The 288,358-nt window shown below is 45.0% G+C and overlaps 1 protein-coding gene and 1 long non-coding RNA gene across 8 annotated transcripts; one reads left to right on the forward strand and one right to left on the reverse strand.

Moving 5' to 3' along the window:
- The first annotated feature begins 70,073 nt into the window (after nucleotides 1-70,073).
- On the forward strand, nucleotides 70,074-201,837 carry ETS1 (ETS proto-oncogene 1, transcription factor). Of its 6 annotated transcripts, none has more exons than XM_078432947.1 (10): nucleotides 70,074-70,183; nucleotides 83,614-83,699; nucleotides 100,260-100,404; nucleotides 168,527-168,646; nucleotides 170,173-170,373; nucleotides 173,140-173,217; nucleotides 174,101-174,349; nucleotides 178,668-178,928; nucleotides 196,849-196,967; nucleotides 197,921-201,837. In XM_078432947.1, the coding sequence occupies exons 2-10, from the start codon at nucleotides 83,631-83,633 to the stop codon at nucleotides 198,134-198,136; spliced, it is 1,458 nt and encodes a 485-aa protein (XP_078289073.1). In that variant the 5' UTR covers nucleotides 70,074-70,183; nucleotides 83,614-83,630; the 3' UTR covers nucleotides 198,137-201,837. The 6 variants fall into 6 exon arrangements, with proteins under 6 accessions (XP_078289073.1, XP_078289076.1, XP_078289074.1 ...); XM_078432948.2 differs by having other exon boundaries at nucleotides 70,107-70,194; XM_078432950.1 differs by lacking the exon at nucleotides 178,668-178,928.
- On the reverse strand, nucleotides 171,157-192,340 carry LOC132661073 (uncharacterized). Of its 2 annotated transcripts, XR_009602027.2 has the most exons (4): nucleotides 191,963-192,340; nucleotides 190,124-191,421; nucleotides 188,401-188,483; nucleotides 171,157-171,345 (listed from the first exon to the last, which is right to left on the reverse strand). It is a non-coding gene; the product is annotated as an uncharacterized LOC132661073 (long non-coding RNA). The 2 variants fall into 2 exon arrangements; XR_013550057.1 differs by lacking the exon at nucleotides 190,124-191,421.
- Nucleotides 201,838-288,358: the final 86,521 nt, after the last annotated feature.

A 288,358-nucleotide genomic window follows, 5' to 3' on the forward strand; every position in this document is an offset into this window, starting at 1 on the left:
TAAGATTAGGAAACAGATCTTAAGAAAAAAAAACAAAACTGGCATAGGTAGTTTTGAAAAAGTATCTAAAGCAACTCTGAAGACCAAAAAGGCCACAAGTAATTCACATTTTGCTTCTCCTGCTTTTCTAAGACCCTTGCTTTCAGTGTTGGACAGCCAGAAATATCAAAAATTGACTGTAAACCAGGGCCCTCTTCTTTCATCATCCTATAAAGAGGAAAGCGTTTTTCAAATTTGGAAATCTTAAAAATAAAGAGAATAGTTTGTGAATGGATCCTCGCAAAAAACAAAGAAAACAGAATGATTCCCTTTTATGATATCAAATTTCACATACAGTTTAAATATTCTTACCACTTGGAACCAACCAAATACTTTCAGCTCTATAAAGTTTCCATTATTTCATTTAACCAGAGAAATCTGCCAGCTAATATTTTACTAAGCCTGAAAATATTTTAACTGGCCCTCTCCATATCTATCAAGTTCAAAGGGATGGTATAATTTTTGTATCAATTCTCCATAAAGTTTAGTCCCAGAAATGTGGATTATAGTTTCAATATTTATTAAAAATTTTTGTCTATTGGCTGACTTATTTTAGGCCCATGGGCATGTGCTTTTATTGCATGGTAGGCTTAAAAATTCATACGCTCGGGTCTAGATGACTCTAGCATTTTGCTGTTCATGAAGATCATTTAAGATGAAAGGCATTAAAATAAGGTAGACTTTAGATATCTAAGCATCTGTTTAATTCAGCCCTTCTCCTCTATTACTTATTTCTGGTGCTGGGCATCAAAGAAAAAAATAAAAAGTCGGCACTGTTCTCTTAAAAATACGTCAAGGCCCCCAACTCTTTAACAACACAGGAAATGTCAAATATTATATGGATATAAATAACTCAGTAAAACAGGGTTACAGGAACATCTGGCTTTGCACAGTTCCACGCACTCGGCTGGCGCAAAGATATTTCAGTAATACTATCCAGTCATTGGGTTGTGTGACACCGTGGGGGCACAGAAGGGAATTTGAGTGTCGAGTGAAAAATGTGCTTGTAAAAGGGTCTGAGTTGTTATCTGTCTAATCCGTCCTAATCTGTTCAGTCATTTGCTCTGGGGGCTCTTAAGAGGGAATACTGACCCCCTCTGGAAGCCGGTCTCTTAGACAGATACCCCCAGAGCCCCTGGGTTAGGGATGGAGGGCAGAAGGTTAACGATCCTCGGGACACAGGCTGCCCTGAAGATAACTGGAGAGATCATTTTTAAAAGGGACATCTTAATTTTCGGAGGAACATGCAGCTCTATTTCAGTTCTAACCTTGTGGAAACAATCTGAAGGGGAAAATAGTGACAACATCTCCTTTGTTCCTGCCAGCTTTGCCTTGTGCCCTGTTCAGCTCCACTGTTCAGTTTCCCTCCTCTCTTTACTGCATCACGTTCTCCACCAAAGGCTCTCCTTTTATTTTTAAGATCTGACTTCGTTGGATGTTGGGCAGACTACCATTTGGGGAAGGCAGTTTGTGCAATCCAGACTATTTGGTGTTCGTTTCACTTATACGCACTTAGAAGAGAAAGCAAAACCCCCAGACAGATCCACACACACCAACAGTTTCACACAAAGGCACGTAAGGGTTACGGTTTTCCTCGATGTCTAGATTGCAGGGTTCAGCATCATCAAGAGTAGGAAAGAACAACGTTATCCACATCAGAGGGAGGCAAAGCTAGGTATAAATTATAGGTCCACATCTTAGATCCCTTTAGGCTCATTCCCAAGTACATTTTGCATGTATTTATTCTGCAAATATTGACTAATGACCACGTGCCAAGCACTGTGGTAGGTACAAACTCAAGGCCCTTCCTTGTCTTCAAGGAGCTTAGAGTCTACGTGGAAATAAATAGTAACAGTAGACTAGATCGGACCACAGTGCAATATGTTCTGAAATACAGTGAACCACCAAAAGAAAATAAATTGCAGGTAAAGACAACTTGCTTAAACATCTCCTATGAAACTTGTGAATATCTAGTTACATTGATATCTTTCTATCCTTTGGAGAACTTTCTGGAAATCACTGATCCTTCACTAAAATCAAGTCTAGTGGTGGAGGCACAGGCAGCTAAATGGCAATGCTGTCCAGCACGAGAACAGGAAGCGGAGAGGAAGCTGCTTTCTCTCTGAAACACGTGGGGCAATCGTACGGAGTTGAAAGAAATCGCTTTTTGTGGAGTATAGTGGGTAAGGGTGCATGCTAACCTGGTTCTTGCAGTAGTTTCCGGAGACCCCCAAAGTGCTACCCTTAAGGCATAGCTTCTTGTGTTCTTTCTCAAATGGCCTTCTTCCATTCATTCACGAACCGGTGAATTCAACCACCATCTATTTATAGAGCACCTTCTAGGAACGAAGATGTGCAGGAGAACACAATTCCCAGCTTTCAAGGAGCCCTATCACATAGAGGAAATCCATGTAAATACACAGCTACAGCACAGTGTGAGTGTTAAGGATCTGTGTCAGACTGTAGAGGGAGATAAAGATCAGGTTAGAGCGCAAGACCCCAAGCGGATGGGTTGGAAATCACCTGATGGGCCAGAGTAATTCTCTCACTGAGTATTCAGATGACAGATGGCAATTTCATTCAAAACCATCCTGATTGGGCCACATAATTTATTTACATTAGTTGGATAATTTCTCAGTTCCCTTTTGCTATGGTCTTCGTCGACTTGACTTGTAAAGGAATGACCAGTGAGTCAGCCGAATTACAGACTCTGCCTAGGCCACTTGTCCAGTTCTCCAGAACCTTCAGAGGGTGCTGGGGTGTATTCGCTGGGGGAGGGGGTGGGGTGGGAAGGGGGGAGGTCCCGGCCCCCACACATCCAGCCCAGCCCTAGATGAACGCTGTTGAGTGTCACTTACCAACCTGCTCTTCTGCCACTTTCTTAACACCCACTTTCTCCTTTCTCTTCCCATTCTGTTCCAGGGATCTGATGGAACAAACTGCCCTCAGAACCACTGAGATCGTGACACAGGCCAGTGCACTTCAGGAAATTCAAACTGACAGGAGCCCCTGCCTTCTGCTGTTGCAAAAGTGGCTGGCTGTAGCAAGACGCCAGCTCAGAGCCACGGGCTGGCTGCAGCTAAAAGTTCTTGACCCTCCCTCCGGAGAAGGGAGTGCCTGGGGGGCTGAAAGCTTTGGCGGGGTTGAGATAAACACTCAGGTTAAGGCATTTTTCATCTGTTTAACCAGATCTCATTATATTGTCAAACAAGACTGCAGCGCTCACAAGAAACAGCTATGGTATTCTTGTTGAGAGGTGGGACGAGAAGGAAGAATTTATTTTTTCCACTAAGGTTAATTCCTCCGATGCTGGGAGGCCAGGCAAAGTTTTTACTGGGATGGAAATGAAGGCTGAAGAGGTGAGCTCTTGGAGTCGTTGAAGGGAAGCCTGATGGCACTTCATATGGCCCTGTCTTGCCAGTGGGGAAGAAAGAGAACGTTAGTAATAATCTTGCCTACATCCTAGGCAGAGAACTTCCCCTTTTTCAGGGCACCTACATAAGTCATCCCTAATCGCATATTCCCTTGCTGTGTCGACTCTCCTTCGTTGACTCCAGGAAAATGCCACCTTGCCTTTTTTTTCCTTTTTTAAAATAACTTCTCTTACCTTTTCCAGGTTGAGTTAAATGTAACCATTGCTTGGTCCTGATGATGCTCAAGTTAACTACATGACCATGCTACCCAGCCATGAGTCCAGATTGTACAGACCTAGTGATGATCCATGTGAAAATACTTACAGTTAGTCCTAAAACGTGGTCTCACTGAAACAGACCATCTGCATTTTAGAAAATCCAAAGCAAATGTCTGGTAAGCGAATTCTTTCATTAGCTGCTAATTTCAATCATAATCCTGTTTTATATATATATATGTATTTTTCCTATTTCATATTTGAAGAGCACATTCATTCTTACAGCTCATTTGTGTTCTAATCATACAACTGTACAACACAGCTTTAACATTCTTAAAGCTGTTAGTTCTTTATTTAGTTACTAGTTACCCGTTGGTGAGGATGATCTCCCTGTACTCCTCTCCCACTTTTGCAGCAGTGATTTTAAGCCTTTTCTGCTCTCCCTGTGCTTCTAGTCCCTCCAAGTCCCCTCCTGCTCTAATCTTGGGTCTTACTTTACTGAGAAAATGGAAGCTGTCAGCTGGCATTGCCTTTAGCTGCCTGCCGCTGAACCTGCATTCTCTATCTGTCTCCATGTTACCCTTCTTCCTTCCTATGAGGGGTCTCTTAGGATCTATTCGGTAACTATTTTACAGAGCAGGAAACATACAGAATGACCTGGAGAACTGTCCACTATCTTACAGGAAGTAAAAGGTGGTAGCAGAATTTGAACTCAGGTCCCCTGACTTTTGGTCCTCGTGCCCTTCCCCCCTCCTTCCATTTTTAAATAGACTTTATTTATTTAGTTATTTAGTTAGTTTAGTTTATTCATTACTTATTTTGAGAGAGTGAGTGGAGGAGGGGCAGAGAGAGAGAGAGAGAGGGAGAGAGAGAATCGTAAGCAGGCTCCATACTGTCAGCACAGAGCCCAATGTGGGGCTCGAACTCATGAACCATGAGATCATGACCTGAGCTGAAGATGGGCACCTAACCGACTGAGCCACCCTGGTGCCCCCCCCCCCTTTTTTTAAAGCGCAGTTTTAGGTTCACACTACAATTGAGAGGAAAGTACAAAAATTCCCATATACCCCATGCTCCCACAATTAATGACATCACTTATCAGAATGATACTTTTTTTCTACCAAAGATGAACCTTTGTTAACACATCGTAATTACTCAGAGTCTATAATTTACCTGAGGATACATTCTTCATATTGTATATTCATTGGGTTGGGACAAATGTATAATGTATCATTATAACATTATATAGAGTATTTTCATTGCCCTAAAGATCCTCTGTGTTCTGTCTAATTCATCTCCCCACTTCTGCTTCCTGACAACCACTGAACTTTCATGGTCTCCATAGTTTTGTCTTTTTAAGACTGTCATATATTTGAGGGACGCCTGGGTGGCTCAGTCAGTTGAGCGTCCGACTTTGGCTCAGGTCATGATCTCGCAGTTTGTGAGTTCGAGCCCCACGTTGGGCTCTGTGCTGACAGCTCGGAGCCTGGAGCCTGCTTCGGATTCTGTGTCTCCCTCTCTCTCTGCCTCTCCCCTGCTCATGCTCTGTCTCTCTGTCTCTGTCAAAAATAAGTAAACATTAAAAAAAATTTTTTTTAAAGAATATCATATAGTTGCAATCATGGTATGTAGACTTCTCAGATTGGATTCTTTCACTTGGAAATATGCATTTAAGTTTTCTCCATGTCTTTTTTGTGGCTTATAGTCATTTCTTTGGAGCATGGAATGGTAATCCATCATCTGTCTGTAGCGCAATTCATCCATTCACCTACTGAAGGGTATCTTCATTGCTTCCCAAAACATCCCCTTGATTGCTGCTCTAAACATCTGAGCAGGTTGTTTTCAACTCCTTTGGGTAAACACCAAAGAGTACAATCGCTGGACTGCATGGTAAGTGTATATTTGGTTTTGTAAGAAACTGCCCAGCTGTCTTCCAAAGTGACTGTACCATTTTGCATTCCCATTAGCAATTAATGAGAGTTCCTGTTTCCTCACATCCTTGTCAGCATTTGGTTTTGTCGGTGTTTTGGATTTTGGCCATTCTAATAGGTCTGCTGTGGTATAATTTTTTTTTTAATTTGCATTTCCCTGATGACTTAAGAAATAGAGCATCTCTTCCTATGTTTATTTGTCATCTGTACGTCTTCCTTGCTGAGTTGTCTGTTAAGATGACCCACTTTTAAAAGTTTTCTCATTTTGAGTTTTAAGAATTACTTGTGTGTGTGTGTGTGTGTGTGTGTGTGTGTATGTATGTAGATAGATAGTTAGATAGATAACAGTCCTTTATCAGACGTGTCTTTTGCAAATGTTTTCTCCCAATATGAGGCTTGTCTTCACATTCTCTTGATTCTGTCTTTCACATAACAGAAGATTTTAATTTTAGTGAAGCCCAGCTTATCAATGCTTTCCTTCATGCATTGTGCCCTTGTGTTGTACCTAAAAAGTCATCACCATACCCAAGATCATCTAGGTTTTTTCCTGTGTTATCCTCTAGAAGTTCATAGTTTTGCATCTAAGTCTATGATCCATTGTGAATTAAGTTTGGTGAGGGGTGCAAAGTCTGTGTCTAGACTCCCTGTTTTTGCATGTGGATGTCCCTCGTTCTAGCACCACTATTGAAAAAGCTGTTTCTGTTCCATTGTATTCCCTTTGTGACTTTGCCAAAGTTGAATTTGCTATACTTATGTGGGTCTATTTCTGGGCTCTCTATTCTGTCCCACTGATAATTTATCTGTTCTTTTCCCAATACCACACTGTTTCAATTACCACAGCTTTATAGTAAGTCTTGAAATTGGTAGTGTCAGTCCTCCAACTTTGTCCTTCTCCTTCCATATTGTGTTGGCCATTCTGGGTCTTTTGACTCTCTATAGAAACCTTAGAATCAGGTTGTTGATATCCATAAAATAACCTGCTGAGCTTTTGATTGAGATCACGTTGAATCCATAGACCAAGTTGGGAAGGGTTGACACCTTGACAATATTGAGTCTTCCTATCCATGGATCTTTCTCCATTTATTTTGTTCTTTGGCTTTATTCATCAGAGCTTGGAGTTTTCCTCATAAGTATATATGTCAGATTTATACCTAAGTGTTTTCATGTGTTGGGTGCTAGTGTAAATGATATTGTGTTTCTAATTTAAGTCCTACTTGTTTGTTGTTGGTATATAGGAAAGCAATTGACTTTTGTATATTGATCTTGTCTTCTGCAATCTTGCTATAATCTCGTAATAGTTCCAGGAGTTTTTCCTTGATTTTTTTGGGTGTTCCTCATAGATAATCATACCATCTGGGAAGAAAAATAATTGTATATCTTGCTTCCCAATCTGCATACCTTTTCCTTTCTTATTGTATTGGTATTGTAACCAGTATGATGTTGCAAAGAAGTGGTGAGAGGGAACATCCTTGTCTTGTACTAATGCCCTTTTCACCGTATTGTAGTGCCTTTTAATTTCTCTCTCTCTCTCTCTCTCTCTCTCTCTCTCTCTATATATATATATATATATAAAATCTTTATATATATATATATATATATATATATATAACATTTATATATATAAATTGAAAGTTTATTTATTTATTTTGAGAGAGAGAGAGAGAGAAGCAGAGAGGGAGAGAGAATCCCAAGCTCTGACAGCATGGAGTCTGACTTGAGGCTGGATCCCACAATCTCGAATGCTTAACTGACTGAGCCATGAAGGTGCCCCATAATCTTTTAAATTAGGGGGGGTGGCTCCTGGATGGCTCAGTCAGTTAAAGATCCGACTTTGGCTCAGGTCATGATCTCATAGTTCATGGGTCCAAGCCCCGCAATGAGCTCTGTGTTGACAGCTCAGAGCCTAGAGCATGCTTCGGACTCTGTGTCTCCCTCTCTCTCTGCCCCTCCCCTACGCACTCCCTGTCTCTCTCTGTCTCAAAAATGAATAAATACTAACATTTTTTAAAATAAATAGATTAGGTAAGCAAGCATTTTATTTTAAAATGTTTATAGCAGATGTGTCTGTCAAGCATCCATTCTGCCCTTGCTCATTTCCAATGGCCCTGAATTTGTTTGGTGATCTATATGGTTCTAAGGAATTTGACCGCAGCTCCAGCTCTAGCTTTTGAGAAATGGACCAGCAGCATCCCCTAAGCCACAGTAACTGGTTTATAAATAGGCCTGTGTCCTAGCTGGTCTAATCTGAGTGGCACACAGATGGTTTTATTTGCCTTCTGCATGGTATAGTATAAAGATGGAAAGCCTGGAGCCGCTGCAACCATTTTGCCGTTATGAGGGAGGTCAATTTGGGGGTGAAACTAAACACTAAACACAGAAATAGACCAAATACAAAATATTTGCAGGAAATGAAGCCAGGGCCCTGTTTAACCATAACCAAACATTCTGTTATGTTATCCATAAAATCCTGTCATTTCTAAGCCACTCTGAGTTTAGTTTTCTGTCACCTGTCACAGAAAGCATAATTGACTGATACATTTTTGTCTGATTAATATATTTTTCTTATAAACAACTCAGAAAATTCTGAAAAATATAAAGAAGAAAATAAAAATCATCAATAATTCTACTACCCAGAAAAATTATTGCTAACATTTTGGGGATGCTTTTGCAGTTTTTATTGAGGAGAAATTAAACATAAATATTATATACTAAAACTTTATCTCTTGATTTTATTTCCTGAACATTGTATTATATGAAAATTTACATTGCCCTATGTAATCATCACAAATTTTTTTTTTAAATGGCAGTGTGTTTCAACCACTTATGTATATAGATATTTTTTTCAAAGCTGCTGAAATGAAACTTAGTGTTTGGGCTTATTTTTGTGTATTCTTTTGTAATATCTTGCAATTTCACTTTCTATCACTTGTGTTATATAAGATAGATATATCTTCATTAAACGATCATTTACTGAGCACTTACTACAAGCTGGTGGTAGGTTGTGGGGCAAATGCATAAAAACCAACCCCAGTCCCTGCCCTCAGGGGCCTCATAGTCTGGTGCGGAAGGCAGGCATTTAGGTTTGACTATGTGTCAAACCACAGAGATAAATTCATTATTACACAATGAGGCTTCTGTTAAAGGGGAGGGAATCTTCGATGTTAGAATGGTGTGAAGTGAAGTGTGCCATGCAGAAATCGTGTTTGAGTGGATTAGGCAAAGAGAGCTGGATTGAGGGAGGGGGATGGGTAGGGGAGACTCTTCTCTGCAGAAGAATGGGTAAAGGCCACAGATCAGGAGGTAGCTATGCACATTTGAGGAAGTGGAAGGTCACCATGGTTGCAATCCTGGGAGGACAGAGCAGAGGGGAGAGGCTGAGAAGAGATGGTGGGGGTGAGGTTGAAGGGGGGAGGAGAAGTTGATAGGAGGGCAAGGACCAGACCGGAAAGAACCCTCTCTTTTCTCTTCGTTTTTTCCCCCGTTTATCCTGACTGAGATAAATGGGAGACATCAAAGGGTTTTGGCAAGGAGCTGATAGCATTGATCTTTGGCCTGCAAAGCTTATTATGACAGGGTAGGTGGGAGGATACCAGGTGACAAGCTCCACCATCTAGAGAGATATGGCCATTGGATTGGGCAGGTGGTGGAAGAGGTGGAGGAGAATCTATGAGTAGGAGACGCTGATCCCTATGGAGGGGGCCTGGTGACAGGTGGATGTGGTGAGTGGAGGACACACTCGGCTTGTGGGTTCATGGGAATAGATGGAGGGGTGCATTGAGAGAGAGGGTCATGAGTATAGATAGTATCCTCCAGGAGAGACTGAGGCGAAGCAGCTCATGTGGCATGGGCTGGGCAGCCTATAGCTCACAGGAGAGGTCTGGGCTGGACAGACACATTGTACATCATCAAAGACAAGACGGAAATTGCAGTCTTGGGTGTGGAAGAGATTGTCCTTCACGAAGGAGGATGCAAGTGAGATTCCCATTCACAAAATGGTCCAGGGTCCGTCTTCAGGAACACCACAGTTTTTTTTCTTTTCTCTGAAGTATAGTTGATATACACTATCGGATTAGTTTGTATTAGTTTCAGGATTCACCATTTCTACACACCACAAAGTTACAGCCAAGATAAGTGTAGTCACTATCTGTCACCATCTGAAGTTATTACAATGTCATCGACTATGCTGCTATATTACTTTTCATCTCAGTGACTTACTGATTTTCTAACTGGGAGTTTATAACTCTTATTCTCCTTCTATTTTATCCACCCCCATCCCTCCCCCTCCAGCAAACACCAGTTTGTTCTCTGTATTTTTGAGTCTGTTTCTGTTTTGGTTTTTGTTTGTTTGGTTCGTTGGTTGTTTTTGTTTTTAGATGCTACATGGGGCCCCTGGGTGGCTCAGTCGGCTAAGCGTCCGACTTCAGCTCAGGTCATGGTCTCACTGCTCGTGAATTTGAGCCCTGCGTCGGGCTCTGTGCTGACAGCTCAGAACCTGGAACTTGCTTCCAATTCTGTGTCTCCCTCTCTCTCTGCCCCTCTCCCACTCATGCTCTCTTTCTCTCAAAAATGAATAAATGTTAAAAAAAAAGATCTGTTTTTAGATTACACATGTAAGTAAACTCATATGGTATTTGTTTTTCTCTGCCTGACTTAGTTTACTTAGCATAATGCCCTCTCGGTCCATCCATATTGTCACAAAAGGCAAGATCTCATGCTTTTTTTATGGCTGAATAATATTCGTGTGTGTGTGTGTGTGTGTACACGCACGTGTGTGTACTTTGTCCACTCATCTATCAACAGGCACTTGGGTTGCTCAAGGGCAGATGACTGGGTGGGAAGGATAAATCCCCAAGAAGCAGCAGAGAAGTCCAAGAATAAAGTGAAGAGTGCAGCATCTTGTCGTCTATAGTAAGAGAGTGCGTCGAGAAACACAGAGTCATAACAAACATCTAGATCTGCAGAGAGGTCTGCACGGATGAGCACTGATACATGCTCTTGGATTTTGTAGCATTTGGGCTTTTAGTGACTCTAGCAAGTCCTATTTCGGGGATATGATGGGGGCAGAAGCCCAGTTGTGGTATGAGGAGAGGTTGGGAGAAAAAGGAATGGAAACAGATCTTATGAAAAACTTCTAGGAATTTTGCTGGGAAGGGGAGCAGAGAGTTAGGGCTAATGTGGTTCTCAACTTGTCTGTCCACAAGAATTATGTGAAGTGCTTTAGAAAATCCCAGTGCCAAGGCGACCCACTAGACCTAGAATCACTAGGAGTTGGACCCAAGCACCGGGACAGTTTATAAAACTCCCAGATGACTCCAATGCACAACCCAAACTGACAATTACCAGGTTAGAAGGAGATATGAGGTTGAAATTATATACAAATACATTTTAAGGACTGCAGAGTCTTGAATGTGCTTAATTGTTGATAGGAGGGGTCTAGGTGGGAGGGAAGAGTAGGCACAGTTGTTTGTGTAATCCTGAGCTGCAGGAGAAAGAAACCCATAGAAGCAGTGGAATGCATTATGCTTTTAACTGCACCATGGGTTACCTTGACGTGTAGAAACATATTTTAATCTGCATTTCTATAATTATCCAAAGTCAAGAGCAAAGTTGCTTTTTAAAGCATTTCCTTTTTAAATTTTTTTTTTCTAATGTTTTATTTATTCTTGAGAGAGAGAGGGAGAGAGAGAGAGAGAGAGAGAGCATGAGTGGGGAAGGAGCAGAGCAAGAGAGGGACACAGAATCCAAAGCAGGCTCCAGGCTCTGAGCTGTCAGCACAGAGCCCGACATGGGGCTCGAACCCACAAGCTGCAAGATCATGACCTGAGCCGAAGTCAGACGCTCAGCTGACTGAGTCACCCAGGCGCCCTTAAAGCATTTCCTATAGAAAAGAATGCAGCTAAGCATTTTCCACATACCTTTTTTCCTTTTCCTGAGTTTTTCATCCAGATGATGGTTGCAAAATAATTATTTTTTACACACTGTATTTTCCTTTTAAAATTCACTTCTGACATTTGCATTTAATTTTGTCACCATGGTTTAAGCCAACTGTTTAGATTTAACTCTGGATGTAATTTATTTAAATGCTGCCTACTGCTATGATGTCCCTATGACATCCCCACTCCTGTCTGAAATTCCTCCCTCATTTGGTATGTGTGTTCAAAAAGGTATAGAGCATGTTTTCTGAATTCTTGAGTAACTGAAAATATTTTCTTCTTACCTTCACAAGTAAAAGACAACAACCATGAGCATAGAATTCTTATATTTCAATATTCTCCATAAATACTCGGCCAATATTATTTTCTGTTCCACGACAGGTAACTTGGTTTCCTACCTGTATACTTGCAAGGTGTGTTCCTGATATCTTATGTTCACAATAAATTTCCAGAAGGTGGCTCTTTGTTGTTGATCTAGCTTGGGACATGTTGAACACTTGTGGTTTTGAGGACATTTTTTTCCTCAAAAAAGTGTTCTTTAGTTCTGATTCTGATTATTACTCTGGTTTGAGCAGTTTTGGTTTATTCCTCGGGAACACTGTCAGCCTTAGACACAATCTTCGTTCTTTGTCCTTCATGTCTCTTATTTTTTCTGTTTTCATTTGACCGTTTTCCTTTGCATTTGGGAAGAAGTTTTCAAGTGTATTCTCCAGTTACCAACTGTGTCCTTCTGCAATTTCCATTCTCTTTTTTGCTGCCTTCAATGTACTGGGACTCTATTTTGCATTAGCTTGTAATCTTCCATAATTGTACTCCTCCCCTCTTTACCTTTTTGCATTCTTTTAAAAATCATAGCCCATCTCACCTTAGGCGTTCTGTTACTATGTCAAAGAGATACCAAAGAGACCGTATCTTCTGGCATTCTTTCGGAGCTGTCATTTTAGAGGTCTGCTATTTTCCAGAGTCTTTAAGATGATGCAATGTGTCTCTTGTTCTGTGACTTGTTTTTCCCAGTAAAACCCCTGGCTAACCAACAAGTTTGCAAATATTCCGTATGCAGATTGCCTGTGTATGCCCTCTGTACCCTTAGGCATGTGGTCAATTCCCTGTTTCTTTCAACCGGTCTGTTTGTCAGGCTGATATAGACTCAGGCTGTGGCGGAATTCCCAGTGTCTGCTCGTTCCCCACCCCACTGGCTTAACTGGCACGAGAGAGCATCTTCTCCTGCCTGCAGTTTACCCTTCTCTGTCACACTGAGCATAGGGCTGCATGAACCCCCGTAAGCTCCAGCATTCGTGGCAATGGGAACTCACCCTGCTTCTGTCACTCTACGTTCGTTCCCTTCCTGTCCTTTTCTTCTCACGCTCAGGCCTTGCAGGAGGCAATGGTTCTGCTGCAGAACTGTGTCTGCAGTCCCTGCTTCTAGTCCCTGCACCCAGGTTCTGTCCAGTTTTATCCCCAGATTTGCAGCCTCTGGTGGTGGAAGCAAGTCCTGATCTGGGGAAGGGGCGTACTTGCGGACGGAAGTGCCTGAACCACAGAGGGGCAGCTGACTGGCTTCCCTGCTGATGCTGATCTTATAGCCCTGAAGCAAAGCAGAGAGATGAGCAGATGAGCCTTGCTTCCCACCCCACCGGCCGCTTTCCTCCATCAAGTTCTATAGGATCTGTAGCCCATGGGTCTTCTCAGATTCTACCAATGTCTGAAATGTTGGCATCGTGAGTTGTTCTCCTTTTCTATCTTAGTCAGAACATTAAATGGGAGGCCAGCGGAGTTTTCAATGAAGCACTTAAATTGAGGCCAGATGCCATTTTGTGCTTCTCTTTTAAAATTTGAGCGGTGGCACCACAAAAATAAATCTCAACTGAGTAAGATGAAAGCTTTGGGCAAAGGCGAGGAAATGGTGGGAGCCAGCCCGGTCATGTGCAGCAGGTGGCTTGTGGATGGGTGCCCCTCCGCATGGATCAGCTTTTCTTTTGCTGCCCTCTGAAGGACTTAACCATTCCAGACTCTCTCGCACCTCTCAGACTATGTAGATCTCTCCTCTCTTGGGGATTCTGAGATGTCGTACGTCTCCTTAAACGGTTCCATCCTTTGTAATAGGGTGTTTAAAGTGTGCTTAGACGTGAGTGCAGCTGAAGCTAACTGCACAGGAAGAAGTTAGAGGGGAGGATGCTGGCAGACCGAGACCCTTGGGGGTGCCTCAACAAGACAGATGGGTGCCCACCAGACACTGCATAGACTCAGCTGGTCCCCTGATAGAAACACCTATGGATCAACAGAAGGGAGCTGCCCGGAGGGCTCTCTGAAGTAGTTGCCAGAAGCACGTAGTGTATTTGGAAGTCAGAGTCCATTCCATTCATTTAGTAGGAGCCAACATTTACTGAGAACCTACCATGATTCAGGTACTGAAATAGGTATTGGGGATACACTAGCGAACATGATGTATGCTCTACCCTTAAGCAGCTTGCAGTTTATTGGTGGGGGGGGGAGAGAGAAGTGGCCAGGAAACCCTATGTGTTAAGACCTGAAATTGAGGTAACTCTATGGTACTATGAGAGAGCAAAGGAGGGGACAATTTAATCTCAGCAGATCAAGGAAGAATTCCTAAAGGAAGCAATGCACAAACTCTAGAAAGAAAAAGGACATAAAGAAAAGAGTCCATATTTTAAAAAGCTCTAGTATAGAAGGATACATTCCTAGGTTTAAAAAGACCTAAGTCTGCAAGATCAAAGCAGACACCAAGATCCACTCACGTTCATGTTTATAAAAGGTACACATGTGGTGAGCAGCGAACAGCACACGTTCCGGAGCCAGACCATTTGTGGTTGAAGTCTGGCTCCATCACGTAGGAGCTGTTTGAATTTAGGCCATCTGCTTAATCGCTGGGCCTCAGCTTTCTCATCTGTAAAATGGAAATAACAGGAATACTTACCTCAAAATGTGGTTGTGGGCATTAAACGAGTTAACACATGAAAGTTGTTGAGATCAGTGCCCAGCATTGAACATTAGGTGCTGGTAGGCACATTCTTACCAAATTATGGAGCCTCGGGGGTGCCTGGGTGGCTCAGTTTGGTGAAGCGTCCGACTTCGGCTCAGGTCATGATCTCGCGGTCCATGGGTTCGAGCCCCGCGTCGGGCTGTGTGCTGACAGCTCAGAGCCTGGAGCCTGCTTCGGATTCTGTGTCTCTGTCTCTCTGCCCCTCCCCTGCTCGCTCTCTCTCTCTCTCAAAAATAAACGTTAAAATTTTTTTTTTTTAATTACAGGGCCTCAGAGTAAAAGGGAAAATCTTTTGGACTTCCAGATGAAAAGAACACGATATGTTAAGAGTAACATCTGACTTCTTATCTGCACCCATGGACCTTAGGAGATGGTCAAAAACCCAATAACTAGCAAATCTACACCGAAACAAAAGGGATTGATAGTGGCCATGTACAATAAATGCTGAATAATGATTTTGAAAATAACAGTATGGATCATACAGACTGTAAGGGACATTCTAATAATGTCCTAGAGCTAAATATCTTTAAGAAAATGAGCTGGTAAAATGGGGAAGGAAAAACCTCATAAAGATCACTTTTAGGGGAAAGAGGACTAAGGAGAAGTAAAATGTTTGCAATATCTCATATTGAGACTTGGAGAGAGGTAGTGAGAAAGACAGTCCTGGCAATAGAAAGAGTTGGTATTTTGAGAGATGCAAAAATAAAGAATCATGTACCATGGGGCACCTGGGTGGCTCAGTTGGTTAAGCGTCCAACTTCAGCTCCGGTCATGATCTCACAGTTTGTGAGTTCAAGCCCCATGTCAGGCTCTGTTCTGACAGCTCAGAGCCTGGAGCCTGCTTTGGATTCTGTGTCTCCTTCTCTCTCTCTCTCTCTCTCTCTCTCTCTCTCTCAAAATTAAATAAATGTTATTTTTTTTTAAAAAAAAAGAAGAATTATGTACCAGATTAAGGGCACTTGGAAAAGAAAGATAACCATTGATTTTCCCCTTTTAACATTCACTTTAATTTAGGGTTTTGATAAGCTACATTCACAATGTTTGCACTTTGAGTACAATTGCCTTTTGAGTTAGTACTGTCAATAGGACATAAATTATTTGAAAATTCTGATTATAAGAGTATAATTAATGATTGGAGCAAAATGTAGACACAAGCAATACAGTTTATGGAGGAAGTATGGAACAATTTATTATTTACACTTGCCTTTATTTTCATCTCACTCAAACATTGTTTTTCCGTTATATCAATCAGGCCTTCAAAATAATTACTAAATTCAGACATCTTTGATATTTTTCTAACTTTCAGTATTGCAAAGACCATAGCTTTGCACATTAAAAAAAAAAAAAAAAAAAAAAAACAACAACAAAAAAAACCCCAACTGTGGTCATTGTAAAGGTTTATCTACCAGGCCAGGAGGATAGAATATATATATTTACCAGTATGTTAGCTTGAGTTAAACTTTTAAATATTTAAACATGTATTATGTTTGGCCTGCATTTGTACACTTGACCTGGACCCTGCAAATGTTCAGGGATGGACCCATTGCTCAGAGTGTAGCTACCACTGTGCCTTTAGTATCCTGTCAGAGAGAACCTGCTTAAGTGAGCATTATATAATTGAAAAGCTATTAGTAATTCCCATACGAAGGGATTATAATGTATACTTACATTCCTGAACACAGAGTTCAGCACTAGGTTGGAAAGAAGAGAAACCTTTAAACAGTGGAGGGGGGCGGGAATCTGAATTAACGAGGGATCTCCGTGGCACTTTCCGGCCACGGAGCCTTTGTGCTAGTTAGTACATTGCACAATGTGCTCTTTCCAGTGTTCGAGGGGCTCGCTGATGAATGTTCTGGAGCAGCCCTGACCCTGCTTAACGTGAGATGTTCCTGTGAAGTTCCTTAAGGACACCATGGTCTGCTCATCTTTCTACTTCCAGATCTGGAATAGTTGAGACCAAGTAAGTGTTTGTTGAATTGGAAGTTTCCAGGGGTTCTGGAAGCCAGACTGCCTTGGGTCCAGAGCCTCCTTGTGGCATAAAGTTCCTGGTGGTCCCTGGGTAGAAACTCCATTTCTTTGGGTCTCAGTTCTGTTGTCTGGAGAATCCTAGCACATACCTCAGAGGGTGATGGTAAAGATGAAATGAATGTATACATTCAAAGGACACAGATCAGCGGGAACTAGAGAAACAGTCGCTGTTAGTATTAAGCAGGGTTAATAAATGGTTCAATTCAACACATATCAGTCGAATATCTGTCTTCCACCAGGGTGACGGAGGGCACACACAGGTCTGTCATGGGCCAGGCATTGTGCTTGGTTGTGAATATCAGCCTAAACGGGACCCAGTCTCTGCCTTTTTGGGGGGTTCATATAGTAAGAGATTCAGATAATCTTTTATCACGTGGTCCTGGAAACTCCACGCGGGAGGTCTCGGGCAGGTGGAAATTATTTCCTAAAAATGTGGGGTCAAAACTGATAGAAACTCTTTACGCTTCTTGGGGAACGTGAGGAATCAAGATCCATTCAGGTTGTAATGGCATTTGATTTTGTTTGCTTGAAATGTGAGGTATTTAAGGAAAAGCAGTTGCAGGTTTGGGGATGAGCACTCATGACCGGGGGCAGTGGTTGCACAGACCACAGCCTTGCGGTCCCCATCCGTGGTCTCTGTTTTAAGGCTCACTTGGGTGTCCTGTGTGTCTTAGCTTTTGCATCCAAACGAGCACCATCTCTGGGGTTCCAGAGTGTTGCTTTATCTTCTGAAACATTTCTTCCTCTTCTAGACACTTCTTCACAAGCTTCCTGTTGCCATCAGAACTGACACATCCTGCAGAGGCTTCCGGCTCATGGATCAAGCGTGTGCAACAGGGGAGTCAAGTTGCATTGAGTGCTTCCCAGAGGAGTTCTTTCTTCCTCCCTTTTTCTTCCCTTGCTGGCTTCCTTCTTGTCCCTTATCTCTGCACCCTTCCCCACTTGCCCCAAATCCTCAGACTTCCTCTGTAGATGCCAAGTGATGATTTCAGAGACTGTGAGTCCAAGGGCTTCTATTTGGGCAGGACCCTTATGGGTCTCCTTCAGCTCTGGATAAAGCAGGTATTCTGACCCACTCATACAGGCAGGATAAATCTGTAGGTAATTAAAGAGCTCCCAAATCTCCCTTCTGTCCTATGAATACTTCCCATGGGGGAGAGGGATCTCCATTTCATAACCCTCACTCCCTGAGGTCAGGGCAATGAAGACTGCTGGAGTTCCAAATGCTAAATGAGAGGAGATAAACATCACTCACTGATACCGCAGTATGCGTTAGCCTCTTGGCTACCCCTGCCTCCCAGGGGTTCTACAGGTAGGAGACCCCAAACATGTGACTTTTACAGGAGCTAAGGAACCTGGAGAGTGGGGAATATTACCTGAAGGACAGAAATGTATGCCACGGTAGAGAGTCTCTGTTGACATGGGCTTAGAGCATCTGAAAATGAAGGCAAACCGGTTTCCTCTCTCCCTGCTTCCTTCCTTCCTCCCTCCCTCCCTCCCTCCCTTCCTTCCTTCCTTCCTTCCCTCCTTCCTTCCTTCCCTCCTTCCTTCTTTCCTTCCTTCCTTTCCTCACTCTCCCCTCTCTCTATTTCTCTTTCCCTCCCTCCCTTTCTCTTTCTTCCTTTCTTTCTTTCTCTCTTTCTTCCTTCCTTCCTTCTTTCTTTCTCCTTCCAATCTCTTGATCCTTCCATTCATTCATCTATCCCTTTAACAAGAATTCTGAGGGCTTCTCACAGCCAGGCTATGTTACTTCCACATTCTGGGGATTCCGGGATGAATATTGCCCACGAGGAGCTCAGTGCAGACGGAAGGCCAGACCAAGCAATAATCAAACTGTAACACTAAGAAGCACTAGTAGAGCTGGGGACACCTCACGCCCTTTCTGCTGAGGTCAGAGACATTTTCGCAGGACGTGTGAGCAGGAACCGGAAGGTGAATATAGATTTTCCAGGGGGGCTTGGTTAGGGAGGGACTCTGGCCAAAGCTGGTATGAGAGCCCGAACTTGTCCAGGAGGGGGCAGCTCCCTATGTGCGGGGGGGGGGGGGGGGGTAGCATGAGAGACTGGTGGAGGGCGAGGCGTGAGAACGGACCGTGCTGGGACCGTGAGGAGCCCAGTCACTGTCTGGGATGGTGGAGCTATTGAGGGCTTAAGGCAGAAAGCACGGGATGGAGCTCCCAGTAAACATCTGTACGCTGGGACAGTCTGATTGACAGCACTCATGGCTTTCTTATAAAATACGTGTTTTAAAGTTTAAGGATGAGGAAATGGAAAGGAGGATGTTAAACCAAGAATGTTGAGGTGAAGAAGCACTCCGAGGGTGCTGTGAATTTCCCTCCAAGCTGGGTATTTCGAGAGGACAGAAATCCTGCTGAGGACCTGTCATTCCCCCCTGCGAACATGGCAATCAAACCAAGTGAAGCTATGACAAATGGGGAACATGTAGTCAACACAATAATTAAGACCCCAATCCAGTAACTCAGGTTTCATTTTTCTTGGGTTTTCCTGCTTGGCTTTGACAATGTCTGAATGAAGTCCAATTCGCCAGAGTCTGCTTTGCCATCGGCCGCCGGTACCAATCTTAGTTTCCTTGAGATCCATCCTTTTGTAGGAAAGGAAAGAAAAGGAAGTCTAAATATTCTGCCAGTGGCCAGAGCTGGGGAAGGGACACTGCAGAGGGCACAGAAATTCATCTGTGGGGGGCTGTCCTTATCTGTTCCATTTTCCTTAAGGCACCATAGAGGTTTCATCAGAGATCCCGGAGGGTCTTCTGTGGGGCCACTGGAAGCGTGTGCAAATGTGGCCCAAGGATGTCATTCTCCAGAATTAGCCTGCCGGCAGGCTCGGCCTCCCATGGGTCCTCCGCAAGGCCTCCTGAAAGCTGGAGGTAATGGGAAAATAATCCAGTGGGGAAGGGAGGGGAAGAAGCACATGTATGACTTTTAGCACGTCCAGAGTGAGATTCCCAAGCCGCCTGTGGCGGTCTCAGATGGGCAGGAAGGCCAAGGTTCTCTCGGGTTCTCTGGTTGTTCCTGCTACGATGTGTTGTTTATTTACTTTTGCATTTCAGTGGCTTCTGATTCATGGCAGCAGGTGGGGAGAAAGGGAAAGGAAGGGACAGCAGCTTCCGTGGGGCCTGGGAGTCTCTCCCGAGTGACAGCTTTCTCACGTGGTTGCACGGAGGGCTCGCGCGTTGCAGGCACAGCGAGCGGCCACCAGGGGGCGGGCTGTCAGGGTCACAGGCGAGCTGCCGCTCTCTGTGGTCGGCGTCCCGCACAGGATGGCTGCGGGGCTGCCCCAGGTTTGCCTCGCCAAACCGAAACTTCGAGAAACCAAGGGCTCTGGACGTATTACAATGTCTGGCTCTTGAGAGGTGCTCTGTAAATTCTAGAGCCCAAGCTGACGGTGGCTCAGGCTTTTACAGCCCCCTCATTTACAGACGGTGAAAACAGCGTGACTGTATCATGCGTGTTCAGAAGTCACCTCCTGGCAGAAGCAGGACGTGTTTGTACCACGCTGATTCGGTTTACTTGTTTACTTATGTTTCGAGTTTGTTCTGTTGTCTTTATGCCTGTTTCTAAAATAGAGCCAGCCGCTGGTAGTCTGCGGGTTCAAGACTGGGCAGCATGCATATTCCTTTTGCACTGTGGGGGCACGGCCGGGCTGAGGCATGTCGTTTTTGAGGGCAGTGGGCAGCGGCAACCTGAACTTGCACATGACCACCGAGAGTAAGTGTTCCTTGTGTTTTGTGCCCTGGGCACCTGGCCTGCCTAGCCCCCAGCCCTGGTCCCTCAGCACGGCTCCCAACGAGGCGATAGCTGGTCAGGAACAGATTCTAGAAGGTAGAGCGTGCACAAAATGGGAGGGCATGACCTGCGAGACTGACAGAGGCAGCCTGAAACGCCGTTTTGCTTCCCCAAGGTCAGGTTTAATTCTGTCTTGGATCTCAGATCAGCTTTGGCTCCAAACAAATTTGGACCAAAGCTCAGGTATTTGAGATCAGTTACACCCTGTCACACTGCTTCCTCCTAGGGCACTGGGTCACCCCAAGGGCACCCCTTCTTGCCCCGCTCCCCGTTGCCCATTTTTTCTCTCTTGTCCCATCAGTTCCCTGCTCCCCGAGCTCCCCTGTCCCTCCACTCTCCTCCCCGCCTCTTGCCATTGTAGCCACTGGAGCCCTCCATCTGGCTTCCCATTATCCTTTACCATTTTTTAGCTACATTTTGTTTTTAAGTATAATTTTACGACTCAACCTCGTGGTCTCCTCACTCAGCTAGAAGTCAGAGATTCTCATCAGCTCTTTTACTTGCTTTTAATCACCTCCTTCTTCCATGACCCCCACTCCGGGTTCAAACCTCACATCTTCTCCCTCATCGTCTCAAGCTACCTGTAAATATTTCACTCCCCGGTGCTCACAGTGGCTCTTACTCCCATTTCGCAGGGGAATGAAAGAGAAGCCTCTCAGGAGTGACCATTCCTCTATGGCCACTGGCTACTTCTCTATACCTTTCTGCACCTGTACTTCCTTCCTTCCCCTGGGCTCTGAGCAGAGGGGCCAAGTCATTCAGCTCTGCCCTCGCCCCTTGTCCACCTGTCTGCTTCTGAGTCTCCCAGGTCAGACTTCCTCTTCCGGTGTCTTGACCTCTTCCCGCTGCTCACTCTCCTCCCAAGCTTAGAAACGTTCGAAATTCCTTCCCATCCTTGAATCCCCCCTCTCTTGACCACACTCTCGCCCCCAACTCCCACCAAATTTCTCTTTCTCCTTCCGTGCACCCTTCCCCAGAGCAATTTTCACTGGCTGTCTCCATTCCCTCACCTGACATTCACTCCCTGACCCCATCCAAAATGTGTCTGGCCCCAACTGATGCCAGCCTAGCCAAGAGCAGCGACGGGAAAATTATTTCCTAAGCTGTGAGCTGGGGTTCAGCAAGGGCATCCGTTAGGAAATGGTGAAGTTCAGATTCGGACTTGGGTTTCATTTGTTAAGTATCTATGCTTTTCCCACAAGTCGACGCTGACGGGGAGGGGCTGGCAGCAGGTGCCTTAGATCCCTTGCAGGGTTTCATCTAAAAGGCAGGCTTGGGGGTGGGTGGCTGGTGGCTGTGAGCACCATAGAAGTTAGGGAAAGTGGTGTTCTTGTTAGTGGAACTCGTGCTCACCCCTCTCTTCAGTACTCACTCCCCACCGCCCTCACTAAAGCACGCACTCACCCTAGAGACCCACACGCGTCACGTTCACTATTATCTCGCATGCTTAGCAGAACACATTGTGTGCACCTCCAAATTCTTTGCTGAGTGAGTGGAAGACGAGGTGGAAAAAGAGGGCAATGCCAACAGTATTTCCTGGGTCTTCAAGTGGGGAGAAAGTGCCCTCCTGACTGTCAGCCCTTTGGAAGAAGACCATTCTTGGGCACTGTGTCGGGGACTCCTGGGGCCGGTCACTGGGCGAGGGAGAGAGGCAGTGACCTGTGCCCAGGCCTGGGGTGCAACCCAGCTCTGCTAGCCCACGACCCTGATCTGGAAAATGGGACGATCACAGGGTCCACCTCAGGGGGTTGCTGGAGACTATAGGGTGTAAGCCACATGCCTTAATGTGGCTGCTGTTGCTGCTGTTTGGGTGACAATGGTGACGGTGGGGATGAAGGTGATGACGAAGATGTAATTCTGCTGTCAACACAGTGCACTCAGTAAACAACGATTGAGCACCTACTGCATACGATGAAGTGTCCCAGCAGGGCAGCACAGGGATAAACAAGGCAGCCCCCTGCCCTTGAGAGGGAGGAGCCCGGACTTCTTTAAACCTGGGGGTCACCCTAAAGCTCCCAGACTCTGTGGCTTTAGGAGGATGGCCCTTCTTAACGGGCGGACACTCCTGGCCTTGCAAGAGCCTTTGAGGAGAGACCCCTCCAGGATCTCAGGGGTCTCTCAGGGAGCCCCATTTCCTGCTCTTTTCCAGAAAGAGAACTGTCAGCAGCTTTTGACTCTGTCTTCCAGGGGCAGCCAGGGTTATGAGAAAGCCACGGGGTGGGGCCCCAGGGAAGGATCACATTACCTGACTTGGAGCCCCTGCTTGGTAACGGGAGCTTAAGAGGCCATCACTTTCCACTGCCGACCTCGGGGGGAGGGCAGACGTTTGAGGGGCTCTCGGACGAAGCCCCAGGCTTTGGGATAGTCCCTGCTCTTGGGTTCAATCCAGAAGCTCCAGGGGCTTGAGGGTGTGGTGCTGCTTTCTAGATCAACAGAGCAATCCTTTCATTTACTCCCTGTTGCCAAATGGACTTTTGACTTCTTCTCTGTACCCAGGACCCCCAGGCGGCAGGAGGTGAAGCCCAGAACCCAGGGCAGCCCCAGCTGTCTGCCTCGAAGAGCCACCGACAACCAGGCTCTGCTCGAGCAGGCATTCAGGCTTCTGATTTCCGATCAATTATTCTGTTTGGGTCTTGCAGGGATCCTTGTTTTTACGGGCATTTAAAAAAAATTACAGAGATGCTAAAGGTCTGGGCCATTTGGGACACAAGTCATTTCTTTCCTGACCTCTCCCATCACGAGGGGCACCCAGTGGCTAAGTTGATGTGATTTATCTTTCTTAAAACATTCAGGTACTCTAAAGGTGAATTTGGGAATGCTTCTCTTTTTTCTATTTGTTTTTTTCATCTCTTTACCTCTGCTTCATTGCAAACTTCCTCTAAGTTGGATTCTAGTTGCCTCGAAAGTTACATGGAGGCTTTTTTGTTGCAGTGGTTATGTGCTTGAAGTTAGGAAGTGGTATACGGGCCTCCACTGCCAGCCCTACTGGTGATAAATGCGTCATACTGTCCTCAGGAAAGAGGTGATAAAGGACATTTAAACAGAAAAACTGAGGCTAACTCAGGGAAGATATCTTTGGCTCCCTGGGAGGCCACTGTCCCATCACTTTGTCCCGGTGTCGTTCCAAACTCGGGCCAGGTGCGCATCCTGGAGGAATCCCAGGTTTCCTTTCTAAATCTGTAGCGTCCACTAAAATCCGAAAAAGCCATGCATTGCTTTTAGGACAAACTGCAAACCCTCAGTGGGGCACATAGGATCCTTCCCCACCCCCTCAGCCTGCCTTTCCAGCTTTGGCTTTATCCCATTCCCCACTTCCCCCGGCATGCCCCAGCCCCGGAAAAGCCCCAGGACCCACCGGGGTCTCTGAGAAAGTTCTGTGTATTCCTCTGAAAGGGGCATCGCTGCCCTGCTATGCCCTCTGGTAGGGACCCTCCGGCCTCATTAGAGTCATACATGCCAGGTCCCTCCTTCAGCAGTGGGCTCTGATTGTCTTCTGGAAAGGGACAGCATTGTGCCCATCTCTGTCCCCCCAGCTCTCAGCACAGCGCCTGGCTCCCAGCACGGGAGCCAGGAAGAGCTGCCTGGATGGCATGAGGGGCCCAGCGTGTGACAGTGAGGGGAAGTGTGGTGCTATGACTCCCCAGGTGGGTTTGGACATCTGTTTGCCTGCGGCTCCTGGAAGGTCTCGGTGGCTCGAGCCTTGCACCAGTAGCTTTTGAGCAGAAGGGGTCTCTCTAATCGCAGAACACAGGTTCCCCAGGCCACAGCCAAAGGAAGCTGCCCAGAGGGGCATCTTCCAGTGAGGGACAGAAGCCAGACTTCCTTGAAACTCTGGCTTGTGCTTGTTAGTTGCTACTTTGGGAGGAAGTCAGCACCTCTCCCTTCTCCAAAGAACCGCCCCTAAATTTGGCCTCCTTCTGGAAGGCAGCTTTCAAGACCTCCTCCCCATAGAAGACAGCTTCTCTCTTCTTCCCTCTTACCCCCTAAATTCACCTGTCCTTTTCCTTAGAAATGCAGACAAGGAGTTTCTTTTCATAATAATGTGTGTGTGTGTGTGTGTGTGTGTGTGTGTGTGACAACATATAATTGGGAAGTCCTCCCTGAACTGAATTTTGCTATTGTCACAAGTTAAAAACAATAAAGAGACTAAGAATTTAAAGTAAGAGTTAACTGAATGATTTTATGTATACGTAATTTATTTTCTGATGTGGTGTGCCCGTTGCCCCAATACTAGGTACTGGTTTCTCTACCCATTAATTTGACGCCTCATTTTCCTACTCGCCCACAATGAGATATGGCCTCGCATCTGTCAGGATGCTGTTCTAAAAACAACAGAAGGCAACAAGCACTGGTGAGGATGTGGAGAAACTGGAACCCTTGCGCATTGTCAGTAGGAATGAAAACTGGTGCAAACTGTGGAAAGCAATATGGAGGCGCCTCAAAAAATTAGAAATAGAGGGGCTCCTGGGTGGCTCGGTCAGTTAAGCGTCTGACTTCAGCTCAGGTCATGATCTCACAGTTTGTGAGTCTGAGCCCCACATCGGGCTCTGTGCTGACAGCTCGGAGCCCGGAGACTGCTTCGGATTCTGTGTCTCCTTCTCTCTCTCTCTGCTTCTCCCCTTCTCATGCTCTGTCTCTTTCTCAAAAATCAAAAGAAGTTAAAAAAATAAAAATAGAGCTACCCTATGATCCCTCAATCCTGCTTCTGGGCATGTATCCGCAAGACTTGATATCAGGATCTTGAAGAGATATCTGCACTCCTGGGTTCACTTCAGCACAGTTCACAGTAGCCAAGATCTGGAAACAACCTAAATGTCCACTGACGGATGAGTGGACAAAGACGTGGCTTATACGTAGAGACGACAGAATATTACTCAGCCTCTAAAAAGAAGCCAATTCTACCACATGTGACAACACGGGTGAATCTGGAGGACATTACACGAAGTGAAACAAGGCAGTCACACAAAAGTTGATAAAAGTTGATAAAAGCATCCTCTTCGTTATCTCTCTCTCCCTCTCTTTTTTTTTTAATTTTTTTTAATGTTTATTTATTTTTGAGACAGAGAGAGACAGAGCATGAACGGGGGAGGGTCAGAGAGAGAGGGAGACACAGAATTTAAAACAGGCTCCAGGCTCTGAGCAGTCAGCACAGAGCCTGACGTGAGGCTCGAACTCACATACCGCGAGATCGTGACCTGAGCCGAAGTCGGACGTTCAACCGACTGAGCCACCCAGGCGCCCCTCTCCCTCTCTTTTTAAGGTCATTTATTTATTTTGAGAGAGAGACAGAGCACATGAGCAGGGGAGGGGTAGAGAGCGAGGCAGAGAGAGAATCCTAAGCAGGCTCCACGCGGTCAGCACAGAGACTGAGGTGAGGCTCGAACCCGTGCACCTTGAGATCATGACCCGAGCTGAAGTCAAGAGCCAGGCGCTTAACGGACTGAGCCACCCAGGTGCCCCCCTCTTCATTATCTCTTTTAATCAATTCCCTGCATGTATGGTTATTTTTATTGGGAGGCCTACAGTCCATGATATTCTACATTTCTCTCAATAGCTAACAGAAATGGCTGAATTGTCTTTGGGCCAGAATGGTGCTCACTGACACGACTCGTGTTCTTAAAGATCACCAACCACTTCTATTCATGGATGAGGAAATGTCCCGACGGGTGAAGTGACCGGTTTATCTGGTAGATTCTCCCGGGCTCTTAGGTTAACATAAAATATGCGCTCAAAAATGCCTGGAAAACATTTCCACAGACCTATTCTCCATGTGAGGAAATCGAGGCACAGAGAAGCCACAATGTTTTGCCTACGGTCATGCATCTGCAAGTGGTTGACCGAGGACGGGAACCTGATTATGGCTACTGTTTCTTGAGCATTTATTTTGTGCTGGGCTGGGAGTTAAACAGTTGCCATTTTCTTCTCAGTGCTCATGGGCCCAGCCCGGAGAGTGTGGGAGGCAGCGCAGGGTGTGATGAGCCTAGGCTCCACGTTACACCATGAAGTTTCAAATCTGGTTCCGACGATCACCAGCAGTGAAGGTTGGTAACTCCCTCTGGGTCTCGGTTTTCTCATCTGTATAACATGGACATCAGCACCTAAGTCATGGGGTTTTTTTTCACCTTATCCTCTTTTACTGCACCCCTCCCCGTTGGCCTGCAGGGGGCGCCATTGAGCTGTATTCGCCACGTTCCAGGCCGCAGAAACCACACAATTTGAAATCACATACCATGAAAAGAAAAAGAAAAGACTCAAACGCTGAGATCCAAACTGCGAAGACTTTGGTCTTTATGAGAAAACAGCTCTTGAAAAACAAAATTTCTCCCCTGCAGGAATGAGAGGATTTCTCAGAAGTCAAGTCTCCTGTAATGTGTGTCATGTCTTTTCTTTCCTCCATGTACTTAAAAAAAACAACTATATAGCTATGTCAAAACACACACACACACACACAGAGGCACACACTCACACACATATGCGCACACACGCACACCCCGCACACACACACACACACACACACACAACTCTGGAGACAGTATCAATGTCAGACTCTGCAGCCTTAACCTTGTCAGGAAAGGTGTTTTCTAGCCCGACCGTCCATCCACAGAATAAAACAAATGTTTGCCTCTGGTTAATGCTAACAGGAATCTAACACGTCCGAAGAGAATGGAAACCCTGGAAAATAATTGGGACCAATTTTTCCTTTGCTTATTTGCCAAATGTGAGGTTCCAAGCTGGGTGGTTTCTCTGAAAGCTTCCAACAGGAAGGCCCGAGTGCCCGCTGTTTGGAACACGGGCTGTGCCCACCTGGGGCATTGCTACATCCACTTCCCTGCTCCCTGGCCTGACCCCGGTGCCCGCCTCTGTCAGCCTCCTTGTGGTCACGGCCTGGGCTCTTGGCAATTGTCAAAGGCCCCGTGATTACCCTTTTCTCCCATAAACAGTGTGCACTCGTGTGATTTCTGTTTCTCTCAAGTGTAAGCCAAGTGTGGAAGAGAGCTCAATGAAAACCCTCCCAATCCCATCTCTTCTGGAGGCCATCTTCTGACCATCTCTAAATGGAGGCACCTTCAAGGGCATTAGTCCATTTCATTACCAACAATCTCTTGTGATGGTCTATGTTTTACAGGGGGGTACAGAGGAGGAACATAGCTTCAACGTCACACAGCTACTAATGGGGCTTTGTGGAGGTTCTGGCTCTTTTGATTGGGTCCTGGGTCTTTCAATAACCACATCCTCACTTCTGCTGAGTTGCGGCCAGGCTGAAGATCAAGTCCATTCAGCTTCATCGGCTGTCTCCCCTCCCTGTCTGCAGGACTTCCCTGGGGAGTGTGATAAGATCACCTTTTGCTCTGTCTCCCCCTGCCCCTCACTCTCCGAAGGTTGTCTTTATCAAAAACGTCTTCACTTCTGGCCTGACCATCAGGGCCAATCTGGTGGCATCTGAGATATACTCAGATCCCCCCGGGTGTCCCCCATTCTGGTCCTGGCTTTCCTGGCTGCATGGGCACCATCATCTCCTGGTCTGAATCTTCTGCTGTGTAAAATGCAAACACCCCCATAAGGGATGGCTAATTTAGTCCCCAGTGTCTTACTGTGATCTAGTTTACAGCTCCTTTTTTTGGCTGAAAAAGAACTAGGAGTGGGAGCAGAAACAGGACGGTCAGCAAAAAAAGAAGGGAGGAGGTGCTGCCTTTCAGGGCCGCCCCTGAAAAGACACCACCCTCCGTAAACGGAAGTGGGTTGAGATAGAGGATGTCACTGCTTGTTTCAAAACGCTGGTCCCACCTGATGGGCATTGAAGAGGGCACCTGTTGGGATGAGCACTGGGTGTTGTATGGAAACCAATTTGACAATAAATTATATTTAATATAAAAAAAAAAAACCCACCGGTCCCACCCTCCACACCTACCCAAGTAGGCAGATCTTCACAGCCTAAGGCGGCGACCAGAGATGAATATTAATTGTACGCCCCCCACACACTTTGATGGCATCTGCAAGGTCTAATAACGTGTGCTGTTTTCTGCCCCACAGTGTGGGTGATCACCGACGCACCCCAGTAGTGCTATTCTGGGACCAGCCTCCACTCCACAAACACCCCGTTCTGGTCTCAGAAGGGCCAGTCACAGAAATGTTTCCTTAAACAGGACTTTAAAGAAAACATATATGTATATATATATATATGTATATACATATATATATGTATATATATATATATACACATAACCCTTTAATTTATAAAAAGCGAGTCAAGTTCATCTATTTTTTTTTTTTTAATAGACGGAGCTATAGTTAATAGTTTACAGGCTTTGACTTGGGTTGTCCTCTTTCCTGGGTTGATGAAATGTTCCTGCTCTGCACCTTTAAGAGATTACACACCTCGCTGGGAACCTGTCATTCCTTTGAACGCTCAGCTGAAGGGTTGCTCCTCAAATGCAATCATTAGGACTTGAATCCTGGAGAATCTTTAAGCAGCAAATACCCATCCGCTAGTAACCCCAGGTCGGAAAGCACACCCCTCTGAGAGCCACGGAGCTGTGATCATGTGCGACACATCTGAGCAATGTCCGGGGTCACTGGGCAACCCCAAACACACACAGCCCGGCCAGAAGTGGCCTGGTGCATTTTGCTCCCCAGGCGGGAGGCAGCTGGGTTGTAACTTACTGCACACAGGTCGCTCCCCGTGACTCGGAGTGCAGATGACGCGTTACAGTGTCCAGCGGTGCTCTTTCCTCACCACTGTCCCCATTTCTTCCCTGAGTGTTCAGCCAGGGTGGTCCTGATAAGAGCTCTGTCACCAACAGAGAGTTCTTTAACTTAACAGCCTGCGTGCAGTGGGGGCTCCTGAGCTCACTGGGGGTGAGGGGGCACAGGAGGGAGTGAATCGGCCCCAGAATGTTCTGGGATCAGCCTCTCCTTCATTCTTCTTCTCTTTCTCTCCCCTGCCTTTCCTTTCCACTGTTTCCCAGGTGGGTGACTTTCCTTGTTAATCCCCTTCCTCCATAGGTGATAAAGCCCCCCACCCCCACTTCCAGCATTTTCAATCAGGATGAAGGAGTACAGGCATACTCCTTCTGGTGGTCATTCTTTGCAGGGCACCACCAAAGACTGTCACTCAATTAGCAAGAAGAGTGGAAATTGCTTTTGATTTCTGGGAGGGACCTGGTGCTGAGCCTCCGCTGAGTCCCAGGGTATCTCCAGATCCCAGTCGGTCTCACTGTGGCACCAGGCACACCGGTTGGGTGGGGGAGGCAGACTGCGGATGTGGGGGCGGGGGCGGCGGGGGGGGGGGGTGGTTGGCAAACCCACGTGCTTCATTCCTGGATTTTTTCTGTCGCATCTGCTGGATTAGAGCCTTGGCAACCAACCCTATCCGCTTAACAACAATTCACGGCATCTAATTGCTCTTTCCTTTTCATTTTATTTAGTAACTGGGTTCAGCCCAGGAAACTCTGGCTTCCAATCCTTGAGTGTTTTGACTCAGGGACCGTAAACCGTCTGATTTCTTGGACAAACACAATCTTGAGGAATTTTTCTCTTCGCACAATGGCCAGGCTAGGTGAATGTCATACCATGCTTCTCCATTCAGGTCTTGGAAGGTTTTTTTTTTTTGTTTTTTTTTTTTTGTTGTTGTTTTCCCCCTTCCTACAGACGTCAATCTACTTAAAATAAATACTCCCTTTGGTTTTGGGGGCCCTTTCCTTTGGATTACTCACCTTTATCTCTGGGATTACAAAGCAGCTGGGAAGCAGAGATAGGGTTTATAGTGACTTTCACACAGAGCAGAAAAATAGGCCATGCCAAGCAACCCAACTCACGTTTTAGATTTTGGTGACCCTGGAATTCACCTTTGGCTTTGAAGATTATACTCCTTTGCCCTATGGGGCCATCTACCTGTTGCTTTCCTATTTGGGGTGGCTGCTCTCTTCCTGGTTCAGCTTCCCCCACCCTGCACCCCCACCCCCAGCCACCATATGCAACCACTGGAGTCATCTTTCTGAAGCAAATCTGGTCACATCTCCCCCATTCCCCTTTTGGAAACCCCAGAGGACTCAGATAAAATCCCACTACTCAGTCAGGCAAACTGAGTTCCATGGTGCAGGCTGGTAGGAGGTGAGGGCTGTTACCCTAGTGCTCTGGCACGTGTGATTCCTTCTGCCTCAAATGCCTTTTCCCTTCCTTGTTGGATTCTTCTGTGTCCATAGAGACCCATTTCCATTTTTGCTATGTGAAGCTGTCCTACGTAGAAGGTCTCCCCTGCCCTTCGTCCATCCAAATAGCTGCCACCTGACTCTTGTCATTATCACTTCCAATCAAATATACCACTAGCCACTTAGTTCTTCCTTTTCTTTTCATCCTTCTTGCCTTCCTTTTCCTCTTCATCTCTTTCTCTTTTTTTTTATTTTTTTTCAATGTTTATTTTGGGGAGAGACAGGGCGCCTGGGGAGGGGCAGAGAGAGGGGGGACAGAGGATCTGAAGCGGGCTCAGTGCTGACCGCAGTGAGCCCGACATGGGGCTCGAACTCACAAACCATGAGATCATGACCTGAGCTGAAGTCGGACGCTCTACCGACTGAGTCACCCAGGCACCCTCTCTTCTTTTATTTTTTAAATAGCTAATAATATTATTTTTGAAATCTCTACTTGTATGATAGCTGGCATTCCACCAAAAACAAAAGGTTCCCATGCTAATTTTTGTCTTATCAAATATTCACACTGCGTGGATTCTGACCAGGCACCTTATGTTTGCCGTCTCACTTAGATAGCACACTACCCTGGGAGTTCAACGTGATCTGTTCATTTTCACACAAGATAGACTGAGGCTCAGGGAGTTTAAATTGCTTTTTCAAGGTCACACTGCCAGCAAATGGTATTATTCATACTCAGGCCTCTCTGACCTGGAAGCTGGCCCTTTTTGTACTGCCCCTTAGCAACTGCACAGTGACTGGGTATGTGCACGCGGGACCAGAGGGCCGGGGCCCCGAGTTTAGTTCTCCCGGATGCTTCCTGTGAGCTCCTGGCTTTTCTGCACCCCCTCGTCCGCGTGTGAGGTGGAAACAGATATGCTGAATGCAATCCTCCGGAAAGTTGCTAAGGGCAACAGGTTCATAATAAATCGCCCGCACTTAGCAGGCATTCCAAAAAGGTAAATGAGGACTTTAACACACTTCTCCACTCTTATTTCCTATCCCTTCCTGAATTTACTGTGTTTTCCTGGCCGGAGAAATTTTTCCCTGGGAAGAGTCAGCTGCCATGATTCTGGGCTGCTGGAGAAAAACAGGGGTGTTGTATCTTTAAACTGAGGTCAGAGGTGGGTCTGGTTGATTTTGGCATAAAAATGCTTAGAGACTCTGAATGACCAGGTTAACGTTGAGTGTAGGGCAAAAATGGGAGGCTGCAGGGGAGTGGGGAGGCGGGGGGCGTGGGGCGTGCTGTGGGCTGGAGCAGGAAGAGACCCAGGCAGGGGGCCGCTGAGCGAATACCCGAGGTGCAGGCTCTGATGATGTGTGCATTCTTGGTGCTCCTCGGCACAGCCATAGATTCCTTCCAGTACTCACTCGTTTAAACACCATTTATCAAACGCTTTACTATGTTTCAAGGGTGAGATGGACGGAAGACAAGCGAACAAACAAACAACGTGTCCGGTGGGGATAGTTGCTGTTACTCAGGGTGGAGGCAGGTGTGGCGGGGCCCGTGTGCTGACTCGGATGGAGCGGACAGAGAAAGTCTCACTGGGCAGGGCGCTTGCCTGATCCACGGAGAGATCCAGGCCCACCCACCAGGGCTGTCCATGGTCGTGGTGACTTCACGCCATTGCTGCCATAGGGCACGCGCTCTCCCAGCTAGGTTCTACTTACGGGCGGCTTTGGAGGGGCAACTTGAAACCGGGTCCTGCCGGGAAAATCCAGAGTGGGCTGCTGCCGATAGTGTGCCGGTAGTGTGCACTTGGGTCCCACGGCACCTGCTCAACAGCCTGTGCACCTTGAGGCTTTTTCCGGGGAGTAAGCAAGGAATACACAGCAAGAAGGCCAGCCCCAGCAGCGGCGGCTGACACTGGTCTCTCGCTCTCAGTTTCTCTCCGTGCCGCTTGCTTTGTTCCGCACTGAGCAAAGGCGGCTGACGCTGGCCGGCCTGTGAGCTCGCTAAGTGCCCGTGCCCGCCCTGTTCAGGCCCCCAGAGCCCAGCCCCCCGGAGCTGGCATCGTCCCCTCTCCTAAGCACAGAGCCCGCCTGGTTTTGAAAACTTCTTGCCCACGGAGTAATTCTATCTTGCCATATCTGCCCCAGTTATGCTGAAGTCAGGAGAGCGCTGTTTTGTCAAAGCTGCCTGGTGCCCAGCACATGTCTCTGAGCTTCCTACCCACCTCTTTTCTTCAAAAACAGGAAATCACCTCAGGCCAGTGTAAAGCAGCCCCCACACCCAGGGGTTTGGATTTCATTCGTGCTCAGAAAGTCGGTTTAAGACTTGGCAAGTTGTGCCTCTCCAGGGCCCAGCCATTTTCCCCTCTGTCCTCCTGCCGTCTTCTAGATTTCTCTCACTGCCCTCAGCTTCACCTGGGGATTCAGACCCTTGTTTCTTCCCTGGAAGAAGGACAGTGGTGGGTGCAGGGCGCGTGTGCGTGCACAAGTGGGAGGGAGAGAGGCAGAGAGAGAGACACACACAGAATCCAAAGCAGGCTCCAGGCTCTGAGCTGTCAGCACAGGGTCCCATGCGGGGCTTGAACTCACGAACTGTGAGATCATGACCTTCGCGGAAGTTAGATGCTTAACCGACAGTCACCCAGGCGCCCCCTTGCTCCCCTTTCTGTATCTGAATTCCTTTCTGTGAAAATAAGAGGCCCATAGTCCTGAGAGATGGGGTGAGGAGTGAATGAATGTGTTCCCTTGCTCTGTCACCGGTGACATATCCTTGCCACTGCTTTATTTGATTATCAGCGACAGAAAAATGTAATAACATTGAAAAGAATCCAACGACGAAGTGGGTTGTTGGAGGGGGGCTGGGTAGAGAGGAATTTCAGCCAAGACCCAACAAATCCAAGAACAGGATGTTGTGGGAGGGATTCGTGCTGGGTCATCTTCAATGGATGCCACCAGCGTCTTGCTTCCTGTGCCTCAGGCTCCTCTGCAAAGTGTCCTGGCGAGCAGACTCTCTTCTCCCAGCTCTTTGCTGCCACCTCGTCTGCCCCAAGACCACCTCTGGGACTCCAGGTGTGTGCCTTCTTGGAAACACAAGTGGCAAGGTCTCTGGACCCCTCCAGGCTCGGAAATGCTTGGTGGCCGGGAGGAGAATGACCCGGTGCGTCCCAGGTCTCTTTGTGAGAGAAGTTGAGAAAGTTTACAGCTTTGTCTCGGGACATTTGCTAAGCCATGTTTTAAGAGAAATCACGTCCGATGCAACAGGAACCCACCGCCGAGCAGTGAGATGCATAGGTTCTCAGGCTCTGCGACCCTATGGGAAATTGCCCTATAGGGCCCCACAGCCTGGGAAAATGGCCTGGAGGTTTTATCGAGTGACTAATATCCTACAGGGATCGTTTGGGTCCCAGGACTTGTATCGGGGTCAGCAGCCCAGCCCCTCTTTGAGCAACACCCCTGGGACCATTCATGTCCATCTGGAAGAAGCTCATCTCTGAGTCCGATTGAGGACTTGGTTCTTTCCCACCTCTCACCCGGCCACGTGATTGACACCTCCTCTCACATTTTCTGTTGGGAAATCCCAAAGCATCTAAAAGGCAAGCAGTGATACTCAAGCTGTGGCCAAAGGTATATGTGTGTTGGGTTGGGGGGACGGGAGGGCTGCAAGAAAAGGAGAGAGAGAGAATGAAAGAAAACACACACACACACACACACACACACACACACACACACAGAAGAATGTAGAAGGGAAATGGCCAGGAAGAAGCAGTGTCTCCAAGGCCTAATACTATGCCATTATAATTAACAGTTCTGTCATATTTGACACGATATGACAACATTAGAGATGTCTGGATTATAGAGCTGGGTGAAACAGTGTCAAAGGAACAAAAATTTCTTTCTCCCTCATTTGGGGGACATCGTCCAGCAGAGGATGTCGTATGTTCAGATGTGTAATGTGTCCCTGACCCGGGTCTCGTTCCTCATTATATAGCCAAACATGGCATCTGTTTGGTCACGTTATCCAGGGGGAGAAGGATCCCCAAATCCTTAATCACCGTGAGCTGCTGAAACCCCACTTAATTTCACACCACCAGCCCGAGTCCCTGGCAAGTGGTTACATTTACAAGATTTCATCGTTCTTCTTTTGTGGAAATGACAGCTAAAGCTTGGAGCTGGAGGAGGTCCAAGGAGGCAGAGTTGGGGATATGGAGATTCCTGAGATTTGGATAACACTTAAATGATTTGAAATCCTGACTTGTTGGCCGTATGGCTCTATTAAAGCCCTCTGAGATTCAGCCTCTCCCTGTGGGCGATGTCAGAGTGCCTCCAAGGATCTCATATGGTTATTGTTCAACAGAGAGCCGCCCTTTTTATCATCTGGTGAAATTGTCTAGTTTTGTCCGGTGAGACTAGGACCCGGACTGGCACTTGGCACAGGGGAGGGACTCTGTAAATACTTGCTGAGTAGAATCGACAAGCTACACGGGGCCTCAAAACCCAAGTCTGTGGATTCAGATTCAGGGCTCTTTAGAATCGATTTCACCCCATTCCTTTTTTTGAATGGGCTTCTTCTCTGCTTTCAACCACACAGACAGCAGAGGCTTCCGCATGGTCCTTCTTAACGGAATGGGTTCTGCTGAGGACGTGATGTGGACGCGGTGAGTCTAGCTCAAGCTGCTTCTCTGGGACCAGAGACTAAGAGGCTGAGCTGGGAGTTCTGTCCAGAAGAGGAACTGGCAGGTTATGCTCTCTCCACGACAGGCCTGGCTGGAAGCTGATAAGTGATCTTCAGAGATGTCGAGGGAGCTCTGTTTCTGCTTCCTTGCAAAACCATGACTCAGGAATATTGCTCACATCCTCAGGATGGCACGGGGCTAAAAATAAGCCATGATGGAAAAGACCCCAGTGAGAAGCGGTGGGGAGGGGGGTGGTGAGAACTTGAGAGAGCCGAGAGCAGGAGGGCAGGGAGACAGGAGATAGGAGAAAGGTGCCAGTGGAACGGGAGGACGGAGAGCAAGGGGGGGAAGAGCAGAAAGAGGGGAGGGGAATGTCTGTTGGATGAGAGACGAGCCTTGGTACAGGACGGAGGAGACAGAGGAAGGAGGGTCCCAGAGAGAAGATGTGTCATTGCATACATGGGCTGCAAACATGAACTTAACATTAGGCATGGCAAAACAATCTGGAGGCTGGGCTCAAGGTCACCAGCTGCTCTCCTTGTCCCTAACTGAGAGCATCCCCAGGCTCTCTCTTTCTGAGAAATGTCATAAATGTCTTCAGTTATCAGTTCTATGCTGGGACCCCAAATCTTCATCTCTGACTCTAATCTCTCACCCGAGGTGGGTCAGTATCTTCAACTGCCCATGGCACTGAGTTTCCAACGTAATTCTGAGGAGCCCTTAAAATCTGAGGGGCGGGAGGTGGGGCGTGGAGGGGCCAGAGCCCCCAGAATGCCTACTTTAAAAAATTTTGTTTATTTATTTGTTTTTTGAGAGAGTGAGAGAGAAAGAGAGAGAGAGAGAGAGCAAGCCAGGGAGGGGCAGAGAGGGAGAGGGAGAAAGAAATCCCAAGCAGGCTGCACGCTGTCAGTGCAGAGCCAGAACTCAGAACCGTGGGGCTTGAACTCAGAACCATGAGTTCGTGACCTGAGCTGACACCGAGAGCCAGACACGTAACCAACTGAGCCAGCCAGGCGTTGCCCAGCATGCACGCCTCGTTTGAAACTAGCCCATCTCATCTCCCTTTCAATCTACTGTATGTATTAGGTTCCTCCTAAGGTTTGGCCGGCTGCTTAAAATAAACTTGGCAACCACTGACTTTTAGGTTGAAACCGTCTTTGCTACAATTTAAAATGTCCCCGATGAAACGCGCCCGTCCCCCCACCATCTGTTCTGTGTCTTCCCCTTCTCTCCTCACCTTTGCCTACGACAACCATCATCCCAGGTAGTCAGACTCCAGATCTGGGGGTACGCTGAGGAGCGTAATTCCCACCGCCACGCAAGATCCCGTCTGCTGCCTTGGAAATGCCTCTGAGATCTGGCACTTTCTCGTCCCGTCTGCTGTGGAACCCTTGGTCCCAGCATCCAAGGGCCCAGATCGCTGTGGCACCGAACCCGCTATTCTCCCCTCCCCTTCCGTGCTGCCCACCCCTTTCTGACAAAACTTCTCTTTCCATCTTCGTTCGTTTGCTGCTCGCTTTTCAGAACCCCTCAGTGCTCCCAGGGCCTCTCATGGAAAAATCCTCCACCCGGAATTCAGCAGGATCTCTCGGCCTGCAGCTTGGCCAGTTGGAGTCATCGCTCAGACTCTCCTCTCTGATGCGAGGTGCCCACCTCCTTCATCTCTGCTCTCCCCCCCTCCCACCCCTGGAACCCTCCCCACTCTTTGTCGACTCTCCCAGTGTTGCCTCCCTTTTGACTTTCCTCAAGGCAACCTTCTCCACCTTCTTCTCTAAGACTCCCAAATCGACTTGGAGGTAGAAACCAGGGTACAGGACCCAAGGAGTCTACCTCCCAAACACACAGCAGAAGTTGTCCGTCTTTTCATTTTGCGTCGAGCCCAGGGTCAGCCTAGAGAGGCCATCCCTGCCCTACCGCGTTTTCTTCCGTTCCTTGCAACAGAAAACTAGTCTCTGGCTGAAATTCTCCAGGCCCCCATGGGAGGAGTATCCACGGCAGAGCTCTGTATCCAGCCCCAGCCAGACCCTCCTGCCCTCGCCCCACCGCCCCAGCCCTGGCCCAGATAGGAGGCCGGCAGACAACAAACACAAAGGACAAGGCTCTGCCGATCCCGCCTGTCTCAGCGCTGCGCCAATTTAAAACAATTTTTTTAATGTTTATTTGTTTTTGAAAGAGAAAGACAGTCAGAGTGCAAGCAGGGGAGGGGCAGAGAGAGAGGGAGATGCAGAATCCAAAGCAGGCTCCAGGCCCTGAGCTGTCAGCACAGAGCCCGACGCGGGGCTCCAACTCACGAACCGCACGCGAGATTGTGACCTGAGCCTAAGTCGGACACTTAACCGACTGAGCCACCAGGCACCCCTGGGCCAGTTTGTCCTCTGTCTTCTGGCTCCGCAGGAGGCTTCTCACAGTCAGTGTGGGGAGAGGCAGGGACAGATGTGGAGACATAGCTGACAATCAGTGCGGGGAGAGCAGCAGCCCCCTCAGTGGGACAAGGCTCTGGGAAAGGCAGCCGGAGCCCAGGGGGAACAGAGTGGGCGCCATTCACCCATCCAACCCAGTGTTCACTGACTACCCCCCGGCCTTCCGGGCCTCACAGAGTTCATGTCTCCCTGAGGCCTCAGACCCCCAGTGAGGTCAACAAACCAGATGGATCTCAGAACCAGGAAGGAGCCAACAGAGCCCTGGGGTGGTAGTGAATGCTGCTTTGGACCTGAAGGTCAAGGACAAGAATAACGTTAGGTGATGTGAGTCACCTTGATTTTCCTCCTCCTCCATCCCACTGATTATTCTGTCCATGACTTTTCTTTCTTTATTCAGCTTGGGTTTACTCTCATTTGTTCACACCCCCGTTTTCTGCTTTCCATGTTCTCTCCCTGCTGGTCCTTGTCAATCTTTGGTTTCTATTTACCAAGAGGTTTGATAGCCTGGAAGCTTTCCTTTTCTTTTGCACTTATCTTTTCCCAGTGAAAACTCTGGAATCCCAGGTTCTGGGTCATGTCTCCACATCACCAGATCTCACAGACTCGGAGGGGGTGGAAAAGACCTTGAAAGTAAGTGTGCCCAGTCCTTTGGCCTTCTGGCTCTCTCTAGATCTGTCTCTGTCTCTGATTTTGTCTGTGTCTCTCTTTTTTCAACATTGCCCCATTCTTTTCTCCACTTCTTTCCTCACTTCTTGGTGTTTTTATACCACTGGTCCCACAGGATGGACAGTGGTCACAAGGTAGGAAGGAAATCCTCTCTCACTCTCTGAGGCTAGCTCATCTTTCCCCCCAGGAACATGGGAAGATCTTGTTTTAATTACCGTCTTTGATATGGGCCAACTTGATTGGCCACAGTTGCATGCCTGTCATCTCATCCTTCCCTGCTTTTGTCTTATGCCTCTTTGTTCTGTCAAACTCAGGGGAGAAGGAACTAGGCAATTTACTTTTCCTCTTCTGGAGAATAGGGAATGCAGGGATGGGGGGACCCAGAAACGTCTGGACTGTGCTTTTTGGTACGTGGTACCTAGCTTTCACTAAATCCCCCCTCCTCCCATTTCTTTCTTGTTGTAAAATACTTTCGGAAGGGAAACATTGCAAGTCAACTATGGGTGCTCGTTCTTCCCTGATTATCAAGGAAGCTAGGCTCCGTGGCCGGCTAAGTCAGCAAGCGCTAGGATACTCTGGAAATTGCACAGGGTGGATTTGAGCCACAGTGTGGCCATTTATCAGCTGTGGGACCTTGGGGAAGTTACTTCATCTTTCTGAGCTTCATGTTCTCATTTGTCAAATGGAGACAGAATAATAATTACTTCCTAGACTGTGTGTGTGAGGACTGAATCTATTAAAGGATCTAAAGTAACCTGGCATTGTGCCGAACGCATCCTCTTTAATTATTAAACACAGGCTGAACACCTCATTTTTGCAGAGCCCGGACCGTGCATTCAGGGGCCACGGAGAAGAAGCAGCCAGGACTGGGGGGATCTGGTTACAGACCTGGTCCCCTCCCCTGCCTGGGGGGCCTGGGTCTGAGCTGGAGATTGGAAGGCCGGCAGCCAGGCCCTTCTCCCCAGGAGCTGGGGCGCACATGAAAGCCTGTCATACCTCAGGAACCGGCCGCTGTGCCGAGCATCTGGATGTTCTTAGATCTCTGTCTGGATTCCTTCTGCTTGTCTTGTAGAATCACTTATCAGCAGCAAGCAGACCAGGGCTTTGGCTTTCCTCTCTGTGGCCCAGCCCCGCTGTCTTCCTATCCATAAACACGGTGGAGCAGGGGACAGGAAGGTGGCCCCAGGGCCCGCAGAGGAGGCTGCCCTGTGCGCTGTCCCTCCTGGCCACCCACCCCCCTCCTGCCCCCACCACCACAGATGCTACAGCAAGGCCTCTCTCCTGTCCGGTGGCCCTTAGTTCCCCACACTTGCAGCTGAGAGGGGCTTAGGGATCGGGTGGAAATTTCAGAATTGTGCGGAACGTGTGAATGTTGAGAGCTGTTGGTAAGTCTCCATTCACCATACCGTTCCCTCCAAAATAGTCCCCTGTTGGTTGACTGTCTGCACCTAGAAGGACCTATTTCTCACACTAGGGTACTTAGGAAGCCGTGGGGAAGGCTGGTTGCAGCTTGGGGAATAGACCGTGCCACTGTGGTGTCCCCCCCCCACCCCGGGGACTTAGAGCATGCCTCGGCCTTTGTTGCTGTGTCCCCCCAGAGGACACATTCCAGGCCGGGATTCCAGGCTGGGGGCAGGAAGGGAAACCATCTGGGGCAGGGGATGAGACTATTGGACTGTGAGGTAAGATTGTTAATTGTCTGTCCTCGGTTTACTTTCTCTCAAGCAGCAGGAGACACAGTCACCCCGTCTCCTGGCGACGCTTTCCTCGCTGGCCTTCAGGAGGGCCCTTTCTGGTTTTGCTCCTACTTTGCGGTCTCCACTTGGCCCCTTCTGTTGGTTCCTCGCCCTCTTGCCGCCTCAGCATTGGAGGGCCCTTGGCTCTCGGTTCCACGTTCTTCTTTCCTCCCTGGCGAACTCGGCCAGTCTCATGGCTTTAGGAGGCGGTGGTCTAGGAGGGCCACTCCGTGTCTGTGTCTCCAGCCCAAACTCCCTCCTGAACTCCAGACGCACACGGGACACCCACAAAGTAGACGCCTTGAATTCACGTGGCCACAACCAGACGCCTGGTCTCCTGGTCATGCCTGCCTCAGTCTTCCTTCTCTCTGCCGCATCGCTTCCCCACTTCCAGTTTTTGAGGCCATGCTCCTTGGAGCGGTGCTTGACGCCTCTGTTTCTTGCAACCCCATCCAGCCCGTCAACAAATCCTGTTGGCTCCACTTTTAAACTATATCCAGCATCCAGCTGCTTCCTGTCCCTGTATTGCCACCGGCCCAGTCTAAGCCACGTCATGTCTCGCTGGAGCTCTGCAAATGGCTTCCTCTCCTGTGTTCTCCACCCTGTCCGTGCTGTCCTATTGGAAGCTTGCCTCCGTGAACAGACCGCGGTTCTCTTCTTCCCTCACCTTCCTTAAGTCTTGCCAGCCGTCACTTCCGCAGTATGTCCTGCTCTGAGCACTCTGTATGAAAGAACAGTAGCCCCTTCTGCTATGCCCCCTTCCCAGCACCCCCACCCCTCTTGCCCTGCTTTGTTTTGCACCACAGGGCTCCCATTATTACTTCTTATGCCCTCCATTTCCTGTCTTTCTTCCCTCCCTAGGTTGTAAGTCCCGCCAGGGCGGGAACATTTGTCTCTGTGTCCCAAGGACCTGGTGACACATCACAGATGCTCTGTCACGGGCAGAACATTGCTGTGTTTTTGAAGGTCGGTTTCTTCGCACTCTGGCTGTGGCCCGAAGGTCCTTAGGGATCATCCCAGACAGGATAGGGGCCCCCACCCCTTCCCTGGTGCTCTGTCAGGACCCTCTTCCAGAGCTTGTTGTCACAATTTGTGAATGCATATGTACTTGGGTCCTCGCTTGTTCGTTAGCTGTCTCTCCCTTGACCGTCACCACCTCATCGTGTGTTTGCTTTATTTTCTATGGTGTCCCTAGTACGTGGCAGATAGGCCTACAGAGAGTGCATGCTTGGTGATTACAATATTTATTTATTTACTCATTTATTTATTTATGATGAAGGATTTGAGGCTCAGGGAGGTTGAGTGATCAGCCCACAGACATGGGGCTAGGAGGGGGAGCCCACCTTGAACCTAGACCTTGTATGGCTGAGCGTCCGCCTGTGTGTGTGCGGGAGCGTGCCAGGATCTGTGTTCTCTCTCCAGTCTTGCACTGTGCCGCCAGCCCCCCGCCCCCTGCACGGAGGGCTGTCCACAGCTGCCATCTCTGGTTACCTAGTCCCCGTTACCTGCTGCCATAAGAGACGCCTCTGCTCTTTAGGCTGCTTTATTCTCAAGAAACCTCATCTGACACTCCGCTGCCCAGCACTGTGAGGTCCCACGACTCCCTCCTGCCCTCTGAGCCCAACCAAATCCATGGCTTCCCAGCGAACAAAAGGCCCAAGGTCCTGTCTCTGCGCGCACAGAGTACACGGCCTTGGGAGATTTTGAACATTGCGTGGCAGCCACGTGAGCTATGTCCAAGGGCAGGATCACGCCTGTCCAGATGCTGCCCCCCCAGCAGGAGCCAGCCGCACTGGCCTGGCCTTGTAATGCCAGCCTACCGAGGGCACAGCTGAGGGGGCCCAACCGTCCCACCCATTGTTTCTCCTCCTCCCCCAGGGCAGGTGGCACACTCACATCTGCATCCCATGAGGAACGTGCTGGTCTTTTCTACAGGAAGGGAAAGGGCAAAGAGGAAGCAAAACAAGGGACTCTTTAAAAACAGGGGGGGACAAACTAGGGGCCGCGCTTCCAAGCCAGCTGGAAAGGGCCTTGAACTCACTGATGGGGACGGACAGGAGCAGCTGAGCACTTCACCCCACGCCCACAGTCAGACCCCGTTCTAACTTTGTAGCCTCTAGGAGCCCACGCTTTTCCAGAGAGGCTCAGACCCGCCCGACAGGAGTTCAGTGCTGGCTCCAAGCATGCCTCATGAGCCTGGCCTCCTGTGGTGGGGCAGCATAGGCCTCCCCGGGGGTGCCCAGTGGGGCAGGACTGGGATAGACACCTGGATTTAGAAGTCGTGGCGAGCCCAGGGATCGGTTGACCCTTGTGCAAACTTGGTAATGCCTGACCTGATGCACGGAATCTGAGGGCTTATCTTTCACCTCCCTGGGCAGGAAGGTTGAGAATAAAATGGCAAATGAAATGGAATCTTTTTTTTTAAAAGTATCTATGAAGCTTTTATCCCCCACAGTTATAGCATTGGACACGACCATTGTGACCCCATTGGCGGTTCGGCTACTTTCCCCTTCCCAGTTGTGTATGGTTGTGTTTCACTAGCAGGAGTCACACTTGGTTCATCAACAACATTACAAAGGGCCGGGTCCAGGTCTGGGCTTCTGTGTGCGGCAGCTGAGAAACAGCGAGGTTAGGTTGGGGACTCAGGAGCTGTGAGTAGAGCCTGAGTTATTCATTATTGCTTCCCAGCTTGGTGCACACACACACACACACACACACACACTCCACATACACATATGCAAACATACACACACTTAATTTGCAACAGGCAATCCCTAAAGCTGCCCATTCAATGCTGTCGCTATTCTATCAAAGAAATATAGATCTATAAAAAAACTTTGCATTCCGCTTCAAAGAGTGACAGGTGTGCAGAAATGATTTTATAAACAAGCCGAAATGTTGACTCACTTTGCATTGTTTGCTCGGATGTTATACGTATCTCCTGGATTGCGGGCTTTCAGGCAGATTTGGGGAGAGTTTTACAACTGTGTTAGGATGGTTTCTTCACCTTAAATGGCTTTTGGCTTCATTGTTTTGGAGAAAATATGAATCTATATCTTTTTTAGTAAACTATTCTTAGAGCACTGCTAATACCACCTGACATCTAGACGAGAGAGGGGGAGGAAAAGAGGGAGGGAGGGAGGGAAACAGGGAAGGAGGGAGGAAGGAGATATAAACGAAGGAAGGAAGAAGGAAGGAAGGCAAGAAGGAGGGAAGGAAGGAAGGAAGAAGGAGATAGGAAGGAAAGAAAGAAGGAAGGAAGGAGGGAGGGAGGAAGGAAGGAAAGAAGAAGGAAGGGGGAAGGAAGGAAGGAAGGGAAGAAGGAAGGAAAGAAGGAAGGAAGAGAGGAAGGAAGGAGGGAGGGAGGGAGGAATGAAGGAAACAAGGAAGGGAGGAAGGAAGGAAGGAAAGAAGGAAGGGAGAGAGGAAAGGAAGGGAGAAAAGGAAGGGAAAGAAGGGAGGAAGGAAGGAAGGAAGGAAAGAAGGGAGGGAGGAAAGGAGGAAGAAGGAAGGAAGGAAGGAAGGAGGGAAGGATGGAAGGAAGAAAGAGATAGGAAGTAAAGAAAGAAGGAAGGAAGGAGGGAGGGAGGAAGCAAGGAGATATAAAAGAAGGAAAGAAGGAAGGAAGGAAGGAAAGAAGGAAGGAAGGAAGGAAGGAGGAAGGAAAGAAGGAAGGAAGGAAGGAAGGGAGAGAGGAAAGGAAGGGAGAAAAGGAAGGAAAGAAGGAAGGGAGGAAGGAAGGAAGAAGGAAGGAAGGAAGGAGGGAAGGACAGAAGGAAGAAGGAGATAGGAAGGAAAGAAAGAAGGAAGGAAGGAGGGAGGGAGGAAGGAAGGAAGGAGAAAGAAAATGAGCCCATCTCTCTCCTGGCATGACCATCCTGTGGCTATTTCAGGGCAAGCCTATAAACCAAGAGAAGGACACACAAGTTCCCGCTCCTGGTTCTGACCTCACAATCAAGACATGGCATCCACCTAACTGTGCCCACAGATGAAACGGGCTAGCCTCCATTGCCCTTTGATCCAATCACAAATCGAGGAAGCCAGTCTCCAGCAACACCTGCCAGGGGCGTCCTATGTAAATGGAGAGACAGCAAACCTCACGGCGTCAGAGAGAGCCGAATGTGGCAGGAGGGTGGAGCCCTTCGTCAGCCTTGGACTATTGGCTCCCCGAACCCCTACCTGCTCACACCTGTGCTGACGGGTGGGTCCCGGGGCCCATCTCCGTTCTGAGCTGGTCCTGACGATGGCCCAGAGTAGGCCAAGAGTGTGGCCTCATCACCCGTTTTAAGACAGCATTGCCTTCAAAGACGGTATGGTCTCCTGCACCATGGAGGGCCTTGGACACACACTGCAGATGAATCCTGGGTGCTCTATAAACGTAGCGTCACGTGTCCCTCACCTGTCGTACCTGCTGCTCTTTGGCGCCGAAAGAGCGCCTTCTTTTCTCCCCCCTAATCCTCGAGTCGGCTGTGCAGACTGAAGGCATGTCCCCCTGGCGGACTGGATCCAGCCTTATGTGTGCCCGGCCGCTGACCGGGTCTCATGCATGACGTCTCAGCTCCCAGCACTGCTGGTGACGCTGGCTCTTCCCAGATCGCCCCCCCCCGCCCTGGCCAACCCTTTGCAGTGAGCTGAACTCTCTGCTGCTGGCTGTTTCCCAGACTGCATCACACCCGGCTTCCCCCGCCTCCTCCCATCTGCCTTAGCTGCAAGGCCCGACAGTTTGTCTCCCAACGCTCGTTCACATGAGGGCGGCCTGCCGCTCACAGGGGTCAGAGGGGTCGGAGAGGTGAAATGCCTTGCCGAGGACCCTCAGCTAGTGGGAAGCAGGGTCTGGACAGCACCTGCTAGGCCTTGAGACTCGTGTCTGTGAATTCTCCCCTTGGAGCAGCAAACACAACCGGATCACGTGGTGCTTTGGCCGAGGCTGGACTGGGGAGCATGTTGCGAGAGGCAGCTCTAATTAGGAGTTCAATTTCATTAGATAATGAGCCGCATTCTCTCTGGCCCCAAGCCTCTCCCCGGGAACAAGGTCAACATCGTTGGCTCTTCCAGACGCTTTCTGGGTGGTGCAAACGCCCACACTCCAAGCCACATGAACGAGTGGGAGCCCCGCGGATACTCAGAACACAGAAGCGGGTCAGCCAACGCAGTACAAACACACGGCCAGAGAGCAGGAACCCCACGCTCCGCTCCACGCACGGCTGTGGCCAACAACCCACGGCCCCAGCCCGCTGCTACAGGTGCTGATTTGCATGGGGTGGGCCTGGCCTCTCCCATGAGGTTTTGCCTCTCCAAGTTTCTTTTCTGCTCTTGGGAGATGAGCAGCCTCTTTAAAAAGGAAGAAAAACAAGACACTAGTAACTCTCTTCTTGGACCCGGGCCTTAAGGTGTTTCAAAGCCTCCCGTGGCTATTTCTGGCCCCATTGTCGTCGGGGTCTGAGAGGAAGGTCTGATGGCATTTCTTTGCTTTAAAGGCAGAAACAGAACATTGTTTCTCCTGGCTTTGATTTAATGGCCAAAAACAGTTATAGGAAACTGTTCAGCAGATGTTTTATGAAACTCAGAAAAGATTGGGTCTTTTAGAAGGGCTATTTTTAGACGAATCCTTCCTACCATTGGAGGTTTGGTGCTCACAAAAGGGACAGAAAACAGGAGAGGGAAAAAGAGAGAGAGAGAGAGAGTGAGAGGCAGACTTGGAGGAAGCTTTGAACATTTTGATGATCGCATTTTATTCTTCCTTCCATTTTCAGCATAGATTAAATGTACCTGGGAATCTGTGGACGACAGGATGTAGAGGTGATTCTAGGGAGGGACGGTGCACTTTAGAGTTTCCTTTCTAAAATGAAAGTTTGCTGGGTGCAAGGGAAATCTACATTTTCCATGATTCTCCACCTCCTACTAAATGTTGCAGCCACACGGAAATGCTTTTTTTTCTCTTGCCCACTTCACTTTCTTGCCTCCCTTTGCCTGATTTAACCTCGGCCCCTCTCACCGCATCCCTGCTTTCCTTCCCTTCTGCCTCTTTTCCCTGTGGCGCTCTCACTGTTCACACTCAGGTCAGCCACAACCTCCCCCGCGAAGCCTTCCCTGACAGCTTTAGAGTGAATTGGTGATTCCTCCTTCGTAATTAGCTGGCCATATGTCGAACACTGTATTTGCTGCTTTGCCTTACGATCCATTTCTGCATCGGGCTCCTTCCTTAGGTTGTAAGCGTGATGAGGTCGGGGATTCTGCCTTCATTACCCTTTCACGCTCCCCACTAGCACTGTTTAGTGCAATCATAGCCACAGAATAAATGTGTATTGAGTGAAAAGACTGATGCAAAATAAATGGGTCAGCCAGGTTAGGGAATTTTGTCTTCGCCCACAAGAGCAGAAATCCATCTGACTTTGTCTTTGCTAATCCAAATCAAGCCCAAATCTGTTACTGCTGTAAGATAATAAAATAATTATTATTTGGGATCATGCCTTAAAAGCTGATGTGAGAGTATCCGGCCTCAGATATTTTATTCCAAAACTTTCGTTTCCTCCAGTCTACAGGGGAGAACAGTTTTTGCGGGGGCAGAGGGTTAAGGAGGCATCGGGTGCAGGGGCCCAGGTAAAATCCCTGGGAAGGAAGAGGGCACAGAAGGAGGGGAGTGGGGAAAACTCAAAGCAAGTCTTTCCTCCTTCACCACTTTTTCTGGGGCCATTTCCACCTGGAACAAGGGGACAAGGGTGGCTACCCCCGGATGAAGATGGACAGATGACCTTCCATGTTCTCTCTTGTCCTAAGGCCACTGGCCAGTGTCTAAAAGTGAGAGGAGTAGCACAAAAGTCAGTCACCTCTGTCTTTCTGGATATCCCTGCAACTCCGCCCAGGAAGAAAGAAGTTCCCATTTCATTCGACCCCTCACTCTTCATGGTCCCCTAGGTTTCTCAAGAACCTAATTGAGCCATTTTCAGAAAGCACTATTGAAATTGTTTTTAATGTTTGTTTACTTTTGAAAGAAAGAGAGCATGAGCAGGGGAGGGGCAGAGAGAGAGAGGGAGACATGGAATCCGAAGCAGGCTCCAGGCTCTAAGCTGTCTGCACGGAGCCCGACGCGGGGCTTGAACTCATGAGCCGTGAGATCATGACCTGAGCCGGAGTCAGACGCTTATCCAACTGAGTCACCCAGGCGCCCCCAGAAAACACTTTTAACTGGCAGAGGTTTAGGCAAGCTCTGGTATCTGGAAAATAAATCATCACGGGGTGGGTGAGGGCCAGTGGCCGCCTTACTGTGCTCTGGGCAAGCACTCTAGAGTTTCCTGGAGCTGAACCCGGGCAATGCTCCCTCATATATTCCATGGCCCTTAGTGATTGCTTCCATATCCTTGCATTTTCTTAGAGTTATCTTTCTTTTTGAAGACTACTATGTTGCAGTTACCGTGCTAAGCGCACTAGAAGACGCTCTCACGTAGTATAAAGCACACAATATAAAGATGCTTCCTTCTTATTTGGGAACACTGTCTTTTTATGTCCGCAGTAACCCGAAGAACTGAGTTCTCGTCTTACCCTTTGTTTCCAGGTGAGGACACCATAGCGGTCTGATAGGTTACATGAACCTCTCAGAGTCAGCCGACCGGTGAGCGAAATGCTGGAATTCAAACTCAGGCTTGGCCAACACCAGACGCCAAGCTCCAAAAGTCTTCACCATTGATTTCAATTTCCCTTTGGACTGAATTCCACGTGAAGCTCTCTCTTAGCGGAGCCTTTTTCCTTTCCAAACTTTACACACTCGTTCAGACAATCTCCGTGTTTGTAACTATTTCCAAAGTTCTCTCCATGTTTCTAGGACGACTCCTGGCATTTCTTGGCCTGATTAATACATTCTGTAAGCAAAGACAGACATTTCCTGCTAAGAGAAAGCGGTCTCAACATGGAAGAAATGGCCACAGATATGAAATGTCAATGCGTTTCTAGAAATGGGAACAACAGATTATTAGAGAGAGCTAGCAAAGTAGTTTCCAGTGGAGATGGCTTTTTCCCAGGGCATTGGCAACCTAATTTATTTGCCCCCTACTTATCTGCTACGATTGAGCCACTGGTACAGAGCTCAGCAAATATTTTCTGAGCACTTCTGTACCAGTCAGTCGGACTCGGTTATGCTGTGGAGACAAAACTCCAAACCTCAGGGGCCTGTGGCAACACTTCTTACTCATCAACATCGCTTACATGAACATCACAGGTTGGTGGGGGCTGTGGCGGCAGGGGGGCTATGTTCAACAACATCTGAGTCACTCTGGGCCCTGGGATGATAAGCAGCTGTCACCTGACACGTGCCAGAGAGAGAAGCAGAATGGTTGAAACTGTGCATGGGCTCTCCAAGCTTCTGCCAGAAACGCTCTGATTTCATCAGTGAAAGTAAGTCCTAAGGCTACTCCCAATTTCAAGGGCACAGGGAAGTGAAATTTCACCACGTGCCCAGATTGGGGAAGGGCTGAAATACTCGGTGAACAGATTTGATGGGTTTACTGTTGGGTCAGGTATCATTGGACAAACAAAGCAAACAGGGCTCCTGATTCCTGCCCTCAAGGAGCTGTTTGTGTAGTTGGGGGGCCAGGGCTTGCCCTGCATCGGTTGGTTGACGAACACGATGAGTTGGCGTAGAATAACGTATCCCGTTGAACCATGAAGGAAGGGATAGTAGGATTTCAAATACAGTGTTTCAAGCTGTGAGGAGGCAAATGAGGAGAATCTGATCTGAAAAAAAAAAAAAAAAATGCCCTAGATAGTATGGTGTTCAAATAGAAAGAGTAATTACACAAATTTTGGAGATGAAAGGATCCTCAGAGATCATCAGATTTCGTTTCCCTAACTTCCCCTCCTCTGTTACTTTAGAGGCCTCCACTGAAAATTTGGATCATCTGGTTACTTGTTCCCTGAGCAACCATAAGCTCTGAGAACAGACCCTGCTTTATCTGTTATTTTCGGTTCTTATCAAATATCGGGAACACAGAAGGGCTTATTATTACATGTTGTTTGGATGAGTTAATCCCGTGAAGCCCATTTTGTAACAGGTTTCTTAGAAGAAAGAAGAGTTTGGAGACCACCCATGGAGAGTTACCGGCATGGTCAACTGGGCTCAAAGCACTCTCCTCAGCGAAGGTTCCCAGTACTTCTGCTTTTTCTCCACAGACCAGCCCACTCTGGCTCAGCACGTGTCCTTGTTTCTTGGACACCTTCTCACCTCTACCTTTCTGCCTGGCCACTCCATGAAGAAAACACCGGAGTCTTCTACAATAACAATTGTTTAGAACTAATATACTTCCCCTGGTTAGGTCAGGGTCAGCATGGCTAAGAATCTTAAAAACACGGAATTTTTAATGCTGAGGCTCTATACGAATCATCTATCCTACCATTGTTTTTTTCCTTTGCAGAAATGGAGTCTTGAAGAGCTTGGGAGACCCTCCCGAGGGGTCCTAGAATTCACCGAGACATGGGAGCTAGAATCCAGGCCTTTGAACTAACATTTCACCACTCTTTATATTCTGTAATTATGAACACATTTCTGTTTAGACTTGTTGATAAACTTTGTACTGATACCTAACACCTTATATTTCTCCCTTCGTATCAAACAATGTTGAAAGTAATACAGAAACAACTAAAGGAAATCAAAATAATGTGGTTTACGTACAAGGAGAAGAGCAATCCCATGCCCAACATAAACATGAGATCTCATAGAAAACCTCTGCTTACCAAGAAAACTTCACCTACATGAACGTCATCGTTGCTTCCCGGGGTGGACCTGGAAATCCCAGAAAAAGCAGATCGCCTCTTCAGGATGGCGTCAACGGGCAGACCCTGATTCTCATTAGAGGTTGTCATAGTTGGGGTGGGGGTGGTGGGGGGGGGGTGCGGGGAGGGAAGCAGATGAGATTGGAAATCAGATTTGACACGATTTGATGTCTGAGCTTCATTTGTGTCATCTGTAAAATAGGTTCAGAATCTTGCCTGGCCTAATGTTGTCCTGTATATCAAATAAGACAACGAGAGTGAAGGTGCTCAATGAGCTGTATGTGAATAGTAGCTGTTGCTAGACCCTGATTCATGGAAGGTAGGAGATTATTTCCTCTCCTAAGCTTGAGGCAGGAATGGAAAGAAAGTGGAGTTATCCCAGGTTATTGACCAGGACTGTGCTTCCTAGTTCACCCATCGTGTGGAGTTGGACTAGGAAAGAGGCTAAGAAGAGAAAGGGGAAGAGTAGAGCAATGGGAGATATGGTGAGGGCCAGCTGAGGACCAAGGAAGGTGGAAAAGGAAAACAACCAGCTCTCCGAAGTAGGGGAAGAGGTAACATCATCTCATGAATAACAGCAATGGGACTGTCCTCGCTTCTCTTCTCCGAAAGCAAGCGTTCTCCAAAAATAAACCAAGGGCAGAAAGGTGGCCTAATGCTGTGGTCACTAATATGGGCTTCGGCAGTCAGACTGACTTGAATTTGAATTCAGACTCACTTGTATGTGACCTTAGGCGAATTATTTAACTTCTCCTGGCCTCATTTTTTCCTTCCAGCAAAATAAGAATAATAATACCACCTCCCTTAAGGGTTGTTAGCTGAGATAACGCATGTGAAGTGTTTAGTTCAGTGCCGGACAAGTGGGAAGTATGTAGTTAGCACTTACTGTTGTTAGCAATGTGGTAATTGGTAGGGGAGATGATTCTTGAATCTGAGCTGAGATCTTATTCACTCGGCTCCTTCCATACAAAGGAAGCCAGAATCCTTGTGCACTTTCTCCTTCCCCTTTTCTCTGATAAACCCGGGCTCCTTTTCGATCAGTTTTAATTAACTAAAAATTTTTGGAGCATTTCTTAAGGGTTGGCCACAATCAAAGGCAAATGAGACAACTCATTTGCCCATAGGGAGCTCAGTAAATTAGGATGAGTTTAAGAACTTCACAAACCGATGTAATGTTCTTTATTTCTGATGGGACTATGAAATGTGACAATACGAATATGCAATACTCCCCAGGTCCTATTAGACTTATCATAACTGCACACTCCATCTCCCTGATAGTGGACGCGATTCCAACACAGCCTTGTATGGAAGTACAAGTTTTCTTCCAGAAACTCCACTATGTTGTTATAACTGGTATCATAATTAACTAAGATGAGACTTTATTTCCTGTTTTCTGAGGCCGTGTTTGCTGTAACCTAGGATAAATAAACCCTGAAGCAGTCATTAGACCAGGAAGCATTTTTAGGGCCTATATCCTGTCCTGGCAGGGAGACGGGATCAGATGAGCTAACGGGTCTTTCCATGGTTAACTGTTACGACAGCTGCCATCCTAATAATGGTGGGAGCATCAAAACAGCAAGCTGTCTAGTGAGAGAAAGGTTGAATTTTAATTTCCATCAGCACAGGAAACTGAGATATCAAGGCAGCCATGTTTGTTCCGTTTATGTAGAAATTAAAATTAGAATGGGAGATAGTCGAACCCACCTGTTCTAGGATGTATAACAGACTCATGATCAGAGAGGAGAAGTAACAACAGCAAAAAATATAATAACACTGTAAAAATAAACCTCTTGGAAGGTTTTTGTTTTATATCTGGAGGGAAATCATGTGGTCCAACACCTCCATTTTTTTTAATTTTTTTTGTTGCTGTTAATGTTTATTCACTTTTTGAGAGACAGAGACAGAGTGTGAGCAGGGCAGGGGGCAGAGAGAGAGGGAGACACAGAATCGGAAACAGGCTCCAGGCTCTGAGCTGTCAGCACAAAGCCCAACACGGGGCTCGAACTCACGAGTTGTGAGATCATGACCTGAGCTGAAGTCGGACGCTTAACCGACTGAGCCACCCAGGCGCCCCAGCAATTGGTTGAGCGTCCGACTCTTGATTAAAGCTCAGGTCATGATCCCAGAGTTGTGGGATTGAGCCTGGTGCTGTGCTCTGCTCTGAGCATGGAGCCTGCTTAAGATTCTCCCTCTTTTTTTCTTCTGCCCCTTTTCCCTGCTCTCTCTCTCTCTAAAATAAAAAAAAAAAAAAAAAAAATCTGAGTGGCAATGAAGTGTCACTGAGTGTCTGTAAAAGAAGAAATAAGAAGGTGTTGGGAGATCATATGAGGTCTAGTCCTCCAGCTCTGGGTAGGGAAGACCAGTCTCAAGCCTCTCCAGTTCTAGTGAAGATCCCCCTGAACCTTAACGTCCCGCCAAATGACTAGAATTTCTCTATTGTCAAGCATTTATCTGCTGGGCAGATAATGACATCTACTGGTAATATGCTCCATGGAAAAGACCATTAAACAAGAAGGCAACTGAATAGAGTAGTTCTATCTGTGCAAAATGGCTATGATCGGAATCAAATCTGAGCGTCAAGCCCAATAATTCTGAAATGGAGAAAATCAACTGGCCCCACACATTTATCCGAAGGACAAATGAGTCAAAAGTGCAAGCATTTGGACCTTACGAAGGAATCTACACATGTATGAGATGATTTACCTTTCTCACTTTCGACTCCATGGTCTTGTATACAAACTCTTTTTGCTTGCCTGGCCTGTAGCATTTTCTGGCTGCCTTCTCAAGCTACATTTTGGCTGCAGGGTGACTGGGAAGGGCAGTTTTGGCATTCAGAAAAAGCATCTAGCCCATGGATGTGGGTGGCATATAACAGAGCCAGGAGAATTATTACTCTTACTGGCTCCTTCTCTCTGTTCTTAGGTCCCTCCATGGGACCATTTTCTCATCTCTCTTCCAGATTTGGGGGGAGCACAGAGGCACTGCATAGAGTTTGGCCCTTTCATAAGCCAGACCACAGGGGATCCAGCTGTGTGGCCACCCCTTCCTACTCTTTCTGGCCCGGTGGGAGGAGAATGGGCGTTGGGCACATTTTAAAGCCATTTTTATAATATTGATGCTGCAAGTCAATGAGAAGTCTGAACTCAGCTTTCCAGGCAGGGTTTGCCAAAGAACAAAGATCTGATTCATACTAACTCATTGACTGCCTTATTTGTAATTTCCCCCCTTAATATTATAAATGCAGGCAACCAGGAATGCAGGCTTCCCAGATGAGAATTTGCACAAATCATTTTTGTTTTCTATTTTCTGTCTATTTCCTGTCCCACCCCCACCCCAGCCCAATGTACCCCTTGGAAACACCACCACTCTGGAAAGTAACTGGAGAGCCCTTTGTTTCGAAGAGAGGAAAGCCATGCGTGTGAGCGGGGGCGAGAGGAATTTTCAGGGCACCTTCCAGTGTCTTCTCAGAGCCCGACACAGTAGAATGGATGGTAATCCAGAGACTGTTGGAAAATGTAAAAACTCCAGGTCTTTGAGAAACTCCAGGAGGATGAGGCTGGCTACAGGTCTCTGTGAAGAAAGTTGTCCATTCACTGCCCCCCACCACCACCCCCACCCCCGAGTGTTTTTGAGGTGTGCTGTGAGCTGTGTGGGTGGCTGGGTGCAGGGTGTTCAGTAAGTCAGCTCTTCATGCAGAAATCTGATTATGCCATTGCCATCATTGAAGCTGTTGACTTAGAAATCATACCAAGCAATTTTAACATTTGGCACATTCATTTGCATGCCGAAAATTCACAAAGACTGCCCTGCTGTTTTCCACAATTTCTGGTTCACACAGTCCGAAAACAGCCACCGGCAGTGTTTCCTAGAGTTTAGGATTTGAACTTCTCATTTCCTTGGGACACTGGTTAAAGGAGTAAGACACGGGCAAGGAACCCATCGGAGGAGGAGAAGGTGGAGACAGAAATTTATCAAGAGATATGTCTAAGATTCCTGGTGGTTTTTTTAGACCAAATTTTGTAGTCTTTCCAAAGGTCCTCAAAGCATTTGTAAACCAAATCAGAGAAATAAGAGCATATTATTCATTTTTAGGATTTTCTTGCTCAGATTTACCTCATGCTGACATATCACATGTCACGAGGGAAATGATTACAGCCCAGTATCTCCCAACCCAAACGGTCTCTTCCTTTAAAAAGCCGAGAGATTGTACACATATAATTTATTTGTGCGATAATGAAAAGCCAAACAGAACAGATGTTATGAAATGAGCAGAGAAAGTTGACATTCCCATTTTGCAGTGAGTCATGCTCCCAAAAGGTAACCACTTAAACTATTTCTATTTGTGGTATTTTGGTAGCGAATTCCATAATTTATGCAATGGACTTCTGTGATTTCTTGACTTCATCACTTTAGGCCATGCCCATTAAGCATCGATACCAAACATAAGATAATGTACCTCACAATACACCCAACCCCATCAGCTTCCTAATCTTTAAGTGATTTTTCGATTTTTAAGGTTTTTTTTTCTTATCATTATACCTTTGAATAATACACTTCAAATTTTCATATCTTGATTCATTACCTTTAAGCAATATCTCTGATCTCATGTCATGTGAAATGAGGAAATTAGCACTCCTATATTTGCATTCAATTTTGTAACCATAAGTAAGTCATTCATGCTTTGTCGGTAAATTGATTCTAAAAATTGAAATCCCATTTGTATTAAGATTATATATTCATATTAAAGATGGTTCAACCATAGGGGCAGCCGGGTGGCTAAGTAGGTAAGGCAGCTGACTCTTGATTTCAGCTCAGGTCACGATCTCACAGTTCCGGAGTCTGAGAGTTTGAGCCCTGCATGGGACTCCCATGCTGACAGTGCAGAGCCTGCTTGGGATTCTCTCTCTCTGCCCCTCTCCCACTCATGCTCGCTAGCTTGCTCTCTCTCTGTCTCAAAATAAAATAAACTTCAAAAAAAAAGAGAGATGGTTCACCACAGAACCCAATTGTGTAATTAGACTTTATATAACGAGATACAATTTTATGTCGCTACACATGTGTGACAATGAAAAACATGCCAAATTTTAAGAGCAAATGAATTCTTTTTCTTATATTTCATAAATTGGTTAAAATCAGATCACATCCTCTTTTTCATCATATGGCTTTCTTAAATAACTTTTTGTTTCTCCTGGTGTTTCTGATTGCTTTTTTTCCTTATCAATCAAAGCAGTTTATGTTTTCACCTTTCATCCAACTTGTTATTAATTATATGTTACAAGGGGATCTATCTTCTTTTAAAGACATTTTCCTGTTCTATGATTGCTTTTAAAACCTACCATAAACCTGTCTCCTGGGTGAGGTCCATTGTTTCCTAGATTTTATTTTCACCTTTTTCTTTGTTTCTATTTCTATTTTCCAAAAGTGAATGTAATTTTTCATTTCAGAAAGACTTCGTGGAAGGTAACTTTTCACATTCTTTGTATGCTTGAAACTGTTTTTATTCTGTTATAATACTTGCTTGAGAGTTTAGGTATAGACTTTAGTTTCAAAATAATTTTTCTTCAAAATCTTTAAGAGATGACTTTATTATCCTTTAGAATCCAATGCTGCTAATTTGCAGACTCTTGCCAATCTTACTTTCATTCTTTTGTAAATGACTGGGTACCTTCTTTCTAAAAGCTTTTTGTATCTAATCTTATCCTTGAATGAAACTTCAATTGTAAGCTTGACTTTCAGGTGCCTGGTGGGACCAGTTGGTTGAGCATGCGACTCTTGATCTTGGGGTCGAGTTTAAGCCCCGTGTTGGGTGTAGAGATTACTTAAAAATAAAAATGGGGGCGCCTGTGTGGCTCAGTCGGTTAAGTGTCTGACTTGGGCACAGGTCATTATCTCACAATTCATGAGTTCTAGCCCCACGCAGGGCTCTGTGCTGATAGCTCAGAATCTGGGGCCTGCTTTGGATTCTGTGTCTCCCTCCCTCTCTCTCTGTACCTCCCCTATTCGTATTCTGTCTCCCTGTCTCAAAAAATAAACATCAAAAATTTTTTTTAAATAAATAAATAAATAAATACAAATTAAGAGATGCCTGGGTGGCTCAGTCAATTAAGCTTCTGATTCTTGATTTGGGCTCGGGTCATGATCTCATGGTTTGTGAGATCGAGCTCTACATTGGGCTCAGTGCTGACAGCACAGAGCTTGCTTCGGATTCTCTCTTGTTTCTCTCTGCCCCTCCCTGTATATGCACGTGCACTCTCTCTCTCTCTCTCTCTCTCAAAATAAAGAAGTAAATAAGCTAATCAATAAATCAATCCATTAATTAATTAAAAATTAAAATTAAAACATTGGTGGCTTTCTTTAAAGCCACAATCTCTCATAAATTTTCTTCTCATGTTTCTACCTTTTATTTTCTCTTTTGAGAAACCTCATGAGGTGAGTGTTGCACATCTTACATTGATCTTTTATGTCTATAAACATATATTATTCAATATTTTGCATCTCTTTACATTTTGCTCTTTGTTCTAAGAGAACTTTTAAGCTTTTATCCCAGGTATGTTGTTAAATTTCTATGGGGAACTCATATGTTTAACTTCAACAATTAATTTGTTCATCATTCACTTGTTTAGCTAAAGCTTATTGAGCCCTTGTTATGTGCCAAGCATTCTCTCTTGGGACAGCGCAGTGAACAAAAGTTACCAAGTATCTTTCCTTTTGATGATTGTTTGTTTTGGTGAACAAATCAGTGAACAAGTAGATATAGAATAAGTAAGTGTTGGGGTACCCTGGTGGCTCAGTCAGTTGAGCTTCCGACTTCAGCTCAGGTCATGATCTCGCGGTCCGTGAGTTCTAGCCCCGCATCGGGCTCTGTGCTGACAGCTCAGAGCCTGGAGTCTGTTTCAGATTCTGTGTCTCCCTCTCTCTCTGACCCTCCCTGATTCATGCTCTGTCTCTCTCTGTCTCAAAGATAAATAAACCTTAAAAAAAGAATAAGTAAGTGCTAGGAAGAAAAAGAAAGCAGAGTAAAGTGGAGAGGGGGCACCGAGGATGGGGATGGTTGGTGTTATTTTATACAGGACAGTCAGGCAAGACTTCACTGATAGGTTAATATTGCCATGTGACACGTATGAAGTGACAGGGGGAGCTATGTGGAACTATGGCAGGAAGAGGAAGGGCAAAGGTCCTGAGGTAGGGTCTTTCTTGCTCTTTGACCTTTGTCCATAGTAGATCAAAAAAGTATTTTGGGACATTCCTAATGATATCCAAAATTTTAAGATACTCATATTTTGTTGCATTGGATGCTGCCATGGGATCCGTTGGCAACTAACCTTCTGGGCTCCAAAATAAATGAACACTTATGTATATTTTCCATCAAATAAACTTATACTGAGAGGCTCCTAAGGACCAAGTACCACGTGAGAGGCTGGAGATACAAGGATGAATCGTTCACAGTCCTTACCCTGAATGTAAGCAAATAACTAATGTGTAAGGCAGCAAACACGTTGGATGTATGTACAAAGTAATCGAAAATGTGACTTGGGAATGTGAATACCTGATCCCACAGTGCTGTTGCTGGTGAGAAGGTAAAGTCAGCCAGGGAAGATTCAGAGAGGAGATGGTAATTGAGTAGGGTTTTTGTTATGGGGCATTCCAAATGGTAGTGACCACATGAACACCCAACAACAAATAGAAAGTTCTCATCAGGAGTTTTTATTCAATGAAATCTAGTTTCTGGAGGTCTGAGAGTAGCACAAGCATATTAACTTAATTTTTCCCGAGAGAGAGAGAGAGTCTAAGAAAGGAGGGGGTTATAAGGCGGTAGGACCATCAGAGGACCCTTAGTGAACAGTCACCAACACCCAGCTTTCCTCTGATTTTTAAAATACAGGTTTTTCCAAGTATGTGTGGCCTTGGACTGGAGGAGGCATGAGACAGGGACCTGGAACTAAACTAAACACCAGGAGTTTGTAGTCTAAAACTGGTGGGTTAGCTTTGGTCCAATTACTTATCCACAGTTACATCTACTCCAGTTTTAATCAATTAATTACCTACAAATGTTTGAATATAGTTTCTCCGTTGTGCCAAAGCTCATCTTACAACTTCTATTAACTAGGCCTAGCTTGACGATTTTGAAATAAAGCACTTCATCTTTTCCATTACAGCCCTGTACCTATTTAAAAATAGCAGTAGAGGGGCACCTGGGTGGCTCAGTCGGTTAAGCCTCCGACTTGGGCTCAGGTCATGATCTCGCAGTTCAGGAGTTTGAGCCCTGCCTCGGGTTCCGTGCTGACAGCTCAGAGCCTGGAGCCTGCTTCGGATTCTGTGTCTCCCTCCCTCTCTGCCCCGCCCCCACTCACCCTCGGTCTCTCTCTCTCAAAAATAAATAAACATTAAAAAAATAAAAATTAATGAAAACAGCAGTAGAGATCATCATTATAGTGGATTCACAGATTCTTTGTACTGGATGGAACCTTAGCTGTCTGGTGCAGTGTGAGAAACTTCCCTGCAGCATCCCTGCTGGTTGGTTCTGCAGCTCTATTTCAACTTATCCCCTGCTTTTCCAGGCGCTCGTTTCTTTTTTGAATGGCTCCAAATGTTCAAAAGCTCTCTAAAGGTTCAAAAGCACTTCATCATTTTGATCTGAAATATGCTTCCCTTAATGTTTATCTACTGATTCCAGTTCTATGACACTTGTCTATTATGAGGCAATTTCAGTTCTAACAATGAAATATTATAACTGACTGCTGCAATGAGACAAGGCAGGATTCATCTGAGCTATCATAAACAAAATCTCCAACCCCTTTCATATGCAAAGCATTTGACTTTCAAAGCATTTTCTGCCTCTATTATCTCATTTTATTTTTCAACAGCTCAATGGGAAAAGACCTGCTAGGAGGATAGGCAGGGGTAGGGAGTGGTGCCTAGTTCAATGAATATTATTGCTGGGTTTAGTCACACTGGCAAGGACAGGAGAGAAATAATCAAGAAGGAAATGTCTCCAGAGTTGCTCAATGGTCTGATGCCATCGTTCTTTGGAATCCAGCCTCCTGATATGTGGCAATAGCAGCACCTCCTGAGATAACGAAATGTGCCAGGACTATTCCTCACTTCCCTCCTATTTCACACCAGAATCACAAGTCTCTGGGGTCAACGGAATTCATGATAAAAGCAAAACATCAGAGGCTTCTTCACATCTTCTCTATGGATCTGCTACAGAAAACTCTCCGATGAGATGCTGGCTCTCCTTGAGATACCCAAATTGACAGACTCCAGAAATAGGCAGAGATAAAATTCAAATCTGTACTCTTGGCCTTTGTTCGTCGGAGGCCAGTAACGTGAACAGTTTGGTGAGACCTGAAGGGGCTGGGATGGGGGAGGAAGACAGTTCTTCCTTTCAGGCAATCGGCATGAAAAATACCTCGAGAACTCAGTTGTGCAGGATTGCATGCAGAAGTTTCAGGAAACGTGACAAATCCTTCTCTGAACTACTGTATCAGACCTCAGGAATTCCTTTAGATTCCCCATCCCCGGGCAGATTGCTTTCCCCATCCATTTTCATAAGTTACAGTGGAAAAACATTGTCTCTTCCTACCTTCTCTTTGATGTGGAACACGAAATCCTTACTGGCCCTTCTAAAAGCAGAAGAGATTACAATTTCTGCTCCTGGTCCAAAGAAAATGACTGCGCCTTTTATATTTCCTTATGGTCTCTCTCTGGCTGGAGACCGCGAGAAGGCAGAGACTTACTTGAAGCTCTTGGACTTCTCTTTCTACACCAGGGAAAGGAGCCTGGTGCAAGAGCACTCTGTACAAGTACCTTTCGGATGCCTGGGGCTTCAAACGGACTTTGCACTTCACACCAGGAGAGTGGTGCCAAGTTTACAGAAGCATGGAAGAAGAATCCAGGCGCCCATCTTCTGCTGAGCAGATCAAAGGCATCACATTTCATTGTTTCGGGAGAAAGGAAATGGAAAAATAAAAGGAAAACCAAAGGATGAAGGAAAAGGGGAAATCCCTCTCATATGGAGGAGACATAGTAGGCAAAGCGGAACAGTTAAGAAATTGTGTGTTACGTGATTCAGGTACCAGAAGTCCACCTCCTGGACTTTCTAGAAATTAACTATGTAAGTTTTTACTTCATCAATGAGGAAACCAGTGCCCCCAAACATGCAGCTGGTTAGTAGAAACTAGACGTTGACTCCAGGTCTCAGGATTCTTTAATTACTGGCAGAGTTTAAAATGAAGGCTCAGTCTTATGCTAAATGTCTAGACTTTGCAGGAATACATATGAGCACATCAGGAAGCACTACAAATGCTGTAGAAGGCAATGATTTAATGGCATTCAAAAGAGGTTAAGATTAATAACTAAGAAAAAATAGGTGAAAATATCGTGTGTAACATGACCTATTTTATTTTGTATAAATTAAAAATACTTGCCCACATAGAAAACCTAGAAAGAAATTGTCCTTACGAAATGTTATCATTGGCTATCTCCGGGGGGAGAATTATAAAGGAATTCAGTCTTCTGTTTTTATTTTTTCCATACTTCCCGAATTCTAAACAGTAGAGACGTATTAGTTTTGGATTTCAAAAGATAATGGCTTGGAAAAAGAGATAGAAGGCAGAACCGTTCTTGGATTTAAGATTAAAGTCCTTGAATTTCTAACTTGGGCAGTGATTTAAGAGGAAGAACATAATTTCAATATACATTCTTCACTCTAGGCTTCCTTGAATTTAGGTCACCTTTAGAGCTGACCTCTACATTCTAGACAAGTTCCAGCCCTCCCGTACCTCTGACCCATCAGAGGATTTTGCCTTACTCTAAGCAAGGAACAATAATGCTGTTTTTACTTTTACTCTTTTGGGGGCTTTTCAGTCTTCTTTAGAGGTATCTATTACCCAAACACCCACAATTTCTAAAAACTCATGTTCAAAGTGCCACCAGGAGAAGATAAAAAGTGCTGGACTGTATCATGTTGTGCTTTGGCCAGGGATGGGCTATGATGCAAAAGGCAACCCTAATTAGGAGTTCAATTTATTGAATAATGAGCCAGATTCTCTCTGGTCACAAGCTTCTCCCTGGGAGCTAGGTCAGCATCTTTGGCTATTCCAGGTGTTTTCTGGTTGGTGCAAAGTTTGAGTTCAAGCTTATGTGACTTCTTCAGCTGCCTCTTGAAAGAAAGGAAGGAAGGAAGGAAGGAAGGAAGGAAGGAAGGAAGGGAGGAAGGGAGGGAGGAAGGAAAGGAAGGGAGAAAAAGAAGGAAGGAAGGAAGGAAGGTCAGAAGGAAGGAAGAAATCAGTGTTGTAGGTAACAGATCTGTATGCTTCTTGGGAAGTTAAAGACTGGATTGTACAACCACAGTGTTTCTTTCCAGGCTCTCTGCTCATCCCATTCTGAACCAGTCCTGGGATCCCATTTCTATACATATATACACTATGAAGAGTTTTCTGTGGCCCATAGCCATTGATAAGAATGAGTAACATATTTCAAGCTTTGTTTGTTTGTTTTTTCAGACCTAAAACTCTTGGAAAACAAACTAGGAGGGAAATAAACCTCAAAAGTCTAGATTCAGTCCGGCAATCACTGGTCAATTGCTTCTATTTTTCTTACCCTTAAGGAAAAATAAGATGAGGGATTGTACTGAGGCAACTAATCAAATAGTAAAGGAAAAACACTCCAGATGTGAACTGAATTACCCAGATAACAGACAAAAAGAAATCTGGTGTGAAGTCGTGACTCACTCTGCCTGTTTACACAGCCTGAATTTTCTGGTTAATTGTCAGTTCTTCACTTCGTGCTATGCAAAAGATAAATTATTCTCCTGACCAGTTTATTTTTATGTTGATTGGGGAAAGTTCATGCTGAAACGGTTGTGTGATGCGTTTTCTAGGGGCAGGTTTGGGTGCCAGAATTTGGGAAAACGTGTGACAATATAAGGAGCAGTGGAAGGAGAATTAAAGATCAAAGAACCAAAGTTAAGCAATTAGAGGTAAATTAGACAGTGGATAGCCAACATTCAAATACCCATCCATGCGACATTCAATATCAAATATTTCTACAGCCTTTACTTTAGGTCTTAGGTATAATGATAAGAGTTGCGGGAACAACGGTAAACAAGACTGATCCTCCTGTGCGTTTACAATGAAGAAAGGAGACAGACATCACACAAACAATTACAATATCATCGATGCTCCAAAAGAGAGAGTGTTATGCTACTCAAACATGTAACGATCCAGTGAGAGAAGGCAGATGCGGGTGGTCAGAGAAAGTCTCCTGGAAGAGGTAGAATTCAGGTTGAAACCAGGTGTATGTGAATGGTTGAGACATAGGGATCACCTTAGCATGTCTCCCTAGTCCCTGAGTTCAGGAATCATCTTGGTGATGGAGAGGAAGAAAGGGAAGTATTGAGGATAAAGATGTCAACAGCAAACCTGGCGTTGATTGAAAAAGCTCAAAAACAAACCAATCTACTTCTAATCATTCATCAGCACCAGACCAAAATAAAAGAGGACATTAATAGCTGATGAATGTAGCTTTCTATAAATCTCTTAACACATTTATGGCCGCAGCTGACTGCAGTTACTGGACTCCTGGGCCTAAGCATGTTTTGGTGGTACGTTGGGTTGCTCTTTCCTCTCCCTGGTTCACTGGGGACTGAACTATCTACTGAGTCCCCAGGCATCTGATGTAAAAATGGGAGAATCGCTCCGTCAACAGTTCAATTAATCTGAATTTTGTTCCTATAGTACTAGTTACCCTAGCTTCGAAACTAGACCTGTGGACTCGCCCAAGGTGCTCAATATGCAGCTGACAATGGTTTTTGCAAAATCGTTAACCACTTAGATTTGAAGAGACGTCACAAATGTATTTATTGATTTTCTTAACCAAGAGATTGATCTCTCCGATTGCGTTTACTTATCTGAGAGGTGATGAGGTTGCAGAATCCCCAGAGTTTCCTCCCAGCTCACAAACTCGTGGCTTATGGGATTGTTGCCATGATGGTCCTGTTCTGGGAAACATATCTTGTCTGAGCAGATGCTGCTGATTTGGCCCACGCATGGGGCACAGATGGGAAGATGGCCAAGGCACAGAGAGAGGTCGCAGTTGGAGCAGAGGGAGCTACTTCCTGAGCACCTTGAGAAAGTAGAGCTCAGACGGCCTCCCAGAAGCCCCAGCAACTTCCCATAAAGGAGTATAAATCTAGTATAAATCAGAAAATATATTAATGGTCTCGATGTCCCTCCATTGAAAGCGGTTTGTCTTCGGGGCACCTGGGTGGCTCAGTCAGTTGAGCGTCCCTCTTCGGCTCAGGTCATGATCTCACGGTCTGTGAGTTCGAGCCCTGCATCGAGCTCTCTGCTGATGGCTCAGGGCCTCGAGCATGCTTCGGATTCTGTGTCTCCTCCTCTCTCTGCCCCTCCCCACCTGTGCTATGTCTCTCTCTCTCTCTCTCTCAAAAATAAATAAACATTAAAAACAAATTAAAAACAAAAAACAGTTTGTCTTCTAAATTGGGACTAGAAAACCTGCTTGGGGGAAATTCAAAGGGTCAGCCCTGTTGTCATCTTGGGAGGAGGGCCTGACCCCAAGACTGGGCCCAATCTGTAATCAGTAGACTGTTTCAACAGGGAAAATTCACACAGGCAATAACACTTGGTGGGAGCCACCCCCAAGCCACACCTGTGGCTGTCCATCTCTAAACTCAGCAGGTCCCCCTCTATCAGCAAGCACGTCCCAATTACATCATTGAATGTTGTATCGGCCTTTTCTGTCCTGGTCAGCAGACCAGCACTGCAGCCAGGAGGGAGGAGTCGCCCCTGCATTCTCAAGATTCATGGAGCGTGGTGGTCAGAAAATGGGAAGCCTTGGGTCTAGCCCTTCCCTGCCATTGGTAACAATGGTTCATGTTCATCAAGTGCAAACTCAATGAATGAAATACTCAGCTCTCAATGCCTCTTTGAGTCTCACAATAATCCCTGAGTTGTGTGTATCTTTATCTTCATTTGACATTCAAGGAAACTAAAGGTAAGGAAACTTGCAATACCCAAGGTAACACAGCAAGAAGCGGGGCTGGGGTTCGAGCTGGGGCAGTTTAACCTTGAGTCTATAACAGTGTGCTGGAACACTGTGCTCTACGGTAATCTTGATCACACACTTGAAAATAAAATTTTGCTGGGGCGCCGGGGTGGCTCAGTGGGTTAAGTGTCTGACTCTTCATTTCAGCTCAGGTCATGATATCACGGTTCATGAATTCGAACCCTGAAAATGCAGAGCCTGCTTGGGATTCTCTCTCTCTCTCTCTCTCTCTCTCTCTCTCTCTGTCTCTGTCCCTCCTGCACACCCTCTCATTAGTAAACAAATAAACTTAAAAAAAAAAGGAAGAAAGAAAGAAAAGAAAATTCTCCTGCACAAAATGGAGTAAACAAAATGGAGCAAAGCAGAAAGCACATATAATAAGAATAAAACAAACACACAAAAATGCCCCATACCACCAGAGAGGACTTGGGCAATTTGTGCTTTCAGATTTCAAGTGGTGCCATGCTGTCCGTGTTATATTTTGACCTGTCACGCCATAGCCTGTTACACTCACGAGGCCCATATTCATGTGCCCTGTGACAGAATTAGGCTTGCTTGCTGAAGTCAGTGAGGTAGTTTAGCTGGAGAGACATGGAAAGATGACACCAGTAAATGTACCGCAAATCGCAGAACGGTGCGTATAACGTAATCCCACGAGAAAGGTGTAGGAACAGGTCGGGGGGCTGCATATCAAACCTTTTTGGTGTGACATTGGGTAAAAGGGAGCAGGGGTAGTGCTTCTAGTTTTTATCCATACTCTGCGGTATTGTTTGAATATACTACCACCACATATTAATTTAGTAATAAAAAATAGAGGTTTAAAACCGTGTAGGCATAGATTGACAGAAAAAGTCAAGAGATTTCAGGGGAGGAGGGGACAGGGAACTCAGGGACACAAGTACAGAAAAAAAGGAAGAGGGTCAAAAAGGAGGTGGTTAGAGACGGGTTTCAGTGGGCCATCATACACCCCACAACCGTGGGCTTTGCTCTGTTGGAACTTTTTGAACTTTACGGAATTCCGAGGATGGTCAGTGAACTCAAGAGAGCCCGGGGGGACCAGCTCAATCAACGCTTCTTTGCAGGGTGCCCCTCCGGGGCGCTCTCCCCAGGCCATTTCACATTGTAGACAGGGAGGAAGCAACAGAAAGCTGGTTCCGGCAACCGTGGGGTCCTGGGAGCACCATGCCAAGAACTCTAGCTTCTCCAGAGGCTCCCTGGCACAGAGGAGGACGAGCATCTGGGTGCCAGATGTGCACGCACACATACGTGTGCCACTGCTGATTCATCTGCGGCCCGAGACACAGGCTCTCAGCTTTTGATCATGGAAAGGAGATAGATGCATCACAAAGTACAGGGTAAGAAGTTCCAGAGCTGGAGGGCGAATAGACAAAGGTTCTCTGTTCCTTGCTTCCCTTTCATCTCATCTTTTGGGGCCTCCTTGATATTTGGTGACCACGGGATCTGGGTTTTACCTCCACTCGGTCTTGATAATTGGTTTAGATGCTGCTTTCCTGCCTACGCCGAGTCTTCCGAAGCATCAGCAGTTGTTGTCTGTTTTTAAGTGAGATGGAAGGAAAAAGGAGATAGCACTTGCAGTGCGATAAAGGACGATTGTGCTTGGTTTGTCATTAAATTCAACGCCACTGTGGAGGTCCAACGAGTCTTGTGTGCGAAGGGTGGTTTAGAATATGGATTACCCTAAACGGGATTCCTGCGTTCTTGGAGGTTGGGTGGGAGGAAGGGAGGTTGGTGGTGGAAGGGTTGAGCACCCTTGCAAGGCTAGGATTCTGGGAATGTGTCTTCTCCATTTTTCCTCTTGGGAAATACTAACTTGCAATGTAGTTTGTTAGGCTGGAAGAAGGAGAAATATTTCTCCACAGTAAGAGCAGCAATAGCTTGGTGGTAATTATTCTAGAAATTCATTCAGGCTCTGTTCCAATTGTGTCTAAACTATGCTGAAACTACCATTCTTCAGGTGGGGCTATGGAGATCTTCAGAAAAGCGAACGAGTCTTTCACATGGGAACCCAGAGGTATACCTGTCTTCTGGGTAACCAGGTTTTCTTTCTTTTTTTTTTTTTTTTTTGAGGATCTTGAAATATGTAGTATCTTACCTGAGGTCCTTCTCCATCGAATTTGATATCATAGACCATGGAGAAGAACAACGAGCTTTGCCTTTTTCAGTTAACTGTTTATATCCAATCAACCAATTATATAGTAATCTCAAAAACTTTGTGAAACCGTGATGGTATATCATCCCCTCTTTGACAGATGACTCAACTGAAGGGCTCTGTGTAGTAGAAGGAGGTCCCACGCAGCTCTCTGTGAGTGCATACCTGCTTCTTTTGGGGGATCCTTTCGCCCCTTACCATCCATGTGGGTCAGAAGGCATTCCTTCTGTGGATGGTCTACTTTCCACTAGTGCTATACATTTTTTCCTTCAGGACAGTGTATTTTTTTTTAAAGTTTGGTAAAATATACCTAACATAAAATTTACCATTTTAACCGCTGTGATTTGTAGAGATTTTATTTTTCAGTAATCTCTACGTAGACTTAGCGCGGGGCTCAAACTTACAACCCCAAGATCCAGAGTCGCATGCTCTAGCGACTGAACCGGCCAAGTGCTCCTCCATTTTAACCACGTTAAATGTACAGTTCTGTGGCATTAAGTAATTATCACCACCATGCACGTAGAGAACTCTTCATCATCCTATACTGCAACCTTATCCCCATTAAACACTAACTCCCCATTTGCCACTTCCCTCTGACCCTGGTCACCTCATTCTACTTTTTGTCTCTATGAATTTGATTATTTTAGGTACCTCATTTGAGTAGAATCATACAATATTTGTCTTTTTGGTTCTGGCTTATTTTGTTTAGCCTACTATCCTTAAGGTTCATTCATGTGGTAGTATGTGTTAGAATTTAATTTTTCTAAGACGGAATAATATTCCATTGTTGTATGTGCCACATTTTGTTTATCCATTCAAAATCTCTTGATGGGCATTTCAGTTGTTTCTACACTTTGGCTGTTGTGAATAATGCTACGATGACCATTGGTGTACAAGTATCTGTTTGAGTCCCTGCTTTTCATTCTTTGGGGCATATACCTAGGAGTGGAATTCTGAATCCTATGATGATTCTATGTTTAATTTTATGAGGAACCACCATATTGTTTTCCATAGTGGCTACACCAGTTTTACATTCTCACCAGGATTGAAGAAGGGTTCCAATTTCTCCACATCCTCACCATCACTTGTTATTTTCTGGCACTGGTCTTTTTTGGGGGGTGGGTGGATAATAGCCATCTTCATAGGTGTGAAATGGTATCTCATTGTGATTTTGATTTACATTTCCCTGATGATGAGTGATGTTGACCATCTCTTCATGTCCTTACAGGTCACTTGTGTATCTTTGACCGAAATGTCTACTCAAGTCCTTTACCCATTTTTAATGGGACTATCCATTTTGTAATGGAGTTATTTGTTTTGTTTGGAGTTCTTACATATTCTGAATATGAATTCCTTATTATGGATTTGCAAATAATTTCTTCCATTTTGTAGGTTGCCTTTTCACTTTCTTAATTGTGTCCTTTGATGCATAAAAGTTTTTAATTTTGGTGAATTCTGGCTTACCTATTTTTCTTTTGTTGCCTGAGCTTTTGGTGTCCCATCCACGAAATCGTTGCCGAATTCAATGTCATGAAGTTTCCCCTATGATTTCTTTTAAGAATTTTATAGTTTAGCTCTTCTGTTTAGGTCTTTGGTCCACTTTGAGTTAGTTTTTGTATATGGTGTAAGGTAAGGATCCAGCTTTATTCATTTATTTATTGCATGTAGATACCGATCTAATACTATATTTTTGAAGATATTATTTTAAACAAAGCTTCCTGCTTTCTTGGGCATTCTCCAGGCAATTTAAACCAGTGGTGGCTTATTTTTCATCATTCAGATTTCTAGCTTATGCTCTTATGCTCTTTGTCACCATGACAAGTAGTGGTAGAGATTAGAGCTAAGCTCCCAAAAGGTTGCTGTCTGTATGAACTCTTATGGACACAATGTCAAACTCCAGAGCCTCTTTTTTTTTCTAATTTTTTTTTAACATTTATTTTTGAGAGACAGGGACAGAGCATGAGCGGCAAAGGGGCAGAGAGAGAAGGAGACACAGAATCCGAAGCAGGCTCCAGGCTCCGAGCCATCAGCACACAGCCCGACGCGGGGCTTGAACCCATGAACCATGAGATCATGACCTGAGCCAAAGTTGGACGCTCACCCGACTGAGTCACCCAGGTGCCCCAAACTCCAGAGTTCTTAACAATCACCTTGTACACCCTTGGAGGACAAGAATCCAAGTCTTCTCTGCATTTTTTTTCCCACGTCTCTTGCAACATAGTGAATACAACCATAGTTAGCTGCAATTGGCTAAATCGACAATGAGATTTTTAAATAGCATGTATTGTTCTGTATTACAACTATTGATTTATGTCTGTCTGCCCACGGCAGTGTGACCTTGTTATTTCTCTCGTGTCTAGCACAGTGCCTGGCACAGACCTTTACTAAACAAAACTGCATCCGTAACACTATCTCTTTCGTTTTTCTAAGCCATGTTAAGGTGCAAGGGCCAAAGATGAGCAGTAAATTCTTGCTCTAATTACAATGCCATCTTAACTGCATTGCTAGCCTTATACAGCAAAGGAAAATGAGGATGTTGCTCTGAGTGACATTCAATAGATGTTCATAGACTTACCAAGTTGAGCATTTGCGTCTTCAGTAGAAAGGGAAAGGAACAAACCATGACAAATCTTATCTCCCATCTATTCCTCAAAGAAAATGGAATCCTTTAGGATAAAAGTGTTGAGTTAAACCGACTCAGTCAGCTAAGTTTCCAACTCTTGATTTCGGCTTGGTTCATGATCTCAAGGTTGTGAGATCAAGCCCTAAGAAGGGCTCCTTGCTGGGCAATGGGTGTGGATCCTGTTTAGGAGTCCTTCTCTCCCTTTCCCTCTGCCCCTCCCCTGCTCATACTCACTCTCTCTCTTTTTCTATCCCTCAAAAAAAGTATTTAAAAAAAAGCAGCCAAATACTGACTTAAAAAAAATTCTCTAACAAAATAACCCTATTCATAGAAACGATATTACGTGAATGTAATTCTTACCATGGTTTATTACGTGATATTACGTGAATGTAACATTCTTACTATGGTTCTGAATATGTAAATATAAGATGCTGTATATTTTCACCTATAACAAATGCATGATTTTCACATTGCTCACATTTTCTCTAAGTGAGAAATATATGAACATTTCTGTCCTTTAATTGCTGCACGAGAACTACAAATCAGGGCCACTAAAACTAATATATTTTTAATTTTTTTTTCAAGTTTATTTATTTATTTTGAGAGAGACAGAGCGAGAACACAAGTCGGGGAGGAACAGAGAGAGAGGGAGAGAGAGAGAGAGAATCCCAAGCAAGCTCTGTACTGTCAGTGCAGAGCCCAATGCGGGGCTCAAACTCACAAACAGGGAGATCAGGACCTGAGTCAAAATCAAGAGTCGGTGGCTTAACTGATGGAGCCACTCAGGTGCCCCAAAACCAATCTATTTTAGAAATCACCCAAGACCAGGCTTATATGAATAGGGTATTTTAACTTTACTTTTAAGAACTCCGTATGCTCTACTTGGTCAGCTGCCTTCCATATAATTATTTTCTTCTTCTTAGGAAATACCACATTTCACATCAGGTTAACAGAGATAAATAAAAAGCCAAAGCAGGTAACTGTTTGGTAGATATCCTACTTTCTGACTGTCCTTCCGGGCCTGATTCTACAGCAAGCCCGGCCTCTCCAGACCCCTTGCCTGGGTTAAATGGGGCTCCATTGAGAAAGTCAAGAAATGTGAATCCATGAATATTCACATATGCAGTAGAAAGTAAACCTAATGCATCCGCGGATGACCAGACAAGTTATCCCACTGAGCTAGCTGGCTCACCTCCCTCCCCAGTACTCTTCGTGGCTGAGTTATATTTAATTGAAGGATAATTTGAAGGATAGAAAATAAGGTGTGATCTGGTGTCGCTCCAGCCAGTAACAATATTTGCTCTTCCACCTAGACCGAAGAGCCTGTCCCAGCGGCTGCCTCCGCGGTGTCAGGGGCTAGCAGAACACAGCCTTTTTTCCAGCCTCCCCAGCCTTGACCACACCCCCCAATTTAAGGAGGCAGCTCTATTAGAAACATTATGGTCTTTGCATCCTCTATAGCCACCGAGCGGAGGATTCCTGCAGGTAGTTGGAAAGAGACCACAGACATTGAGGGAAGCTTACTCAGGACCTTTTCCTCACCCAGTCTCTCCGGCCAAGTAGTAAGTGAAGTGTGAATTTCTGCCTAAAACTTTGCTATTTTCCTTTTCCTTTTTTTTTTTTTTTTTGTTTGTTTCAGTCTGTGGAATTAAACAGTAAATTGATGGGGGACTTTCAGGATACAAGTGGGTTTTCTTTTCCTCTGTTCACATGTTTCTATAGTTTCCATTCATAATTTTTCAAAAATACTTCCTAACCTTCTTAAAATAGTCTGAAATCAGTTCGTTTCACTCTTTCCCCTGCTTTATAAAAGCAAAATCATACACGTTTTAGATACTTGCAGATTACTTGTCAGAAACTCTGAATTTTCTTTGCATATTGGAGCGGTTCCAAAGAAATAAAGCTGTAGTTAAACATAGAAATTCCTTTCCCCCCCCCTTTCACTCTTAGCAAGCCTGTTGCTTTACTTTTTTTTTTTTTTTTTTTTTTTTTTTTTTGCCTAGCAGCTTAATGAATTTCTGTGGAGAGGGAATTGCTACACGAATCTTTCAAGCCAAACTAGCCAGGTTTTTGTTTGTTTGTTTGTTTGTTTGTTGTTTTTGTTTTTTAGTATTTTTCCCTGTTCTGTGACTCCATGTTCTTCCATATTCTACCTGTTTTGGGGGGCTGTGGCTGAGGCAGGGAGAGTCTCAAAGTCAGGGGGGGGGCATTTCTTTTCTCCACCGCAGAGCTGAATGTCAGGGGCACTGCTATGGGCTATGGCTGTGGTCGGGGGTGTGGATGGCCATTCCCCTCCATTTGGGGATTTTATCCTGCAATGCCACTTCGTGGCTTCGGCTGTTAAAACATCCCTGTTACCCCTTTTAAAGTCACATTTTACGTGAATGAACTGTTGAAAAGACTAGGCATTCGCTTGTAGGTTCTCCTCATTGCCTTTTGGGGAAGATTTTTTTTCTCACCATTTTTTCTCGGTCACTCCATACCATTGCCGTGCGACTGAGGAGACAGACCTATTTGCCACACAGCAGGAAATACAGATTCTAAAATGATAATTCTGGCAGTTCCATCTGATTTGTAACATGACTGGCATTTTGACTCTTTCATCAGTTGTGGTTCTGGATTGCATCGTCTCTTTTTTTTATCCTAAAAGAGGAAAACTTTTGCTCCTGCAGGTGAGGGCTATGCACGCGTGGAGGGTTGCTGCGTGGCCGCTGTTGCTGTTGAGATTCTTACTTACCTGTTGTTCCTGAATGGAGGGAAGGGAGAGCTAATGAGTTAATGTCTGCAAAGTGCTTTGAAGATGAAAAGCCCTTTTCATGTGTTCAGCATTGTAGTTATTAATATTAATATTTGAAGAAGCATGCTGCTTCTAATTGTAAATCAACAACTTCCATACTTGCCAACTCAGTAGTGAGAAAACAAACAGCCGAGGCAGCCACGCAGCCTCTTCCGTCCTGGTTCCGCTGCTGAGGACTGAGGATGAGGGAAGCAGAGGGTCTGATGAAAGTCTGATTACAGAGAGGGTATCTCTGCCTTTCAGGCTTCTGGCACCAAGGTGCTAGTTGGTAGAGGTGCTAGAAGGTCCAAGAGTAGAGCCTGGAAGAAGGCGGGTAAAAGGTGTAATCCTTCAACATCTGGCGATCTGTGACCTTGGCGCACTGGGTGAGAGCATGGACACAGGCCAGTTGCCTGCCTCAGATTATAATGAAGTTCAAAGGCTGAGTAGGCTCATAACTGGAACCAGCGCTGGATTTGGAGTCAAGAAAGCGGATATGCATTTGGGTCCTAGTAGAGATGGGCTTGGTACCTGGGAACAAGGTATTTAACCTGACTGTGCCTTGTTTTCTTCATCCCTAAAATGTGAATAATGATTTGTGCCCCACCTACTCCACAAAGATGGGCGACTAGAAGTGAACAGCAGTCTAACAAATTGGGTGTGTGGGTGCAGGTCCCTAGGGGAGGGTGGGGTGGGAGACTGACAAATACATGTTAGGGACACAAATAATTGGCACTGACAGTCCTCTCTTTGATTACACACGGAGCCTCAAGGTAGAACCGAATTTCTCCCCGACAATTCGAATTTGGCCGTCCTTCCTGATTTTATTTATTGAGGAAGGGATCTGCTTTCCACAGCAACTCTCCTTTTCTGATTACCCATTTAAAATTCCCATCTAAGCATCAAGTGGCAGAAGGAAGGGTTACACCCCAGAAGCTGGTATATCGGTCCCCCTTCCCCCCTTCTCCCATTTCTTCCTTTCGATATGGAAATGTAAAAGTATTTAGTATTAGAGCAAACTAAATGTGCTATGCAGCAATTTAGTGGCCCATGAGGCAAGCTGGGTGAGTTTTCAATCCTGGGGAAACTTAGGAAAATAACTTGTTTTATGCCTTTCATCTCCTTTGTCCCTGCTCTACCGAAAATGTAGCTTTAGGGAACTCAACTATTTATTTATTTATTTATTTATTAAATTTTCTTTCTTTATTTTGAGAGAGAGAAGAGAGAGCATAAGTGGGGGAGGGGCAGAGAGAGAAGGGGAGAGAGAGAGAGAGAGAGAGAGAGAGAGAGGGAGAGAGAGGGAGAGAGAGAGAGAGAGAGAGAGAGAGAGAGGGAGAGAGAGAGAGAGAGAGAGAGAGAGAGAGAGAGAATCCCAAGCAGGCTCCATGCTGTCAGCACAGAGCCTGATTTGGGGCTCAAACTCAGGACCGGTGAGATCGTGATCTGAGGCGAAACCCAAGAGTCAGCCGCTTAACTGGCTGAACCACCCAGGCGCCCCAGGGAAGTCAACTTTTTCATCTTGGTGATACTCTGGGTATCATACCTGGTTTCCTCCAATTCACCAGAGGAAGGATAATAATTCCTAATATTTATTGAGCACTTGGTATGCTCCAGGACCCTTGCTGAGTGCTTTGCACAGACCACTTCATTTAATCTACAGGGAAGTATTTGAGGTGGGCACTTTTGTTATTCCCATTTAACAGATGAAGGTACTGAGGCTTGGTAATATGACAAGTGTAGAAGAGGGACCTGATTAGAACCAAGGGGATGTGAGTCCAGACCTTGGGGCTGGCACTGTATCTCGCAGGAACCTTAGTAGCTCTGAGATACACGAGTTCGGGCTAGATTTTTCTGCTCAGACTGATGTTTTGGTTTTACATGGGAGAATTCTGTGGATTAGGCTTCTTTTCCAAAGGGGGATCTGCCGCTCAACTATTTGTTGTTAGAGAGTAATACTGACTCTGAAGGAAAGCTACAAGGTCCAGTTGATCAGATCAGCAAATCTCTCCTTCAGTCTCTCTCATGACAAATATTGATTGAATTTCTATGCTGTGTCCAGCCTTGTGTTGGGTGATGTGACAGATGCAGAAGGAACAATAATGGAAGTTTTGTTCATAAAGTCAACATAAGTTATTTCAGGAGACAAGATCTTACCTGAAAAGGGGTTGAAAGTAAAAGACAATATAAGTGTTAAGCGATGTGACCCAGTCTGAGTGTTTTCGGACTTCAGATGGCAAGAATTGGTGTCTAACACAGGGATAGAAAGACATTTCTTTTCTTTTCTTTTCTTTTATGTTTATATATTTTTGAGACAGAGAGAAACAGAGCATGAGCAGGGCAGGGGACAGAGAGAGAGGGAGACACAGAATCCGAAGCAGGCTCCAGGCTCTGAGCGGTCAGCACAGAGCCTGACGTGGGGCTCGAACTCAGGAGCCCTGAGCTAAAGTTGGATGCTTAACCGACTGAGCCACCCAGGCGCCCTGGGGAAAGACATTTCTGATCAATTTTGTTTCTCAAAGAAAAAGAATACATTTGATATTCTACCTGGTCAAGGGCTGCTGCTGTCTCAGGAACTCAGAAGAGAATGTTTAGGTAGTACTAACTAGAATGAAAACCAAGAAGCAACCTTTTAGTGAAAATGTCAAGAAAATATTCTCGAAGGGGGAAATAAAGTCTCTAAATTTCCAAGCCACCGGGAAAAGTCAAAAACCCCAGAATTTCAGCCTTTTTTGCATTTCGAATTTTTTTTAACTTTTCATTTCGAAATAATCTCAGATGCATCAGAATTGCAAAACACAGATCGAAGAGTTTCCGACAGATGTTAAGTCCTTGGAAATTGTGAAAAATATAACGCAAATGACGATGTAATCGTCTTTGTAGTGCCCCCAGCCGTCTTTAGTCCAGAGGGATTCCTGTCAATGGGGAGACCACAGTGATGCCCATTTCTTGACATTAGAGGATAACTCAAACCACAGCTTCTCAGGAAAGGCAAGAAGCCTTGTCATATGTGGCCATCATGTGACATGTGGCTTGAGAGGCACTGACAGTGCTGAGTTCCACGTTCCCCTGGCCAGGCTCTTATTGTAGCGAGGATAAAAATCAAACTTCTCATCAGCCTGCGCCACAGACGTCTTCTTGCCCATTCCTCGGTGGGCTCTGTCTCCTGAACACCTGCCTTGTTAGGATTACTCATGAATTTAACCAAGTTTGTCCAGACGCTGGCGTGCTACTCAAAGCGAGGTCTTCGGAGAGCTGCTGCTTGGGCATCAGGTGGGATCTCGTTAGAAATGCAGATGGTCAGGCTGTACCTCGGACCTGCTGACTGGGGCTTAGCATTGTAACGCAATTCCCAGGTGATTCCTATGCAAATCAGTTGGGGAAACGTGCTCCCCCCACCCCTGGCAAAAAAAAAAAAAAAAAAAAAAAAACGCCAAACACAACAAAATCGAAAACAACGAACAAACAAAAATTCTGGCAATATTCTCCGTAGAAGCTTACAACTTCCGTAGGTGTATATCTAGTTGCTAATGGGTTACTCCACCAAAGACCGACATTTATGTCAAAAAGATGTTGGTTTCGCTCAAGATGCGACAGTATTTCCCCATTTGTGCCCTGGAATCTTCCAATGAATTTGTTCCTCAGTGCCAGAAAGATGCTTACTTCTTGGTTTTATGCATAACAATGGTACAAACAGACTACCATTCAACAGCAATGGTGGCTCTTTGCTGCAGTGAAATTCTTAACTAATGCTTATGGAAGGGAATCTTTTGCTGATTATTTAAATGCAAGTCCCTTAGAAAAAGAGACAGGGATTTAGGCCATCTGGGTTCCACCTATGGTACCTGAATGAATAGCCACCTTGGGCAGTAAGAATAATAATGTATAAAAACCACTATGACTTAATTAGTGAATGCTTACTAATGCCAGTCACTGTGACAAGAGAGCAATACATAATAACCACTATTTGTTGACCGCTTTATCATGCGTAAAGCATTCTGCTGAGCACTTTTATTTTATAGAACCTTCCTCAATAATCCTGAAAAGGTTGGTATTATCATCTCCATTTTACAGTTGAGGAAACTAAGACTTTGTGAGATTAAGAGACTTGCCCATGGCCATTGGCTCAGTAAGGAGCTACAGGTTAACTCACCGTCTGCAACTCCCGAGCTCTTTATCACTGATAAACACGTCACCTCTCTGAAGTCAGTTTATTCCAATAAAAAATGGCAGATTCGGTGAATTTGTTTTCCAACTCCAAAACTGACTGAATTTGCAAAATCCCTCTTCGTGTAAGAATGGCAGCAAGCCGTTCAAGATTCTACTGAGAAATTGGAACCTTACAATTTGGGCAATAAAACAACCGAAACTCCACCATGAAAATCACAATCAGACATAGTCCAAGGAGCTGCTTGCTGGATTTGAGAGCTCTCAGGCAGCTGGTGTCCTTTAGTACAGTTGGAAAAGGACATTCTCAATATCCATCCTGTCCCCTTTTCATTGTTCTCTGAGTGTCTACCTCTGTGTGTGATGTCTCTCAGTTTTGTTGAGCACTTCTTAAGAGCCAGAACCGTATCTGAAGTCTAGATTTATATCCAACATGCTCCACGCGTGTAAGTTGACAAGTAATTTAAACTTCTAGGCTCTTTGAGGATTCCTTTGGCAGCATCCGTTGGGTTAGAGTTGACGTTTTAGTCTTTCGGGCCTTCTTCAGATTCATCTTGGCCAAGAATCTCATACGTATATCATGACCTCTGCTACATCTGTCATTGTGAAGCACAGAGTACTTCCTGTCTTTTCTCCAGCTTACTGTTTTGTGTTTCTAGTCTCTTAGTAAAAAAACCATTTTAATTTATCGACTCAGTGATCATTTGCTGAATTTCATGGCACATCCATGTAGCATTTGAAGAATAGCACTTGGAGACCAGGCTGTGAGCACTTTTACTGTAAACCAGTGTATTGAATGTTACCTTCAGCCTTCCAGGAAATGTTTCCACGCGAAGCCTGGTTGACTACCAAAAGGAGAGCATTAGGTTTTGCAAAGTTTCAGAGACAAGGATTGACATTGTGGTCATCAAATTCCTCTCATTTAGGAGCGGGTGGGTTTTAATGTATTCCCTTGATGTTTACAAGAAGGGACTCCATTCTGCCCACTGTTCATCATGCCATGCCAGCAGTTGACAGGGAGGGACTCGTGTCCACACAGAGGAAACATTAAATAGTCTACGAGGCACTCCTTATTTCCGAATTGCTATGGTGCAGCAGACCAAAGCAGTCTTTTACTCTCTCTCTTTTTCAGGACATATGAAGGAGTTAACTCGTTGAGGAAGGGCAAAACACTGTCCTCATGTGATAGTCCGATACCATGAGTAACAGCACATAAATCAGACCACTGCCTTTATGGGTCAGGGCTGGCTACTTAATGTTTATTTGTTTTTGAGACAGAGCGTGAGTGGGGAGGGGCAGAGAGCGAGGGAGGCACAGAATCGGGAACAGGCTCCGGGCTCTGAGCTGTCAGCACAGAGCCTGATGCGGGGTTCAAACCCATGAACCGTGAGATCATGACCTGAGCCGAAGTTGGATGCTTAACCGGCTGAGCCACCCAGGCGCCCCAGGGCTGGCTACCTAAAATAAGAAGGAATGTTTACTACTGGAATGTTGAGAAACCTAGTCAAGAAAACGAAGTTCTTATGGATTTAGGAACAAGGAGGAGAAACCGTCTCCAATCCTTCAAACTATTTTTTTTCCTCCTTATTGCAACCACAAAGTTTCCTTGGGAAACTATCTGAATATGCTTAGATTGACGTTCTTGCCAGAATTGAACTTGGTACCTTTTGTTACACTGCCAGATGAAAGGAGAGATCCACTAAAATGATTTGAAAAATGCCAATGAATTACTCATGAGAGTTGGAGAGAAAATGATACAGGAGAATAGATAAAAGTTGTCAATCTGGTGCATTCATTAGTTTAGGGGAAAATATGATCCTGCTCGTGGTTAACATTAAAGAAGTCTCAGCTTAGGGTTGCATATGGATGCATGTGACCACAAGTGATAACTCTTTTTTTTTTTTTTTTGCCCTAGATCTCTCTTCCACTCTTTTGGATATACTCAGGCCCTGAAACCTACTGTTGCACATTCTAATTCTATTTCATGGAAAGGTTCTTCCATTCAGTCAATAAATGTGTTGCATGTCTACTATGTGACATATAAAAAGATAGTCCTTACTCTTAACCAACTCAGGATTCAGGAACAGAAACAGATATGCATACAGGAAGTACTCTGAACCAAATACCAAATACCAAAGTAGGCAGGTTGTTATGGTGAGTCCTGTGGAGGAGGGTGGAGAATGCCCATCTAACTGCTTAGGAGGTTGGGGGAAAGCTTCCTGAAAGAAGTAATGCTCAGTCTGAGTCTTTAAAAACAGATTTTTCATGGCATTCCGAAAGAAGAAACTCAAACTCTATTCATTGGAGATTCATGGTGTTGCCTTGATAATATAGAGGACAATGTCTTTAGTTTGGCAAAGGTTCTGTCATTTTTCTTTGAATGCATAATCCTTTTAGAGGTCAAATTCTTTTTCTCCTGCATTCTAGACCAAAAGGGTGTTTTTTTTTTTAATACGAATTAATGAGAATCCTAAATTGTTGATATTAGGAGAAATCCTTATTGCAAATCTATGTAAATTTTGCATAGCAACTTATCCACATTATCCACATGTCACGGCTTTATTCCACAGTTGAATTGTCCACCTGTAATCTTTACATTGAGGATACACAGTAGCCATGACTCCTGACCCATGAAGGTAATAGGGAGACTAGGGGGTAATGTCAGATGGAAAACACAATGCCTTTGTCAGTGGCTGTAAAATTTTGGCTTCTCTGTTATGGAAGGCAGTTTGTACGCGTTCTTTGTCCCAACACTACCACTTATAGATATTTAATGAGAAGAGAAAACATTTTGGGAACTTTTATAATCACATGGAATTCGGGACAAATTAATTATACAGTAATAAGCGGCTCGTTAAGAAAAGAATAAGGCACCCATATAATAGAATACTTGACAACCATAATCTTTGGAATGTAGAGTTCTATTTCTTGACAAAGAAGAATATTCATAGCATTATGTCAGATGTCAGTGAAAGAAGCAGATAGCAAAATGGCATGCAGAGAATTATATCACGACGGTAAAATTATGATCATACGTATACGTTATACCTACATTTGTAAAGGCACGTTAAAAAAATACCCAGGGGAACATTGAATAGAGGGTTAGTATGATGACCTCTAGATGGTGGGATTTGGGATGATTTTGGCATTCATCTTCGACATTTCTGTATTTTAGTGTAATCTTTTTTTTTCAATAAGCACGTATCCCGTTGCCCAAAGCAATCATTTTCAAAAGAAAAAAATGTTTAAGTATAGTTTATTGGGTTAGTTCCCTTCAAGGCATAGTCTCTCCTTGAAAAGCACGTAACGCCAAAAGGAAAACACTAAGTGATGTCACAGTGCTCCACTAGAAACGCAGCCAAGCAGGGGCAGAGTTGATGTGAACTGGGTTCAGCCTTCACGCAGACCTGGTCTCTTTGGGATTTCCTACTGCTGTGGGCTGGCCTGGTGCACCCCTCTCACTCCCCAGCCTCTCTGTCCTCTAGGCATCACCCACACCCTGCCCCAAAGGGATATGGGTGAAAGGCAGTGTCAGCCTGCAGGGCTGGCCCTGTCACTGGGCTTGCGGAGGGTGGAAAGCTCCAGAAGCAGTCAGTAGCATGCTTTACGAAGAACAGAGCTCTCCCCAGAGTCCCGCAGAAAACTGTTCAAAATCCATTATCAGACTGAGATACACCCACATAAACCAAATGGCTATCCTTTTTTTTTTTTTTTTTTTTTTTTTTGTCCTCCGTAGAGACTGAGCATTTTTCTCTGGAAACTTCTGGGCTAGTGAGGAGAGAGAAGCCCAGGAGAAGGTGGCTGAAGACCCAGGGTCAGAGCTCAGCCTGACCAGTTTACAGGGTTGCCTGCGTCTTCCTCCTTATTTGTAAAACAGGGCTTAAGTCAGTTAAAGGGCTAGTACAAGCTTTCTAATCTGCGTGTCCGTCTCCTACCAGCAGTGGCACGGGGGCCAGGGGGACGTACTGAAGGGTGGACAAAATCTTTGCGCTTCTGTGAGAAGGTGATGTTAGCGGCCCACGCTTAGGGATGGGGTCACGCAACAAACCTGATGATTTCAAGCGGATCTTCATCCAGATCTGCAATCTATTCAGCTTCTCTGAGTTGAAAATCCAATGTACATCTGATCTGCTTTATAGTTTCGGCCTTGTGAGAGCAATTCATTCTTTCATTCGCCAATTCAACAATGACAACAACAAAAACGAATTCTCTGATGCCCCTTAGTCCGTCTTCGATTCTGGAGACACAAAGGTGAAAAAGCATAGTGCCTACCTTCAAACAGCTCCGAGTTTAGGGCGAGAGGCAAATGGAAACAGATGTTTATAAAACGGTGTGTTACGCCCAGTGATGGCGGGGAACACAGAGAAAGGGGGACACCCCTGGCTGCGGTGAAGGGTGGTGCAGGAAGGGTTCCTGGCAGCCAGAACTTCTTGAGATGAGCCTTAAAGCCAGAGGAGAAGCGGGTTGATAGCTGGGGAGCAGGAGGGCAGAAGGGCATTTCTATCAGATGTGATCATAGGAGAAACGGGGGGAAGTGAGAAGTGGCACCAGGAGCTTATGGGAACAGCAGAGATTCCATCTTGGGGGAGCAGAGGTACAGTGGTGTGTGGGGGCCATGAGGCCCGAGAGGTTGGGAGCGCCGCTCGTGGAAGCCAGGGCAGTGTCCTGAGGATAAAGCCACTTCAGACCCATTTATCCGCTGCTCTGAAGTAGCTGGTCCCCTTCAAGAAAAATGAACACAGGGGCGCCTGGGTGGCTCAGTTGGTCAAGTGTCCGATTTCGGCTCAGGTCATGATCTTGCGGTTGGTGAGTTCGAGCCCTGCATCGGGCTCTGTGCTGATAGCTCAGGGCCTGGAGCCTGCTTTGGATTCTGTGTATCCCTCTCGCTCCCTACCCCTCCCCCCCTCACACTCTGTCTCACTCTCTCTCAAAAATAAATAAACATCAAAAAAAGAAAGAAAGAAAAATGAACTCAGGTCTTCAAAAGTCTGTTCTCAACTGTTCACATTGTTTCTACATTCTGACAGGCCCATGGCTGCTTCTAGGCTGGGTAGTAAATCTTAAGTCACACAGTTGTTTTGTATTTAGGTAATAAACGTTTATAATGCCAAGACCAAAAAAAAAAAAAAAAAAGTTGGTCCAGCTGATGTTTAATGTTACGTGGGAGGGAATTCTCTTTGGCCAACAAGTCAAAAAAAAAAAAAAAAAAAGTATCACGCAGACACTCCTCTTTCTTTTTCTGAAAGGGTTTATGTCCTCAGCAGCTGTTCTGTGTCACAATCTACAAGTGGAAAAAGGGTGAGTTCTTTTTTTCTTTCTCCAAAAAATAATACAGCAGTAATCCATTTCTGTCCCGGAGTTATTTCCTGAGATGAGGGCCCTCGAGTGCCCTGGCAACTCCCTCTTTTCAGCTTCCTCCCTGGGTGAAGGGCTTTTCCCCAAGGGAAGTGTCATTCATATAACGTAGCTGCAGGAACACAATCCCGCACAGAATGCACCATATGTGGGGCTGTAGGTTTCCTCCCTCACGTCAATTGGAAAGAGAACACATATTTCCACTGAACCTTTCCCCAGGCTATGTTGCTGCGAGGGGTGTTGTCCGGCTGGCCTTCAGGACAAGGCTGCCACTTCCAAAAATCCTTTTTCTTACAAATAGGTAAAGAAAATGGGAATTCAGAAGAGTAAAGGTCTTTCTGCTGCTTGTGGGAGTATAGGGGTGACTCATAGGGCCGTGGGGTCACACATCACACTGTGCAATCTTCCACGATTTCCCACTCCCCACACCCAGAAGAACTGACTACTTTTCTTTTTCTTCCATATTGTTGGTAAACTACTCATCACATGATATTATAGCCATAGGTAAGTCTGTCTTCTCTACTGCCTGAAGATAGAGGCTGTCTTTCTCAGCTTTATTCTGAGTCGGAGAGAATGTGAGGTCCATGATGAGATCGGAGGTCTTTGTTTGCCCGTGGGTCCCAAATGCCCAGAAGAATGTCTATCTAGCACATAGCAGGCACATAGTAGCTATTTGCTGAATGAATAAACAAGTTCCTAGCAAAGGAAGTCTTCATTGTGCTTGTTGAATGAATGGTGGAGGTCCGTGATATCTCAGGGGATCCGCGAGACTTTTTTTTGGAGGACCCTGGAGGGCTGAATGGCTGGCACAAACGGTGACCCCATACCTAGACATTCCCCAAAGGTATAGGTTGCCCTGCAGGGCCGGAGGGATGGCCAGCTTTTCCCTAGGGAATCTGACCATGGTTAATCCATTCGAGGTATGACATACTCCATATTGTTAACTTGTAAATCTCATCTGGGAGTAGATCAAAAGTGGGGATGAATAGACTGATGACGTTTCATTGGGACCTTTGCACCTGATTTCAATGTTAAAAGTAAGGGATGTTTCAGTAGGAAGGGAACAATGAGCTCATTGAGATTATCTTCAGAACGTATGGTCAGGACCCGGCCATGTTGAGCTATGTTGTATGGACCTTATTTCATGGTCAGTGCCCAGCGCGCTCTGATACATAGCAGCTGCTCATTATTCTGAGGAATGAGCACTGAATAGGTGACCACTGATAACAGATATTAACAATGTCCTTGGACTAGCACACTTGGATCTTTTTCTGTTCTTCAATGTCACCACCGGGCGTTCTTCTGGGGGCCATCTTGCTGCAGTGGAGATCAACCCCCTAAAAACAAGGGAACAAAATTTTGATTAATGTAGCCTAACTACCTGTAGTTGTTTAATTTTTTTTAATTAATATTATCTCTCCTGAATATTTTTTTTTTTTTTTTGAGAAAATGCATCGTAAGAGAAGTAAAGTTTTAGTTAAAAGCAAATAAGCAAAGTCCTGGGGTAAGTTATGTCTTTAGAAGGTTTCTAGTTTACGAATCTCACCCATATGATATTAGTTGCTCTGTGATTTAGCCCTTCGTGGGTATAATTTTCTATTGCTGAGCCCATTTACCTATTATCATTTAAATACATTTCATATGAAGGAAGACCTGCTCACTGGCTGTCACCTGAATGAAGATGGTGAACCAACACCACAAACTGAACATAGGACAGGTAGTACTCTATTTTTCTTGAAATGTGCCAGTGGCTTTACATATTAGCAGGAGTAAAGGAAAAGACAAAGATGAACTGGAAAGCAGTGGAGTTGAAGCTAAAATGTCATTTGTTAAACAATGGGAATTTGGCCTTCAGATGATGTGCCTAGGAACTTCATCTTGTGTACATCATTCAAGAAAGACTTTTTTAAAGTATATAATGTTGAGTTTATGAAAGTGTGAACTAATGCACTCTAGAAAGCATTGAGATCAACAGAAATATTTGATACATAAATGATTTTCCTGATGACCGACAGCCAGCTGGAAAATCCCTTCAGCCAGAACATTCCTCAAGCGTTCTTGACATCCAGATTTTCAATGTAGATAACAGCTCTGGACAAGAATTATTTAAAAGCATTTCTCCTCCCCCCCCCCCCCCCCCCCGCCCCAGATGAATAATGTTCAATCCCTTTTTCAGGCCTTCTCTCTGTTTATCTGTGTCTTGAGGTCCTGGTTGATGTGTCTCATAGATAGGGCTTTTCCGTCCTTCTTCCCCTCAGACCTTTCTTTCTTTACTCCTTTATCAATTAATTCACACCACACCTGTGTGCTGAGCTCCTGCTATGTGGCAGACCTAGTTGGGGTGGAGGGAAGGTGATATATGGATGGGGCTGTTACCAAAAATGACACTAAGACCTGGTGCTTGCCCAGAAACCCTACAAGAGGGTCTTTTTGTAGATGCTGTGACTGCTTCTTGTCTACAGCTCACGGAAGCTATCCCTGCTGCCTTGTGGTCAAGAGGGGTCCCGGTCTGGGGCCTGCTCATTCTCTGTGTGCGAGGGGTCCATGTACTTTATCTTTCTGAATTTTAGTTTCCTTCTCTGTAGCATGAAGAGGTGAACTCTATGGTTCCTTGGGAGACATCCCATTGTAAGATTCGAACCCGCCGTGGTTCTAGCACACACGTTGGTGCTTCAGTGAAGACTTTCTCCCATGCAGGTGCTGAAAGCCTGAGGATGAGCTACTTTGTGGATTCCACAGCCAGTGGCCCTGCCCCTTATTCAGCAGTGCGTCCTGCGGTGGCGGTAAGTGGACCCCTCCCTGCTCTTCCTTTGCCCACCTGCCTCTCCTGTCTTCCCCTTCCTTCCTGCATCCTAACCCCTCCTGGACAGAGAAGCCGGGGACCCACCTCCAAAGTTGGAATCAGCCTTGAATCTTTTGGAGGAGCTAAAGTGTGAGATTATCTGTCTTTTTCTCAGCATATAAAATAAAAATCCAAGACTGGTGGACTTGCTTACAAAGGTTTTATTTTAAAAAATATGTTTGTGTTTCAGAGAATGTAACTCAACCATGATTAATGGTGAAAGCCAGGTGATTTTTCATTACTCAGTTCATTTGGTGAAGATTTTTCACATATCGATAGAGCTAAATAACCCAAGCCATCTAATCACAGAATTTAAAACTAGGGAATGTGATAGTAACTTTATAGGAAAATGTCATGTATCTCAGAATAAGAGAGGTAAAAGGAATTTAAAATAGGACCGGATAAAATTTCTTTCCCTTAGGGAAGAAGACCAACCCAAGCTATGTGGTCATCAGTAGAATGTTTAGATGAATTTCTTTTTTTTATTTAAAAAAATTTTTTAACGTTTATTTATTTTTGAGAGAAAGAGACAGAACATGAGGGGGAGAAGGACAGAGAGAGAAAGACACAGAATTGGAAGCAGGCTCCAGGCTCTGAGCTGTCAGCACAGAGTCCAATGTGGGGCTCGAACTCATGAAGTAAACCGTGAGATCATGACCTGAGCTGAAGTCGGACACTCAACCGACTGAGCCACCCAGGCACCCCTAGATGAATTTCTTATAAATGTATTGTGAGAGCAATCCCATAATGCTATCATTGATCCATCCCAATGTTCAATGAATCTTTAATATTAGCTGATGTATTATTAACTATTCCTTCCTAATTGTGTATGTTTTCATGCAAAGACAGCCAACAGAAATGTTGAACTCTTTTCACTTCCTCTGGAAATGGACAGATAAGTTTACTGTTAATTCTTTGCACTACATTTATAGGTCTAAAGAGACACCAATAGACCAGAGCTCTTTTCTGACTCCAGTCCTAGACTGTCCTGTGTGTGGTTCTGCAGAATTTTTAACACTGGTAACCTGAAGTTAACCATGGCCTCTCGTTGTAATTGTCTATTGAAAGATGTGATGTACTTGAAAATGATTCTCTGTGTCACTGAAAAAAATAAGTGCTCAAAAGCTGTTCTGTGTTCAAGGAGTGATTATCACATTTCTCTTTCCTGGCTATTCTGAAACACCTGTTTTGGTGTTTTGTTTTGTTTTCTGTTTTAAATGGCTTCAGTTTTCATAGAAACACCATTCACTTTTCTAAAAAATTAGAATCAGGAAAAAGTTTAGAGTATAATGACCACCGGAAATTTGTTTAGAAACACGCACTCACACAACAAGTCCAGACCAGTGGTCTCTCAGTTCTGCTTCGTAGGAGTTGCCAAGAGCCTTAACTTGCAGGTCACATAAGGGACTGGAAAAATCTCTGGGGGAGGGGTCCTCTTGTTTCTCACACAGAGGTTATCATCTGAGGTTGACACAAATTACACTAACTTATTCTTAAAGATGATATTGTAGAGATTTGTTAAAACAGATAAAGCATGCTGGGGTTGCAGGGCAAAATATATCATTGGCTTTGGAAGAAGAGATTTAAACACCAGCCTATGTTAACTCTCTTTAGCGGTCCTGTAACCAAACGAAACAAGCTGAATAACTTCTCTTAAAAAGCAGTGCCATGCAAATTTTGTATTTGTTTTATTATGTTTTTGACACCAAAATGCATTTTTATGTTAAGGATTCAAACTACAGGTATAAGAGTAAATTTTCCTTGACAGGGTATCTGGAAATTGTATGAAATTAGAAAACCAAAACCCAACTCTGGGTACATGTTTTCAACGAACAACCCCACCCCCAACTGCATACACTGGCTAGTTTTAATGCATTTTAAGTGGTTTCCACTGGTTTCAAAACAAAGAACGCATTTACCCCCAGCCCCAACAGCCATATCTGAAAAGCATTATCAGCGTGTGGGATCCTTTTCGCTGTGAATTTCAGAATTGCTTGGGCAAAAGCAGAAGGTTGCATAAGAGAACTGCTAAGTTACTGCCCTAGCACTTTCACGCATAACTTCTCTCTGGGCCTTAGTTTCTCCATCACTGGGACTAGTTAGGCAACCTTTCAGAACCATCTAGCAAGCAGAGAAGTCCTGAAACTCCTTTGCGTATACTCTCCCTAATACAAACGAATGAATAAACAAACAAATAACATCGCTCAGTACAAACTCAGGTTCAATAAACCAGCTCCTAACAGATGACCCCCAACCTTAGCCTGCGTTATAAGAAACAGTTGAAGAATCTGTAAATTGCCTGCAGACTATAGCCTTGGGGCACTGGCATTAGCGACACTAACAGATCTCACACCCTCGATCCCAATCTTAAGATTTCGTGAAGGAGTGAGCACAGATTCATTAACTTTCCCAGACAAGAACGTCAAAGCCGCAGGCGCCCAGGTCTAGTCAGTTGGAGCCTATCTACAGGTCAACCAAAGGTACTTAATCCAATAATCCATATCCTCCTGCTTGGTGCCCTCGGCTCCAATTTGGTTTGGCTGGGCCACCAAGAAAAGAAACTCTGTCTCAGGTATGGGAAGCTGAGGGTGGAAGGAAAACTGTAGAGAAGTGAGTTTTTAATAGGGCTGCTTTAGCCGCCCCCCCCCCCCCCCCGCCCCGGGACTATTTGGTGATATTTTTATTTTTTAAATTTTTAAAAATGTTTTTATTTATTTTTGAGAGACAGAGAGACAGACAGAGCATGAGCTGGGAAGGGGTTAGACAGAGAGCAAGACACAGAATCCGAAGCAGGCTCCAGGCTCTGAGCTGTCAGCACAGAGCCCGACACGGGGGCTCGAACTCAAAACTTCGAGATTGTGACCTGAGCTGAAGTCAGACGCTTAACTGACTGAGCCACCCAGGTGCCCTGATTCGGTGATGTTTTTAACTGTCAGAACTTGGTGGGGGCATCCCCTGGCATTTAGGGCGTAGAGGACAGCGATGCAGCTAGCCAGCCCCACAATCCACAGTGCAGTCTCCCACGATCAAGAATTATTCAGCCCCAAATGTCAGTAGTGCTGAGGTTGAGAGGCCCTGCTTGCAGCCGCCCCAGGATCAAGTTTGAAGGGAGGATGGTGTTATGTGTACAGGTTGGTCTGAGCAGGTCTTTGCCACTTGTAAACGATTGCTCTAGAAAGGGAAATCTCAGAAAAGGAAAACAAGTGAGGATATATTCGTGTTATGAAGGCTTCTGCTTAACACGCTGTTTTAACTGTTCGATCTAGAGTCGGCTTCGATCTAAATCAGAATACGAATACTTTCCAGTCCCCGAAGCCTGCTAATTCTGATTCATTATTCATAAATGAGAGGTAGCATTAGCATTATTTGATCATGCCCTGTACCAGAAGAAGGCTTACAATAATCAGAGCAACAGTTAGAAACTTCATGTCACGGTCAGGGAATAATCATTTTAGGGGGAACTCACAATATCTGCCTCAGGGTCCCTTTGTCCAAACCAGGATACATGCTTTCCTCCTTGTAAGGTCAGTCCTTCAGGAGACCATGGTAACGAATGAGGTGATGTCATACCCGGGGATAGAGCGGCAGCGCTTTTGGGAGTTGTCTGGCCATTGTGTGGGAGGGGGTGACGTTTTTCAGGTACGAATATGGGTTGTGTGTCAGGGACCCTTTCATCCAAGGGGAGGAAGCGCTCCTTCCTGTTATGCTACCTCAGCAAGCCTATGGTGAGCCCTGGAAGTCCCCAGCAGTGCTGGTCCCTTTATCCTCTCCTGCGTCATCCTCTCAGGCCACCAGGGCTGCAGAGCTGGGGGAGGGCAGGAATGGGAGGGATGAGTCGCTCCTGGTTTTGACCAAACATGTCACAGTCTTTGGCCACCTTGAAATCGAGGAGGATGTGTGGAGGAGGTCCACGGGGATTAATGACCCCTGGGCCATGCAAACTTTAGGAAGCACCTTGAACTATTCAGAGGAAAGGAACAGTCCTGCCCACTCAGCTCCTGTCAGAGCTCAGGCCTTTGGGGATAGAGCAATCTGCTGGGGCGAGAGTGGCTTCCCGGAGGGCCAGATCCCCCAGGAAAACCCAGTACCCAAGAGGTTGGTCTAAGATGCCAGAATTTCCTAGGCTAAGGCTCTGGGTTTGGGGAACATCCCATGCAGCCCGAGGTGGGGTAATTGCATTAAAAACTTGGCATTCTTTTACTCTTTCTGGATCCAATGTTCTCTTACTAATATGGCAACTATATTTCCTGAGTGAAAAGAAGTGTTTCAGAAACTGCCCAGCAAAAGACTTTAGACTCGTGACTTTATTATTTTTTAATGTTTATTTATTTATTTTGAGGGAAAGAGTGCACCAGCAGGGGAGGGGCAAAGAGAGAGGATGCCAAGCAGGCTCCGCACTGTCAGCCTGGAGCCCAACTCAGGGCTCCACCTCATGAACCGTGAGATCATGACCTGACCCCAAATCAAGAGACAGACGCTCTGCCGACTGAGCCATCCAGGCGCCCCCGACTTGTGACTTTATGATATGAGTGGTATGAATGCAATCATACTTACTGGACACTTAGTTGCTATAACTGTGTAGAATAACATGGTATGAAGCCAGGGGTATGTCAGAGACAGGATCACTGAATGGACTGATGGACATATGCCAGAGTCCAGGTCGAATATCAGCTTTCTAAGGGACAGAGGAAGGCTGCCAGCCACTGGCTGGTTTTAGGCATTGGCCTCTGTCCTTCCTGGGCTTTTCCAGAGGAACTTTCGGCGCTGGCCAGCCTTCTTGAGTCTCCATGGCGATGCCTGCAAACGGGAGTGGCATGGCCATGGGGCTTAGCTAAGCACATTGCAAAGATGAGCTCCACACCGTGCCCTCGGACACAGCTGCCAGGCACAGAGACTTCTGAGGCTGAATCTTTGCCAATCACTTCGTGGCATGAGTGACTCCCTTTTGTACACGTTCTTTCTTCCTTTCATCATTGATTGATTGATGGATTTTTTTTTTTTTTTTTCACCACGTAACTCTATTTCTACCTTCTGACACTTGGTGAGGCAGAAGGGCGACCCCACTCCCCTTGTTCCCGCCTCTTTTACAGGAGCCTCAGACAGAGCCTTCAGTCCTGGGCCAGGCAGCTGTGGAATGCAGCCCAGCCAATTATAATGGAAAGCACTTCAAGGAGTCAGAGAGATCTGGGTTCAATTCTGGTCTGTTACTCCTTGGCCATGTGACCTTGGACAAGTTACTTAACCTCTCTGCGCTTCAGCGTCCTCTTCTCTTTAAAAGGCAGAGCATAACTTGCCATGTGAGGCCATCATGATCGTTACACGAGAAAATGCGTGTCCAGAGCCTCCCACAAAGATGACCTCAGCTAAGCCTCTCTCCCTTATGCCTTTCTCCGGACTTTTCGATTGTGTTGGATGGAAGCATGGAGGGAGGAGTGGAGATGATTCCACTTATTGTCCGTGCAAGGGTGTTGCCACAACAAGACGGGGCTTCTGGGGTAAAGATGGAGACACTCTTATTGAGTAAACTCCTTGCTTCATCACTCCCCTGCCCTAGAAACAGCTCCCTTGCCACCAGATCAAAGTTCTCTTGTAATGGCTGGTGGTTTACAACCCCATTGTGTAAACAGACCTGGTTCTCTTATCTTGAGTAATTGCAGTTTAATTGGGCCTCCTTGGGAAGCAATTCCCTTCTTAGCCAGGGCTGTTCACACACTCTTCACCTCCACCCTACAGGCTTCAGGATTCCAGCCTTTGAGTGGTCATCAGGGAGTCTGTGCTGTCCCTGCCCTTCTTGGGAAGGGCGCGCGCTTGTCACTGACTGTGGAGCCCAGCACCGACGCCCTTTCCTTCTCTCTGCAAATCCCGGAGGACAATGGATGAAGCATTTTGGGATTAGAGAAAACATGCGAAAGAAATTTGGAATATAAATGGATACTTAGGGCCGGTCAGAAAAATGGAAGGAAAGACCGATAATGTCTGTATTTTCCAGCATCTGAAAAAGCGGGGCTTTTCTAAGGTCCCGGGTTCAGTGGGTACAATCTTGAGGAGTTCAGAGCCAGGACACGGCCGAGAGGCCATCTCCCGATATCAGGAAATTAAGATCCTGAGAGATTAAAAGAGGTGCCTGAGTTTACAGAGCTGGCGAGAGACTGGCGTGTGACCTAGATCTCCCAACTCGGGGCTAAGGGGACATTCTTTACTGTGGAATTCATCTTAATCACTGTTTAGATGTGTGGTAGTGTAAAAGAACTTCTAATAGACTCTCATTCCTGCATCTCTATGCCTAATGAATGAGGAAGTGGGTCTTCCCCGAGTTAGGGAAAAAAAGAAAACAAACCCAAAACCCCAGCTTGTAGCGGACCACTGGGCACATTGGAATTACTGCCCCGTCTTTCGGCCAAGGCGAGAGTTTTCTATCCACCACCCAGCGTCTCCTAACGAGGCTCTGAGTCACCACACCTGCTCTCCCTGCACCGTGGGATGCCTGGGGCTGTCACCTCCGGAGCCACTGGGAGCCTGGGGCTGTCCCCTCTGGAGCCACTGGGAGTCTGCAGGCTTCACGTCGAGGGAGTAGAAGCCGACCAGTAACCCGTGTCTCCCCGCTGGTCTCTCGGCAGGAAAGCGTCCAGTCCAGGCGCTCGGACTAGTGGCAAGGTTCAGAGGCCCTGGACCCTCAGCTATGTGACTAACTGCTCGCTGTGGGTGGAGGGGGTGGTGGTCTCAGGCTGCCACGAGCAGGGCCGGTCACATCTCGGGGCAGCCTCAGCCACAGTCCCCGGAGGAGTTCTATGGGACTGTCTCACGTTTCTCCCTCAGAAACCTGCCGTGGGTCAGGCCTGCCCTTTCACCCAGCCCCAAGCCCAGCGCTCTTATTGTTTTAAAAAGAATTTCCTGGCCTTGAGTCTAAAATTAAACTGCCCTTTGAGAGTTTCCTATTTTGTCTGTTCCCGCCTCTCCTGTGGCGGCACCACCCTCCCCTCCCTCCTCCTCGAGAGTAGGCTGAGGAAAGCTAAATGGACACGAAGGAGTATTTCTGTCTGCGTCCTTCCCTCTGCCTCTCAAGGGAGCAGGACACATGTGCCCTCCTGAAGCAGGTCTGCCCCAGCGTCCTGAAGGCCAGACGCCGTCTGCCCAGAACACCCCCCTTGGCTTCTTGTGGAAAGAGCTTCTCCATGACCCGCTGGACAGTGAGTGAAAGAAGACACTGGCTTGTCTGGCATCTTCTGAGGCGGAGGCCCAGACCTGATTAAAAGCTGCAGGGTTCAGCAGCCCCCCTCCCCCCCTTTGGAAAGGCACCTGCACGCAGTGATGCAATGGGCTGAGAGGGTCTAAGCTGAGGATTCATCTCTTGGTCACACAGCCTTTCCTGAGTATCTACTGTGCCAGAGCCCCTAGAGCTATTCCGCAGGCAGGCACTTCCTCCGCCTCCCTGTTCTCTACTGAAAAATGGGGGACGTGGGGTCAAAGCAGTGTTTGAGCATGGCTTTAGGAAAGAATGAGGACAACACTATGAAGGCTTTTGGAAATTTAGGGGGGACGTCGTATGCCATGAATCCAAACTATGACTATAAGCAACGTTTGGCTCTACAGGCTTCTCTACTCATGGGGCCAGTTGGTCACAGGTCAGGAGAAAGGATGGGGACAGGGTGGCAGAAGGCAAGAGCAGAGTTGGAAAGGAGGCCGGAGGTCAGTGGGGCTAGCCTCCTTAGGAAACAAAAGCTAAAGAGGTTAAGTGACAGGCTGGAGGTTACACAGCTCCTCAGGAGCAGAGCGGGACTTGAATCCAGGCTTCCTGGTTCCCAGGCTTCAGTCTGCCTACTAGAGCGCATGAACATATGTGACACGCCTAGAAAAATACAGTTATCTCCGCAGAAGCAGACATCCAGGGCTCACTTAGCTTCGCTTCTGGGCGTAAAATGTCTTTTGTTGTTTTAATTTATTTTTGTAAACAGCAGCATCTAGAAATAGTTCTTGGGTCTCATATGCTCGTGGCCTCATACTAAGGCTAACGCCTAGGATTCAGAAGTCGATCCAAGAAAAGACAGGTTTGCTTCCACAGAGATCGTGTGCTGAGCCCACATACAGAAGAGAAAGGAGGGAATTAGTAGGCAAACACTAGGACATTCAAGGTTGCTTGGCTAACGACAGAAATGGACATGAAGAATGGATCACACATACTCTTCTTTTTTTTTTTTTTTTTAATGTTTATTATTTTTGAGAGAGACAGAGACCAAGCGGGGGGGGGGGGGGGGTGGTGGTCGCAGAGAGTCAGAGACACACAGAATCAGAAGCAGGCTCCAGGCTCTGAGCTGTCAGCACAGAGCCCGACGCCGGGCTCGAACTCACAGACCGTGAGATCATGACCTGAGCCGAAGTCGGCTGCCCAACCGACTGAGCCACCCAGGCGCCCCGCACATACCCTTCGAAACATGAGAACTCCATATGTTTGTGATTTCGTGTTGTAAAAGTATTCCCCTATTCCCTCTTTTCCAATTTTGGGGGGCAGGGAGAAGGCAGACAACAGGCAAAAGCTGTGAGGTCTGGCAGGGTTGGGTGGGGAAGGGCGAGGAGGCGGTTGTGAAGAAAAAGCAGCAGGGAGATGTGGGCGGGGGAAGACAGAGGCCTCAGACTCTGAAACTTTGAGAGGTGGAGCTAAGCAGAGGTCATAGAGTACATGAGACCTTGACCGGAGGGCTAATGGAGGTGGTCAGCTGCTGTGCTGGCCATCAGAGCTGGCTCACCACCGTCAAGAGTAGAGCAGGGAGAGCGTGTGTCCATCGTCCTGGTAGTTTCTGCGTTTCCTGGTTTTTGTTTTATCTGTTTGCAGTATCATAAAGGTGAAGCATGTAGGCTTGGCTATGTCCTCTGACAGCCCCCGAGAGGCCAGGGAGGAGTGCTGTTCCCCAGGCAGCTCGTCACCATGTGTGTGGTAGAGCAGGGCAAAATGTGTGCTTTCCCTGAGATGCCTGGGGGAGGGGCCCCAATCCTTCCAAGGCTGTGTGGCTGCCATCTTTCTCTCGGTGGCCACCAGCCAACCGCCCTTGGTCCTGAAGCTCTGCCCTTGGCTTCCACCACTCTGTACACTTTCTTGATTTTCTTCCTCTGTCTTCAACAGGCCCTTCTTTGCTGTTTTTTCCCCTTTCATGTCTCGCAAAACTATAGGCAATTTTACAGACCCATTTTTGATCTCTTTTCTGTTTTGTCTGAACAGCCATTTTTCTTGACTCTGTCCTCTCACTGGGCGTTCCACACCTCCAGAGCTAACTGTGCCTTTTCTTGTCCTCTCCTATCCTGCGTTCACCTTTGGGACCCCCCGCCCCACCAAGCTGTTCTGCCATCACTCCATCTAAACACAGCTAAGGGTGAAATTCTCTTCCTCTCTCCTTACTTATGTACTTAAACTCACCTTTTGCATTATTATATTATAAAAGCAAGCATTCTGAGCCTTATCTGGGATTTTCCCTTTTTCTTCATCTCCTATCAGAAAATCATGTTGATTCTCCCTTTGAAACATACTTACGTTTCTTGTTTCCTCTTCGCCTCTGCCCTCGTGACCCTGATCTAACTCTGCCCTTGTACCTGGACCCCTGCTCAGCACCAGAAATAGCGGGACACCAGTGATGCACTCAGGTGGGGGACAAAACGTAAGGGGTGCCCCAGTGCTCAGTCATCAAGCTAAATGAGATCCTAATGCAATATTTTCTTTTGTTTACAATTTTTTTTGAGGCTGATTTATTTTGAGAAACAGAGAGAGCGAGCGATGGAGGGGCAGAGAGAGAGGGAGAGAGAGAATCCCATGCAGGCTCTGCACTATCAGCACAGAGCCCGATGCGGGGCCCGAACTCACAAACAGTGAGATCATGGCCTGAGCAGAAACCGAGAGCCGGATGCTTAACCCACTGAACCCCCCACGTGCACCTTAATGCAATATTTTCAAAAATCAAAATTAATGCAAAAATTAGTATAAAAAATAAAAACTTTAAACAGAGTTAGGATTAGTAGTGCTGCTTTTTTTCTTTCGGCCTGAGTCTCCAGTAGGGTTCCGTGAGGTACTCTCGTGCCTGTGTCAGCTTCTTCACCTTCTCCTGCCCAACCCATCCTACCTGGCATAGTCAAATGAGTCTTCTAGAACATATTGATGCACATGTCACTACCTCTAATGCAACCTCCGAAGCCTGTCTCCGGGAGCCAGATTCCTGTCTGGTATTTATGGCCCTCAACAATGTGATCTTACCCTGTCCCACCAGCTTTACTTTTTACTAATTACCCTCCATGGCAAGCGTCCACGTTGTTCAAGAGCACACTCTTCCCACATGCTTATCACCACCGAACAACACGGTCTTTATCTCTCTAGATCACCTCTCTGAATCTTTCTTATTCTTCCTTAAACAGATTATATGTTCCTATTCACCTTAAGGTAGTGTGATCGTCTTTTTTTTTGCTCTCTAGGCCCTCCACCAAGTGTTCTAGGCTAAATCTTACTCAACCTTTCAGTTACCTTAATTTGCTTCCTCCAGGAAGTATTACCTGCTGCCACTCCCCTCCCCCTGCACATTGGTACTTAACCCTGTCATATCTCCTTGCTGTAATTTCCTGTTTACTTGTCTGTATGCTCATGAGGGTGAAGTTCATTTCTTGTTCATGCTGTGCTCTTAGCATCTAACATAAAACTTGGCATAGACCAGGTGCATGGTATAAATTTGCCCCATAAATGCATATTGTCATAATTTGTCAAGTACCTAGCCCAGGACAACAGTTCCCCTTCTTCAGAAATCTGTACAAGAGCCAGTAAGCTTCATGTTGGGCAGGTAGAAGCAAAGACAGTCTGAAACCAAATAGAACTGGGTGTGAATTCTATATTTATTATTTTATTAGCTGTGCGGCCTTTGGACATTTACTTATTCTCTAAATGCCTCAGTTTGTTCTTCTGTAAAATGGGGATACAAATACTCATCTTGCGTGATTGTGGTAAGGATTCGACGTGACCATTTCTGCACTATGTTTAGCACACCAACTGGCATAGGGCAGGTGTGTGATGTGCGTTAGTTCCTTTCGATAATTGCCTGTGGGATGAATAAGCAAGGACCCGTCAGATGGTTTTCTTCAAACTGTGACAGGGGCTGCAAATGGCGCTTGCGTCTCATGAGTTCAACCTCCAGTTGCAGCCAGGAAAGGAAGGTGTCAGCGAAGAGACTCAAACTCATTTTGGGTGGCGCTTTTTTAAGGCGATGAGGTGGGGGCTGGGCAGCCCAGATTTCTGACCTGTTAATAACCTGCTTCTTTCTCCTCAACTAAGACAGTTTCATAATGAATTGGAACTAGCTATGTGGTTCTTTTGAGTAAAAACGTCATTTTCATACTCTGTGAAATAGGTATGAAGTCAGTTTGTGAAATGTCTAATAAACAAGCAGGTGTCTAGATAACGAGAATCATGGTGCTTCCAGGAGCATCTGTTAGTAAAGATGTTTGTGGTTCACGGTAGGCTTGTTGCGTTATGTCCTCCTAATTCTTAAAAATAGGGTCCTCTGGTTCCACTGAGGGCAGCTCAAGAGGAAATAACGTCTTAAAAATAGATTTCCATTTATAAAATAATGGATGAACTATCCCTGACAACAAAGAGCCTGGTTTCGGGCAGGAGGGATTCCTAAAAAACAAGAAACAAAAAACAAAAGCCAACCGCATAAGTTCATGGTTGTTAATCAGAGGCTGGGAGTTGACTCACCACACCGCTACATTGTTGTCATTGCCCGGGTCTGGAACCTCATTGCTTTATCCCTAACCCACTAAGTACTCCTTCTGCCTTCCATCTCTCTCCTGCACTTTGCATCTAGATCATTTTCCTTCAGCACTTCTTGGCACTGTATATCTTGCCATCAGTGGCCTTTCCTTAGCAGAGAAAGTCTAAACTTTTAAACCTGAAAAATGTGTCTCTATCCTATTTGCTATCGCATCAAAAAGAATAAAATATTTAGGAATAGATTTAACCAAGGAGGTGAAACACCTGTACTCTGAAAACTGTAAGGCATTGATGGAAGACTTTGAAGATGACAAAAACAAATGAAAAGACACACAATGCTCATGGATTGGAAGAATTAATATTGTTAAAATGTCCATATTACCCAAAGCAATCTAGAGATTCAATGTAATCCCTATAAAAATACCAATAGCATTTTTCATATAACTATAACAAATTCTCCTAAAATTTGTGTGAAACAACAAAAGACCTTGAATAGGCAAAGCAATACTGAGAAAGAACAAAGCTGGAGGTATCATAATCCCAGATTTCGAGATACACTACAAAACTGTAGTAACCAAAACCATATGGTACTGGCACAGTACTGAAAAATAGACATATAGATGAATGGAAGGAGGTAGAGAAACCAGAAATAAACCCACACTTACATGGTCGATTAATCTACAACAAAAGAGGAAAAAATATCCAATGGGGGAAAGAGAGTCTCTTCCACAAATGGTGCTGGGAAAACTGGACAGTGACATGCAAAACAATGAAACTGGACGTTCTTACATCACACACAAAAATAAACTCAAAATGTATTAAAAACCCAAATGTGAGACACAAAACCATTAAATTCCTAGAAGAAAACATAAGCAATAATTTCTTTGACATAGCCTTTAGCAACATTTTCTAGATGTGTTTCCTCAGGCAAGGGAAACAAAAGCAATGATAAATTTTGGGGTCTACACTAAAATGAAAAGCTTTTGCACAGTGAAGGAAACCATCAACAAAACAAAAAGACAACCCATCCAACGGGAAAAGATATTTGCAAATGGTACATCCGATAAGGGCTTAATATCCTAAATAATAAAGAACTTATACAACTCAACACCAAAAAAACAAAGTGCAAATAATCCAGATTCTTCTGGGAAGAAGACATGAACAGACACTTGTTTAGAGAAGACATACAAATGGCCAACAGACTCATAAAAGGATGCTCAATATCACTAATCTTCAGGGAAATGCAAATCAAAACCACGATGAGATATCACCTCACACCTAAAACACAAGCGACCACAAGCATGGGCAGGGATGTGGAGAAAAAGGAATTCTCATGCACTTTGGCAGGAATGCAAACTGTGTTACATAATCACTGGGTAAGACGGTATGGAGTTTCGTCCAAAAAAATTAAAAATAGAATTACCATACGATTCAATGATTCTGCTACTGGGTATTTATTTACTTAAAGAAAATAAAAACCATAATTTGAAAAGATACATGCACCCCTATGTTTATAGAAGCATTATTTACAGTAGTCAAGATATGGAAGCAACACCGAGTGTTCATGGACAGATGAATGGACAAAGAAGATATGAGACACACACACACACACACACACACACACACACACAGGAATATTGCTTAGCCATAAAAAAAAGAATGAAATCTTGTCTTCTGTGACAATGCAGATAGACCTAGAGGGTATTATGCTGAGTGAAATAAGTCAGACAGAGAAAGACAAATACCATATGATTTCACTGACATGTGGAATCTAAAAAGAAAAAAAAAAAACAAATGAACAAACAGAAACAGTCTCGTAAATACAGAAAACAAGCTGATGGTTGCAAGAGGGGAGGAGGTTTGTGGGATGGACCAATGAGGTGAAGGGGATTAAGAATACAAACTACCAGTTATAAAATAAATATGTCCCGTGGAGATAAAAAGTACAGCACAGGGAATATATTCAGTAATGCTGTAATACCATTGTACGGTGACAGATGGAGGCTATGCTTACCATGGTGAGCACAGTGTGATGTACAGAATTGTCTTGTCACTATGGTCTACACCTGAAACTAATATAACATTGTATGTCAACTCTACTTGAGTAATGAATGTAAAAAAGAAATAAGTGATATAAAATGCAAAAACAAAATGTTCTCCTTAGGTTTCTACTTACCTTCGCAGGGCTCATAACAGACTACCCACTACCTATCTATAAGGATTCTCTCTGTACTATTGACTGCTGTCTTAGAAGGGTCTTGCGAGAACGGTTTAGGCAAACCATACACACACTGTCCCAAAAGAAAACAGGGCTAGACAACTTAGATTTCTCCTTTATATAATTTAGAATCAAAATTTCCTCCCTCAAGACCCTATTCCTACAGCTCTGGTACTTGACATTGACTTTTGAGAAAGACTCTGGGGAAATATCAAAAGATGGGGATAGATATTAACAACACACAGGGAGTCCAGGGAATATGTTTCAAATGGATTCAGCTGCAAAGGATTATTGAAGACTTACCTATTCTTGGGGATTCAAAGGCAGTTGCCTCAAGAGTTTACAATATGAAAATACAATGTCCCCAAAGTAGTTTGAACTGGAATTCAGGAAATGTTTTCTGACTGAAGCTTAGGGGAGTGTTCTTGCCAATGATTTCCCTAAATTTCTTGGTCCCAAACCCAAATAGGTAGCAGAACACCATTGCTCCATTTATATTCTAGTGGTTCTCATCAGGGTCTGGGAACAGAAGCCAAGGACGTTAGCCTTTGCTACTCAACAACTCAAGGTGACTCTGTTCAGTTCCAAGGGTATCACTACATTCTCAGCACCGTTGGCCCAGTTAGAAGTGGAACAGCCCCAAAGTAAACTTCATCCAGCTCTACTTTGAATGATTTTTTGAATATTATGGAGAATGTTGTCCCAATTAACGCACGCAAAATGTCCTTTGGGCCTCAGTGGTCATTTTTGTCTGTGCCACTACACTCTCTTCGTTGTCTTTACTGAGCTTAAGTGAATGGACAGTTGAAAAATGGGAAGAGAGTGTAGATAGTGAATGCTGAATCTAAAAGAATAGTGCAGAGTTTTTGTCTGCAGCTCAAGGGGAACGAGGGCATAGGAGATTCTCGAATGAGAGAATCTTACTGGAGGTTATAGCAAACTACCCTTCGGGGATGAGAATACCACCTGTGAAGCTGCTTTTGTTAATTAGCCCCTTAACATCGATAGATTTAACCACATCAAATTCTAGCAGAGTTTGATTCTCTTAACTGAGATTTTTTTATGGAGGTAGAAGGACCATGAGAGAAGAGAGAAAGAATGAAAAAGAAAAAGGAAAATAAAGGTTGGGCCAGTGGAGATTAGACTCCTCAGGAAATCTTTCTATGAATCTGCTGCTTCTCCTTTTGTGTCTTATTTTTTAATCCTCTTGCTCAATCCCAGGAATGTTAAGGGCCTGTTATAGTAAAATAATATCTACCTTATATTAGGATTCACATAGGCTACGACATGGATTATATATATTTAATTTTTTAAATTTATTTATTTTGAGAGAGAAAGAGAGCAGGGGAGGGGCAGAGAGAGAATCCCAGGCAGGCTCCACGCCATCAGCATGGATGTGGGGCTGGAACCCACAAACCATGAGATCACAACCTGAGCCAAAACCAAGAGTTGAACGCTTAACCAACTGAGGCACCCAGATGCCCCAACATGCATTTTATATTTTATTTTGTTTTATATATAATTTTCTTACACATATTTTATTTAACCCTTCCTACATATGAGGTAGGTATTATTCCCATCTTATAATGGAGTAGTAAACTGAGATTTAGATACGGGAACAGGCCTCGGCCCTTCACTAGTAAGCAGTACAGCCAAGATTTGAATCCAGGTAGACGCAGCTTCAAAGAATAGTGTTTAAACACCTCCAAACATGCCGCCTACACAGCCCATTTGCCTTCTTTAAGGAGTACTGGGTAGAGGCTATATTTTATGGATTTCCTAAAGCTGATGAAAGGACGGCACAAGTCCCCATACGTTGGGAGAAGCTGGAAATTTCAGTCTGGCAATCACTATCATCAAAACTTCTGCACAATTGATTGACTGAAAAATGAGTGATTATTATTACATAGGCCCACTTTTTGGTTTTCCCTTGGCATTTGTCCCCTACTGGTTCCATGATAATGGAATGTCTTGTAAGAACATCCGTTCGAGGTGTTTTTACAGAGTAAGATCACATGAAAATTCAAAAGCCAGGATTGTGTAAAGATGGCCAAGATTCTGCCTTGCTGTGAATCTTGGGTCTTTATTTGAAAATTAGGAGGGGCATCTGTGTGGCTCAGTGGCTTGAGTGTCTGACTCTTGGTTTCGGCTCAGGGTCATGATCTCCTGGTTCTTGAGCTCGGGCCCTGCGTTGGGCTCTGTGCTGGTAGCACGGAGCCTGCTTGAGATTCTCTCTCCCTCTCTCTCTTCTCCTCCCTCTCCCTCTCTCAAAATAAATAAATAAACTTTAAAAAAATAGGAAAGGTTGTTGTCCAATGCCTAAAGAAATGGATGAAAGGCAGTGCATGCACAGTCTGAGTAAGAGACCCTTCTTCCCTGTGTCTGTTTTGGGGGGAGGGGTGATCAACAGTTGGTTCTATTTTGTTGTCATCTATGGATGATTCCTACTCACATGCGGTTGTTTGATAGGAGGTTATTGTCCCATTCAGGTTAGAGTATAGAGATTTTCCTGTTAATATATTTCCGTATTTTTTTCCTGGTCACAGAGGCAGGGACCCATCAACTCCTACGAAGATCCTCGAATGGCCTGTGGTTTCCAGTCCAGTTATCACCCGCAAAGAGCTTACTACCCCTTCTGGGATGAGATGGCCACTCAGGAAGTTCCCACTGGTCTGGAACACTGTGGCTCAGGTAGGAGCATGAACAGAGGCTCGGGGTGCGGATAGAGATGAAGGACAGTGAAGTGTGATGAGGGCTGCATTCTCTGTAGCAACAACAGCTGCCGCGGCTTATGTGGGGACAAGATGCTATTGTTCTCCGGTGGAAAGTCCCCGGACTTCTCCATAATTCCGAGTTGCTTTCTTCTCCAACAACAGGAAGATGAAACTCTAGGAATGAGCCCAAGAGGGGTTGCTTCAGGTCTCCATTCTGTAAATAGTTCTGTCCACTGTGCATTTCCTGAGAGTTACCCATTGCAGCCTCATTGTTGACAAAGGGCCTAGAAGGTCTGTGGTCCTGAAGGAAGAGCTGGATAAACAGTTGGCCTTCTTACAAAACATCATTTCTTTCATTCATCTTCTTTCCCGCATTGTCCTCGATCTCTTCGCCTGTGCCCACCTGCGTCTGGCTTCTTTCTGGTCCGCCCCCTCTCTCCCTCCTCTCAGCTCTCCTTTGCAGACCTCCTTCCTCTCCTCCCAGCATTCTCTTCTCTCCCAGGCTTGCTGCTCATGGTGCTGCCCCCTGGTGATCAGGAATCAAACTCCTCCAGAGAGTTCTCCCCCGGGTCTTGTCTCCCAAAGACCCGACAGGTTTTGAGCGTCCTTACCCCCATTCTGTTTTGCCGAAGTCACTGGGTGTCTCACAAATTCCATTAGTCTGTGCTTACCTGCTAGCGTTTTTGTTAGTTTCTTTTTACTGCAAAATGTAAACCTTGATTTGGGGATTCTGAAGTGGTGGGTTCTGCTATTAAGTTCAATGGATCATGAGACCAGATTATGTATCCAAATACCAAAAAGCCAGTTCAAATCTATATTTTCTTCCAGGATGAATTCTTAGCCTAAGAAATCTCATTACTCTCACAAATGGAAAATATATAATTCCGGGGGTGCCTGGGTGGCTCGGTGGGTGAAGTGTCCAACTCTTGGTTTCAGCTCAAGTCATAATCTCATGGTTTGTGAGTTCAAGCCCCATGTTGGGCTCAGGGCTGACAGAGCAGAGCCTGCCTGGGATTCTCTCTTTCTTTCTCTCAGCCCCTCCCCTGCTCACACACTCTCTCTCAAAAGAAACAGATAAACTTAAAAAAAATAATAAAATAAAATATGTAATTCTGAGGCTAACATAGGGAGAAAGCCACTGGGGCACTAACTTAAAAATATGTAATTCTGAGGCTAACACAGGGAGAAAGCCACTGGGGGACTAACTTAAATGCAACTTTTTGTTTAATGTTTCTTTACTCCACATAACGATACTACTTTTTATAATAGTGGAGAGGGAACACAAGTGTTAGTTTTGTTGCCCATTCTTTGTCTTTGACCAGAAATACCAAGACACAAAGCAAGATGCTGTAGCATCTTGGTGGGAGTTGGAAGGAAGGCATGTGAGTTGCTTTCCAGTTGCCTGGCTCTTCTTTAGGGCAGAATGAAATCAATCCTTGTGTTCCCTAGTCTCTCAAGTCAATAGCCATTGATATTTGTCATATTCTTCAGGGCACTGCCCTTGGATTTCAGACATCAGACATTATGCTGTCACTTTCTGCTTGGTTCTCCCAAGCATAAATACAAGTGTCTCAGTAACTATCTACCCATTTAAACAGGAGACAGGGAGGATTTGCACCTGTTCACAGGTTAGACTTAAGGACTTAAAATTCTAAGAGATGAACAAAGCCATCCTTTTTGATTCTAAACAAATAGATCTTTTTAAATAAAATTTTTTTTTTGAGAGAGAGAAACAGGGGGAGAGGGAGAGAGAGAATCTTAAGCAGGTGCAGGGCCTGATGTGGGGCTCAATCATGACCTGAGCTGACATCAAGAGTTGGACGCTCAACCGCCTGAGACACCCAGATGCCCCTAAATAAATAGGTCTCATTTGTATAAGCAGAGGGTCAGAACGGCTGTGCCTCTATTTGTATAATTCTTGAAACTTACCAATGCCGCTGGGCTTAAGTCTTGTGTCTTTGAATGCAATCCAGGTTAAAGTTACCTTGCCTTAACCCTCTCTGCTCTAGACGGTGCTTCTGTTTGCTGCAAGTTACGCCGTATTAATAGCCGAGGTTATTCCACACTGGTCCATGGCCTCAAGATTAGATGTCCCTTCTTCATAGCTAAAAGACATGGTCCTTTTTTTTTTTCCCAGCTAAGAACTACATAAATTCCCAAGCAAAGATGGTTTTTCATTCTTTTCCTTGTCAAGGTCCTCAAAGGCAAAGGAGGTTTTTTTTCGGAGCCAATGACACAGTGTCTGTGACGCATGGGAAGACCCTCTCAGGGCGAAGCTGCTTTAAAATGCAAGGATTCATAGCCATATGATATAGTCGTTTTCCCCACTTCGTCCCTTTTATTGTTGCAAGAAGAAGGGAGCTGGGGTCACCCAGACTGGTGGCTTTTTAGTAGGATGGGAAGATGGGTCCTAAGAGGACCTGGGTTGTCAACAACCACAGCTCAGAAAATACTAGAAAGCCTCCATGGGGAGCTGTGCCTTGGTGGCAAATGTGAGGTCCGCAGTTCCCTCTGCCCTAGGCTCCCTCTGATGGAAGTATCTGGCAAGAACCCTGAGCTTTTGCAGCCCCTCCTTTGCCTTTTGAGCTGTCCAGACGAAGTAGCTGCAGCGATTATTTCTGGGCTGTGGTCCAGCCCTCCTCAGTGATGGGTGTCCTTTGGAAGGAGATTTGGGGTTACAGAGAAGGGAAATGAAGATGTGGACCAACCAATGATTTCTCCAGCTGCAGCACATTTCCTTGGAGATGTGTTGAGTAAGAAGAAAGAGAGAAAAAAAATACGCTACATTTTTTTTTCATCTCCTTTTATCCTATTTTTAACTTCAATTTCCTTCCCGTCCTCCGTCTCATGGCCACTCCCCACCCCCGCTCCTGTCTCACGTTTTGTGCTCGCAGAAGGGATGAATGAACTTCTTTTCCAAGGACTCCACATCTGTCAGTGACTGGAATACCCAGCAGGAGGGGCACTCCAGGAACATTAGGCCCTTTGCTAATAATGTGGCTCCTATTCAAGGAGGGGCAGAGGCTGAGGAGGAGGAAGGGGGTGAGGGAGGGAGAGGGAAGAGAGAGAATGAATCGAAGAGAAGCCGTGAGTGGGAGAGAGCCTGCCAGGTGAGCGGGGAAGGGGGGGGAGTGGGGGGGTGGGAGGGTGGAGAGGGGGGAATACTCAGTAACCAAGAGAGTCAAGAATGGGTTGGACAGAAGAATAGACGGTAAAAGAAGCTGCTGAGGAAGACAGAGAAGGGTGGAAATAGACAGGAAATAAAGGTATTGGTAGAGAAGTGGAGGAGGATGGGAAGAGAAAACGAAAGCTGAATGGGAAGGCAGACGAAGGGGAGCCCGGAAAAAGACAAGGCAAGAAGGGGAGGGGAAGATGATATGATATGAAAGAGCACAACAGATGAATCTGAGGACATTAACTATACGGCTAAAAAGGGAAGCCACATTTGCATGCAATTGCCTGTGCAGCTGTACATTTCTTCATGACAATCTTGTAGTCATCATTTTCTTTTATTTCTACCTCCGCCTCCCGTCCGCCTCTTCCCCCTCCTCCCTATCAGCCTGGAGCCATTCGCAAGAGCCAATGGGGACGGCGAGCTGGTGTTCTGCATGAATGAATGGCCCTTTCTGTCTCAGCTCTTCGTCATCCCTCTGTCAGGGAGTCTTGTGAATCAATGGAGCCCCTTACACGAGACACGGCCGAAATGTCTGTTACTGTTTATAGTCTGACTGGAGTGGAGCCCACTGACCCTGCCTCCTCTCTGTTCCCGTCCTCTCTTGTGTCCCCAACATCAGCCCTTCCTCTCAATCATCATAGCTAGAATCACTTTTTCAGTCAGTCTCTGACTTCTTGTCCCTAAGAACTCATTGACATTTCACTGCCATTAACTATTATGACTAGTTCCTAACCGCAGCCCTGTTGAGAAGGGACGGAGTAGATGGCAAACCATTTTGGGATAGGGCCAGTGAGCTCAGAGTGGTGCCAGACCCAGCTGGAGCCATGCCGTGCCTGTTTTCCATTGGGAACTAGAAAACTGACATCGGAGACCCAACTGAGCACCCAGGCCACAAGACCACAGTCCATCCCTCTGATTAACACCCGTCCATATTTAATGTCAGTATTATGAATGACAAGAGTGCATATCAGAAAATACGATGCTTATGGAGCACCCTTCCAGAGTGATATCCTATCAAGTTATTTTTCATTTCACGGGTGGATTTGTCTTGAATTAGCCAAACTTACGGATATGATGCTGTAACCGGGGTTCACTTTTGCGAAATAACTGCTTAGGGCTGGAAAGCCGTCTGTAGCTGCAGAACATGGTATACCCAACTTATACCCTTATGGGAATGAACCTATAGTGTCATTATCACGGTCCTTGATTTCAGAAGTAAGACAACACTCTTTTTCTTCTTGTAGAATGCACCTTGGTATGCTTTTGGTCATCAAACACGGTAAAAACGTCACCTGCTCACATTTACAGCATACTTTCCACTTCTTAATTCTTCACGAGAGAGGAAGTATATAGAGTATGTTGGTAAAGAATCCAGATTGTGGAGCCAGATTGCTTGGGTTTGCACACCAACTCTTCCTAACCGGGTGAGCTTAGGCAACTTACTTTGTCTCTGTACTTCCATTTCCTCCTGTACACCAGGGGTTCTCAAAGTGCCAGCATCACCTGGAGGGCCTGTTGAAACACAGGTTGTTGGGTTCTATCCCCAGGGTTTCTGATTCGGTGAGTCTAGGGTAAGGCTGAAGAATTTGCATTTTTCACAAAGTCTTAGGTGCTGTTGCTGCAGCTGCTGCTGGTGCAGAGACCACACTTTGAAAACCACTAACTTAATCTATGTAAAGCTCAAAGCAGTGCTGTCACTTAGCAAGCACGATATGAATGTTTGCTATCATCACTCCTTGCCCCGAAATGTCCAGAAATGTCTGAGCATCATTGAGTCATAAAGTGACCCCACTGATTGGTTGAACACTTTGGGTGGTCGAGTGCCATCCACTGGAAACAGAGATGTACGGAGAAGGGGAAGACTCACCCCTTGTCTCGAAGCAACGTTGTTCAAGCGTGTATGGGGGGGGTACGTTTACACGATAGACGAAATGGTTCCCATGTGAAATATTATACTTATTCATAAGATAATGTTTGGCAGCGTGTGCAACTTTGGATCTCACTCTTTAATATTTCCGCGATAAATTCACTAGTAAAATGGTAGAACGAAAGAATGTCTTTCTCAAATAAACTTTGGAAGTTCAAGTGGGAGATGTGCTGGGAGACTGAGTTTCTGGTCTCTCCTGGGGCTTTGTCGGAGGGCCGGGGCGGCTGGGAGAGATCAAACCCCGGCCAGTGTTTGGAAAGGGCTATTGACAACCAGGTGGGAAGTTTCAGCAGGAGAAACATGCCTCCAGTTTGGCTTTTAAGCGTTGAGAACATTGAGAGAATGCCAGGCACACTTGTTGAATGGACATTCACCTTGCTCTGAAATGTTTACTCTCATAGCAGGTTTGGCCTCTCAACCGACTATCTCAGATGGCCCTGCGGTTTTAAGGAACAGTATTTTAAACACTGTCTGCTACACATATCTGGTCTTTCCTCATTTGGGGTGTGTTTTCCTTCTCTGGAGGACCTGTTTCAGTTTCTTGGTTCTTTAAAAGCAGTTCTGATCCTGTGTGTGTATGTGGGTTTCTGGGCTGTTGTGATGTGCATCATTCCTCCGGGGGAAAATTCTGACCTTCTCAGATGCTGACTTGATAGATGCCGCCTTTGGGAAGGAGGAAGGTCTAACCATGTCTTAGGTTTTGGCCATTCGCAGAAGGCTCTGGCTGGGGCCCAGCTGCCCTGACAAGTCACATCCAGGGGACAGGGTTGAGGGAAGCTTGATGCAAAAGTACCCTCTCCCCACCTGCATCCCATCTCTGAGAGGACCAGAGAGGACTAGAGGTTGCCAGGAGGGAAAGAAGCAGGGCCTGCCTTGCCTATGTAGTGCATTAGGAAGAGACTCTATATGCAAAAAAACGACCCTCCACCCTTGCTATATTATTCTGGTCTTCCGGTAATGAGATGTCTACAAATGCCTGACCCTGTTCTCCATAAACGAAGGCTATCGCTCTGGCCATGGACTCAATTTGCTCCTACTCGCCAACGTCACATCGCCTCCTCCTTTCTACTCCCACCTCTTGACCCCTTGGCAGCTTTCGAGCCTGGGCTATCTCATCTTCAGATTACATGAACTGATCGGAAGAAGTTTCTGAGTGTAAGCGGAAGGGTGTTGAGTCCAAACAAAGGGTTTAGCAGTGGCATAATGGAAAAAGAGCATCAACGTGCCTGGAATCTTGTGACCTCACCTCTAACAGGTGGGCTACGTGTGCTGATTGCAACCAGAAGCAAGGCAGACCCTGCTTCTTTTCCTCCTTTTAAACAGGGGTAACACTTAAAAGGCCATGACCTATAGCAGGTGGTCAATAAATGTTACCTTCCTTCTTGTGCATTTCAGCATGATTTCAGCATGAGCCAAAGTAACTAGATGCCCCACCCTTATCCAATGAATCTTGCCCACTTATCTTGCCCAAGGGCAATTTTCTGACACCCTCCCATTTTATCCTTTGTGTGTCTCCTTTCACCAGTGAAGGGAGAAGGGAGCCTGGTAAGGACCAGAAAGAGAAGCTCCACCCCCACCAGGGCCCAGAGACTTTCTCTCTCTCTCTCTCTCTCTCTCTCTCTCTCTCTCTCTCTCTCTCTCGACTTCAGCAGCCCAGGGAGGTAAGCAGTGTAAAGGTCTTCACAGATGTGAATCATCTCTGTAGGTGCTTGGGGAGGAAGGACCCCGAGAAGAAGAACCCGTTCGCGGAGTTACAATCAGAATACAAGCATTCTGTTGGCTACCCTCTCTGCATTGCTTCTCAAAAATCCTAGGATGTAACAACATTGCACTGAAAATCCCAGGGGGCTGGGGAGGAGGAGGGGAAAAAAAAAAAGTTCTCTGAACTTTTTCAAACCACAAATATTTGGTCCGAGTTGGGAAAAGGTCCCCGGGGCACCGAGTTCTTATTTGATTCAAGCAGTTTGACCCCTTTTCTGGCACTCCTCGAGTGGGGGGTGGAGGGTGGCTGGGGACGGTGGATGCTGCGCCTGGCGTCGGCCCCCGCTTGGCTCGGCCGACCCCGCTGCACTCTGTGAATGGAAAGCTCAGGCTGGGTGAGTGGTGTGGGAGCTGGAGTCCGGCAGGGAGGAGAGGGCTGCGTGGGACCGTGCAGGGGTGGGGGGCTGGATGAGCAGAGACAGCCTGTTTTTCTCAGTGTCTGGCCGCGGAGAGACTCTTACTCTCTCTCTCTCCAGATGTTCTCTGTGTTTATAGCTGCTGAAGCAGGCGACCCAGCTCCCTCATTAATAAGTTTCTTTCTTGCACTGCGGCCAGGGGTCTGAGCCTGGAGCCCGCAGCTGGAGGAGGCTCGGTGGGGGAGGGCCGCCCGCAGGGGGAGGCGTCTCGCTCCCTCCCCCAGCCTCCGCGTCCCTAACCCCTACCCCGCCTCCCTCCTCTGCAATCCTCCCAAAATACACGAGCACACAAAAAGAAAAACACCAGCAGATTTTTTATTTCAGAGAGTAAACACTTGGGCCATGGGGGTCTGGAGGTTATGGGAAAAGAGGAAACCATCAGGCTAATCAGGCAGGCACACACTTCCCCTGCTGAAATAAAACAGAAATCATTGCTCCGCAGGGCTGGCGGGTTAACCCCCGCGCTGCCAGCGAAGCTGGCGCGGGCGGAGAGAGCCAGGAGGTAGGGCGCTGGAGGACGAGAGAGTTCTTAAATCTAGATCCAGACAGGGAGGAGAGGAGAGGGGAGTGAACTCCCTGGGCCTGAATGCCTTCCATTCAGTCTGTGGTAGCACATCTGCCCATGGCCTGGCTTTGGAAAGAGACGGTTGGAACAGAAGAGATTCTGCACTGAGATGCAGTGTTGCAAGAGGTCGGAGGGAGTTCTAGGTAGGTCAGGGAGATAGAGAGATAGGTAGGAGAGCCTAACGCTCTACCCAGAGCACACGTGTGGATTGTTACCGTTTAGAAACGAGCGCGAGGGTTTTCCGGGTCAAGGTTTTGACCCTGCTGCCTACAAGCTCTGTACCCAGGGCCAAATCACTGAGCCCTTCTGAGCCTCAGTTTGCCCATTTGTAAGACAATAGTGCCTCCCTCACAGAATTAGTGTGAGGAACAAAACACCACACTGAAGGTGGAAATGGCAAACACCAAAGTCAATTTCATAGATTGCTGTAAATTGATCAGGTTCCTGTCTCCTTCTGCCCCCTCCCTTCCATTCATTCCTTCCCTTCTCTCTTCTTTCTCTTCCTCCCTTCCCCCCTCCCTTCCTCCCTCCCTCCTTCCTTCCTTCCTTCCTTCCTTCCTTCCTTCCTTCCTTCCTTCCTGTCCTCCCCTCCTTTCTTCCCTTCCCTCTTAAATGCCTTGCTTCAGCTTGGACCTTCACTCCCTCGCCCTGTTGCTTTCTGTCTGGAGAGCATAAATATCTCTTGGGCCAGAGGTCAGAGGCCAAACATGAGTCCTAATTGCACTGTGAGAGAAATTACCTTTCCGCTGATGTATAGGGCCACCTTCGGCTCTCAGAGGCTGCCGGTGTGAGTGGTCCGGCAGCTTTCCGTTCAGACCCTGCCCCTGTGTGGCAATCTAGTCAGTTGACCATCCCCTCTCCCAGATCACTGGTTTATAAAAATAGGGGCGTGCGTCCCCCAGTGCATTCCTGAACACCCCAGTGAGATGCACTTCCCACCTCTGTGAAAATGAGTGGCTCTTTCGAACTCTCTGGCTGCTGAAGAAAATAGACCTGTGGGACCTCTCATCCTTGCAGGGTGGCATTAACAAAACAAGACAACAGGGCTGATTCCCCAGGCTGTTCTGCCTCTTTCCCACGTCTCCCTGGACTCGATGCAGTGGTGCTTGAGAAACAGAGGTGTGGGTGATTTGAATAGCCACAGAAGCAGGGTTCTGGTCACCTTTGCTGTTCTCTGGATTTCTTACCCGCTTCATACATCGTGTTAATCAACCCTGACAACTTTCTGCCAAGTCTCAGACCTGCAGATTCTCATAGAGCAGGGATGCTTGACCTGGCTGAGACTCAGAAAGGCATGATGCCTCCGCGATTGCATGCAAGGAGTTTTCCAAAGGGTCTGTGGCTTTCCTCTGGTTCTCCAAGTGATCTGAGACCCCCAAGAAGTTAAGAACTACTGCTGTCCAAGAGAAAAGGTACTTTTGTAGCCCCAACAGCATTCAGCATGCTGTATGTGGAGAGTATGCAAGGCCTATTTTGTTGAACTGGACTGAATTCTGTGGTGGAAGCTTCCTTCCTATCAATCCTTTGTCACCACTCTGGCCAGGCCCAAGAGAGTGTATTTAAATCTGGAAGCTGAGTCTATCCCATTGTGTCAGAGACACTGGGCATTGAAGTCTTGGCTGAAGTCCAGCCACATCTCTCCTTTTTCTTTTCCAACACCCCCTTTCATTTCATGCTCTTTTAGAATGATCTCTTCAGGGCCGCCCAGGTGACTCAGTCGGTTAAGCGTCTGACTTGATTTCGGCTTAGGTCATGATCTCAGGGTCGTGGGATCGAGCCCCGCATCAGGCTCCGAGCTGAGGGTGGAGCCTGCTTGGGATTCTCTCTCTGTGTCCCTTCCCCGCTTGCACTCTGTCTCCCACTCTCTCAAAGTAAATAAAATAAAATAAAATAAAATAAAATAAAATATCTCTTCAAATGTCCATGAAGGTTATGGATTTGTGGCCTCTCTCCTGTGAGGTGGAGATGGGGGAGGCGCAGAGCACTCCAGGCCACTTCCGAGTGCCGCAGGAGAGTCACCCGGTGATCTGCTTCTCACAGACTTGTCTCTGGTGACAGACCAGCACCGCTATCCTCTGGGGGGTGGAAAGTGAGCCGTGGAAACACTGCCTCCAGAGGGGGTGGGAGTCCAGAGCTGACACCCCCACCAGCAACGTGGACAGAAACAATGATGGCCCACAAAACTCCAGAAGCTGCATATTCCCAGCCAACCGCCTCCCACTCTGGGCATCCTTCAGGGTCTCAGCCCTCATTTCTGACCTTTGGCCTCTTGTGGAACCATTGGCTGTTATATCCGCACCCACAAACTGGCTTGGCCAAGTGGAGACAATTTTCAGAAGCCTTCCATCTAGGGAGAGAGATTACCCTACCCTGGGTCGGCTACTTTGAACGGCCCAGTGACATCTCAGCATTTTCTTCTTTGGTCAGTACAGGTGGATGTTCTTAACTGAACAGGGCTTAGAGCTTACATCGCGTTGATAAGTTGAATGTTGGGTTTTATAATGAAAGTGGCTGACATGCCTGCGGCCCTGTTCGTGGACAGTTGAGTAAAGACTGGAAAGAACAGAAAAGTTGTGTCTGCTTCAGCCATACCTGAAATATTCAGGCATTTCATCAGTACTTTGTGCTTTGAAAATCTGAGGTTAAAGTTCCTGAACAACAAAGCCAACCTATCGTAATGCAAAATTCCTTTGACTCTTAGTTTTTATTTTTTTATTTTTTTCCCCAACATGGTTCAGCTCCCTCAGAATTTCCAGTTAGATAGCTGTGCCTGTCTCTATTTCCTGTGACTTCTCTCCTGATTAATTAAAAGAATTAAGAATATAGAGTAAAAAATAGTCCATATCCCATTCTTGTTTAATTTTAAATATTCTTATTGTGTAAGAGAAGGCCTGCCTTCTTTCTAGAACAGATTGAGAGGATGACTAATTGCCGCTCATTAAATACTTTCTGTATGCTAAGAATTGCACATATGTGGTGATTTCACTCTTCAAACTTTCTTGTGAAGGTGATCTTATGACCCATTTTGCGGGTGAGATGAATGAGGCCCGGAGAGGTAACTTTGCTTCCCCAAAGAAGTCTAGCTGTAACTCTGGGAGGTGGGGAGAGGGTCATTTCAACTGGGATCCTACCCCAAAGCCCATGCTCTGAACCATGAGGCAAACTTGGCCTGCCCCCAAAATGTTACTTAGGACTTCACTGTTGCCTAATGCCTGCCCTATGGGATAAGAGAATGTAAGTTTCCTAGTTTTTCCACAAACCAGAGACCCGTGAAAATCTTGGGGCTGAATAGAGACGGTGAGCGTGGGTAGCCTATCTTTCCGGACCTACTCTCTGGTTCCTTTTAGTCTGACATTGGGCACAAAGGAGCACGGTCATCTGCGAGCCCTCTTGGGAGAATGTGTTTTCCTCTGCTGGGCATTCACTTAGGGTCTGTCACCTAAGCATCACACTCCCTTCGCCCCCTTTCTCCTTCTCCACCAACTAGCGTTTGGAGCAGACAGAGTCGCTGAGCAAGACTAAACCCTAAGAAGTTTGTGAAAGGTTATACCCTTGAAGCTATCCACAGTGAACACAGCACGTGCTGAAGTTTACACAGACTTCTCAGACCTCTGAATAGAGGGACTAATTGTGGGGAAGCTGCTTTTCAGCACACAGGATGGGCTGTTCTCTGTGGGTTTTACTATCAAAAGGCTTTTAAAAGTGCAGTGTAGCCATTGTTGAATATTTCACAATGAATTAAATACCATTTTTCTCCTCGCAGCTGTTCCGTGTGAGTGAGCGTAGAGTGCTTTTTTTTCCCCCTGGCAGAAGACGTCTGCTGTATAAACCCAAGCGCTGGGGTAATGAGATTATTTGTGTGCGAATTCTTTAGGAAAAGCATTTCTTTATTTTCAACTCAATGTGATTCGGGGCTGCTGCTCTGGAGACGGGAGAGGGGGAGCCTTGGAAAAGAATGGAATGGAAATGTCTCTAAGCAGAATTTGGAGCAGGCAGGGGTGAGGGGCTCAGAGATGGGGCTTCAGGCCTCAGTGTATTTATCCACATTTCCCCCAGGGCTGCCTGCCTCTCCCAGCCCTACTGACTGGGCTACGGAGGAGGGAAATTCCATATACAATATATAATATATGAAAATATATAATATATAATTATATATTCTATTCCACATATAGTATATAATTCTGTATATAATATATTATATATGTTATATATAATATGTATATTTAGTAAATAATCACTTTTCCATCTGCCTTTTCAAAATTTCTTCCTGCTCTCACAAATTTTAGTGGAATTGAAGGAACCCCAGTTTTGCTCTCTACCTGTTTTTACATCAGAGAGCACCTGAAAACTGTAAGTTGTGAAATATATAAGGAAAACTGCTTTCCTGTACCACTTAGGGTGGTTTCCACAATTAGGACATTTTCAACCTTACTGGTGCTGTGCCATCAAGTGCTATATCAAGGGAACACTCCTCTTCCCTTGCTTGAATTACTTTTCCTCTTCAAATTTTTCACTGCCTTTCATAGAAATCGGGCTTCAGGTAAGCAGTGAGTTGGAACTGAGTATAAAATCAATTAAGATTAAAAACTATGAGGACTTCACTCTTCTTTGTAAAGTATTATCAGGGAGTTACCAGGATCCCTTCAGATCCTCTGGAGACTGAGGGGAAAAAATGGGGAAAAAATGGGAAAACAGGGATTTAGATGAACTATGGTGAAATTTAACTCTGAAATCCATTATTCCAGGAGTTTGTGAATTGCCTATCTTCTCAAATGTCTTTCAGGTTATTTCTGAAGTAGGTTGAGTAATTTTTTATTATCCTTCCACTTCTATAATGTAAGACAAAAATTTTGAAACCTTTTAAGGGAACTTGAAGGGAATTTTTAAAAAATTTTTTTTAAACATTCATTTTTGAGAGCGAGAGAGACAGAGCATGAGCGGGGGAGGGGCAGAGAGAGAGAGGGAGACACAGAATCCGAAGCAGGTTCCAGGCTCTGAGCTGCCAGCACACAGCCCGACGCGGGGCTCGAACCCACAGACTGTGAGATCATGATCTTAGCTGAAGTCAGACGCTTAACTGACTGAGCCACCCAGGCGCCCCTCAAGGGAATGTTTTAGGAAGCCATCAAGTGGGAAAGAGCAGGTCAGGCATGAAAATAAAGCTATTGACTTTGAGAATAATCTTTTAGAGTTTCTTCAATGAGTGAAGCAAAAAGGGGATGCAGCGAAGCATGCCCTTAGGAGAACTCACCGAATAAGATTTGGGGGCAAAGGGCAGAAGGTTTGAAATGTAATTCTGAATCTTTTCCCATTGCTATCAGTCACTTACGTAATCTTTACGCTACCCAATTTGCCAATATCTATGGCAGGTGGGCAAATGGAAATTAATCATTCTTCCCTCCCTCTAACCAAAGTGAAAAGCAAGAGGAAAGCAAGCGAGGCTGTGTGCAGTTTGGGTTGCTTTAAAACACATAATCATTTCCCTCTTCCTGGTGTGTGCTACTATTTCGCCATGAGCATATATGCCCTGCTTATTTTCTTTGCAGTAATTATTATAAAAATAATACATCGCTTTAAAGAAGATGTGTCAGTTAAAGAATACTTCGGGGGAAAAGGCACTTTGGTTTCATAAGTTAATGGTTACCGTTAAAGTCTATTCTCTGGATATTTTTTCCTATGAATAGTTCACCTGGATATCACACAGTTATCCACCTGAGTTCATCGCTTTCTCTCCTGCCTCTGTAACCTAACCTACACCCTTCGTCCTGTCTGACCAAGTGATCTACCAATCACCAGCCTTGAAAACTAGCTATTATTGACACCCTCCTTTCTGGGACCCTTGTGTTGTTTAAGGCTCTTTTGGTTTGCCTGTGGCAGAAATCTGGCTCAACTAGCTTAAATTTAAGAGGGAATTTCTTGATTTACAGAACTGAGAAGTCCAGAAGAGCCAGTCTGGGGAACCCTACGGAATCAATGATCTTGTCAAGTCCTTTGCCCTCCTCTTTCTCTTTCTTTCTCCTTCTCCTCCTTCTCTCTTAGCTCCTGTCTTGTGTTTTCTAGAAGGGAAGTGGGAGGGGTCCTGTACCGGAAGAAGAGGGGAAAACTATAGGGATACCAAAACAGCTGATGACCACTATATCCTAATATTAAGTTGGGTACAAGTCCTGTCAATCTCATCTTCTAAATTTATAAGGATTATTGTTATTATTATTATTATCATCGTCATCATTGTCAATCTCTTAGTTCAGGCCCCGGTTGCATTCCCCCAACAGTGGTGAGTACCTGAATTGTAGAGATTACCCGACTGTATTGCGATCACTGGTTTTTGCCTTTCCTGTTAGTCTATATGCACCTTGAGTGTAGGCTTTTGTCCTTGTCCTGTTCCTAGTACCTAGTAGAGTGCCTGAATTGTCACAGGCACTCAGTTAAGGTCTGTTGGATAAGTAAAACAGGGTTATGAGATTCCTCTGTCAGGAAGATCGTGAAAACTACCCAGGATTTTAAAATCAGTTAAGAAGTTACTAAATTAAAAAAACAAAACAAAACAAACAAACAAATAACCCCCCAAGCCTTTCAGACAAAATCCAAAGATTGTTCCATAAGGCTCTTTGTATTCATTGTCTCTCCCTGTAAGGCCGAGGGAATTTACCATTTATTTCCATCTCCTCAGTGCTTAGCCCCAGTACCTACCATAGAGCAGAGGATGTGATGAATGTCTGTATCCTGGTTGTCCAAGCTCATCATAGCTCCTGGTGGGGTGGTTGGCATCTTGGTCCTCAATTGGACCAGAGGTAATTCAAGGTTTTTGAGCGGTTTAGGGTCTTGGTTACATTAGAGAACTTTTATTCTGTCTCTATCAATCAACACATATTTGCCAAGCCCTTATTCTGCATGAGGTATTGGGCACACAAAGTAGGGTGGTACACTTATGCTCAAGGAGCATCAGCATAACCTTGATGGGAGGCTAAGACAGACGTGACCACGCTGGGCAGTCAAAGGAGCGCCGGAAGTGTGGGAATTGTAAGGAGAATATTCTTGCTGTATACCAGAGTGAGGAGACACCAAGGCGACCTGGTTCCTCCTGTGGCCTCTTTGCAAGTGACGTGAAAGTGAAGAAACAGTGTGTTTGCGTTGAACAGCACTCACTTGTCCAAACTTGGTCAGCGGAATGAGGATGGACAGTTTGATGTGAACGGGGGTTGTTTTACTGATGTTTAGAATAGTGGCCACTCTTGCTCTGCTTTATGTATCCTCCCTCACTGTTATTCTTTCCTTCTTCACCCTGTGTTGATTTTCACCTCCCTGGCCCTGATCTGGGCCTTCCTGACCGCCTTCGGAGATGAGTTTAGACTCTGCTCGGGCCTCCCAACCTGAATGAAATGTTCCATTCGTTAGGTCTGCTGCTCCTCACTTCATTAGCGTTCCTGATGTTTATAAAGCCAGGAGATAATATTTTTAGGTTCCATTTGGAGTTTCCCCGGGCAGCCTCTCTCTGAGCCACTTAGGAAGTTTAGAAAAGAAGGTCATGGAAATGTTAGATGTTTTTCCACTGAACTTTGGCTAAGCAAATGGTCTTGAGATGATGTTCATTGACTCCACTGGGCAGGCTTTACTGGATGATAGGAAATTCTTTTTCTCTTTTATTTGTCTTGACTTCACCTCTGGAAAAGCAGAGGTTTTTTTTTTTTGTTTGTTTTTTTAGAAAGTTTTGAGATGAACTTTATTGGGATATAATTCATACACTATGCAATTCACCCATTTAAAAAAAAAAGAATTTAAGGTTTTAAAATACATTCCCCACAATTTAATTCTAGAACATTTTTGTTTCTCCTAAAGGAAATCCCATACCCATTAGCAGTCAGTCACATTCTCCTCATCCCTCCCACCCTTCTGCACTAGTGGTGCAACTTTTGTCTAGAACTTTGCCCATTCTGGCCTTCTCTTGTAAAGGCAGTCTTACAATATGTGGCCTTTTGTGACTGGCTTCTTTGACTCCTTTCAAGAGTTATCCATGCTGTAGCATTTATTAGTACTTGATTCTTTTTCATCACTGCAGAGTATTCCATTATATGGATATGCTACATTTTATTTACCCATCATTTGATAGACAGTTAAGTTGTCTTCACTTTATGTCTGTTATAAACAATGCAGCTATGAACATTCATGTATATATTTTTGTGCCAAGGTATGTTTCCATTGCTCTCTGGTTTATACCTAGGAGTGGAATTGCTGGCTTGTATGGTAACTCTCATGGAACTGACAAACCATGTTCTAAGGTGGCTGCAACATTTTACATTCCCACCAGCAATGTACAAGGGTGTCAATTTCTAGGTAGCCTCTCTGACACTTGTTCTTGTCTGTCTTTCTGATAGCTGTCCTAGCGAATGTGAAATAGTACCTCATTGTGGTTTTGATTTGATTTTCTTTAAAATATTTTTAATGTTTATTTATTTTTGAGAGAGGGAGAGAGAGAGAGAGAGAGAGAGAGAGAGAGAGAGGGAGAGCGCACACACAAGTAGGGGAGGGACAGAGAGAGACACACACACAGAATCTGAAGCAGGCTCCAGGCTCTGAGCTGTCAGCACAGAGCCGGATGTGGGGCTCGAACCCACGAACCAAGAGATCATGACCTGAGCCAAAGTCAGACGTTTAACCGACTGGGCCTCCCAGGTGTCCCGATTTGAGTTTCTTAATGATTAATGATCTTGAGCATTTTTTCACCTTCTTATTGGCCATTTGTATTTGGAGAAATGTCTGTTTAAAACTTGGCCAATTTTTTTTAAATTGGGTTGTCTTTTAACTACTGAGTTATAAGAGTTCTATATCGTCTGAATACAAGTTCTTTATCAGTTATATATGTTGCAAATATTTTCTCCCTTAACATGGGTTGTCTGTTACTTTTCAGATGTTGTAGTTTGTAGCACAAACACTTTTCATTATGATAGGCCGATATATCTATCTTTTTTCTTTTGTTTCTCGAGGTTGTGAAGATTTACTCCTATGTTTTCTTGTAAGAGCTTTATAGTTTTAGTTATTACATTTAGGTCTATGATCTACTTTGAGTTACTTTTGTGCATAATGTAAAGAAAGGGGTCCAATTTCTTTCTTTTGCATATGTATAGCTCATTGTCCCAGCACTATTTCTTAAAAGATTTTTCTTATTTTGGGGTGCCTAGCTGCCTCAGTTCATAGAGCAGGTGACTCTTGATCTTGGGAATGGGAATTTGAGACCAGGTGGGGCACAGAGTTTACTTAAGTAAATAAGCAAAGATTTTTTTCTCATCCTATCGTCCTGGCACAGTTAATAAACACATATTTTTAAATGCATAAACCACCTATGTATTTCTTAATCTATGGCCTAGATATTCATTTGTATTAAGTGCTTTTTCAATATTGCCTGCTGTGATAAGTATTTTTTGATGGAGAGTAGACTTAGAGGGTTGAGGATACCTGAGTTCTCAGTCTGTTTTGGAGTGTAATTTTTAAATTTTGGAACCTGAAAAAAAATTATTATTTATTTTGAACCAGACACTGGTTCAATAAATATTATGTATATTATCTTATTTAAATCTTAACCAAAAAATCCTGTAAGTTATTATTAAGTCCATTTTATCAAGGAGGGAGCTGAGCTTCATAAAGTTTGTAGCTGAACATAAAGTTGCACTGTTAGAAGTTGTAGACCCCAAATTTGAGCTTCTATTAGCCTCGTATTAAACCGGGTGCTGGACCTTGGGTAGGTTCCATGAATGATAGTCACCAGGAAAAGGCAGCAGAAAGCAGCCACTGTGCATACCATTTATGAAGAATGCAAATCTAAAAATCTCGTTATGCTAAATGGATATTAATTGCCTCACCTCTGAATGGGAACATGGCACTTTCCTCTTACCTCTTGTATTACAATTAAGCCAAAACAAACAGTATTTTCGCAATGGTTATTTATTTTTGATAAATAAACATTTTGCTTTGAGAAAGAGAGAGGGTGTGCACCAGCAGGGGAAGGGCAGAGAGAGAGAGAGGGAGACAGAGGATCTGAAGTGCGCTCTGCACTGAGCAGAGAGCCCCACGTGGGGCTCAAACTCACAAACCATGAGATCATGACCTGAGCCCAAGTCGGATGCTTAACGGGCTGAGCCACCCTGGAGCCCAAAACAAGCAGTATTTGATTTTTAAGTTACTTCAGTGTATTTCTTTTTGTCCTTTTTGATGCAATGTTTTTAACATTGTGGGGGATGTTAAGAGGATTCAATAAGGCAAAGGGTGGATAAATCAATCAATCAATCAAACTCCAAGAACTTCTCTAACTCCAAGAAGAAAAAAAAAAACAACAGCAGGTTTTTCTAAGAAAATTTTATTAATTCATTTTAGGAATTAATTGTGTAAATATCATTTAATGCATGTTTGTTTGCCCAGGACATCAATACTGATATTTATTTATTTATTTATTTACTTATTTATTTATGTTTTTGAGGGTCTTACCTTTGATAGATTTCAAAGAAAGTCACTCACAGTTGTTTTGAAAATATCCTGAGTCTGTAAGAGGTGGCCATAAAGAAGACTTTTAGTAAAATTAATACATTCGATTTGGGCATCTTGAAGGGATAAACATTGTGCATCTAAGGGAAGCCGAACTGCCTCTTGTTAGAGGTGTCAATAAATGTCACCTCTGAAATCAATCCCCCAAGTTCTCTTCCCGTTTCTTTCCTCTCTCTTGCTTCTTTCGGGTGCTCACTTGGCCTTTGGTGAAGAATGGGGGTATGTAACTTTAGAAGGACGGAACATTTCCCAGAACGTATTGTGTGTGCATTTGTAATGAATGTCTTACTTGTCCTGAAATCACTATTGGAACACGTTATTGTAAAATCCCAATATACATATATAAATAGAAAAAAGACAATTAGAAATATGTGTTTGTGACCAGCTGCTCTTACTTCTAATGCTTCCCAACATTTTCCTGCTGCAGCTGTGAGATGCACGGCCGATGTTGAGTGTTCTGAGTGCAGGAGTTTACTCCATGTCAGTTTCCCTTGCCTCTTAGTTCCCATGGGAAGGGAGCTGAGTCCTTCCTCCCCTTTCCCTTAATCCCAGCCCTTATTTCATTCTTCCTCTGGTTCATCCGTGAGCTCAGCCAGATGCATCATTTGGGATCCTACTCTATCCACCTCCCAATGACAGCTCTGCTTATTTCTATTTTGAGTGAAGATGGCTGGGAATTAATGCAATGATAATATATTCTCCACCACACCACGCCTTCCCTCCTTCTCCCCCTCACACTTCCTTGGTGGGAAAATAATGACTCAGATGGTTTATAGTACATAAGTGATAAAGGGTCTAATAAGAAATCCAACAAAGGAGACAAAAGACTTGGTGGGGAAAAAATGGCATTTAAAGGTCTCTGAGTGGTAGGTAAGAGCGAGGTGGGACATATGAATAATTTCAAAGAGTTGAGCAAATGTGTGTCTTCAGTATGTTGCACAGCTCTCGTAGATCAGAGTTGAGTGACTGGACAGACACTGGCATGCTGAGGGCTGGGATGCGCCAGCCCTGGGATGCGTACCCTCTTCCTAGATATATCTAGGAGGTGCTGGGACACGATGTTGGTGGAAGTGTTTGTGACCTTCTAGGCCAGACCAGGGAAAGCGTTGCTGTTCCTTTAATCAGAGGAAAGGCACCATGCTTACTCATATTCAGTCCTGAGGTTTGGCACATAAAGGATTGAAAATGACCCAAATTCTAGGAAGGTAGTGTGAAATGGATGTCTCCTGATTGCCCTCCTAAGGGCTCCCATTTGCAGAGATACATGGCCAGCTTACTCTGAAGTCATTGCTCAAATAACCTGCTAACTGGAATGTATTGACATGAACTATCAACACGGCTGTAATATACCATCAATTCTGAGCTCTTCCTCCTCCTAATGAGAAGATTCTTGTGTGTCTTGATTTGTCTATTTTATGGCTTTGAATATTGCTGAAAAACCTCAATTGGATTTAGAAAGCAGCCATTTCTATCCCACGTAAAGTATGCTATTTTCCAGGACCTTAATAATATTGTGCTTACCCAATGTCCTTAATCCTTGTACCCATTATCTCTGTGACAGTACTCACATCTACAAACACAGTTCTTACCTTGTGTTCCTACTCTTTGCTTAAAGTGCATTGATTATATGCATTTGGTATTTCTCTTTGATTAATACGGTGGCATTCCCACTTACATTCATTTCCAATCATTCTTCTCTTGGTACCATGTTTTCTATTTATTTTCATTGTAATAGTTTATTCCTGCCATGGAGCTTATTTGATCTGTTCTTGATAAATTAACAGGTGTGATTTTTACACGCTCAATGCTCAATGGCTGCTTTGTATTCACACTAAGCTGTATCTTGAGGAGACAGATCCATGTAGAAATGCAGGCCTATTTTTCTTCATTTATTATCCTATTTTTACATACCTTAGAGGTCTTGGATGCGTCTTCCTTAAGGCAAGATCTGAGAATGGGGGCACACTGTGGCAAAGGCAAGTAATAAAGAGCTTATTGCCAGCCAGAATCTAATTTTATGGCTTTCAATCCGTTATGATCATTATAAAGTGGACATTCCACTTTAGCAAGTAGGAAGTTTGCCAGAATAAAGTGACTGTCAAATGAATGATGGTGTTTTCTCCCTTAGTTTCAGGTTGGATGTTATAAATTCTTTTGCTGAAATGGTCACTTATTGCTTCCGTAGGATCGTGGAATCTTCCTCTGTGTCTGTTGTTTTTTCTTTTTCAATTTTTAAATGTGTCTTCATTTTTTGGGACAGAGAGACAGACCGTGAGGGGGGAGGGGCAGAGAGAGAGGGAGACACAGAATCTGAAGCAGGTTCCAGGCTCTGAGCTGTCAGCACAGAGCCCGACGCGGGGCTTGAACTGGTGGACCACGGGATCATGACCTGAGCTGAAGTCGGATGCTTAACCGACTGAGCCACCCAGGTGTCCCTCTTCCCCTGTGTCTTTATGCCTTGATTTCTCTCTCTATGGAAGGCACCCTCAAATATTAGAAAAACATCTTTTTAAAAATCGAGATTGTGGTGGCAATGTAACAAGGAAAGAACCAAACCCAAGTCATCATGTTCAGCTGTGACTTTAGGGACAAATCATCCGGTGGTGACTTTTGCTATGGGGCTTTACATTTGCGTGTTTGTTTATTTGTTTAATTTTTTAAAGTCAGCTCTGCATTCAACGTGGGGATTGAACACATGACCCTGACTGAGGTCAAGAGTCACATGCTCCACCAACTGAGCCAGCCGGGAGCCCCAAGGCTTTATGGTTTAAAGATGGGAATCATTCCATGACTTTGGCTGTTTTTTTAATGTTGGGGAAGTTGGCAGATTTCAAAATCTCTTTTGCCACATGCTTTAATTTTTTTTTCTTTTTCTTTTTTTTCTGCTAATTTGGAAGCCCATTAGTATTTCATGTGCAACTTAAATTGTATATGGGATTACTTTGTAATTTAGGCATCCACTCATTGGCATAAGATGCCCAAGAAGATTGGTGAGTCTTAAAAACACTTGGAAAGGAAGATTTATATGGTCCAGTGAACAAATGAGCTGGGAACCTCAAAGACTAGAGTGGGTTTGAAAAGTTGAGCTGTAGAACTTTGAAGCAGATTTAGAAAATGGCTTGCCTGGTCTTTCTCCACTTTATTATTTTAAAAAATTGTATCTGAAAAGTATGTGCATGTGTATGCATGTGTGTGAGGTCGGACCATTTAGGAGAGAGGGAACCATGTCATAAAACAACAGCGCCCCTTTTCAAGCACACAGCGCCAGGCACAGTGAAGCTGTGCCCAATTCTACCCTCTCAGATCACATTTAATGTCAAATGGTTGTTTTATTCATTTACCCACTTACTCATTATTCCATTCACTCACTCATTCAGGTTCTTTATTCTTTCACATTTATTAAGCATTTAGGATGTCCCTATGTCCAAGTCGCTGTGTTTTCTGCTGGAAATTAACATGTGAAATAGAATATGGTTCCTACCCTCCAAGGGCTGAGGTGTATTTTCGGGAAGGTTGAATGTGCTCAGTCAGAAGCCTGTGTGTGCTGACTCAGAGGCATTTCACAGTGAGAGAGCAGAGGAGGAAGTGTCGGATTTTATCCTGAAGGCCCAGGGAAACCTTCACAGGGGTGGTATGTTTGCTGCTCTGTCTTGACAGATGGGTGGGACAGGTGGACCAGGGCTTTCCAGAAAGGGCCAGGCCTGCAGAAATGCACAAAAGGGTGAAGCACTTGGGTGTGTTCAAGGGATTCCAACCAGCGCAGGTGCACTGGAGAGCAGCGTCCCTCTGAGAGAAAGAAGGTGAAGCGTGGTTGGAAGGTGGGCAGGGGCCAATTTTGGCCTCTTGGGCGGTGCTTGGATTTTATCTGGTTAGCAGTAAGGAGACTTTGAAGGAGTTCATTATTTCTACATCATGTTTAAAACATTTTGGTTGAAGGGCACCCGGGTGGCTCAGTCGGTTGAGCGTCCGGCTTCGGCTCAGGTCATGATCTCTCATGGTGTGTGAGTTCGAGCCGTGCGTTGGGCTCTGTTGCTGACAGCTCAGAGCCTGGAGCCTGCTTCGGATTCTGTGTCTCCTTCTCTCTCTCTCTCTCTCTCTCTCTCTCTCTGGTCCCCCACCCCTGCTCACGCTCTGTCTCCCTCTCAAAAATAAAAATAAACATTTAAAAAAAAATTTTTTTTTAAAAACCATTTTGGTTGAAATCTCTCCTTATTTCCGCTTTCCTCTCTAATACCTTTTCGAAAACCTTGTGCTTCATCTGTCACACACGTCTGCCTACTTCCGTGGTGGAGAACTGCCCCGTGGTCCCTTTTGGCCATGTCTTCCCCAGGCTCTGAGACCTTTGTTGAAAGTCCTTCACACTCACTCCACTCCAGGGGGTGGGATGGTAGGGGGGGTGGGGGGTGGGCAGCACTTTCAGTCCCACGTGGGTGGGTTCCCACCGAAGATTTTACCTTGGGACACAAATGTTGCCTTCCCAAATCATTCATGTATTTATTTGTTTGTTTATTTATTTATAAATAATGTTAAATAATACTAGCAAATAATAATAACAGGTAACAATCAATTTTACCCATTCCTCTAAGCTGGAGGTGACTTAAGTCTGAGCTCTGGATGAATGTGGGCCATGAACAGAGTGGACAATACGGATAAGGTGGCTTTTCCAAGGGGGAATCTTAGGAGTGGTACTTTGGCGTCTATCTCCAGGCGCCTTGCAGAGGTTTTGGACAGAGGAAAGCTAATCAGGAGACCTGCATGGGGAGAGAGGCGTGTTATTTAATTAGCTTTACAATGGGCTGACTTGAAGGCACGTGGTGGCTTTAATAGAGGGAGATAGATGTCCTTTTTTACAGGGCTAATTGTTGGGGAAAAGCAAGGTCTTTGTTCAGACCCAGCATGAGGGCTCTGATCTCTTGGAGCCTAGGGCTGCCCCTGCTTATAATTTTAGACAGAGCTATTCAAGGCTGCTCTGTAGAGAAAAGAAGAACAAGAACAGTATTGTGCCCGCAGGACCAGTGCCCAAACCTCCCCAAAGTCACTAGGAAAAAAAAAAAAAGAACGACAGGACGCAGCCATGTGCATGTTGGAGTATTTCCCCATCATTTATTTGCCACGGTCGTTGGAAAGGGCAAAGCTACACTTTAATCAAGTTGGAGCTGAGGTGGGGTGACTTAACCAAACACCCCCAGAAAACAGTTCAGTCCACTTTTCCAATGATACGGCATTCATCTGGCCAGAACGGAGCAGGCAGCTAGTGAGGACACTCTGTGTGTTCTAATGTGCCAGCCTTGATGGCTAGGTGCCAAACACTGGTGGTGCCAGAATACAAATGATAGCTGGTGCCCCCGAAATAACAAACTCTGTGTGGCTATTGGGCAACGCAGAGCAATGAGGGTTCCGACGGGCAACAGGAGGGGTGGTGTGAAATACCTCTCCCTACGGTTCTTTCGGGCAACTGGTCAGTGCAGGTTGGTGATGCCAGCAAATAAAACCCTTCTGAATTCTGGGTGGCACGTCTAAGCTTGGAGAAGTGCAACACGGGTCCAGAATTCTGTAACTAAAATGCACGCGTATGGCGCCACGGGTAGTTTGAGGTTCAGATTTCCAGCCCAAGTTCAGGGGGTAGAAAACTCAGAAAAAGAGCGAGCCAAGAGAAATGTAGAATGGGTAACATACGAAAAGACTTCTGCGAAGTGAATGCAACGGCGTACTGCCCGACGGGGACCGGGTCAAGCAATGTCTCAAACGGTATGGTAAGGGGTATATATGAGACAGTGTGGAAGGTTCTGCCAAGTCACTGGCCAGCTTGAGAGCCAAATGGCAAAGCTCTTTGCTTATGGTCTTATCGTGCTCTGGCTGTACAAGTGGGTATCAGACCTGCAACCCCGAGTGGGGACGACCCGATATTGGAAGGAATCCCAGGGGGTGAATATTTCTCTTTGCTGCTAATGTGTAACATAGCTGTGAACATGTGACAACAGCTTCCATAACTGTACGTCACGTGTACGTAATGGGCATCAATCCCCTTTCGTCCAAGAGGATGGTGTCAGACTTCGTGTGGTTTACGTACCCAGACCTAAAATTATCTTTATTATTATCTCATGATTTAATGGCACACAGCAAGCGGGACCACCATATCCTAAGCTCGTCGTGGAAACGCTGTGCACCACAGCTTGGATTAACTTCCATGAAAATGGTATGCTCACTAACTCCAAAGTCATAATTCTGACTTTTCATATTGAAAATAGGGGCAAAGTGTTGTCGAGTGCTCTTTCTGCATCAGACACAGGGCAAATTACTCGACACAAGTTCCTTCCATATTTAGTTCAACTCTGCGAGTGGGGCATGATGATCACCTCCATTATAGATGAAGAAACTGAGGCTTTCTGAGGCCAAAGGACTGACAGCTGGAGGGTGGCCAAACAGAAACTCAAACTTTTGTCCAGCTACCGCCACATCTGGGCTCTTAACCACACTATTACATTGCCTCCTCAGTTATTTGAGAGCTTAAGAGCCTTCTGTGGAGTTAAGAAATCAAAGCCTGATAGTCAACCCGACAAGAAGCTTCAGGTCTTCGTATGGGCTATTTCGAAGCAGGAACACTTGTTTGGAATCGTCTCTTTACCTCTGCACCTCAGTTCCATTCGTTCCAATTACCAAAATACTCTCCACGAGAGACAGTGTTAGCTCACTGAAAAGGAAGAGTGTGTATGGACGCGGGAAAGGCCGTTGCCAGCCGTCTGGTCTCTCTCACTGCTTTGGAATGCCCTGAAAGAAAAGTCCGTAATCTTTTTGATATTTGACGATTCTCAACATTATTTAGAATTTTTAATTCCTGGAAAGGGATCTCTCCGGGGAACCTGCCACAAGAGAGCTGCCTGCTGTTTATTCTTTCTCCCACAGTCTGCAGCCAGCTCCCCGCCCAGCTGCACCTCCCTCCTCCCCTCCCCAGTAGGTCTCTAGTGGCCCTTCCCACCCAAGGCCTTTTTGTGATGAAGTCTTTCAAGATGGTTTCCCAGTCTGGGGAAAACACGTGTTTCTGATCAGTCTGATGAAATACATTCCCATTAAGAAGTAACTTCTCTATTTTCTACTTTCTTCATTCTCCACATTACCTATCATTACCTATCATTTCAAGCCCTGGACGCTTGAAAGTGCTTCACAGGCCTGACTGATTAAATGGCGCCTTCTTGCACGTCACACATGTCAGATTTGCTTCCCTCCTCTCCGCTAACTCCAAGGAAGAAAGGTTTTTATTGTATAGAAGCCAATCCAGATAGATGAGATGTGAGCTGGGGTCTGTTCCACCTCATGCGTCACCGCCGGGACCATCCACCACATTCTGACTCCTTCACGTGAGGTGATGTAAGATGCCGAGCGAACACAGCTGGCTTCCTGCAAATGAAGGAAGGCTCCATCTCTCCTTGGCTCTTAAGAACAGAGAACTACATGTGAGCTCTAATCCCAGAAAGTTGACATATCCCTTCCTGAGGTTGTTTCAACTGTTGACTTTCTATCAGTGGCACGTTGGGTACTGGGTTCTAAAAATGAGTAATTACGCAGGACACCCTAGCGTTGTTTTCATGGGTCTACGGTCCTGAATGTGTGCGAAACTGGGACCCTGTGCCCATTTTTCAGGGCAGTGCACATACCAAGGGACATCCGAAACTGCAAGGGAATTTAAAAAATCCTCTGCATTGCACGATTCAGCAGCGGCAAAGGTGGCATTCGTGGTAATTCATTCTGACACGATAATGTTCAGTGAAGGATGCTAAAGGTAAGATAGGGATACATTCCTGAGTCAGATGTTTGTAGATGCCCACGATGGTGGTACCCAAAGGATGTTATTGTTATTAGCTAGTAAGATGTTCTCAGTGTGACAGGTTCCATTTTTTTTTCTTGGGCCTGCTGTATGGACCGAGGTCTGGATGAAGTGGTATAAAATAATGTGTGGTTTATGATCCTCACCACAGCTTGGTGGTAAAGGTGGACCTTAACCACACCCGTTATTTCCTTGGTTTCTATGGTTTAAGATCAGCCTGCTTTTCTGTTGCGACACTTCCATTATCCGTTAGCAGACATAACTAAGTACAGAGAGTGGTAGTCTGTCACAGTCCAGCCAGCAAGAGGGGTTAGGGTTTTTTAGTGTGTTTTCTTGTGCCATCTGTTAGGTGCTGGTGGCTCAGTTAGCCTCTGCCTTCCCCATTCCCATCACCTGTCACTCTGGGGGGATGCCTACAGGAAGGCCAAAGGATGTTTACAAATGTAGTGCTTCGGGGAACCTGACCAGTTCGAGCAAATTTGAGAAGGTAAAGGAGATTGGTAACAGGTACTGGCCTCCCTACAAGCATCTGATGGTCCATTCTTCCTAATGAAGATGGAGAAAATGAGGCCCATCGCATGCATTCTCTTGTCTCTTACAAATAATGGATGTAACGATTATATACGGTACCTTCATGACAATCAGTGAAATAAAATTCGATTCAGCTTGAAGTCCAGAACTCCCTATAAAGAACTACCTCTGGGCAGCCGAGTGAGACTATGGACCATATATTGTATAAACGTTCAGACTTACGACAAAGCAACCGGTTGGCTTTGTGGGAAGCCAAGTGCCATCTTTTCACAAACAACTATCCCCAAAAGGCTCAGATGAGAAATAAAAAGAATATGCGGACCTTAAGCAACATTTTCCTTTAAAGGAGGTGGGAGATGACAGGAACAGAATCAAACTTCATGAAGACCTTTTCCGTTGGAAAAGAGTCACGTGGCTAGGTCTTTAAGTCTTACATTTTGGGGCAACTTTGAGTCTCGCATTCGACAAAACTGAACAAACAAACGAGCAAGTCAGTGAAATGAAATCAAAGACTGATGTCTGAGTTCAAGATCCATTTGTGGAATGTTGGGAAGTCACCTGTTCATCAGTGAAATAATCAGTGTAGTTTAGTAAGCTCCTCCCGTCCTGAGCTGGGCACCGGAAGTTATGATACTGAAACTAACTGGTTGCTGCCTTTAGGTAGAGGGGGAGGTGGATGTGCACATTCAAATATTCACTCGGTGTTTGCACCGGCTGCTGAGCACGAGGAGCACCTCGTGGGGACCAGGAGGGAAATTCTTTGCATATAGCACATCCACATCCACGAGGGGGAAAGTCTGTGTTTGGTGTCGATTTTCAGCTTGACCTTCCCTTGCATCTTCTGTGACCTCCTCCTGAGATCCTCTCCCCTTGATCCCATTCTGTATCCTTTGCAACTCTTCCAGCTTGAGAACCTCCTATTGATTTGTTTTGTCATTCTATGACTGTCGGCCATGCGGGACAAGTAAATGGACTCTGTGACAATACTGGGACACGTTACTGGGCCTTCATTTCATTTTGGGATCTTGGGGCTTTCAGTCCTCAAGTGACCAGAACACAGAACAACTGTCACTGTACCTCCTCATGCCTGCCCCCGACCCCAACTTATCCTTTCTCTGTTCTCTGAGAAGATTCCTTCCTAGCGCTTCCTCCCATACCATTTTCCTTTTTCCCGTCAGGACTGTTTCTTCTTCTGGTGCTATCTGCTTCCTCTGCCTGCCTTACGACATCAAGAACAGGATGGAGAGGTTTTTCCACCCTATCTCTGCTCCTTCATCTCTGGGGTGGTAACTGGTAGTCTTTTGGGGGCAATTGTCTTGGCATTTTAAAATGGAAGGCAGGGGAGCCGGGGGGGGGGGGGGAAGGGGAAGATTCCACAATGATATTATCTTAATTTAAGATTCAGACCACAACTGCAGAGAACATCTGTTTTGAAGTCTGCTGTTGTCTTTGTAACCCAAGAGAAAAGCAGGGGGAGATCAGAGGAAGGCCTTAGCCTTCCTCCAGATGAAACCACCTGCAGCCGCGGGAGGGGGCTGGGATTCCGTTCTCCTGGGGCGCGGAGCTCCTCGCTAGGAGCCTGGTTCTGTGCTTCTGCATGTTATTAAAGAACACTGGTTCTCCTGCCACCTGTGCTAATGCTCTCCTCCCTCTACCTCCTCAAGGGGCCAGTTTAGGACAATTTAAGTGGGAATCCAAATTACACGATCCCCAAAGGCTCCTAGGGTAGCCTGCGTTCTGCATTATCCAGGCCCAGGAGGGAGCAACAATCCCAGGAAACAGGGTCAGTCTGGGTGTGGAGGAAGCCTCAGAACCCTAGAGCCTTGATGGGCAGCTCTTCACCTCTTTCTGCATGAGCAGAGCCTGATTTGCTGCTACAGGAATACGTGATGTCTAAACTGGTGGCTTTTGTAATGTCGCTTGGTCTACGGATGGGGCCAATCCATCCCACATTGTTGGGGCTGCAGATGCAGCTGAATGGTTCTTAATTACAGTCTAAAGAAACTGCAGACAGCAATAGAGCCAACCCAGACCCTTTTCCTTCCTACCGCCCATGCCAAGCTGTCTCCCGCAGGGAGCGCTAGTGCGGTTATCCTGTGCTAGGCTTGCCCAAAGACGACACAGTGGGTGCGGAGAACACTGTCAGGTTTCTAGCAATGGAGTCGGATCATCATCCATCTGTGCCTGTGTACGTGGGATCCTGCTTTGTGTCTCCAGAGTGCCCGGTAACAGACTACGCTGAATGGGAGTGGCTTCTGCCAGCGTGGTATCTGTAAACCCAAGGAGAGGCCACAGACAGAAGTGCAGTCGGGATCCTGGACTGCCTTTGTCGTTTTCAGGCCATGTGGCCTCGGGCAGAATGACCTCTTCTCTCAAACTCATGTTTTACCCCTGGTAGGAGCAGGAGGGCTGGACTTGACCGTCTCTGAGAACCTCCCACCTAGCTCCGACATGTGATGAAGCCAGGACCTAAGATTTTGTGTCCACAGAGGCGCCACAAACACAATCTTCCTTCTGCATTTGAACTACTGTTTTCCTATACTCTTAAAACAAATACAGATCTGTGGTTTTTTCTTCTAATCAGGTAGTGCTGGAATGTCTCCAATGAGGCCAAAGCTGGGCAGGTTCCCAGATCAGGAATTGAGGAGAAGGGGTCTGGAGAGATTTTTTTCAATTACACACGATCGCTCGCCCTATCTCTCCCCCGAGGACAGTTCAGGTGAAGAGAGGATCCGAGTTACTCGGTAAAGGGGATGGTCATCGAGGTTCAGCATGATTTCTTGGCTATTCTTCCTCATACTGGAAACGAACACCAGTAACAATATGCAACTTTCACTGAGCACGTCTTGTGACCTAGACAGACACTGTGCGAAGGGCTTTGCATGTGTCATCTCATTTAATCCTCCAAACAACCTTAAGGGTGGGCGCTATTATGGCCTCTACCTTAAATGTGGCGGAGTTGAGGCTTTCGGGTTAGTGATTTAGGAGTAGTAATTCAGCTGGCTGGTTGGCAGAGCTGGAGTTTGAACCGGAGTCCTACTCCAGAGCCTCCACTGCTCACTCTTCTCTTTGTTTTATTGTGGAAGCTTCCCCCCGCCCCCCACCCCCGGGGGCCTACCAGCCCCTAAGTCCTACCCCTCCCTGCACCCCGCCCCCACCTCCTGCCCAACTCCCGCACCCCCCTCCCCCAACTACTGCACTTCTTATCGCCCATTGTTTATTGTACCTTCTAAACAATAGCTAATGAGACTGTATTACACGGTAGGAAGAGCCAGGGGTGATTTTATTCCATGAAACAGAGAGGAGGTTGTGACACAGAAAGGTTAAGTGGCTTCACTGAGGTCACAGAGCCAGCCTGCAGCAGAGCAGTCCTGAGCCCGCGGCTGGGGTTCTTGAACTGACCCTCAGGCCTTCTGGCATCAGAGTTTAATTAGGAGAGTTATTTTCATTTTCCTTTCCATCTCCAATTTGCCATTTTATTGCTACTTGATAATGGTAGATATCGAAGCCCCAGGCCTTTTTCTGCCCCGGTGTGCTTTTTTAATGACTCAACTTATCACATAGAAACCACTTGCTTTAGAGTTAAGCTTTAGACGCCTGTTTCTAGGTCCCTGTGTGTGATGGGGACTGTTGCCTTTTCTCAGAGAAAAACAACCACAAACGCAACTCAGACAGGTTGTTGAGGACCTTTTTTTTTTCTTTCTTTTCTTTTCTTTTTTTTTAAATCTTACATTTAAACCAGTAAATCAACATCTGTGAGTCATAAACGTGTTCTGGATCAGCCGTTAGTGGTCTGAATGTTTTTGCACCTACCTCCAGTACAGCATATTTTAGCTCAAAACTCAGAGGTTCTTTTGTTTGTTGAAGCTTAAGATTCCAGAAATAGACAAATAACTTATTCCAGCACAGTTGTGGAGAGGGGGAGTCCATCTTCCACGATTGTTTGAAATGGGGTGTATTTTTTATGTTTCTTTTTTTGTTAAGGCTGGCGTGGCATTAAGGGGGGAGTAGAAAAGAGAAAGGTTATGTTTTTGACATCTTCTATGTGTGTGAGAGAATTCTGTGTAAAAATGTGACTAGTTCTTTGATACCGTTAACATCTAATCGCATTCCCCTATGCCCCAACCCCTGCAGCTTTGTTTTGACCCTTATTGACACGATGTTCCTAGTTTAAGGAGTTTTAGCCCTTGAGGGATGTAATTCCCTAGGTTTCAGGGATGTTTAAAGATACAATTCTGTTTTCTCGCAAGTGCAGGAGGAACAGACTGCTGCATTACAAACAAAAGCGAAGAATTCCCTTGGATGATTTTTCTTGAGTGCCTCGAAATCAGAGAGTCTTGAAACAACTTGCCAAGTAGCTGGAAGGCAAGGCCCAGCTGATCTTGTTTTGCTGGTGGGGAAACTGAGGCACAACTGAAACTAAGTGGACATGAACGCTGGGGAACAGGGGTTCTGCTCTGCCCCGGGGGACAAGGAGCAGACCTAGGGGCACAGTCACTGACATTTTGTAGTTTATCTTCACAAGCCATAGCACAGCCAACTCACTTAACCTTTAAATTAGAAAGAGATGGTGACAAAGTAGGTGCCCACAGTGACCAGGAGGTTGACAGTTCATTACTGCGTACATATTGATTGTCTGCCATGTGTCCAGCACTGGGCCAGGTGTTTGTTGGTTTTTAGGCTACAGTAAGATAGAACTGCCATCGAAAGTCCATAGAACATTTACAAGAATCTACTTGTGTCATAAAGAGAATAAAAATCCAATCAAACTTGATTGGATACTTGCAAGCCTGATTGGATTATTAATATCCCAAATATGTAAAAAATGTTTTAACTTGTCTATACTAGGGCCCCTTGTCCCAAGTGAAGTTTCAGTTAGGTCCGAAGTTAGATGCATAATTTCTGATAACTTCACTATTCACAATCAGTGTCAATCAGAAGTCGACTTCCTGGAGGTCCGTGGTGGTCTTTGGCTATCTCACCCTCCTTCTTGTCTTCACCTAAACCCCTTCCTTGATTTGGACCTTCAGCTATTTTGAGTTTCTGTGCTGCAGGACTGGGTTAGAGAAAAGGATGAATGACAAGGAGAGATGTCACTTTTAAGGAACCGAAATAATAAATTCCCCCATTGCCAGAGTGGAAAGTATTTATGGTTTGATCATGGTGGCTTCTTCTAGTGTCTAAGGGTGAGGGGTGTTGGCAGCAGGAAGAAAGCTGAGGAGAATTCTGGGGAAGACAGAAAAGACTGGCTCCGAGGAAGCTTCCTTTGCAAATAGAGAAGTACGCACACTTGGATTTTAAAAATACCAGCATTTTCTTAACACAACATTAATAAAACAAGATTCCCCAAAGCAACTCTTGATTTGTTCAGTTGTTTTGCTGATGTGTTCAGAACGGGCAAGGCAGGATTGGTTCAAGATCCTCTCCTTTGCGGCTCATTTGGACATATAAATGTACAATTCATTCATCAGCGGTTTCCCCCAGCTTTTCCCGGGATCAGAAGTGTCTGTTCTTGTCATCTGGAAGCCAGCATTGTTTTCTCACACCTTTTGGAAATCTAACAATTGGATTACAACAATCCTTCAAAAATTAGGATTATCACATACAAATATTTTCCTCTTGTTACTGAAGGAGGGGCATCATCTGAAGTTTGAACCAAGAGCTAGAGCTTTATTTTCTGTTCCTGGCTCCTTCTCTCATTTGCTGTGGGAAACCTGCAAGTTACTAATGCTTCAAGGAGACAAAACTGGGGTTAGGTAAAGGTAAGCAGGTGTGTTCAAATTGATGGGGCGGGGGGGGGGGGGGGGGGGGGGGCGGGGAGAGTGTTTGTCAGCAGTTACATACAGTTAACAGGCAGGTGGTGGTAGTTCAACATATGCTTAGAAATCAGGAAACAGTATTAAAAATAACTTTTTTCTGAGGTTCAGAAAGATATATGCTTAATCTTCTAGTTAACTAAAGGTAGATCTCAATGTCTGACTCTAGCTATACCTAAGCGTGTCTATGTACGTACCTCTATATTCACTGGTTGCTTTGTTACTTAGAACCAACTACCTCCACATATGATAACCAATGTGTTAGTGCAAAATCATTAATTATTTGGGATCGCGTTGCGGTGTCCGAAGTGTCCGAAATTCCCAAGTGGAACAGGGGTTGTGCATTGTTGATTGTGTCACAGCTGTGAATGATGTACTCCAGAAATTCAAAACCACAGGGCCTCTGCATTTCTTTCCGTGCTGGTGGTAGTTGTGGGGTTTCCAGTTTTCTCCAGTGGAAGAGAGTCTGTGAAAGGAAGGGCCCATGACCACATAATTAGAAGAAAAATAGCTTCCCCTTCCACTCAACCACTGCTATAGGTAAACTGGAAGCTTATGGAAGCCCATGATTGGATTCCAGTTTGGGGGCCCTGTTCTATGCTCTTCTAATAACACAGAAGTATTTGGGCCTTTGTCTAGGGGTCTCCAGGAGGCTGCCTTGAGCTTGATCCTTCTCAAGGACAGCGAAACAAGATTTCAGCTCTCCAACGCTGCCTCGTCTTAAGTCATTTCGTAACCATGATACGGGTGAGCTCTGAAAAGTCTAAGGCTCCTCCAGAAACACTGAACCGATTCCTGACTCACAAACCGGCTGCAGTCCAGGACTCATAAAGCCCTTCGAGGACACTGGCTTCAGAACCCCCTGCGCCCGCTCGCACGCACGCCCCTTCCTCCGCATGCCTCACGTCCTGTGTGTCAGTCTTTGTGAATGAATGATGTACACGCACTCGGAAAACTATGCTGCTACTGGGGGGGGGGGGGGGGGCAGGAGCGGGTGACCAAGTCCTCAAGAATGCGTGGCGAATCAGACGGACTTTCCCCAACGGCCGTGGCAGCCTCTGCACCCAGCCTGCTCGCCGGCCCTGGGCCCTTCCCGGCGCGGCAGAGGGCTCAGCGCCCGGCCGGCTCCGCGCTCAGCTCTAGGCAGCAGGGCGGCTGGGCCCCGGCAGGCAGCAGGCAGGGGGCTAGGGCGCCGGCGGCCGCGGAGCCCCGCCCCGCCTTCCTTTCGTTTTGGGCCGCCGCCGACAATTGGCCGCTGGCCTCTGGCCCCGCCCCCAGGCCGCCCCCGCCCCGCCGTCCCCGCCCCTCGCTCCTCCCCCCCTGCCCCCCGCGGAGAGCCTGGGGGATGGGGGGGGGGGGGGCGGGCGCGCAGACCCGGCGGCCGAGCCTCGGCGCCGCGAGAAACGCCCTAAAGAGGAGGGAGAGAGGGAGGGAGACCGCGGCTCCGGAGAGCGAGAGCGAGCTGAAGCTGCCTGCCGGCGGAGAGGAGGAGCGGGGCGAGGACGAGGAGGAGCGGGGCGAGGCGCAGGCGAGGCTGGGACCCGGGGCGCGCGCACTTCTCCGCAAAGTGCCAACTTCCCGGGAGAGTGCCGGGCGCGCACCTTCTGGGCGCGGGGAAAAGTCAGCGGCAATCTGAAATCTTAGGGAAGAAAGTCGGATCCCCCCCCCCTCCCGTCCCCTTTTCCCCTGTTATTAATCCCCATTAAAAAGACAAACAACAAGAATAACAGCAAACTTGCCATAATCCTGTCTGCCCCCCACTCCTGGCACCATGAAGGCGGCCGTCGATCTCAAACCGACTCTCACCATCATCAAGACGGAAAAAGTCGATCTGGAGCTTTTCCCCTCCCCGGGTGAGTGGTGACTGTCGAGGCCCCCACGCCAGCTTTGGGCCGGAGGCTGGGGTCCCCTCCGCTTCTCCCCCCCCTGCTTCGCTGTTCCCTTCCAGGCAGTTCGTTTCTGCCTGAGCAAGGCGATGCTGGGAGCAGCTGGAAGCAAGGTAGAGAAGACTGTTGGTGGCTTGGGACCCTTGTTTGGGGGGTGGTATTTATTTTCACAGCTGTGTTTTTGTGAGTAATGGGAAAAAGCTTATAGAATGTCCAGCACCCCCATTCCTGCTTTCTTATCTTTCCAAATGAGTGAGAACGCTCTGGCCTTTTCCCCTAGCTTTGTGGGGGGGTCGGGGGGTGGACACTGCCGCAGAAGACATCATCCACTGGCCCCCGCATTACCAGAGCTGGAGTTGGATGGAGGGCCCTGGGCAGTAAGAACCGACATAGTGTGTAACTGACTGGCCTGCAAGCACGTTTCAAACATCTTGCCGTCCTGCGCCCCTCTGTCACATGTCCCTTTGCTATCTAGCTCCTCTTTTCTGGGTTGAGGGCAAGGACATGGGAGGAGAACTGAAATGATCGTCTTAACTTCTGGAAACATCCCGCTTCTATTCCTGCAGGTTACTTACTTTACCCATCTTCCTAGTCTGCCATAAATTTGCCCTCTGCCACCAAAGATCTGTTACAAGAGGGAACAACGTCCTGACACCAAACGCGACTTTGTGTCTTTGGTTGGTGGTTGGTTGTCCAATTCCTTGGTTTGAAGGATTTGAAGAAGAGGATAGGAAAGGAATGTGATTTTGTCTTGGAATCCAGAATCCCTGGGATAGATGCGCTTTGAGAAGAGTAGATGTTTTCTTTTAGGATGGGCAACAGCCAGCTATCTTTTAGAAATTAGTGATTTTAGAGGTAAAGGTATATAATAAGATACAGTGCGAAGGTGATGCCATCTGGAAAATAATTCACAGAAGTAACCTGCTTCTCTGTGGTATCTGATTATCAATAAGTTTAGCTGCTCCCGCCTGTGGTTCAGGCTTCTTTGCCTCTGCTGTAATGAGTTGCTTAGTTTAACCCTTTCTTAATCTGCTTAAACTTCAAACCCAAGCCCAGCTGATGTTTTGTCATTTGGAGATCATTCCGAAATGTTCATAAAGACATGGATGACCATGTCCTCTCCTGTTAGACCCCCTCACATTCAGCCCCGGTACTGGGGGTTCCACTGGGAGGTGCACAAAGAAGGCTAAGACTGTTTGTTGTCACAGGGATGTTGATGGTCAGAGCAACGCTGAGTTCAGCTAGAACCGTGGAGACATTTCGGGCACTTAGAGCTACAGCTCAGAAATGATGCTGCTGTGATGGTTGTGTTTGGGGTTCAAGGAAGCCAGAATAAATTCTGTTAGTCACAATTGCACCAAACCATGCATGAAAGAAATGATAGTTCGCAGCCAAGATGTAAGCTCATCTCGTAGGTTCTTTCCTTAAGAATGGCTTGTTTGTATGCATGCCTATGGGGAAGAGACAGATTCGGCTGTCTGGGAAATAGCATGTAAGCTGGTCAGTTTCCATACCTACAGTGGATTTCAGGGGCTAGGAGTGAAGAGCCCCTGGCACCACGTGTTTTGGGTCACAGTGAACAGCTGAGGTGATCTGGGGGGTAAGTTAATATTAACACTAGAGATTTTGAGCATATGGAGCTGTTATTTTGGTTATTGATAAAAAAAATAAGCCCCCGGGCAAGTAACTTTGCTTAGCTTTCCCATCTGTAAACTGGGGACAGGAAGCCCTAATGCTACAGTCAGCATCTATTATAATAGGAATCTTTACAATGCCTCTCTTTTCCAGAAAAGGTTGACAAGCCACTGGTCAGGTTTTGTAAGCATCCTTCAATACAACAAAATGTCAGTGGGTCAGAGAAATTGGGCAACCTTCTGCCATTTATCGTTAGGAGGTTTGGTTTCTGGCACTGTCTTGGGGAAGACGGAGAAACTTGAAAATATATACAGAAGTTTTTGGTTTTGGTTTTTTTCTGGATTTTTGGTAGCGTATATGTGAATATTGTACCCATATCTTAGAGAGGAAAATACAGGCACAGAGAAGGTAAGTCACTTAAGAAAATCTAGTAAGCCCGTGGCTAAGGTAAAATTAATCCCTTTTCTAACTTCTCAGTGTACGTTGCCTTCCTTGAGTGATACTGCAAATTACGTTTGAAAAGCTCAGCAAAGAAACGTCAGTTGAGGCTTAAACTTGCAGGTGCAAGGATAGAAGAAACATTCGCCATGGCTGCTGCCTTTGTTGGGGGGTGGAGAAGACACTGGCTAAGTGGGATTTGCTTTGCCCATCAGACCATATAGGACATGTGTTTAAAGTTTAACTTCTCACAGCGTGGCTTTGTGTCCACAGCTGTGACTTAAATATTTTTCACAATGATTCTTTGGGTTGTTTAGTTTCTTATGTGTGGAGACAACTAGTGTGGGATCTTATCTGCCTTAAATAATTAAACCAAGATTTTCCCTCCCCAAATCCAGGAGCCAAAGAGAGGCAGCAGGGAAGTAGGTGCTGAAATGGGAGTCCTGGGTTTTTTGCCTGTCTTTTGTGGCTAGGACCTGATCCTGAACCTTTTTACACTTTTCTTCTAGATTGAGACCTCACAGATTTCCAACAGCTTTAAGTACCAAATTAACCTACGCTTTGAAATAACATTGGAATTGCATACTCCTTGTAAGTGTAAAGTGGGTATGCCATTCTAATTGCAATATATGATGGCAAGGCTCTCGGGTCTTACATGGGCTAAAAGAAACAAAGCCATGGAGAGTCCATGAGTTCCCTCTTGGTGTGGAGCTCACTGAGAAGGGTGGAGGCTGGGTGCCAAAGCAAATACATTCCCAAGCCGCTTAATTTTCCCCTCCTTCTCCACTCCACCTTGCTGGTGAGGTGAGCGAAATGCTCAGGGAGGAGCGGGAGTGCTGATTCTCCCATGTTTGCTATTTTATGAGAATGAAAGGATCACCCCCGTCCTCCATCAGACACCCACATAGTCCTCAGAGACAGGAAGAAGATGTGTTCCTTCGGTCGTCCCTTTGGTCAGTCTTTATGCCTTCATCCGCGTAGACAAGAAAAACGGGCAGCGTTGCCCAGGCTATTAAGCTCACTGTGCTCCCAGACCCCCGCGGACCACACTCCATTAGTGACTAACAAGCCCAGTGGTTCAGAGCCCGGAGTCTGGAGCCAGCCTGTCTGGGATTGAATCCCAGCTCTGCCACTTACTAGCTGTGTGACTTTGGACAGATTACTTCATGTCTCTGTGCTCTAGCTCCTGCATCCGCAAAATGAGTGTGATAGTTGTTCTGTCTCACAGGGCTGCCAGGAGAATTGTGTCTGTTGAGGTGTACAAAATCTTAAAGCAGTACTGACCCCAAGTAGATTCTAAACAGTTAACTAGAAAACAAGTCAACAGAAAACCAGTGTAGAATTTTCAGGGGCCCCTTGAAATGTTTAATAGGGGCTGTTGCTGTATAATGTACTTCCCCTCATCTCCTTTTTTGGGAGAGAATGTAAAGTTGAAGAGAACTTTTTCATCTCCTTAGCTGAGATCTCATACCAGTGAGGTTCCATTCTGTGGCCCACAGAGCAAACACAGTGAACCAGGTAACTTTCAGAGTGTCCAAGTACCTCGAGGTCCCAACTCTCTGCTAAGGCACGGGGCTTGGTCAGTAACTTTGGGTGATGGGGGTTATCAGTGCTATCTCTAAGCAAGCAAGAGAGCCACCAAGACTAGGAGTCAGGGGGACATTTGAAGGGCTGACGGAAAAGTAGTGTTTCAATTATGCAGAGTTGAGAAATGCATCATGTCTAGTTATTATAAAGTATCTCACATTTTATTTATTTATTTGGTTGGCAAAGCTTGCATTCCTGGCATTTTTGGTTGGTTTGTATTGCTGTGTTTTTTTTTTTTTTTTTTGTCTATGTAACTTTTTTTCTTTCTTAAAGAGACCAGACCACCCTGTAGGAGGGTTCCCGCCCCCGGGAGACAAACCAGCCCGTGGGCAGCCTCCCAGAGCCCGGCTTACTCTGGGCTCCAGCAAAATCTCTACAAGGCAGAGAGCTGGTTAGCATAGGTCAGGATTTTTCAGGAAAGCAGCTCTCTCTATTTCAAAGAGCACAGATAACTCTACAATGGCTATAGCAACAGCATAATTACAGACGTCTCTCTGGTTTGCGGAATGAATAACCGGTGGCTATCATGGCATTCCATGAGCTTGCATTGGAGGTAGTCTCTTGCCATCCCAAGTTACAGGGATTTCTCTGAAACATGCATGGAGCCTGGACTTTCCCATAAAATAACACTGTGACCCTTCACCTGGACTCAGGTGGGGAGAGCTATTTTTTTTATCTATTTTTCAGATGAGGAATGGGAAACTCAAAGAGATACATAATTTTGCCCAAGGCCACACTTGTTAGAAACTTACAAACTGATGAGCTGTTTGCAGGCATGTTATACCTAAAATAGAATCCCCGTGTTATTCACAGACACTCTGGAAATTAAAAGGGATGCTCGAGAAAGCAGTGATGGTGGGTGCTCTGGGGGCTGAGGAGATACAGGGCTCCCTCCTTGCATGACTCCTCTGACCTTAGGGAAAGGGCCTATTCTGCAGACAGTCTCCAGGCCTGCCAGTCCTGACGTGTTGCCGTAGGAAGATGCTTGAAGGTTCGAGCAATGCTTGCCTTGGACCACCACGCGGAGAACCCGGGTTCTTGTTTGTCTGATGTCTTCCCAGATGTATTCTGCTCTGTCACAGGTGGCCAGGTGATGCTGGTCACTTCCAAGTTCACATCCTTCCTGGAGCCTCCTGATGCTCCCTGTTTTGCCTCTTGTATCACAGGCACAGCTCTGCAGAGAATCTCACTCACAATCTGGTTGATGAGAGACATAGATCAGCAACTAGTGTGTTTTCTTAGTTCGGTTGTAGTTTAATTTTCCTGCTTCCGGAAGAAGCTATAGGCGCCTACATTTTCTGTCTCTGCACCAGATGTTTTATTTTTTCCAACTAAAATGTAGCATTTTCAAGTCCGTTCCATGAGTCAGGGGACTGTTTGTAGTTATTTTGGCACAGGGAGGAAAGGCGAGCTTTGGGATTCTACCTGAAGATTCACCAACCCTCTACGACCCAGGGTTAATAGGGAACAAACAGATGTCCTGACCACTTGTCCATGGGGTAGGTATTGTTCCCTCTATCACTGCCTTATGGGGAGCATTTTCTCCCAAGTAAGTAACATCCTCGGGCCCACACAGTCATCGTAGAGATGGATTTGTATATTGACAACACAGTTTCCATCTTTTTATCTGGCTACTCCAGAATGAAATGTTGGTCCCACTTCTCCGCTCAGACAGAATCTCTTACAAGATTTGCTCTCACGTTCACAGACTTTTAGGCCCACTCTTTGCTTACAGCTGCTAAGCTCTTAACTCAGCACTGGGAACATCAAGACAATTCCCCAGTGCATCATTTCTGTTGGTCATGTGCCTATGGCTTTGCTTTTTTTCAGTTGGGTTAAAGACATCTTTTTTCAAAAGGTCGGTAGATGTTTTTCAAATTGCATTAACAGGCTATTTCTACTTGGCTACTTTTCGAAGCCCTGTGCCTATCTGTGTTACTTTTTTCATTGTGTAGTTTGGAGTCTCTGTGCAGATACGAAAAGAAATTGGTCTGTGTTGGAGGTTGCAGTATATCCAATTTCATTGGCAGGGAGCCATGCTTACAGACACACTCAAAATACTGCTGGTCAAGCCATAAATATTTATTGATTCTTTGGCCAATTTCGTCATATTTCCCAGGTGCTTTCCAGTTTCTGCTGCTTGTGTCCAAGCCTGTCACTGGGCACTTCTTACTGTCCTGTCACCTCTTTTCAATTGTCCTTTTCTGTAGCATTTAGTTTTGTCCCTGAGATTTGTAAAATATTGATGCAGATGGTGCTTGAAGGCCCAAAGTAGTATTGGCCAGTTTTGTATTGGGTTTCAGATCTTGATGTTGTACAGGTAGTGAGTTCATTTAATTTACCATCTAAACTGGGACGCTTTTGAGAGAGTGATGGACACTGTGAATAATGATACTAGAATGATGGACATAAACTGAGACTCTCCCAGCAAACGAGGGTCACACTACTTAGACACTGAATTGAGATGACAATATTCTTTATGATACCTACTCTCAGTCGCTAATCTTGGGGGCTAGACCTTCCAAACTAAGCTACGAGGACCAGATTAAGAGTTTGAAGCAATTCAAGTTCAGTGTGGTTTCCCCCAACCATGAGTTATATTTTTAAATGTGTTTTTGACGCATAATATAATATTTCTCAGAGCCTGAGAAACAACTACAAATCAACCTCAAACAAGTCCACCTCAGGCATTTGAAACCTCTTGGTAGCTTTGGGTAGCTATGCTAAGCTGTTGATTTTTGCTTTGCAAGGTTCTGCAGAGAAACTGTAAACTTAATGCATGTAGTGTGTGTGTGGTTGTGTGTATGTGTGTGGTGTATCTGTGTATGTGTGGTGTGTGTGTGTGTGTGAGAGAGAGAGAGAAAATGAACTTTCGAGTAGGGGGGAAATGTCATCATTACACAAGCAAAGACAATTAACATTTTTGCTTTGTTTTGTCTTAATGCGCGTCCACGGTGAGAAGTTTTACTGGTGGGATCAAAAAGGGCAAGGAAAAAAAAAGTTTTTTTGGTACCATTAAAGTGGGTAAAAACAAAAGCAAAAAGCAAGCCCTCGGTGCTTTAGGAGAGGAGGAAGGGAGTGGTGGATTCAGTTGCAACATCCCTTTTGGCTAAAAAGGAAGAGACAGAAAAACGAATGAGGGCAGGAAGAGAGTAAGAAAGTAAGAAAGAACTCATAAAGGAACAAGAAGAAATACTTAAAGAAAGGAATGCAAGAATTCACGTGATTATTTCATAGACTTTTGGAGAACTCATAGGGACCCATCTCAGGTGGTCAAGTGGGTGACCTCAGCTCTGTTGTTCCCACTCTTAGGCTGTGGAATCTTTTCAGAACCCCCTAAATCCCTCATAGATGCACGGCTGGTCGGGGATAATCAGATGGAATCTTCCCTGTGTTCCAGATGCTTCCATGGCTAAACATGCAGGAGAACCATTGTGTGAATTTATGGAACTCTGTGTGGATCAATGATTATTTCTGTTTCCTGGGCCCGTTGGGTTCTTTCTTCCAACACTTCTCAGCTAGAATAATTTCACGGGTCAGCTTTAGAGAGAACGTGGCTATTTCAGAAGCATTGGAAGGGGGCGTAAGAACAGGGAAAGGATTATTTTAGATAGAACAGTGTGGGATGAATGCCAAAAGTTTAGAGTTAAAAGAAAGGCTTACATAAATATGAAGAAAAATACCTTGATTGTAGAAAGGGAAGAGAGAAGGAAGTGTGAGGCCAGGACCCATGTAAGAACATTTTGAATCTCAGGATGAATTTTGCCTTTGAAGGTAGGGAGATTTTAAGGACAGAGAAGTGTTACATTGAATAGGCTTCTGAGAGGGGTGAATTTTTTTTTTTTTTGGTAGCATTACTTTACCTCCTACTCATACTGTTAAAACCTCTGTATCAGTTTATCAGAATAGGCGTTAAACCTCAGAGAAGATGACAGAATCAATCAGGTACGTATTTTCAAGGTACGAATGAAAAATAAAGAATCTAGGTCAGGCAAGGGCATTCCTAAACCAGGGAGTGTTTGCAGATCATGGTTTTTGAAGCATTTAGGAACTCTAAACTGGGTGCCAGGTACTGTAACGGCTCCTCTCTAATGACTTTTTTGTGTGATGACAGTTTAGTGCTGGGGAAATTCATTACTTCAGCGTTTAGGTTTAAAGTAAGAGTGTTTTGGAGTCGGATTTTAAAATAGCCTTCAGAAACTCCATCACAGGAAATTTTTGGTGGAAGAGTTTCCATGCAATGACCTTTCTACTTTCAGTATTTATATGTTTTTCCTGTCTATTGGCTATTCCTTGCCTAAAATTGAAGTGAATTCTGTACATGAGGCACAGGTTGTCTTATATCCTTGAAATACTGGTTCCTTAGATGGAACAGGAGACTCATCAGCACAGTAGGAATACATATTGTGTGTCGAGTGAATAGGGTGTCCTCTGGGGGGCCCATCATTGGTTGGAGAGTCAACAGAGACACAGAATTGGAAGCAGGCTCCAGGCTCCAAGCTGTCAACACAGAGCCCGACGCGGGGCTCGAACTCACGAACAGTGATTATGACCTGAGCTGAAGTCGGACGCTCAACCGACTGAGCCACCCAGGCGCCCCATTAACACTGACATTTTATGACTCTAGATAACATGTAAGATAATTCAGGCACGGAGGGAGCGTAGAATGGCATTCAAGGGGTAGGCCAAACGAGGATGCTTTCCTCCTAATCCTCAAATTCTGTTCCTCACAGTTCCATCAGTGGGAGAATTTGGGATACATCTGTGAAGGTGAATAACTTGACTGCAGAGAGGTGTCCGGGACCATTCCTGGCCTCGTTTGCAGTCGGAGAACCCGGGCACGTTGCCTCAGGGGTGACACTGGGCCAGGAGTCATACCTTCCTCTTGGTCCCCCTCCCTGAGACGGCTTCCTCGTTCCAGGAGCCTTCGCTACGTTTGCAGCGGAAGGCAGTTCCAGGGTGGGGTCTCATCGGGAGGGAGGAGATGGAGGTTAGGGGTCTGGTAGGTGAAGCAGCCGGCCCCAGCTGCCTCCCCAGGGCTGAGCATGTGGTCTGAGCCCTGAGCTTATTTCGTCTAAGCTGCCACTTCTCTGTGCGCTGCTCGCTCGGTAGGTAAACAGTCCTCTCCTGCAGCAGGAATGCGTTCTGCTGAAAGCCACCTCAGTGCCTCTTCCTGACATAGTCAGCGAGTCAAGGCCCCTGACTCCTGTTTGTACAGAGGGAAGGGCCCCGGGCCCGCTTGCTTCTGGCCTTTCAGGGAATGGTGTCTGCGCAGCAACCGGCTGACCCTTCTGCGGGGCGCAGGCCGTCCGGTGGAGTCCGAGCCAGACAAGACACCACCTGCTTCAGTCTCCACAGCCGTCCAGGAAGCTGCGAGTGTATGTCGGGGTGTGGCGAGCACAGGCCGCCTGGCTTTGCAAGGGCCGCTCTCTGCCGCCGTGGAAGAGTGTCACCTGCACACAGCTGTTATCTGAAAATCGTTTTTCTTTTTCTTTCTTTTTTTTTTTTTTTAAAGTCAACACCTCCCTGCTTTCCTTTTTTTGTCTTATATATTTTTTTAGTGTTTATTTCTGAGAGAGAGAGGGAGAGAGCATGAGCAGGGGAGGGGCAGGGGGAGAGAGGGAGACAGAATTGGAAGCAGGCTCCAGGCTCCAAGCTGTCAGCACAGAGCCCGACATGGGGCACGAACTCACAAACCGCGAGATCATGACCTGAGCCGAAGTCGGACACTGAATAGACTGAGGCTCCCAGACGCCCGTGAAAAATCATTTTCTTGATGTTACTTCTACATTCAAAAATTTTTTTTAACATTTATTTATTTTTGATAGAGCACAAGTGGGGGAGGGGCAGAGAGAGAAGGAGACACAGAATCGGAAGCAGGCTCCAGGCTGTGAGCTGTCAACACAGAGCCCGACGTCGGGCTCGAACTCACGAACAGGGAGATTATGACCTGAGCTGAAGTCGGACACTTAACCGACTGAGCCACCCAGGTGCCCCATGTTATTTCTACATTTTGAGAAAAGCCTATCACAGTTCGTCCTTTCTGTCAGCAGCAGGCGGACCAACAGTGGCATGTCAGTTTGGGGAAAAACAAGAAAAACTGCCACTGGTAATATAAGGTAGACTTTACTGGTACGTACATAGGGATAGAGTCTCTCCATTCCTCTTGATCCTTTTCCTTTTTTTTCTATTAGTTACTAGGTGCTAACTTATGAATGTGTCAAGATATTGATGTGCCAGGGACCTCATTATTTTACCCTAATCTCTACTAGCCGAGTATTCTTTCCATTTCACAGATGAAGAAACTGAGAGGTCACACAACTTGTCTGAGCTCACATGGCTGGTGAGTGTAGGGGTTCGGATTCAGACCCATGAACTCTGAAGTTCTGTGTGTGCTGCCTCCAGAATTTGCATAAATCTTTGGATGTTTGTTGAATTTGGGGGAAACACTACAGTCTGTCTGGGCTTAGGATTGACCAGTTCACTTGATACTTGCTTATCATTTGGCAGAGATTTTACAGGGAGACACGTGACTTTACCACATTTGACGCTCACTCGAGGTAATTCTTTGGGTTAGGAACATTTTACAAATGGGGAACCTGCAGGGCGGATCCTAAGTTTTCTTTCCCCAGGTTACATGGTAGGTAAGTGACAGAGTTAGGACATGAAGCTGTCTTCCTCCAAACCTCCTGACTTTTCCATTCAGCCACGTATATTTTCACTATTTCTATGGTACTTGGTAAATACATGGCTAATGATAGTAATGGTAATGAACACTAGCTTGAGATCAGAAATGCCAACAGGACACCCTCTTCTCTATTGTTAGATATAGATTTCCTCCACATACTTTATATGTAGTTAGTGGGTCCCACACAGTTGGCTCATTATTGAGCTCTGAGTGGGTTTCACCGACGACTCTGACATAGGATCCGAAAAATCTGCATAGCTTTCCAAGATGCCAACCCACTGGCCAACTTTTAAGTAGGATGGCAAGTTAGTTTCTTCTCAAGTAAAAAAAAAAAATGTGAGTTATTACTCCACAGGCTTTTAGACAAATGGGCAGTTTCCCTCTGGGGTGGCTTGATCTTAGACTTTGGGAAATACATTATTTTGTTCAATATAAAGAATTTTGAAAAGAATTCCTGTCCCGCCTGTTTCCCTGTGTTGAAATATATAATCTTCTGTGCCTCTGTTTACCCGTTTTAGCAAATGAGGTCCATCTTAATGACTGGCAGAAACCTCAGGTAGCCGGAGGGGGAAAAAAAACCCCTAAAACCGAAAAACAAAAACCTTTGAATCTCCTCCTGCATTTTATGGGAAAGAATTGTGCCAAAGAGCCATATGAGAAGTGATGACGTCTTAGATGAGTGGATTTTAAACACCCCCCCACCCCCCACCTCTGCTAGTTTCCATTTGGGGCAGGGGCATTTGCTATGGCACCAGGTATAAACACTTGGAGTTTAGCAAAATTATATTTGATTACCCCTCTAATACAATGTGTTGTTCCTTAGCAGTAAAAAGAAGGCCCCTCCCTCCTTGTGTTGGTTGTTCAGGAAGCTAGAGCATTCCAACGTGGAGTGACAGGTGATTACACTGAGAAGCGTCCCCCTTGGCATGTTGTTGTTTTCTTGGGGGGGGGGAATGTAATCCTGAGTAGCCAGCAGGGCCCTTGGGGGGCTCTGGATCATAGGGCAAGAGGAATTACTGATGGGGAGGAGAGGGTGGTACCCTGATTGCACCAAAAATGGAGATAATCACATTATGTTTGGTCCTTTTGAACCTCGGCACTGAACTTAGTGCTTGCCAGGAAAATGTAGTCTCTAAGGCATATCTTCCTGTGGCTGCAGCGTGTCTCCTTCTCAAACAGGGGATTGGGCCTTTGGCTCCCTGCTCTCCACCGGTGGGTAGTTTGGGTCAATCCTAAGGAGTCCTTGGTCTTAACCTTTTCCTGGTATGCACATTTTCTGGGCTGAAAACTGGACGGGTCCGCTTATAGGTGGTCATCCTTTACGTTGTATTGCCTGGGGTATCAGAATGAGGATACCTGTGTCTGTTTTTGCTCTGGGCTGCCAGATTGTCGCCACATCTCAGCATCATCTCTGGATTCTTCTGGAAGAAGGGTGCTCACTCCTAGTGAGCTGCCTCTCATTGGGAGAGAGTAGGAGAGTTAATGAGCTCAGGTTTGGAAAGTCTTCTGGAGTCATTGGCGATGCAGGGAATGTTATTAAATTAGTGGGAGAGATGATACAGACAGAGTTGCAGTACTGAATACATAGGAACTGGGATGAGTCATGTGTGTGAGTACAGGAAATGCTCCTTGATTTTGCATAAGAACAAGAGTTCAGTGTTACACCTTCCTTGCCTCCGAATGGCGACCGAACGTTCTTCAGAGCTGCCGGGTGCTCGTTTTTGGCCTTTGTGTGTATCTGGGCTTCAGTTTGGAGAAATGAGAGAAAAGTAAAGCTAATATTTACAGGGCACCCACTATGCGCCAGGCACACGGCGGGGTGCTTTGCACAAATAATCCCCTTCCTTAAACAACTTGGTGAGGTTGGTGTTTTAATCCCCATTTTGAAGATAAGAAACTGACTCTCGGAAAGGTTCAGTTCGTTTTCTGGAGGCCTTAGAGCTTTCGAGTCACAAATTTGAGCTTAGATCTCTCTGATTACAAAGTCCTACCAACTTAGAATCTGTTGGGAGAGCAAATTTGCTAACATTCTTATTGAAAGCTGTGATTCTTGGCACATTGTTTTGTGCTTTATGCTCTTTAGGCTCCTCATTATTACCAGGGTAAGGAAGAAAACATTCAGTAGATCTATAAATATCTACCGCTGGTATGTGTAATACAGGGAGAGAGAAAAAAAAAATAGTTCCCAGAGTTTTCATTGTGCATTTTCAAATTCAAAATTCACAAATGAAAAGTAGCTAACTGAACTGACCGAACTCCCATACAGAATTGGAGCCTTGGCCCCCATTTTTCAGATTGGGAAATCGAGGAATGAAGGAGGAGCTCCACCCTTCCTTGAGAATTCTCCAGGGAGGGAATGTTCAGAGGTACAAGCCTCGGCCTTGAGGCCACTTGATGCAACAGGAATGTTTGTAGATAAATAAACACACATGGAATGAATCAATGTCTACATGGAAGACCTGGCGTTAACCTCTGATTCAGTTGGAGATTTTTTTTTTGTTTTTTGAAAAATCAAGTATCTGTTTCTTTATTTCTGGATTTCCGAAGGCTTCTTTTGGGGAGCTTTGTGGCTTTTCTATGCCCTCACCTATACTCTTCTGTGATGAATGGGCTAATGGGGGGAATATGGAATTCCAGGCTGGCTTCAGTGTCTCCAGCGGGTTGGGGTGCTGGATGAACAAAACAGCGATGTTGTTTTTTTTCAATGAGATTGGGCCCTGGCAACTTGCCTCTGGGTTCATAGGGTTTGGTCACGTTGTGATGCTCACAGACGTGCTGCAGACAGTGAGCGAGGAGCAAAGATGAGTCCAGTCTCCGGTGGCCCTTGGCTGCCTTGCTTTCTAAGAAGAGAATATTTTCAGTGTTTTTATGGGCAAACTAATTCTAAGGACTTAATATTTGAATTTCTGAAAGCTGGGGGTGCCTGGGTCACTCAGTCAGTAAAGTGTCTGACTTCGGTTCAGATCATGATCTCACTGTTCGTGAGTTCAAGCCCTGTGTCAGGCTCTGTGCTGATGGCTCAGAGCCTAGAGCCTGCTTCGGATTCTGGGTCTCCCTCTCTCTCTGCCCCTGCCCCGCTCATACTGTCTGTCTGTCTGTCTCTCTCTCTCTTAAAAATAAATAAAACGTGAAAAAAGTAATACAGTAAAAGCTGGTGCGAGATAAGCTCCTCCTACACACACCAGTCATAAATCTATTTGCAAGTCTTTTCGAAATTCCTGCGTGTACTTCTGGACCCTCAATGCACTGCACCCTTTTTTAGTAATTGTATTTGGTTCTTCTGTTTGTCAGGTGGATTTGTTTATGCCATGAGTTTCTTCCCCTGATCTTCATATCTATATACCTATATACCTATATATATTTTGTACACACACGTGCACACACACACACACACACACACACACACACACACATTGACACATTCCCTTTTTCCCACATCCCATCTGAGTCAAAGGGAAGGGGTTTACATTTAGGTTGCTCCATAGAGAGGAATCTTTGTCCCCAAATCACAGTCTGTCATTCATGATGTGGGTTTTAATGATGTCCCTCACTGCAGGCATTATGGGGTCCTGGAAGGACAGGGTTGAGGTGAGCCGGCCCTGGGTTTGAATTCAGGCTTTCTGCCGACTTAATTTGTCCTTAGGCAAAGTGTCGAAAAGCCTTGCTTTTCAAAAATGATCCTTACAGTGGAGATCCTAATAAAGAGCTTTCAGAACTGTTGTAAGGATTTGAGGTGATCCCTGTAAAATACTTTTCCACTGCCACAGGGTCTCAGTAAATGGTATTTTACCATTATCTCCTAGGCCACCGTGCTCTGCACACATCTTCCCTGCTGACAGCGCTCTTATTATTTCAGCGGTTGTTAAAACTGTGGTTTCTGTTAACCTGGTTACAGAAAATTTTCCACTTGACACCCCCATAACCATTGGGCCAGAGCAGTCCCTGCCTCCAGTCACAGTATTTCCCTGCACTCACGCATACTTAACCAAACTTGAGGTAGGACTTCGGTCACGTTTCCAACTCAGAAGCTTTATTTTCAGGCATTGCCCTCGCCTCACCAATAGGGACGTTTCTTGGAATTGTCATAATCAGGGCATAAAATTATTTTGACTGCCGAATGACTCTCTTCTTTGCCCTGGGATCCTTTCTTTCCTTGGGAGCGACCTCAGGCATCCGAGGTCTGGGACAGAAACACTTCTACCTGTGTATACGGCAAACCAGGGGGAAACGTCACTCTTGCCTGTGAGGGTCCAGGCCCGCAGATGCATTTGGCAAACCTGCTGAAGATCATAAGCCTCAGGACTTGAAAAAGCCCACTGATCTTTCTTTCCTCTCTGCACCCCGTCCCTTCTGTCCCTCAGCAAAAGCCTGTTAGACCTTCCCAGCTTCTAGCCCACTTTCCCTAAAGTGCTTCGCAGCTAAAGATGTCTGTGGGAACCGTGAAGCTCGGGGATGTGCCACTTGCCCATTGCAATGGTTGATTTACAGCCAGAATCTGGCACCTAGAGAAGGGGATCCTGTGTCTTTAAACAGCTGTGTGCCAGTGTGTGTAAATGTGCTTGCTAATCCAGTGACTAATTCAGTATATTATAAAGCAGCCGTGAGCAGGCTGCCAAGGCAGGGCTGTATCCCAACTGGAGTGGGGTGTAAGGCTCAGAGAATATTCTTCCTTGAATTCTGCCACACCACCCGTCTCTGGAATGGAGTTAGAATTTCATCCATCTGTCCCCTGCACCAGGCTCGGCACTTGCCTTCTCCTGGTTCCTGTCCTGCTCTCAGCCCCGACTCTTCTCTTTCCTCTTCCCCCTCCCTCCATTTCTTGGGTCAGTTTATTTACTCATCTGAGGGTGGAGCCCGTGCTCATTCTGAGTCAGGGCCACGGAACCAATCAGAACTGCTCTGGGGCATTCCAGGGGACAGAACTCATGATCCCTCTTGGAAAAGAATTTTCCAAAAGATCTCTTTTGGTCACAGTGCTGTGACTGCACCTTCTTTGGTTCATGTCCAGTGAGCCCTGGCCGGGTGTTTGTTTGCCTGAAGCCCTGTTCTGTCTGCCCTTCCTTTGTCTCCCTCCAGGGGTTGGGAGAGAAACCTCCAGAAAGCACCAGGTTCTGATGGAAATTTCTTTCTCTTGAAAGCCTTGTAGGATAGGAATCTGAGTGTTTGGGCAGCATCTCCCGGGGACATCTTGGGGTTTGGGGAATGTGAGGTGTTCTGGAGTCTGTGGCCCTCCCCTCAGTGTTTATGTATTAGTGGCTCTGGAAGTTGTAGACATCGCATGTCTGCCTCTGGAAATGGACCTTGCCCAGCCTCTCCCGTGGTCTCCAGTGAGCAGAGCCTATCTGTCATCTCAGAAGGCTTTCCTATGGCAGAGTCCCAGCCTCTCCATTTTCCCTTTTCTCTATAATGCCATCCGTCTGCCATTGGAGTTGGCCTTCATACCTTGACCACCCCCTGCTGCTATCTCTCACCCCCTACACACGGGACATCAGCAAGCTGTTTCCTGCCCTCTTCCCCAAGGCTTCTGGAGCCCAGCCACATCACTTAGTCTCCATTGCAAAACCTTTTGTCTTAGTCATTGTTGTATCGCCCATCATGAGATGTGACTGTGTGGCTATTGCTTGGGTGCCTATGTAAGGTCTGTTTCTCCCACTAGAAGGGAAACTCCGAGTGAAGGCTCTGTGTCTTCCCATCACCAAGGCATTGCGTGGCTCATAGCAGGTGGCTCCCTAGCTCTTAAAAAAATGGTGATGTATTAAGACGGAGATTTAATTTCCATAATATAAAACTCACCATTTGAAAGTGTGCTGTTCGGTGGTTTTTAGTACATTCACAGAGTTGTACAGCCATCACTGATGTGTAATTCTAGTACGTTTTCATCAGCCCTGAACGGAAACCCCATACCCATGAGCAGTCAGTGGCTCTTTTTGCATAAAGGAATGCCAGCGAGGCTGCCCCACAGAGGAATGAAGCAGTGGATCCGTGTGTCCTGAGAAGAGCCCCTGCTACTCTCCCTGGTGATCCAAGCACTTTCCTGGGGGGGGGGGGGTGCTCTCTGCATGTCCACAGTCGCTAAAGACCCTCCCATCCCCTGCTGCCTCACCAGGCAAGCCCCAGCCTTATTCTGGTGGCTCCCTTGGTTAGGTGCAGAAAGCCAGTGGATGTCTGGGCAGAGTAATGAGTGCTTTCGCCAGCTGCATGCCGACCATTCAGTCCGAGAGCGGGGGGCTGCAGTGGCTGCAATTTCCTAATGGCTTCCTGATGAGGCAGAGCCATTTATTAGCAGCGGATGAGGGCTGAGGGCTGTGCATCTTTGTCTCTCTTTCCCACCTGACGCAGGCAGATGGAGAGTGGTTTCTGCTCCCTCTCCCTTCTGCATCGATCACTTGGTTACTGCTCTCCACCTATTGGCCTATCATACCCATTGATCTGGAGAGCAGGTCTGCCTGGAGACCTCAGCCTCTGGGGTTTGCCACCTGGAGAGACATCCGGTGCCTTCTGCTCTGGGCCAGTGTGGGCGGGACGCTGGGGCAGCAGTGGGCTTGTCGGAAGGTTTGGGGCCATTAGGAGAGAGAGGCCTGTTCCGATAGGAGAGAAACACACAAACCAACCAGCGCGTGGAGCCTGAGAGATCACAGCTGGGTGTATCTTTCCCTAAGTCCTTAGCTCCCTAAATTTAAATGGATTTCCTTTAGAACTGGAGCTGCTTGTGTTACTTTGGGAGATGGCCTTTGGAGTCAGACATGTGATCTGACTGATTCATTAATTAGAAGCATCAGGTTCAATGTACAGGCCAATGGCCTTGATTTTATGTTCTGGCTTTTTCAGTGGCGTTTGTTGTATCCCCTCAACCCGATCGGAGGACCAGCAGGACTGGAATGTTATAGAATCTTTGAATGGCATGTTGGTGATCTGTGCTCCTTTCAGTGCTTTTTAGGTCGAGGTTAACAGGTCACTAAAATTAACTGCTGCCTTCACTCTGGATTCATAGGAATAGCACCCTTAAATTTTAAAGCTGTTACATACAGCGGTATCACACAATTGAAGTTAGGCATTGAAGGTTGCTTGCTTTCGAGTTCCTGGTATTCAGCCGGACTCTCTCCTCAAAGGAAACGCTTCTGTATTAGAGCCTGACCATCGATATCGAAAGCTTACAGTCTGTGCTGGGAACAGGGAGCATCATGGGTCTGTACCATCCCGTCATGTGTATTGGATCTTCGTTTAGATTGATCCTCTGTGATTTTTAGGAACTTGGGGAGGGGGGGAGCTGTGGTTGTCCTGAATGATGAACCTGATCTTGATAGTAGCAAAGTTGTGAGGGAGACCGACTCCTCCCAGGTCCACTGCCTTAGTTAAACAGTAATGGTGTAGAGAGGAAAAAAAAAAAAAAATACTGAACAGGGAATCAAGAGGTCTAGAATTAGTAACCCTGTGACCAAGGGCACATTGATGTCACCTCCCTGAGTTTCACCTTCCCTGTCTGTAAAAGAAAGGGTTTGAACTAGCTGACATCTACAGGCCCTTCTGATTCTGGGTACTGAGAATCATGTAGGACCCCGGACCGGTGACAGAGCTCGGCCCCTCCTCCCCTCTACGAACAGCCTGCTTTTCATTCATCTTGTAATTACGTCGAGTTGCCAGGAAGGAGAACATCCCTCTAAGGAGTTGTTAAAGTTTTATAGCAAATTCTATAAATTCCTCTTTCCTGCTTTCTGGCCCCAGATAAGGCTTTATGTGTCCTATCGCTATAGTGAGGTCGGTATAGAGGAGGAGAGACAAGGCAAAGTGTGAACACACAAGTGGGTGGATGGGATGATAGTTACTGCTCAAGGCCATAAAAAAGGCCAAAGTTGAAGATACAGGGGCCAAAATTACAGATTAGGTGGATCTAAACAAACCTTGGAGTGGCCTCAGATGATAGGTTTAAGCAGTGAACCTAATGATTTAGGGAGAATACCCATAATCCCTTTGCAGCAATCTTTCTGCGTCCTAAGTACCTCCTTTAGCAGCTCAGGGAACCTGAGCTGGTACTCTGAAATTACTACCTAAATCCCTCAAAGCAATAGGATTTCTGATTCCTCATTAGGGACGTACAATCGCGTTTACTAAACTGAGCGCGGCCTTTTATTTCATGAGTTGTTGAATACATAAAGCCTGATGGTGTAAGCTCCAGATGTGCTGTGTTAGGGCAACGCCGTCGGTTTTTGGTACATTTTATCCGGTGTGCAGGCATTTTTGAAGACTGATAGGTCTCGGGCAGGGCTGTCTCAGCCACTTGCCAAACATACCTTGAGTGGCAACTTTTGCATCTTCTCTGATGTCAGCCCCGCTTCAGGATGAGAATTTGTGTCTCTGACTTCTCCCTGCTGCTGCCATGTGGCTCCCATGTGGCTCTCTAAATTTTTTTTTTTTTAATGTTTATTTGTTTTTGAGAGAGACAGAGACAGAAAGCGAGTGGGTTAGGGGCAGAGAGAGAGGGAGACACAGAATTCAAAGTGGGCTCTAGGCTCTGAGCTGTCAGCCCAACGCGGGGCTCGAACTCACAAGCTGCAAGATCGTGACCTGAGCCGAAGTCGGACGCCCAACCGACTGAGCCACCCAGGCGCCCCTCCCATGTGGCTCTCTTGAATTGCCCTGGGACGGTTCAGCAGAGCCCTTGGAGTAGAAGGCAATGTTTAGCCTGTTGGGAGCATGGGTGGCGGAGTCCAGGAAGCAGTGTTTGAACGAAGCAGTGGGTCCGCTCAGGTGGCTCACGCACCTACTTCCATCCTCAGAGATTGGCGTATTTCAGGTGGTCCGATGTTTTTTCTGCATTTCTGTCTCCACCATCTGCCTAGAAAGAAAGATGTGCAGGAGTGTTTGCATGTTGTGGTACATATCATCTTAGCCTGTGATTCAGGTTTCTTAGACCACCCTCAAGTGGTCTAAACCCTGGGCATCTTGACTCAGGGACCTCCGAAGTCGCCAAAGAGGGTGTGGGGTGGTGAAGGAATACAACGCGTCACTCTTAACCATTTGTTGTTTGCACCGACTGCAGCCATGTCCGGCACCTGTCTGCCCTGTGCTTAAGCTTTTAAATTCCAAAACATTGTTTCTAGTTCCCTGTGAATGTGGTGACATTCCCTGGGATAGTTTCAATGACACGTCCTAAGCTTTTTCAATATAAAGGAGGAAAAGGATCTTAATGTTTAGGCTCCTTTCTGCCTACTTCGAGTTGGTTTTCTAGGAGCAAGGAGGGGAGTTGGTGACAGGAGCTTGTAGGCATGAATGGGAAGCGGAAATTACTCCTCGGATTAATTGCTGCTTAATCTCTGTATCAGCCATGAGTTTCTTGCCTTTGGGGGATACCAGCATTGCACTTAGGATTCTTGAGGTTGTAAGGTTGGACCGGATCTGGAAGGTGCAGTCGCTGGCCACCTGTGGCTCGTGGATGCTGAGGGCTGTCTGTGGAGGGGTGCAGCAGGGTGACTGCCCGCAGGGCTCACTGCCGCGTCCCTACCCCTCCTTCCCTGGCTCGGCTGTGGCCGTGTTCATTTCGGTGTCAGTGACAGGCTGAATGTGGCTACTGCTGATTCTTTTCAGGAAGGATTGGAGGATTCAGAATATAAGTAACACAGTAACTATTGTATACCTGAAACTAATACAACACAGTATGTTAACTATACTGGAATTAAAAGAAAAGAAAAAAATTCAAAGAGAAGCGGAACCATATAAAAAACGGAATATAAGTAACACAGGAAGGATTAAGATTGATGATCACTCCAGGGGCGCCTGGGTGGCTCAGCCAGTTAGGCGTCCGACTTCGGCTCAGGTCATGATCTCGCGGTTCGTGAATTCAAGCCCGGAGTTGGGCTCTGTGCTGACAGCTCAGAGCCTGGAGTCTGCTTCAGATTCCATGTCTCCCTCTTGCTCTGCCCTCCCCTGCTCATGCTCTCTCTCTTCTTCTCAAATATAATAAACATTAAAAAATTTAAAAAAAAAAAAGATTGATGATCACTGCAAAGTAATGTTAGAGCAGAAGATGACCTTTCCAGAAAAGAGAGAGTCTGTTCGAAGGGGCTGAAATTAAAGGGGAGGCAGAGATCGTCATGAGACGTGAGACACACGTATCTTTGAGTTTCAGCTCCTAGCCTCTTTCTGCTAGCTCCAAAGGAGTGAGGAGGGAACTTTCCTGCAGGAAAACTCATAGTGCCCCGAGACATGTGTACTGAACAGATCTGATAGGACTCCTCAGTTTCAGGAACCGTAGAGTTGACCTCCATCTACTGGCTAGGCTTCCCTTGACATCCCCACCTTCCTTTGACCTCTATAGAGAAAGGCCTTCATTGCTTTGGCCTGGCTGAGCAGCAGTTACACATATGACCTGCCCCTTCTCAGTGATGGCTGTATTTTAGCAAGTAGGCAAGCAGACTTCACTTGGCAAAAGAGATCCTTTAGGCTAAGAAGAAACTATGCAAGCAAAAAGGAGCCCGTTATAAGCAGGCAGCATTCTTGGTGACCTCATCTTCCTCCCAGCTCGGGTCCAGTTGGAGCTGTGCATACAGGGCAGACTTCCAGTTCCTCCTGTCTGGGACTCACAGTGGCAGATATAAATAGACCAAGACTTTGTCTGTAGCCATTGTTCCCTAAATGCCCATTGTTTCTGGATGCAAAGTGGCTGCAGCTCCCTCCCTCCTTCTCTCCATCTCTCTCTGTCCCTCTTTCTGTTTCTCTCTTGTTCCCTCCCTCCCTCCTCCCCTCTCTCCCTGCCTCCCTCCCTCCCCCCTCCGTCTCTGGGTCTCTCTCTCTTTCTCTCCTTGTGTAGAGATCTGAATCCCAGCTCTAATTCCCTCAGCTGCCTTTGCACTTGCCTGGGCCTTAGTGACAAACTGGGAGAACTGGCTTCCTGGGCAGAGCATCTGAAAATTGTAGCCTCGGGTTCTGACTCCAGTGAAGCTTTTGTCCAAGTGTTTCCATGATATATCTGTGCTGAAAGTGAGGATATGGGGATCCAGCGGTGGTAAAATCAGGAGGATTTGTAACTGGTTGAGCAGCTGTACCCAAAGGGTCTTGATGAATGTGCCCGTGTCAGAATGATGCATGGTCTCTGGTGTTATGGGGCTCAGGACTTGGTCATTGCCTTTTCAACATTTTTATCGGGGGGTCAGATTGGAGAAGGACACATAAAGCATACTTACTGAATTGCACATGGCACAGAGCTCATAGAATGGGGACAGATTCGTGATATAAAAATGATCTCCGCACGTGGAAACACGGATCCAAACAAACGAGGTCAAGTTCCATAAGGATAAATGTGAAGCCTGACACTGAGGTTAATAAGATTCAGTCAACGGGTGCAGAACTGGCTGAACTTCAGTCCCTGTGGAAGAGTAGGCCTGGGAGTGCACTCTGAGTGGCCTCTGTCGTGTGGCTGTTGGAAAACCCCGTGGCCGGCTGGGCCCACAGAGGTGGACCGTGTAGGGTGATTGTGTCCTTTTCTCTTGAGAAGTATGATGTTGGCCTGGCTCAGGATGCTCTGTAGGAACACCGGCCCACAGGAATGCTTCTGGGTAGCGGGGGCAGATGGGCAAGAACCATACCGTCGTGAATGGTTGAAGGACCCACCAAGGAATTTGAAAGCCTGGAAAGAGGCGGTGACCGCGGGATGTTAAAGCCGTTGGTAAGCCGATAGCTGAAGAAAGTTTAAACCTGTATGCGTGGCTTCAGCCTCCAGCACGAGGGGCAAAGGCCAGAACTCATTAGAAGGCAGATTTGAGCTCAGTGTGTGTGATCACTAAGAAATCATTATTGTGGTCCGGGAGGGAACCTGAGTGGTCCTCACAAAGGACCAAGCGACTGAATGTCTTAGGAAGTCAGGTGTTGTCCTAAAAGACCACCGTGGGCCCTTCTGGGAAGCCTGGTGATTGGGTCTCCGGTCCAGCCCTACCTCTGATTGTCATTGCTCCTTACCACACAGTCCCTTGTCCACCTGGGGAGCCTGGGAAGGCTACGTAGGTAGAGCATATAGCTTTACTGGCTGTGGTTGGCATGTTGAGAAGCTTTGTCCCTGCACTCGGCAAACGGGCTTACGTATTCTTATTTTTCACTGCGGTTTCCCTGGGTTGAAGGCAGACAGTTGCACTGTGTGAATGTGTGTGCGTACGCGTTTTCCTTCTGTGTCCAGATTTATTTATTAAAAGAAAAACACATCTGCATAAAAAAGCCTTAGAACACAGGAAGAATGTCCACTTTGTTTTTCTTTCTGTAGCACCAAGACATGTGGGGTTTCAGCTTCCTCTGAGGGGTTTTTGAAGACCGGCTTTCATCTCAGACAAGGCTTTTTCCCATTGGAAAAAAACGGTCCTTTTTTGGTTTAAAAAATGTATTTATATAATGTATAAATAAATAAGAAAGTCGAGGGAGAATTTCCTTTCAAAATTGATGGAAAAATGCTGCTTTCTGAACATCATTAATTGGAAGTTGCTGGATCTTCCCAGCCCACCTCTCCTCTGCTCTCTGGCCTTTATTCGGGTTTAAGATTTCCCAGTATTTGCTTCCTCTGCGTTCTCCTCTCGTTGCCTCTCTTTTCCGTCTCTGCCCTCCTGCCTTCTGTCTTCCGTGCCAGCTCTCCCCCTCCTCCTCCTCTCCCAGCTCCTCTCTGTCTGCCCCCCCTGTGCACCCTGCCCCCACCCCTTGCCCCTCTTCCTTCTAGCCTTTGCCGGGCTAGCCTTCAGCCACTGGAGCCCTCGCTGCAAGAGGCCTGTCTCTGTGTTTGTTTCCTGCGTGGGAGGGAGAGGCAGGCCTTGAGAAAACAGTTCAAAAGTGCAGAAAAACTTTACCTCTTCCAGCCTAAATAAACGGGCTCTACTCCATTTGTTTGCCCAGATTTTTCCTTTGCCCGTGGAGAAAACTCCTCATCCTCCACCTTGATCAGCCTGGCCTGCCTGGTGATCCTCATGAGTCCCCGCCATGCCTGTCTTGCCCCCAGTCCCAAGTGTCAAGTGGGCCCCGAGCCAGGGGATTCTGGGTAGGTCTTGCGTTGGAGCCCCTAAGAGCTCTGGTGACATGACTGCTCTCTGCAGAGGGTCTCAGGGATTGAGGTGCTTTCCTTCTCCAGGAAGAATTTTCTCTCTAATAAAAAGGATGGGGGAAATAGAAAGACATGTCCTTGTGCTCAGCATTTCTCCCTGCCCGGCTTTAACCTCTGCTAATAGGTCTGGGTAGAAAAAACACCTGGCTTTAGTGTCCGAGGATCTGGGTGCGAGTGCTGGTTAGACCACGAGACCGGCTTGACTGTCTCAGCTAAGTCACTCAGGGTGGTGGAGATGAGAGTGCACACTTCGTTGTTTGCAGGGTCATACTGGAGTATGGGGGCAAACGTTCTGCAACAGGGGAAATTCTGTTCCGATAACCGTGCTGGAAATTAAGAGGCGGTGCACTGGGGGTAGGGGGGTGCGGGGGGCAATTGAAGTGAAAATAAATTGGTCAGCCCAGTTAACCAGCATCTCCGGGATCTCAGGCTGTGAGGCATCGAAGACTGATACGTAAACTAGGAGTGGTGGAAGCAAGATGTAAGATGTCACATATTTCCCTGGGTCGTCTTGGGTGGGGTTATCTTGTGCCACATGGGTACCAAGAGCCAATGGTCCTGTCATGGGGATTTCAGTTGAAGGCAGGACAGGAGTTTGCCCTCACAGAAGTATGAGACGGGAGAAGAGCCAGTAGGATCTCCTGTAACTGTCTGCAAAGCCTTGGGGTAGAAAGGGGCTGGTTCACGCTTTCGTCCTGAATAATGTGGAAACACGGCTGTGTGTTTTCCTCTGTGGTGTTCATGACAAAGAAGTTGCACAGTTTAGGGATGTTCAGGACTTGTAAAATGTGTGATATGGTGGGAATCAAGTGTGATCCTGCCCACAGGAAATGATATGAAACACGTGACGCACTCTGTAAATGGCTTTACGTGATCATTTAAGAACTTTTAGTTTTTCTTGAAAATACTCTATGGAGCCGGACCTTTTATGCAGGCATCCTAATCTCAGTAGTTAAATCGCGAGAGAGTCAGTCCATTTCAGGGCACGTGATTGGGGTCAAGTGCAGCTTGGGTTTGGGCAAGCTGCAAACCTACAGAAGAGAGTTTTGAGCACAGAATTACCATTTTGTGTTGTGGCACATTGGCTCTAAAGTGGCACTCTTAGGAAGTGCTGAACACCAAAAGGCATCTTCGGTGCATTGGATCCTGTAGCTGTGAGGTCTTCTCCTGGCAGGACACATTTGAGAGGCTGTTGCTGCAAGAAAGATTCTCTCGTTTGCAGATTTCCCGCTTAGTCTGGTAAAACAAAGAGCCAGATTCAGGAGATGTCAATTTCCAGTGACCTCTCAGAATCAGATTTTTTTGCATTAAGTTTTTCATTTTCTCAGTTGCTTCCTTGTACCTGGGGAAATGGCCAGAGGCCTTCTCCTTGCTGTCTCTTGAACATCAGGAAATAAAATTGTGTACATTTTTTATTTGTTTGTTTGTTTTTGTTTTTAGTCTTGGTATTTTACAAGACACTTTTTAGTTCAGGTCACCAAGAATTTACTGAGCACCTACTATGTAGTAGGCTCTGGCATTTTCACACACGCTTAATTTAATTTAATCTCATCCTCAATGCAAGGAGGGGAGAGAATCCTGGGTAACGAAAGAATGCTCTGTCTCAGTGGTCTTGGAGACCCTGTCTCTGGCACTTTCACTTGGCCAGGGCTGCTAGAAACAAACAAACAAACAACATGTGATTTAGGAGTCCTTCCACTTGTTCTGATATTTCCTCTTTCAAGCCATTTGCCCAAAGTTTAGGGTAGGAGAGTTGAACTGTTCTAAGGAAAGAGCAAGAAAATTTAGCTGTAGGGCCCAGGGGGCAGTTCTGTTTTCTGGCTCAGATTCTGGAACGGAAGAGCCTCTCTGGGTTTCCCTGAACACCTGGAATTAATTTGGGTTTTGCTCTGACTTCGAAACATTTGCTGAGGTGGAGGATGGTGGAGGGGGTAGGAAAGAAATAAATCCAGTGATTAAAAATAGCTTTGCATGTCAGGTGCCTGAACGGATTTGGGAACATGCCTGCAATCCCTTTTGTCTGGCAGGTCTGAACTCCGGCGCTGCCGAATTACAACTGCTTTCATTTGTTTTTCCTGCTCCCCTACCATGTAATGGTCAAGGGCTCATTGGAACCATGTGTGAGCCTGGTGAGTCACCAAATCCTCAGGACTTCGGCGGTAATAATGTGTTAAAACTCCTTTTGGGGGATGGGGCAAGGGTGGATGAAGGGAAGAAGGGAGCGGACTGAAGTCACTTCCTACAGATGTTCGATGTTCAGGAGTCCTCTCTGCAGGCTTCTTTTCCCAGGCCCGGCTGCAGGACCCGAGGCCGCTGTCCCAGTGCACTTGGGAGCGTGCTGTGCCTCGCCGAGGACCATCTCTCTTGTCCCGAGGCGGCTTCCCCCTGAGAAGGGGCGCCTACCTCTGCGCTGGCATGTCGTACCCGAGAGGTGTGCACTCCCCAGTGGCGGTGCACCTTGGCAGTGCAGCCGAGATGCTGTCACTGGAGACTGGCTTGCAATTTTGGTCACTCATGTCATTGGAGGGCGGATTGGGGATTTTCTGTACAACTTCTCCCCCCCCCCCCCCACCCCGCCTTTGGAACTTTGGAATGGTTTTTTATTGGCCGGTGACTCTTAGGAGATTGGATATGTAAAGAGAAGGGCGGAAGCTGTGAGAAGTCTGTTTCAGAGCCCATGGTGTCCCATTACTTGGGGGCAGTGATGGACCGTTTGGTAGGGATGGATGGCTCCACGAGGGCACCACGCCATATGTGCTTGCTGGAGCAGAGTCCTGCTTGCCCCTCACTGCCGTCACATCATTAGGTTTATGATAACAGAGCCGAGGGGCTGAGGAGGGACATCGATTTCCCTTCATTGCACTAACCACAGCCGGAAGCTTTGTGGAGTATAGGATCTAGGGCCTGCTACAGGCTTTAGACTCAGGAGTGTGGGAGAAAGAGGATCCTTCCAGGTCTCTTCATGCCCAGTTCCAATCCACCCTTCCGCAAATGAGAGAGAGGGCCATGGAATGGGTTTTGAGATTCCCTTTCACATTTTTCAGAGATCCCAGTATCTTCACTGGGGGAAGTCCTCTGAGAGACCAGTGACAACTTTCCAGGAACAAGCCGCTCTGGAGTCAGTTATCAGTTGCTGGCCACAGCCAGTTTTTTCTATTTCTATTGATCTAAAAGAGCAAAGATGCCTTCCGTCCCACACTGGGACTTTCTAGGCGGCTTGGCACTCCCCTTTGGATGCTTCCCAGGAGCTCCAGCCTTTTCTTGCACACTCCAAAGTCACAGTTAGAAGTTCATGTGGACATTAACCATCAGGAACAATGATCCCTGCAGTCTCTTTTGGTAGGACACGGGAGTCAAAGGCACTGGCTTACCATCCCGATTTGAGTTCCTCTCTCTCTGATCCAACTTCCTCACGTTCCAGATCATGGTAGTGCTGCTTGAAAACAAGTTCTGTGGTTCAGATGGGCCAGTAAATAAAATGTAAGCACTGTGGAAAGTAATCTTTATCATCTTTTTCCAGGAGTTTATCTGTCTCACGTAAGCTTTCACATTATGGTCCTCCTTTACCTAGAGAATGTCTTCGTGACAATAAAATATCTGTGGGTGAGAGGATGTGTGGCCTGGGATGAGCTTTACATGTCTTCAGTGTGTGAGGAAGGAGGCAAAATAGAACGGGTAGTGTTTTGATAGCTTTTGAATGGGATTTCATTGTACTATTCTCTCTACTTTGGTGTATGTTTGAAAAGTGCCATAAGGAAAATTCAAAATGCTCTGAGGGATGTTAGACCTATCAACAGACCTCTTTGTAGCAATGCACCGATTAAGTGACTTATCCAGGGTGATTATGTTAGTGGCAAAACTGGGATAAGAACCCAGGGATTTTGAGCAACAGGCTGGGTCAAGCCCCCTGCACACCCCCCACGCCATCTTTCCCCCCTTGTCTTTGGGGTTCTCTTTCCATTTGGGACTGTCGTTCTTATTTCCTCCCCCTATGAACTGGAAGATTTCTTCCTGATTTCCTTCACTTTGAGAAATATATTTCACTAAGACCTTATGTAACTAATGCACCTTATATGATGTGCACGATCACACATCAGGGTGACTCAGGGGTGAACACAGACAGGGAAGGAAGCCAGGTTGTCATTTAACTTGGGTACTTTGTATGGAAGGAAGGAAGCGTCCGCTACCCGTAGCCCCGCAAACAAGGACAAGACTACAGTTGATTCTGTAAATGGCTTTTAATTATGTCTTTATGGGGCTAGTTCTTAGGTCTGTAATTATTTCCTCGAATGTATCTAATTGTCAAACTAAGAAGTAAACTTTAAGTTTATAATTATTTCCTCAAATGTGTCTAATTTTCAAACTAGGTAATAAAATTCCAAAAAAAAAAAAAAAAAAAGAAAGAAAGAAAGACAGAAAGAAAGAAATGCAAGTCCCATTTTCTGTCTCTGAGCTGTCAGACTTTTAGTTTTCTTGGATCTCTGATCTGTTCCTGTTTGCTGCAGCAGTGGAGTAGAGTAGAAAGAGCTTGGATTGAAGAGTTCAAAGACTGGGGCACCTGGGTGGCTCAGTGGGTTAAGCATCCAACTTCAGCTCAGGTCATGATCTCACGGTTCGTGGGTTTGAGCCCCACGTTGGACTCTGTGCTGACAGCTCAGAGCCTGGAGCCTGCTTCGGATGCTGGGTCTCCCTCTCTCTCTGCCCCTCCCCTGCTCTATTCTGTCTCTCTCTCAAAAATAAACATAAACATAAAAAAAAAAAAAGGCTCGCTGTGTGATTTCACGCCAGTCTCTTGCTCCCTTGGAGCTCTGTTTCCTCATCTGTAAAATGGGTATCCTGTAATATCTTCCCAGGAGCCTCAGAAGTTTCCCGGGTGATATTGTGAAATAGTGTTCATGGAAGATCTTTGTGGACCAAAAAGCAGCTTTTGGCTGCAAGGCATGTTATTCATTGTTGGTGTTTCTTTCAGGCTGCTCTTCCTTGGGACAGCACTCGCCACACACAGCTCATTATCATGGTAACTTACCTGCTGGGGTTTGGCCAGTCTGATGGTTGTGCGAGACTGTGCGAGACTGGAATAACGCACCTGGCATTTCTAGCGCTTGGCTTTGTCTTTCATCACCTAACCCTTGCTTTCCCGATGCTCCCCTTTTCTTCTGTAGTTTGAGAACGGTGAGGGGAGAAACATCTCAGGTCAGTAAGGCCATGGCCTGACTTTTCCCAGAACACACATCACTTCAGGCTTAGATTCTATGTAACATGGTTGATATGAGCCATTTGGTTTCAAACGACTTAAAGGGATGGTATGAAAAGTCACATGAAAACGTCTCGCAGGGGTTCTTGGACATCGAACAGCCCTAAACTTTGAGTTGCATATGAGTGAATCGAAACCCCTTGTTCTGCGTTTGACTTAAACCATCCATGGGGTGTGTATAAGCTGTTGTTCACGGGTCAGGCCGCAGTGAAAAATGAGCAGATGTTTCCATAAGTTCAGAAGGCCCCTGGTTCGTTATGCCCTTACTGATTCAAGTAGTGCTACGTGCTCATTTCCGCCTCGATACTGTACAATCTTGGTAAGATGGAGTTTGGGACTATTCCTTATTCCCTAGCTTCTGTACAACTCTTTTCTCCAAAACTCGCGGTGATTCTTAGAAATATTAACCCACATGTAGGGTCCTGAAGGAGAATCACTGGGTTAGAAACCTGATAGGCTCATAGTGTTTTCAATTTCTAATGCATCCTGTTTACTCTTCACTGTATCGGCATAATATATCTTCAGGTCAGGTTCTCCGCATTTGGAGACAAACGTGTTATTTAAATTCAAGATTCTGCCAATAGAAATATTAACATGAAGGCCATTTTAGTACCTGTCCATGAAATAGAATTAGTTAATTTCTCTGGGGGAGGGCATTGATTAATTTCTAGATGCCATTCCTAAAATTAGAAATACTTGGTACCTAGTGCAAAAATGTTATAATGGGTAATGAGACCAAATGTGGCAGGAATGACAGGGATGCCTGCTTGGGCTACAGCAGGTTGGATTCTCCACCCGTGTAATGATGTCATTATTATTGTTGATCAGTGTAATTAATAGAACTGCTGCAGCCACAGATTAGCAATGTGGGGGGGGGAGATTTTGCGTTCGTATTTTATACAAAAAGAGTTTAGTATTTGAGATTAGTGTCTGCTTTGGAATGTTCATCGTCTTTTAAACACAGCGCCCGTCCTGCTAATAAAGACGGGCCTGGCTGATTGTTCACTCGCTTGCAGAGGAGGTTTGAATTTTTTGAAACCAGCATTCCACCCATTTTAACAAGGGAGAATAGCTCTGATTTTTCTGTCTGAATCCTTTGGGTCCAGGAGCAATGACATGCCTTCTGCTGAGCTCATCGAGTGCAAGTGCAGGTGTCCCAAGTTTGTGGGGTTGGCCTTTGCCAGCCAGCTGGGCTGTGAGCACTTTTCCAAAGGATCCAGCACTTTGTGTCCTGGGCCAGGGACAAAGCCGATGGGTGCTGTACAGCTGCAGCTGACAGCGTGTGGACCAGGCTTTTGGAGATGGCATTGAGGTGGACAGGTGAAAGTAATTCCAGCTGCTTCTCTTGGAGAGAGCAAGCGAGAGCCTGAAAAGGCTCGTTCCCTAACAGGAAGCAGGAGCGTGCATGGAGAGTTGTCAGCCCAGCAGTCCTGTCCAGGCCATACTTCCAGAGTGTGTGGAGTTATAGGAAGCAGACTCCAGGAAACCTCTTTGTCAGGCTTTCTGCTGTCATCCTTGGCCTTCACATCACCTTGGCATCTTCTGTTTAGAAAATGCCTGGGGCCTCCTAGCCAATCTCCTCCTTCACTTCCAGCTTGCAGCAGAACCACTTTGTCCGTTTGGCCTGGCCTGTATTTTCCACATGGGTTGTCCCGGCCAATATCCGCCATCAGTAAAGTTCTTTTCATCGAATCATAAATCAGTGGAGGGAACAAACACACAAAACAAAATACACACCGTTCGACTTCGTGGGTTTGTGCTGGACAGGCGTGAAGGGAAGGAAAGTTGGTTCAAACTGGGATAACACTGAATTCACTGACCATTTGTTGATTGACTCGCATGTTCTGCGTGCTGGGAGGTAAGGATGCTACATTTGGTCGTCCCTTTCAAAAATAATGCTCTGGGGTTAAAGAAAAAGTTACTTTCTCTGAGGTAAAGCTGACTTCGACTCTAAGTGGAGACACTTCTGGACCTCGCACTTAGCTGTTCTTGGGTGTGTGGAGTAGGCACAAAGGGGCGGCATTGATGTCTCTCTTGGTGACTCATGTGATTACTCCATTGTTTGAAGGGCTGGATGTTATGTAATCAACATTTGATCCGCTCCCCCCCCCCCCCATTTTTCCCTCTTAACAATCTGGGATTTTCCATCATTTTGTCAACCTTCCTGGAGGCATGTTGGTTTTTCCACTAGATTACTAGATGTTTGGGGGCATTGTCCCAGGGCAGCCCAGACTGTCCACTCCTTAGACCTTCAGATTCACCCTCCGTGGCAGGGCCTGGGGAGCGCTGCAGTGAACCCTTCTGTCCTTTCAGGGCAAAGCTGGACCCCAAGCTGTTTCCTGACAGCAACCCCCAAAGCAAACCAGAGGGCAAGTGCTGGCTCTCCTTTCTTATAATGTAGTTTCCATTCATTTTGATATTCAGAGGCAATATGTTTGCTCCTTTTTGCAGAGGTCATCTATTGTCATCTTTTCCCTTCTGTGTTTCCATTTTATTCAGCCAATAACACATTCTGTGTGTCCAGGGAAGTTTTTTAAGTGGCCAGGGTTTAGAGATGGCTAGTCGAGGAACTTCTGCAGTAGCCGTGCCTGGAACTCAGCCATTGAATAAGTCATATGATACACACCAGATTCAGGGTGAGGAAGAGGGCTTCTGGAAATTACTGCAATAAAGTGTAATCACTGCCTAAAGATCACGGACGGGATGGCTGGTAGGAATTCTCAGGTCATTTCTTTGCTGGTTGGCTTTTATATAGGAACTTGTGCCTGTGTTGAATGCAGAGAATTTTTACCTTGAGCCATATTTGTGGATCTTTGCTTTGAACCTGTTCTCCAAGTACTAGAGGGATTGGACATAGAGATAAAAATGCAGATGGATGTAGCCAAAGACGACATGTTTGCAAATGTACAGATTTTGATACCTTACTCTTCCTCACCACCTACAGAAATCAGGTTTTATAGATAGTACCTCCCATATGCACTTCAACTTTGTCCACCTACTTTATCTGTAACACCGTCTCCCTACTCAAAGCCACCATAATCTTTCACTGCAACTAATGCAATAACTTTTTACCAAATTTTCCCACCTCTATTCATAGTCACTGCCTCAACCATTCTTTACAGAATAGCTAAGGTGATCTCTCTCTCTCTCTTTTTTTTTTCTCCTTTTTTTTTTTTTATTGTGGTAAAATACACCTAACGTAAAATTCACCATCTTGACCATTTTTCAGTGTACAGGTCAGTGGTGTTACAGACATTCACAATGTTGTACAGCCATTGCCACCATCCACCTCCGGAACTCTTTCCATCTTGTGAAACTGAAACTCTGTCCCCGTTAAACTCCCCCGATCCCTTTCTCCTTCCAGGCTCTGGCAGCTACCTTTCTGCTTCCTGTCTCTGTGAATTTGATTATTCTGAGTACCTCATATAATTTGTCTTTCTGTGATTGGCTTATCTCACTTAGCGTAATGTGTGGGTTCATCCCGCGGAATAAGACCACATTGCGTGTATACACTAAATTTTGCGTATCCATTCATCTCTTGATGGCCACTTGGGTTTGCCTCCACATTTTAGCTATTGTGAATAATGCTGCTGTGAACAGAAGGATACGAATCTCTCTTTAAGACCCTGTCTTGACTCTTTCGGGTATGTAGAGAACTCCTAAAACTCAACAACAACAACAAAAAAACCTCAGCAACTCTGTTAAAAATGAGCACAGTCTTTGAATAGACCTTTCTCCAAAGAAGATACAAAGTTGGCCAGTAAGCACATGGAAAGATGCTAGACATCATTAATCATTAGGGAAATGCAAATCAGAACTATAGTGTGGGGCCACTTCACATCCATCAAGACCCCTTAACAGATTCTGCGCTTGTCTATTTCCTCTCTCAAACAACTGTCCTTGGGGGTTCTCTGTTCCCACTGCATTCATTTTTTTGATACTAAAACAGGCAAAGTTTCCCCCATTTCACAGCCTTTATTTGTGCTTCTCCCCCTTGTCTAGGACCATGGTCATCAGGATCCCCTGGATTGTGTGTTAAAAGCACAGATTTCTGGGCTTCCCCCTCTCCCCCAGAGGTTCTGATTCAGGAGGTCTGGAGTGGGGCTGATATTTGCATGTGTAACAATTTCCACGTGATGATGATGCAGCTGGCCTGGGGACCACCCTTGGAGAACTACTGGTCTAGAGTACTTTCCTTTTTTAAACTAGTATGCATGGTTTAGATCTCTGGTCATGCACGTCTCTTCTCCTAAGGGAGACCCTTTCAGGTTCCTCCAGCCTTGCCGGAATTTTTGTTTCACGTTAACATCTCATCTTCTGCTTCTCCTTTGAAACCCTTATTGACATCTTCGAATGTTTAATTGGGCAAATGGTTTTATAATACTGAATCCCCTGCCAGAATCTGATAACCCAGCTCCAGGAAGGTAGGGATCATTTCTGTTTTCTCTTGATTCCTTACACATGACAAGTGCTCAGTTTTGTCGAATGAATGAATGTTGTTTCCTCTTCATAGGTAACTGGAAGTATGTAGTCACAATAACACTCTCAGTGAATGTGAAGTGTGAGTAGGGACTCTGGGTGAATTAATAAAGCTACACAGAAAGAATAAGCTTTTTTTTTTTTTTTTTTTTTTTTTGTGAAGGATGCACATCATTCTAGGCAAGAGTCAGGCTTTTTTTTTTTTGTTTTTTTTTTTGAGGGGCCTAGCACACTGTGGAAAGCCCCCCAAATTTCACCTGCCCTGGTGAGGATGTTAGTATAGTTATTTCTCAACTTGCTTTCTTCAGACCATTCATGTCCTATTATATCTTACGGGTGGTTAACTACCTACTAGTTTTTTTTAAATTGAGATATAATTGGCATGTATTAGTTTCATGTGTACAATATAATGATTTGATATTTGCATATATTGCTTAATGATCACCATAGTAAGTCTAGCTAACATCCATCGCCCGTGTTGTTTTTATTATTCATAGGATATTTTTTTTTCTTACAGATATGGAATGTGCTGATGTCCCACTGTTAACTCCAAGCAGCAAAGAAATGATGTCTCAAGCGTTGAAAGCTACTTTCAGTGGTTTCTCTAAAGAACAGCAACGACTGGGAATTCCCAAAGGTATGTTGTTGATAGAAAAAGAGATGGGATCAGGCCTTTAGGTGAGGTCAGTTTTCTCACCTATAGAGTGAGATAGACATGATTGCTAATCATACTTTGGTCAGTGCCTCCATGCTAATGTTTTCCCATCTGCCGGGTTTGACAACTGCCATCTTGGTTTTAGGACAGTGGTTCCCAAACTTATTTGCACATGAGATTCAGGATCTTCAAAGAATCCCCAGCCGGGGGCCATGTCTCAGACCCACTAACATGCAATTCCTGGTGGCATCAGTATTTTTGAAGCCTCTCAGGCAATTCCAAAGCACAGACAAGCTTGGAAAACACAGTCTTCAAGTCATTCTGGGCCATCATTGGATGAACTCAGCGAGCTACATTCCTTGGAATTTAACTGATCGCTCTTTTCTTTTCCATGTACTTTGGTGAAATGTGTTTATACTTGGGTGTTCTCATCTGAAAGGGTTTATTTAGGAATGTAAGGGGACTGGAGTTGTCAGAAAGGACAAATGACTGGAGAACACTTAAGCCTTCAGCAAGCAACATTTCCTGAACAATTGAGAGCAGAAAGAATACTTTTCTGTTGAGTAAGAGTAACACTGTCTATTGCTTCCAGCCCAGTCAGACCCCCATGTTAGATTCTGTGAATGCGTCTCCAAACCTTCTCTCGTGTATGTCCTACTTTCCCACAAACCTCAGCTGACAACAATGTCCAACATCTTATCAAGAACATAAAGCAGAATATTCACAAAGGGAATTCTGACCACTGGCTTGCCAGCATCTCATAAAGTCATCTGCTAGATTGAAGGGGGTGACCTTGACAGCAGGTCTGGGGTGAGCACCACAGCCTGCCGCCCTCTGAACTCCGTGAGGGCCACGCTGATGTACTCACGTTCCACCTCAGGCCATGTAGGAAGAGTATGTATTGTCTGTTCTCTGATGCTGTTCCATCCTTGCAGGATGTCTGGTGTGATGAACACAGACATCTGATAATATTGTTATTAGCAAGTACCGTTTGACTTACTGTTACTAGTTGCTATGATTATTACCAGTTGTAATTAGCCAAGGTAAAAATGATTAATAATAACGCCTCAAGTCCGTTATAACGGTGAAGAGCAGGGGCAGGTGAGTGCAATCTCTAGAACAGACTTGACTGTCATTATTGCTATTAAAGAAGCCATTTTGTTTCTTTGTCCTGGACTTAAAAAAAAAAAAAAAAAACTTAATGAAAATAAGGCAGTGAGAGAGGAGCTTCGTGAATTTTTTAATGAAGGGTGGAGAATACTCATGTATTACTTTTTGGTCGATGATAGTGATCTCCTGACTGGCGAGATAGAGAAGCTGGGGATGTTGAGTGTTGGGGGGTAGTATTATAAAAGGTGCCCCACAACGTGCCTTTATAGGCGGGTGCTTCCTAAATCTGTAAATGAGAGAACATCCTCAGTACATTCAGATCCTTTAATGTCCTGTCTGGGGCTTGGGCAAGAGGTAAAACGTGACCTGCTGGATCTCCCTTTGCTCTCTTTCCTCAGACCCCCGGCAGTGGACAGAAACCCATGTGCGGGACTGGGTGATGTGGGCTGTGAATGAGTTCAGCCTGAAAGGTGTGGACTTCCAGAAGTTCTGTATGAATGGAGCAGCTCTCTGTGCACTAGGGAAAGACTGCTTTCTCGAGCTGGCCCCGGACTTCGTCGGGGACATTCTGTGGGAACATCTCGAAATCCTGCAGAAAGGTAACGGTGTGGAGGCCGGGTGGGGCTGCTGCAGCGGTAGGTGAGGGGACACACCCAATGGTGGGACATCGATGCCATGATGTGTGGGTGTCCCCTCGAGGTCTTAATACGGGCTGTGGAGGCATGTCAGGCTGGCGTGTGGCAGGTGCTTAATAAATGTTAGTTTCTCTTTCTCCTATGTATTAGGGGTCCAGATTGTAATATTTCACAAGATTGCACTCTGGACGCTTCTTGTGATGCAAAATTCTCATCTCCGTCTTTATCTTAAACTCATGTTCTCTTCGAGCAGTGTCTTCGGCCAGCTCCAAGACAGATAGTTGTTTTTTTGTTTTTTGTTTTTGTTTTTTGCCTGGCAGTCTTCATACCCATTCCCTTGATCCATGGCAATGTGGTACCTGTCCACATCCTGCAAGAAAGCTTCGATGCTCGGAGCTAACTAATAAGACCGGCTTCCCTGCCCAGTAACGGGGTTGGGGTTACAGCAGTGTGGTATACCTTTGTCATCCAGAACAGACACCGGGGTCATGTCAGGATACCATGTTGCAACCTTGTAATGACATGGCCTCCCCTACGAGCCTCTTCCAACCTTTTTGGACCAAGTGACTCATGTACCACAGTCCTGGCTGAGTATAGAAACAGCAGCAGGCGGCAAACTTGGGTGTTTTTGCACTTATTTTTCTGAATTTCTTCTTAAAATAAATTGCAGTTACCAGCAGTCAGCGGTGCCCTCCAGCTGACTGTAAGCCTAGAAGCCTGGTGGCCTCTCTGACCCAGGCCCACCCTTTCCCTGTGGTCACCAGCTCCAGCCCGTGGCACAGACGCTGGGGGCGGGGAGCAGAGCTCCGGATTAGAACTTTTATTCCATATAATACCTTCCTTTGTTTGAGGAGATTTTCCACTCCGCGATGCTCAGGAGAGCCCCAAATTAGATTCCTCTGGGCTCAGAGGTGTTATCTTCCTTCTCCTCAGCCTCTGCCGGAAAATAAATAAATAAACGCAGTCAAGAACTAGATGAATCTCGCTGCGGCTACCACGCCTGAGGCCTGAGGACGGCCGGGCACAGGCTTCCCGAAACCCCGACATGTCCCTGTGACTGCACAAACACCCACTCCTACGTGTTGACACGAGTGACCTGTTTGTAGAGGGAAGAGATGGGGCAGGCTCATAACAGATCTGATGTAACCATTGGCGTATAAACACAAAGGTGGATTCTACCAGACCGTGTAACCCAAATATATTCTACTGATACGCTGTTTCCCTCTCTTGAGCTCCATGGAGTCGCCAGGTGTTTCTGGAGCGTTTGTGATCACAGCTGTCGTTAATAACTGCGCAGCACCTCCTTGTTCCCCGAGTGCTTTCAAATACGTGATGTCTCTGGATTCTCAAAACAGCCCCGTGAGATGGGAAGAGTAGCGCGGGTGCCGTTGGTGTCCTCATCTGTAAAATGAGGGCAGATTAGGTGGTTTCCTCCAGATCGCTCATTTCCTTAAACGTAGGTCTTCTTTGATTGAACTTCCTGCCCTGCCTTCTTTGTATCATAATATGGACTCCTGCAGGAGCCTCTGGGTCCCTAAGACAGGTGTGGCTTACTTGCTCCCCGCCAAGGCATAATGGAATAGAATTTAGGCAGATGGGGAAATAATTGAAGATGTTTGCGAACACGAGTCCTCTCGTCCTACCCATTTTCTACTGGGAGAGGCAGTAAAGAACCATCTCCCTTCAGATCCTTGAAGAGCTGAGCAGCGTGTTTGCATGGAGGCTATGGCTTTTGTTCTGTAATTAAACTAGAGCAACAGAACATAGCTGTTTGGGGTGGGGTGGAAGGCCAAAGGTACAGGGATGTTTCAATCTGATAAGCTGCTAAAGCAGAGTTTAATCATTTTATCTCGACTGGGAACTGTTTTTTTGGTGCAGGCATAAACTTGTTTTCCCAGCAGTCTCTGCTCCCAACAAGCTATCAGGTATCTGAGGAAAAAACCCAAACCAATACTCCCTCTTTATGTCTGATTCTTACGGTGAAACAGAATCAGACCCCTCCGTACAATGGCTGAGGTCACGGCACTGGATTCCAGGGTAATGAGAGGATCCTGAATTTACCTTCGTTCAGCGGAGACCTTGTCTGTGCTTAGTTAATTCTCCTACATTCCTTTCTCCTTCCAAGGGGAGTTAGCACTAGGTCACCAGCAGCAGTTGGTGATAACTGTTTTCTCTCTTTGTACAAGCCCTGCCACATCCACCAAAGAGTCACCTTACCGGTGTCCTGTTCTCCTCTGGGCCCACACTTGAAATGTGGGGGCGATTGAAAAAACACAACACAAAAACCAGACTTCTGTTAGAAGAAGTTAAAATCAACCTACCTAAAGATTGTAATATGTTTCTGAAAGGTTTTGGAACGCATCAGCCTGAGTGTTGGGCACCGATTCTGGTAACTTCCCAAGCCTCCGATGGTAATGTGGTACACACGTCCATTAGAATGAGGGTGGAATGCCTTCCCAGCCCTTGGAGATTACTCACTGGTGTTCTTTCCAAGATATTAAATACCATTTTGCAGCTACTGAAATAATAGACTTAGCCATACTTTTGTGATCTCATTTCTAGACAAGGCCCCAGTCAGGGTAGACTCAGACACCAGCTCAGTTAATGAACATGCAGATTTCTTAGAAGAGGGACTGAGATCATTGCGGTCCTTGTGTCCAAGGTCCTTTTAGGCCAAACGTTACTTGCCCGTTGACCTCTTTGTTTCGTTCCTCGCCCTGTCTGTTACAGAGGATGTGAAACCATATCAAGTTAATGGAGTGAACCCTACCTATCCAGAATCCCGCTATACCTCGGATTACTTCATTAGTAAGTTCACCTTTCACTCATCTCCTGTGGTTTTTTTTCTTCCTATGATGGGGACCTAGGAAAGGATTCCTGTCCCAGATGATCTCAGGCTCCTTTGTGGTAATTCTGTGGAAAATAATATTTTCTTAACTGTAGCCTGTTTTATTTTTGTTTATTTTGTTATTCCCACAAGGCACAAGGCTTCAACCTATTTACATGTTGATGTTTTTATTAACCTGCAAACTCCTCCACGCCAGGATCTCTCCCTCTGATATCTTCAGCATAAAGGTCATGCAGAGAGACTACAACTTGACCCCTGAACTTTGACCTTATTTGATCCCGTGTACCATGCTGGCCATCAGAGGGTTGGGTTAGAGATATGGCTGTGGCCCTTTCTCTTTCCCTTTTACTAGCAGATATGACAACCTAACCATACTGGAGAGGTGGCCAGAAGAAGAGAATTAGGGTAGGGCTGTTCTTACCTGATGGCCTTGCTTTGGAAGGGAGTCTTGAGCAGGTTGTTTTCATTTTACCGGTTTGTTATGATTTTTATTCTAATAACAACAGTGGTATTCACTCCAAGATGGCAAGTGTTGGTAGGCAGTTTACACATACACTCTCCTTTGATCTTTATCACAATGCTCTGAGGAAGATCGCAATCATCCCCATTTTAGAGATGTGTAAATTAAGCCAGAAAAGGGAAGTATCTTGTCAAGGAAGTATCTTGTTCAGTAGTAGAGCAAGGTTAAACACCCAGGCCCTCCTGACTTAAAATATGTTCCTTTCAATCTCTTAAGGTAGTAAGCTTGTTTTCAGCTTGTGAGGCTATTGTAAATGGTGAAGATGTGCTTATTTTAGGTGCAAATTGGCCCTCTCTCCAATGGCACACGCTCTTTGTTTCCAGGTTATGGTATCGAGCATGCTCAGTGCGTTCCTCCCTCGGAGTTCTCAGAGCCTAGCTTCATTACAGAGTCCTACCAGACTCTCCATCCCATCAGCTCAGAGGAACTCCTCTCCCTCAAGTATGAGAACGACTACCCCTCGGTCATTCTCCGGGACCCTCTGCAGACAGACACTTTGCAGACGGACTACTTCGCCATCAAACAAGAAGTTGTAACCCCAGACAACATGTGCATGGGGAGGACCAGTCGTGGTAGGTCCGATTTCTTCTCTAGAGGCTCTTGGGTTTCCGAGAAATTACCTAACTTTGTGAGTTTTCCAGGTCCCAAGAATAGGTAGATATTAAGGGCTTTCCAACCTGGAATTTTAGCCAGGTCCACCATCATGACAAAGAGCATGGTGTCCATGCTGGAATTGGCATGGTGACCAGTCACATTTCTTACTTGGGTAAGATATTTTATTAAATAATAACTGGTTGAATGTGGTGGTTTTTAAAGGTGTGATTTATCTTCTTTGGGAGAATTTTGCTTCAAGAAGACACAACCAGTTAAAAATGGTTCAGGTGACCCTCCTGGAAAGCCCTGAACTCCACATGTGCCCCAGTGTTCCTCCTAGAGTATTTCTGCATCAGACCGTAGACCCTGGCTTGGTATCTGAATGACCTCTACTTCGCCTGGGCTCTCTAGCCTCCGGTGACTTCTTTGGTTTGGGAAGACACAAGATGGTTAACCAGTGGATTATTTGGAATCGGTCATCAGCAGTGTGGTGGAAATGTGTAATATTTAGCTAGAGGACCAGGGAACAAGGTGGCCAGAGGCTTCCAAAAGAAGGTACTCTTGTTGACACGACTCTTAGGACAATGATAAAACATTCACTGACAGGGAAGTAAATGTTTCAAGATAGAGCTGACTGACTTTATAAAGCAAAGAAAGGTCAAGCACACCCGAATTTAAGATCAGGACATCAACACTCAGAGGCACAAGCCTGCCTTGTGAAGTGTCCAGATTGTTTTGTTTCTGAGAAAAGTAGTCTTCTGTCAGGAGATATTTGTTCGTCGAGGAAGAATGAGCTGATTTCTAGAAAGTTGGAAAAAAAAAAAAAAGACTTCTTCCAATGGATAAATGGAGAAAAATTACAAACAGGAAGAGGAACAGGAGAAAGCTCCTCGAGCTGGTGCTCTGAGCACTTCGGCCACAGAAGACAGGCTGGGCTGGCCTCAGAGTGATTTCTGCTCAGTGATGAATCCCTCTGCTGCCTCTTCTGAGCCTCTCAGAGGGGAGCCCAAAGACCTCTTTACTTTGAAGAATCATTCTACAGGCACCAGGGGCCATACACATTGTCATCTTCTTTGAGTGTGAGGCTTACACTTCCTCCCAGCAGGCACTTAGGGTAGGCAGTAGGCCCTGCAGAGGGAAAGTCCCTAGCAAAATCTGAACCTGTAATCTTCCGTCTTAGGGCCCCAGGGTGTTTGTGTTTCAGACCGAAGGGGATGGGTGGAACCAGTTTTGCCTTCCCCTTTCTGACTCTTTTTTTTTATTTTTGGGTGCATGTCTATTTAAATACATACACACACATGTGTATGTGTGAACTTTTTTTTTTTTTTTCCAGGCAGGTCAAAGCAGTAGAACTCTTTCTCATGGGGCTTTCTGTACATATATGCGATGAGGCCGAGTGTGAGGGCTGGGCTCTGCCGTGGCATAACTTCAGGTAGCTCTGCCGTCACGCTGTTTTTAAATTGCGTCTGGCTTTGCGCTTGTGTGATTGTCCCTTCTCCCCTTCCTTCTCTCGTTCTTGGTTTTGGGCCCCAGCATCCTTCCGACCCCACGGTCAGTGACTGTGGACCAGAGAGTGACCCGGACGAAGGGGCGCGAGGTGTTTCTCTCTGGCCTCGTTCTCCTTCCCTTACGACAGACTGACCACACGAACTGGGGAGGAAGACCATTTTGCTCATGGCTGCTTTTTTGCAGTTGAGAAGTTCCGCAAACATGACATCTTCCAGGGGCTGACGGAAACGGCCATGGTGTGATTGGTTCGAATGAATGCATCACTGTTAGCAGATTATTAGTAGTAATAATCGTGGTATTCGTGTACAGCATTATAGTATACAAAGTGCTTCTGTGTCCCACTTATTTGGACTCTGAGTACTGTCTTTGTGCTAGTCTGTGCAGCGGGTTGCTGTGGGGCTATCCCATCCACTGTTCAGAGTGCTCTGAGGTCTCTTTGGTGGAGTCCGATAGCTTTGGACGGAACTTGCTCTAAGCCATTTCTCCGAGAAGCTTGCCAGTGGACGTCTTCGAGAGTACATGCTTCCCTGCATGAGCACAGTAGCATAACTGAGTGCCTAATCCAGTTGGATTCAACCCATTTTTGGAGAAAATACCCGTAAACGAAGGTTCCCAGCTCCAGGATTGTGAAATAGAGCTAAAAGAAAGCAGCCTACTGCCATAAACCACAACTCTCCACTGAGTTACATTTGGCTCATGTTTGGGAGGCTGCCAGAGGGTGGTTATGGCCTAGTTTAGTGCCCTTGCTTATTGGGGCTCCTTGGAAACTCAGCTGTCCTGCTCGTGGAAATTCCATTCTCCATGGCCTCCAAATATAAAAGTGACTGACGGAGGTAGAATCGGCTCAGAGAGATTTATGTATCAATACCACCTAAATATTGGCGACTCGGGTGGGGTGTTCTTCATGAAAAATTCTCTTTCTTCGGCTTTCTATCGGTGTGTTTGTCTCACAGAGAAATTGAATGACCATTAAGATGGAGAGCTGGTCTTAGCCAACACCTTTTTATGAGACACCACAAAATTTCCTGTTCTGTTCAAAAGAAGCTATTGCATTCGTGTTGTAGGCTGTTTTCTTGAGTCTTGTAATGTGAATTTTCTGGAAAAGACAATTCTTTCATTTGTCATAATAATAAAGACTTGCAAACGTGCCAGTGGACTGGGTAGGCAGAGCCAGTAACCCATGGAGCTCTTTGGTTTGACTTCTGGAGATTACTCTTCTTCGAATGGATGATTTGAGGAAGGAATGAGATTAAGTAGGTAAATAACTACCTTTCTGTTAAAAGCAGTATTGGAGGGGATAAGGGGCTCAGGAAATCTGTAACAGTGGCTTTACAAAAAAGTATATATTTAGTTGAATACCTTTTATCTTGGATTTTTTGGTTGTTTGTTTAAATTTTATGAGCAACATATCTTCCTTCCCAATTAGTATATATTTAGTTTCAGTTTGGATGCCATAATTAAATATTTGAATTACACTGTGCTAACCACAACCCCCACTATTATGAAGGGGAGAATACACCAGAAACCCACCAGTGTTAGCTTGTATAGGCCAACCTTACTCTGGGCTTTAAGCTTTCTAGTGGACCAGCCACCTCTGAACAACTGAGAGTTGACGTAGTATTTCTGCATATACATTTGTCACATCTTTTTGCCTCTTGGCTAGTGCTGAATCGAGATGGCTATTTAGTCTCCCGTGATTTAGTTTAGGTTGTCTGAAAACTATCTGGAAGGAGAACATAGAACATATTCCTGTGAGCTTTTTAGCTTTTAGATACATTTATTTTCCTCCAAATTATTTATTTTTTTGGTTAGTCTCCTTTTTAATGGCATTTTTGCCAATGGAAATTTCTCTAGGAGCTATTATGCAATCATAGCAGCTGTTTATAACCTGGTTTGGGAAATTAATGAACTTGCATGATCTTGTGGTCAGTTAAGAATGCCTGAAGCAACTCCTAGAGTAAAGGATTTCTGACATTGCTATGGACCTTAACTCTTTAATCAGCTCCTTTGTTTTTTATTGGCCACACTCCCCCAGTGAAGTATAAATTCCAAGTACAAAATTGTACTTGGAGAGGACAAAGAACATGGATAGAAGAGCGATAGTGTTTTTTTGTTTGTTTGTTTGTTTGTTTGTTTTTTAATCTCTTGGAAAAAAACATCTCATAAGTTATTTCTGTATTTGAGAAGGCATAGAGGCATTGCATGTATTTCATTTAAAAATAGTATTTGGAAAAATGCTAAAAAATAACACTTCAGTTCCAAGGTCAAGGAAGGTGAATCTGCTCTTAGTCTAGTGGAAATTTTTTTTTTTCTTATGACCAAAGTATTTTGCCAAATTGGGCCTTTTGAAATCATCTCATTGGCCTGATTTGGAGTAGGGAGTTAAGCCTGACACTGCTCTGATTTCTTTATCTCTTCGTTGAGTCTACTGCGTCAGCCAGAAATTCTGTAATACCGTGTATGATGCTCTGCTCTTGGATTTCTGGCTCTGGAATTCTGGTTCTGAACACTCCTGTGCCCCTCTGACTGATAAGAGCAACATGCAGCTGAGTCTCTGTCCCAGGGGCTGTAACACAGGACAACACGGTGGCGGTGGGCTCGCGGATGGGGCCCAGCGAGGCGCCCTACCCCCCCGGACACCCATATGCTTCCGTTTCCACTGGCCTCTCCATTCTTCCATCCCTCCTTCGGGTCTGATGAGCAATCTGTCGTCACTGAGAGGGTTTTTACAGTTGTCTTTTCCCAATTCCTCTCCCCCTGCCCTCTTCCCACCTCCTTTTCCCCCAGGTAAGCTCGGAGGCCAGGACTCTTTTGAGAGCGTGGAGAGCTACGACAGTTGTGACCGCCTCACCCAGTCCTGGAGCAGCCAGTCCTCTTTCAACAGCCTGCAGCGCGTCCCCTCTTATGACAGCTTCGACTCAGAGGACTATCCAGCCGCCCTGCCCAACCACAAGCCCAAGGGCACCTTCAAGGACTATGTGCGTGACCGTGCTGACCTCAACAAGGACAAGCCTGTCATTCCTGCTGCCGCCCTGGCGGGCTACACAGGTAGGCACCTTGCCCCCACCTCAGCCGCCTCTGTGTGCTTATTGCCATGGGTGGGTTCAGTAGAAGGCACCGTGTGCATGTCCCTAGAGACTGAAGTCAGCCTCTTTCTTTTTTGCGGGGGAGCTGGGACGAACAAGCCTCTAAGACGTCCGATCCATCTGTCCCCCCATTCTGTGAATAGCCATTGACTTTTGGAAGTAAACAATGTCATTCTATCCCAAGGGATCATTTCCAAGAGTGGTAGGGAAAACTTCTCCCTCAGAGGCATCATGGAATGGCTTACACTCTAGATTGTTCTATAGGGGAGTTCTCAATCGGCTGGCCGTTCAAATGGTAAAAGTTCCCTTGGTCACCCTACACTGTCCAGATCCTGGCCTCTCTGTTGGGAAACCCTTGCTTTTTTTCTCACTTAGCTCTATTACTGATTTTCTTCTATGAGTGAATGAAGAAAGAGCATGGGGTGTGGGAGGTGGATATTGAGAGCTTAGGCTTTGATGGAGAATCTGGGTAATCAAACAGTTCATTGTCTGAACGTGTCGTAGCCCACGTGCTGCCTAACCTTGGAGGCTTTTGAAGAGGGTATCTGTGAAATATCCAAGGAGCGTTAATGTGTTAACTGTCAGATCCTTTCTAGAAGACTGTAGTGTTTTCTAAGAATTAGAAATTATGTTGCTTGAGTGGAGCTTATTTTAAGCTTCGGTTACTCTGTTGTGTAGGCCACCATTCTCTTGTACTTGACTCCACCCTGGACAGGTTGACATGGGGCACCCTTCGTGTGGATGGAGGCAAATCGTCATACCTGTGTTTCTAGGGCGGTGCCTGGCTGATCTCAAAAACGGGCTTGATCCTCATTCTTCTAGCAGGGAACTCTCAGGGTTTTACTAGGGAAGCCAGCTGACCTTTGAGAACGACTCAAAGGCTGAGAAAATTTACTCCACCTTTAAAGTTCGGGAGTGTGTCTTTCGTGCTGTATATTCCATGTAGCTCCTGGTGCAGTTCCTTGCATGAAGCGGTGGCCAGGAATTATTATTTCTGTGTTTTAAGGTAGCAACAAGGTCTATACAGAGTCAGGACCCAGAAAGGCACCCTGTTCTTTCTACGGTAGCTTCCCACAGTCTTTGCTTGAATGTCACTAGCATGTGGAAAAGTGCTGCTTTCCAAGGGAGTCCTCTCCCATCTCCAGACAACAGACTGTTAGAAAGTTTGCCCCTTTCCATTAATGACTTCTGGAATGAGGAAAAGTGTATTCAAGGTGTATATTCAAAAAATATATTCAGCCTCTTTCAAGGTGTATAAGAGTTCTGGCTCCTGTAGTCTCAGCTCCTGGGTATTTTAAGCCCCGGACTCCAGTTGGATACTGAGGAAGGAGTGGGGAGTCATGCAGCTTAATTAGGAGGAGAAAGGAAAGACCCAGGAACCTCCAGCATGACTGTGTGGGCTTGGGAGGTGGCGGGGTCTCTAGCTGGTCACGCTTGCTTCTGTTCTCGCGGCGCGGGGAGATCCGTGCTCTGCCATTTGCCGAATGTAAAGGCCAGCCCTTCTTCAGCCTCAACCCTGACTTCCAGTACCAAGTCCTGAACTTAGTTTCCCCTCGCTGAAGGCGTTTCTGTATTCTCTCTGCCATAATCACCCTTCTCACCACCAGTATCCACAATCAATGTTTCTCCTATGGCAGTTTTCATCAGTCTGTCTTAGCTAGGTATGTGATCATGAAAACTTGGCTTGGGAGGGTGGTTTTGTGGATACTGAAATTAAGGAAACTGACCCCTAAGTTCTAAAGTTTATGGCCAGATTATGCCTGAGAAATTATGGCCAGAGAAAATTATGGCCAGAGAAAATTATGGCCAGAGAAAGCCTGATAGTTTCGGTTGCCCTTCACGGGATAAGATTCTGGTCAGGATCTCTGGCCGTTGTGCAGATCTAGGAGTTTCTGGGAGGGGTGGCAGCCCGATCTCTGCCTCTAATAGAAACCCCTCTGCAAGTGTTACATGTCTTAGTTATTGGATTTCCTGTGTGGGAGAAGCCTGCCGAGCTAACAGTCTACAAGAGTGACTGAAAGGGTTTTGACTGAGATGATCTTAGTACCTCGAAAGAATTATCTGAGAATCTTTCCAAGTGTCCCTGTTTCAGGGAGAGACAGGAAGGGATGAACTGTGAATTCAGAATGAATGTGGAATACAAAGAGACATGAGCTGCCATCAAGATAGCCCAGCATCAGCCTGCTGCCCGCGAGGCTTCCCTGGAAGTCCAGCTCAGAGCCAAATAGATAGGAGTGTCAGAAAGTTCTTTCAGCAGAAATACAGGTGTGCTCTGGAGGTCTGAGTTATGGCTGACGTCACCCCTGATTTGGATGGATTTTTAAAAATTATTTTATTTTAGAGAAAGAATGTGTGCAAGAGGGGGGAGGGGCAGAGAAAGAGAGGGAATCCCGAGCAGGCTCCACGCTCAGCACAGAGCCTGACATGGGGCTCAATCCCACAACACCCTAATATCATGACCTGGGCTGAAATCAAGAGTTGAACGCTCAACCGACTGAGCCACCCAGGCGCCCCTGAGTGGGTTGTTTTTAAAAGGTGCTCTTGCTTTCTTCCTTCTTTTCTCTGTCTCTCTCTCTCTCTTTCTCTAAGGGAGTATAACACCCAGTGAGTGGAAGAAGAGGGAAGGTTACTGTCAGTTAAAGGCCTCGAAGACTAAAGCAGCCGCTTGCCTTTAAAAGCACGTTTTAAGCATCTCACCATTCAGTTTTGCTTTATGACTGGGGATACAGCTTTTCACCCTGTCTCATATGGTGGTGAGAACAATAGCCCAGAAAACAGAAGTCCCCTGGGCTGCCCCCCAGCTCTACCACACTGTGTGATTTTAGGCAAATTTACCTTGTACCCTTTTCTACTTTTAGTAAAGTGGAAGGTGTTCATCCTTATCTTGGTGGTGGGAGATCTGGGCAAATGTAATTGCACTAAATCAGTTAATGAAGCAAAGGAGTGCTAGGCATGATACTAAGCATGGGGGGTGTGGGTTGGGAGCTCAGTTGTAACAAACCAGTTGTTCCAACAAATGTTTCTGAGCACTGTTGAGTGCAGATAAGGGCCAGGAGTAGCCCTTGAGGGTTCATGATCTTGTCGAATTCGTGTAATGAGAATTGTCCTTAGACTTGGACTAGATTTTTTCTTCTTGCTGTGGTCTGCATGAAGGTCAGGATTTGTTAGGCGTGTGGGGGGGCCAGCCCAAATTTTGGGGACATTTTTCCTGGGCTCAGTGCTTGGTGGACATCTGTCCACACTGCAAACGAATGCTCTGTGGTGGTTCCCTTGCCCTTGCCCGCTCATTGTGGTCCCGTATCATTTCAGGTCCACTCTAGGGGATGGGGAAGGGGATGGAACATACCTGTTCAGCCTCCTCCGCCAGCCGCGGCACGTGCACGTGCCTGGGATTCCTAGAGATGGGGCTCTGGCCTTATGCAGACATGTTAAGATGAGCTGAAGTTTGGAAGAGGCCTTTGGCAAGCAGAAAGCGTTGTATGAGTGTTGGCAAACTTTCTATTGCCTGTTAAAGTCACACCTATTTTCTCTCTCCTTTTTTGTTCATTCCCTTAAAATTCTGTTACTCCAGAGTATGTGTGGCCACACAGGAGGAGCCGTGTTCGTTTCCATCACCAGTACTTGGCTTCAGCTAAAGTGTGTATGTATACGTCCTCCGAGCTGGGAAGAGAGTCATTTCCCTGCCATTACGCACAGGGAGCTTGGGTCTTTGTCTCTATCACCTTCAAAGGACTGCATTTCACTTCTTCATGTGATGTCTTAGTTACTGCACTGTATGTGTGGAAATCAGTTAGAAACTGAATTTTCACATTCTCTTGCACTGTTACATTCTTCCTCCAAAGATAAGAAAATTGCATCAACCTTCACTGGGCTCCCATGGCAACTTGTTAAATTAGGTCAAGATGTGGGGGCAGATAACGTGGCTTGAAAGGCTGCCTGTTAGCTGAGTTAAGAATACATCAAATGCAACGCTGGCTTCCGCCAAAATGTACCTTCTTACCTTACTGTGAACTGCTTACGGTTATCAAACTGATACAATCAGAAAGCTCCATTTTCTCTTGTTTGAAGATACATTATGAACCCCGTCCAATTACAAAACAATCTGAGAGAAGTGGCCCAGTGTTTTCCTATCTGTTTGATAGACCTAAGCAAAATGCTTCCCAGATCCCTGAAAAACATAGCAGTCTCCGATTATTTTTTCAATTGCAGTAGCTACAGAGGAGCATTCTGTGTTGTCAAATAGCGTTCTCTCTTCCTCTGGCCCCATTTTGTAGATGAGGAAACTGAGGCACAAAAAGTGACCGCGTCATTGCCACGTGCCCAGAAGTAGCTCCCGAATTGAACTTCAAGTGCCAGTTGTCTCACTCACCTCTGCAGTCCTTGTCCACGTTAAGGAACGAGAAGACTCCTTGCTTACCTCAGTTGCTTTCCTATAGTAGATTAGAGACCTCATCTCCCGCTTGTTACCACTTAGCACCACACGTATACGGGTTGGGGCTCTTGGGAGGACATAATGCTAGCCTTTGGCTTCAGTCTAGAGTCGTTGGCCTGTTAGGTCACCTTTGATCGAACTTCATTCCGGATGGCCAGACATTATGCCAGATAAGGCACCCTTCCTATCACTGCTGCTTCTTGAGCAAGCCTGGTGGTAATGCTATTGTTGTCCAGTGCCTGGGTATGTCCCCACCCAGAGTTGCAATTGTGAATGAAGTGGTTAGGGTCTCTTTTTCATCCTGAAGGCTGAAAAAGGCTGAGCCCAAAGCCGTTCATTAACTTTCGTTTTATTAACTGTAACGAAATGACGGAGTGCTCTGCAGATTGGTGAAAATACGGTCCCTCATTTTCCTTATGGCTAAATGTGGGACTGTCGGGAGTTCAACTTTCAAATACTTTTGCATGAGACATCACCAAAAACAGGAGTACTAGTCTTGTAGAAAACGAAGCCCCATGCAGTGCATTCCCCTGGAACCCTCTCAAACTGCTTCTGGACTGAAAGACTTCTTGCCATGTCGTCGATGGCCCTGGAGCCAGTCTAGAGTCATACAGTAAGAAAGTCCCTAGGCCAAGCCCAGAACCTTGGAGTTCTGGCTCACAGTTAAGTTTTAGGGTTCAGTAACCCAAAGCTACTGTTAAAACGTGTTTTTGAAAATAAACAACTTCACTGCAAAAGGAAGTGCTTCAAAGCCCTTCAATTCAGAATGAAACCCGAGATTTGGCAGTGTTACCTGAAATCGGAGTTTTCTGAAGGGAAAACGGGATTGCAAAATAATCTCAAGGTACTCAGGTACAAATAGCAACCTAGGAAACCTTTGGTATAAGCCCAAGTTACCGATAAGGAAAGTGGAGAGGGGTCACCAAAGCAAATTCCTAGTGCGGCGGGACTTTGTGCGGGAGATTTCTACAATTCTGAATCCAGATGGGTATGTTATTAGGAACAGCATAGAGCTTTTTAACTTGGGGGCCAGGGGAGGGATAACTACCGAAGCCACGCTCTGGAATATAGTCTCTGGGTGAAGGCCATCAGTGTAAGAGTGTGTGCATGGGCTGTAGATGAGAAGAAACAGCTTGCAGACTTGAATATAGAACTCTGGTCCCCATTTCGGGCAGTAACTGCCTTCTCCGGGTGCCCTGAGGTTCTGGGGGCAGGCAAAGCTGGAGCTGGCCTGCAGGCTTGCAGGTGGCCAACCACAGTCTCAGTGTAGAGCATCCTTGGGTAGCACCTGAATGGGCAGGAGGAAGCGAGCTCAGAAATGAGAAAGGCAGCAACAGAGAGTGTCTCCCCTTTCCGGTTCAGAGGCCCTGTGATGAGCAGGTTGTAGGAAGCCAGGCAGACACCCCCCTTGGCCTAAAGTGGGGCATTGCTGCCAGCCAGCATCTCAGAAGCCGGACGGGATTCTGATTCTCTGTGCTGTGTTTGGCGGTGGGTCCTGGGATGGGGGAGGGGTGCGTGGAATGGTTTGGGGGGAGGGATCTCCCTGGAGTGATGGGTTAACATGCCGCTCAGTTAGGAGACTGACGGGGAAACACCGTGGGTCATGGGGGAGGGAAACTCCTTGGGAAATTTGAACTGGATGAGAGAGGTCCCTTTCTCTGGTCTGCAGGGCCCTTTTCCTGCTTCTGCCCCCTGATTCATTTTGTGGTAGTTATTCGTAATCATCTGACACGAGTAGAAAATGATCACGGGAGCGGGATTCGGCTTCATTATTAATTTTCTTTTTTTCTAAATGTCTTAAAAAAAAAAACGTGGAAAGGGAGGCTCCCTGTTTCCGCCAGTTGTTTATGAAGGGCACAGCTGACTGAGCCCCCTCCTCGTCTTGATTCAGCTACAGTAATACCTCGCAAGCTGTCTTTGCCCATTTACCCTTCACACGGTGTGCCTCAGTCCCTGGTGCCATCCCCAGCTACCCGAGGCCGAGCGGGTACCCGGATTTTGGATGGCAGGCGACTTGCAAGTTGACCCCTCTGTTTTGGGGACGGCCCCCCTGCCCGTTTTGGAGGAGTCCCGAAGTCTCTGATTTTGTGGGTCCCTGTTTCTTTAACAAAAGCTAACTACAAATGATGGAATTGGGTGGTGACTGTTCTGGAATTCCTGCTCTGTCTCCAGTTTGAGGCTCCACCTTTTTGGTCTTTGAAGTAAAATGTTTCCACTGAGCAGAAGTCAGCCAGCACACTGCTGAGGCATCCACACAGGTCCTCGTTGCCTTCAACCAACAGGCCTTGGAAACTCCCCGCAGCTTCTGTTGGGAAAGGCCCTGCCAGACGTCCCAAATATTCCTGCTTTTGCCCCTTGGCATCTTTCTCTTTTCCTTGGATGGCCTTCACTGCTCTGGAGCATGAGCAGTGAGTGGTTCCTTGGTATAGAGACTCAATTCAAGAGCAGCTGTACCCCTTCTGTTTCTCCCTAAGGCGACTTCCATGTGACACCCACAGGTTGGTAGGTCTGTCACTTGGGAATGCCTTCCCATTTCAGTCCAGGCAAAACGCCCAAGAGGGAGGCCTTCCTAGGCTGTTTAAGCCCTGGTTATGTTTCATGGAGACGTCAAGAGCTGGACTCGGCCGCCGGTCACCCTGCGTGTGTCCCAGCTTTGCCACTGACCGTGTGTGACCTCAGGCAAGCAGACGTCCCCGTACCTCAGTTTTCTCATCTGCAAAATGGTAGCAGTAATAGTTATGGTCTCATAGGACGGTTGTGAGGATGGAAGGAATCGTTTGGGGAAAGCGTCCAGAAGCCTTGCTAGGTACATAGCAGGTTACCACTGTTCCGTATCATCCTGCAACTTTTGTCTTTCCGGTGTAATTCTGTATTCCTTGAGGCCAGAGGTTAATGTATTTTATTTAGAGAATTCCAGTAATTGGTGGCAGTGACTTAGGGCACGAAAGATACTTAATATCAGATTAGGTCACTCTGGCCATTCAGCTCAAACCATCTGTGCTAAGCTCCTACTGTGCACTCGCCTCTTTCATGGACATTACCTTTTTTGAACTGTCACCGACCACCGCACCGGCTAGGTTCTGTGAGTCTCACTGTACGAATGAGGGAGTCGAGGTTCAGAGGGGGAAAGAGGTCTAGCCCAGCGTCGCCTAGAAAACCACAAAGGAGATGCCTTTCAAAGTTTTTCACGGTGTCGGGCGATTAGTAGGAAAAGATCCACTCTTAGTGGCCGGGTTAGTGTCATTCTGGGTCTGCTAAGACGTAGATGTCAAGACGGGATTAGACTTGCAAGAAATGTCTTGGTGTGTGAGGGAGGTCCATGAAGGACAAAGTGGGGGACAGCACAGGAAGGCCGGGGAGCTTTTAGACCAGGCTGCAGGTCTGACACCTGTAAAAGGAGAGAGGGAGGGCGGATTTGGGTGGGGAAGAGCCTCCATGAGTGGCTCAGTGCCAAGAAAAGTCTGGTCAGGCTCCTGGGGAATCCTCATGCCAGAGTCGCCCAGCGGAGCAGCTCTGTGTCCCCCAGGAATGAACCTCATGCCTCTGGGGAGCGGCCCCAGATAGTGTGGCCTCAGCGGGGACATGGTGGATCCCATCAGTCCTGCTGCCTGCAGTCAGAGGTCTGAGTAGCACCTCGTCACGGCTGCCGCAGGTCTGCTGACCGGCCACATCAGCCCCCCCGACGAACACGGGTTGTCGGGTAGGCCAGCACGGCAGGACTCAAGGCCACGGTCCCGATGCTCTTGGTGGCCCATGATAGGCTTCAGAGCTCTGTGTCTGTTGTTGCCCTCAACAAAGCAAAAATGGCATTGTCTTCTGTGTGACTCACCTCTCCCTGAGAATCACAAGAGTGAAAGTGGTCCTGAGTGAGTGAATGTGAAACGTTGACGGGAGGCCGGGGCGCTCCTCTCCACCCGCTGGAGAGGTGCTCGCAGGGTGCAGCTCTGTGGAGGTGGTTGACATTCAAAGCTGAGATGGGTGCCGTTTCTCGGGCAGGGCCCCTCAAGGCAAGGCTCTCGGTCCTTTCTTCTTTAAAGGCAAGGCGTAGGTAGGACACAGGCCATCACACGATGGTGGAACAAAATACGTTCCTTTGTCTACCTCCTCACTGTTGTTCACGTTCTGTTTGCTACCCAACCCGGTCTGGCTACCACACCTTACATCTGAGGGGCGTTCGGAGGTTGATTGCTGGATAGAATTGAAAAATTCGGTGCTTCGATGGTCCCTTGGGGTCTAGCTCACCTCCCCGAGAATTCTAACAGACTTAGCTGGTCATTTCGTCGCATCCTGGACACACAGGGGGGACTTTGCTGCTAGGAGAGAATAAGTTCCAGAGAGTGCCCTCCGCCCCCTGAGAAGCACGGGTGCCCGACTCCTCCAATTCTGTGTTCTAATCCTCATCAGTGAGCACACCTTTCTTTCTTCCTGTTACCCAGATACATCATTCGGGAGGCATTTTCTTTTGACATTTGCATTGGTACCACAAAGCGTCTCTTGGGTTTCTAACAAGATTCTCACCCCATACCCTCAAATCCAAACCCAACCTGTTTCTGGGGACTTCGTAAAAGAGTCCGTTACCTAGAAGACATCAGGAGGAAAAGCTCTGAATAACCCACTTCCTGACTCGAGCTTCCCCCTCTGTGTCCGAGTCTGTGTGTGAGTGGTGGGTCGAGTATGGTCAGGGCTCTTGGGTCTGGTGGCAGGGGTGGCTGTATTTGAATATAGGCGGCCCCTTTAAGAGAAGACCCGTCTCCTTTCTCCTTCCACCCCCACGCAAGTGTACTTGAGCACATGCAGGTGTGAGGAGCCCAAGCAAAAACAAGGGTCTTTCCTCTACACCCTAAAGCGTGTGACTGTCTCGTTCTCAGGACCGAGACAGACTCGCCCGGGAGCCTCGCCGACATCTGTTCCAGGTGGGGCGGCCCGGCCGGCTTGTGGCCAGCCACCTCGGCTTGCCCCCCGGTCTGTCTTGCACATGGATGAGCTGGACTTTCTGCTTTACCTTCAGGTCATGCTCATGGGATCCGCCTCCGGGTCCGACCCACCGATGTCTGTGGGCAATGCTGCTGAATTCCTAGGTCAGCCCTACAAAATAAGTAGCGGAGCGTGCTTTGTGAGGAGCATAAATGATTAGGGAAAAAAAGCACACTGGGGGAAAGAGGATCTAAGTCTGTCTGTGGCCAAGATTTCCCCAAACCATAAATGTGTGTGATACTTTCACTTGCAAAGCAGTGTGCATCTGCTCTTGTCTGTGTGCACCTACTTTGAATCAGAGCGAGAACTTCACAGAGTTATCCCTAACTTTAGCAAATCTTCACTGGTTGTTCTCGTGTACAGTATCTTTTAAAAATCACGCATTTATATACTTGAACCTTCCTTTCAGCCTGCCACTTCCTCCTTTTCCAAGTTTGCCATGTAAAAAAAAAAGGCCGGTTTAATTCTTGGAAGAATAGTTGAATTTTATCTTGTGCTTTGCTGTGTGTGTGTGTGTGTGTGTGTGTGTTTTATTAATTTCATCTTTTTTGCTTGTCTTTCTCTGACAAGTCTGTTTTTAAAAATATATGTTCTAGGGGAACCCAGGGTAGCTTAGTCAGCTAAGCGTCAGACTCTTGGTATTGGCTCAGATCATGATCTCACTGTTCGTGGGTTCGAGTCCCCACTTGGGATTCTCTTGGGATTGCTTCGGATTCTCTTCTCTGTCTCTCTCTGCCTCTTCCCTGCTCATGTGAGCATGTGCTCTCTCACAAAATAAAAAAATAAACTATAAAAAAATATATGTGTGTATATATATATCTATATATCTATTATATATCTATATCTATATATCTATATATCTATATATCTATATCTATATCTATATCTATATCTATATCTATATCTATATCTATATATATAGATATTCTGCTGTGTTGTTCTTCTGTTAAATTCCACTGTTGTGTTTTATATTGTTCCCAAACTGTTCAGTATTGTGGTCACCTCTTTATGTACATACATAATATGTGTGTGTGTATTTATATTTCTATATTTCTTAATAACAGGAACTTAATTTATGTCTTTATAAAGTAGGGAGGAGCAGGGATAGCTGTTTCCATTTTAGAGATGGGAAAACTAAAGCCCAGAGAGGTTCAGTTAGTTGCATAAGATTGTGCAGTGAATCAGGGAAGTGCCGAATGCTTGAACTCCCCACTTGGGGCATCCCATGGGCATATGTTATGTATTTTTTAATTTCGTGGGTTGCTCTCTGCTCTCCTCTCTCAGTTCACCACCGCCTGACACGTTTGTCTGTTTTTAATTTTTTGAAGTTCTCCTTTCTTTTGGTCTCACGTGCCAGAGACATGGACTTGACATCAAAGGCTGGTTTTAATTGATTTGAGAGCGGTTTTCTAACTTGCTTCCATTGTTAGGTACTGGCTCTTTGAGCAATAAAGTTCACGGAGTTATTGTGCATTATGTTCGTGGAGTGTGTTTTTCCAGCCCCTGTCAGAGAGTGTTCTTTGTGGTTGTGCATTGAATTATTAGAATTTATATCCCCCAACTGCTGTCCTTGAGTTTCTAGGCACTGATATGGGAACTCTCTGATAGAACATGCGATTTATTAAACCAAGGCATTGTTGGCGAGTTATAGAACATACCGCATCTAGATCGTGTTGGAGGTGAAATGCGATCGGGTTGGGGTTGGGGGGCAAGAGATGGGCGTAACTCAGAAGAAAAAAGGGGAAAGATACCTTTTTTGGACAGAAAGCCAAGCCAAAATATCAAGCAATCTCTGCCCTTCCTTTTCTTTTAAAAATCTTCCCGGTGCTTTGATTGTCAAACAGCCCAGCAGTTACTCATCCTCAGGCAGAAGATGTCTGCTGCCTCAGGTGGCGTTGGGTCCAGAGAGCAAGAAGCTAACTGTCAGGATGTTTCCTGGTCGTTCCTCAACTTCATTTCGTAAGGACTTCGTGGAAATAGAGACATTTTGGAATCTTTCGTGAACGAGAGCTTAGAAGGGGGTTGACAGGAGGGGGTGTGATGCTTAGGCTCTGGGGTCACCCCGTCTGCTGCCAGAGGTGGGCACCTTTACAGTAGTAGGAGAGGAAGATAAGACTTGTGAACAGATGGGTCATTTCTGGATTTGAGGGTTCTGTTTTTGCCATCATCGTTTGGCTGTGGGTAGAGACACCTGGGTGGAAGGGAGGGGCCCATCAGGCCCGTTCCTCTGTTTTAGGACCACCTGCCAGATGTGTGTTCTTAGGGCAGAGTCTGCCCTTGTGCAAGGGTGACCAACCATGAGAGTTTCATAGGTTAAAATAAATGTGGTGTCCTGCCCACACTGAGGTATTTGATTTGACTTTTAGAGTCAAGCTGAAGAGATTAACTTCTCAAAGTAGCAAATTAATCCCCAAAGGGCAGGCGGTGTGGTCGTTTTTATTTTGGGGAACATGTTGATGAAACAGCCCGGGAGTCACTCATGTTGATTAGTCCCAGATCTGGTTTAATAGAGAGAAGCAGGTGGGGTGGTTTTTAAGATCCTTACCCCTTTCTTCAGAGGACGATTGTTTGAGCAGTACAAGTCAGTAAATGTTTATTGAGCCCTGGTCTGAGATGCCATACCTGCCATTGAGAAAATAAGGATCAACGAGGGGTAGTCCGTGCGCACAGCGAGCCAACAACTTGGGTCATTCGGCAGCAGGTAGCTTTTTGATTGTCGGTATTTGCCGGTGAGGCACCATCTAGGCTTTGGATTGCAGCAGTGAAGAAGCACAGTGTGTGTCCTCAGAGCATATATTCTAGTGATGAGAGAGATGGGCCTGGAGCTGATGGCCTTGGTATAAATACACCATAATGGATGGCTACCAGACAGAGCGACTGCTCTGTGCTGACCTCTGTCTGCATGGAAATCAGCTCTGATCTGTCAGCCTCGTGCTGGGGTGCAGATGACAGGGTGAGACCTTGTGGTGGCAATGAAAAGGAAAAACTCAAGTCCAATCCTGGGCCCTGTTCGCTAGCAGTGAGTCCGTTGGGCAGATAGCCCCCAAAGCTAGAAAATGAGAAGAAATCGACTGACAGATTGGCAAATGGAAGGCATTGTTACCAGGAGAATCTTACTGAAATTTGGTCCTAGCCAAATTTCTGCTGTATATCTTAAGTCTCTCACTTCTTGGGGCGCCTGGGTGGTTCGGTCGGTGAAGTGTCTGACTTCGGCTCAGGTCGTGATCTCGAGGTTTGTGAGTTCGAGCCCCGCGTCGGGCTCTGTGATGTCAGGCTCGGAGCCTGGAACCTGCTTGGGATTCTGTGTCTCCCCCCTCGCGCTGCCCCTCCCCCGCTCACGCTACGTTTGTCTCTTTCTCAAAAACAAATAAACATTTAAAAAAATTGCAGTTGCTCACTTCTTAGACTCAGAGTAAGGGAACAACAACAATAACAACAACAACAACAACAACAACAACAACAACAAAAATAGAAGGGGATTTTTAACAACCAGCCCTCATCAAGATACGTGGCAGGCCTTCCAGTTCCTAGACAAGGAGAAGGGACTTAACACATCACCAGAATGAGTAGGAATTTACTCGAAGCTGTACCTCAAAAAATTGTAGATTGGTGCCTTGGATTTGAAGTAAGCCTTGAGGGTCCCCACCTGATACCTCTGCTTCGAAGATTGTATCACATTCTTCACATCAGGACTGTCACTGTTGTACCTTCCTCTGGCCCAGAAGCTGAGAAGAACAAAGCAGTGTGAGGAACTGAGGAAATCCCCCTGCTGCAGCCAGCGAGGGAGCTGGGGGGTGTGCAGGCCCAGCGCGAGCGTGTGTGGGGCCCTCCCTCCTGCACTTCTTTGCCGAGAGCTTCCCTTCTAACAGGGACCCCTCTGTTGTTGTGGCTGAGAGTCTCTACTTGAGAAGCATAGTTTCCCAGTGATGCCACCGGATTCCTGATGTGTGACACCCCAGGGCAGCATGGTGAAGGACGCCGTTGACTGCCTTGGGGGCCCCAGACAGGGACACCATTGTGAGTCACATTGAGTCTGTGAACTCCCCCTTCCCATGACTGGTACTATTCTTAGCACCATCCTCTGCTCCCTGGGACAGAGGTCACTGGGAGCACCTTCGAGTTGGGTGGGTGGATGGGGCTGGGCCCGGGGTGAGAGGAGGTGCAAGATGGGGCAGAGCTACGCTAAGCAATACAGGAATGTCCTGTGGGAGATGTGTCTCTGGGAGCGCTGGCCTCCTTGCAGCATTTCAACCATTGTGGGGCCTCAGCAGTTCCCGAGGGCCTAGATGTGGATGCTCTTGGCAGGGGGCCACCATGCATTCCAGCCCTAGAGCTGCCTGCCAGCGGTGTGCTTCCCTCAGGTGGCCCTGCTGTGCCTGCCCAGATCTGAAATGAAGGTGACACGTAGCTGTGTTAAGTCTGGCCGCTGGTTCCGGCCAGGGAACGAACCCCCCCCAGAGACCAGAATGCTTGCCCTGACCAGGCGTTTCTAGCCGGAAGAATAATTCCACGTCCTTCCTCTTTATGGCTCCCCGCAACCAAAGGGCAGTTTGGGAATCAGCAAATAGGAGGAACCTTGCGGGGGGTGGGGGGGGTCTCCTGGATTCCTTTCGTTTGGTACCATGCGCGAGCCTTCCGAAGGGGGAAACGGCCACTTCAGGAAAGCCATGGCGAGAAGGCTGTGTGTGCCTATCAGCGCTGGGTGGGCTTATACGATCTTTCTCCCAGAGTTGGGGGAAGGAGGCTTGAGCTGACATCACCCTGTCTTGACTTCCTTGCTGTGACGTTCCCCAGACACATTTCTCCTCATTCAAGTGTCTATGCTGTTGTTAGACATCTGGTTTACCTCTTTACGCTCCCTTCTTCCCTTTAGTGTAAAGACAAAAGAGAAGTTTGAGAGCCCCTCCCCTACGACCTGGGCTCCGCATTCCTAAATGTGTCAGTTTTGTATTCCTTGTGAACAGAGGAAAATTCACAATGAGCAAAAGAGGAGACCCGTGGATAAGAATATACCCTGCCCACCACCCAACCCGGCCGTTATATGCAGACGGGGGTCAAATGCACACAGAGAAAGAGCTGGAGCAGGCATATAGAGCCCGCGCCTCTGACATTTCAATTCGGGAAATGGCCCTGCCAGGAAAAACAGCAATAATAATTCTGTCTGACGTCCCTGCCTCTGAGCTGGTTCCACCGACATGACTTAAACTCCCCCTTTGCACTTTCTGGCTGCCCCATCTCAAGGGCAAGGGACTGTGGTATGTTCTCTGGGACCTGGAACAAGCTAGCGGCTCCCTGCCAATGACTAGGACTTGCCTGGGTAGAAGTAACCTGGTATGTCCTTCCTTTCCCTTCCTCAGCTTGGTGTGACTGGCCCTTCACTCCCCAAAGGGATGTTAAGATGAGCAGTGTGAAAGAGGTTTGGAGGCAACTGAGGGAGGGAAGGGTAGCGAAGTAACATTAGCCTAATAGTTACCGGGAGGGGGACTGACTCACTGGGCTGGAAATACCACCTGTGGAGGTGAACACCAAGGTCACCAATGGTCAGATCGTCTGGAGAACCACTGGCCGTCCAGTGTCTTGTGTCTGCTGTGAGAGGTGAGGAAGACATGTATATATATTTTTAAAAGCTATGTCCTTTTATCATGTGGTCACCTCAGCCAGCTGGGCTGATTAGATGCCATCCTCTGGGTTGTTTTTGTCTGATGACAAAGCAGCGCCGAGGCAAAGGGGTTTGGAGTGCCAGACTGCCTGGGTTCCACTCACGGCCATTTTACTTCTGAATGGCCTTGGACAAGGCCAGTGGACACAAGCCGCACAGTGTAGCAGTTTTCCCTGTCGTAAAAATGGTAAAAGCAAATTTGGTAATAGTATCTACTCCCTGGAGTGATTGTAAGGAATAAATGAGATCAGCATAAAGCAGCAAACGTAGTATCGTGCATAGTAGGTGTGCAACAGCTTAACGGCTCTCGCTTGTAGTTTTTCTGTTCAGGGTCTCAAAGCAACTCCTGTCTCTGTCTTGTGTCCACAGTGTGTGGGCCTGGCCCAGGAGAGGGCTGCAGACTCCAGGGCTCATTTGCCTAGCTTTGGAGTAGTTGACTTTTCCTTTGTTCTGTCTCTCTTCAAAATAAGAGGAAGACAGCGGTGTCCTGTTGGGTATGGAGCCATTCTGTACCTCTTCCAGAAATCTGTTCTTTTGCAAGGATTCTGAAGTTCTTCACTGCCAGAAATTCCATAGCATTTCTTAACAGAGGTTTGTTCACTTAATGCCTGTCCACCAGGATGGCTTCTCAACGGATTCCTCATATAATGTCACATCTCAGCCCGTGAGCCCAGGCAGGCAGTGGTAGCCGGTAACTTGAACTCCCCTCCCAAGAAAGTTGCAAATGTGTCTGAGTTGCATCCGAAATGGTGTTTTAACAGCACAGGGAAACAGGAGAGGCTAAGGCTTTACCAGTGTCACACTCTGGGCTGTTTCTTTGAACGTCCGGTTATTTTGTAGGGCCCACTGAGTCATTGTATTCTAGAACCTGCATAAGGTGTTACTTGCAGGATGGTTTTAAAGAGCTCCAGGTGCATTCTTGGAAGGATAAGGCAGAGCTGTTCCATCTTCCATATTTAGCCTGGGCTGTGCTGAGGACACCGAGACTCGCCCCCCGCAGGCCGTTACTGGGGTGGTAGGGGGTGGGGGTGGCCTTTTCTTTGGTTGCTTAATAACAGTCCATGCCAGTCGCTGTCGCCCTGGTACTTGGAGTGAGTCTGCAGGCCAGGGCGTTAGACCCCACACCACCATTTTCTCACTGTGCCCTGGAGCAAAGTCACATCGCTTTCTTGAGCATTTTTCTTTCTCTGCCTTAATAGGATGGAAATAGTAAGACCTGTTGTGCCTCACCTATAGAGAGAGCCGGGGGACGGAGTTTAAGACTAAGCAAAATGATGCGTGTGAACATACCTTGTAGAAGTATAAGGCATAACAAGAGATCACCCTTCTAGATCATAAAGAGCGTTGCCTTTTTTGACAGAGAGAACCTAAAGCTTGTTTTCTATTGAATCTCACTTTACTTTGGATCAGATGAATCTGAAGCTCAGATTAAGGATGAGGGCCTTAGAAAGTCAAGTTTTTCTGTATGAGTTAGAGTGTTCCTGGCTTCCTTCATCTGCACAGACTGGGTCTTTCCCAGCCCTGCTCTGCCAGATGGCTTCTAAGATGGTGTTGTGAGTGTAGACATGTAACAAGCAGCAGAGACAATTGAACCCATATCTGTTTCTCTGGCTACACCCGTAAATTAGATAGGAATCACTGGCAGCATTGTCATATCTGAATAGAAAGTGATCTTAAAAGGAAATCTATTAGCAGAAGTCCTTTAGCATAAGATAAATTGAGTATCAGAGTATGCCTGGCTTTTGATAGAACTAAGATCTTGGCAGTGTTGATGGCTAAGATAAGAGGGGTGTGTGTGTGTGTGTGTGTGTGTGTGTGTGTTTAAGTTAGAATATACTATGGGGCACCTGGGTAGCTCAGTCGGTTAAGCGTCCGACTTCAGCTCAGGTCATGATCTCACAGCTCATGAGTTCGAGCCCTGTGTCAGGCTCTGTGCTGACAGCTCGGAGCCTGGAACCCCCTTCGGATTCTGTGTCTCCCTCCTTGTCTGCCCCTCCTCCGCTCATGCTGTCTCTCTCTCTCTCTCTCTCTCTCTCTCCTTCAAAAATAAATAAACATTAAAAAAAATTTAAGTTAGAATATAGTGAACCCATGAGGAATTTCTGAGACAGTCCTCACCTCACCTGTGAGGATTTCGTGGGTGGCAGGTTAATCACTTACAAAGTAATGATGTTCTCTTTTCTTAGTTTGGGTGCCTGCCAGTGGCCTGGAGGAACAGGATGGTGGTGGAGAATATTATGACCTTATGACTAAAGAATATCTAACTTCTGTGTCCTTGTTAGATGGCCCCAGGGTAGCAATCCTTGTCACTTACAAATCAGGGGCCAAGAGCTCTCAGATACAGAGAAGTGTTTATGAGCTCTGACTTCAGATTAGAACTGGCAAAGATATTCCTTAGTTAATATCCTTATTACGAATTAAGGCAAAAATAATGACTTGGTTCTTGAAGGCAGAAAAGATTATGCTGCCTGAGGATATCTCAGAGGATAGATCCAGTATTTTCTTTCTAGAGTTTGTGTAGCAACAAAAATGGACTGACCTTCAAGCCAATCAAGATGAGATCGATAAGACCATGGTATACTGTGTGTGGTTTTTTGTTTGTTTGTTTGTTTGTTTGTTTGTTTTTGATAGAAAGTTTTTCACCTTTCAATCCATTTGAACTCTTAGCACCTCCTCCAACACTTGGGCTACATGTTGCCTCCATTCTCTCTAGGCTGGATGGACTGGAGAGGAGGCAAGAGGGACACGTAAAATGGGATTCATTGCTGGCAGTGCTGAGCATCTGGTGTAATGATTCACAATGCCTTGTGTTTCCAGGCAGTGGACCAATCCAGCTGTGGCAGTTTCTTCTGGAATTACTCACTGATAAATCCTGTCAGTCTTTTATCAGCTGGACCGGAGATGGCTGGGAATTCAAGCTTTCTGATCCAGATGAGGTATGAAGGAATCGACTTGTGAGGACTCCTGTTGAGGGGGAGGAAGGTGAACTCTGGAAAGTCGTTACGTGGGCCTGCATGACCTGTCCTAGGATTCCAGTCCCACCTCTGCCCCTGGGTACTTGTGTGACCTCGGTCAAGCCAGTTACGTAGCCTGCCTGAGCCTTAGTGGTATCATTTGGAAAATAGAGAAAATACCCACAATGCCCACTTGCTTTCCAGGACTCACAGATACGATGCGCAAGGGGTGCCTGGCACATAGCAGACCCTTCATAAATATGTCTTAGCATGTGTTCTGGCCCTGTGGCTCTGTGAATCTGGAAGAGGTCGGACAATTCAAGAGGTGTTAGAGGATTACTACAGTTCATTCATTCCACTTATTATTTTATTCGACAAGTGCATATTGAGTGCTTGCTCTGGGCCCACATCAAGAGAATCAAAGATGCTGAAGAAGAGAGACGATAGCTCTGTCCCGGCAGACATGAGACATGGTGCCCCCGTAGATAATGGTGCCCCAGTACAGGAAAAAGGCTTCCTGTGGATGAAAGGCAGGTGTCCTCTGGATGAAAGGCAGCTTAGTTCTGCTCCAGTCGCTCACGTTAAATTTCACGCTTTCAAAGCAAGGATACTCTGCCAGTAACATAAGGAAAGGAGAGTCTCTAGTGTTGTTTGTCTTTTCTTCCTTTCAGTATCAGGTAACTCTATCACATAGAGATACAGGGTCCGTTGATTTTCATTAATTTAAAGAATCAGCTTGATCACCGTTGTTGCCCAGCTCTTGAAAGTGGGAATTTAGAAGAGACGGGTCAGAAAAAAAGATCTTCGGTGCACGGAATCTCCCATCGGTCCTACTCGAACGTCATGGGTCCCCATGAGTACATATTGAGGCATATAAACACGTCTCTTTGGAATATCCTGTAGGTGTTCACCCCTTTCTCGTCCTTTAATTTCAGGTGGCCAGGAGATGGGGAAAAAGGAAAAACAAACCTAAGATGAATTATGAGAAACTGAGCCGCGGCCTCCGCTACTATTATGACAAAAACATCATCCACAAGACAGCGGGTAAACGCTATGTGTACCGCTTTGTGTGTGATTTGCAGAGCCTCCTCGGGTACACGCCCGAGGAACTCCACGCCATGCTGGACGTCAAGCCCGATGCCGACGAGTGATGGACACCAAAGGGGTCGGGGCACCTCTGCTGAGACATTTCGAAGAACAACCACGTCGGTCGAACTCTTAATTTTTAATTGTTATTCTATTTTTAATTTTCCAGAACTCATTTTTTTACATTCAGGGGTGGGCGCTAAGTGGGCTGCAGCTATAATCAATTGTGCACAGTTGGAAAAGGACGGCCAGGACTTGAGGGGTGGGGGGGGACAAGAAATTCTTGAGCAAATTTTCAGGACAGAGAGAAGGGTCTCCTTAAGAAGCTTGAAGAATCTGGCTTAAGGGAGGAGACTAATGTGTCCCATTATTTTTAAAACTCATCCGTGAAAACAATGCGTCTCGAGTGGTGGACCTATTAGCAAAAGAAGTTGACACGTCAGGAGTCATGAGACCTATGAGAGACAATTTATTTGCTTTTGTTTTTAGGTCTGGGAGGGCAAAAAAGAGGGAGGTGGGATAAAACATTTTGTTTGGGGGATGCACTAAAAACCAAGGACTATTTACCTTTTACTCTACTTTGAAAACAAAGATAGACTTCAGTGGGGAGGGTCCAAAACTGTTTTTGTGTTAAAATTTTATTTTATTAAATTTTGTGCCAGTATTTTTTTTCTTAAAAAATCGTCTTAAGCTCTAAGGTGGTCTCAGTATTGCGGTTTCATGCGAGTTTGTTTTTATTTGCCGACTGAGGATTCTGTCACAGTGAAAGGAAACTGTTTATATAGACCCCACTGGAAACGCAAAGTGCTGTCACTCAGATCGGGGATCCCAAATTCATGTGACTTCTATATGAAGGAAAAAAAAACCAATGCTGATTTGGGTAGAAGGGACCTGTGCATGTGAATTTCATCTGTATTTTAAAAACTGATCACACCCCTCTACTTACTTATCATTAGTGGATTCTCGGGGTTTGGGCTTAACGTTGAGTTAAGAAGCATTAAGTCTTTGAACTGAATGTATTTTGCCGCCCTGGTTTTGGACCCCAGTAAATGTAGGAGCACTGTTGAAGTCATAGAATGGATATCGAAGGAGGAGGACTGACTTGGTTCTTAATGGGTTCTATACCTGTAACATACAGAACTTGGAAGAAAAGCTGTGTGCACGGGCATTATCCCTCAGGTCTTAAGAAGTAAGTCCTGAATGCATGTCATTGTAAACCCTACACTTCCTCCTTTATGTCTGATTTTCCCGGCATCCCATACTTACTGCTTACCCCCTCGCCGCGCCCCACCCATGACTCAGTAGAGAGAAATGTACAGCTTTCCAATTGGTGAGTGAAAGAGGAGTGGTAGACGTGACGTGAGTTGAAGAGTGTCGGACAAAGCCATTTAGACGTACTGAGTTTGGGGAACAGTGGAGACTAGGGTTGCATAGGAGTAAAAATGTGGCTTGGCCGTCTTTGAGAGAAGTACAAGGCTTTCCTTTGAAGAGTTTGAGCTAGTTGAGTCAGACGTCAGGTGAGGCTGTGCATGCAGAGTGAACAGTGCAGACACTAGGAGAGCCCTGTGCTTGGATCAGGGTTAAGTGAAGGGTAATAATTGCAGAAGAGAGAAATGAAGGCAAAGGAAACATAAGAAAAGGAGCTTGGAAAAACAAGGTGGTCTGTGAGATTCTAATATGCTATACTAAAAACTATAGTTTTTAGTTCCTCCAAAGTTTAACAAGAAACTTAATCACCTGGGGCAGTGGTGAAGGGTGGCCTGAAAAATGTGTGGATTTTTTAGGGGGGAGGGAAACCAGCATCTAACCAGTGAGGAAAAGTGCCTAATACAGTTGAACCCCGGCCCCCCACCATAGATGCCTGATTTAAAAATATTTTTAAGTGTTTATTTATTTTTGAGAGAGATACAGAGTGCAAGCGGGGGAGGGGCAGAGAGAGGGGGAGACACACACACACACACACACACACACACACACACACACAGAATCTGTAGAGGCTCCAGGCTCTGAGCTGTCAGCACAGAGCCCAACGTGAGGCTCGAACTCACCAACTGCAAGATCATGACCTGAGCCGGAGTCGGATGCTTAGCCGACTGAGCCACCCAGGCGTCCCATAGATACCTGATTTAAAAGGATGATGACAGAGAGTTAGCTCTCGCGGACCAGTGGGCAAGGCGAAGAAACATTTTAGGTGGGTTTCTCAGGGGCTAGCCCTTCTTGGGATCTGGCTGAGAAACAGGAGGTACTAACTACCTGCTGGCTTATCTTCGAGAACGTGGATTGTTTACTCCCAGGTCCTCTTACAGACCCTGAATGATCAGGAACTTAGCTCTGTGATTCATGAGTTTCCTCATACTGATAAATCAGAGCATCCACTTGGAAAGCAAAAGCAGAATTGGCCCAGCTGTGTATTTTGATCTTCTTCCGGATGCAGGTGCCTTAATGAAGCTCTCGAAATATTTTAGGAGCTGCTCAGGGAGTATTAGGCGGAACTGTTGGACTACATTGTTTTCTCTTAGATCATGTGATCTTTCTTGGGCACTGGCAAAGGTGTGTGTGTGTGTGTGTGTGTGTGTGTGCATGTGTGTGTGTGTGTGTGCTTGCAGACATGCAAAACTACAGCTGATATAATACCTGAGTTTTTCAGTTAAGTCTTTCCACATTTCAGTAATGAACAGGCAAGAGTAGAACCAAGGCGGGACATCGGTCATTGCTTGCTGTTCGCAACCAGGCATAACATCACTTTCTCCGTGCATCAACCTTTCCTGTTAAATTTGTGCTGAAAACTCCCCTTGTGTGAGTGTGTCTAAGTCCTGCAATCATTCCATAGCAGATAAGAGATAAGAAAGTGCCTCCTTAATGCTCCTCAGCCCGCTTGTTTGCTAAGATGCCTTTCTCTCGAGGTCGGCCGTTTTCAGTATTTGTAGATAGTGTGCTAGTTAAGACAGCTTTGTCGATCTGGCCAGATGCTTTTTCTCCTTCTGTCCAGAGGCCAGAGACCATCCCAGGAAGAGTGGTGGGTGGTTTATACACTGGAAATGTAGCAGAATTGTTGCATTTATGCTTTTTAAAAACACATTAACTTCAGAGGAAGGATGGGCAAATCTGGTTTAGCTGGTGAAACCCTTATTTTCCTGGAGATGCCTTAACCCATGTTGGTTTTGGCTGTAGGGTTCAGGGTCACTTTTGTTTCCTTCTCCATGCAGGGGAGGGACTTCCCTACACAGAGCCCTGGTTTTGTGGCTTTGGGGATCGGAGGTAGCATTCAAAGATCAGATATGCTTTTCCTCACTTTGGAGATGAACACTCTGGGTTTTAAAGCATTAACCTGCCTAATCTTCATGGTGAAAATTATACCTTCTCTGTTCTAGTCATGCTGTGCATGCTGCTTTCTGTTGGGGTCTATATAAATGTGTTGAACTCATATCTACATTCCAAAGAAATTTCAAGGAACCATAAATATATGTATACATATACATATATAAAGTATATATATTAAAATGAAATTATCTCTATCAGGAATACTGCCTCAGTTATTGAACTTTTTTTAAGAATACTTTTTTTTTAAGCTGAGAAGTATAGGGGTGAAAAAGATGTTATATTGTGTTTGACTATTTTCCAACTTGTATTTTCATATAATTTATATTTTTTAAAAGCTGAAAATTTAAAAGCAAGATGAAAAAAGGAAAAGCAGGTGCTTTTTAAAAATCAGAACTGAGGTAGCTTAGAGATGTAGCGATGTAAGTGTCTATGTGTTTTTTTTTTTTTTAAAAATGCAAAAAAAATTTCTTACAGGGGAGTTTTTTTGTTTGTTTATTTTAGTAGCTGATGCTGGCACATCATTTTGCTGGAGAGTTTTTTATATACTGTAGCCTGATTTCATATTGTATTTTAAACTGTGTGAGATTAAAAACAAAGAAATTCATTCATAACAATGTGGGTTTGGCTCGATTCTTTCCTGTCTGGTGCATGTGTGAAAGCGGGACAGACTCACCAACCAGAGACAAGCACAGGAAGAAATCAATGCAGTTCAGTCTCGCTGATCTCACTATCTCAGGGCCAGTTCAGCTAAAGATTTCCTAATAAACTTACAATGAGAGAATACAGGGAAGTATAAAGTAAGGCCCTGATTATTGACTATAATATGGTGTCATCCTAGCTGGATGTCCGTGGCCTTTCACAACGCATTTTGCTCATGTCTGAAGGAACTAAGAGCCACGTGAAACAAGTTTTAAATGACCCAACAGATAAACATTTGATTTCAACTGGATAAAGTTCCTGATATTAACACAGAAAGATGGGGCACCCAGGTGGCTCAGTCGGTTAAGCATCCGACTCTTGATTTCAACTCAGGTCACGATCTCACAGTTCGTGAGTTCAAGCCACACATCGGGCTCTGCACTAACAGTGCAAGGCCTGCTTGGGATTCCCTCTCTCCCTCTCTCTGCCCCTCCCCTTTTTTAATAAGTAAAAAAAAAAAAAAAAAAAAGTTGAACATCTTAGTTGGTGCTTTGGACATGAACAGTGTTCTGGTTTCTTCTTCTGAAACTAATTTTGCTCTGTGCAAATTTGGACCCATCACATTCACTTCCATGGCCCCAACTCTTTCATTGGGACTGAAAACTGAGAATGATGATAATCTGTCAGAACCCCCAGCAGCCCATGCCATAAATAAAATCATATTTGTAAGTGCTTTGGGGACGAGTGCTTGGGAACACATCCTGCGTGGAACTCCTCTCTTGTTGTTGAAACTGTAGAAGGTGGATGTTTTTAATTAACACCAGCATTTGCAACACGAATCCCAGGTCACAGCTGGAAAGAGAATTTTTGCTGAATTGTTCACAAAGAGAGCTCTGTTTCTGGAAAATCTATTTCTTCAGGCCTGGAGCTTGAGGTTTGCTGAGTGCATGCTGAACGCTGACTGTGTGGTCTAGTGGTTAGAGCGCTAGACTGGCCACGAGGGGGGCTCTGGGTCCTACACCTCACACAAGCCACCACCACCCCCTGGGAGACTTTGGGAAGGTGGCTTGAGGTCCTTATATGGTTTAGTCTTCAGCTGCAATCCCAAGCAAAGCCGGAGTTCCTGAGCCAATCTGAGGCCCCATCAGAGCTATCTCCCCTGAATAAACACTACACAGAGAATAGATTTCTGCCTCAGTCAAGGAGTAGGTCAGAGAGCTTTCCTTTGGTGCCAAGTTGCTCTTCTCCCCCAACGAATCTGATTTAACGTTGACCAGGTTAAAAGATACAAGATATGCTTGAATGAAATAAGCTAGACCTCTGTTTCTCAAACTAGGAGCTAGAGTTTAGAGGGCAAGTCTCAGACAACTTGGTTTGGGTGATTTCTCTTAATGATACTGCCAAGACCACCATACTGGAGCAGTGGTGGGAGCAGCTGGGCCAGAGAGACAGTATCTTCTAAAACAACTACAGGACCTGGAGGAATAGGGTAGGGTGAGGATAGAGACGCAGGGAAAAGGGGAGTCGTTCAGAGAAGCTGGTCATCAAAAATCTCTAGATTTGACAGGCTTTCAGGAGGTTACGGGATAACGTAATTGCCCAAGGCTAATCTGGCTCACCACTGCTATGGCTTTGGAGCAAATTGTAACATTCAGGCCACACATACAAATACATAAAAATCCTGTATAATGAGGTGTAATTTTCTAACCTAAAAAGGAAAAGGATTGTGATTTGTGCTTTGGGTAAAATGAGGCAGGCAACGTAGACGAGAAGGTACGTGGGGGCCGACCGTGGGCTAATTGTGCACCGTAAAGATGTTCAGTTTGGCCTTCATGGTGTTGGGACTCACCTCTGCAGCTCCAGGGAACAGTGTGCTGCAGGACAGTCATGGGTGGTCTTCGAATCCCAGCATTCCTTTGTAGCAGGCACCCGTGGACACCGAGGGGTAGGTGCCCCTCAAGGTGAACATGAATCTCCTATTCTGTCTCTAGGTCAGCCCCACACATTTGCACTCCTGCCTGGTCCCTGTAGAATTTGACTTGGTGACCCTTATGAAGCTATCTATTCAGGATCTACGCTTACTTGGCATGAGACCCATTTTATTCTAGAACCTATGGTGGAAGGGAATACAAGAGGTCATCACATTCATCAGCACCCTCTGACGTCTGAGCCCTTGTTCTTTCCGTTACGTCCCGTTGCCACCCAGCAGCTCCAAAAGGTCTCCTCTGATGATGTTGGCTAATGGCCCTCCATCCATGGGAGCCACAGCCCCAGTTACTAGGAGGTACACCTCATACATCAAACACGGGACAAGGGCAGTCTTCTTTCCATGAGGAAGCTTTTCCATTTCCACAACCAGCTTTCTAACCTCTGCTTTTTCCTAGTGGTAGCTCTGGGAAAGCGGTTTGTAATGCATTTTCAGTTGGACAGAGGCCTTTCTCTGGCTCAGCTATAGGGAAACTTGACCTGGGTAGCTGGCCCTTGCCATTTTATAGGTAAATAGACTCAGGATGTGGCTGGTTGTTCACTGCTGTTTGGAATCCCTCCGTACTATGAGAACCCTCCCCTAAGAACAAGTAACAGAGCAAAGCATTTTCCTAGCACCTCTGACAATGAGGCAGAGATTTAAGGATTCTGATGAAAGCAGGTGCCAATCCATTGTTGAAAAATTGAAAAGGCTCGAAATTGAGGTACAAACCATTCACTGAGAATTTAAAACTGCAAATTTGGGAGTAAAGTGGCTCTGCCCCTGCCCCTTGTCCAGTGCCATTTCCTCTTTTACTCAATGTTCTGATCTCTTTTCCCTTTTCCTGGAAAATATTTCTATCCCGAGAAAGCCGGTTTCGTTCAATTGTCTGGTCTTTCTCCGTGTGCTGACGTCCAAAGTAACAATAGTGACGATCATCTGCCCATGGCAGCACTAGAGAATCAACAATGACCCCCAGGTCTCATGACATGCTGTGCAGTCCCCAAGCCCTTTTGAGTTCCCAGTCTGTCCCTAATCTCTCATTTCTGCCACTCAGGCTCTAGTGCTCTCTCAGCCACGGCATTTTTACAGAGCTTTGATGTCAGGTCAGCTCTGGTCATTCCATGAGATGCCACGTGGAAGACCAAGGAGGTTTTCAGCAGCCACTTGTGGGAATTACAGAGGGTCAGGAGATAGCTTGACCACTACCTTCTCTCTGCTCCTTCCATGCTGTGAATCTGAGCCACTGACCCTGGGCAGGAGCAGGCCAGTTTTAATCTTTCCACAGGCAAATCCTGAACTTTCAGCTGTAACTCTTCTTCTACCCTTAGAAGGGCTGTCCCCCAGATGTGCCTGGATATAGTAAGTGGCCTGAAGAGGTGGCAAGAATCTTCACAAGGCTAGAAAATTGATGATGACTATTGGCTTTGATCTGGGATTGCCTTTTGGAGGCAAGAATATTCCAAATATTAGAAGGAGAGATGAGAAATGGGACTGGGAACTTCAAAAAAGCTTTGGGGGGGGCACCCGGGTGGCTCAGGTGGTCACACATCTGACTCTTGTTCTCGGCTCAGGTCATGATCTCACGGTTCGTGGGACTGAGTCCCGCGTCAGGCTCCATGCTGATAGCGTGGAGCCTGCTTGGGATTCCTTCTCTCTCTCTGCCCTTCCCTGCTTTCTCTCTCTCTCAAACGAACTTAAAGGAAAAAAAGGCTCTGGGAATGGTAGTGCTCATATGAACTGGTCCTTGCTCTTACAGATGTCAGGGGAATACAAGTTCAGAACCTCAAAAGTGATTGAACTGGGGAATCTTCTCTAGTAATCTACTTCTCGGGTAGACTGATTTTGTCCTGTGTGTTCTAGTTTCCATGGGAATCAGAAAGTTTACAATTACAGTCCAGCCACTGCACCTTTTATTTGAGATGTTTACATGTATCAGAGGAAAGGTAAGGGTGATGGTAAAGACAATGAGCTGTGTTTGGAGGGTAAATAGATATTTCATTCAGGGATCTGTTTTCTCTGTGGTCAAGTTTTCAGAGTGATGGAGCAAAGCTGTACATGAGCCCATGGGGATTTAAAGTAGTTTCTTCACTGACTTTAGACCACTGGGGTAGGGGATGGGCTCCTCTGGGCTCAGGCTTCTTGCTCAGGAGCAGGTAGGGGAACCAGGTGGGTCAACTGCATGATGGCGGTGAGGGGGGAGGGGAGGAATCTGTTAGCTGTTCTGGGCACCCATGTGAGCAGCCTGCTTGAAATCCCAGATCAGAGGCTTTGGCACAAATTCCAAATTGTCTTCTCTGCCACCACTAACAACAGCCAAAGGCCTGAAACCCTGCCAACAAAGACGGAATTAAGACAAGGGTGACCACAGAGCCTGGTATACCTGGGACAGTCCCAGTGTCTACCCATTGTCTGGGATAATTCACAGCAGTTCCTTCCACTTTGATGATATTTTATATGGTCTCCTTATAAAAACCATTAATGGCCTAGAAGCTGATGAATGAAAGAGTGAACGCCATAATTCAAAATTCTACATTTTCAAGTTAAAAGGGGCCTTAAAGATGATCTAGTCCAGCCTCTTCAACTAGGAAGGCATGCATGAACTCAAGGTCCAGAGAGGCCCAAAGACTTGCCCAAAGTCACCCCATTAATGACAGAAATGGCACTAGAAGGTAGATCTGATTCTCCCCATGTCCCCTTATCCTTCTTTCTCTACTGGATTGGATCTCATCCAATTTCCAGACGACACATCCTAGTTTAAAGTTGACCGTAGTTGATTCGGAATTGATAATGACAGTTCTTTGTATTAGTTCTGATGGATTCCAAAAATCTGCGAAATGCACATGTTCAGGTTGGGAACCGAAGATTCCTGGGGTGAAGGAAGGTTTCCAGCAGGATGTGACTGCCAGAAGTTACCCTATGTGACGATACTACCAAACAAATTTATTCAGGTAGCAAACATTCATCGACGCCCTGCCATTGGCACTGGGTTCAATATCAGGGAACCGTAAAGAAAATTTAGGCACAACTCTTAGCTTACTCTGCTCTTCGTAAATTGAGGCTGTAGACAAGTAAAGGGAGAATGAGCATCCAGTGCAGTAACAGTGTAATTTGACATCTAGGAGGAGCACTCAGCCAGGAAGAATTTATATCCTGAAGGTAAGTAGCAGTCAGCCAAGTGGAAAGTGGAAAGAGGTCCAGGTTGAGGCCTAGAGGTGAGAAAGTTCATGGACGGATTGAGAAACTGGAAGTCGTAGTGTGGAACCAGTGCGCACGGTGAAATGGACTAGTGGTGAGTGGTGCTGAGAGGGAGAAGGGATAGATGATACAAAGCCTTGTGTCCCCTGCGATGGGTAAGGTGGAGGCCCGAGGACCTTCCTGCAGGCCAAGTCACGTGATCCGATCTCTGCTTAGAAAAATAGTTCTGTTCATCAGAGAACGGATCAGAGGGCACGAGGATGGAGGCAAGGGGAGCGGTTGGAAAATGGCTTTATTTTTCCAGAAGAGAGCCCTCCGAGAGAATCAGCAGCGAGCAGATCAGAAAGGTACTTGCGAAATGGAATTGCTAGGACCGGGTGATTGGTCGGTGTGGATGGGTGGTGAGCCACTGGTAGGAACAGGACTTGGCGGGGGTGGGGGCGGGGTGGGGGGTGGGGAGGGATAGAGGGGGCTGTATGCCAAGGCGCCTTGTCCTTCGTCACAATGTCACCATTATACAGATTTTATTTTTGATTTATTTTTTTTAATGTTTATTTCTGAGACAGAGAGAGACAGAGCATGAGTGGGGGAGGGGCACAGAGAGAGGGAGACACAGAATCTGAAGCAGGTTCCAGGCTCTGAGCTGTTCAGCACAGAGCCTGACGCGGGGCTCGAACTCACAGACAGCGAGATCATGACCTGAGCCGAAGTCGGACGCTCAACTGACTGAGCCACCCAGGCGCCCCCGTTATACAGATTTTAGATCTGGAAAGAACCTTGGAGATAAAGTCCAATCCTCTCATTGTATACATAAAGGATTTAAGGTAAGAGGGTGTAGGTGACTTATCTGAGATCACCTTGCTAACCCGTGACAGGGGCAAATTAGGTCTTAGGTCTTCTGACTCTAAACCCAATTTTATGTATCTGATGAGGGTCAAGGGCTCGTCCCTCCAAACACAGGCCACCAATAACCTATCTCTTCCTTCCCTCCCCTCCTTCTTTCCTTCCTACCCTTCTTTGCTGGGAGGACAAGAGCTATTTAGCTTACAAATGGATGTGACAGGCCTCCCCGCTGGGCTGACATAAGCTGTCTCTTCTCATCAGGGTGCTAATCTCTCCCTGGAGCCCTGGGCACCTGCCTCCACCCCAGGCTGTAATTGGAAGAGAAAGAGAAGGTGCTCATTTCTCTTCTCCAGCTGCATGCTCTCCAGCCTCCCTGAGAGCTGTTTGAGCCCCATTTGCTGAGTGATCTCTGAGTATTATTTCCAGAGTCCTATTTGGGGCTTACGAAAGAGCAGGTGTCTGGCCAGGACCATCATGGCTTCCATTTTCAACCTGGCTTTTCCTGCCATGTGCATACCTTGGCCTCACACACCTTCTCCTGGACTGACAGCTTCCTGCCTTTTTTTTTTTTTTAAGTCTTTCTAATATTCTAGTCCCCGGTGATTCCTTCTCTCTCTTTCTCACCCATTCCCTTCATTCTTCATCTGAGTTTCCTTTCTCTGCCCCTCCTGTGTCTTATTCCTGGAGAGAAAATGCATGTGATTGGCTGAAGACAAGAGGCAGTCACATTTAAGAACACAGGTTCTGACTCAAAACGGCACGGTCCTCAGTCCTAGCCCCGTTTGCTTTCGAGCTGTGCGGCTTGGGCAGGTGATTTAACCTCTCTGTGCCTCAGTTCCTTCATCCAGAAAAATAGGAATAATAATACCAACCTAAAGGATTGATACGGTGATTGCCAATTCATATCTGTTGGTGTTCGACACAACAGTGTAAGCGGGAGTTATCAGTAAATCTGCAACTACGGTTCAAGAAAGTCTTTTTCTCCCTTGAGAACTTTTTTTTTTTTTTTTTTCCCTCCCCGATTCCCGGACGAGAAGATTTCAGCATTTGGTGTAAAGGGCTCTGGGGGGTCCTGTCTGAAGAGACAGGAGTGTCTGTTCCCTGCCCTCCCAGCCGTTGGACGGGACGCTGGGTGCCCAGGCCTCCCTGCTTGCTGTGGGTCACGCTTGCTGTTGCGGCAGCAGGTGGGCAGAGAGACTGGCTCTGAGCGTGGAAAGGCAAATGCTGTTCCGGCCAGCTCCAGGACTCAGCATTTTCCACTACTCCTTGCTCTGTTTGCTTTCCTCTTTGGACTCCCCCCTCGGTGGAGCGGGGACTTCTGAATGACGTCCAACAACAACGCTGGGCCTGCTCAGAGTCCTCTCCCAGGGCTGGGCTCCGAGCCCACCTCTCGTCTCCTCCCGTTGGCCGGCAGAAGGAAGCAGGGCCTGGCCGGCCCCTACCGAACGTTCTCACACAAAGTGCCATTGTATGGGGCTGGTCTGTGGGAGACAAAGGAAACCGATTTCAAAATCAACGGCAAGTTATTTTTATCCATGGAAGGGCTGAAATGCCTTTATTTTCCATCTTGGAAAACAAACCTTAAGGGGTCATTGTGCTGGTGCGTGTGTTTCCATTTATTCTGGTATTCAAGCATTTAGGAGGGAGGCCTGCGAAAGACCTGGATTCAGAAAGGATAAGTGAGATCTAGAAAACCAGGCTGTTGGAGCCTATGGGCCCTCCTCGGACGGGGGTGGGGGGTTGGGGGGAGGTGTGCGGGGATGGCCCAGAACCCACTTCTAGTGGGGCCTTCATGTTCCAGAGCTGTTCTGTTGCCTGTGCTCAGAGTGTTTCCTGTGGTCCTCCAGCCTGGGCGTCCTCTGGTCCCAGCCCCACGCACTGACTCCCCATGTCCTGACAGGCTGCTTTTCTCATCCAAGCCCTCTGCCTTCTGTATCTGCATCAGGAATATAGCATCGGCCTCCTCGAGGGCAGGGGTCTCCCGGGGAGGTCTTGCCCGCTCCAGGAACTGCACAGACGGCATGGGGTGCGGCAGAAACCATTTAAAACTTCGAGGCATATTTATTTTTAGTCTAAATATAGGCGATGCATTTTTATTTACTAATATTGAATATGCATATGGACCCTGAAGCCTCCAGTCAGGCTGCCTTGGGTCATCTGCACATATTCCAAGCATGATGGGGGGAAGTAGGAATTCCAAGCATGATGGGGGGAAGTAGGGGATGTAGAAGGGGGGTCTACTCTGGTGCTCTTACTTCTTTTTTCCCCTTTAGCATATTCTGGAGTGTTACCGTGTACAAGGCACACAATGAGCAGATTTATAAACCAGAATATCTAATTTTAGCCAAATAACCCTCACAGAATGGACAAGTGGCTTGCAATGTCTCCGGCAATGAAACTGTATTGCAGATTCAGGAACAATTCAGGCACATAAAGACAAGAAAAAAAAAGCCAGGGGCCCCTGGGTGGCTCAGTCATTTGAGCGTCTGACTTTGGCACAGGCCGTGATCTCAGGGCTCGTGAGTTCGAGCCCCACATCGAGCTTGCTGTTGTCAGTGCAGAGCCCTCTTCGGATTTTCTGTCCCTTTCTCTCTCTGCCCCTTTCCCGCTCACGTTCTCTTTCTCAAAAATAAATATATCTTAAAAAGAAAAAAAAAGAAAAAAAGCCAGATTACTTCTATTCCTGGAACAAATTCTTTGTCGGTCACATGTTGAAGTTAAAACAACAACGATTTAATTAGATTTGGTAGAAAGATGTCCAAATTATCAACATGATATTAAATATAGACTTACGATTATTGTCATGAATGAGAATTAATGCCCTGGGGTATTGTATTATCAACCAATTCTGACAGATACTAACTAGTGCATCTGATTTATAAATACATATGCACATATTAGAGGTGGTGCTTAAAGATATTTCCTGATGGGCATATGGGGTCAGAAAAGTTTGGAGATGACTGTTCTAAAGGAATATTTTCTGTGGGCCAGCAAGATTTCTGTTTATGGTGAACGAAAGTTCAGGATTTGCAATCAGTTAAGATCTCAGTTTAAATTCTGACTCCACTGCTTAATAAACGATGTGACTTTGGGAACAGATATCGTTTCTCTGAGCCTCCGTTTCCACAAAATCACAACGAGGGCACCTCACAGGTAGAATTTGAGGATCAATTAATTTATATTAAATGCCTAGAATAGTACTTACCGTATAGTAAGCACTCAAGAAATGTTTTGCTTTTTCGGCTCTCATCTTGCTTCTGCTGAGAAACTCAGGAGGACCCAAGGGTTTCAGGTGAAACTCCTTCTCTATGAAATCCTACTACTGCCCGTCAGAGAAAGTTCCCTTGTGGCTGAGAAGGTAAGCCTGTGTTTTTCAAAACAATCACTGATTGGCTGTTCCTGGCTCTAAGGGGAAAGAAGGTTTGAGTGTGTATGTTTAAAAACCACTCTGGCTAGGCCTTCCTGGTGGCTTCCTAACAAGTGTGCAATAAATGGTTGTATGTTGGTTTTAGCCCAGTTCCCAGCAGAACCATTTTTTTACGTCAGAAGGTAGAACACAACAGTTCCACAATTGGCAGTAATTAGCCCCCCATGATGCAACTTGGCCAAAGGTCTCAGAAGTGAATGAGCCATGGAAACTAGGAAGCCCCCACTGAGCCTGGGGCCTGGCCTTTGGCAGAGAATTTGGCACAGCCCGGCCCTGTTACAAAAGAGGCAGTGTTGGTGCTGGCGTGGGGAGTGAGGCTCAGTCCTTCTGGTTCCTCTCCCCAGCTGCCATTTTGCACCCACGGATACAAGGTGAAGAATGATGGAGCCATCAGAGTGCGAGAGCCATACTCTTTCTCTCTGCCGGCTCCTGTCCCTAGCTGTGGCTCAAACTAAGATTTAGATGATCTCCTAACAGTCATATGCTAGCTTTGAGAGAACACACACCAGCTTGCACATACCCGTCAGAGCCCCTCATTCTAAACAGAGCTTTAGGTTCAAGTCAATCCCAGATCCCCCCGCACCCCTTGCAATTGGACCTGGGAGAGCTTTTTGGGAATCAGAGATTCTCTGTCCCAATATTTAAGAAAATGGCTGATGAAAAGAAAGCAAGTGAGGTTTTCTAAAGCCCAGCAGTCAAAGTACGTTGTGTAGTTATTGAAAGAGACTCCCTACACAAAGAAACAGTCTTCAGCAAAAGGTGAGTGAGCTGGTGTGGCCTGAACAGGTTGACAAGGAAACTGGTCTGGCCCACTGCTCTCTGGGTGACCTCACTGGTGTGCTGTCCCACAGTCCATTCCAGACAGGTGACCAACCTGTGAGTCAGGCTTGCTTGGGCAGGAGGCAGCCAATATAGGGAATACCTGCGTTCCTGTAACCTGACAGCCATGACCCTTGACCTTAGAGGGGTTATCCCATCTGAGGACAAAGCGGGCTTTGTCCTTATAAGCTGTTGACAAATTTTTAGGAAGAAGCACATCGCTCTCTCTCCCACCATTAGCCGCACAGGGTCTTAGATTGTTTGGAATATCTCTGAGCCACCCAATTCTCTTCTTGTTTTAGGCCAGACTTCCGAGTTTCAGATTAACTATACTTGATTTGTGGCTGCCTTCACTTTTCCATGAGAGCGAACTCCCAGAGTTGAGGGTGCCAATTCCTAAGCCAGCAGACAGTGATATATTCCTGGGACTTTCTCATCCTGCCAAGCATTCTTTATTCTCGGAATTTCAAAAGTCCATACCGGGAGCTTCAGTCTCTTTTTAAAATCCAAATGTGGACTCCAGAAGGAGGCAGACCTAAGATCAAGTTGGGGGACCTTGAACTAATAACAATCTGCCTGAATCACCATTTCTTCTTTTGCAAATGGGATAATACCTACTTCATAGAATTGACATGTTGATCAAGTCGAATAATGTAATAAATTTCCCTGTATGGGGCTGATACATGGCAATGCCCAGTAAACATTTGTTTCCTCTCCTTCATCGATTCCACACGGCAAGGAGTTCCCCCAAAATACTTTTGTTCTTTTTTCAATATTAGCTTTATCTGTGTTTTAAAAAGATTGTGCATTTATTGAAAATTTAAGTAATACTGAAAACTATTCAGAGGATAATTTTACAAATCACCTTATGTGCTTCACTATTGAATATGTGTATTGTTAATACCAAACTTATGTTTTTATTGAGGTAAAATTTATGTACAATGATATTCACAAACCTTAATTGTTCAATTTAATATATCTGTGTATATAATGCTCCAGAAAGTTCCCAAATCCACCCCCTGCAGTCAGTCACTGAACTCGACTACCATAGGTTGGTTTGGCCAGCTCTTGAGCTTCATAATTCATAAGGCATTGCATAGAGTACTGAGAAAGGTTTTGCATCAGTCATGAAACAAAATTAGGCCTGTACTAAATGCTGTGTACTCCTGCCTAAAAAAGCTTAAAAGCAAGACTCAGAAGGGTCAAAATATTTCCAAGTAACGTAGCTCAAAAATATTTTTAGTAATACAAAAATATCCAACAAATCCATAGTGTCCGGCATCCCATAAACAATTACCAGGCATACAAAGAAGCAGAAAAATATGAACCATAACGAGGAAAAACATCAGTGAGGAAATTTCCCACAAATGACACAGATACTAGAATTAGTACACAGTATATTAAAGGAGAGTAACAATTTCATATGTTCCAATAGCTATAGGAAAGACTGAACATGCTAAGTAGAGATGCAGAACATACAAAAAAAGAGACCCAATTCACGCTTCTGGAGGTTGAAACTATAACGTGAGAGGTGAATGGTACAGTGGATGGGATTGATGGTAGACTTAACACTGCACAAGAAAAAAAATAGTGAACTTGAAGTCATAGCAAAACAACTAGCCAAAATAAAGCACATGAAAAAGAAAGATTAAAAAGAAAATGAGCAGGGTACCAGTGAGCCGTGGGAAAATTTTAAGTGTCTGCATAAACATGTAATTGGACTCTCCACAGGGGCAGGGAGTGTGTTAGGGAAAAAATTATATTTAAAGAATTATTACTGCCTGAAATTGTCACAGGTTTGATCAAAATTACAGACTCAAAGATCCAAGAGGTAGAAGTCCACCAAACTCCAAGCACAAGAAACTTGAAAACAATTATGGCAAAGCACATGATAATCAAATTTCTTAAAACCAGTGATAAAAAGGAAACTTGGAAGGCAATTAAAGAAAAAATATATATACAGAGAATAAAAAGTAAGAATAATAGCATATTTTTCATCAGAAACAATTGAAGCAAGAAGACAGTGTACATCTTTAAAGAACAGAAAGAAAAAATAAGTCAACCTAGGATTTATACCTAGTGAATATATCAAAGACAACAGCAAAACAAAGGCCTTTTCAAACATAAAATATTGAAATATTTTATCATCAGCAGAACTACACTATGAGATATCATAAAGTTTTAAAAGTTGTTCTCATAGGGGAGCCTGGGTGGCTCAGTCGGTTGAGTGTCTGACTCTTGATTTCAGCTCAGGTCATGATCCCAGGGTCATGGGATTGAGCCCCGCCTTAGGCTCTGCACTGAGTGTGGAGCCTGCTTAAGATTCTCTCTCTCTCTCTTTCTCTCTCCCTCTGCCCTTCTCCTCACCCCCTTTCTCTTGTCTCTCTCTAAAAACAAATGTTGTCATCGTAAAAAAAACAATTTGTAACAATATGTGGTGATAGATGTTAACTAGACTTACTGTGATCATTTCACAACCTACTGAAATATCCATACATACTCTATGACCATTAACATAATACAAGAGATAAAATGAAATAACAAAAATATGCAGCTAATCCAAAAGACGGCACAAAAAGAGGGCAAAGAGCACCAAAAAACAGATGGCACAAATACAAAAAATTAGCCAGCTGGTAAATTTAAAACCAATCGTGTACATAATGTTAAACAGAAATAGTTTAATCACCCCAAAGTGAAAGTCAGAAATATCAGATTGATAAAAAGAAAGACCCAGCTATATGTTAGCTAGAAAAAATGCACTTAAAATATAGAGGCACAAGTAGGTTAAAAATTAAAAGATGAAAAATTATATACAATGTTAATACCAGTCAAAATAAAGCTAGAGTAGATGTATTAATATCAGCAAAAGTAGATTTTATTTGTTTGTTTTGTTTATTTCTTTATATATTTATGAGAAAGAGAGAGAGTGTGAGCAGACAGGAGCAGAGGGGGAGAGAGAGAGAGAGAGAGAGAGAGAGAGAGACTCTTAATTAAGCAGGATCCATGCTCAGTGTGGAGTCCAACGCAGGGCTCGATCCCACTATCCAGGGATCATGACCTGAGCTGAAATCAAGAGTTGGACGCACAACTGATTGAGCCACCCAGGCACCATAAAAAGTAGATTTTAGAACAATGAATAGAACCGGGGTAAAGGGGGTCATGTAATAATGATAAACTGATCAATTCACCAAGATATAACAATCCTAAATATTCATTCCCCTAGTAACTGAGCTTCACTAAACATGAGACAAGAAAGGATGAACTGATGGGTGAAAAAAACAGATCAAAGATTATGGTTATAGTCAAAGATTTCAATAACTGATAGAAATTATAGACAGAAAGTCAGTAAGTATCTAGAAGATTGGAACAACACTATTAATCAAGTTGACTTAACTGACAATTACAGAACACTGTACCCAACAACGGCAGAATATACTTTCTTTTCGAGTATCAATGAAACATCTACCAAGACAGACCATATGTTGTGTTGTAAAACAAATCTAATTAATTTAAAAGGAGTCAAATCATAGAAAATCTGTTCTATAACCACACAGAATTAAATTACAAATTAGTATCAGAAAGATAGCTGGAAAACCCCCAAGTAGTCCTAAGCTACGTTATAAATAACTCATGGTATTTAGAATAAATCAAAAGAGAAACTTCCAAGTATGTTGAACTGAACAAAAATAAAAACCAACACTAAAAAATGTGGATTTAAGTAGTACCTAAAGGAACATTTATGGCACAAATTTCTCGTGTTAGACAAGGGAAAAAAAAGGCCTCAAATCGATGCACACGGTGTCCACCTTAAGAAGATATCCAGATGGCCAACAGACACATGAAAAGATGCTCAACATCACTCATCATCGGGAAAATACAAACCAAAACTACAATGAGATAATCTCCTCACACCTGTCATAAGGGCTAAAATCAAAAACACAAGACACAAGTGTTGGCAAGGATGTAGAGAAAAAGGAACTCTCATGCACTGTCGGTGGGAATGCAAACTGGTGCAGCCATGGAGGTTCCTCAAAAAGTTAAAAATAAAACTACCTATGACCCAGTATCACACTCCTGGGTATTTACCCCAAAATATGAAAACACTAACTTAAAGGGATACATGTACCTGTGTGTTTATTGCAGCATTGTCTACAATAGCCAAATTATGGAAGCGGCCCAGGTATCCATCAACAGATGAATGGATAAAGACGATGTGGTACATACATATAATGGACTGAATACTCTTGAGCCACAATATACTGAATACTATTCAGCCACAAAAAAGGAATGAAATCTCGCCATTGCAACAACGTGTATAGAACTAGAGAGTATACAATTCAAAGCAAAATAAGTCAGTCAGAGAAAGACAAATACCATAGGATTTTACTCACGTGTGGAATTTAAGAAACAAATGAGCAATGGAAAAACAGAGAGAAACAAACCAAGAAACAGATTCTTAACTATAGAGAACAAACTGATGGCTACCAGAGGAGAGCTGTGAGGGGGATGGGGGAAAAAGTGATGGGGAGTAAGAGCACATTTACCATGATGAGCACTGAGTAATGTACAGAAGTGTTGAATCACTATATTCTACCCCTGAAACTAATATAACACTATGTATAACATGTGAACTGTACTGGAATTAAAATAAAAAGCTTACTCAAAAATAAAAAAGCAAGAAACTAGAAAAAGAAAAGCAAATCTAAAAAAGGACACAGAAAGATCAGAGACCAAATTAATGAACTAGAAAATAGAAAAGCAATTGAGAAAATCAATGAAATTAAGAAAATCAATGACTTTCTTCGAGAAGGTCATTAAAACCAATACATTTCTAAACTGATCAGGGGGAAAAAAAGACCCAAATCACTAATATCAGGAATAAGAGAGGTGGCATAGCTCGTTTCTAAAGATATTAAGGGATACAATAGCACCTACCGTATGATTCCATTTATATAAAATTATAGAAAAAAGCAAATTATTCAGCACAGAAGAAAGCAGTTCTGTCGTTGCTGGGGTTGAGGGGGAGGGAACAATGGGTTACCAAGGGGCACAAAGGACATTTTGGAGTTGATTAAATATTTGGCACTTTGATCGTGGTGATGGTCTCATGAGAATATACATCTTTCAAAGCCAATCAAATTATACACTTTACACATGTGCAGCTTAGTGTACTTTAATTAGAAACCATTTTTAGAAAATACAGTGCTCTCCATTGCAACCAACAGTCTGCTAAGATCCACTGCTTTTAAACAATTTACTTGGAGAAATTCTATCTTACTTATAGTAATTATGAGTTTCCTTAAGCCGTTCACATGGTAATTCAATGACCTTAAAGTTTAGGGAAAATACAGGCGCATTTTGTTGCTGCTGGAAATAGAGCAACTAACTGGCCTATAGATAACTCAAGCTCATGGTCTTGGCCTCACTGACATTGGACATCAACCAACTGAGCTAACCAGCCACTGATAACATTATAAAGAAACTTTATTGAGGTTTTTGTGTGTATTAAGTTTTCAACTCCTTTGGGTGATTGCTGGATTGTATGGAAAGAGTGATATTTATCTTCACATATATATAACTTCACATATCCGCAACTATTTCCTAAGGCCAAACTTCCAGTGTCTTTTAAAAACTTTTTGTTGAGGTATAATTGACTTACAACATTATATTAGTTTCAGGTGTATAACATAATACTTCGATATCTGCCTATAATGCAAAATGACCACTGTAGTAAGTGCAGTTAACATCCATCACCATCCAATGGGATTACTGTTGAGACTTGTTTAGTTACAAGTAATAGAAGACATCTTGAGATCTCCTAGGGAAATATGCATTTTATGGATTCGGGGGTGAGTGATGGGCCTCTGTGACTGTCAGGAAGGCAGCCGGAACTGTGAAGTTTCCAGAACCAGGGACTGAAAGATCATCAGGACTTCCTGTTCATCTCTTGTTTCTGCTTTCTGTACTTCTGCAGGTTTATTCCTCCTCTTTGTAGGCAAGCTTCCACTGTTTTTCTTGTTCCATATGATAGTAAACATGGCCTTGCAAAAGTTCCAGAGTTTCAGTGGCATGGGTCCAACCACATAACAAGAAACCAAATCTCTCTCTTTCTCTGTCATCATTTTAAAAATCCCAAGGAAAGGGCTCCGATTAGTTCAGCATGGGTCAAATTCTTACCTCTGACCATGTAGCAGTGGGAAAGATATCCTTTTTCTGGGAGCTTCTCTTGTGGGTAGGGCAGGCAGTGTCTAGAGAGGAGTGTCTGGGCAGACAACTCACTGTTTCCACTCTATGGGGTCAAAATGTATGCAGGTAACAATTTTAATGTATATTACCATGTTTTCCTCCAGAATGGTCTACCTTCCCACCAATGGTGCCTAGGAACAACTATTTCTAAATCAAAATAACAGCTCTGCAGTCTGTCCCACTATATCCAAGTCTTTCAAATGTAATATTCAATTTAGATAATTAAAATATCGGAGAGGGACAATCTAACGTTATATCTTGTTCCTTCTGTGTCTTTAACTCATTCCCATACTCCTTTCCTAGAGTCTCCTTTTCTTCTGCCCCTAATTTTGGGTGACCTCAAAGGATCTGGGCATGGAGTTCAGGGACTACACCCTCTCAGGAAGCTTACCAGTTCTCATAATTTCATTTATCACTTTTATAATATTGATCTCCAATACCTGTATCCCCTTCTTAACTGCTCTTCTATTCTGTCATTAGTAGCATCATCTCCTACAATATTCATGGCCAGAAGCTGAGGCATCAACCTGGACTACTCTTCTTCCCCCCTCTGCTGTGTCCAGTCTCTTGACAAGTGTTTTGGCCATCCATGGAAGCATCTTTCTTCCCTATCTGCTCACCATCAATCTCTAGTATTCAGTCCACACAAAGGCAAAAGATGGTGGATGTTCAGCTCCCAAGTTTAGATTTTATAATTTAAGTCTCATAAAGGATGAACTAACTCAGCCCCAGTTCCAAATTCTCTGCATGAGTCAAGTTCCTATTTCTGAACCAGTTAGGTATAGTCAGGGGTCAGGGTCACACAACAGAAATATGACGGGTGACCAGCCCCTATGTGTGGGGTGCATTGTTCCCAGAAAAGAGGGTCCAGGGGGAAAACTCTGTAGGTGGTCATTACATGAGTCACTGAAACACCATAGAGTTTCAAGTATTGTTAGAAATCAAAGTTTGGGATATATTCCACACATTGGTGATGAACTTTGGGTTCAAACGTAGATTTCCTGAGTAAAGGAAGCTTAATTTTCGGCTGGAAATTTTTATATAATTATTTCATGAAAAAACATCCTGAAAATGAAAATAAAGGAAACATCATCTTATCTGCCTGGCTTATTTAAATAGGAAAATCGTACCATCTGCAACGAGCAGCCTTTTCAGACTCTCATTTTTCATCATCTAGACATGCAGTATGTGGTTCCCCTGATGCCAAGGTTTGTGGCCTCTTACTCGCTGTTTCTTCATACTGCTGGAGTGACATCAGCATTCTGGGTTTTCCCAGATGTGAGCCCAGAGGCTCTTAGTACTCTAAGTAGGAGTTGTTTTTGGATCAGGAAGAGTAAGCAGACAGGTCTAGAGGAGGCTTCCCTATAGCTTAAAACATGGTCCCGACTGTACTAATGATCAAAATTAAACTCAAAGAAAAAACAATTAAACTCAAGGAGAGAGTCACCCTTTGGCTGCTAAATTTTTAGGTATTTCTATGAAGTATTCCAGGGCGGGGAAACACATGAAGCCCTTCCTGCCTCATTCTGTACTACATTCATATAGGATTTTTTAAATCCAGAGACTTGCTATGCAATCTCATGCCTGCCTCTGGGTTTATGCAATTGTTTATGCCTTTGGCTTTTTCTATGTAGGAAGAGTCTCCATATTTGCCACAGTCCAGCTTAGATATCTCCTCTTTTAGGAAGAGTCTTCCTTCCCATTTTTCCTCCTATTTTTTTCCTTCTCCTCCAACTTCTGCTGATAGAGCCGTTCCTGCTTAAGTGAACCCACCACACTTTCGCTCTTCACTCTTCAACATGTTTAACAAATAGGTTGAGCACCTACTTTGTGTCAGGTATAAGTATTTGACTTGTAGTTATATAGGATAAAAAAGCATGTTTCTTGCCTACAAGTATCTTTTAAATCTCATGGAGAGACAAGAAAAGACTAATACCATATAACATATAGTGTGTATGTGTGTGTAGCAGAAGGGATAGGCAATTTTCTTCTCTGCTCCTGGTGTTTCCTTTAATGTGGATGGAACGCCATCAGTGTAACCCTCCTAGCCTTTCTCTTCCCTTTCCTTACCCTACTCCAAGGACTGATGTATTTGATGACTGAGTTTTGAAAGAAGACATTAGTCCTGCTCATGAGGGATTCATTTTCTCTTCTGTTAGCCCATGCTGTAAATCTTATAGTGGTAGGCCCTCTAGTGAGGTAGACTGACCAGTCCATCTGAGCCTGTGCCTTGACGGTTAAGTTAGCCCCATTCTAGGGTCATTATTAGGAAGGTCGTTTGTCTAGTTGCCCATAGCTATTCACTCCTCATTATTATGTCAGCTTTATCACTAGGAAGGGTAATATTTTGGGATCCCGTTCCATCTACTTTTTTTTTTTTTTTGGTCTTTTTCAAAAATGCATTTCAGAGCTCATGTAGGGAAAATGGGTACTATGTTCTGACCACTCAAACTCTCCCCATCATTGTGTAGTTAGATGCAGATTGCAAGGAAATTTGATGAAGGAGGAACTGGAGGATTCAGGGAATTTGTTACAGAGGATGCACACATTGTTTAGTAAAGAAGGAGGATGTGCGTTGCTAACAGGGAGAGAAACATGCTCACAGAGAGAGCACAGTAATTCCACAGAAGGATGTGTCACCTGGGTTGAGGGGCTGAGGGTTTCCAGAGATGTGAGTGGAAAGGAAACTAAGAACCAGATCACAAAGGACTCTGCCATGGTAAGGAATTTAGGTATTTGTCCATAGCCAATGAGGGATCAATGGAGAAATTCTGAATTGAGGAATGCTATGAGGAAATTTGAGTGCCAAAAACATGACTCTAGCAGCAGTAAGAAACAGATTTGATAATGAAAACCATATGGTATTGGCATTAGAAAAGACAGTATAGACCATTGGAGCATAAGAGAGAGCCCAGAAATTCTCCCTCCCTTTCAGCCCCTCCCCCACCCCTCTCTCTTTCAAAATAAATAACTAAACATTTTTTTTTTTTTAAGTAGAGAGAACCCAGAAATACATCCAGGCATATATTGTCAACTAATCTTTGGCTAGGGTACCAAGAATACACAATGGTAAGGAGATAGTCTCTTTTTTTTCATAAAATGTTTTTAAATGTTTTTATTTACTTTTGAGACAGAGAGATAAAGCATGAGCAGGGGAGGGGCAGAGAGAGAGGGAGACACAGAATCTGAAGCAGGCTCCAGGCTCTGAGCTGTCAGCACAGAGGTCGACACAGGCTCGAACTCACAGACTGTGAGATCATGACCTGAGCTGAAGTCGGACGCTTAACCGACTGAGCCACCCAGGCATCCCAAGAGATAGTCTTTTCAACAAATGGTGCTGGGAAAACTGGATGCCCACACACCAAAGGATGCAAACGGTCCCCTCTCCCATCATGCACAAAACTCAACTCCAAATGGATGAAAGATTTAAAATAAGACCTAAACTGTAAAACCCCTGGAAGAAAACATAGGGGGAAAGTGTCAAGACCTTGGTCTAATGATTTCATGGACATGACACCAAAGGGACAGGCAATAAAAGCAAAAATAGACAAGTGGGACTCTGTCAAATGAAAAAGTTTCTGCATAGCAAAGAAAGAGTCGACAGAGTGAAAAGGCAACCCACATAATCTGAGAAAATATTTGCAAAGCATGTAGATGGTAAGGAGTTAAATTCCAAGATATGTGAGGAACTCCTACAATTCCATAGCAAAAAACCCAAACAGCACAATTAAAACAAGAACTTGAATAAACATTTCTCCAAAGAAGACATATAAATGGCCCATAGGTATGTGAAAAAAGTGCTCAATATTATTAATCATGAGGAAAGTGCAAACCAAAACCATAGTGAGATACCATCTCACACCTGTTAGGTGAGGATGTGGAGAAATCAGGGACCTTGGGCACTGTTGGTGGGAATGTACAGTAGTACAGACACTACAGAAAACAATATGGAGGTTCCTCAAGTAATTAAAAATAGAACTATTATATGATGCAGCAATCCTACTCCTGGGTATATAGCCAAAAGAATTGAAATGACAATCTCAAAGAGCTCTCTGCACTTCCATGTCCATTACACCATTATTCACAATAGTTGAGATATGGAAATAACCCAAATGTGCATTGATGGACAAAGGATAGAGAAAACATGGTATATACATACAGTGGAATATTATTCAGTCTCTAAGAAGAAGGAATTCTTACCATTGGTGACAACATTAGTGGATCTGGAAGACATCATACTAAGTGAAAGAAGTTGGTGCAGAAGGACAAATGTTGCATGATTCCATTTAAATGAAGTCTCTAAAATAGTCAGACTTACAAAAGCCAAAAATAGATAGGGGGAGGAAGAAATGGGAAATTATTGTTGAACGGGTATAAAGTTCTAGTTATGCCAGATGAGGAAGTTCCAGAGATCTTCTATACAACATAGTGCCTATAGTAAACAATACAGTGTTGTGCACTTAAACATTTGCTAACAGGGAGGATCTCATGATAACTGATGCTGCTACAAACAAACAAACAAACAAACAAGCAAAGAGGTGAAGAAACCTTTGAAGGTAATGGATGTATTTATTTCCTTGATTGTGGTGATGGTATCAGAGGTGTGTGTGTGTATGTTCAAACTCATCAAATTGTATATATTAAATATGTGCATTTTTGGTATGTATCAATCATACGTCAATAAAACTGTAAAGAGAGAGAGAGAGAGATGGAAGGAAGGAAGGAAGGAAGGAAGGAAGGAAGGAAGGAAGGAACTGACTTAGTAGAGGTAAGGAGACAGCTTACCTCCTGTGATATGGAAACTGATTATAGACTCACTAGTCCTTATAAAAGGAGACAAGGAACCAGAGTTAGCATAACAATGCAAAGAGCAAAGGAATGGGATGCAATTGATCATAAAGCAGTAGACTCTGTGATTGAATGTGGGGGTGGGCAGTGGAAGAGTCCACGCTGGCTCCTAGATTAGGTTTGATCAACTGGAAGGATGGAGAAGATCAGATGCCTGTGACTAATACCTTTATCTTACCACCTAAGATACTGCATCGTAATGCATTGATAATTCAACCACATTTGTTCAGGACTTCTTAAAAAGAGAGACTGGGACTTTTGAGTATCCAGAAGGCCTTTCACTTGCCTGATATATAGCAGGCTCAAAATACTTCTTGAACTTCTCAAAAAATTTTTTTTGAAAAACACAAATAGAGCTTACTATGTGCCAAGCACTATTCTAAATGTTTTACAATAATATTTCACACACTTCTTGTAAGAACCCTACAGGATAGGTACAATTGTCTTCATATTACAGATTAGGAAATTGAGGCACAGAGATTCATTAACTTGCTACTAAGTTGCCAATCTGGGTTTCAAGTTCAGGCAGCCTGGCTTTGGAGATGTTTCCCTTAACCATTGTATTGTACCAAATAAATGTATGAATCTCTTGAAGCTGCTACGTTAATATATCCAAAGTGACTTCTATCAATGTCAATTGAGAAAGATCTTCGAAACTCAGCTCAGGTATCCTCTGACATCCCAGCACTCACCTGAGCCCCAAGCCTGGGTTCAGAGTCCCTCCTGTGTGCTTCTACAGTGTCCACCATTGACTTCTGTCCTAGGATAGACCCTATCTTCTTGGAACCGCCTGTTTTTTTCTCTGTCTCCCTTGCTAGCTTGTGAGCTCCTTGATGGCAAAGGATTGGGTCTAACATATGTCTATGGTCAGAGCACCAAACATTCATTCATTCTGGCTAAATTCAGAAAGAAATAACCTAACAAGGTAGATACCCACATGGCAAGGTTGCCCACAAGACCCTTGCAAGATGGAGTAGCAGTTGGGGGGTGGTGGTTGGGAGGAAGGTGAGACATAGGTAGAGCAAGAGAGTGCCCTCAGGGACTAAGCCCTTCTAATCTCATGAAGAGAGGAGGTTGAGGTGGAGAATTCCCTGCCAGTGAAGGCTCCAAACATCTGTTTCTCATCTTACTATCCATTTATGATTTTCTCCCTCTTCCTCCCTCTGACTCTTTGGGGTTGGTTGCAGCCGGAAAGCCCATGTGGAAGTACAGTTCTCGGTAAATCACCAAGAAGGCTCCAGGGCTTTAGGGCTCATTTCTCACTGGAAAGAGCCAAATCCAGCAGAGGCTGGCGAGGGCTGGTAAAGAAAGCTAGGCGTGGGATATCTCTGCCTTTTTTCTCCGTACAGTGAGTGGGCAGTGAGGGGATGGGGGTGGTGCATATTTGTGTGTGTGTGTGCCTCTGTGTGTGTGTGTGTGTGTGTGTGAGAGAGAGAGAGAGAGACAGAGAGAGAGAGAGAGAGAGAGAGTCCAGGTTATGGCTCAGATCTTTCTTGCAGCTTTCAGTAGGACTCAGAAAGTCAAAATCTCTAGGAGCCTGAGCCTCGATAGCTCTCCCCGCACCCGCCTGCCCCATCCGGCTAAGCACAAGGGTGTCTCTCCATGCGAAAGTCTCTGCAGAGGCCAGGTCTGTGCCAGGGCCCCTCTCCCTGCCTCCCGCCCACAGACTTCACAAGAAAGTCAACAGGGGCAGGGAGAGCACACCCAGATGACTTGGAGTGGTAGCCAAATTAGAGCAGAGCTAGGCAGAGACTGTGAGAGCATGAAAACTAAGTAATAGGAAATGCCGTTTGTGGAATCTCAGTAGGGCCGGTGGTAAAACTGAGTTTCTCTGTAACAGAGTTGCCTTTTAAAGTGAAGCCTCTTTCTACTTATTAAGCTGTTTTATGTTGACTTTCGGGGAGAGCCAGGGTGGGGCAATGGGTTCCATGGGCTAAGACGATCACAGACGAACCTGTCAGCACAATCAAATTCCAGTCTGATCGCTCTGATGGACACTGAAACTGCATAGATGGTTCAGCCCGGGTCTCTGTTTCATCAGCCTTTAAAATTCAAGCGATGCTGTATTAGGACTAAGTAGATTTCGGTTTAAGATTCCCAAGGGATGCTGTTAATGTATTTCTCTATTATGAACTCCATCGTTCTCGCAGGGAGGTTTTTACTGAAACTTCAGGGACTCGTGGGTCTTTCTGGAGGCCTTGAAATGATCTAGAATGGGCCTTTGTGGTATAGCGCTTGCTTTGAGTTATGTTCCATGAATTCTTCCACTTCTTAGTCCATCAAAGTCTTCTACTCAAAGCAGAACTGATTCTCATCTAGAATTCTTTCCATTAATGAACTGGCCCCCTCTGCCAGGTTAATTGGAGACTCACATGGTATAATAAAGGATTTCTGTACCACATCCAAGTGTGAGGAAAAGCCTGGGAAATGTAGTTTCCAGAAAAAAATGGATGGGTCATGAGAATAACAGATGAGATTATTTGAAATTGAGACCATTCCTGACAGCCGAGGACTCAAAGTTCTCGTTGTACAAGTGCCTTTCCCATGTCTTTTAGGATCTCAAGGAAGAACCTTCTGCTTTACACAACATTTGCTGCAAACTTCCACTTGACCCAGAGAATGAGTTTTCAATGCTTCAGTTGTGCAGGGGAGCTAAGAGCCTGATGTAATTCATACTAAGGGCTAAATGACTAACACCAGAGCCTGAGGGCAATGGGAGAGAGTTTGAGTGTCTGAGCTAAAATGAACAGATGACACCCCCTCCATCACCCCTACCATACACTAAGGTGGGAAGTCCCATTAGAAGGGCCTTGATTCTATTTACAGGAACATCTGAGAATCTCCCCACAGCCTTGTTTGGCTAAAGCTTTGCTACTGAAATAATTCACTATAGCTGTACCTAGCTCCAACTTTCCTTTGAATGAGTCCTCTCTTGGAGACCTCCCCCAGCTAATAATAATAAACATTTTTGGATGGTCTCAACTACGAATTTGACTGAAACGCACAAACACGTTTGAATCCAGCAGCGCACGTAGCCTCGACTGAATGATAATAGTAATGGCAACTACAGCATTGGTCAAGTTTGTGCCGGGCTCTGTGCCAATCACACTGCACAAAATTATGTCACTTAATTGTCACAACAATGCTAAAGGGAAAGCACTCTTATCACCCCCGTTTGCCTATGAGATTCCTGCAACTAAAGTGGTTGAGTTTATTTGCGCCCTGGCTGATTGACTGGAGTGTATACTCACCCCAGCTGGGGTTGCTGCTTCTCTGGAAACTGAGAGCTCTGTGACATGCGTCAACATGTAGCCCAGAACGTCCTTCCAGTGTCACGTGGCATGTCCTTGCCACTTGAACTCATACCCACACTGGTATTTGGGTATTTGCTAAGACAACAAGGGTTCTGCGGGAGCTTAGTATCTTTCTTTTCCATCTTCCCAGGAATAGTTACCAGCAAAATCTCTAGTTCTAGTGCTGGTGTTAGTTCCACTTCAGTGGCTGGATGTGGGTGGGAACGGAAAACTTAGCCGTCGTCACCTACTGAAAACGTGGCATGGAGTATTCATATTACCGGAAATGCCAGGATACAACTTTCCTTGGGCAAATCCAAAGGAAAGGAGAGAAGACAGAGGTGATTCCATCCCTCCAACCGACCCCTCCCACTCTGACATGATGGGAAGAATGAGAAGGCTGAGCATGACAGAAAACGGTGATGGCGATGAGGGTTCTCACCTCTGGGCCAACCAAGAAGGGCCTGGGATCAACCAGTTCAGCCAGAGGGAATTGGGTCCTTCCACAATATCCTAGAGCCCAGGAGGGTACCTCATAGGCCGTCACCCCTGCGCAGGGGCCTGCATTGTTATTATTTCGACTGTTTTTATGAATGTGGCCCACACTGTGAGGAAGGGAATGCTCCCTTTCCTCAGTCTGCACAAAGGCTACAACCCCAGGGCCTCCTCTCTTCCTCTGGCCCCAGTGCTCCGCACTTGGATGGGGAACCCCCTATTGACCTTTTGGAGAGAAGAGAAGGGAGAGAGTGGGCGAAGGGGTTCCAAACTCTCTTCCCTCAGCTGTGACCTTTAAGCAAGCTCTGCATTCTTGGGGCCCCCAGAGCCCACAGTAGGCTCTCCCAGGCCTTGATTTGCATATCTTCTAACTGCCTTAAACAGACCAGGGCTAGGGGAAGAGGGGGTGTGTGGCCGAGAGGAAGCTGTTGAGGTGGAAGCTATCTTTGTCTCAGACAATGAGTGCGGGAAGATGTGCCAACCAAGATGTCCGCGCTTCCCAGCGGAGGGAACTGAGATTTGAAGGTGACCAGAGGGTCCTCCCACCATTGTCTGCCACAGGCCCTGAAATCCTCACCTCGCCTCACTTCAGGTGGGAGGCCTCCCGAACAGGACACGCATGATTTTTTCCTGGTTCGAGATGTGATGTCGTCTGAAGGCAGATCATATGGGTGGCTGAAATTCTGTCTTGGAGTTTGAAGGCCTGGCGTCAAGTCCAGCACGTTGCCCAGTCTCCTCCAGCACCATCTGCAAGTGAAAGTAATGCCCGCCATTTTGTAGGCTTTTTGTAAGGCAAGTGAGGTATGAAGGTCAAATGTCCTGTGAATCTGTAAGGGACTGTTCTGTGTATGAGGAGACTATTATCACTATTCAAACAAGGTAATATGTTATTAGTTAGTGATACATATATCCTATACTATTAGTTAATAATATATGCAGCGAATATTTATTTAACCGACATTGCACTAAATAATTTAATGTAATAAGCTATATTTATTTAAGTGCTCATTACGTGCCAGGCACGGTTGTAGGAACTGGCAATACAGTTGAAAACAAAATCCTTGCTCTCCTGGGGCTTACTTTCTCCTGGAGGAGAGAGACAGTAAACAATTACACAAAAATAATGAAGACAATTTCAGACATTAATGACTGCTATAAGTAAATGCTACAGAAAATGGGATGGAGAGTCTCTGGGGGTGGGGAGCATGGCAGTTTTTTATAGATGGTCGCCTTCTGAGGAGTTGACTTCTGTGCTCAGGTGGAAGAGACCGACCAAGAAGCCAACCACGTGATACAGGAGAGGTGCTCCTGGTAGAGAGAAGAGCAAGCGAAAAGGTCCTGAGGCAGAAGTAAACTTGAAGAGCAGAAAGAGGTCCCGGGGAGGGGAGGGTGGGCGGGGGGGCTGGAGCAGATCCATGAGTGGGGCTGGGACAAGAGGCTTTATGGGGCTGCCAGCAGGTGTGGCCTTGTGGGACACGGTGAGACTCTTATTGCCGGTGGAAGCCACTGGAGTGTTTCAGAGGGGAAGCAACATAATCTGATTCACATTTTAACAAGAGCTTTCTGGCTCTTGGTCGGTAAGAATCCGAACGAAGCAAGAGCGAAAACCGGGAGCTCCATCAGGAGGGAACTACCAACAGTATTTCAACTGATTATCCTAACAACCCGACCGAGGATGATGTGCTATTGTCTTAATTGAGAAACTGAGGCTTCAGGGAGCCTGAGTGGTTTTAGGAAGGCCATACCCCTAGTAAGCAGCGGAGACGGGATCTGAACCCTGGGGAAGCTCTGACTCCAGAGCCTGAGTTTACAAACCTTCGGTGCATTGTTTCTCCCATCAAAAACCTCTGTAAGTCCCGTCCGATGATGCTGTTAATAGTGGCTAGCCATGCACGGAGGAGGGCACTTGTTGGGATGAGCCCTGGGTGATGTATGGAAACCAATTTGACAATAAATTTTATTTTAAAAAAATAAAGCAAAAGAAAATAAAAAGAAAAATTGTGGCTAGCCATCCGTTAGGTTAGAAGAGTCCAGCCAGGGCGGGGTTGGGGCTGGTGGGGGGGAGGAGGAGACCAGGCAGCTGATGGTCTCCCTGCAGCAAGGAGGCTCGGCTCCACCCTCCCGTGGGCTTTCCTGCCTACGACACGGGGTCTCGTTCCCACCACCACCCCACACCCCTGCCTGCGGTCCCGATTGCGCCCCACCGAGGCCCGTGGCCGCAGGATGGCTCCCCTCCACATGTGGCTGCGAGCCACAGGGTGACGATGGGACAGCTTTGTTTTGCCCTAACAGCTGCCTCCATGGTAACAGCCTGAGGCATGACTGGAAAAGCCATTTGTAGGACTACAGAGCTGGAAGCAGGGAGCCCAGGCCGGAGGGAGAGGGGGAGCCCCGGCCCGAGAGGGGGTGGCGTCCACGCCGGAGCTGGAAGGTGCGAGGCGCACCTGTCCCTTTCTGTGGGCCTCATCATGTCCTGTCTTTCGGTTTAAGCTCAGCAAATCCAGATGTTCTTCGACCAGCTTGGGCATATTTGGCCCAGGCCTACGCGTCTCTTCATTTTTCAGCCAGTCTGACAAATATTTGTAATAACCTCATTCTGTGAATCCCAGGACGCCTTTCGGGCTGTAGGGGGTTAATGAGAACCACCCCTGCCTGTGGAGCTTCCCAACCACCCCCCCTCACCCCCCTCACCCCCACCCCTGCTACCCCTGGGCCATGCCTAGGCCAGCAGGACTTGCTGTCCAAGGGACCTCATAAGACATCCGAGGAGTCTTTTCTTAGAAACAGGAAACAGTCTTCAGCCAAGTACAAATGAACTGAAGCACCCAGAAACCTGAGGATTGCTCCAAACTCTGGAGGCCCGGAGGCAGACAGGGAGGGTTGAACTCCTGGCAGGGTCTCCCTGACTCATTTGCTCATGAATGGGATTGATCTCAGCTGTGTTCTCAGCCTTTTCTTCACTGCACTCAGACCATTATGTAAGTGCTGGTAACACATTCATTGAAATACTTTCAGCAAAAGTCTTTTCGATCCTAAGACAAAAATATGAATCAAGACAATATTACTTGTTGTTTTTCGGAAACTCGTAACCTTTTCATTGGACGGATGCTGGATTGGGGACCTGCTTGGGCAGTTGTTTGAACAGAAGAGGATGGCATGAAATGATGATGTTTTGTTTTTTGTTTTTTTTCTTTTTTTAAATTTACATACAAATTAGCATATAGTGCAACGATGATTTCAGGAGTAGATTCCTTAGTGCCCTTTACCCACCCCACAACCCCTCCGATAACCCTCAGTTTGTTCTCCGTATTTATGAGTCCATTCTGTTTTGTCTCCCCCCATTTTTATATTACTTTTGTTTCCCTTCCCTTATGTTCATCTGTTTTGTCTCTTAAAGTCCTCATATGAGTGAAGTCATAGGATTTTTGTCTTTTGCTGACTAATTTCACTTAGCATCATACCCTCCAGTTCCATCCACGTAGTTCCAAATGGCAAGTTTTCATTCTTTTTGATTGTCGAGTAATACTCCATTGTGTGTATATATATATATATATATATATATATATATATATATGTGTATATATATATATATATATGTGTGTATATATATATATATATATATATATATATATATCACATCTTCTTTATCCATTCATCCAGATGATGTTTCTTTCCAAATACAGCAGGCGTAGTAATGGGGAGCCCCATAAGTGGGTATTTGCTGTGGCTTATTTGTGAATCTATCGTTTTCAAGGGGTAAATAAATCTATGCTCCTTGAGGATCGGGAACGAATCCTTAAGTTTGCTGTGGCATCTCCAGCACCTGGTTTGATGCCTGAAATTTGCCTCAAAAAATAAGGGCACCTGGGTGGCTCAGACTGTTAAGTGGCGACTTCGGCTCAGGTCGTGGTCTCACGGTTTCGTGGGTTCAAGCCCCACGTCGGGCTCTGTGCTGACAGTTCAGAGTCTGGAGCCTGCTTTGGATTCTGTGTCTCCCTCTCTCTCTGCCCCTCCCCTGCTCATGCTCTGTCTCTCTCAAAAATAAATAAACCTTAAAAAACTAAAAAAAAGGGGGGCTCGGTGGATAAGTGACTGACTGAATGAATAAATCCATAATATTTGCTCTTGATTCATCAAGGTGAGACTAAGCCACCACTGGAGTGGGGCATATTGCTTGTCAGATATTGAGGGAAGGGGAATAGAATAGGGAAAGAGTGCGGTGTGGTGATGGGAAAGAATTTTCTTTGGGGAGTGGTGGTATGGCATTAGGGAAGGACCACGAGACTTAAAATCAGAAGAGCAAGTGTCCAATCCTGACTCTCTGAGTAGCCCTGTGACCCTCAGGCAAATTGTTCAATCTCTCTGGGCCTCGGTTTCATTGCTAAATCAAGACTTTTAATACCTACAAATATTATCGTACTAACCTTGGGATCAAATGAGACAAGAATGGGAGAGCATCTCCAACACACGGGAGAGCATATCTGCACACTTTTGAGAAGTTGGCATCTCGTCAGGTCTGGCTCTGGCTCAAGGTCTTTTCAATGCACCGTGTAATTTATTTTCCCGATAATGGCACGCACCACATACTTTCGTGACTAACTAGTGTCTTACCCTCCTCCGGGTGTTCTCTCCTCCAGGCCACGCAACCAGAAAGCTTCATCCTGTCCTGGTGCATGGGCTTCTCTTGGCTGGGTCACTTCACAGAGTGGGCCCGGCCTTTCCTCTATGGCGACTCTAATTCTCGATGCAAGGGTCTGAGAGGGGGCCTCATAAGAGCTTCAGAATGTCTCCTCACCTGTTGTCGGAGCTACGGAGTGTCAGCACTGACAGAACTTTGCATGTGTGTGCTTTTCTCTAAAATTGGGCCTGGGACCAGCATTAAGGATTGTGCAGGGTCCCTTCCTTTATGAGCAGCAAATCAGGCAGGAAGGAGAGCCATGCTGTGGGCCCGGCCCTCCTTGGGCCTCGCACTTGTCTGCCTATCCCTACCACCACTGCCTACACAGAAGCGCCCGTGACAAGTCATCTGGAAGCAGCCCCCTCCCCCTCCCATGGCACTAGGGCTTTCCGAGGAGCTCGCCAGCTGAGGGAATGGTTTCTGTGGTATTGTTGCCACAGCTCATTTTCCATTAGGGTCACCAGGCAACCACCAGGAAGCGACAACTCCTGACGTAAACCCTGCTTCGCCCAGCGAGAAGCTCTGTATCCCATTACTAACCCTGGGCTGGATGTGCCAAAGGCGCGTTGCTGGCGAGGGCGGATGGAGGCTTCCAGAGACCAGCTCTCAGCAATGTCGGTGCAGCTGTGAGGCTGGGCTGAGGGAGTGAGGGAGGGTTGGGTGACTCAGGTAGAGGCAGCAAGGTTTCAAACCAGACACTGATCCCAAATGAAAAGTTCTCCTTTGTCCCATTCTGACTGGACCTTTTTTTTTTTTCTTTCTCTTTTTAGGGTGTCACCCAGGAAATACACTGCTGTGTTCTTTTGAAATAAATGATGCTAACATCTCATTTTTGTGTGGTGATTGACAGTGTTTAAGGCAGTTGTGTTTCCACGGTTGAAATTTATCCTTCAACCAGCTGTTTGAGGTAAGTATGGTATGGTCTTTATTTGAGAGATGGGGAAACTGAGGCCCCGAGAGCAATGTCCTAGGCCAGTGTTGTATCAGTGAGTAATTATTGACTGAGACCAATCAGGACTTCTTCCCACATCATGCTGTGGTGTTCATCTATCCTCTTTTCTCAAAGATCCTGCTCTCCTTGACAAAATTAGTTAATTAATCTGGTCCTTTATGCTTATAGAGTGTCTGCTACATGCCATGTATTAGTAAAGCATCAAATACAACATGCAACCACCCTGTCCTCATGGTACTGAAATTCTGAGAGGTGATTAGTACATGCATGTGAAATTTCAGGTGCAGGTAAGAACACTGGCGAAAAGTTCAGCAGGGTCGGAGGTGGGGGAGAGCCTCTGTTTTATGCAGGGTGAGCCGAGAAAGCCTGCCAAGAAGTCGCCATGGGATCAGAGCCCGAGAGAAGTGAGGAAGCCCCTGGGGTGGTTCTAGGGCACCTGCCGGACGACAGCACAGACCACAGTACGTGCCCCTCAGCTCTCCAAGGTAGGTGTCATTACCCCCGGGAGAGATAAAAACCCTCAGAGCCGCTTGCTCAAGTCCCACAGCTATCAGGAGGGGAAAGAGGGTGCGGACCAAGGTCTGTCTTCAAAGCTCTGCTCCTAACCACCGTCAGTTTCAGGCAGGAAATCTTAACAGGTGGGGAGATATTTGGGGCAGGTCCTCTGCACTCAGATTCCTCAGAAAACACTTGGTGTTTGCCAATGCCACCGACGTGATGTCACCAAGGCACATACTGGCATAATAAAAACTGGCCTGCTTTTATTATTTGACTTAGTTTTTATTTCATGTTTATATTTCCTAGTGGGCAACCGACCAGAGCCCAGCGATTACAGTCAACGTCACGTGCCTTATAGCGAGAGAGACTGGGCTAGGGATAATCGTTCTTTAAATGTCACCGTATGCCAGGCACTGTTAAGTGCTTTATATCTAGTATCTCACTTAATTTTCACAAACAGCCTGTGAAACAGATACTAGCTTTATCTTCATTTGAGAGATGATGAACTTGAGTTGAGGATCCGGTAAATCTTACATTACTGAGACGTGTCTGATTTACATTCAACTCACATCTTACACCATAAACCGGGCTCTCGAGCCCTGAGGAATGGGTACAGCAAATCTTGAGTGTCAAGGGCTGACGGAGAGGAGGCCTAAGGGGGGAAAGGCAGGGAGACTGTGCGTCTGCTTTGTTGGGGGTCACGTATTTATCCAATACACCCAAATGGAGTAAATTGGGACTGGTTGGGAGTGAAACCTTTTTTCTCCAGAACTGCACTCTAGAATTATAAAGAGCAATTCATCAATCCAGGAAGAATGCAGGGCAAACCCCTGTCACACTTGACATTTGATTTTTAAATGTCCACCTTTTGGGGGGGAGGGGTATTAAAATATGGGCTTATTGATAACCCATGAGAATATCAAGAACAAGGGTGAAGACGATGAAAACATCCCTAATCTTCCTACTCAGAGACAACCACCATTGCCATTCTGATAGCTCAGTGTTCTAGGTTCTGTGTAAGCCTCCTTAAAACATGTACTTTAGTCGAAACAGTTCTTTACATAGAATGGTGCAAGATCACCTCTTTCTTGTGAATTGAGCTGTACCCCCGTCCCCAGCTGCACACGCACAGAAACAGCTCTGGCTCAGGTTGCAGCGGCCTCCTTTTCCCTTTTGCTTATCACCTTGAGTTCCACAGGAGTGTGTGGTAAAGCCAGGCCCTAACTGGGCTCTGCTGTCTCTGGAAGGATTTCAGCTGACCCTGAGCTCTGGCACAGCCAAAGGGCATCCGCCTCTGCTACCGAGCCATACATTTCCCCTGACAGGAGCTCCTCTTAGACCTCCCTAGACAGCAGACATCGCGAGCAGACAGCAAGATTCACGGCTGTCTGGCTTCTCCCTGTCCTCCCCCAGATGGGCTGAAGCCAGATGACAGAGCATGAGACCCGAGGAGGAACAGCCTGGGGGTCGACGGCACGCCAAGCAGAAGTGGACAATATCTGGTCCCAGCTCACGCCTTGGCTTAATCGCAACCACATGAGCAAACTCAGGGCTGCACAGCACAGTTGTAATTGGAATAGAGTGTCCTCTGGGAGACTGTTGGGGATGAAGCTGTTCACCGCATGAGACGACGCACTGCTCCAGATATCATCCATTTACCGACGATCGTAACGGTGGCTAATGTTTACTGCGTGCCTATCGTGCCCCCGGCACAGCGTTCGATACCCTGGGAGGATCACCTCATTAGTTCTCATAACACATCGCACAGGTAGGTATGATTGCTCTCCTCATCTTGGACACGAAGATGTGGAAGGCTCAGAGAGAGTCGGTAGGGTGTCCAAGGTCACCGAGCTGGTACGTGATGGAGCTGTGGCTTGAAACAAAGCAGTTTTACTGTAGATCCTAGGCCTCTCACTTAGGTTTGATTTCATTCATTCACTCACTCATTTAATTGTCCACTCACTCACTCATTTAATCATTCATTCACTCACTCATTCACTCACTCATTTAATCCATCATTCATTCGTTCACTAAGTATGCTAATTCAAGCCACGATCCTCTCTCACCTAGACAGCAGGTGGTAATAACTTCCTACGTGTTGCCTCTCTCTAACACAGAGAGTTTCCACCTTGCCTGCATCTTGGAATGACCTGGGAAAGTTTTACTACTGCAGGTACCTGGTCCCAGAGCTACTAATTTAACTCATCTGAGATGTGGTCCACTCATAAGGTAAGAGAGATATAAATGTATAAGCTCTAAACATGTCCCTCTTGTGCTAACAATATATTCCTGGAGAAAGGCCCAGGCTCTTAACGTGGCTATATTACACGGCTCTTTGGCATGTGGCCCCTCCCTCCTTAGCAGACCCCTTTTATACAGCTCTTTCTCTCACTCAGCACATTGCCTCTCTGGCTTTCTTGACTTCTGGGAACGTTCATGCTTCTTTCTGCCTTAGGGTCTTTACATGCCGATCACAATTCTCTTCCCCGTCTGTCTGGTTGCCTCCTTCTTGTTCTTCTGGTCTTAACTTGATACAGCTGATCACAAAAATGGCCATAATTCTCCACCCCTCCTCTAGCTGCACTTTTTGCCATGTGACTTTGCAGCTCTTTCCATTGAAAGCCGGATTCTCTTTTCCTGCCCTTTGAATCTGAGGTGGCCATGCAACCTGCCTTGATCGATAGAATCCTGCAGAAGAAATGTTGTGCCAGTTCTGAGCCTGAGCCTTGCAGGCTTCTGCTTGCTATCCTGGAACCCCACCATCACCACGTGAATGACCCTGGTCTGCCCTCCTGGAGGATCATAGCTGAGGCCATCCCAGACCAACCAACCTGGCCCACAAACTCACGAGGAAGCCTGGCTGAGATCAGAGCCCGGGCCAGACCCACAGGACCTTTCAGTTGATCTACAGACTTGTGGGCAATGATAAATGGTGGTTATTTTAAGCCACTAACTTTGGGTTGATTTGTTATGCAACAGTAGGTAGCTGATACACTTCAATATAATTTCCTATTTCTCTTTGAGCCTAAATCGGGTTCTCCCTTTATCCACTCTCATAGAACCTTATACTTGTCAATTGTATAATGGATGACAATGCTTATCAGAACTAAAAATTGTGTAAATAATACTTTTTTCTCTCTCTGATTAGAGTTTAAGCCCCATGAGATCAGAGACCACATTTGATTCGCTCCCTGAAATATTCCTACCATCTGGCATTATTTTATACACGGTATATGCTACACTTGATCTTAACCAAGAGGCCGAGAAGTGATACACATGGTAAATGCTAAATAAATACTTGTCAGAAGACAAACGCAAGGATGAATTCATATGCTCACTAAACATATCCTAAGTACTTTCTCCATTTTGGGTACCATGCAAGATGTTAAAGATATCAAAATGAATAAGGCATAGTCTTTGTTCTTAAGGAAATTCACGGTTTAAAAGCTGGGACATGAACATGTAAATAAAAATTGTAGGCCACGTTAATAAATGTAATTGAGGGTGTTTAGCGTGTTGATAAGAGCAGGATAGATCAGTGGGTTGAATAAATCTGGAGAAAAGAAGTTCCTGGAAAATGGTTTATGGAGTAAATATTCTAAATGATGATTCTACACCTGACGAGTGTGTGGCAATGGGCGTTCAAAGGCCATAAGTGGAATTGCCATTGGAAATAGGACTTTTCAGAATGATTAACGGAGCTTGCTAAATTTCCATACAAGCCAAAATGCAAACTTCCCTTGAATTACATAACAGTGGCATTTATGGAAAACTCAAAACACATAAAACCATGTTTTAAAACTGTATGAAAATGAGATCCTTGGTGTTTATATGTAAATGCAATTAAGTATTAGGCTCAGATACTTACAAATAGGTTTTCGCCCATATGACTGCAGGGGCATTTGAAAAGTATCTGGAATGTGGGGTAATTTTTCATTGCATGGTCATGTCCTATACATTCCATAATCGGCATCTGTGGCCATTGCCCACTAAATGGCAGTAACATCCCCTCTCGATATTGTGACAGCCGCAAATTCACTTCAAATTTCCGAGACTGTTTTACCAACGTGGAGCTACATCTGCACTAAACTACTCAGGTAAAAAAAAAAAAATTACTTTGAGAAATTAGCGTTAACGTTTTATGGAACAGTGTTATTTAAAAAACGTACGCTATCTATGCACATGTTCTCACACTTCCAAATTACTTGGGTATTGTGGCAAAAGATGAGTCAACACTTTCTTGAGGGAGAAAGAAAGAATCCACTCCATTTCTCTCTCGGGAAGCAAATAACCTTACCATCTGAGCTGTTCACCGAAGCATGTGGACTGGAAGTCCAGCATACCTGTATTTCCACAGCACTGGGGGACAACCGGCTAAAAACTCACTTCGTGGTTCTGAGTCAACAACAGCACAAAAACATGTAAAAATTGCCTGGGGACTTATCTTGAAGAGAGCAATTCCACATTAATTTTTACAGATTAGTGAAGAATCCTAGTTGGTATACGTTTGTAAGCATCTCACAAATCATTTTAAAAGCTATATAATCAATGAGCCGATATTTGAGTACCTACAGTATGTGAAATCACTGTCCTAGCCGTTCTGAGAATCCAAAGAATCCTACTAAGTGTTTCTGATCTTTAAGGAACCGAAAAATCTAAATTTGGTAATAGGATATAATCATGCAAAATTTACGGAAACACAAGCTGCAAATACCTAATGAGTGGTACAGAACCCAAGGGCTTTAGAAGTTCAAGGGCAAAGAGAATTGGAATGACCAAGGAAGTTTCCCCAGAGGCTGGAGCAGGCCCTAAAGATAGATATGAGCCAAATAAGAAAATTAGGGAGGGCATTCCAGTGGAAGCGATGGCATGGGAAAAGAAAGGAGTCATACAATATGAATGTCATATTCTAGAAATTATGAGTAGACTCATCTGGCCAGAGTCACACTAGGTAGTAGCTAATAAGGTACATTGTAAATTAGAGCCAGATAGCTAAGCATCTTTAATACCACACTAAGATATCAGAATTGGTGTTCTAAGGAAAGAGGGGTTATTAAACATTTTGATCAGGAATTATTTAGGTATTGGGAGAAACCCTTTCTTTTTCTCCCCTCACTTATATTTCATTGTGAATAAACCTCTAGTGCAGAAATACTTCTGACCTCATAATCCCCTAATTCAATTCTCCCACCCCCGCCGGGAGAGGGGAATTACTTTTCTGATTGAGAATTTGAGAGATAAATCTGACTTTTACAGGGATAGGTCCACATGGAGAGACCTGCGTCCAAATGTGCTTGTGATGGGGTAAGCCAAGCCTGCCTAATTCAGAATCAGGTGCTAGCATTCCCTTTTTTTTTCTTTTATTTTTAATGTTTTTATTTATTTTTGAGACAGAGAGAGACAGAGCACGAGCAGGGGAGAGGCAGAGAGAGAGGGAGACATAGAATCCGAAGCAGGCTCCAGGCTCTGAGCTGTCAGCACACAGCCTGACGCTGGGCTTGAACTCACAGACTGTGAGATCATGACCTGAGCTGAAGTCGGATGCTCAACCGACTGAGCCACCCAGGCGCCCCCAGATGCTAGCATTCTTAATTGACTACAAACCTTGGTTGCATTCTCCCAAATAGATTTTATCTGGATTAAAAGTGACATGCTGATCGCTACTTTCTGACTCCTGTGGTTTTTTTTGTTTTTTGTTTTGTATTAATTCTAACTTGGGTGAAGATGGTTGGTGCTTATTAGCCTCTACCTCATGGATAAAATCTCCATTTAAACAGACGGAGAGGAAAAGCCTCACCAATTCAAAGACCCTAAAAACGATTCACCAATGAAAGCTTGTATCTGATAAACTTTAGACTTAGCAATTAGGTTGGCACTGGAATAGTCAAGGTCCTAGGGCAGCAAAGGGAGAAATTTCAGGATGCCTGAGATCAGGTGTTAACCCATTATGGCCCACCTGGTCACATCAGGCCCATCACCTGTTTTTCTAAATAAAGTTTTATTGGAACACAACCATATTTATTCATTTGCATATAATCCATGGCTGCTGTAGAATTTAGATACACTGACCATTATGTTAATTTAGATCTATTCATTAACACTGAGTAGTTATAACAGAGACTATATGCTCTGCAAACCCTCAAATTGCTTCTGATTTCAGAATGGTCATTGAGAATCAGACGCCATTTATACATGTTTAATTTTAGTTTGCAAAAGCAGAGTCTACCACATTGAAAATTTGAGGTATATTATGAAGGGAAAGGAAAGGTCTTACTCATTATTTCTATCAGAGTACTGAATGTTAAGAGATAATCTTCCAAATAACCATAACTAACCTCATCAATTCATTCTGTCCATGAAGTTCATTCTTGGGCTGCTAGATGTTGGATTCAGTCTGCGTTCTTGAATTCATCTGCTCTTGAACGAAAAACACTTTAGGTTTTAAGCTCTGAAGCCCACACTTGGGATTTTCTACTCTGAAATTGCACTACTGAACAGCGGAATCCTTTGCATGAGGCTCTGAGATTGTCGTTTGTTGAACACATAAGAAAAGGCTGTGAGCCTTCAGGTAAGCAGAAAATATTTGTGGATGAAATTAAAGTGATCATAGCTTGTGTCCGTAATTTATTACAGTCATCAATAATAGCCAAATGGAGGCTATTACAGTCATCAATAATAGCCAAATGCAAACTTTTCTATTGGAGGAGAATACATAGCTATTTCATAAGGGTTTGACAAATGTTTCTCCTGAAGATAAGAACATATTGTAGAGAGTGAAGACATTAATAGATCTCCAAGTACTTTTAATTCATAAAGTGTACAATCTCCGAAACATTTATATTAGTGACATTTTGCCTACGTAAAATTATCCTTTGATTTAACAACTCTCCCCCTGCAGCTCCGGAAATATCACCGAGCTAATTAAAAAGTACAGACCATACCGAGTATACCTAGCCAGTTCTAGTATTTGCCTTTGTATTAGATGAAAGGATAAATCTTCGTGATTGTCCAGGACTTTCTGGGAAATCTCCAAAATAATTTGATATGTCAACTTGTTTAAGCCAAGGTGTCCGGCTAAACGGTCAGACGCTGTTCTGGATGTGTCTGTGGGGATGTGTTTGTCTGGCTGAGATTAACATTTAAATGGTGGATTTTGAGCAAAGCAGATTGCTGTCTATAATGTGGGTGGGCCACAACTAATCGGTTGGAGGCTTGACTGGAACAAAGGGCTGACCTCTCTGGAGCAACAGGGAATTCTGTCAGCAGATAGCCTTTGGATTTGAACTGCAGTTCTTCCCTGGGTCTCCAGCCTGCTGGCTCCCGTTCCTGTTGTTCTTGACGGACAATAACACATTTCATCATTATGCAAACACTGTCTCTGCTACTATGGCCTTAATTACCCATGTTAACTGTAACTTGCAACTAAATCACTTCTACTTTTATTGGAAAAAAACTGGGAAGTAGTTGGTTGATAATTATCTGTTCATTTGCAAGCATTTTAGCAGACTTGCAAAGGCATAACATGGTACCACTTCCTATAGCCACTTTTGTCTTTCTGAAATGGTAAAAATGAATATATTCGATAATGTGACTCGGAGGTTTATTCACTCCACACCATATAAAAGAAACAAAGGTGTATAAATTATGATATATGGTATGATCAATGTTTTAGCAGTCTCTCTTACTTAGAAATTACCCAGGTATATGAAAAATAGCCATCAATTAATTTAATATCAGTCCTAGTTAACAAAGAACCTTGGCAGTTATTTTTAAGTTGAAACATTATAGAACATGTTACAACTTTGTAGACGTTATATTTTAATTTAGTTGAACACATAGTGTTACAATTTTCATAAATGTAATTAATGTAGGCGAAATATTGGCTTATTTGATCAGTAAGCCAATGAAAGAACTTTAGGAAGATCAGAATAACTAGTTTCTTCATGAAAAATAATCCAAGCCTTATAAAAATAAAATATATGCTTATATTATACTTAATACCAGTAAAACTAGGGTTTAATAGTATGGATGTTTTCAGATAAAAAGACCAAACCAGCATGGATTCACCTTAATTACATAAATTTGGATTTTTACATAAAAATGTTTTTGAGCTAGCAATTTCCATAAGAAGGAATTTTTATTCCTATAAAAATAAAAGTATGAGGTGTTTCCTTTCTTCATTTTCTAGGAAGATATTCCTAATTCTGGAAAAAGATTTGCATAGACACTTACTGTTCTCTCTAAACTAATTAAAATACATCTCCTTTAATTTAAAGTACTTTATGTTTGGGGCGCCTGGGTGGCTCAGTGGGTTAAGTGTCCGACTTCAGCTCAGGTCCTGATCTCACGGTTTGTGAGTTCGAGCCCCGCATCAAGCTCTGTGCTGATGGCTCTGAGCCTGGAGCCTGCTTCGGATTCTGTGTCTCCTCTCTCTGGCCCTCCCCCAACTTGTGCTCTGTCTCTCTCTGACTCTTAAAAATAAATAAATGTAAAAATAAATAAAAAAATAAAAAAATAAAGTACTTTATGTTCTAATTTCTTAATATACTTAAGAGGCAGAAAAATAGTTCACATTTACACACTGAGAGATAAAGACTTTCCACACTTACAGATGCAGCTTTACAACTTCAGCCATAGGTCAAAGTAACCACAAAAACTCACCAGACTAGATCTCAAAGATTTATTCTCCTTCTCAGAGGGCATATAGTATTTATCTGAGCTCATAAGTAGACAGGAAGACAAAAGTTAATAAACCAGAATCTCTACTGTGTCCCACCTTAGAATAGATCCCCGTCGTTCAAGAGAGATCATCAAAGGGTCAGATGATAAGGCTGGGTTGCCAACCAGTGCTGACATTTTTGGGGAAGAACTTCTCAGCCATGCACAAGTCCGAGGCAGAACCAAGCTTGGTTAATGACGGTAGCAAAAACAGAAACACAGAATTAAATTAAAAAGAAAAAAAAAAAAGACTAGGAAAAGAGGGCAGGATAAGACGTAGTTTCACTAGAGACAAGACTTACTATAAGAACCAAGAAAAGACCTTCTTGGGCTTAATCTGTGAAATGGACAATTACAGTTTAATTGGCTCTGTGGGCATCTCATTGGGCCCTCCCAACTGTTAAAGAACAATTGTCAAGAAGTTAAAAACCTGACTCTCATTCAAATAGAGAAGGACTGCTTTGCAAACTTTATCCATGTTTATTCATTATTGAGGGAACCGTTAAGAATGTGCACTTGGTTCAGAGAAGACAGCTTTGAGGATCTAGGTATTTTATAGGCATTAAAAAGAAGGAACGTTAGCATAAGATTGCTAGAATAGATACCAAATTGGTTAATGTCCTACAGGGCAGTAAACTGTAACCTTTGGGATTAACTTCTTCATCAGACAGAAATATTCTCATTAATGCAAACTTTACAATGTCTGGGTTCTAATCAAATTGTAATAGGAAAGTCAAAAGTAAACAAATTCCCCAATAAATGAAATCATCCTTGCGTTGGCCTATTAAACAAAGCTTCTGTATGATATTGAAAGAAAATACCGCCCTCCCCTTTGATTTTTTCCAGGGTTTGGACAAGTTTTCCTACTATTTTATTGCCCCTGTTCTGTTTGTATGACTCAAAGGTTTTGATTTTGCAAAGTATTCCAGTTCCTCTTGAATTTCCTGAGCTGGCTTGATCCCCAGAGATCAAGCATTATAGACATAAGTATTTAAATTTCTCTTCTAGCCTTTGAGTTTTTAATATTTCCATTGATGATGATTATAATAATTCCAATAACAATTCCACTTTATTCTCTATCATCCCAAGATAATGGTATATTCTTTTAATAATAAAGACTCTGCTTCTTTTTCATTTGTTTATGTAAACAATCTATTCTTTTCTGGAAGAAGCTTAGGACTCTGAAATTTATGACCTTCTATCAGTAGCTGATCTAGGGCAAACTTCACCGGTTTAAAAATTTAAAGCTAGCATCTCACATAACAATGTGCTGTCGCACAAATGCAAGGTAGCTACCTTCAAAGTTTAAAATCTAGACTGACTTTCTGGACTGAGCAGCCAACATTGCCCTGCAGTGTCCCTTCCTCAATCTGGCCCCAGCAACTCTCTGTTCTACCACAATGCCCAAAGGGGTGGATAAGCAGGACTCTTTCCTTTGATCAAATCCGTGCCAGAATCAGCACAGCTTGTACACATTTACCAAGCACCACCTCCCCTCCATTTGTTTGGCATTTTGCTAAGGTCTGTGGGTGCTAAGACAAGCTACTCACCTGCAGACAAAACTACCGTAAACTACAGTGACTTACAAAGGTCAAAATCCCATATGCTTTACTTCTAAAGCCTAAGGCCGAAATTCACCTTCACAAGTTGCTCTAGTTAAAAGCCAACCACACAACTATGAAAACCAGCCCCATGGCAGAAGGTCAGAACCTCACAATACCCACGGTTGCTAAAATCTATGGCCTGAAGCCTTCAATCAAGGACCCATTGAAGCCCTAATCTACAGCTACTAGTTTTCCAAATCACAATCCTTGTTTATTTCTGAACATTTCCAACCCAATAAACAAGATGTTGGGGTTCACAGGGAAAGTAAATAGCTTCCCATTTTTTCTTGCTCCAGTTTAGACACGAAGTCTATGGAGCAGTTTAGACACGCCGTCTATGGAGTCAACAGGCTGCAGATTAATGCAATGGCTTTATTATTAAAGAAGCAGTTGGATGGGGCGCCTGGGTGGCTTGGTTGGTTTGGCGTCCGACTTCGGCTCAGGTCATGATCTCGCGGTCCGTGAGTTCGAGCCCCGCGTCGGGTTCTGTGCGGACAGCTCAGAGCGTGGAGCCTGTTTCAGATTCTGTGTCTCCCTCTCTCTCTGCCCCTCCTCTGTTCATTCTCTGTCTCTCTCTGTCTCAAAAATAAATAAATGAAAAAAAAGAAGCAGTTGGAGAACATGGCTTAGGTGTGAGGGTCCTATGGTCTTGCTAGAGAGTCTCTGCATTGTATGAACCCTTCCTCCTCCCACTGCCCTCAAACAGAAGGCTGAGTTTATAGAAATTGCATTGGTGGCCGAGGGAGCATGAGTGGGGTATGCCGGACTACATAGCTGAGGTATACCTGTGTAAGTTACTCTTCTGGAGAATGAAGGAGAGAAAGGAAGGTGGGAATGTCCCCTAATAGCTCATGAAGTCCAACATGAGGCACAGGGAACTAGACCCCATTTTTTAGACCAGGACCTTGGAACAAAGAACATTTCTTAGATCAGGACCTTAGGACGGGCTCTGGGATCCTTGCATTTCCCATTCATGCATTATTCGTTCCTTTGTTCATTCAAAAATACTGATATTTTACTACGTGCTCCGCATTGTACTAGAAACTGGAAAACAACAATAAATAAGACTTGCCTGGCTCCAGCTCTCATAAAATTCCCAACCTAATGTGAAAAACAGAAATTGAACAAATGCTTACCCACATCAGGATTGCCAAAATGCAAGAAAACACAGGGCTCTCAGGGACTTTTCTTTTGAAAATGAAAGAAAATCCAAATCAAAGTGGCTTAAGCAAAAAAAAAAAAAAAGGGGGGGTGTTATTTGCTCACATAATTAGAAAGTTGAAATCTGTAGGCCTATCTGGCAATAGGGGTTCCAAAGCCATCTGAATCTGTTTATCTTTCTCCATCTCACAGCTCTGTTCCTACTGTGTAGATGCCATTTTCAGAAAGTTTGTAGATACAGTAGCTTTACATCTCAACTTTAAGCCCAGTGGAAAACAGTGAGAATCTTTTTTCCAGCATTCTCAGATAAATATCTAATCCGGTAATAAACCCACCTCTATACCAATCTTTTTTGGCTTAGGCCTAGACTCCATAGATCCCTGCCAGAAGGAGACTGTGGTCTGTGAGTGAGGGGTGCGTGGTTCCCCAGAAATGATGGAATAGGCTTATTATTGGAAAACTGAATGGGTACAGGAGCACAAAAGCCACAGATGTTCACTACGACTGACTTAGTCTGGGGACAACACAGAAGGTTTCTTTTTGGGAGACATGGTGTTTGTGATCTGAAAGATGCGTAGAAGTTGGATATGTTTGAGAGAAGGTGAAAAGCATTCCAGTTGAGGGAACAGCATATGAAAGCTTGCTAAGGAGTGTGGTAGGGCAGAACATGGTGAACTTCAGGCCAGTATGATTAAAAATAAAAATAATAACAAAGATGGGAGGGACAGGAGAGTAGGTTGGAAATTCAGTAGGTATCAGATTATATTGGGCATTGTAGGTCATAGTAAAGCCTTTATCGTTTCTGCTTTAATGTAGCTATATGGATCAAGAGATGGGAGATTAAAGAAATTTACCAGGGTGACTAGAGTGTTCCACACGCAACATTCCTTTACAATCTCGAGGATCTGCCTGATTTGTAAAAAGTGCTTCAAATGTAGGTATATCTAATATTTCTTGAAATAAGTGGTCCGTTAGCTGGGCATTAGAAATTATTGTGCTCACTGGAGATGTTTGATGTAATGGAATTTAGTAGGAATGGAAAGTGACGTGATATCCCGAGAGAAAGTATTCTCTTATTCTCATTGTTCTCTTATGATTTAGACTCACATATCCTTCAAGTCACTTTTTTTTTTTTAATCTTTCAGTGGTTGGAACTGGGCCCGTTCTTAGCAATAAACAGCTAAGCATTGTATCAAAAGCAGAAGAATGAGCGTACAATATCTCAACATAGACATAATCTCACCCAACTTGAGGTGCGGGGGTGCTGAGTCATAGAGTGAGTGCTCAGCTCCATTCCCCTTGGAGATCGAGGTGTCTTGAAGACAGAAAAATCTTGGAAAACAGAAGGCCAGAGAAATATCAACCAGAGAATTCTCTCCAGATGGCGGCCAGTTCTTTCACCTTACCACTCTCCAGATTATTAAAAGATCAAAAGCTACTGAGGAGATAAGGGGACACTTCACGAAACTTTGCTGCAACACTGTAGTGACAAAGCGAATGACTTGAAAAATATCTGTTGGAACAAAAGCCTCCCTTCCAAGGGAAACGGAAGAATCAGAAAGAGGTGTTCCAGAGACAGTCTGGAAGGAGATTAAATCACGGAGTGGGTCCTCTTGTGCAGTCGTTTGACGATATCTTCCTAAGCTTTCGTTACTGGAACAATGGCAGAAAAAATTAGGAGTCAGTGCCGAAATCGGTAGAATCTGCCATTGCTTTGGGGACAAGTTGTAGTTCTGGGATGTGACGGATGTTAAGGAAACTTGCTGTGGTAATCATTTGCAACATATACACATAACAAATCATTATGGCGTCAGCTTAAACTGATTCAATGCTATATGTCAATTATATCTCAATGAAACTGGGGAACACAGAAAAGTAGGATGTGTCGTCAAATGAAAAAAAAGAAACCTGTTTATGCCTGATGTGTGCAGCTGCTGATTCAAAAATACAGGAAATGTTGGACTAAGAAAAAAAAAAGGAAGAATGGAATTTAATGGATAGAAGTCTCTCACAGGTAGGGAGATGTCGAATGGAGTCTCAGCTTCCTGGAATCAAAAGTGCAGAAAATGTGTGGAGATCTTAGAGACCTTAAAGACGTATTGGAGAGCTCTCCTAGTACTGAGCCACCCCGAGAGAAAAATAGAGATGATCCTCGCCCCTGAGGCTTATCAGAATGTTTCTGGCAAAGAAGCCACGGATGGCTTCAGAGTTTAGGGATGTGTGCAAATGTGCCTTGGTTTGGGGACAGGCGCATCTGAATGCATACAGGGCATCTCTTTACTTCTTGTGGTAAGGCCATCCTTCCCTGGACTTGCAAACCAAATAAAAGAATGATTTTAGTATGGAGTCAATTGTTTCAAATTTGGCTAGAAGAAGAAGAGGCTGAAAAACACTGGGCTGAGCTGAGAGGAAATCAGGCTGTGATCCTTTTGAATTTGGGTCAAATTTTGGAGCTTTAATACTGCACCCCTTTGGACAATTTCTATCTGATATATCATCACTGGCCTGGGACTGGTTTCAGAAGAGATTTGTAAGCATTCTGTGGGCTAACAGAGTTGAAAAATTGTGTCAGCCAATCTTGTAAGCACGAGTGCTTCTTTTCAAGATTTCTTTTTGGGATCCACAATGCCATGCAAATGACCAGCACTGGTCCCTTAGTTATTTGGGGTCAGATGAAATCTGGCAGAGCTGTAATACGCTTTGGTTTTGCAAATTTGATGATTGCACAACTTGAGGAATGGATCACAGTTCCCTCTTAAAGAATGGCTTTCTCAGCATACGGGAACCACAAAAAACTTAGGAAGATCTTGAAGCAAACCAGCTGGCAGGAGCCAAACTCCTAGGAATAATACAGTGAGTCGCCAGGAGTTCTCCTTACCACAAGCAAGGGTGTATATACCACAAGCTCATATAAGCTAATTTACAGTGTTGCTAATCTTTCTTCTACCTCTTCTCAGCCTTGCTCCAAACCAGGAGATTTGCTCTTTGGCTGCTGGGTTCTGGAAACCTAGTTTCCCACCATTCTTTTTGTCTTTATCTTCGGAAGAGATTGAAAGAGGCAGACAGAGGCAGTGAGTGCAGCAGTGAGAACTGTTTACATCTGCCTAAGTGTATGGGAAGGGCACTGTTCACTTACTAGAACGATTGCTCAGAAACAGAATAGGGGATGTGGGACAGAGGTGATGGGAAAGCCATGGGCGGGGAAGGAAGGGTGACACGTGTGGGGTCCTCTGGTCACGGTCAAGGAGGGGAGCGCTGTTTTCAGAGCTCAGCCTGCATTGAGGTTGCCTGTATAACACACAAGGTTACCCTTTTTGTCCTGTCCACATCAACAAATTCTTCTTGTGGCCTCTCTCTCTTTGTCCTTTCTTCTTTCTTTTGCCGCTTGTTTAGCTAATCATAAATTTCTCCAGAACCTTCCCCTCGGATCTTTTACCTTTCTTCTTTCTTTTCCCACCACTGCCCCAGACGAAGACAAGGGGTGTTTGGAGGTGATTTGATGAACAAGCAGTGGGGATCACGATCAGGGTGGGGGGAGGATACGGAACCTAGTTATGAAATGGGAGCCACTGGCGGCTTTGTGTGTGGTGAACAGCATCAACTTTCTATTCCTTTCTTTTTATCTTTTTGCCCGTCCACCTTGTTGCCATTACAGTCTTAAATTCGGGTGGTGGTTTATTGGATAAGTATGTTTCTTTTCTTACCCTTGGAGGCACAGGAACTTCTCTCTGCAGAGGAGTAACGAATTATTCACATAAGACAACAGGCTTAGGCATCTCAAGGTGTGTGTTTTTACATGTTCATTAACATAGCGAATGTCTCTGCTAATACATCTGTGTGAATATGGTGTCGCGTGCAGTTGGACAGATTCTTCCAGCTTCCGTTGCTTTCCCTATCCCTTCCTTCAGAAGTAGGTACCATTTCATGGCCTGCTGAGCCAAGGCATGCCGGGAAATCCAGTGCCTTGGTCAACGATGGTTTGAAGAAATAGTGAGCGAGGCAGCTCTCTCCTCTTCTCACAGAGCTCCCTGGTTTCTGAAAGAACAGTAAAGACTCTTCATTTTACAGAAAGGGAAACTGAGGACCAGGTAAGAGAAGGGACTTGCCCAGGACTCTTATTTATGGTAGAATTGGGACCAGCACTTAGATCCCAGACTTCTTGTCTAGCGGCCTGTTTAGTCAACAGCAAAGTACTCAGGGGCCCTCCTCCGTCCCTCTCTTCGAACCCTGGAGCTAGGAGCTGGGGCAGACTTGGTAGCTTTGCCCTCAGTTGTTTCCTTCACTTCTCAGGCTCCTCCGCTTTGACACCAGAGAATTTTGCAATCTCTTCTCCTTGTTTCCTGAGATTCCTGATTCACAGTCCAGGCTAACACCAGAGAATTCCTTCCCAGGGGCAGCCGGGGCATGTCAGCAGTTTTTATCTTCTCTGGGACCGAAATGGCAGGACCTCAGAACCCTCGCTTCTTAAGACTCAGCTCAATCTCCACCTGACTCAGCAGAGGTTTCTGGAATCTCCCTCCCGTGCGCCGACCAACTCTCAGGTCGGCACTAACCAGAAGCAGTAGTCGCCTCTCTGTTTCTGTAATGAGAACACCAAAAAAGCTGACGATGACCATTGAGAAAGAAAATGCACAACACGTAAACACAGCATTCTCTGCTCTATAAATAACCCTAATTAAAATGAAAACACCCGCACAGTCTCATCTTTTTATTTTTTCTGTTGGACATCATGGGAGGTCCCTGCAGCAGAACCGCTGTGGCTTGCCAACAATAACCAGGCTCCGAGAAAGAGAAATTTCTCTGCTTCTCCAATTTTTCTCGTTAACTCGAATCTGATCCTTTTCTGAGGCTTACTGCTGGTCCTTCTCTGTTTCCCCCTACTGTCTTTTAAGTTGACTTTTAGAGCCCCCATCTGACTCTGTATTGCCTCCTAAAGTTCCAGGCATTATCCAGTTGATTTATGAAAGCCGTTCAGCAGGGCTTAATTCATCACGCAATTAAAATAGTGCCATGAGGGTTTTCCCTTGGAGAGAGGAGTTGTGGCTCTTCCAATCTCATTTTTTACAAAAGGGACCAGATAACGTTAGACACAGTGCAGAAGTCTTTTTCGCTTAGAAACCAGTGGGAGTAGGAGGGGTGGCTCATCTGCCTGGGGGTGGGGATGGGGGTGGGGGGGCCTTACAGACGGGGGTCTGGAGTGGCGAGTGGAGTCTCTGTGCACAGAAGGGGCAGGGCTTCCCAGCCCAACAGCCCAACAGCAAGCTGACTGCGTGTGTAGAGCTTTACCAGGGTCCCTGCCCAGGCCCTCCCCTGTGTCTCCTGAAAGGGGGGACTTGCGGTTTTCACATCCTGCACGGATTCTGGGGAGGGGGGCACACTAACATGTCTCTGGGGCCCAGGGTGGGGAAGGCAGTGAGAGAAGGGGTCTGGAACCAGAGAAGTCACAGAATCACCCAGCTTAAAATACGAGTTTATGAAAATTTGAACCCCCAAATCATTGTCATGCAACGCCTAGTTCTGTAAACAAAAGAAACAGATCCCGAGAAGGTTTACTCACTCAAGTTCGCGCGGAGAGTCCGCGGGGGAGCTGGAAAGGGCCATAAATGAAGAGATCCTAGATGGTCTCTGCAGAATCACACTCTGCGTCTGTACATCTCATGCCAACTTTAGCTCTCCAAACACTCCCCCGCAGTTAGGCCACAGCTATTTATCGAGTGTAAATATTTAGTGCCCCTCCATGCTTCCAAGCATCCTGCGAATAACTCTATCATTTTCCTAATGACATTGAACGCATCTGTTTCCAACTGGGTCTTCTGCTTGGTTGTAAAGATTGGAACCAGGTGACACTCCTGTTCACATTGCTGGTGCCTATGTTTGCCAAACTGCACCCATTGTTTTTCAGACCAAACTCTGTTCTAGATGCTTAAGAAGATGTAAAGGAAAGAAAGTATATTCCCTTTTATTCCAGCAGCTTGTGGCCTACTGGGAGGTATAAGGAATGTATGTCTGATCCGTTTATCCTCTTATACAAGAGCGTCTTCAAAACTTTTTTTTTTGTAATTTTTTTAATGTTTATTTATTTTTGAGAGAGAGGGAGAGACAGAGCATGAGCAGGGGAGGGGCAGAGAGAGAGGGAGACACAGAATCCGAAGTAGGCTCCAGGCTCTGAGCTGTCAGCACAGACCCCAATGCGGGACTCGAACTCATGGACCTCGAGATCATGACCTGAGCGGAAGTTGGACACTCAGACGACTGAGCCGCCCAGGTGCCCCGCATCTTCAAAACTATTAAATAAACCTATTAAATAAAATTCAGAAATATCAGCATCACATCCAAAGTGAGCATTTTCTTGGGCCTATCATCCACTTAATGCCCCTCCTCACTCACCTACAAGTATTTCAAATTCATGGACAATTTCAGGTGCCCTGGGAAGTCCTATCGTTCCCCAACCGGACTCACTTTCTGTCTGGAGTGGCCTCTTCCCCACAGCCCGTGTTGAAATCCACCTTATCCTTCAATATCCAATTCAAGTGCTGCTACTTCCGGGTCACTTTCATCCAGGGCCAGCTTTGAAAGACCTTCAGCGTGTGTCTGTGTCTTTCTCATGACCCTTATCTCCGGGCCTTTTGTATCCCGGTGGCTGATTGTGTAATGTGAACGGCACATCTGGTTCCTTCCCCAGCCTTGATATTCCTCATCTCTAACTAATTTATAATTCGGTAACTGTCAGTGCCCAACTAGGAGGGCAAATAAATGCTCAGTTCACACTGGGGGAATGGATAAATCAATCTCCCTTAGTAGACTGGAGTTACTGTAGGACGGGGATTTTGTCTCGCCTTTGCAACACTAACACATCTAGCACGAGGTCTTTCTTCCAGTAGTATGGGCTTAGTGCATGTTGGTTGTCTGAAATAATGATGGGTAATTCCGAAGTAGCGTGTCAAAGTGCAAAAGTATAGGGTGTTTTTTGAAGGCACTGGACAAAGAAGACGACTTAAGCAATAGGACCTGTGTTCCCTTGGGAAGTACTTCTGAGCCAGAGTATGGGTTGGGGGTGTGTAGACAGAAGGAGGGTGCAAGGTAGAGAGGATCAGAAAATCACCAACAAGGGGTGCCTGGGTGGCCCAGTGGGTTGAGCGTCTGACTCTTGATTTTGACTCAGGTCATGATCCCAGGGTCGTGGGATCGAGCCCCATGTTGGGCTCTGTACTGAGAGTGGAGCCTGCTTAAGATTTTCTCTCTCTCCCTCTGTCCCTCTGCCCCCTCACCCGCTCATGGTTTCTCGCAGTCTAAAATAAAAGTAAATAAATAAAATTTTTTAAAAAAGGAAGTCACCAATAAGGAGAAACCGGGCCTTTATATTCTAAACAAAGGGCCCAGGCCCATCAATGTCATGTACATTGTTGACATGTTCATTCTTCAGAGGGTGGGAAAGTAGTGGAAAGATACTGGTTTGGGCATCAGAAGACCTTCGGCAAGTTGCTTATTTACTTTGAACCTCCATTTTCTCATCTTTAGGAGCCTCCTGGGGAGATCAAATGAAAGTATGTACAGATTTAAATTTGAGCTGTTACTCTTTTGACGTTTGAAGCAGCTTCTGGCATTTCTCTTCTGTGGCTTCTCCTCCACTGAGTGTATTTCTGCCTTGTTTGTGCCTGCTCTCCGGACACAGGAATTTTATTTACTAGTGAAAGGAATATCTGCAGGTCCCTGTGCTAGCTGCTGGTGTTCCTTCCTGAAATTCTTAAGTAAATAATCATGGGTCTAGTTATAAAATTGTTCTTGACAACATTATTTATAATAGCTGGGAACCAGATGTAATCTACTAAATACCTAGATACAGAGGACTAAATAAAATATAAAACACCCATATAATAAAACATCATTCAATATCAATTTCAGTCAACTTGTGAGTCAAGAAAATGATACCTGTGTGCATTTATTTAATTTTTAGAGAATTACTGAGCATCTTTTTGTTTACTGACTCCATGTGTTTGTATATTTGTTGTCTGTCTTCGTGCGCAAAGATAAGTCAGTATAGATTTCATCACCCAGTGAACACAATTTTGAGGGTGAAAATTGATGCTATTAATAATATTATAGGAAAACAAGCAATATGTTCTGATTGCCAGGTCAACATTAGGGACATTTGGTGGCCTTTACAAACGAAGACTTCCTGTTTTCTTTTTCTGTGTTCCTTATTCTTCTCAAGGGCTCACAAATTTTTTTTTTTTAAATGTAATGACTTTAGATTAACAGAGAAGTTGCAAAGATCATACAGAGAAGTCCCATATACCCCTCACCCAGTTTGTCCGAATGCTAACCATCTACTATTATCATGGTACATTTGTCAAAACTAAAAACTAACATTGGTGTGCAGCTATTAACAAATCTCGCATAGTAATTAAATTTTAAGTTTCTTTCTTCTTTCTTTCTTTCTTTCTTTCTTTCTTTCTTTCTTTCTTTTACACCAATGGCCTTTTTCTCATCCAGGGCCTGATCCAAGACTCCGCATTGCATTTAATCATCATGTCCCCTTTGGTCCTCTATGGTTTGTGATAGTTTTCTCCCCCTTATCCTTCACGATCCTAGTAGTTCTGAGTAGTACTGACCAGGAAATTTGGGTTTGTCTGCTGTTTTTCTCATGATTAGACTGGGGCATGCATTTGGGGGAAGAATACGATAAAGAATACATATTGGGGGGCACACGCTAGCAATATGTCTTACCTCTGGGGAAGTTAACCTGGATTAGTTGGTGAAGGCAGTGTTTGCCAGGTTTTTCCAGTTACCACACCTTTTAAAAACGGAATTTCAACTCAGTGAGAGAAAACTGATTGGGTTGGTGTTTCTTAGGCTTCATTGATTTGCAAAATGTAAGGTCTGTAAGCCCCAGAGGGAAGACTGAGGCTAAAATTCCTTCAGAGCCCAAACCCCTCCCTGACAATCGTAACCTATGGCTTCTGAAGTTTAATCTATTCTCTGAAAGGTGGTTCTATTACAGGGTTAGGAGGAAAAGGCTGTACACAGGGGCTGGTCCGGGACATTTGGGCAGGTATAGGCAAGAGTTCCATTATGATACAGTTCAAATATAATCCAGACTTAATTTTCTTAAACAAATACCTTCTCACCATCCTGAGATTCACCCCAGGGTGGAGGTTGGGGGAGAATTAGAGGCAAGCAGTAGAGGGTGCATTTTCTATAAAGAATTAAAGACAATCATGAAGCTCACTATAAGTCAATCTGCTTTTTTATTATCACCGTGCACTGGCAATTCTAAACACTATGAGTGTTGTGATACTCCTTCTCACAGTGTAGACACCTTCTACCGCCCTCTCCTGTGGCATGTCACCGACCATTCCAGATTAAGAAGAGTTTGGATGGAGAGCTCCAGCAATCTTAAGGCTTCTTAAAGGCAGCATTGGCATACTGGTCAAATGCCTGAGCTCATCCAGTGTCGGCAATTTCTTAGTCTTGTGACTTTAGTAGGTTACTTATGCTAAATATTTCCTCATCGGTAAAGGGGAGCTAATTTAACATAGGGGAGGAGGGAGAAGTGAGTTAATCTGTGTAAAGGGTTTAATGCATATTGCAGAATTCAATAATTAAAGGAACACTTCCTCCTGGTAACTATATTGGAGTATGTCAACTTTGAGGTTAGGAAATCTTTGTCAGTCTAATGCTCTCTGGCCTCCAAAATGTTTTTGGCTTTCAAAAGCGCATATCATACTTCTAGGAAGCAACCGAATTCTGGGCAACACTGGCTGGGAAGTTTGGTTCTCTGGGTCTTCTGGTCCAGCCCCAATATGTCTAGCTTCCTAAAAAGATTAAATTTACTAAAGGCATTTCAAAAGCACTGAGACATAGGAAACACAAAACGTAAGGAGCCCCTGGGGTCATGGGTTGGGAGGTAGCAACCCAAGGAAGAATCCTACAAGGATGAATGGTGAAGCCAAGCCTGAGGTCAAGGGGGACTCTTTGCTGGCCTAGCAGGGGGCAGCGGGAGGGTGGGGTTTGCATGCAGGCCACACTCAGGTTGTTTTATTTCCAACATCGTTATTACTATTTGTGATTCAGTGCACATCCCATGAACAGAGCCAACCAAGGCTTGGAGATCATAAATCCACCTTTAGCATGGACCAAAGAGCCTGGAAGCTTGGTAGTCAGCAGTGTTTCTAAGGCTAACCCAGTTCACAGGTGAACGCTGCACAGATTGGGGACAGTTGAGTAAACTTGTCTGGTAGAGCAAAGGGCACAAATGCCTCTTTCCATTTTCATCCAGAAGTGAACTGGAGCCCCATAAATCAAGAGTCAAATGCCATGCAGGTTCAGGCTGGAAAGGCCATGTGGGGTCACTTGCCTTTCCACCTCTTCCTCCTGTCACCATTGACCGGTGCAAGGAACACCTTGCACTCTTGCTGGAGCTATGAAAACCACCACTCAGCCTCCCTAAAGTAAAAACACTTTTAGATCATCTGCAATACCCCTCCTCCCCCCCGCCACCCCTGAGATGAATTTGTTCTTCAAAAAAAACCCCAGCATATTTTGGAGTCTGCAATGAATCCCTTGTGGCCTTCTCATCCCCTGTAAGGACCCTTCCCCCCCAGGAAAACACTACTCTGAGATTAGTACTTGAAAAGATGACTTAACACTTTGTCATTCTAGATACCCACAGAACTTGTACCACATAAATTGAAAGAATTTTCAAGGCAAAGATATGTTGGCCTTCTCTGCGTGAATTTTTTGGTCAGTGATTCTAGATCTCTGTAAGCTTTCTATTTAACCCACTTTATTTCTTTGCTGATTTTCTGCCATGCGGAGTCTGTAAGATTGGGGCACCTGATAGAGTAACTTCCATGTAAAAACAGAAGAAAAATTGTTCAAAGAATAAGTCCGTATGTATGGTATCAGCCTTTTGGGGTCTCAGTTGAATTTGGAGGCGTATGTGTTTTGTTGACTTAGCTTTGTGACGTTAGCAGGCAAACTGAGGCTATTTCATGAGAAAGGTCCTTAAATCCCTATTTAAATGGAATGAAAAGGAGGTAAAAAAATTATATCTAAATTCTCTCTCTGAAATGTTTAAGAAATGTACTTTTCTCTCCTTTTGCTGTAACATACATCGCTACCCCATTATTTTGGTCATCAGGCATCTCAGTAAACCAAATAGAAAGCAATTCCAACAAACTGATAATGCCAATTTTATCGTTGTCTCTGTTGGAGTTACGCAGGGAGTACAGGATGGGGGATCAGCGAAAGAAGCAACCCAGAAAAAGTAAGAAGAAAGAAAATAAATTCCCATATGTAGGTGGAGAAATCGAAGAAAGTGAATTCCCTTGTAAAACCTGAAGAACATGAAATTTTGAACATGACTTGATTGTGCTAGAATCTGCGATCCCCCTCTTCTTCATCGCTGATTACAGGAGTGTCCTCTACAGTCTGTGGAAGGTTCCTCCCTGATGCCTGGGTTGCCTGGGCAGGGCACAGTGAGGTTGTGTGGCTTCCTGCCCGGCAGACGGAGATCCAAAGCTGTGTGTGGCCTGACTTAGAGACCACTCCACTGAGTCAGACCAATAGAGAAAATGCAGTCAACTCTTGTTGCAAACTATGGGGAACGATGCAGAAGCCAGGAAAGTGCTATTTATTGTCAAGTTCAGTACCCCCTGCCACCCACGTGACTTCTGAAATGGAGAGAGTCACAGTCTTCAGGCTGGAATCAGAAGGATTTTTAAACATTTTTTAATTAAAAAAAATGTTTATTTATTTAGTTTGAAAGAGGGGGAAGGAACAGAGAGAGAGGGAGGGACAGAGAATCCTAAGCAGGCTCTGTGCCATCAGCCCAGAGCCCGATGTGGGGCTGGATCTCACAATCCATGAGATTGTGACCTGAGCCGAAATCAAGAGTATGATGCTTAACCAATTGAGCCTCCCGGGCATCCCCCAGAGGGATTTTTCGTGAGAGAACCTTCGAGAATGTTCTTGCTCAGCAGAGCTGGTAGGAGACACTGGTCAAGCCTAGTCCTATCCTTCTCCACTTAACAGATTTGTTGGGCTTTTTTTTTTTTGCTTGACGATTAACTTTTTCAAAAGGAGTGAAGAAGAAGAATATGTTAGGGCAGATGTGCCTCTTTCCCTCTCAAGAAACATTCCTGGGCAGCTAGTAATGCAGGTGAGAAGCCAGGTGATTGCAGTAGTCAGGTGGATGGGCTTTGGGGTTCACCAATCTGTGTGTAAGTTCTATTTCACCCTTAAAATCGGAATGAGTTTGGAAAACTTATTTTTTTTAATGTTTTTAATGTTTATTTATTTTTGAGAGAGAGACAGAGTGCGAGTGGGGGAAGAGCAGAGAGAGAGGCAGACACAGAATCCGAAGCAGGCTCCAGGCTCTGAGCTGTCAGCACAGAGTCTGACGTGGGGCTCGAATCCACGACCGTGAGATCGTGACTGGAGCCGAAGTGGGACACTTAACTGACTGAGCCACCCAGGAGCCCCTTGGGCAACTTATTAATTTCAGTAAGTTTGGGTTTTCTCATCCATGAATCGGGATATTGGTAAACTTAACACCCACCGAAAGGGTTGTAAAAATGAAATGAAATAATGCATGTTGGGCACAAAATGCATTAGCGTTCATCGTCACAAATAGGACACCAAGGTAGAGCTGCTCTTGCCTTATGGTTTGCAAATACTTTAGCTGAGGTTGAGATTTGACATTTATAACTAGGGTCTGCATCTGCTCACTCAGTGCAGGAGAGAGCTGCACCAGGGTGCACGTGTGGTCCTCAGACTGGCTAAAAATGTGGCGTCGACCTCTCTGGGAGGCCCCAGACTTGTTTCTCAGGCACTTCTCATTGTGTGGTTTGTTGCCGCTGGTTAGCAGTGAAAATAGGGCCTATTTCCAATTCAGATAAATACCTTCGCATAATAACAGGGTTTACAAACTTTAGCTGAGAGTTTCGTATGAGTCAGCAGAGAGATGTGATATCAAAACTGGCAAAGTAAACTCAGATCATAATGATGGACATCTGAGAAGTAGAACAAGGGAATGATGTCCTTGCTATGTTCCATGCTGGTCAGAACTCCTTGTGACTATTATAATTTCTTCTCCTCCTTCTCTTTTCCTTCTCCTTCTCTTTTCCTTCTCCTTTTTCTTTTCCTTCTCCTTCTCCTTCTTCTTCTTCTCCTTCTCCTTCCCTTTCCCCTTCCTCTCCCCCTTCCCCTCCTCCTCCTCTTCCCCCTTCTTTTTTTTTTCAGAGAGAGAGAGAGAGAAAGAGAGAGAGAGAGAGAGAGAGAGAGAGAGAGAAAGAGTGTGCACAAGTGGAGGAGGGGTGGAGAGAGAGGGAGAGAGAGAATCTTGAGGAGGCTCATGCTCAACTCATCTGGAAGCCAGATGCAGGGCTCGATCCCATGACTATGCGATCATAACCTGAGCCGAAACCAAGAGTAGGACACTCAACTGACTAAGCCTCCCAGGCACCCCTCTAACTATTTCTGAGTGTTGTGCTTTAAAAAGGAACATGGAGCCAAACCATAAGAGACTCTTAAAAACTGAGAACAATCTGAGGGTTGATGGGGGGGGGGAGGGAGGGGAGGGTGGGTGATGGGTATTGAGGAGGCCACCTGTTGGGATGAGCACTGGGTGTTGTATGGAAACTAATTTGACAATAAATTTCATGTTAAAAATAATAATAATAATAATAATAAAACAAATAAATAAATAAAAAGGAACATGGACAAACCAGCACAAGTTCAGAAATTTGGAACCAGTGTAGCAAAGAGTGTCGGAACTATATAACTAGAAATAGTTAAAGGAAATGGACAAAGCTAAGAGAGACACTACCATTGTCTTCAAGTATTTACAAGGGAGAATACTTAAGCACATTTTCCCCTTAAAAAGAGGATCCAGAGGATTGTAAGTAGTCCAATGGGAAGAAGTTTAACCAACTTTTGGCTTAATGTAAGGAAAGGAAAGTCCATCAGGGTAGGGGCTTTTTTGGGTTTGTTTGTTTACGGCTTTTCTCTAGGGTCTAAACTAGGGCTTGGGCATTTAGTTGTTACTGAATAAATATTTGTTGGATGAATGAACAATGATTTTTTAAACAGTAAGAGCTGCCTCAAAAGGGAGAGGGTTTCTTCATTCTTGGAATTATCCAGACATGATGTTTGGTGAGACGTGATAGAAGACATTCAAGCATGAAGTATAGGCCGGGCCAGGTGACTTTCAATGTCTATAAGCAACCTTGAGGGAGAATTATTCTATAAACCATGGAAAGGACTAGTGCCCAGCAAACAAATATTAAGTTTGGTGCCCTTCCAAAGCGGTTTCTTAACGATACGTTTATCCCCAACACCCCATCCCCCACTCCGAATTTTGGTTATGAACTCATGGCTGGCAGAGGGTCTCATTCATTAACTGGATGATTGTTACGGCCTCTCTGATCTGACAAGGTCACAGCTCTCAGCTCTGACTTCCACCTTCTTCTCCTAAGAGTATCCTGACTGAAATGTGGCTGTCATCAGAAACAGGGCAGGAGACGCTAGGCACTTGGAATCCAGGATTGGTGAGTTGTTCCTTCCTCTGACCATTACCTTTCACCCCTACTGCCTGGGAAATGCCTGCAGTCCCTTTCTTACCTGCTTGGCCCCATCCTGTGCACACCCCACCCCCGCAACTCTTTTTTTTTTTTTTCCCCAGGGCCGGAACCAAATTCCCTGAGCCCCTAACTGATGTGTAGACTCCAAGTATAAACACGATCCCTGGCATTAATCATGGGTAATAGAAACCAGAGATGAACTGTCACCTAACTGGCTATCCTGTTGCTGAGTCAATGCAACCTTTTAAAAACACACTAAGAAATACACAGGCTGGGAACCGAGCATGAAAGAAATTCCAAAGAATATTTTCCTTCACTTCCCCCCTCTTCCCTGCTTTTCTCTTTTTAATTGCACAGGAATTCAGTAACCAGAAAAACATAAAGAACTAAAAATAGAATCTGGAACTTCTGACTATCTGCGCTGGAGTAGTGTGTGGAGGAAAAGCTTTTTGTTATTTTCATGCCGTTTGTGTAGCAAGAGATGTAACTATTTCAACAGGGAAAATATACATTGTCCATCTGGCAGCTGCCTCTTCACTTCTGTTGCTGCTCTGGGCAACCTCCTTGTTGGGCATATGTTGCAAGGGACAGAGAACTAGCCTTGAACTTAAAAGATCCCAGTTTAAGTTTTACTTACTTCCTTTGTTATGTCTGTAACTTGGGGTAAATTATTTATTTTCTTTCTAAGTTTTAGTTAACTCACTTGCAAAATGAGGATCCGAATATCCAGTGCACAGGATTTTAATGAAGATGTGATGACAAATCATCTGCCTAGTCCCAAACCAGAACTGCAGCAGGCACTTGGGAAGTGTTCATTGACGTTAGATCTGCTCGCAGTTAGCAAACATCTCAGAAGCACAGAGCCTGACACAGCTCAAGAACACCAGAGCCACTCTTCACCTGAACCACTTTATGTGTGTAAATCCATGTATTTCTTTATATTATTATTATTGATGTAAAAATATATGTATATATACGTGTGTGTGTGTGTGTGTGTGTATAATTATGGAGTTTTGTTATGTTACTTCACACTAACAGAATAATATTTGCAGGGATATGGGATCACTTCACTGACCATGCCCACACTCCTTTACTGTTAGGGTTAGCAGATGCCTAGCAAAGCATAAAATATAGCCTCTAGCCCAACTGATTCAAGATTGGTACTTTCTAAAGGGTGGACACTTAGAAGATACATATAAAAGAAGATACACTTAGAAGATATATACAAAAATAAGATGACTAACAAGGTAAACATTAGAGGTAGCTTACTCACTGTGCATTCGTTTAGACATCCGTTAGCCAGATCTGCTATGTTGCTAATTAGTACTAAAGCATTTTGCTCAGTTTCTGTCCAATTCCTAAACCTCATTACTTCCTAGACCATTATTTATTACCTGATGTGGTAGGATTGATGTAATTTCCCTCATTTCCTGGATATGTGGATAAAGAATAGAGGAGAAGTAATTTCCAGAAGCCACCTAATGGCTGCTAAGGAGTTAGTCTGAGGATTAAGGCAGGTTTTCAGTTATTTTAAAATAAAGTGATGTTGGTAAAAATGAAGCTAGGTCTGCCCAATAACCTCTATTAAGCCTTAAACACAGGACCATGTGTGAGAGTGACTCACTAAATGTTGAATGTGAAATGAGTAAACATACTCCATACGGGTAGGCTAACTATTTTATAAATTACCAGAACACTTTTGTGCGTGAAAGGAGCAGCTATAATAAATATTCTGAAGCAATATGTATAAATAAGACTGTCATGGAAAATCTGAGCCATACAATCACACCATCTAAAAATTTTATTTTTATTTTTTTACTTTTATTTATTTTTGAGAGACAGAGAGAGACAGAGCACAAGTGGGGGAAAGTCAGAGAGAGAAGGAGACACAGAATCTGAAGTAGGCTCCAGGCTCTGAGCTGTCAGCACAGAGCCCGGCGTGGGGCTCCAACTCACGAACTTCGAGATCATGACCTGAGCTGAAGTCGGATGCTTAACCAACTGAGCCACTTAGGCGCCCCCGATCACACCATCTAAAGCAAGTTACCTGGGAGATCTGTATGCTAGGGAGCCAACTCTACAACAAATGGCATTCGACTTGACCCTGCAACTTGCAGCCCAAACTCTCTTGAAGGTTCTTGGTTTAGAATCATGGAAATGACATAATACTGAGTCAAGTGATCATATCCTGCTTTGCATCTAGAGGGTACCATGGACCGAAGAGAATATTTTATGCAATTACAGTTGATTACATAAACGGTTCATGTTACCTTGGTCTACACAACTGGAGTCAAGGATTCTTCAAGGTAACATAGGGAATAATGTAAAATATTTAGTAAACGTCCAGAGCATAGCATTTCTTTCTTTCTTTCTTTCTTTCTTTCTTTCTTTCTTTCTTTCTTTCTTCTTTTATGTTCATTTATTTTTGACGGAGACAGTGCTAGCAGGGGAGGGGCAGAGAGAGATGAGACAGAGAACCCAAGGCAGGTGCGCAAAGCCCAATGTAGGGCTCAAACCCATGAACCGTGAGATCATGACCTCAGCTGAAGTCGGATGCTCAACCAGCTGAGCCACCCAGGCACCCCCAGAACGTGGCATTTCTTTCTTTGGGTAGAAGTTATATGTCAGTCATTATAAATGTTAAATCTAAACCTCAGCTAAGGTATTTGGACATGATGAAGGAAGCGCAGCTCTAACTTGTCATGGCTTTTATATATATATTTATAATGAAAGCTAATACATTTGAGTACAGCATACATTCCTTTTTTCTTTTACTTAAGCTTCTGAATCAAATACAGATTTTCTTAAATAACTTGCATCTTTAATTTCCTTTCTTAGGTCTGCTGTGAAAGCTCAGGTAGTGTTCTTATACTATTTCAGTCAATATAGCTTCTTATATGTGGTTCGAGATGAACTGTTTAACATGGTCTTGTAGTACAGTGGCAAAAACGCAAGGATAGAAGGGCAGTATTTTGTTTTGACCCAAGTCAGCTATTAAGTTGCTCTTGACTTTGAATGAGTCACTCAAGCTTTCTAGTCTCTCTCTGTGCGCCCCCCCTCTCTATTTCTCCTTTTCTCTCTTTGCCCCCCCTCTGTGTCTCTATGTATACGTGCATTTATCTACTTATATTTATATATGAAAACAAACCACACACACACACACACACACACACACACACAACACAACAGTGATCTTGAATACCCCTTACAGGTTCAAGTGTCTGTGGTTAATGCAAAATTTTATGCTAGTTCTCTGAAATTCCTGAAGTAGGTGGTTGAGTCTTAAGATATATTTAATTAACGTGATAACCTTCTATTTATAATAACGTGCCCAAATTCACTCTTAATGATGATAGCTGAAATTCCTTTTCTAGAATTCTTCCTTAAGGAAATAATCCTAAATTCAAAAACAAAACCAAAATCTTTTTGCTCAATGTCTCTTGCAGTATTATAAAAATTGTGAAATCTATCACTTACCTAAAATAACCAGCTAAGTCAGGGGTTCAGTAATTTAAGAACATTTTAATGGTGTATTTTTTCTAGCCATAAAAAGTTGTGTGTTTGAAAAGTATATACTGCATGAAAAATATTTTTGGTGTAATAAGAAAAAGGCATAAGAGGGAAATACATATCAAATCGGCAATTTGGCTAAAAAATTAGGTAATGAGAAAAGAGAGGAAGGAAATACAATAAAATGAACAGAGAATGGTTTTAGATGATTAGAACTATAGGTGATTAATAGTAAAATGTGACAAAAGATGTATTTATTTAAAATATTCCTTTTTTATTTAAATTTTTTAAATGTTTATTTTTGAGTGAGAGAGAGACAGAGAGAGAGAGCAGGGGAAGAACAGAGAGGGAGGGAGAACAGAAGATGAGGCAGGCTGTAGGGTCTGAGCTGTGAGCACAGAGCCTGATGCGAGGCTCGAACTCACAAACTGCGAGATCATGACCTGAGCCAAAGTCGGTTGCTTAACCTACTGAGCCACCCAGGCACCCCTTAAATATTCTTTTTTTTATGTGATGAATCTGATGTTTACTCCTTCCCCTCTTCTTCCTCTTCATTTCTTTAGCATGGCAGTAGGCATTTTTACCTTTTGGTGTCTGGGGTCAACTGAAGTCTAGAAAGATTTGAAATTGCAAAAAAGTATTTTGTCAACCCACGTCAGGAGGGCACAATTCTATTGAGCCTTTTAACAAATGGGTCTTCTACATTTGGTCACATTTATTTCAAAATCAGTTGGAAGTTTTCAATAAAAAAAAAAAAAATCCGGTGATTGAGAAGTCAAAAGGGGTCGTCTTTTGTAGCTTTTAGAGAATTTCAATTATTGGAATTAATGCTTGTAAATATGACCGTATTACAGAAATACATTGAAATGTATTACTGTGAAAGCAAGACAGGAAAGAAAAGAAATGTAATGATTGAGGCTAGTTTAAGTAAGGTGCGAAGTTTAATTCTGAAATTCTGTAATTGTTCGTTTTGCAAAAAATATTTTAACATAAGTCCTATTTTTCATTGGATAAATTTATATTGTGCAGTGGAATATAATTCTATTGAATTACATTTGCCACCCCAATGTGGCAAAACTTTGAAATAAATACTAAAGAAAACAGCTTATTTGAGACATTGTAGGTTAAAAAATATTTTTTCTATGTTTTTCTCAAAAAGTTTAATTTGATAGAATAACCAAAATGTTATTTTAGTACAAGAATTTTCGGAATGACCCTTTCCAAAGAAAATTGCCCAGTACCTCACCATGAAGCTGATGCGAGGTCTCATTGGCATTCAGCAGGCACGTGTTTAGCAGCGTGGGCGTTTTGATTGGTTGGCCTTCGGTTCGGATTGCGTGGAATGTGTGCTGACTGGTTGGTGACGGTTTGAATATTACCCCTGCTTTTTGCAAAGTGAAAAGTTGTTCTCACTTGTATCTGTTGTTGAAGGAACATCTGAGAGGGTTGTTGAGAGGTGGGGTTGCATCACCAAGGCTGTGGCCAAAATGAGAAGCACAGTGAGAAGGAGCAGGGGCCCCACGGCTCCTTGGGAGGGCAGCGGAGGGGATCAAGGTCATGTTTACCTAAGATGACACCATGATCCTTGCTTTGTTGACTGAGCTGAACTGAAATATTCTGTTCTATTCCTGGGTAGCTCCTCTTTTATTTCTTAAATGCATAACTCTCTTTTATTTTATTTGTAAATTTAATTTATTTTTAGTGTTTATTTATTTTTGAGAGAGAGAGACAGAGAGAGAGAAAAAGAGAGAGAGAGCATGAATGGGGAGGGGCAGAAAGAGAGGGAGTCAGAGAGTCCCGAGCAGGCTCCAGGCTGTTGGCTCAGAGCCCAGTGCGGGGTTCGAACTCATGAACTGTGAGATCATGACCTGAGCTGACACCAAGAGTAGGATGCTTAACCAACTGAGCCACCCAGGCGCCCCAGATTTAATTTTATTTTTTACTGATGTACAGTTGACACATAATATTATACTAGTTTCAGGTGTATAACATAGTGACCTGACAATTCTACATGTTAAGCTATGCTTAGTTTATCTTTTAAAGCCTGCAATTCAGTGTGTCTTAGAATATTCACAGAGTTGTGCAACTATCACCTCAATCAATTCTAAAGTATTTCATGGGGCGCCTGGGTGGCTCAGTCGGTTAAGTGTCTGACTTCAGCTCAGGTCGTGATCTCACGGTTCGTGGATTCCAGCCCTGTGTCAGGCTCTGTGTTGACAGCTTGGAGCCTGGAGCCTGCTTCGGATTCTGTGTTTCCCCCTCTGTCTCAGCCCCTCCCCTGCTCGTGCTCTGTCTCTCTCTTTCTCTCTCAAAAATAAATAAACATTAAACAAAATAAAGTATTTCATCACCCCCAAAAGAAACCCTGTACCCATTGGGAGTCACTTCCCAGATCCCCCCAACATACCTTATACCTTTCCCCTCAGGCTAGGCAGCCACTAAGTTTGTTTTTCTCCCTCTTCTTCTTCTTCTTCTTCTTCTTCTTCTTCTTCTTCTTCTTCTTCTTAATATTTGTTTTTGAGGGAAAGAGATAGCGTGAGTAGGGGAGGGGCAGAGAGAGAAGGAGACACAGAATCGGAAGCAGGCTCCAGGCTCTGAGCTGTCAGCACAGAGCCCGACGCGGGGCTCGAACTCACCAACCGTGAGATCATGACCTGAGCCGAAGTCGGATGCTTCACCGACTGAGCCACCCAGGCGCCCCAGTTTACTTCCTATCTCTGCACATTTGCTTATTGTGGACACTTCATGTATGTGCAATCATATGTGGTCTTTTCTGATTGGCTTATTTCACTTAGCATAATGCTTTCAAGGTCCAGGCCACAGCCTGTCCCAATAGTTCTTTCCTTTTCATGTCTGCATATTATTCCGTCCTCTGGATACAGTGCATCATATATATCAATTCTTCGGTTAATGGGAATGTAGGTTGGTTTCTACTTTTTGGTTATTACCTACGCTGCTTCTGTGACTATCCTTGGACAAGGTTTTTTTCGTGTTAACACATGTTTTCATTTCTCGAGTTCTGTACGTAGGAGTAGAATTTCAGGATCCCCTGGTAACTAGGTTTAGAGTTTGAGGAAATGTCAGTTTTCCGAAGTAGGGGTACCAGTTTTTACTCTCACAAGCCACGTATAAGGATTCTGACTTACCTACGTTCTCACCAATGCTTCTTATTATCTGCCGTTTTGACTCTGGCCACCTTAGTGGGTGTGGAGTGGTATCTCACGGGCGCTTCGATTTGCATTCCCCTGTGTAACGAATATTATACTGTTGAAAGATAAACTGAGATACGTGAAACTTCTCAAGAGCTTTTTGAACAACTGTCAGTTTGCATCGGGCGGTGCCAAACTGGAAGTGCTTGGGAGCTCTCTACCAACGAGAGCTAGGAGAAGGGAGCAGCTGTGGATGCAAAAGGAAGGAACTCATTCGATTGGCTACAGCTTCCGTGGTTACCTTCTCTGGGAAAGCCTCGTTGGCTGGCCATGACGGTTTGTTCTAAATTTCATTTCCCGAACCCCGATATATGTTCTTTTGTGGGAGTTGGCTCTGGCTTAGGTTTTGGTTTGCAAGGCACTAGAGCCACCAAAGTCTAGTGGCCTCCTTATGTAATTCCTTTAACAGTACCCATACGGTCATTTGTCCCGACTGCAGTTAAGAAGTGTGGGATATTGCAAACATATGGGACGCTCCTAAACGTGGGGTTGGGTGAGCAAGTGACAATAAGATATCCATTTAAAGCTGAGCTTTAACTCGTGGAGGACAATTCGGTTAGCGGTGTCCTTGACTGCACCAGAAGCTCGCGGTGTCTGATGAGGAAGAATCGAGTGTAAGATACGCCCTTTGCATATGGGCCAGCTGGCTTATGTCCATCAGTGAGCACCTACATTAGCAGATTGTGCTCAGTCCTACACGGCTGCCCTTGCCCCATTGGTTTGTTTGTCTAACGGCTCTTCACCCACATGAGAAAGAGAATCCCATCTCCCTTGAAGGTGCATCCGTCTTTCGGTTCCCAAGATGACAGTTGCTTGCTCTGACCTTGGCAGTCTGTCTCACTCAGCCTTTGAATAGATCAAGTGGGTTGTGTTAAAACCTAGTTTGAGAACAAAAAGTAAGCAGGAGGAGAATGTGTCCCTTTGCAAGACTTGGAACCCGTTATTTTAAAGTAACGAAGACACCAATGAGGACAATCGGACTATGGATTCAGACAGCCCGTGTCCTCATGGCCCCCGTTCCTTACGCAGTCTTCAATTTGGGTGCACATTGGAATTACCTGTGAAAACTTTTCTTGAAGGATGCATGCCTGTGCCCCCAGGGTCTATTGACCTGATTCAGGCGAGAGCCTAAACGATGGTGGTTTATTCGTTTATTTTTTAAATAAATTCCATCCTTCTCTATGTCGCTGGAATTGGGTAGGAATATGGATAATCCAACACAGTGAATAACCCAAAGTTGTATTCGTTTGGTTTCAGAATAACATAGAGACCATTTTTTCCTACATGAGATTTGCTTTTCATGCCTTGTTGTGGGTGTTCGGACACTCCTGGAATGATTTTATGTGGACGTGCTGGCAGGGAGAAACAGTAGGAACACGTTCTCTATTGCATGCGAATAAGAAACAATGCAAACTTGTTGTATTTATAGTCGCAGCCTTCTGCAGTCTTCCGTGTGTCTGTTTCTTCAACCTCCTCTCTTGCGCTATTTTCCCATTTCCCATTTGATAATCTACACCCCAGGCACATTTAGGGTAACTTACATGTATTCAAGTGCACTTTCTCTTTCTGTGTTTTCTTTGCCTGTGCCATTCCCCTTGGAAAGTTCTTCCACCAATTTGCCCATCTGGCGAATTCATGTTAATTCTTCCAGCTTGATTTCAATAGTCCTCTCTGTGAAGGCTTCTCTGACCCCATCTGCTCCCTCAGCCCAGAGCTGACCATATACAAAAACAATTTCTCTTTTCCACATTTACTGAGTACTTATTATATGTTGGACATTTTGTTCCAGAACAATTATAACATGGCCCATTTCCCTCTGAGCTTTCTTGATACAGTAGAGGGGAAAGAAAAATATACAGATAATTACAATGTGAGGTATATAAAGGCTTTGTGAGGGAAATTTAGGGATGCTGGAAAGAGATGGGAGGGACACCCAACCTACGGGGAGAAGATGGCATTGATGGCTTTTGAGTAAACTAACATCTGAGCTGAGCCTTGAAGGATGAGTAAAAATTAGCTGGAAAGAGAGGGTAGGGTAGCAGACCAATAGAAAAGGGAGACACAGTGGGCACACCGTGATGGGAAGAGAAGGGAAGTCACGCTTGGGAGGCTGCAAGACATCCAGATGGTTGGAGCACATTGCGTGAGAGCATTGCAGGGGCAGGGCGGGGTGGGGGTGGAGGTGGGTGCAGGGTACTGGTGGTTATGAGTTAAATTTGCAGAGGAGACTAAGATCCACTTCCAAATAATTCTCTGTTTACACCCCTTATCTTCCCCTCTGCCGAAGACAAGGGTCTTGTTTGGTTCAGGTTTATATTTCAGTGACCAGTGCAACGCAGATTTATGGAGGGCATTCAAAAACACTTATGGAATGAATGAATGAATGAATGCATGGGAGGATGAGCTGTATGGGGTTGGGAGCACAACTTAACTGTGAACGGCCCGCATGGAAGAAGTGACGGATGTTCACAAAGCCTCTGGCTGACTTTGAGCGGAGACGTTGATTTCATGTTTTTTACTCCCATCTCATCCATTTTTATTACCATATATTTCCTAAAGAGAAGGTCTGGCCAGTATCAAAACAAAGGATACCACTCTGTTTTTAATTACCCTTTTCAAGGCTGCCCTAGCAAGGCAAAGGCTGCCTGGTCTAACTTCAGCAGCAAACAGAAACATTTAGTGTGCTTTCCTTGAAAGCGCTGAATGGAGCACAGAAAGCTCATATTGATAAGGGTTGAATTTGAGGCTTTATCTTTTAATAGGGGGTGATAAGATTCTAATGCCTCAGCCCTCTATACTATCTGGTTGCTGATGGTGGGAACAGTCACCAGAGCGATGTCCTGGGCGGTGGTGGGGGCCCTGGGTTAACCTCAGAGAACCACAAATATGAGTGGGTGAAGGGGCTGCTTTCCATGAGAATCTCACTCCCTCTCTTTCACAGCCTGGCCCACAGATCGGGCCTTTTGCCAGTAAGCAAAGCAATGGATTATTTTTTCCACTGGTCAGAGGAAGTTTTCTTTTTCTCTCTCTGTCTCCCTCTCTCTCTTTTTTTCTTTTTGTGAATGAAGATAAAACCTTTTCTTTTAAAGGGGAACTTGAGGAATTTCATTTTAGTGAAATGAAAGACTGCTCAGATTCCCAGGAAGCACTGGAGGAGAGCGCAAAACCTGAGGTCCTTGGAATCATACAGATGCGAGTGTAAAACCCGTTTCTATTGCAGACGGCTGTGCAGCCTTGGAAGTTGCTTTCCCATTGCGCGCCTCAGTTTTCTTGTCTATAACATGGGGACAACTTGGGGTAAATAAAATGAAATGCGTGCAAGTAAAATATGTAGAAGACACTCGGTATTTGTTAGTTTTCTTCTTTTGCTTTTGAACGAAGACAAAGGATTACATCGCTTCCCGCTAGTCTTCTGTCTATTTGGGAACAAAGTCATGAATACAAATCTAAGAGGCCCAAGGGAGAGCTTTTCATACACAATGTCTTATCCTGCCTGTTGATCTCATTCACTTCAACTCACCAAATATTTATTAAGTGTATGCTTGCTTAAAACTGCTTCGGACTGTGGCGTTTACAGTGGGATGACAGATGGTTACTGACGTCTGTCTTCAAGAAACCCGTCTCTTACTCCACTGACAAAACTTTATATGTCCGGCAGGTTAATTGTGCAAGGCAGTGTGTGCATGTGAGTGTGCACTCGCGCGCACACGTGAATGTGTATGTGCGTGTGTGCTATCATGTGCACAAATATTTTTAGGAGGTGAGGGATCAGCCAAGGCTGGAGGACTAAAAGGAACTTGTTCATTTTTTTGGCGGGGATGGGAGGGGCCGAAAAACAAGGAGCGAAAATATCGTCCATGCAACCGTTCTTCCTTATGGGCCTCAGTTTGGGCAAAGACAGAAGCCTTTGGATTGCTCAAATACCCAGTTAACTTCCCTCTTAATGCTGCTCCATATTTCTTTAAATGCCAAGAATGTCGGGGCTCTGTGCCTCTGGGCCAACTCTTTCCTCTGGCTGTAAATCGTTTCTCCAACTATAGAAATCTGACTCATTTTCCCAGTCTCTGCTCAAAGCTTCTCTATTAAGCCTTCTCTCCTTTTGTGTATCTATTACCTAATGTAGACATGATACATATTTTAGGAGTGAATGAAGTCAGTCTTATAAGTGGTTTTGAAAGTTAATTTCTGCCAAAAATATTCCACTGGCCCCGAACTGTCCTGGGACCTTTAATAACTTGCCAACACCCGCCTCTGGGTTTTTCCTATCTTGGTCTCCTCCCACGTCCCTCCTTACCAAGGTCAGAGAGCACAAGCTTCTACAGAAGCATAAAGTCCCCTCTGCTATTAGCTTCCCCCAAATGGCAACCCTAACAGTCAGAAGAAAAAGCAGAACACTATGTGTTTTGCAAGACACTAAACCCTCTCAACAAACCCATCGATGCCATGCCGCTCAGTGGTACAGATGTGGGACAGGCAGAAAATTAAGGAAGGACATGAAGAATATAAACGTTAAAATACTGGAAATCACACCTGTTTCAAGGGGATGTGACAAGTGCAAATCCAGTTTGTACCAACACGGCTGCAAACGCAACGACTTGAAAACAAAGCAACAACGCAATCATTCTGCCAGATAATTAATTTCCCCAAATCTCTCTTCCGACATATGTAAATGGATTCAGAGGATTTTATGAATCTGTAGATACGAACGAAATGATCACACCGCGAGGCAAAACTCTATATTCTCTTAGTTTACTCCTTCCCATAATGGGAATGACTTCTGAATTATGAATAATGATCATCTAACCAAAAGTGACTCGTGGCCTGGCAAGGCCCTGAGACCTTGGCAGATGAGTCTTTCAAAATATATACCCCCCCCCCCACCCCAAATCAGTGAGTTCAATAGGACAACTGAAATTTGGTAGGAGACCATTGGGTCTTCTGGTATTTATAGAGAATGTTTGGGAGACAAACTTTCTAGGGGGAACCCACAGGTTATAGTTTAAATTCTTGCTCATTTTCTGATGGAACTGGGTTGTTCTCATGACACCCTCACATTCTCCCACCTACCCCGGACTTCCCTGTTTATCCCTGTTTATTCCCTATAGGCTGTGGATGGGTAGCTGTGCAGTTCGGGCTTGAGGCGAAAGAGACATGTGGCAGGCCATCTGCAGTTCAACGTTCACATGCCTGAATTGCTTTCTCTGAGATCCCAGTTCCTTTCAAGACTTGTTTTCAGCGATTTGATCTTCATGCAATTTGTTACGAAAGGAGTTTCTTTTCTTTTCTTTTTCCTTCCTTCTTTCCTCCCTCCCTTCCTTCCTTCCTCCTCTTTCTTTCTTTTTCTTTCTTTCTTCTTTCTTTCTTTCTTTCTTTCTTTCTTTGATTTGGAGGCAACTCTAAAGTGCTTTCAGGGCATCAGACAGCTGGTTTTTACCATTTTGCTGAGTTCATAGCATTTTATTTGCCCTTTCTCCCCCCAGATCAAATGAAACTCATTGGTAATGATACGAAGCATTTATGTTTTTTCCACCTGTTTTTTTTTTTTTTTTTAATTGGGGAAAACATTGGAAAAACAGATTGCATGCCCAGGCTGTTGGCTCTTGAAATGCCTTTCCTCTTTAGACCTATGATCTCTGTAAGAGAACAGTTTAGATCGCATAAATCTAACTACTATTCACTTTAGTTTGCCCCCAAGACAAGTAGGCTGGGCTCTCCTCTTTGGGGACAAGGATAAGACTTTTTCAGGAATTCAGCTTCATCAGAAATGGTGGAAGAATTTGGGCAATACTTTATCACTCATTTCCATGTGAAATGGACATTTTTTTTAGAAACACACTGGAGAGAAGAGAGAGAACCACCCCTGTGTGGATAGTAGGACCTGCTTTAAAGGACTCCACTCTGGCCCCACATCTGGAGCTCACGTCACCTTTTAGGTCACACTCGGGGTACTTGTGGCCCGGGACTTCCTTGCTCAACTGGCCTTCAGCCTGCTTCCAGAGTTTTCCTGGACCTCTTCCTCATGAGTGTTATCTGGAGGGTAGATGGTGTATACGTCTTCAACCTAAATGGTGGCCAAGAAGTGGCTCTTTATGGGAGTGCAGACAGACCGAACTTCCATGCTGGAGGCCACAGACAGGGGTGGAAAGAAATGGAGCATGGGCCAAGGGCGGATGCTTCGTGCTTCCATGTTCTGGTGTAGAAATCAGTGGAAACTGAGAATACTGCATTTCACCCAGGTCTTGTCGATTGTTAGGAAGGTAAATAGAATAGGAAAGAAGGATAGCCAGATCCATCAGGTAGCCAGATACTTTGTGTTTGAATATTTATACTCATGGCATGTTGCACTCCAATTACATTACTGCCCAAAGCCCCCATATGTTAGAGGGGAGCCCCGAGAGAGATAGGTACCATGTTGTTACTCAGGTCCCTTGATCTGATGAGCTAAGTCAGGAGGAACGGGGTTGGGTATATTTGCTGGGTGGACCTATCTCTCTGCTTTCTTTTTGAGAGTAGGGAGGAAGTGTTCTGTTGTGGAAAGAACCTGAGATTTGGAGCCCGGAAGACCTGGACTCAATCAACATTTATTAATCCCCCATTGTGTGTCAACAACCGAAAGAGAACACCAGGAAAAATAAAACACAGCCAAAATTCTCCGAAAACTGATAGCAGGAAAGCTTATGGATGGTCGTGAAAAAAAGTGACGAGAAAATGAGTTAAAAGTCACCGTTAACCAGTATATTTTAAGTAAATAAGGGTGAACATCTAAAAGAAGGGGAATGTCTCTAAGGGAAAGTCTTTGCAGGAGTGATATTTAATCTAGCATTAGGAGATATTTGCCGGGAGACAGGAGGAGGGCATGGCTGGAGGGAATGAGTTGTTCAGAACAGAAAGGCAGAGGAGCTCTAATGTAGATTTCGGAATTGACTTTGTCATTTACTTGTTGCGCATCTTTGGGTAAATAACATTTCTTAACCCCAGTTTTCTCTTCTTTGTGATGGGGATAATCATAAGGGATCACGACAATTAGATGAAATAGTGAATTCGAAACACAGATTTTTAAACTCTAAATAAAGCACCAACCAAATCTTAATGATTGTTAAAGTGGGGCTTCAGGCCTGGATCCCTCTAAATCCCAGCTGGGGGACACTCTGTGGATTTTGGCACGAAAGTTAGAATGTCTCCTGGGGATCCCGTCGGCATGAGTCCTGAGAATAATCACAGTCCTATCTGGCCTCTCTTACAGAAGGAACATTGGGTACAGGGCGGGCTGGTCTTTTTTTAGACATAAGTCAATGCCTTTACTACAGCCCAGAAAGTGAGACAGTCTTCGATCTTCTAGGTTTGTGGGCAGACCTCTCCATTTCTCTCTTGAAGAGCCCTCACTCCCCTGATCCAGTCTTCTTTATCACTGCTAGACCAGAGGCAGCAATTCAGAATTCATGTGTTGGCATTAATATATGACCTGAGGTCAAAGACTGTATCTTATAGAACTCAGCACCCCTGGGACCCTGAGCCAACAATGACCACAGTGTACATAACAGGGCCTGTCCCCTTCCCTGCTGATTCGGAAAGACACAGTATCTTGCGTGCTCTGGTCAGTGCTTCAAGCCTATGGCTCTCTGGCCCTAATTGCCAAACGCTGGCCTAGCGCGGACACGTCAGCGACAGTGCATCTTATTTGGTCATGTCCTGTGGGGCAGACCCCCACCCCCCCGCCATGGCCCACAGGACACTGACAGCTTCTGTTTCACATCTGTTTTTACTTCTGGAGGGGCCTTCCGGGTCACTGCCTTGGCCCAGCGATCTCCCCTTTCACCTTGGTTCCCACTGCAGGTCAGGACAGGGAGACCACCTCTTCTCATCCCCAGTGCCTCTCTCTGCTCCCTGACCAGGCTCCATGGGTCCGGTCAGTCGTCCTGTGACCGCACAGTCTGAGGCTGTCTCCCCGCACCCGGGCTCTCAGCTTTCACCAGCCTGGCCCCGCTCTTGTCGCTCAACGAGTGCCTGTTTGCTACTCACATGTGCTTGTCTTGACCTTTGGGTCTTGGAATGCCAGCATGCACAGGGAGCAAAAGAATCCAATCTGCTAGAAGCATTAGGTCTTCAAATAGTCACAACTCAGGGAGGCTTCTTGACATTAGCACTCTATCAGCTGCAAGGTTTCTGGGTTTGTCACCCCCAGCCTCCCACTTAATCGGTTTGGGTCACAGTCGAGGGTACAGGCCTAGATGCCGGGCTGAATGTTTGTAATAAAAAGGAGAGGCGACTGCGTCTTCTTCTGTCTCCTCTTCCTTCTCTGCCTAAGCCTTGCATAAAAAACGTGTGCTCACAACAACAGCCAGCTCGCTGGGGAGCTAGCGTCCTAGTTCCATTAGTGGTCATTAAGGGAATGCAGCAGGAATGAAGGATGTGGCCTGTGATCTCAAGGAATTTATAATCTAGTTGCACAGATAGAACTAACCCACATGCAACCATGACAGACCATGTGAAAGAGATTATGCTTAAGTACCTAATTGGCACTTAGTAATAAGTGACCATGGAAGCTATGGAGATTTGAGAAGGCTGCCTGGAGGAGATGGACCTCAGAGCAGATCTAGAAGGATGGAGGGAGTGTAAGTGAGTGTGTGTGTGTGTGTGTGTGTGTGTGCGCGTGTATTTACTATAGTCCCAGAATCCAACCCGGTAACCAGAAACTCACAGGTGATCAATACATATTTTGTATAAATTCATGCACTGGGAAGAGAAAACAAAGGCGGAATGTGAACACGGAGTTGAATGTGGTGCATTTGTAGCCCAGGGACCGGGTGCCTGCGGGTGTACATCAGACCGTGCCTCAGGTGAGGAGAGAGACCCCAGTAAACCCTTGCTCGTTGTCCGAGTTTCCACTCAGGGGAAGTCTGTGCTGTTTGATGTCGCTGGCTGTGTTCATCAGGGCAGAATGTGCTAAGCTCGGATCACTTTTCACTTTCTGAGCCAGTTTCTTATCCCAGGGGGGTTTGGGAAAATGCTGGTATCACAGAGATCAAAAGCATGGGGCTGCAGATAAGGAGGGTAGGGTGACTGCAGGTAAGCAGGAAGGGTCACTGAGATAGGTCTCTGTTCCATGGCAAAGCCAAACAATTCAGACCTTCACACCCACAAACTCCAACCCAAACAAAACTATAAAATGAGAGGGAGGGGCAGCAGGGAGGGAATTATGTGCTTAATGTGCAGAAATGCAGCTGGGCCAGAGTGGCCAGGCAGGACAACTTTGCTTTGATATAATTGTTCCTCTGGTAAGTGTGGAAATCTGTGGAAAATTTTGCCCTGTGTGTGAGGTTTAGAATATAAGCGCCAGGGGCGCCTGGGTGGCTCAGTCGGTTGAGCGTCCAACTTCGGCTCAGCGCATGATCTCACACTTCGTGGGTTCGAGCCCCGCGTCGGGTTCTGTGCTGACAGTTTGGAACCTGGAGCCTGCTTCGGAGTCTGTGTCTCCCTCTCTTTCTCTGCCTCTTTCCCACTGGTGCTCTATCAAAAATAAATGAAAACATTAAGAAAAAGTTAGAATATAAGCACTAGAATATATCCATTACCCTTTGAGACTATGCATGTATTTGTACCATAAACGTTTGTTGGGTGTCTATTGTGTGTTAGGCTGGTGTATACATACATTGGTGACTGTGTTTGAGCCACAGACTTTGTCCTTATGGAGCTTATAGCTCACTGGGGAGAGAGGTCATGAAGAGGTAAATGAAGAAATAAATCGAAAGATGAAAAAAATCCGTATCTTCTATCAAGAATATTCAGATAAATGAAGGATAAAGAATTGAAGAGTTCTAAAATATAGCATAACTGACTCTCCCTTTAGAAACGGGCCTTAAGAAACAAAACAGATGAACATGGTGGGAGAGGAAGAGAGAGGCAAGCCATAAAACAGACTGTTAACTATAGAGAACAAACTGAAGGTTGCTGGAGGGGCGGTGGGGGGATGGGCTAAATGGGTGATGGGCATTAAAGAGGGCACTTGTGATGACCACTGGGTGTTGCGTGTCAGCGATGAATCACTAAATTCTACTCCTGAAACTAACATTACACTCACTGTATGTTAACCAGCTGGAATTTAAATGAAAACTTGGAAGAAAAATAAATAAATAAAAAGAAGCACAACCTTAACAAAATAGAACACAACAAAATAATACCAGAGTATGATGAGGCCATGACTGGAGCTGGAATTTCTTTCAAACAGATTTTTTCAAAATAACTCTAAGGACACATGGGCCAGCATACATGTGCTTTGGAGAGAAGGGTCCTGGATATTTGAGAGTAGATATGCTTTAGAAAATAAATATTTGTTGAGCTAATGGGCACGCATGAATGACTGAGGGAGGGTTGCAGGGAGGCAGTGCTGAATAATAGCAAAGTCTTCAGGGTCAGAAGTATCTAGATTTCAACCCAGGCTCCTTCGTTCTAGCTGTGTGAACTTGGATCGTTTAACCTCATCTGTAAAATAAAGATATCTCTATCTACTAGCTGGTGAAATTAGATTGTTATATAGTCTCTGTAGCTCATAGCCTGGCATATGATGTATCCAGAACAGATTGGAACTGTGTCAGCCTATATCCTGTGAGATATACTGGGTAGGTAGTGGCTAGACATGGAAAGGGCTGGGCACCCGAGGAGCAGTGCACAGGAGGCAGGACAAGAGAGTGACATTTTAAAAATGAGAATTGAGAGCTAGCAAAAGACACAAGGACCTGACTGCTGGCTGAGAAGTTTAATCTTCCATTTGTCTGGATCCTTCTCTAAGGAGTACTGCTTTTTTGTAGCAGTGTGGTTGCTCTTACCTGAAAGTAAAGCAGATAGATTTCTTAGGATCTCTCAAGAATTCAACCCTGAATGCTTGCACCTGCTTCTTGACATGGCTGAAGGTTATGTTACTGATTATATCATTGTAGGTACGCATGTAAACACACATGTGGAGATGAATCTCAGTTTTGCACTGTGTTCTGATGTACAGAAAATACTGCTTCTGGTTTATTCTTCTGCATGAGTCACTGTCCATTTCGTAGGGTCAGCATGTGTGTATGTGTGTCTTATGTTTACCAGAAAACAATGCATCAAAATTCTGGTTCAGAGAGTCTTTTTTGGGTTAAGTAATCTTTCAAGTGAATGACTGGTATTTCAGATCTCCTATCCCTTTCCCTGCTTCCCCCTCAAATCGTGTATGGGAATGCTTACGTGACTGATCTCTTGAGGTGGGGAAAGAGAGCCTCAGATCCACCTGCTGGCTTCCAGCTCTTGCTGTACTATTTTGTGAAGAGCTGGTTTGAACAGGTCATGCTGGTCATGCTGTTCATCAGGCTGAGATGGGACTGGTTCTTTTCTGGCTCTTGAGTCTTTGTTCTGGCTCCCATTGCTTAAGTCCTTGGTCCCAGCCAACTGATCTGGTTGTAATCTTCACTGGTTAGGGGACAGAGACTCCATGTTCTCCTATTTTCTTGCCCCTCCCATCCTGGCATCTGTGGGGCTTTGAGCCTTCTTGTATTCCACACACACACACAGACTGAGGAGAGCCAGAAGCCCTGTGGGCCTCAGGGGCCATCTTTCCAGCCACCTGCCTTCTTGATGCTGTGTGTTCTGTTCCCCCTAAGCTAGTTTGGAAGTAACATTGAGCTGATGGCCAGTCTTCTCAAAGAGCGATAGTCTTGACCTTGCCTGTACCTTGGAATCAGCTGAGAAGTTTTCTCAGCTACTGATGCCTAAATCCTATGTCTAGAGATTATGCTGTAGGTGCCCTGAGAATGTAGATGTAATTCTGATGTGCAGCCACATTTGAGAATCTCTGCTCAGAGACATGAGACCTCCAGACAGGAAAGTGGGCCACTGGCCTTTGTGCTTTGGGAGTCCATCTTACCCATCCAGATGGCCCCATCATGTCCAACTCACTAGTCGAGCCTCCTCACCCATGGTGGGGGAGTGGAAAGGAGGATGCAGACAGTGACTTCCCTATTTCACTTCTCTCTTTTCCCTCTCTAAAATCAGGAAGGAAGGGGCTTCTACTTTGCTTTACTTTCTCTCTCCAACTCCCTTTACATCATACATCTTAAGTTATTTTCACCATTACCTTTGGTAGCTGAATATTTAAGTTGCTCAGACACTGACAATATCAAGAGAAACTTGAAGATTTTAGGAAAAAAGACTTTTCCTCTCATGATAATGCTTGACATCCAAGGCTATTATTTTAGGGAAGATTCAAAACTTCCATTCTACACTTCAAAAACAGAATGTTTGTTCTTTCTTTTTCTTTGTATCTCTGCTACAAAAATTTAAACTCTACTTTGGGAAAGAAAAGAATAGAGGAAAAGGAGGAGCCAATAATATATATGATGTAAAACATTCACATGTGTATTAGTCTGCTAGGGATGCCTGAACAAAATACACAGACTGGGTGGTTTAAACAACAGGTATTTATTTTCTCACGCTTCTGGAGCCTGAAACTCCAAAATCCAAATGCCAGTAGGAGTGGTTTCCTCTGAGAGTCACAGTGGAAAGATCTGTTCCAGGCCCTTCTCCTTGCCTTATGGATGGCTTCCTTCTCTGAATCCTCATATGATTGTCCCATTGTGCACAAATGCCCCTGGTGTCTCTCTGTGTGTCCAAACTTCCTCTTCTTATAAGGACACCGGACGGATTAAATGATCATCCTGATGGCTTCATTTTAAGTTCATCAGAGACCTTATCTCCAAATGTGGTTACACTCTGAAGCACTGGGGGTTAGGACTCCAGCATATGAATTTTGAGGGGACACAGTTGAGCCCATAGCAATGTGTATTCACATGTAAATGACACAGAAAAGTGAGACCCTCAACTTTTATGCATTTTTAGCACCTATACAGCTCACAAATCACCTTTATAAATTCCTTTCATTTAGTCCCAACAAGTTCTTGCAGTGTATAACCTTTTTTTTTTTTTTTTTTTTTTTTTAATTTGGCAATGTGACAACTGAGGCACAGAAAGTCTAGGGGACTTTGTTCAAGGTCATTGGGAGAGTAATTAGAATTGAACTTAAAATGAATCTGTGTGTATCCACTTCAGTGTATTTGTGTCTCTACAGTGTAGATCAAGGAAAAATGATTAAATAATACTCCAGCCTGTACTGGGAGGGGGTGGGGAGGATTGAGAGAAATGACCAATACATTTGTGGGAAATGAGTAAAAGCCCTAACACAGAATGATTATCAGATCCCTAAGGTCAGTGTGAATGGAAATCAGAGTCGAATGTGGAAGAGTGTCCATGAGGAATATGGAGCTAGGATCTATAACATGAAGCTTTACATTAAAAGAAACTATGATAAAGATAAAAACCTAAACAAAAGAGACCCAATATTGGTTTTAGTCAGGATCCTTTAGCCAACTGGGGTAAGCTAAATGGAGAGCATATAATGATTGGTATAATCACACCCCACTAAATTTTTATAAAGTGTTTTTGAGTGAATTACCTCACTGGGTCTTCATAGCAATCCTTTAAGGAAGTTAATACTATTATCTTCATTCGATTTTTGAGAAAATTGAAGCTCGTGTACTTTGAATGCATTGCCAAAAATCGCTCAGCCAATAAGTAGAAATGGGATTAAAACCCAAATGCTTTGGTTTAAGACTCCATGCTCCTCATATTACACTGTATCGTCATGACTTTTCTTTAATTCTCCACCAGAGATCTTTAACATCATAGAAAACCCTATGATTCATGCATTGTTCTTTTTAAAAAATGTTTTTAATGTTTATTTATTATTTTTGAGAGAGATGGAGACAGAATGCGAGTAAGTTAGAGGCAGAGAGAGGGAGACACAGAATCCGAAGCAGGCTCCAGGGTCCGAGCTGTCAGCACAGAGCTTCACACGGGGCTTGAGCTCATGAACCGAACCATGAGATCATGACCTGAGCTGAAGTCAGACGTTCAACCGATTGAGACACCCAGGCGCCCAGATTCATGCATTGTTCTATGTCCAGTGCTTAGCATGCTGCCTGAAACCTAGTGCATTGTCAATGCTCAATAAGTATTAAGAGAATAAATGAATTAATTACAGAAAGAGTTCTGTTCAAATATGAAGGCCTGCTTGCATAGATTTTTCTTTTATTTCATTAAAATATTCTAAACTTATGATAAAATAATTTTTGAAAGATAGAGAATGGGAGTGGGAGTATCAGAGATTTTGAGAAATTTGTAGAAGATGAAAAGCATGTGTCAGGGGGATGACTGTGACATTTTACCTAATAGCAGAGACCAGCTGTATCCAGAACATCCAATCAATTTGCTGTTGTCTTTTCCTTAAACGTGAACAAAGAGACATTTGAAAAATATCACATAATACAAGAACAAATGCTGTGATAGAGGGAAATGAAGACTACAGAACTTTCATTATTTAAAAGTATCATTTTATGTAACAATTTTAAAAGGGTTGGAAAGTAAAGTCTAGGAAATATCCAAGAGTGAGTAATAAAATGCAAAGAGATAGAAAGTAGGAGAACAAATGGTCATAGGCATGGCTGATGAATTCAAGAAGTCAAATATCTGATTAACCTGTTAATTAACCTAATCTAATTAACCTGTTAATCAGATATTTGACTTGTTGACTTCATCAGCCATGCCTACGAGAGAGCTGCATAAATAAAAGGGAAAAAATTGAAGCATTAATTTAACTATCCAGATCTATCTAAAGGATATTCTCAATTATAATGACATCTAATTGTCTAGTACAATGAGTGAAAAAAAAAAAAAAGCCATGCTTAAACATATCATTGTGAAATCACAGAATACCAAGGAAGAAGAGATTCTAAAAGCCGACTGAAAGAGAGTGAACAAGAGAGAATGAATAGATAACCTCACAAAGAAACAAGATGAGGAAATTGGGGCAATTGCATTAATAGTATTATATTCTTAGGGGAAATGAGTCTTCAACCTACAATTCTATACCCACCCAAACTATCACTAAATTGTTCTAGTAAAATAAAAAACATTTTTATTTTTAAGGACTCAACATTTATTTCACTCACTCATTTTAGGAAACTTGTTGAAGAAATACCTCTGTTGGATAGGATGCCTTCTATTGCAAGAACAGAAAACTCCAATTCAACAGGCTTATGGAGAAAGACAATTATTATCTCAAATAACAAGGAACCTAGAAGTGGGTGGTTGGCTCAATTATTTTTTTTTTATTTTTTAAATTGGTAATTAAAGTCATCAACATTTTTAATGCAAAAAAAATATGTCGCAGAGACATGAAATATTGAGCCACAAACTGGGAGAATATATTTTCTACATACAAACCTAGCAAAGAATTAGTGTTGTAAATACATCAGGTAAATGTATCAATTAATAAAAATAAAAAATAGAACTGAGAAAGTAGACAAGAAAATTGCAGAAAATGAGAATATCTAATTAATGAATAAATATATGGAATAAACATATTAAAAGATGTTAACCATCAATACTAATAGAAAAATGTAATTGAAAAACATTCGAAGATACAACTTCACAACCAGTTTCTTGACTGGTTTAAGAAAAGTCATTGATTTCACTTTGTTTAGCTTTCTTGTTGAAAGGATATGAATGATGACTTCTAAGCTCTTTACATGTCAGAGCTAAAACTGGAATTCTTGTTTCTATTCTTAAATTTTTTTTTAATTTTATTTTAGAGAGAGAGACTGTGAGAAGGGGAGACATGGTCTTATGAGATGTTGAAAAGGATGTGGAAGAACTGGAATTCTCACACTGTGCTGGTGAGATGTAAAACACTACATTTTGGAACACAGCGTGGAACTTCCCTAAAAAGTTAAACACACACGTATCATATGACCCTCCCTTTCCACTTCTATTATTTACCCAGTGGAAGTTTATGACCATACTGATAGGATTAACAAATTGTAATATGCCAACACAAAGGAATGGGTTCTTGATCCATGCATTAATATGGATGAGCCCATAAATAACTGTACTGAGTTAAAGAAGCCTGAAAATAAGAATATCTTCACATGTCAAAAATTATCAAATTGTATACCTTATAAATGTGAAGTTTAAGTCAATATCGCCAAAATTCTATATTCTTCCCATTTTTCCTTTCTGTCATTCTTGGTGAGATGCATAGTCCTTAGATGGCTCTCTTCTTATTAAAAGATGATTAAAAGATGTGAGACGCAAATATGAAAATGGACAGAAGAAGGAAAGGTATTCTATTCTTGTGGGTCTTTTTATTTTTTTTAATTGAAGACTTCACTGGAGATCCCTGAGCAAGTTTCCCCTCATGTTTCATTATCTGGAATGGAATGCATACACATTCTCAGCCAATCATTAGCAATGGAAAGTGTTAATGTGATTGACTTAGCAAAGTACAGAATCATTAAGTGGGATACAGGAATAAAACAAGATTTTGTTACAGAAAAGAGGAGTGTGTCTGCTACTTTGCTGTGGTACACCAGGGGTTAAACCAATAAGGAAAGAATATGTTGGAACTTATCCAGGAAAGAAGAAAAGAAAAATCCCAGGAAGGACAATGTACATGACTAGAGGGCACAGGTCTAGATTGAATCAGAAGGACAGAGGGACCTAGGTAGGACAAATCTATGTGAAAACAGAAACACAAATTTTGATGCAACATTTTTATTTATTTATTTTTTTTTAATTTTTTTTTTTCAACGTTTTTTATTTATTTTTGGGACAGAGAGAGACAGAGTATGAACGGGGGAGGGTCGGAGAGAGAGGGAGACACAGAATCAGAAACAGGCTCCAGGCTCTGAGCCATCAGCCCAGAGCCTGACGCGGGGCTCGAACTCATGGACCGCGAGATCGTGACCTGGCTGAAGTCGGACGCTTAACCGACTGCGCCACCCAGGCGCCCCATTGATGCAACATTTTTAAATTAAGATAAAGGCAAACAATTTTAAAATAGGCATTTAAAGTTCCAGAAGATGCACAAAGCATTGCAAGGAAGAGCTATATGCATGAAAACATGACTTAATTCTGCTGTGTTCAATGCTGATGTGGTCTTGATCACAGAGACGTCAGTGGTTACAACTTCTAGAATCAATTCATTGATGTAAACTGGTTATAGAACAAAAGGTAACTGCTTTTCACTCTGAAGATGTAAAAGAAGTGTGCATGTGAGAAATTGGTGCTAGAAGATGGGGAGAAAAAGCTGAGATTGGAAGGAAAGAGCAAGGATGCTCGTATTCTTACTTGACAGAGTGACCAGAGTGACCTCTCTTTCGTTGGTGGAACTACAAAAACAACAAAGTAATTATGGAAAGGTAAAGAATAAAGGACATAATTTTGATTTACTAAAGAGATTTGGTGCCGGGGAAGATGGGGTGGGGTTGTGTGAGTCAGATTCTAATTTATCTGGAACTCAAGAGATAATATATAAAGTGAATAAGAAGTAGAAGCAAAAACATATATTATCTGGAGGTATGGCACTAACTCCCAGGGGAAAAGAAGTTGCCAGAAAGAGTTCAAAGTATTTGCTGTGGGGAGGGGATGGGGGGTAAGTGAGATGGGATCCTTTTGTGTGTAAGCCCTTTTGATTATTCCTTATTTCAACCATGTGCACACGTATCATTTGATAATTGAAAATATGTAATAAAAAACGATGTAGTTTTACTTTCTATCACAAACCAAAACATATTTTGTAGCATGCATTTTCCATTTAAAGCTGCATCTTAAACATTTTCCCTGATATTACATAGCCTTTATAATGATTCGATTAATGACTACATAAGGTTTTGCACTGTTTCCTTGGAAGTACTGTTCCATTTATATTCATTCTCTCAGTCTCCCGGTGCCTATCGGAAACCAAAAGCCATGGTTGAAGTTTGGGGTAGCAGCCTACGGCCAAAGAAGAAAGCTGTTGTTGTTGTTTTTTCCTCTCTGAAAAGAACTACATCTTGAACTGGCCCACATTAACACTGTGCATCAACCAAGTTCAAAGCCCATGAAGAACTGGGTGTCCTTGCTCATTGCAGCACCCCTGGGGGGTGTGCACACACCTGGAGACAGACTTAGAAGGCCGGAGAGTGCTTCACGACAGCCTGGACAGCCTCAACCCAAGGTCGCCCTTTGCACTGACACTGCCCTCAAGTTCATTTGAAAGGGGGGCTGCCAGAAAGATGAGGCTTCATTTGCAAAGCAAGGGCATGGTTTTAATTAGCCTTTAGATCCATAAAAAAGAGAGGGGTGGGGGTGGGGATAGATTTATGGCTTTAAATTCTCTTCTTTGCCGTTTATAAAACAGTATTTATCAGGTGTGGGGCACATGGCAGCTCTGGGGAGTGCCAGACGGGATCAAAAGCAAAGCATAAAAACCTTCCCCTTTCAACATACCTAATCTCCTTCTATCTATAAATGGCCACATTAACCTCATGGCTCAGACGAGAGATTCATTCTGGCATTTTGCTGTCCGAGGTATAAGGAGCAAGTGAGAGGCCGGCTTCTGTGTGCCAGGCCTGTCTTGCTTCCCCTTTGATGTTTCCCTCAGAAGAACCGAATCATGGCCAATAGCACTGGGGTGGGATGCTCCTGCCATTGTGTCAGAAGTGTCCCTTTCATAGGGAGGCATTTGTATCCCTTCCAGGAGAGTATCAGATGGCGAATGACTGGAAATTAGCAATCAATCATTCATTCATTCAGTGCTGTTTAGTTATCTCTCGTATGCCCCACACACGTGCAGGACTTAGCAGATGCTAATGAAGCAGAAGGCATGATGTCTTCCTTCAGAAAACTCTGTTAGTTGGCAAAAAAAAAAAAAAATCCTACACATAATAGATAAAATAATCTTTGGTGTTGAGAAAGAGTTGGCCTTAGTGAGTCTTCAAATTGAGTTGGGTTTTGCCAAGAAGGTGTGAAATGGGCTAAACCTTGAAAGGTGGGTAGGATTTGAGTGAAAAGGAGGAAAGGAGAGGTGAAAAAATCCATAAACAAAAGCCCTGAGGTGAGTATAAATATGGCACCTGGAGCGGACAAGAGCAGAGAATACATGTTGGAAATATCTTTGGGCCCGCTGGCTTCTGGGTGTGTGTCCCATTCTCCTGAATTGTGGCTTGCTGATCAACAAGAACCTACAAAGGGCAGATTCAGGAGGTGTCTTTGCTTCTAGAAAACAAAGCAACATTTTCCCATGATTTTTCCGCTTTCATAGCTCTAGAAGATAGTTTGCTTTTCTCCTTTCTGCAAACGGGAGACACCTTCTCTGAATTAGAGTATCGCAGTGTAGAATCTTAAAAGTGTAGGAACCTTGAGGTTATCTAGCATGCAAGCTCCATGAAACTAAGGATTTTGGTTGGTTTTATTCATTCAGTGCTTAGCGTGATGGCTGGCGCATAGTAGGAGCTCAGTAAGTACTTACTGAATGAATAAATGCATGAAAACCTAGCCTCCCGAACAATTGAGGAGCATGAGACTCCTGTTCTTGAGATACTTTGGTCCTTATTAGCCTGGGTCACATCCACCCCTTCTGACTCAGTTTTCTTATCTTTAAAATGGTGATATTAAAACCTATTTTATACACCCCACAAAGTTCTGAAGATCAACTACGCACTCAATGTATTTTAATTTATTTAACTGTTCTGTACTAGACTAGGAGTTTTATGTGAATTTAGCTTTCAAGGAACTTAGTCTAATGGAGAAGGCAAAGAAAAATAAACAAAAGAGATCTCAAGTCAATGTGATAGTGACGAAGATAATGGTATGCACAGGGTATGGTGAACTCACAGACAGAGCAACTGCTAACACGGACAAGGGGGTGCAGGGCAGGCTTCCTAAAAGCGACAGTTGTGTGAGCACCTTGTTCAGGTAAGATTTATCGAGGGTAAGTGAAGTCGGCAGTACCTTCAAGGCCGAGGGTAGGTGTGAATGCCCACATGCCCACAGGCTGGACAAAGAACAGATTGGGTGGAGGTCTGTACCTGTGTACAGGTGAGCACACACCCAGTATGTACTGATCTGTGCAGGGATTGGCCATGAATCCTTCTGGTGAAACTAAGTAAGAAGTAGAAGTCACGTAAAGCATTCTTTTCTAAATAATGACATTTGGAAGTTCGCAAAGTTGTAAGTCACGTAGGGACATTATCTGATTCACGTTTTAGGTGGGAAAAAATCAGTGGAAACCTATACAGAGGATGGGTGGGGAAAAAGGTGAAACTGAAGAAAAACATTGATGAGGATGGAAATCCATTAGGGAGCTACTAAAAGAATTCTGCGAGAGATGAGGAGACTCGGGACCTGAAATCGGGTTAAGGGGGGAAAATAGTTTTGGGGGCAGATTAAAAGAGATTGAGAAAGTGGACTCGGTGGTGACTGGCTGCCTGTGGGTTGTATGGAAAAGGGTAATGATCTAGGCGTATGATTTAGGTAATTGACGGGGTAATGGTAAACCAGACTCTAACAGGTGGAAGTCTCCCATCAGTAAATAAAGTAGCACCCTATCAAACAGATCTATTTGACATAGCACCTCGCAAACGTCCCCTGCTTCTCCTCTACTGTCCTCTGGCTTCAAACTTGCTTCTTCCACCTAAACTAACAAAAGGAGAGCAATTAAGCAGACTGTCCCACTTTAGGAGAGGGTTTAGTGATCCTCTCTTTGTACTAGAGCATACTTCTTAGAAAAATTACCTTCGACTGAAAAAGGTTTATTTGACAGGTCCCTCTGAGAGGAAATCTGATAGATGTGGGTTTTCTTTATTTGTTTCCAATAAGCTTTTAGCCATTACAGTAGGTTTTTTCCCTCTGATCAGCCCTTGGTCTGGTCTGCTCCATAATGCTTTGAATGATGGTGTTATTAACTACGCCTGGGACTATGAGATAAGGAGTAGGGGATCTGGGAGTGGGGGATGGGGATTGGGTTGTGATCAGGGAGTCCAGGTTCTGACCCATCAGTCTCAAGGAGTCTCTGGGACATCCATAACATGTTAAGAGGGCCTTTGCCTGTTTGCAACTGGAGCTCAGGTCGACAGAGAAATGGCTGTGGAGAAGACACACAAAAGCTACAAAGTGTCCATGTCCTTTGGCCTAAGCAATAAAAAGGTCATTGGTGATATTTGCTATTGACAAGTGTGGAAGCCAGATTTCAGTGTTGAGGTGGTCCTTAAAGGGAAGTGAACATTAGACAAACTAAGGGTGGACAATACAAAATGTGGGTTTTTTTTATGAAGTTAAACATTTTCCATTAACTTATGACCATGAAAGATTTCGTTCTCATATCCTCCCTCCCTACATGTATTTCTCATCTGCTCTCTCAATATAGATATAGGATGATTTTTCTTGGTGGTGTATTTAATCTTCACATTTTCATGATAATACCAAATGTTATGTGCAGCTGAGCCATGCAGACTACTATGATTATATATCCTTTCTTGTACAATGTTGCTTCCCCCAGCATTACTAATTTTTCTTAATTTTTTGCTTGCTTAGTTTCCTGTATCCCCAGAACAAAATCAACCCAGAACACTGTCTCAAAAGGGTCAATATCCCCTTAATATTTTCAAACATATGAGATACTCTACCAGTTTTGACCTCTTGGAGAAATATCTTCTGTGGTCCTCCATTTTCCTATCCCAATGTGGACCGGTTGTTTTCTTTGCCCACTGTAGCTATGTCATCTGGGGCTTTCCCATATCATCCTGGGCCTTTCTCCTGTCTCCTTTGTTGGTGTGGTTGTTTCCTTTATCTTATGCCTTCTTTCATTTTGGTCTCTCCTCTAAGTTTGGTGGAAAAAAAGTAGTACCATAAATCCTGGAAAAGTATTTGGAAGTACTCTTATTCTAAATTGCAATCTGAGTATGTCTTTATTCTTTGCTCACATTTAATCTATAATAGGATGATACACTTTCTAGGTAGATCATTTTCCCTCATAATTTGAAGGCATTTTTCCTCTTGTTTTCTAGCAACTAGGTTGGTTTAGATTTCTATGGCATTCTGACTTGAGTCCTTTGTTTGTGTGGGTAATCTGATTTGTATTTTTTTTCTCATTCATGATTATTAGGGTCTATTCTTCACCTCCAACATTTTAAAATTTCGTTCATAACGATGTGATTCCCTGTGTGTCATAGATATTTTTGCTGGGTACTTGTTGGGCCCCTTTCAATCTGGGAACTCATGCTCTTCGGTTCTATGTAAATTTCTTATATAATTTTCTTCCCTCCATTTTATCTTTCTGGACCTCCTGTTATGGATATCTGCTCTTCTCAACTGGTTTTCAGTTATATTTAACACTTTCAGTTACATTTAATACATTTCTGCTGTATGTTAGTTTG

The sequence above is a fragment of the Panthera onca genome, chromosome D1 (assembly GCF_046562875.1).
Source record: "Panthera onca isolate mPanOnc1 chromosome D1, mPanOnc1 haplotype 2, whole genome shotgun sequence".
NCBI classification, from domain to species: domain Eukaryota; kingdom Metazoa; phylum Chordata; class Mammalia; order Carnivora; family Felidae; genus Panthera; species Panthera onca.

Excerpts from the sequence above, each read along its gene's own strand:
- ETS1 (XM_078432947.1), top strand. The coding sequence starts at position 83,631 with ATGAGCTACTTTGTGGATTCCACAGCCAGTGGCCCTGCCCCTTATTCA. Across the intron at positions 174,350-178,667 it reads CATGGGGAGGACCAGTCGTG|GTAAGCTCGGAGGCCAGGAC; the intron begins GTAGGTCCGATT and ends CTTTTCCCCCAG. Across the intron at positions 178,929-196,848 it reads CGCCCTGGCGGGCTACACAG|GCAGTGGACCAATCCAGCTG; the intron begins GTAGGCACCTTG and ends TTGTGTTTCCAG.